Source organism: Hippocampus guttulatus, chromosome 6 (assembly GCF_054856545.1).
Source record: "Hippocampus guttulatus isolate MCC_2025c chromosome 6, RoL_Hgut_1.0, whole genome shotgun sequence".
In the NCBI taxonomy this organism is placed as follows: Eukaryota; Metazoa; Chordata; class Actinopteri; order Syngnathiformes; family Syngnathidae; genus Hippocampus; species Hippocampus guttulatus.
Window position 1 is genome coordinate 13,875,946 of NC_141266.1, and position 244,438 is coordinate 14,120,383.

Consider the following 244,438-nt stretch of genomic DNA (forward strand, 5'->3'; position numbering starts at 1 on the left):
AAATATTCCTATAGACTGCAGAGTGAACCCCGGGTCCGGGTTGAGCTTTAATGGCCCTCCTCTGCTCGTCAATCACACGGGGAGAAAATGCACAATTGCAGATTTCATGGCAGGGCATTGGGTTGACGTCATATTAGCAGAACAGAGGGAGAGAGCGAGTGGTTTTGAATTGCGAGGGGATAGCACCTCCTGGAAAAAGGTGCATATGTCTGTGTGAGTTACTAGCTCGTAGAAGCGGTTAGAGTTATGGCTGACACAGACCCGCTCAACATTCAATATTACAATTACAGTAAAAGCTGGTGTAATGTTTCTCATATGGGGAGCAGCATAAACCTCGCAACCCCACGGGGACCCAAAATGGACATGCAGGATACATGCGTTCATCAATCAATTCCAGTATAACAGTAACGGTGTGCAATTTGCCATATTCAGTCGCTCTAAACTTCACGAGGGGTGCACCCAAGTCCCTTGTTTGGTGGGCAGAGTTCGGACACCCGCTTCACGCTGACTTTTCAACTTGCATGACCGAATGTGTGCGATCTAGTTCTGTGCGGTCCGTGACGCAAATACGCAGCAGAGAGTGAGTTCAATTTCCTCTTGAGGATTAGTCATGAGGAAATTTAAATTGATGAAAAATAAAGTCACACAAAATGAGTTTCAAAGAGCTCAGTGTGCATGTGTTCTGCTATTTTCTTAGACGTAAGACATAAAAAAAAAATACTTGACTGTTCAAGAACCACCATGATGCTCAATAATAAAATACAATAGAGTGGTAGGCGTAGGTGTTCCTCAAAAACAAGATGGAAGTTAGCAAAAAGTATATTTAACGATAAGTGAATGTGGCATTAATATGGCACGATGAAAGAATTAAAAAAAATACTTAGATGCGTCTACTCAATTAAAGTGTATAAAAGAGAAATGAAAATTACACCTCAATAAAATGTAAAAAAGCAAACAGTTCCTATAGATTAAATGCAAATGGGAAAAAGTTCAATACAACCGAATTGTACTCAGGAAGTTTTTCTTTTGCCAACCATCAAAGGAAGCCCGAGTACCAGGAAGAATCATTATTCCAGTCGATGAGAATAATATGTGCTCAGGGCGTCTTTTCTCAATAAAAGCACAGTTGATTAATCAGAATGTAAAAAATGCGTCCAGATATAATTGAAAGTCATGCGGAACTTTCCCACCCAGCTCAAGGTTTTCAAACTAAACAAAACGCATTCCTCAACTTGTGCCTCATTCTCTTTACTTAGGAAAGAAAAATGTCTTCTTTACCTCGCCAAGATAACAAGGTTGATTTATTCAGTTTCATATTCGTTGAAGCCGAAACGCCCCTAATAACATCAAAAGAAGGAGCGAGAAGTGTGAGTTTAAAGCTTAGCATGACGGACATCACCTTTTTAATTGACCCGGGGGTCATCATAATATTTTGTTAAATTATTCTCATTTCCTTATGAATCCCATTTCCATATATTGCCTCTCATACCTTATTTATTCCCTCCTTACCATTACCATGCAGACGACACCCAAACTGTCACCCCTTTCTCCCGCTCAACAGTTTAGTAAATATCAAACCCTATCTATTATTAATAAACCCACTGCTGAAAATCCCCTTTTTATTCATCAATTATTCACACAGTCAAAAGCTTGGGGAGTCTGGGCGCCCACCGTTTGATGCCGCGGTGGCCACTGTAATTAAGACTCACATCGGTGTGTATCATCTGCCCTCAACTACCATCCATCTGTGTGACATCATACATGTCAATGCAGGAGACGGGCTCTACACAATGGATGTCCATTTTAGTAGCACAGCACAACTTGTGGAGCCCCCCCTCCCCACCGCTGCTTTTTACAGCTCACCCAGCATCCCCGCAGCCGTCATCCTACCTCCAGTCAATCAATGATGGATTCACACGCACACGCGATTCTCTTTCAATCTCCTACCTCCGAGCACCGACATGCGAGCTGCTTGGCTCTGTGATGTTTGTAAAAATAACACCGTGGTGTGGATTCCTGTGCAAACACACATTCATCCGCACGCACGGAGCCCTCATCCATGTGCTCCCTTGCACTAACCTCCGTCGGCTTCCCGGCTGTGCAAGCTGTTTCTCCCATCAACATGTGTTTACTAGCAGGGGACCCTTATGTTTGCATTAGTGAGAGGCAATAAACAGAAAGGGGCTGCCCTGGAGTCTAAAAAATACAGTTGGGGGGGAGGGGGGGTTCTTGGAGAGAGGGGGTAAAAAAAAAATGCTAATCGTGATGTGGATTGTTCAATAGGTGATCATTTTCCCCCACATGCTACACGAATGCTGAGTGTGTCCACTTTGATGATTTTTTTTTCACCCTCTTGTGGAGCGCTCACCACCTGGTTGTGTTGACCGGCGCATGTGTGCTGCCTGTGTGAGTGAATTGGGGGGGGGGGGGGGGGGGTGTCAATGCTAAATAAAGGTCTCTTGACTGCTACAAAACACACACGTGAAAGATGATTTAAGCAGATGAATGCCGGGCCTCTTTTTTTTGGTTAATCAATTGATCCTTGAATAACGAATGAAGCAGATGAAAGGGTGCGTCTATTAACAGCTACAGGCGAGTGATAGACTGCGTTGTTTTCATCTCTCAATAAAAGGCCTTCACTTTTGTTGAAATATGACAACAATTCTCTTCTCTTTGTGTGCGCCCGCCACATGACAACGGGCTCACTTGAGATCAAACTGCTCCTGGAATAAGGTCCATTTTCTCTTCCACTTGCAGAGAAAGATTGCCCCGAAAAAGGGACACTGTTTTACTATTTGTGTCGTAATGTAATGTCATGTTTGGCGGCGAAAGAAACGATCCTGAGCTTCATCGTTACTTCCCCAAGTAAAAATCAAATTATTCGCTTTCCAGTGTATGAAAAAGGACTTTAGATGTTTGTGTTGTTATATCATTTAGATTGCGGTGTAACGGGAACCTGAATTTTCTTAAACATCACGTTAATATGCGGGCAGATGCTGACATGTTTTTGGGGGCAGGTGCTCAAGCCAAAAACACAGCGGCCATCATCACTCATTCAAAAACGCAGACATCAAAACACTTGTGAGTGTAATGACAGAGTTTAATTATTGGTTGTTGTCTTTAACACATTCACTCCCAAAGACGTTTTTAAACGTCTTTTCAGACTTGGTCTAGAATTGGCTGGTACTGAATGAGTTAATTAATGAATGAAGAAAAAATGGAATGCAGGGGAACAGTGACTACTATTCCACCCAGGGCAAAGGGGGTGGTTCTGGAACATCACTGCAGGTCGATCTGTGCACATGCCTGTTAACATACGATTCCCTATAAGATCTGTATTGAACATTCTGAATATTCTTCTCAAGTCAGGGAACCTTGGAGTTGAAAGCATTTGCATGACATCATGCAAGACCTCAGTTCAGTGAGCATCAACACATTTAGAAAATATATTCCGCAAGAGCAGTGTGAAGAAGGAAAGTCAAAAGACTCGTACTCAAAGCAGCAACAGTTTGACACTGGAACAGATTATTCCCATTTGTGATCATGTATGTGGGAGGGGAAAATCTATTTTGAAATCTGAACGATACGTTGAATTGTTTTCATATTGTCATATGTAACACCATCACACCAAGAAGACTTTCAAATATTTTTTTTACATCATTGAGCGATGCGAGCGGGGTCAGACAAGAAACAGTTCTCAGTAGGATGCACCGCTGCAAGCTACAACATCCACAAATTGAATTTCCCAATTGAGGGATTAGTACAATAAATTCGGTTCAATTAAAGAGCATTATTATCTTTGTAAAGGCAACATTTGGAGATCCCGTTCTTGCCGCTATGTTATCTCATTAGGGTTGTTGTGATGGGAAACAGTGTAATTTAGATCTTGAAAAAGAAATGCACTTTATCTACGACTGAACTAAAGGACGGTGGCATGGCGGTCAACTGGTTAGCACGCCAGTGTAGTGCAGGGTTCGAATCCGGCTGCGGCCTTTCCATTTAGAGTTTGCATGTTCTCCCCGTGCCTGTGTGGGTTTTCTCCGGGTACTCCGATTTCCTCCCATATTCCAAAAACATGTGCAGCCTGTCCATGGAACACTCTAAATCAGGCATGTCCAGCTCCTCCGGTCCTCGTGGGCCGCTGTCCTGCCTGTTTTCTAACTCTCCCCTGCTGCAACACACCTGATTCACATGATACGCTCATCAGCAAGCTCTCAAGAAGCATGAGAATGATCCTCATCATTTGAATCAGGTGTGTTGCAGCAGGAACACATGTGAAACAGGCAGGCGAGCGGCCCTTGACGATCGACTTTGGACACCCCGACTCTAAATTGTCTCTTGATGTGATTGTGAGCGTGAATGGTTGTTGGTCTTTGTGTGATCTGCCTGAACCGGTTGCCCGAAGACGGCTGGGATCGGCTCTAGCCCGCCCCGCGACCCTTGTGAGCATAAAGTGGATCAGAAAATGGATGGATGAGCCCTAGGAGGGCGGCACGGTGGGCAACTGGTTAGCACGCACATCTTACGGTTCTGAAGTTGGTGGTTCAGGATCAATTTGACCTTTCTGTGGGGAGTATTTTTTTTTTTGTGTGTTTTCCATGTTATTGTGTGGGTTTGCTGTCGGCTTCCTCCTACATTTCAAAAGTATACGTGCAATGTTAATTGAAGACTCTAAATGGCCCGATTGGGTGAATGCGAGTGTGAATGTTTGTCTAGATGTGCCCTGTGATTGGCTGACATGCACCTTGCAACACAAAGTAAGATGGGATGCACACAAATTAATAAAGTCAACTGCCGTTGATTGATAGATTGAAAAACAGGGAATGCAATCATATGCCATGATGTGAAAGCCGAATTACTTTGAGTGCAGAGGGTTTTTTTCATCAAAAATGGATCGTTTAGAATTACATTTTAGGGTACTCCCCCCCCCCCCCCCCCCTTCAAGCCAAGGCATTGAATCAGTGCTTCTACTTGCACCACAGTTTTTCTGCACTTCCAGTACAAGGAGTAAATAATGGCCACCTCCGAATATGATAGCGGCTGTTAACGTCTGGGCGTCTGCACAGCAAAATGCTTATTCAAGCACACGTTTGACTCTGGCTAACCGTTTCAAAACGAAGCCCTCCCCTTGACGCCAGCTTAGCCAATAGGGAGGCCGAAGAGGCGGGGGAAAGGATTGGGGGGGGGGGGGGGGTGAGGTTAGCTCACCCTTCCCACCACCCCACCGGGGTGCGTGTGAAGCATAGGGGCTCACGGACTAAGCTTAGTGCCAAATGTGGTGTAAGCTCCCAACAGAGAGTGTCAGTGCGCGTCTCCCGTTGGCAAGTAGCGGAGAGGAGTGTGCGTGTGCGTGAGAGGTGCGTCTGTTCCATACATATAACAGCGAGAGAGTCACTCACACGAAGGAAAAGGAGGAGGAGGAGAGAGGCAACTTCAGCCGGCTCCATCATCACAAGCGCGCATAGTCCCGGAGGCGAGCGCGCAGCAGTGAACAAGTGGACCGCGCTTCCAGCCCGTGGCTTTTGATTCTGCAGAGTGGAAAGTTATCAGGAGTAGGAAACATGCATCTGTGACTCGACTTAAGTGTTGGGACTTAATCACAGCGATTGCACTCGAGTGGATCGTATCACGGAGAGCGTGCGAGTGAGTGGACCACCAGCAGCCCCGCACCAAACAGACGGAGCAGGCGTTGATCCAACGCGGCCACGGGGGAACAACTACAATGACCGTGCTTTACCTCATCTTTTGCCTTATGGCCTCAGGTAATGGCTCACTCTTTATCTGGTCCTTGTTGTCTGAGATGGACAGTTTTTAGTGCGTTTTAAGGCGCGCTGCGTCAAGGCAGCCGGTGCGGCGCGCCGCTCCGCGCAGGACAACACGACATTCACGCATAAACTCGTTTGTGGCATTACGCGTGCAATTAGTTGGGCAAGCATGATTGCATCAGTGGATCCCGCACTGTATGGCGAGTGGCGCGGCAGTGAGTGGATTACACGCACTTTGCTCGGGATTCTTGCGGGGAGCGCGTGAAGATGGTCACCGATGCGGAGACACTGAAGGGAAAGTTGGGCTACATGTTGTGTATTGTCAAACTGAATATGTGAGGGGTGATGAATATAACAAAAAGTCTGCGTACATTCAATAGATTTACGTGCTAGGAATAGAGAGCGCATTTGTTGTTTGCTTTAATTTGGAGGGGGGGGGGGGGTTACGTCACCGTCGCCCCCAATACTTAAATAATCCTTATGACAAAATACAGAAACCTGAAAACACCCAATCGTGTTGAGCAGATTGATGAACGAAGTCAAAGGGGCGTCCTTTTAAAAGTAAGCCACCCTAAACTTTCTGCACTTCCAAGCATGATTTGTCTCCTGACTGCTTGCTAATAACTCGCATATGTCCTGATGCAAAAAATAGCTCGCGGTAATTAACACTGAGAGACTGTGACTTATCAGCATTGTGCCAGAGCTAAAGAAAAACACACATGCACACAATGCACAAGCGTGTTAATTTAACACCTTGAGGGAAACAAAATATGTCTGCATCACAAGCCAGAATTTCAGGTTCTTGAACAAATGGTAGGCTATTTACTTAAACGCCATTTGTTGGGAGCACCTCTGTACCATTAGCCCCCCCCCCTCACCCCCCTTCCCGAGGGGGGTTGGGGTTGAGGCTGATGGCGCGCCAGCAGACCTTTGCTCTCTGACAGACGAGCAACAGCTGGATAAGGAGGGAAGAGCCAGTAGCAAGGCAGTGGCACTTTACCCCACTCTTTCCAAATCCAGCGCACACACATACACACACACACCCGCGCATGCATACCCAAATCATGAAAATGGTAGCAGCTGCAGCCCCAATTAGATCGCAAGACACCTTGAAGCGCTTTTTTTCTTGTTGTTCTTGTTCAAGCTTTCACACACAGTCACTCCAACTCCCAACTGTCCTCTAAGAACCTGTTGCACAAAAATGAATGTGGCGTTATCATAGACAAACGACAACCTATAGGTTAGCTTGACATCTTGCCACTGCTGGTCACCTGTTGGGCATCATCAACCTGATCTTACTGTAAGCTTCTGTAAGGCTCCAGCACGCCAGCGAACCAAATGAGAAAAAGTGTGATCGAAAAAGGATGTCTGTTTCCAATCTCTCACTCTGACCTCCACGGTCTCCACTTTGCTGCTGTTTACTTGCTGCTCTCAATGGCCTCTCCAATAAATGTGAGATTCTGAATGTTGGAGACCCTCACTGAGTGAGGGGCTGATGCTTTCCAAAATCAGTGAGATTTTCAGGCGCTCGCAGTTCCGTTTTGGAGCGGAATGCAGATTGCTCCAATCTGAGGCAAGTAGTGGATAAGTGATGGAGAAAATGTGGTTTGGTGCCGATTGAATTTCAGTTGTTCATTTTTGTCATCATATTTGCTACAAGACGCATGATTGCATGCAGGGTGTATGCCGCCCTTTTCCCCACTCGCACGTTACTTTCCCGTAGAGTCCCTTTTGCCGCCCTGAGGAATTTGATTCGACTCTACATCAGTATTCTGAGTAATCTTCTGTGAGCGCTTCTTTGGAAACCTTGTTTTTTTTTTTGGTTTTTTTTTTTTGCTTTAGGAAGCTTGCGTCTCATCGGGCCGAGTTCAAAGGCTGAGTGCAGAGATTACAAGTATCTCCTGCTTCCTCTTTAAGTTGTGTCGCCGCTCCATGGTGCATCGGCGTGGAAAAAAAATCACGTCATTCCTTGCCCGAAGTCTTTATTTGTCTCCTTTTACTCGTTTTTTTTTTTTGGGTGAACACGTGACAAAGGGTCATGCGGACATGCAAGGGCATCTTCTTAATGAGCTGACACAAACACACACGCACACACACCTACAAAGCCGTTACCAAGCATCATCTCCCCTCTTGCCCATTACTAGAGATTTGTCTCATCCTTGTGCGGTGCAGACATGTTTGTGGGCCCAGTGACAGCCTGGCCCCCAATAGGGTGGCTTTAAGAAAGTATGCATATTTCATGAGCTATGGTTCTTTGAATTCTTGTGGAGGGAGGAGGGTTGGGGGGGTGCGTCATTGTGGGGGGAGGAGAGAAGGAAGAGAGCCTTGTTGCAGGCATAGGGCTTAGATGTGTCACCAGTGTCTTAATAATTGCACGCGGTGGGAAAACACTGGGGACAAGCGGCAGAGCGTCGTTAACCTTTTCCGCCGCATGTCGAACACACTCACTCGTCATTTCTCTTAACTTCCCCCACCATCACCACCCACCATTCATACTCATTTTATTTCCTTAGCGGGAGAAAGTTTGTTGGCAGGAACTTCAGCCAGCTTTGGACACGAGATGCATAGTGTTGATCCAGCAGAATCTGGATGCAGCTGACTCCTGGAGAGGAGTGTCTTGCATTATTTAGGAGGCGAAGTCATGGCAAAGATGCATTTTAGCTTACTTTGACTTCCTGTCTGTGTATTGGTTTTTGCTGTTATTTAACTCATTCACTCCCAAAGACGTTTTTAAACGTCTTTTAAGACTTGGTCCAGAATTGGCTGGTACTAAATGAGTTAACATAGTATTTAGATCATCTATCTATCTATCCATCCATCCATGCAGACAAAGGGCAAGCGCTATGAAGCGGAACAGAAGCAGACTTAAGTATATTCGTGCCCAGTGCAAGTCTGGTACGCTGTCTAACTGTGCGAATGGGCAGGCGACACAAACTGTTGGTATTTTTCAAACGCACGCAGCTGCACCAGTGTCGCCGTAAACACAGCCGACTCGCGTCGTCGCCCACGGGCTCCTCTCAGTCCCTTTGAAAGAGGCACGCAAAAGGCGAGTATTCCTTGACACGGCAGAAGCAGAAAATGATTTGCTGGCGTCAATGCAGGAGGTCAAAGCGTGCAAAGTACGTTTAGAAGAAACTGCAAGCAGACTTCCATGGAGCGATGATGTAAAGTTACCAACGGTGATCACAGATCACATCTAGAAAGTGACCACCTTGTAGCCCGGGCGTTCATGTCCATGTTTGTTCCCCCCACGACCCATCTCTTACATGTGTTGCGGCCAAGGGGTTAATTCTAAAAATATAAGCTAATGATATGGCGATAATAGTACTGTATTCACAAAATTGATTTCTGCAATGCTTCGGCGGGTACGATGCACACTGTTGTCATATAAAAAAAATGAAATACAATGCCCGCCTGTGCCAAACATCTGTTTGCTGCTCCTCGATCAAATTCACCAAAATCGCGTTACGCCACCTGCGCCAATACTTAGACATGGTTTTAGCAGGTGTAAAGTTTAGTCTTCTTTCAGCCTCTAAATTGTCATGTGTGTCAAAGGTGCGCCAAATGAAACGTCCTGAGTACACCGGAAAAGCCCAGCGTGGCACAGAGCCGTCTGCCAATTCCCCAACACACTAAATGAGGCTTGCAGTCCAGCGCCCCTGCGCTGTCCGTGAATATCGAGGCCACGGCACCTATTTGACGAGAGACCGCGATTTTAGGCACGAGGGCTTCTAACAGGCGCTCTCATTTGCTCCTTTTCCCTCTAAACGCTCATTTTCTGCAGGAGGCACACTCAAACAAACAGTTATGAATGACCAAGCTGTTAAACAATGGCCCGCTGCTTTCTCCTCATCCTGTAAGACACGGTGCACACGTTGCATTGTGATCCTTCATAAACAGCCCCTACACGTGCGCAAAGGAGAAAGGAAACAATGGCACTTCATAATGTCGCCTGCCTCTAATCAGCTTTGCCATTTGGGTAAACGCAGATAAAGAACTTGGCAGGATGTCCCCGTGCATTGTTATCAGCTGTTAGCAAATTAGCCCGTCGTGTTCGCTGTTCTGACCCGGCACAGGAAGCCAGGTAGCTAACTGTTGATGCCACTTGTCCTCTTCAGCCCACCCATCTTCCTTTGTCTTCACTTTCTCCTTGTGCACATCCTCACCTTGTCTCCCTCTGGGCCAGTCGGCACATCCGGGAAGGAAATGACAAAGAAACAGGACAATGGAGGGGCATCGTGTCAACTTCCTGCCTTTGCCTGGAGACATCTTCCCCGGCGACTTCACCTTGGGCTGGATCATCACCGTGCGACCCAAAATTGTTTAACTCTTTCATTCTCCTTTGCAAACAACGTAAGGGAAAGACGGGGAGGACTGAGAATTAATTCTTAGCATGTCATTAAAACGGCACCTTGAGGGATTAAGTCACGTTTATACAGTCGAAGATATTTTGAACGGTTGGCTTGCATTTACCTCCCCTTTTTCCACAAGCACACACGGACACACATACACGCATCCAATGACAATTCCTGCCCAAGGGATATACAGTATACCTTCAAAATACAGCAGTAATAAAGTAACAGATTCATTTTTATCCTCCAATCAGGCAAGAGAAGAATTTCATACCTGGTGTGCACACAAACACACACACACACACACACACACACACACACACACGTTCACAGAAAATTGAAACGCGTCCAGTGCAGCCCAGCAATATGTGTTATCTTGTATTCCTTAACCTTGTATCAAACATAGCTCGGCTGTAGGAGGATTACATGGAAAAACAAGCTTCGGTAGAAATACCTCCGCCACTCTTTTTGTCCTGCAAAGAAAAGAAGGCATTACGTTGCCATCTCCAAACAGGAGAAGATCTGAAATGTTCTGCAGGCTGCTATGGGCTAATGACATACGCTCATTCCCCACAAGTGACTCACCATGAATTCACCGACGCATATACGCATGCAGTCACCGGGGTCAAGGGCACCCATTGTTGTGATGATAAGTTGACATGAGTGTGCGGCATCTTCAGGGCTTTGTGCCTTTTCTGGAATGATTAGTCAAAGTCCGATTGTCCAATTACTAATGCTCCAAGAACACGACATGCCGTCTTTTTTTACAAACTACACGTATGAGAAAAACGGATCCTCGTGCATACAACATTGTTTTTCACTGCAACACAATTGATGCTTAGCCATAAAAATAGCCTGGTTGGCAGTATTCATTCAAATGATAATATGAGATACGTGAGAATAATTTGTGGATACCTTTTGCACATGCGAGTACCGTAGTTGAGATGTTTGAAAAAGCAGCGCATCGTGGTGTTTGAAGCTGAACACGTACTCGATTGTTTTGGCTCAAAGTGGAAGCTCATCGCTGGCAAAGATATCGCTCAAGGAAAAAGAAACAGATCCGAGCACTTTGCAAATAATGTTGCAATATGAGGCATTTTTCCAGTTGCGCTGAAGTACAGCCTAATTGTGAGGTTCAGCCACGGCAATCGTATCTTGTTGTTTAATGAGCTCGGATTGCCAGGGCCAATATTGTCTTGCTGACTCAAACATGAACCAAAATGGTGGCTTGGCGGTGCATCAATCCCGTTTACAGTCGTATTATGTCTGTCTCATGCTGTTGAGAAAACGGCTGGATGAATTGCCTTCGCTTTGTATTTCTTTCCCTCGCCGCTGATTTTTCTTTCTCCCCTCGAGAGGTCCGAGAAAGATGTCAGCCAATTTGCTATCAACTGAAGGATGTCAATCAAACCGTATTGATCTGGCTTTTAACCGCGACTCCCACCGATGGCAAAACATGGTAATGTTATTGAGCTGTGTTGAAACACGAGAACCGGCGTATGTGGGTGGTGGTTGAAGCGGGAGGAGGTAAAGGTGTCTCTCGCTCTCTCCCCAGCTGTCTTTTTGGCCACAAAAAAGCAATGTGCAAACCGCCATGGGCTCAGCATGGGAATAAGGGGGTGGGAGAGAGGCAGACAGAAAAAATGGGAAGGGTCAAAGGGATTCACTGCCAGGAGCCGAACATCTCAGGTAATGGATACGCTTGAATTGGTGGAAAGCAAACCTGCTGCTTTTCTTTTTTTTTTTTGGGCGTGGCAGGGGTGAAAGAAAACAACCAGGGTGTAACTTACCACATGCTCTGAAGGGGATTTATGGAAAGTTGATATTCCAGCACCTGTGGGGCCAAACACGAGCTCTCAGGTGTCTACTCTGACATGCGCGGGGCGGCTGTATGCGTCTGTATATGTGTGGGTAGAGATGTGGATGCGTATCATGGGAGGCTTCTTCTGCCACATTCCCGGGAAGCTGCACTAAGGAGGCTAGAAACAGTCGGATAAGTGCTTGCCAAGCTGGCTGAGGTGAACTTAACACCCTTGGTAGAATGAAGCAGCCCAAACCATTGTTCCAGCACATTGCACCCGTCTGACTGAGGCATCCTACTTCTGCGTCGATCCCAGGGGGCTGGAAGGAGGAACGAAGCAGAGGAGAGGGACTGATTGTTCCCTGCTCAGACTATCCACAGATGGGGCTATGGCACATGATGTTTGCTTGAGAAAGTCCCAGGCGTGTTCTGTGAATGCACCGGAGGATAGAAGAGAAGGCAATAGCGTTGGGAAGAAATGGCTGGAAAAAGGACCGAGCTGCTTATGATGTCGGTGCTGGAACAGAAGACAAAGCACGCAATGAAAATGGAGTTGCAAGTTGCCACTATTTCCAAGCGGAGACATATAAAGCTGAACATAATGAAGAAGGGAGGGAGAGGAAGTGAGAAAAAGGATGAGATGCAGGGCCGCATCCATCATGGGCTTTGGTGCAGGATCCATTTGTACCTATTGTTCTCCATAATTTGTTTTCTCAGAAGCTGCAAAGGGGAGAGACAGCCATTATTTTTTGTGCTAATTACATGAGCGGAGACACCGTCATTAGGTAAATAAAACAAAAGGCGGCAAAGGAAATACACACGGAGGGATAGACGGACAGTGATAGGCACAATCTTCTGTATTTTATGCATTCAAGTGATCATGTTAAAAGAAGCTGGAAAAAAAAAGAAAAGATGGGGCAAGGATTGAGCGAGCGAGGATGAGAGCGGGCACTAAAAGGGCTAAGAGAGATAAGATGGAAAAGCCCTCTTCTCAGATTGCTCTTTGAGGTGCATGCAGACTCCGTGCAGGTGGAATCGTGTTTAATACACTCGCTAGACATGGGAGGAAAGGGAGATGTTTGAATGGAGGGGTGGGGGGAGCATGAGCGCTCCACTCTGCTTCCTCGCATCAAAGCTGGAGAGTGGCTTCGGCAAGATGTTTGTTGTGGCTCGTTGGGGAGCGTCTCCTTGTTAGGTCGCGGGGTCGACCCGGCCCACTCTTTGGTTTGGGTGGTATTACGTCTCAGAGCCACCACATAAACTAGCAAAGAAGCCAGCCAACAACATGTGTGTGTGTGTGTCTGTGCCTGTGTGTGCACGTGTAGCTTACACAGTGGACCCTTAAAGGATGAACGCGACTATAGCTGTTCCACAAAACTGGTCGACCTGAAGCAACTTGGCCCATTGACAAAAATGGAGATCAAATGAATCTGTTAACTGCCGTGCAAGTGTAAAAATAAGTATGATAGTAAAAAAAATACGACTCACTGTTATGAGTAAAACTTGCCGTTGACTGTGACTGAGGATGACCGGAGGCGAGCCCCCTCACAAAAAGACTAAAACTGTCGTTTTAAGATTCCTAACTGGCTTGTCGGTGTAAAAAGAAGTTCTCCACTGCTAATAATAAAAGGCACAAAGAATTGAGATCGAAGCGTTTGAGCTTCGTGGGAAAAACCTTTCTAACTTCGTGCTATTGATTCCCGTTTTTAGTTATCATTGTCGCTTTGCACCATGTCGTACTGTGTAGCCAGGACTACTTTCCTACATAACTGTGGTTCAACCTCTGAAACAAAAAAAATCCTGAAAGTTTTGGTCAAATTGTACCACCACAGAGGAGTTGCGTTTCCGAGGTTCTAACGATAGAATCCTGTCTTTTTTTCTTGTGTGGCTAATGCTGTAGAGTCTCATCTGTCGCCACCCTGGCACCTGCATTGTCCTGTTGTCACCATGTCCCAATCCACATTCACAAAAGTCAAGAGCAGTAAACAAGAATTGTTCAAAAGTAGTCTCTGAAAACATATTTACGGCATATTTCGAAACGTAACACGTGTTTGCACAGAGGGAATTTCCATCTTATCTGTGTTTGTTTTTGGGTGTACTGAGCTTGTCAGTGGTCTTTCGGGGCAGAGATACATTGAAATATAAATAAGCCCCAAATGAAGCCCCTCCATCAGCGGGCAGTTAAACAGCTGACTAAGAGATTGAGGGGCAGCAAGGGCTGATTGTTGGCTCATTCAAAGTGCCGGGAGGAGGCTCTCGAAGCGTAACACTTGAGATGAACCTTTCTTTGCTCCACAGACCTCAGCCTTTCTTTCTCTGAGCACTCATTTTGATCCACAACAGCAACTCAGGCCTGCTCCTTGATTGCACCAGGCAGTTCTTTAAAAGGCAATTTCAACCAGTGGGGCCTTTGTTTAACTCCACCAAGTAGGGGCACATTATATCCATTGTGCTCTTCTATTGGGTTTGAAGGGATGCGTTGCAATCATTAGGCATGTGATACTTTGTTTTTAAAAAAATAAACAAGGTGGATCTCAGAACTGGCCTGGACTAGTTTTTTGTGGGGGCTGAGAGAAATCAATGGCCCATTTCAACCTAATACAGCCATGACTGCTGTGGTAATAGTGTGAAAATGGGCAGCGTTCATGCGCCTCTTTTATACCTCCAGGCTCGGATCACAAGTGAAGTCCAATTCATTCCCACTTGAATCGAGGCGGGGGGAAAAAATGTTCTCAAGAGCTTTCAAAAGACTCGCATGATGACGGCAAGAGAACAGGTTGCTTTTTGTTCATTTTGCAAGAAAACGGATGAGGCTGCCATTTTGACAAAGGACAGATATTCTGGAACACTGAGCTGCAGTTTTCCAGAGCAAATAATGATTCCTCTCCACGGCCTTTGGCTCTTTGATCCCAGGTAATGTGCTAACAAGCGGCGCGGGTTCATGGAATACCCACCACACTCAGCTGTCTGTTCGCAGCAAAGTGTGTGTGTGTGTGTGTGTGTGTGTGTGTTTTCTCACCAATTAATGAATTGCTTTGTGTGCCTGCTGAGGTGACAGTGGCCTGTATCTGGCAGGGTCTCTCTCCCCACACCCAACACACACACATACACGTTTGTGTCGCCGGCCCTGGGCCCTCTCACACTACTAATGAAAGCAGTCTCATTAGTACTTGTGGTTCTATGTGCAAGACAACTCGGGACCATTGTGAGAGTGTCTAATCAGGGGACCACTCAAAGGCTGAGGACTCCACTGCACCAATGATGAAGTTCAATTTAAAAAGGAGCCAACGAGCGTTTTGTTTAATTGGGACGGAGGGAAATACCGAAAGGGGCCCCGTGTCCTTTGGAGGATCGTGGTCACCGAGATTCCTCAACTCCAAAGACGGCAGTGAAGAAACTTGGGTTCCCCATCTTTCCTCTGCATGTCACATGATTTAATCTGCTCAATATCAAATAATTTCTCCAGGTATTTCCTCCCTAGTTTAACCTTATCGCTTTTTCGAGGTTGGCCAAAGAAGAAATGAAGAGTCGGGATGAAGGAATACAAATGGATCTCGGAGGGGTGCCTTAATGAGAATCAGTTTGCCATTTTGCCGGGTCAGATGTTGCAACAGCTGCCAGAGAGAGTGGAGGGTTCAGAGAAGAGATCTAAATGAAGCCATACAACAAAGTGATGGGACTTGTGCTGTTTGCTTGATGTTTGGGTCTCTAACTTGTGTCCCACAGCACTTAACAAGCCCGGAGCCATCTCTCCTGGCGGTTAATTAGAATCCAATAAGGTTGCCTCCTGTTGGTCATTGTTCCTCCAGTGTGTTTACCCTTTCCAGAGGCTCCATTCACTGCTTAATCTGCCGAGAAGCTGAATGTCAATAGGTCAGGCCAAAACTCCAGAGCCCAGAGAGGGTGGGAGGGAGCCATTGAACAAAGGGGGGGGGGGGGGGGGGGGTGCATCAGGGGATGAAGGAGAGGGCCCAATTCTTTCCCTCCTTGCTATATTTTTCTCCCCGCCACCGCATTCTTGTTGTTGTTTCTCCCCCATCCCTTCTTCGCCTCTACCTCGGCTTTTCTTCTCACTTCTAATCCGTCCTCTTGATTGTTCTAAGCTGCTTTCAGACAGCCCCTGGGATGCTGGGTTGGGCAGTTGGAGACTGTTTTAATTAAGAATTAGGAGAGGACTCCCTTAAGAAGGTTGCTTTTAGTGCGGGACGGACGGAGCAAAGTGAAGGAGTGAAGATGTCAATTGGAGGGCTCAAACCAGACAATGGGAAACGGAGAAAGCTTTTTTAAAAATAAAAAAAAAAGCTGTTTATAGACGTGGAGGCACTCGCCCATTTGCTCACAAGATCCGTCGGGCTCGAAGGCATCATGGGGGCTAAGCCAAATTGGATTTTTTTTTCATCTGTAATCAAGCAGCACAATCTTTATGGATCGATTTCAACTTCCTGTGATTCATACCATATCCTATAAGGGTGATATGGGATCAGTATTCCCCAGCAGGCAAAGTCAAAGACTTTAAACATTCGATCTAATGATGGATCATCAATCCAGATGGGCTGAGAAGCCTGCGACGATTCAATTGTTTGTCACCAGTCCAAACTGGAGGTATCTCGCTTAAAGTCTAATATTGCAGAGAGAAGAGGGAAACGGCCTAAGTGGCACGCTCGGTGGCTTTGAATGAAGCCAGACATCCATCCTTTGTCAATACAGTTTGTCCTTTTTCAGTGCCGTGGGGAGCTAGAGACTATTCGAACTAACTTTGGGCAAACGGCAGACTAAACTCTGGACTGGTCTCCCATCAGTTACATAGCACATGTCGAGAGAGACAAATCACAATGTACATTCACAATCACCAGGAGAGGAACCGAACGAACGCTGCCAGCGTGGAAGTGAGGAGTGAACCACTATACCATTTGTGACTAGATGAAAACAAGGGGGGGAGTGAAACAAACACATGCACACACACACACACACAAATATGATTAGACAGACTCTGTGATGGGGCTAAGTATGCATGTGATTGAGATATGAGTAATTTTTTTAAAGTCTAACTTCTTGTGATCATAGACTCGGCATACGCAAAATGAGTGTTGGGGTGTCGCCTGAGAAAGGACGAAAGGACACGTGCTCTGTGTTTGGTACACTAGTTCTTAAGTGCGCATCTGTCCCAACCAAGGGCCATAGAAAAGTTCAACCCCAGTGCAAAGACAGAGCGCACAATGAAGTGTTTAAGTCAATCAAACCAGCAGACGTAAGTGTGGCGGGTGTTGGAGCGCGAGAGGCCAAGCCGGGGTCGAGAGACCAACCCTCGGCATTCTCTGCCGTCACACATCCCGAGACACAGCCGCCATATGTCCACTGTTCCATGCTCAATGAGGAAACCAGCCACTGTTACAAAGACGCATTCACGGCCACTTGATGCTGAAAACCCGTGGAATGCTACGGTATGTTTGGGAACAGAATGGGCCATGAGAATTGACCAAATAAAATTAAAATGAAAGAAGAAACACCGCTCGAGAAGAGAAATTATGCTATCCTTTAAAGCAAATCACAAAAACAATGTAGGATGTGCAAAAGATGCCATCTGAATGCCGGGCCTGTCGTCGGTGTTATGACTTAGGAATGAAACACCACGTATGCATGCACACCGTGTGTTCTCCTGCGTCCGATCTGAAACGAAATTTTGACGACACTCAATTTTCTATTAGGCTTCTCCTTATTGGGGTCAGAGTTGAGCTAGAGCCTGTCGCAGCTGACTTGGGGTAAGAATCACAGGGCGCCCAATCACAGGGCGCATCTCGACAAACAACCATTCACACCGATGTTCACCCCGACGGGCAATTTAATTTCTTCAGTGAACTTGCATGAATGTTTTTGGAATGTGGGAGGAAGGCAGAGTATTTAGAGACATCCCGCGCAAGCACGGGAAGCACCACACAGGAGAGCCTTCGCTGAGATTCAAACCCAGACCTCTGAACTGAACGAACATAACTACTGCCCCTGAAATTAAGACTGTATGTGGCTATAAAATTTGACAAATGCAAATAATATGGATCTGGATGTAGTCAATGTGCTGTACAAAGCATATAGAATCATAGATACAAGCAAGAATTAATGCACGCGCTCATGCCACCCCCAAAAGTGTCAGGTCTCAATATCCGTGCTCATAAATTCCATGCGGGTGCCAGCCTCGTTTAGCTGGTTTGGCAATTTGGCACGCCGCGCTGCACTTTGGCGGGCGGTGCTTCTGACTTGCGCCCAGCGCGTGTGGCATGTTGGTAGGATACAGTCACGTCAACCTTATGCCTGCTGGAACCACGTCTAAGTATTGGCGCAGGTAGTGTAATGCAATTTTAGTCCATTTGGTGGCGGTGCATGGAGACCTCCGCAGACGTGTCGTGGATGTTATCGTATTTCATACATAAAAAAAAGACAACAGCGTGCATCATGCCAATTGAATAATTCCAGAAATGTATTCATTGGACACATTTTTTGGATTATTAGCATCTTTATTGCAGCTATTTTTTAAAAATCACCCCGGTGACTGCGGCGTGGCTTTAGGGGTGGGGTGGGGTCACACCCTGGCACAGGGTGTGACCCTGAAGATCAGGGTGGTCTTCAAATCCCCACCTCACAAATGTACGCTCTCCCTCGCCAACATTATCCGCCCGTTGAGGTCTGCTTACCGATCCTCATGAACGTATTTTGCATGCCAAAAACCTGCCACAGATCACGAGCAAATCCGTTTCTGCTTCCGTCGTGTCGAGCACTTTCAGCGTGCATTTAAAGGAAACAAGAGGAGCCGCTTTGACTTTGAACTCAAGTCAGCTGTGTTCACTCTCACAATGGTGCAAAATGTTCACCGACTTGTTCGGGTCAGCAAAAATACCAAAACTTGGTCGAGCCCGCCCTCATGCAGAGTAAGATTGCACCTTGCGCCAGACATGTGCGAGGCAAGAGGACAGAGTTTTCAGGCTCCAAATCGCAGTTGTGATGTAAATGAGCCTTCCCCGATTGTTTTTTATTGGGTTGCTGCAGGCTGTACGGTTACTTAAGATACATTTTTTTAGTTTCTTGAAATAAAATCATGCTTGTTGCTTTTCATCAATAATTTCATTTTATATGTTGATGTTGTGCCACTATAGTGTCCATCCATCCATTTTCTGATCCGCTTTATCCTCACAAGGGTCGCGGGGCATACTGGAGCCCATCCCAGCTGTTCTTGGGCAGTAGGCGGGGGACACCCTGAACCGGTTGCCAGCCAATCGCAGGACAACTACTTAATGTAGTTTAGTAAATTTGGTTCCTAGTTTGGAGATTAAAAAAAATTCCAATGGAAAAAAACAACAACAACAACAAATGAAAGAAAAAAAGATCTGCACAGAGATATGAGTTTGGGAGAAATAAATCCATCGTAGTTTTTTAAGTAAAGTGGGCTGGTAAACAATATTATTATTTTGCCCTCAGCATGTTCCAGCACCCCCCTCCTCGGCACCCCAAGAGTCCCCCAGTGCACGGTGCCTCAGTCACTTAATAAGGCCACCAGTAAATGCCAGGGAAGATATGCCGGAATGAAAGATCTTTTTTCCTCATACTCAATCTTTGAGGATGAGTTTCCTGGTGTCGTGGGGGAGGGTAAAAATGCAGCTTCAAAGAGCAATGCTACATTTTAAAAGAAACAATAAACCCATCCGCTTATGAAATAATGTTTTTTTTTTGCCTTTCGCATCCCGTTGTGTGCCAGCTCTGGGGACTTTTGGCAGACATGAAAGCTGAACAAAAGGTAGCGGAGGAAGCCCGTGCCAAAAAGGTAAAGTGTGCCGAGCTCCACTGGGAGGGATGCATCACACAGATAGTTCATTTTTTTTCCACTGTAGTCATTAATATCCAGCGAGAAAAAAAAAAAAAAAAGGTCAAACCTGACTTGAAGCCGTCCAGTATATCACAGTTACATTTATACATCAAACCATGCTGTGATGTTTCATCAGCTCGGTCACACAGGAGAGACCCACACTGCACATTATCAAAGATTGATGGGCTGTCCTAGTTAACGACAGGGGGGAGTGGCTGGGGGGGGGGGGCTTGGCTCAGGAACTTTTGCACAGTCAGAAACGTTGACTGTGCATCGCACGGTGTCGTCTTAGCATTGCAAACATCATTAGCGCGGCGGGCTCAAGCTTTGCCACGCCATCCTCCCTCGCGCGCAACCTCTCGACCCGACCTCGAGATAAGCAGCAGAACTTGCAAATGCAGTATTCTGAGGTCAGGGCTCTCACACTAGAGGCTGCTGGCAGATGCAGAGGCTTCAGCCCGCATCTCCTCCCATCCGTCACTTCTCTCCATCCATCGGCTTCCCTGTGAACGGAGGGGGGAAAAAACTCCACAAACAACCAGATGAGCCCACAACCTTTTTTTTTTTTTGTTGCAACACATCTCTTTAATTCTTCGCCATCTCGCCCACTTCTTGTTCACACCGCTTGCTGCTTTAATAATATATTGATTAATTAGTTCACTCATTAATCATTTATTCCTTAATCATGGCCTGATTTTTCTTAGGGAAGCGGTGCAAATTTGAAAAAGCCTGACTTCACATTTCATTCTAATTACACTCCTTCACTAATCAACACTTAGGAGATGGAATTTCAGGAAATGAGTTTTTCTCCTTCCTTTCTTTTACTCAATACAAAGCGTAAGTATTGAGGCCAGCAGGTAACAGCAACCCGCTCTCCTCCCCCGCGCTTTTCTTCTGGCAGCTCATCTGTGGGTTAAAAGGACGTTTCCATTTACAAGAAATCAAATGAACAAAATGAGCATTTGATGTTGAATTAAAAACTTTTCTCCCCGGAGAAGTCGACATGCCGGTAAAACAGGGAAATTAGGTCACGCGCACCTTTTCAATCGTAAGCAACCCGAATCCATACAGCTCGACCGTACTTGCTGTTAACGATTTTCCACTGGCAAAACCCAGTACTGTCCTACGAAACCACTCGTGGTCGCTCATTGGTTGATCAGATTCGCCATTGCCGCATTACTGCAATATTTGACGATACGTGGCTAGAAATTACAAAAAAAAAATACACACACATGCTAACATTAGCATTCGCTGTACCTTAGCTCTACACTGCAGTATTATGTGCCACAATCTCCACTTTGCCGCAGTGGGCCATTTTCTTGCTGCCTTTCGACTCCTGTTGAACAAAATTTGTCTTCTGAACTTGCCCATATAAAGGCAAGCCCCCGTTGTTGCTGCTCGCACGGTGTAGTGGAAAAGCGGCAAAAGAGAAAATGTTGTTTATAAATACCGTCAAGGTGCCTTTGTAACAATACAAAGGAGGAAATAGAGTGAATCTTACCATTTTATTGTTTCCAGTAGATTCATGGCTCCCAATGGGGGTAGAAAGTAATTTGTTTAATCGCCGGGAGTTATTTTCTATGGACAGAGAGAAAACATTGTTAATGTGCAACAAGAAAAGGAAAAAAGAGAAGAGGAATATTAAAACAGGTTTAATTAGAAGTGGTCTTTGTGCTTTTGTGTGTATCCATTGCAAGCCGAGGCCAAAATACAGCACATCTGCTTTCTCTGAAGAGACTGTTGTTGGCTGCTGACAAAAAAAAAAAAAAAAAAAAAAAGAATTATGTATCAAATTAAAAGAGCTTCAGTGAGATGACGGCAAGTCGGGCATTAACCTCTAAGCTTTAAAAAGCACACATATTAGGCAACGCTAATGAGACTCTCATTGGGCGTGCTGTGTTCTGTGTTGAAAAACACACAAAAGCACGACTTTGACTTCAATGCGCTGCTTTGAATTAGGTTGTCACCCTGACTCATCACACCAGCAGCTAACATTACAAAAACGAACAATGGCGTCGATGGCATTTTACTGTAAGTGAGAGGCGCACATTTGCATTACAATGTTCATTAAAAAATAATACAGTAATAATAAAAGGGGGTATTAATTATGAAACGCACTACTTCCTATCCGATCGTGAGGAGCCAAGGGGGTCTCCAATGGGCTCAATTAGGGAGAGTAGGCCACAAATCCCCAGACTAAATTAATTGACACCCCAGGGCATTCGGTCCAGACCCACTACAGAATCTATGTAGACTTTCCTTGTTTTCATTTCACCTCCTTTTAGCAAAAGCAAGAGATGGAGACTATTTCAACGTTATCTCCTCATTATTTTGTGGATTTTTTTTTAATCGCATTTATTCGCTCGCTTCATTTGTCACAGAGCTACGTTGTCACATGACGCGCACGCCTGTGTTTTCTACCACCACTTACGAAACCAAACAGCAAAATAAGTTTGATTGATAATAAAGTGGAATCGGAATGGAGTTTGAGAGTGAAAATTTGGGCTGTGAGACGGTAGCAAAGGGCTGGGGACAGAGATGGGCTGGGACGATGACACAAATCCTGCCTGTAGCTGTCTCGCAGAAAAAAAACACACCAAGGGGGGGGGGGGGGGGGGGGGTACGCAGAAGCCAAACGGCAAGACTGGCTCAATCAACATCAACACTGCTGGCTGATGTGTACAGACAATTTTCATACCACCCTCCACTTTTTCCTCCTCCTCTGCATATGCCTTTTTATTTCCTGTCCTCCTGCCAGCCGAGCCCGTCACTTGCGATCCCTTCAGCGTGGAGTCGGCACTTCTCTAGCTCATGGCGTTAGAGTGTAGAGGATGTGTGCATGTCTGTTGACGTTCAAAAGCAATGCTGGAATTATACTCCGCCGGATGCCTCTGCCCTGCCCACCAGCGAGCCTAAAGATGCGGCAATGTGACAGTGAGTGTGCAGCAAGTGTTAGAAGATAGCGGAAGAAGGAGTGTGTTTGCAGATGCACACTGTCGGCACTGCAGCACAGCAACTGTGAGAGCTGAACCATTCATATTCGCTCCAGCACTGAATGTGTCACATCAGCAGTCTTGGTCTCACGCCCCCCCCCCCCCCGCCCCCTTGGCCTCCCCCAGTTACTCTTCTTCTTCTTCTTTTTTTTTTTACATCCTTCCTTCTCCCTTGAATACATAGCACTCTATTATAGCAGGTACTCTGGGAGCCACAAATGCAGTTCGCATCACTGCTGCTTGCCAGCTCAGTAGAGTGAGAATACTATGACATGACAACAATGGAGTAAATGTGAGAAAGTTGTTCTTTGTGGTTTTTAGGTGACAATAGTGGCCCATTCACAAACAAACAGTACTGTAAATGTTGTTATATGCACGCTTGGCCAGAAAGAGTAGACCATATACTTGTCCTCCATATCCAAATGAATCGTGTGCGTGCATACCCTTTGTTCGTATACGCGTGGGTTTAAAAGTTGACATGTTAGGAATGCATCTCTGCTGGTCGCAGTACACAGTTAATTTCTTCGAGTACATTTTACTCTAATCGTGGAATTTTATACTCTGAAAAGACTATTTGGTCCCAGTCGAAACAGGGTAAAATTTACACTTGGAAGAGAGTAAAATGTATTCAAAGCATGTAAGTAAATTGTACTCAAAGCAGTGGGTTAATTGTACTCCAAATGAGTTATGCACCTACATTTTACACTGAGGAGAGTAGGTGGCCATGTGAAGATTTAATTTCACCCTAATGGCCATTTGTACTCCAAAAATATTTAAATCCTACTCAATTAGAGGGAAAAATTGTGACTCTGTAAAATTTATATTGCCATTATTACTGTGCAGGTTTTCATTTGTGGCTTCAAGTTGGGCAAATCTGTAAAAGAGTCAATTTTATACGAGGAGCGCTTTTTACAAAGTCCTTCATATTGTTCAAATACACTATTAAAACTGCAGATAACAGTCAGGTTGCAGGCTTTGTGGCGCCTATTTCAACTGATATAGGACCACTGGACTAGTTAGCAGCCAGTCGCAAGGCATATTCAGAAAAATATTGACAATTCAGAATCTTCAATGATCCAGAAAGGTTGAAAACCAAGATTCCAACCCGGAGCTCATATCTGTGAGGAAGATGCACCTACCTCCTGGTCACCGCACTGTCTGACAAAAATGAAAATTGTTTTAAAAAAATATATAAAAATTGAATTTATCAGTCAAGTGAATACTCAAAAGTGATGCTATTTAAAAGCTTATGTGTGTGCCAAGGTTAGACTCTGAGCACTTAAAATAAAACAAATTACACAAGCAGCAAAAAAAAAAATAGCACAGTTCTAAGAGGATAAAATGAGAACAGTGCCACCTACAGTAGTGGAGGCATACCAGTACATACTCTACCTCAGCCAATTGTCAGATGCTCGTTCAGCTTATGCGGGGAAGTCAAATTGTCTGATTTGATGTCGCAGGCAAGCTATGGCATAGCTAGACAGCCTTTGAGACAGGCTGATAGCTGTGTTACATCAGTTCTATCTATCGCCCATATCTTTGCAATTGCAGGCCATCCATGACTTTTGCAGTTTTTATACTCTGTTTTATTTTAACATGTTCTAAATCTCTTTCTGCTGTCATGCTGACAGTCTCGCACAGGGATGCAGAGCACAAGCGAAGGGACGGAAAATCCAAGAGAAAGGAGAGGAGAAAGTGATGACAGCTGACGAGCGGCAAAACAGAGCATTGTCACAATGATGTCGGTGATGATCAGCGCCTTATCACATATGATAGGACCCTGCAAAGTGTGGATTGTAGAGGGAAATGCGCAAATGATAAACAGACACATTGAGAGGGCGGGGGCTTTGATTGGGGCAGAATGCGCTGGGTTAGAGAGTCAGGGTAGCAGCCATGTGGGGAGGAGGGGAGGAGGAGGGGGGGGGGGGGAGGCAGGCGCTGGTTTAGATGAGCCGGTCCACTCGCTTAAAAGGGGTCTCGGCCTCAGTCAAGATTTTCACAATAGAATAAAGGCCGGGAGGGGATGTGAAGAGGATTAAACTCCGGCAAAACAGCTCTTAAAAAGCAGTTAGATTGCAATTTGGGCAGAAAAATGCAGAGTAGGACGAAAGGGAGCGAGAGGGGGTGTGTGGAAGTGCAGCCGGAATGCATGAGGGAGTGATATATTTTTTAACAGGGGTACGAGAGAAGAGACCATCTGCAGTGAGAGCTGCCTGCAACAGTCAAAGAAAACATACATCCTGGGCATCGCGGTGTGGCCAGTTGGTGGGTGGTATCTCTTGGTGGGTTCTTTGAAGCCCTCAAGTTGTGTACAAGTCATGCTAATGAGCTGAGTATACTCCAAACATGAGATGGGTGCTGCGTCCCCATGGGGCCATTCGGCTTGAAAAGACTACCTCAGCACTACTTTTTTTGTTTGTTTTTACACACGCACATGCACAGATACAAGAGTCGAAGGAGACAAAAGATTCAAAACAAAGGGATAATAATTCTATACAGAGAGAAATGGAGCTTGCATTTCCAGCCCGATTTAGAAGCCTTATCTCAAAAAGGCACAATGGATGGCATTTGGGGAGAGGGGTTGTTTATTCCAAGCTTGACACTTTTTTTTTTTTTTTTGCCAATTGCCTTGTTTTGTGGGGAATTGTGTATGTGCATGCGTGCGATTGTATTTTCTCCCCATTTCCTTCACTCTGGAGTCTATTAAGGGAGCCTCACACAGGCTTGCATGACTTTAACCCCCCCCCCCCAAAATGCACTTTTTTATATTTTGTATACACATATATAATGTGTGTGGGGGGGAACTCCAAATTGTCCCTGGGTGTGATATTTTTGTGAGCGTTAATGGTTGTTTGTCTATGTGTACCCTGCGATTGGCTGCCGCATATATATATATATATATCATCCAGGCAAGTATACTCCAAACATGAGATGGGTGCTTCTTCTTCAAGATAGATATGAAGTTTCCATTGGATGATGTAGATGCAATAGAAAGAGGTTCTTGAGTGAATTATATTTGAAGCTGACTTACTGGTTTTTTTTTCAGAATGGTGAATCAGAATGGTGTAACTGAATAGGAATCTTCAGGGTGAGGTGATAAATATTCGGTGCGCTGTATGATAGCTTCCCATTATAACAAATGGTCATCAGCAGTGCCATTACCACATTCAGTCTTAAGCTTCATAGCCATCAAAAACACAAACATGCACACACACACACACACACACACACACACACTGGCAGATTCAATCTAATTCTCCCAGGGCAGATGTCCAGTGGTGAACGGATCACTGCTGACATCTGTCCATCTTATCCTGATCCGGCCTGATGTGAATGTACCCCTATCAGTTCACATGAAGAAAGCGGCGGCGGCAGAAAAGCTCTTTAACAGGTTCAACCCTGAAAAGTTGCTTTGAATTTCACTGTAAAACCATGTGACACAACCAGCAATGTCTCAACGTCAAAGTAACACTGCTAAATGTGCCCCCCGGTGCTTGACACTTTACTTTTCCTATTAACACACGCATATACACCATCTCAAAACATCATGCGGCATCTGCAAGAAACACACACACACACACACACAAACGCGCGCACGCACGCACATACACACACACGTACACAAACTTAGCGCCATAAGCATTCAGTGGCGTGAAATGATATTCCATTTGGAGAAATCCGGATTAAATAGTGTGAGCCCAGGTTGTTTGACCTTGTTACAGCAGGCAGGAACATGTGTGTGTGTGCGTGTGTGTGTGTGTAATAAATATACTGTATATACATATATATATATATATATACTGTATATATTTATACATATATATATATGTACATATATATATATATATATATATATATATATATATATATATATATATATATACACGTATATATTATATAGCCGGAAGTAAAGAGATTGCAAGAAAGTGTGCAAATGCTGAAATTGTGAACAGAAGACGGTGCAACGTACCCAAAACAACTTGTATATTTGTGCTGTCGTCAAAAGCTGCCATAGTGGAAATGTAAGATTTAAAAGAAAACATTTAATATAACATGTAATGTGTTAACATGTTTACAACATCTCCTTGTCTGGCATCATTGGAAAAAACGCATGAAAGTGGCCAGTCATTCAGGTGGCCTGGGCTTTTGCTAAGACTATTTCTATGTTGGTTCAACAGCTGGAAACAAATCCATCCACTTATTTAACCGCTATGTCAAGTAGCCGACGCCTTCTCCTTTTTGACTTGTATTGGAAGCCAGCTGTGATGTACAAGTCCCGGCCGGTGCCCACAGATCCCAATGATTTTTTTGTGCTACGTTGTTTGTCCATTTTTTACCTTGCGTGTATTTGCCCTCTATGTGACGAAGTGCATATTCCCACAGTCGTTTGGCTCTGAGTCAGCTTTTATATGTAATTGCATCATGAGAATTGTGCAATTTACGTTCGACATTCCCACCATTTATCTCATATCCTTGTTGAGCAAATTTTATGTGGATCTTGTGCTGTTTCCGTGTTTGTTCAAATACCACGCTTGCCCCCGATTGCATCTGTGAGTGGCTGAACGTGCGTGGCCGGAAGCTCACGTAACTTACGCTGAAAAGCTATTTTGAATGAAAGAGGTGCTAAAATGAAATAACACGTAAATAAAATGCTTTTCAGACTTTTCACCAATAAAAAATAAAAAATAACAACTACATGAATGCTCTTACTTTGTGATTAGATGGTCGAGGGCGGAACTTCCATCTCCAGGCGCAAGGGGTTTCCACTCGAGCTAAAAATAGATTGGCTTTTGGGCTCACATACACACTGTGGCATTACAGAACAATCCCGGAGTGAACGAGGTTGTGCATGTTTGCTGTCATCTCTTATTTTGTGGATCCGATAATTGACATGATTAATAGATGACACAAATTATATGACATTACAGTCAATCAGCGATTTTGCAAAAAAAATGCAAAATATCGGCTGTTTTCGATACACTCAAACAGATCGGTGTAAATTCTACCCTTTGTTGGTGTACGCGTGGGTTTGAAAGCTGACATATAGGAATGCATCTCACAGTACAGGTTTACATTTGAAGCTAAAGTAAGTCAGAGAGACCATTTTATTTGCATTGCACTTTTTACGAAAGGCTTCGTATATACTCACATACGCATATACATACAAGAGTTAAGAAACAGAGTGCTGTAAATGCTGAATTTGGGGCAATAAGCTTTAAAGGTAACATTAATCCAACACATGCAAAACGACTAATCCATAGAGTGGGAATGTCGCGAATACATGAATGAGTCCATGAATAGAATTAAGGTAGGGAAGCAAAACAAGTCACATCCAGTGCAGTGATTTGGGCTTTTCAAGAGTCACATTTGTATTTTCATCATTTTCATTTCTATTTGATTCACTTGCAGCCAATAGCAAAGCTCCATATGTTAAGTCTGGTGAGAAGTGTGTTTGCGGACTGCATACTTGTGTGTGAGTGAGAATCTTCAGACTGCCTCCACCGTTCCCTTTGTGTGCCTCTGTTCCTCCCTCGCTCCCTATCAGGAACGTATTCATGTAATTAAGCCGCTAATACACCGTCAAAGAATTGTCTAATTCGGCAACGAGGAATTAAAGGAATCTGGCATGAGTCATTAGCCAGTCGAGATGTTCTGTAGAGCCTTTTCAATAAGGGATCTGGAGAGCTGTGAATCACTCGCTACAGCACACAATCGCCGCTCTATTTTTGTATGGCTCCATATGAAGCATTAATTGCAAAGTGTGAGCACACAAAATTGTGTGTGGGTGTGGTATAGACAAACACTTCGCAGCATGTAATCCATTTAAACAATCAGCCAATGAAGTGAATTATTACTCATTGTACACAGTTAGATACACTGGGCCAGATACCTAATTGCAATCTTCTTTTTTTTTTGCATCCTCTCTTTGGCAGCACAAAAAGAAAAATCTCAATCTGTTTCTGCTGGGGGAGGATTATGAAACTGCTCATTACCTTATGAATGTAGAATGTTAGACAGGCAAGAGTGTAAAGTGACACTTTCAGATGGAAAATGTCGGTCCTCATTCGGCATCCGACAGCCCGAGCTCCAAGGCTCACTGGCATGCTCAAATTGGCCCCCTTTTGATTTACACACATGCAGCCTACCTGCCGCTCAATAGGCTATTCCAACACTTTTGTGAGAGTGGGGCACAGACACACAAAACACCAGTGCACCAATGACACATTTTTATTTCTTGGGTGAGCTATTCGTAGCATCCTCTGTGGGTCATCTGGATAACACAGGCTTTATGCCACCGAGCAGTTTGGTCTGGTTCAACTCGGAACACATTGGTTCGGTAAACCCATTAGAAACTCAACTCAACTCAACTGTATTTATAGAGCACTTTAAAACAACCACCGCTGAATACAAAGGGCTGTACATGGAGCAAATATCATATCTACAACAATAAACAATAAATTAATATCAAAGACAGTAGAAAGCACACAACAGTAAAAATAAGATCAAGTCTGAGTCATGCTGAGTCAAAAGCCAAAGAATACAAATGAGTATTGAGACGGGTTTTAAAGCTGGGCATCGAGGGGGCTTGCTGAATGTTCAGTGGGAGGTCATTCCAAAGAGAGGGACCAGCAACGAAAGTTCTTGGTGCCTCTAATGTCTGGTCTGCAGGTGTGTAGGGGTGGAGGAGCTCAAAGAGGTAAGGTGGAGCAAGGCCATTTAAAACAAATAATAGGGTCTAAAATGTATAGGGAGCCAGTGAAGAGATGGCAGAGTAGGAGTTATGTGCTCCCTCTGACGAGTACCAGTCAAGAGGCGAGCAGCAGCATTCTGGACCAACTGGAGATGCTTCATGGAGGATTGGCTGACTCCAGAGTAAAGTGCATTACTGTAATCCAACTGGGATGTGACGAAGGCATGAATTGCTCTTTCAAAGTGCTCATGAGAAAGGAGAGGTTTTACTTTCGCCAGCCGCCTAAGATGAAAGGGCTTCAATATTTCATACTGTGCCACTAGTCAACAACCTTTCCGGTACAGTTCGTTTGTGTCGTGTGGAGTGACCACACACAGTTGCCCATTCCGACTGATCGAGATTCAACACTAACATGGTGTGAACTGAACTGAGAGGGAAATCTTCTAATGGGTTTACCGAACCAATGTGTTCCGAGAAAGATGGGAAAGACAGTTGTGATTGCTGTTAAAAATGTTCCTCCAAAGACTTCTTGAGTTTTACGTTTTTACATCTCGATAACACTCTTGCTCGATGCACGTCACCAGAACTACACGGTATTAAAGTGAAACAATCTTGAAGAAATGCTGCCAAAATTATACGATTCAGTCATCAGCCGTTGGTACAAATGCTCAGTCTATGATTGAAGCGCAATTCAGTTCTATTTGCTGCAGTACGGTTTTGGAAGGGTAAACCCTGATCAGGCTTTCATTGTGGGGCGTGTCATTAACATGAATCCATAACGTTTTTTAATTACTTCCTATCGCATATCTGTTGTTATATCTGTTACAGCTGCCTACTGTAACTCTATAGTGTTATAATCGTGTCCCATGAAGGTTGGTACACTGAAAGAATTGTGTCTAAAATCCTGTACGATACAGATCGGTTTACCCTTCGAAACATTTGTTCATCGGAATGCAAAACATTAAAAAAAAAAAAAAGCTCGGTTGAGACTGAGCTTTGCTTTAATTATGCTGCTAGGTGGCAGAGGCAGTGGGAGGGTGAGGCTGAGGGACAGGGTTCAGTCCACAGACCCTCCCTGAGATGAAGTGGATAATTGAGTGTGGAATAAACACTGCCAACAAGCAGCCCCATTCAAACTCAAAAAGAGAATGGCGCAAGAAAGAGGAGGGGGAAGCGGAAAAAAAGAGGGTGAGAATGCAAGCAAAAATCCCCACCACCCTGCTTAGGGGATGGGGGGGGGGGGGGGGGACTGCTATTGAAAAGCTATTAAACTTGCATTTAGCAGGATTGATTGAGAATGAAGAGACCTATTAAAAGAGAGGGACAAGAGAACAATAGTGTGTCTCTGGTTGCCGTATGTTGCCCTCTTTTCAGCAGCTTTCTTTACTTGTGACGGTGGTGGTGGTTTGGGAGTGGGGAGGGGCGGGGTGGGGGGTAACTCTGTCTGTTTAAGCAGTCCAACCAAGAGAAGCAGTTCAGGAAGGGTTGGGGTGGAGGGGGGGGGGGACTTAGCCCAGCCTGAATAGTGGCCTCTTTATCTCCCCCAGTCCCCCTTCCCTTCCATTCTCCATTGAGCAACAATGAAAGAAAGAAGGAGAATGAGTTTTTCTTTTTTTTTTTTAAAGTCTCCCGACTCACACAGAGAGCCCACTTAGATAACCAACCGTCTCTTTCCCCGCCTACGGATTAGTTACCTCTGGGGTGCTGCCATCTTCCCCTTGGCTGTATAGGGTTTGTAATACTCAATCTTTATCATAGTGCCACAAACATTTGGAAACCATATTGCTGTTGTGTCTCTCTGCGCGTGTACTTTGGTTGTGCGCTTGTATGTGTCTGAAGGCCAGCCAACCGTTCCATTGAGAGTGTGTAGCGCACTTCAACACAGCAGCACAACGGCGGCAGGTGTCTCTGCTGAATTTGAAGCGCCTCAAACAAAAGGGGTCCCTGGGGACCTTTGGTCCTGTTTTAATTGTTTAACATCCATTTTGACTTAAAGTACACTGAAAGAGTAGCAGATTTCCACCCGCCCCCCAAAGTGCTTCGTGCTAGTAAGCATCCAAGCATATGGACTTGGGAAAGAGTTAAATAAGTTATAAGGCAATGCTGACTCTTCTTCTTGGAAGGGATATTTATGGGGGGGGGATATTCCATGTTCACACAAATCAGCGTCCACCATCTCTTTAAAATGTCAGTTTATCAAGCCATCACCTTCACTCTTTACAGGGCTACTTTCACTCTCCTAACCCTCCACACCTGCTGCCATTCACTCGATGTGAGGTGTTGTGTTGCAATTTGTACACGATTTGCCCTGAAAATGTCAATTCTTGTCAGATTCACAACATGTTTCTCCTCCTGTCCTTGCAGCCGCCACCCGAGCAGCCTACTTCTCCCAGCAGCCTCAGGACCAGGTGGTGGTGTCTGGGCAGTCCGTGACTCTACCATGCGTCATTGTGGGCTACCGGGGGATGGTGCAGTGGACCAAAGACGGACTGGCTTTGGGTGGAGAGAGAGACCTACCAGGTATGATCTCACCCTCACTGATATTCAGCTTTCGGGTGGAATGCACTCTCACAGGTGAACTTAATGTGATCTTCTCTAAATGTTTGAATTCCGGTCAGTGTTTCGGTACTTCTTTTTGCACAACTTGCTGTTCTCTTACAAGGAGCTGAACAGGTGTTTGATCCACGGAAAGGATGCCTTCTGTGCCTTTCTGTGACTCAGACGGTCTCTTTTTCTCTGTTGCAACCCGCCGATGACACTCTGTGGCATTTTTAGTTCAGTGCCCACCTTCCTTCATCTTGAATGGTGGTGGAAGAGAATCTTTGTGTGTGTTGAGATTTTAGGAGCACCCCAGACACATATCTTGAGATGTTTAGATTTTTTTTTTCAAATGCTTGTGTGTGTGTACTCAGCTTTAAATAATGAACTGGAAAATCTTCATGTGTGGCGTAAGCCAACTGAATGTAGCTAATCAAAATGTCCTGACCAATAAGAAGGTGGCAGTAAATAAAACAAAATATGTCTTGCCTAGCATCCAGCATAGTTTTTTGTGTGTGTGTGTGTGACAAAGTGGGTTCCCCAGATGCCAAGAAGTATTTTCCAAACCAAGTTTTCTCTTGGCGACAAAGCCATCTCAACATTGCTCCGCCTCTGCTCCTTTTTGAAAACCCTCACGTAACATCAGTGTACCTCCAGGACCTTCTCTTCTTCTTTGTTTTAGCGAGTTCACATGTGATCATGCGACATTTCTGCCTCTGAAGACATTTGCGGTGGAAGAAAACCTTTATGCAAAACATTATGCAATGACAATAAAACGAAACTTTGTGTGAGGTGCTCGGTCTTGAAATTTTCACAACACCCCATACATTTTTTTTTTATCATTATGAATGGATTCAAACAAAGAAGATTATATACAGTATAGCATACATTTTAAGGTTGAAAAATATTTGTGTGTGAACCTGGCCTTTGTGGAAGTACCGCTACATTTTCTTTCACTGAGTATACTCGAATACGAGTTTCTTCTTCCGATCAATGGCAGGCCCCATTAGAAACCAAAGCTCTCTTCCTTAACCATTTAGGTTTTGCAAGATTGACTGGTGAAAGGTTGGCGACTGCTGCGCTCACATAACGTGATTTGCTGTCGAGCTTTTTAAGGTTTTTGTAGGAAGGTAGATAATCGATCAACTTTTCGCACTGACATTTGATGGTGGACGGATTGCCTCTTGGCCCCAGAGGCCCTGCCACCTTCTTTATTGTGTCTGTGCTTCAAGGACAGACTCCTCATGTGTTTCATTTCCCACCTCATGCTGCGCTTCACACACACACACACACACACACACACACACGCACACGCACACGCACACAATGGCTCAATCCTACCGAGGTGCCGCCTGCGTTCATTTGTGACTTAAACAGCTTTTCCACATTTCTTAGCGCTTTGTCCAAATGGGCTCTGTAGTTGTGTCATAATGTGTTTATTGTTGCTTGGTTTGTGGCTGACTGTTGTGTGCGCTGGCTTCACGCAGGCTGGACGCGCTACTCCTTAATGGGCGACCCGCTATCAGGCGAGCACAGCTTGCTGATCGATTCGGCAGAGCTGGTGGATGATGCCGTGTACGAGTGTCAGGCGACACAGGCGGGCCTGCGCTCCCACCGAGCCAAGCTCACTGTACTAGGTAAGATACGCAGCTCAGACTGCCACAGCTTGAGAACAATCCGAACACATCAAACGAGACATAAGTACAAAGACGGGCATTATAAAAAAAAGGAAGTCGTGCACAATGCGTAATTATCCCATTCAGAACACCAGCGGGCACTCCGGGCAGACAAATGAAAACTGTATTGCATTCTAGGCAAAATCACCGACCTCTTTAAAGGCTTTACCATTAATAAAATGATTTCTTATCACCACTCGGCAATAACCCCTCAGTGATAACTCAAATTTCTTGAAGGAAATGAAATGCTGGGGGAATCATTCTGTTAAAGCTCAGCCAAGAGAGCCTGATGGAGGAAGGAGGAAAAAAAAAAAGAAGTAAACACTTTCAAGACTGTGGACGTCGTGGCTAATGTGATTGCAGGAATCACAAATGACTGGAGTAGTCACTTGAAAGTCAAGGTCTGCATAGTTAGCACATTTTACGGTGAGCCACAACATTTGTCAACCGCAAGGCAGTTTTTACATTAACTCGATGTGAGTGATCCACTTCTTCAAGCAGACATTGAGGGGTGAGGAATGGGGGGGGGGGGGGCAGGGGGGGTTGCAAATGATTGTGTGTCTGTCTGTTGAGTGGGTGCTGTGGGGGAGTGGGGGGCATACAGGTCTTGTGGGAATGAGCAAAGCACTGCTGGCATCTGGTGGCATTTGAAGGAATGTCACTCCCCATGTATCGACTTCAGCCCGGCAAGCGTTATAAAAGAAGCAAGTCAAAGGCAACAAGCATAGGGCACGACATGATGATGGGAAACTTTACCCATTCAAGCAATCTTATCGTCCATTCGTTTACTTATCCAGATTTGACCGATAAGCGTACAGACGAGTCTAAGTATGTGCTTGACCTATAGTTGATGGCTCCTGAAACTTAGGTGTATTGTCTTATATTGGCAGAAGTCTCATTTATCAAGCATATACTCATCCTTGATTCATTTGATGAATTGTTTGTTTTGTATTTTACTGCAAATTGCTATTTTAAGCTAATAGAATTGCCAAAATGTCTATATCGCTTTTGTCAATTTTTTGGGATCTTTTTCTTAATCGATCTCACTGTAGGTTTACCATTGTAATTAAGTTCTTTTCAGTCACACTGGAAAACAAATACCCATACATTATTATTTTTTTTAAAGATGAGGGAATGAAGATCACAAAATGCAGGCAGCAACATCTGCACTTGACTGAGGTGTGTCAGAAAAGTTCCAGGACTGACGTCACACAAGATGTATTTCTCAATCTAAAATACAAGTTATGCCCCTTCAAAGTAATCCCCCCGGAGTCCAACACAATTACGGGCCCCAACTCTTTTTTTTTTTTGCCACGCGCTTGAAATGATTCCCCCGAGATCCTCAGCAGCTTCGTCGCCGTGGCCGTCATTTGATTCTGAGCAAGAAAAGTATGACAACATCTTCATAAAGTGCACTCTAATTGATCGAGACTGGTGGATGATGGGAAATCGTGCTCTTTCATCGACAGAAATGAGAAGGAGCGCTTCTCAGGCTATATGTTTATATATGAAGGCGAAACAAGAGCTAAAGAAGGTGCGGGGGGACTTTTTTTCCCTGTGCATGTATATTTGCGTGCAGTTGCCTGCATGCCAAAGCAATCTGGAGTTAACGTCTGGAGTGCAGTCGGGGGAATCGGCATGGAAATTAAAATCACCTAGCACTCGGATTCCATTAGTGTCCGTGCAACAGCAACGGAAGGACCTCTGACAATTCAGACGTACACAGTGAAATTGGTTCGGTGGAGGGAGCGAAAAAGGCCAACACAAACCCTACATTCACGCCGCTCCTTATTGGTCCGGGAAATGGACGCCATCATCAGGGGTGGCACGCTCGGCTTGCCAGTGCTGTGTGAGAAACCATGCAAATAAATGAACAAATAAGCAATTCAGTCCAAACCTCGCTCAGCAACAGTGGGAGCCATTGCAACAATAATGCGAGCCTCTGAAAAGGAAATAAAGGATGCGAAGTGTGTTATTTTCTCCTACGATGAGATAACAGACATCATAATTTGTTTGAACTTGTTTGCTTCTTTTAATGTCACATCTTTGGGGACATACTACAATGTGATGCATGACTCGAGCTAGATCAGAAATTGTTTTATTGAAGATATTAATACTCTCCTAATGAGTAGAATATTCATAAAACAATGTTTATTGGTGAACTTTGTAGTGGTGCCCAAATCAAATTGCGGTTTGCTCTTTTAGCTATCTCTCCATTTTCCTGGATTCTTTTCCTTTGGGTGAGAGCCTGGGTACACCCTGGACTTGGTCGCCAGTCAGTCGCAAAAAGCATATAAACGGAGTCAGTGAATGGCATGTGTTTTGTATTGAGCGATGAGTGTGTTCTTGCTTTCCAGTCCCTCCTTCAGACCCTTTGGTGGAGGGAGGCCCCGTCGTGCGTCTGAAAGCCCACACGTCACACAACCTCACCTGCAGATCCTACGGAGCCAAGCCTGCTGCAGAGATCACCTGGTACAGAGATGGAGAAGTCATGGAGACAGCCATTTACTCCAAGGTACATGTAAAGAGCAAGTTCTCGCCATCACCCCCCCCCAAACCCTCCCGGTACTCACCCCCCATGATGTTGTTCGCAAGAGATTTGCAAGCAAAAACCTTTACAGTCCACCTCTTTCCTCTAGTTTTCCTCCATGGTTTTCAATCACCACCCTTTTCTCATACGGTTTGCTCAAATGGCTCTCTGCAGTCCCCCTCCCATTTTCACTCACGCCTCTCCACTCCGCCTGCTCCCCCCTTCGACTCCCACTAGCCCCCTTGCCCCCCCCCCCCTCCCTTCTGCTGATGCAGTGACACTACAGCATAACTGGAGCATGCCAAAGCTCAGACAGGCATGAGGGTTTCATACAGTAGAGTTTCTGCAGAGAGCGAATCACCAACACAACAATGCAGAAACACAATGGTGGTGCGGCGGAGCGTGAGTCAGCCACGGCTGGGAAAGTGTCACATTTTTCATGCTCTCTGAGCACGCTAAACGACGCTAACCACCACATTTAAGGAGGCGAGCGCTTGCAGTGAGAGGGGATGGCGGGGAAGAAGAGAGGGGGTACACATAAGAAACAAGCAAAGAAAAATTCTATCCACTCACATTAAAAAAAAAAAAAAGGGTATATTTCTTGCTGAGGAAGACAAAGAATCGCTCCATTGATTTTGGTGTCCAGGAGAAAATGCCCAGTGTGTCTTTTCTTTTTTCCAGAAGATGTGACATTTCTGCCGCGTGCTGTCACCACCCAAAAGACAGACTCGCTCGCAATTTGGTCATTACACTATTCTCCCTTCTCTGTGTGTGTGTGTGTGTCTGTGTGTGTGTGTGTGGGTGTGGGTGTGCGTGTGTGTGTGTGTGAAAGAGAGTGAGCAGTATGCATTACCCTGAGAATCTACACCTTGCCTCACTTAGGCGTATTGATTTCTGTAAGCAGTAAATAGATTTAAAAGACGATGACAAACAAGGCGCTGACGACAAACGCTCTCAGAAATGTCGGAACAGCAAAAAATCCCCGCGCTGCCTCGTAAAATATACTAATATATTTCATCGCCGGTGCCAAAGAATTTTAAATTAAAATAGCGTTACTGGCGTACGCATCAAACTAAAGATAAGATGACATATAGCTGATGTAGTATGGCTTGCAGCTGAGCCTAACAGCTATTGTGTATGGTTGCCAGACACTGATGGAAGATGGGAAGAGGGAGGCAGCTGTCAGCATGCTTCCAATCATCCCAGAGGACAGCGACTCCGGCCGCACCTACACCTGCAGGGTTCTCAACCCAGCTGCCCCTGCTGGAAGGCAGACATCCATCACGATCAATGTCCAACGTGAGTTCCAAACATGCACTCATCCGCGTTCTCGTCCAATGACAAGGAGAAGTGGTCATGTCAATATCGGGTCTGCTAATTTTTGCATCACATCTTGCAGACCCTCCATCTGTGGTTTTGTCAGTCCAGCCTCAGACAGTGACCGAAGGCGCCAAGGTTCTCTTCATATGCACCGCTTCAGCCAATCCGGAAATTATCGGCTACAGGTAGACGCGCCCTCTTTTGAAGTCGTTTTAAATTAAGCAAAATGACGAATACAGTATGTATTGTCTCTGCCGGTAGGACGTGATGCCGAACAGCACATCACCCCGAGAAGGGGGGAAAAAAGTGCACGTGTTGGAATAATTTGCTTGAATGAGCAGCTTGATTGGCAGCGTTTGATTATGATTGGCACACGCTATGAATGAGCTAATAGCCACTTTGATATGCATGGCTAAGTACCTTCCCTGAACTAATAATCTGAATGTATGATGTGATTATTCGTCCGCCGCAGGTGGTCGAAAGGAGGAGTCCCCATCTCTGAGGCGAATGGCGACAGTCTGGAGGTGACCGTGGACCATTCCTACTTCACAGATCCGGTCTCCTGTGCGGTATCCAACTCTGTGGGCAGCACCAATGTCAGCACCCTGGTTGATGTTCAGTGTAAGTTGAACCGAAGGACTGTAAACAAAGCCGCTACATTGTAGTTGCGAGGCACATGTGTTAAGCGATAAGCATATTGATTCAAACTGTCTGCTTCCCCGCAGTTGGCCCCAGATTGCTGTCGGGGCCAAAGCCAATGACTGTGGATATCGGGATGGATGCGGCGTTCACTTGCACGTGGACTGGAAACCCCCCCTTGACCCTGGCGTGGACCAAACAAGGCTCAAGCGAGGTAAGGCGATATACAGCCATCTTGAAGATTCAACACTTCACCACTGATCACCGTCACCTTCAGAGTGAAACATTCACACATGGCCTTCAGGCATGACGCCTTCACACTTTTCTCTCTACGCATTCTTCAAAAAGCTGCGCTCACCATGCTCCCTGAGGTATCACGCCTCTGGCAGAGAACTGTCTGTCCACTGACAGATATACACAACATTGCTGTGCTCCGACTGGCTGTCATCGCAGTAAATCAATCAGACCAAGAAGCAGTCAGTCAACCGGTGCGGTTAAAACGTCCGCAGCTTATCAGGCATCAGACAGCTCTAGCAGCATTTGAATAACCGTTTCATAGAAGAACATTGCTATCCTGGGAAAAAAACAAAACAAAAGCATTTTAGTGCAACACATCAGCACGATCCCACAGGGGCGCCTTTCCTCGCTACCAGTACTACTGTTGAAGACACGCAGGTGAAAATACCTTGATAAAAAACAAGTGGAGATGCCGTGAGCGCCGTCGTCACAACCGAGCTCTGAGGGAGCAAGCTGACATTTTTTTTTCAATACACCCACATCACTGTCCCTCACATTGCCAAGAGAAATAGATTAATTGGGTTACTTTGTAAGTGTGTTGAAAAAGAAAAGTGGCAAGTGTGAGAGGGGGACTGTGTGGAAATGGGTGGGAGGCCTGAGTGGAAGTAAATGGATTAAGCACAGCTTGATAGAATGACAGGATCAATGAGCTAAGGAGTGATGTGAGTGCAGCCGCTTCAGAGGCCCACTCACACCATTCCGCGGTCTGTTGTGTCCTAACGATTTAAGGACAACAATCTTACCAAGCATCTCCACAGCCTCTGTTTCAGTGTTCAAATATTGCGATGAGAGACAACCAAATTATACCAAAACCGACAGTTGCCACCCGATGATGCAACTTGGGAGACGGGTTTCCAAGAAATACAAGACCTACAGTTCAGTTCACCGCATTCCAGCTTGGGGTGGTAAACCTTGATTTGATTGGCATTTAACCACCAGGTGTTAAGGGAGGATGGTCGCATCAATTACGTAAATGATATGCCGTTATGAACCGTAGCATGATCGAAAAGTCATATTTTGTTCACGTGAGTAATCATTCTCAATCAACCGACAGACTGATATGTTCATAGCTCTAACCTTTCGATTACTTTAGAAGACTACCGAGGGGAAAATTGTTTGACCTAGTAGAAGAGAGAGGAACAGCACCGGGAAACTAACAAGAGATACAATTTAATAAAAACTTCCATGCAAATGAAGCATTTCAAACACACCTGTTCCGCTAACAAATATCTGCCGATTTCTCATTAGCACACACATGAACCGGCAGTGATCATCTGCCGTATCCACCTGCTCCTCCAACCGCAGACATCTTACCTTGTCGCACAGCAAAGTGAGAGAGAGGAACAAGGTCTACTTTCATATCCTCACACTTTAACAAAGATTGTGTGCGGTTATGATTAACAGAGAATATACTTTTCTAACACACTGAAGTACTGTATGTACTTCAACAAAAGGATGCTGGAGACCTGTGCGGTGCGGATTTGTTAATTTGGTATCTGTTTTGAATTTTTGACTCAAGGCAACATCTGTACTGTTCAGTACCGAATTGGCCCGAATATAAGACGGTGCTTTTGCATTGAAATAAGACTGGAAAAGTGGGGGTCGTCTTATATTCGGGGTCTAGACATTATACCCATTCACGACGTGAGATGGTGTCAGATATCAGTGAAGCGAATGCTGAACTTGACTCCCCAGGCCAAAGCGAACCCCTGTCACAAGGAATAAAGATAAAAATAGCAATAGCACAAAGAAGAAAAATAAAAAAAATAGCGGTAAGAAAGAAAAGAGAAGAAAATAATACAAGAGATAAGAGAAAATGGAGAAACGTAGCGACTATCTGGAGAAAAGTGGGTCGAAGATCGGCCAGGTTAACCGGCAGCTGAGGAGAAGTTATGATGTAATTTACATTTCAAAAACCAGAAGCCATTCATTTACGAATGTGATTGCATTAGTTTACATATTTAAATGTTCAGATATTGAGATTTGAATGAGGCAAAATAACATGCTTTTTCTCTCAAATATATTGTTATAATCATTTGTTTCAGATGTACTGTAATTATTTTCTGTATAAAAATTAATTTGGTGTTCAAAAAGTATTTTTTCAAACTTAAGTCTTGAAAAAGAGGGGGTCATCTTATAATCAGGGCCATCTTATATTCGGGCCAATACGGTACAAATCAGCCTACGCGGGAACCCCAATGTGATTTGTCTGGAGTTGAAAAACCTCCAGTCTCATCGGCCTGTTCTGTCTTTCACCAGGTGCTAAGTAACAGCAACACGTTGCAGATCAAGTCTGTTACCCAGGCCGAGGCTGGGACTTACACCTGCAAGGCCATCGTTCCACGCATAGGAATTGCAGAAAGAGATGCCACTCTGACTGTAAATGGTGGGTTCCCTCTGCAAATGGATTACTTTGACGATTTGCTCTGTCAGAATGTTTCCTCATTTCTTTGCTTCTCTTCTCTCTGTCATTTTTTTTTTTTGCTCTCCACACTAGGCCCTCCTATCATCACAGCCGAGGCCACGCAGCATGCGGTGAAGCACTCCAAGGGCAAGCTAGAATGCAGGGTGGGAAGCAGCCCACCGCCTTATAAGATTGTAAGTGAAACTCTTGTCGTCCATGTTTGTGACATACTGTACATACTTCACCACCCACATATGAGGTATCACTTGGTCGACCCTGACCTCACCTTCACACGTTTGCACCAGGACATTTTCAGCCCGCTAATCAAGACAGACACATTTTCAGCCCACTAATCAAGACATACACACATATTCAGTGGTGTAATTGCACTGGCATTAAATGAAGCGAAAGAAGTCGGGGGAGCTGTGGGAGACGGGCTTCCTACAGGTTTCAGCCAAACTGCATTCAATTAGCGGCCCGAAAGGCATCACTCAGCTGACCGTGTTGAATCATGAATTTATGCTGGCCTGAGAGAGGATAATTGGGGTGCCTGAGTAGAGGGACAGAGGGAGAGGGGGGCGGCCCTCTGCCCTGTGCTACAGACAGCAAAGTGGAGGCCCACTTCAGTGTGGCTGCCTCACCCTCCTCACGACTCACCTGCAGGGCGCACGTGGGCAGGTCCTTAAACATAAGCTCGTGAGACGTGTCAGGCTCATAGCACTTTTGAGGTCAGCAGAAAAAAAGTAGTACAGAGAGCGATGTGGGTAGCAGAATGAAGGGATCAAAGGGCGTACATGTATTTTCTTTACTCACTAGTGAAGAAACGTGTGTTGAAAAATCTTCCACCCGTCTCTTATGAACATTCATGCTCCTTCCCACAGGTATGGTCCTTTGGAGACATCAGCCTTTCGTCCGGTTCCTCTGGTCGCTACTCAGTACAAACAGTAGCCAGTGACCAAGGAGTTGTGTCCTCTCTGGTGCTCTCTGAAACCCTGGCGCCTGATTTTGAGCTGCGTTACAACTGTACTGCTTGGAACAACTTTGGCACCGGCACCGCTTTGGTCATGCTCAAGGAACAAGGTAAAGGCACAACAAGAATGGTGATATAAACCTAACCTGCTATAATAATTATTATTTTTCTCATTATAGGATCATTATTATAATTCGGCACCACGGTGGTCAAATGTTAGCACATTCGCCCCACAGTTGTGAGCATGGAGATTCAAATTCGGGATCTGGTGTTCTGGGGTGGAGTTTGCATGTTCTCCCCATGGTGGTGTGGCGGCGCGATGGGATTTTCGGCTCTTTTCTGTGATCCGGTTCATTTGGATCGGCTCAGTGAAAAGAGACGGCTCTTTTTGCCTCTCAAACGGCTATTTTAACTTTAGCTTTTCTAACAACCATGTATAGTAAGGCGTTTTTAGCCCAAAAAAAACGACCATGTATAGTAAGGCGTTTTTAGCCGAAAAAAAACACCATGTATATATAGTAAGGCGTTTTTAGCCGAACAATACGACCATGTATAGTAAGGCGTTTTTAGCCCAAAAAAAACGACCATGTATAGTAAGGCGTTTTTAGTCGAAAAAACCGACCATGTACCTGTATATATAGTAAGAACTTTTAACCCGAAAAAAACGACCATGTATATATAGTAAGGCGTTTTAACCTGAAAAAAATGACCATGTATAGTAAGGCGTTTTAACCCGAAAAAAAACGACCATGTATAGTAAGGCGTTTTTAGCCCAACAAACGATCATGTATAGTAAGGTGTTTTTAGCCGAAAAAAAACACCATGTATAGGAAGGTGTTTTTCGATTAAAAAAACGACGATGTATCGTAAGGCGTTTTTAGATGAAAAAAAACGACCATGTGTATAGTAAGGCGTTTTTAGATGAAAAAAACGACCATGCATAGTAAGGCGTTTTTAGCCGAAAAAACGACCATGTATAGTAAGGCTGTATAGTAAGGCTGTATAGTAAGGCGTTTTTAGCCGAAAAAAATGACCATGTATAGTAAGGCATTTTTAGCCGAAAAAAACGACCATGTTTCGTAAGCCATTTTTAGCCGAAAAAAACGACCATGTATAGTAAGGCGTTTTTCGACGAAAAAAAACGACCATGTATAGTAAGGCGTTTTTAGCCCAAAAAAACGACCATGTATACAAAGGCATTTTAATCCTAAAAAACAACGATGTACAGTAAGGCGTTTTTAGCCGAAAAAACCGACCATGTATAATAAGGCGTTTTTAAATTTAAAAAAAACGACCATGTATAAAAAGAAGTATTAACCCGAAAAAAACGCCCTTATAAAATAGTAAGGCGTTTTAACCTGGAAAAAAAACGACCATGTATAGTAAGGCGTTTTAACCCGAGAAAAAACGACCATGTATAGTAAGAAGTTTTGACATGAAAGAAATGTCCATGTATAGAAAGGCGTTTTTAGCCGAAAAAACCCCACCATGTATCGTAAGGCATTTTTAGCCCCAAAAATACAACCATGTATAGTAAGGCGTTTTTAGCCGAAAAAACGACCATGTATCGTAAGGCGTTTTTAGATGAAAAAAAATGACCATGTGTATAGTAAAGCGTTTTTAGACAAAAAAAACGACCATGTATTGTAGGACGTTTTTAGCCGAATATAACGACCATGTATAGTAAGGCGTTTTTTGTCGAATATAACGACCACGTATAGTAAGGCGTTTCAACCCGAAAAAAACGACCATGTATAGTAAGGCGTTTTTAGCCGAAAAAAATTACCATGTATAGTAAGGCGTTTTTCGACGGAATAACGACCATGTATAGTAAGGCGTTTTTAGCCCAAAAAAAACCGACCATGTATAGTAAGGCTGTATAGTAAGGCATTTTTAGCCGAAAAAAAACGACCATGTATAGTAAGGCTGTATAGTAAGGCGTTTTTAGCCGAAAAAAACGACCATGTTTAGTAAGGCGTTTTTAGCCCAAAAAAACGACCATGTATACAAAGGCATTTTAATCCTAAAAAACGACCATGTATAGTAAGGCGTTTTTAGCCGAAAAAAACGACCATGTTATAGTAAGGCGTTTTTAGCCGAAAAAACCGACCATGTATACAAAGGCATTTTTCGACGAAAAAAACGACCATTTATAGTAAGGCGTTTTTAGCCGAAAAAAACGACCATGTATAGTAAGGCGTTTTAAGACGGAAAAAACGGCCATGTGTAGGAAGAGGTTTTTAGCCGGAAAAAAAAACGACAATGTATAGAAAGGCGTTTTTAGCCCAAAAAAAAACGAACATGTATAGTCAGGCGTTTTTAGCCGAAAAAAATTACCATGTATAGTAAGGCTTTTTTTCGACGAAAAAAACGACCACGTATAGTAATGTGTTTTAACCCGAAAAAAACGACCATGTACTGTATATAAGGCTTTTTTAGCCCAAGAAAACCCCACCATGTATAGTAAGGCATTTTTATCGGAAAAAAAACGACCATGTATAGTAAGGCGTTTATATCCAAAAAAAAATGACCATGTATAGTAAGGCATTTTTCGCCGAAAAAAAACGACCATGTATAGTAAGGCGTTTTTAGACGAAAAAAAACGACCATGTATCGTAAGGCGTTTTTATCGGAAAAAAAACGACCATGTATAGTAAGGTTTTTTTAGCCCAAAAAAACGACTATGTATAGTAAGGCGTTTTTATTGGAAAAAAACCTACCATGTATAGTAAGGCGTTTTTAGCCCAAAAAAACGACCACATACAGTCAGGCATTTTTCGCCGAAAAAAAACGACCATGTATATTAAGGCGTTTTTAGCCGAAAAAAACAACCATGTATAGTAAGGCGTTTTTCGACGAAAAAAAACGACCACGTATAGTAAGGCGTTTTAAGATGAAAGAAACGACCATGTATAGTAAGGCGTTTTAACCCGAAAAAAACGACCATATATAGTAAGGCGTTTTTAGCCCCAAAGAAAACAACCATGTATAGTAAGGCGTTTTTAAGCCGAAAGAAAACGACCATGTATAGTAAGGCGTTTTAAGACGGAAAAAACGACCATGTATAGTAAGGCGTTTTAACCCAAAAAAAAACGACCACGTGTAGTCAGGCATTTTAACCTGAAAAATACAGATCATGCATAGTAAGGCGTTTTAACCCGAAAAAAACGACCATGTATAGTCAGGCTTTTTTCGACGAAAAAAACGACCATGTATAGTAAGGCGTTTTAAGACGGAAAAAACGACTATGTATAGTAAGGCGTTTTTATCGGGAAAAAAACGACCATGTATAGTAAGGCGTTTTTATCGGGAAAAAAATGACCATGTATCGTAAGGCGTTTTAACCCGAAAATAACGACCATGTATAGTAAGCCATTTTTATCAGAAAAAAAACGACCATATATACTAAGGCTTTTTTAGCCCAAAAAAACGACCATGTATAGTAAGGCGTTTTTAGACGAAAAAAAACGACCATGTATAGTAAGGCGTTTTAACCCGAAAAAACGACCATGTAAAATAGTAATGCGTTTTTCGACAAAAAAAAACGACCATGTATAGTAAGGCGTTTTTAGACGAAAAAAACGACCATGTATAGTAAGGCGTTTTAAGATTAAAAAAACGACCATGTATAGTCAGGCTTTTTTCGATGAAAAAAATGACCATGTATAGTAAGGCGTTTTAAGACGGAAAAAACGACTATGTATAGTAAGGCGTTTTTATCGGGGGAAAAACGACCATGTATAGTAAGGCGTTTTTATCGGAAAAAAAACAACCATGTATAGTAAGGCGTTTTTAGCCCCCAAAAACGACCATGTATCATAAGGTGTTTTAACCCGAAAAAAACAACCATGTATAGTCAGGCGTTTCTACCCGAAAAATACAGACCATGTATAGTAAGGCGTTTTAACCCAAAAAAAACAACCATGTATAGTAAGGCGTTTATATCCCAAAAAAAAACGACCATGTATAGTAAGGCATTTTTCGCCGAAAAAAAACGACCATGTATAGTAAGGTGTTTTTAGCCAAAAAAAGCGACTATGTATAGTAAGTCGTTTTTAGCCGAAAAAAACGACCATGTATAGTAAGGCCTATTTAGCCGAAAAAAACAACCATGTACAATAGTAAGGCGTTTTTAGCCGAAAAAATTACCATCTATAATAAGGCTTTTTTCGACGGAAAAAACGACTATGTATAGTAAGGCTTTTTTAGCAAAAAAACCCCAAAAAAACGACCATGTATAGTAAGGCGTTTTTATCGGGAAAAAACGACCATGTATCGTAAGGCGTTTTAAGACGAAAAAAAACAACCATGTATAGTAAGGTGTTTTAACCCGAAAAAAACGACCATGTATAGTAAGCCGTTTTTATCAGAAAAAAAACGACCGTATATACTAAGGCTTTTTTACTCCAAAAAAACGACCATGTATAGTAAGGCGTTTTTATTGGAAAAAAAACGACCATGTATAGTAAGGCGTTTTTATTGGAAAAAAAACGACCATGTATAGTAAGGCGTTTTAACCCGAAAAAAACGACCATGTATAGTCAGGCTTTTTTCAACGAAAAAAACGACCATGTATAGTAAGGCGTTTTAAGACGGAAAAAACGACCATGTATAGTAAGGCGTTTTAACCCAAAAAAAACGACCATGTATAGCATTGGTATCAAACTCATTTCACATTGTGGGGCACATAGGGCCTCGGTAGATGTCAAGTGGGACAGACCATTAAAAATGATACCATACTCTCCTATAAACAACCAAAATAATACGTCTTTCATTTGTTTTGTCCATAATGAAACCTACAAAAAATGGAAATGGCACAAACCTGTCTGGTGAGACGATCAATCAAACAACATGTCAATTTGACACATTTGATTCCCAAATAAGTGATACTGTTACATTCTGGTCCTGCTACATCTGATGAATAACATTTTTGGTCATATGTCAAAAACTAAAAATGAATTTGGTTCTGTGCCAAGTTGAATAGTTTTCTTTTCCATTTCCTGGGCCACCACTATAAAAATTTACTTAAAAATCAGTCATGACGTTTTTAACTAATCCTGCTCGCAAACTCACCAACCAAAGGCAATCAAAACCTAAAACTCTCCCACTGAAAAGCCCTTTGTAGACAACATAATGAAACTCTCAATCCTTCTGCAAAGGAGCCCAGATTAGGTAAAAGCAGAGCTCATGCCTCTTCTTATCTTAATTATACTCTGCAAATCGATATGATTTAATCAGAAGATGGTTAGCTTTAATGAATATGTTTGCCCTTATAACATAGATATTGATTAGGGCCAAAAGTCAATTCGATGGAGTCATGTGTTTTAGGTTGGACTGATATTCTCCATCACTGTCGCAGAGGCAAACCCGGCATCTCTGGCTGCATTCCACTAAAGTGATTTTAAAATTACACCGGAATGCTGTAGCCACACACACACACACACATAAAAAGGTCTTCTCTTGTAATTTACATCACTGAAAGCAGAGTGAGGTCCCCAGAGAAACGGGCGGTGGTATCTCCTGGAATCTCTAATTAGATTACTTTCTATTGCTTCATTGCATGTCAAGCCTTGTTACCTTTACCTCAGAGAGATTAGAGACAAAAGCCAGGGTGTGTGATACTGTACCAGATTGCCCACACAAAAACGTACATTCGTGGTCACGGTGAACTGAGGTTGCATCCTAGATGCGCTGCCATTTGGAGGATTAGCAAATTAAATGGAGTATCTTGTCTATTTTTTTTTCTTCATGTCCTGAGAAACCATCTCACCTCGCCCCGCCTTTATTATCATTCCAGAAGCCCCGCCCATGTTGTTAATTGTTGGTGGATCAGTTGGCGGCGGATGTGTCCTGCTCATTTGCGTCATCGCGCTGGTCTCCATCTGCTGCAGGCACACAGGCAAAGGTGAGCTCAACGGTCAGTATTGGAAAGACGGCTCGCTCCAAATTCTTCCAAATCATACGATGTTCCATCTCAAGTCGCGTTAGATAACAGCCTCTACGCTTCATTTCTTGCAGGCAAAAGATGTACCCGACTGTCCAAGAGTGACATCAGAGTTCAAATTGTTCACAGTGATCACAACGCCACACGTGGCAATGATGACGAGGAGGATGTCAAAGAGCCAATGGTAAAACCTTTCTCATCCGTTCGAGACACAGTAACGCCATTCATAGCGAACATCACATCCTGTAACAGAGTCGTCTTGTTCTTATCCGAGTCGGGTCTTGTTCGCTGTATTTATTCATCAAAATATGCGTGGTCTTCCCTCAGGCTCCAAATAGTAGCGAGTCTCCCGGGACATCTCGCACAGAACACAGTGATCTCTTGGAAGAGGAGGAGGATGAGCGATCGGACAACAAGGTAAACACTCACTTGAAAAAGACTGCCAAATAGCAAGAATTGATCATTTCATTTTGGGTATCTGAAGTTTGTGATGTACTCCAAAAGACACTCACCTCTCTATGCACTCAAGGATCCCACCAATGGCTACTACAACGTGCGCGGCCACGAAGATCGCCACATACGCGGCGGTGGCTTCTCAGAGTACGCGCCAAACCCTCGGCCCGTCTACACGCCATCGCAGCTGCCCTCCCCAAGCCCAATGTACGGCCAACATGGCACCCAACCGCGTGTCTACGACTTTGCCCACCGATACGCGACCAACACACTGACCCAGTCCACGTACGAGCAACAAGCCGCCCAACAGCAGCCATCTCAACCAGCCACCATTTATCCCGCTGACCCCGTCTACAGCGGCTCCGCTTACCTGCCCGCAACCTACGGCCGCGCCTTCACCAGCTACGTCAAACCAGCCTCTTATGAGAAAGTGGACGCCTACGACCAGTCGGACGAGGCCAGCAAGGTGTCCAGCTCGTCCCGCTTCTCTTACGCCTCGTCGCAAATGTCCTCCCAGCAGTCGGACTACGGCCGACCGTCACAACGTATGCAGACGCATGTTTGAATTAGACAAGGGGCGTTGGAAATCAAAAGAACCGATGAGTCGTCAACTACGTCGTTGCACCGTGCACATGGGGGAGAACTAACATGAACAGAGACTTTGTCAAATTGGACAAGTATTAAGCGGAAGTCACTTCAAGGCGTTGGCGTGGCGAATGGAGGTGTTACGATCTCAACAAAGCCGGAGATTTCTGCAGATTGCGTCGTTCAAGTTCAACAACTAAATTCAAGAGTGATACATCACCAAGTTTATGTCTGCATGATTGACCATAAGTGAGCCAAACATGTGTTGGTACTCGATCAGTGGACTCGGAAAAACAGAAAACTTGACGAAGCGGCATTCAAGTTTACTACTCACGTCAACGCCAAATGTGAAACATCAGCAATGAAGTTCTCACCGCTTAAAACGGACCTGACCAACCCGCCATCATTTGTTTTTTGCTGTTTTGGTTTGGCATGCGAAAGGAATACTCAGCACATTTGTGTGTCGATTACCAACAAAAGACTGGGCTAGCCACAGGAAGAAATGAACCTGCCCAATTTGGGAATACTTTGGCCTGACCTGGACCCTCGAAAACGACCGGACCACAAAGTGTGAATCTTAGCCTTGTTTTCCATGAAGAATGAGATGGTAACCGTGTGTTTTAAAAGAAGGCAAATGAAAAGGCCATAAAAACCCAAAGATTGTGAGCATTTTACAGGGTTGGGGTTCCAGTACTCATTCCTTGCCCCAGTACTGTTTTCTCCAGTGTTTGCGGAGTGATTGCGCAGGAGCAGGGCAAAGTAGGGTACTGTATTATACCGGAACAATCAAATGTGATCGTTTGTAAGTAACTTGGTGGCAATCTTGAACTTGAACTGAACTTGAATGCCACGTCAGGTGGGGCAACATGTCGTCACTCGTCAGATGGATGGTTTACATCGAACTCAAATGGTCTCAAAAATGTTTACAAGAAACAGTACTACCCTGGAAATATCTGTACAAATGGCCTAAGCCCATGTTTTCTCTCTGTTGCATGCAAATGATGTGTCTAGTGAATACCTTCCGCGTTTGGAGTCATGTCCATTTCACGTTTGAGACGTTTGTTTCTGCACCTGGCTCAGTTGCATTCTACCTTGTGGATGTTTCCGTGTATGATGCCTGCACTGCCAATTGACGCTTGTTACCAGGCAGCCTGACGAGAAACAAGTAAATAGTGGAGGCAAAAATCATCGCTTGTCTTTATTTTTCTATTTTATATAAGCCTTAATGTACAGCGTGTACGCTGCTCTATTGTAAAATATCTTTATATAATATGTTATCAGTCTTGGTTGATTTATTTGGAGACACATTTTCTTGCTTTAAATTACCAATCATTGAAAGCTTTTTTTTTTCTCACGATTTTTTTTTAATCTCAACTAATTGCCATTTGCTTGTTCATTCTTTTAATGTATCAAGAATTTGATTTGCTAAAATAAGCTACCATTGCTTGTATCTTTGTACACATATTTATATTTAAATAAAACCATTTCCGATAAAGTCAGCTTTCTGTGTGGAATTTTGAGCAGCTCCATTGACAAAGCTTCCAAAGTAGCAACAACGATGAATACATAAATTAGCAGCGCAATGTTGATTTTCCTATTCCCCCAGCGGTGCTCGGCTTTTAATGAAGACAGATGCCATCGTACAAACCCCGCTGAATGTATACGCTCCTCCCGGAACACGGCATGCCCCATCTCGTGGTCTAATTGACAAAGCTGTGACAAAAAGCAGGTATTATTGACAATGTGAGTTTGTGCTGTCACCTGTGTTCCCCAGGGAGGCACACGGCTCGCCACAGGGACGTGAGAAACATGCTCATTAGCTCAGGACCATGTCTCACAAAAGGTATGCGTTTGTTATGCACAACAAAACAAATGAGGGAGGCCATGACCCGGTCAAACGCAAATCAAAGAGGAAATTCAATGAGGAATTGGGGAGAGGGGGAAACACAATCAAAATGGTTTATTGTTGTTACTTTTTCATAGAGAACAAAAAAACAAGGAATGCTATAGATGGCCACTTCATGTACAAGTATTTGTCTGCAGTAAACAGCATTATTTCTTAAATTTCCTAAATATTTCACTTTTTAATAAATAAATTTAAAACTTGGGCTCCTTACGCTAAAATTTCCATCAAATGAAAGTCATTTTGTAAAACAAACCATGAGTCAAATTTTACGTTACAAAAAGATGTTTGAGTGTGCCATAATTGTGGACCAACAACAGAGCCCGCCACATCCAGCAGAATCATTTTATCCTTGGCTAAATGGAAATGAATATGTCGCTTGGTGATTTTCCAGCACTTTCGTGGGCTTTTACATGGGTGGATAGATTTGACCTCACATAGCCAAATATTGATTATGAAGGCATGTTGATAGCCTGCTTTTCCAAGGTTTTTTTGCAACTTTAGATATTGCGCCCCCCGCCCCAAAAATGATTATTTAAAAAACATCTACATTGGTGTGAAGGCTATAAACAAGCATTGTGGGTTCCTATTTGTTAGCTAAATCCTCAAATCAAGTAATAATCCAAAAATTAAAAAGCTCTTCAAAAACACATTGAAAAAAAAATTGTTTTTGGTCTCTAATGCCCAACAGTGGGAAAACATTGTCAAAATGCAGACAAGACTCATCTTTCATCTTTGGATCAGTATCTTTGTTCGATGATATTTTAATCTGTAAACAATGATGAGACACATAGGTTGATTACAATCGCGAATGTGAGTCAATGTGGCTAATGTGTGTGTCATTGTTGGAGAGGGAGGAGGAGTAAAACTACAATAAAGTGCTTGGAGTCATTCATGTGAGGGTCTGGGTCCATGCAATAACTCCTCAGCATGCTGCTAAAAAAAAAAACAAATACAGTCGGGAATGTTCCGTCTCCACGTCCTTTAGCCCGAGCTTCACAGCACACCATCTCTTTCCTGTTTGTCACATGATCAAACACCAGTCTTCGTTTTGATCCATTCTCTCAGTTTGGTGACACGAGTGTAGACACCGGGTTTGTTGCGGCGAGCGCAGCCCTCGCCCCAGCTCACTATCCCGGCCTGGAACCACTTTCCACTCTCCTCAAAACACACCAGGGGGCCTCCGGAGTCTCCCTGGTGAGTGTGGGGGGGGGGGGGGGGGGGGGGGGGGTCATAAAAGAAGGGTTACGAGTTTGGCGCTGGCGGTGAGAGCACTCACAGGGGTGTGAAGAACATCTCTCTATTTGCTTCCTCTCACCTGACATGCATCAATTCCTCCAGTTAAGAATCCGCTGCAGAGCATCCGGGAGGTCACCTGGCCCTCCGTGACGACATTGCACACGGAGTCGTTGATGATTTTCACCGACGCCTTCTGTAGGAGCTGCGCCTTTTGACCTGAGAAAACAGGACAAAGGGGTCAGCGCTCCACAATGTTCGCGGCTGAAATCAAAGGTGTTAATGGGCCGGATTAGTGTTAGCTAATGAAGGTTTAAGAGGCTTCCCGGAGGAAGCGGCACCCGTCTTGATCTATGGATATGGCGAAAGCCTTAATGGAATAGAGCAGATTAGGAAAAAAGATGAGAGGGAAGAGAGAAGCATGCCACGATGTGAGGGAGAAAGAAGCAGGGAGGACATTAAAGGAAAGCAAGAGGAGGGAATGAAATGGAAGAGATAAAACGAGGAAGCGCAGAATGATGGAAGATGAAGGGCTGAGATGAATAGCTCGTTGCGAGAGTCATGGGGGAGGAGTGCAATGTCTTAATTTTGATGAGCGTTGGATATGCAAAGTGGTGAAACACGCTCACACACACGCACCTCGTACTACGGAGTTGGTCACCCATAATTGGGGAATAATAGTTGAAATATACGGAATGGGTATAATAATTACCCATCGTAAAAATAGAGCAGGACTAAAGATGTAAGCAGAACATCCAATGAATGCGGAATACCTCCTTCTCGGAGCGCGCCCCAACCCGTGACCGTGCAGGACATGCCTGCGGGGAAGACGTGGGAGGGAGCGGGTAGGCAGACGGCTTGGATGGTATTACTCAATTCCAGAGGCTCGTTGAGCTCCAGCAGGGCAATGTCATAGTCAAAGGTCATCTGGTTATAATCCGGGTGGCTGATGATCCTCTTCACAGAGCGGCGCTGGACATCATCGGGCCTATATTGGTCCTGCATGCCACTGTACGTTTGCCAGTTGGCCGCAACGTGATTTCTGTTTCAGCAAAGGGGTCGCAAAGGTTATGTAACTGCATCAAAGCTGGACAATGATGGAACACTTTGTGAAATAAAGAAATTCAAGTCAACGTTATTAGTCTTCACAAGGTGCAATTTACATTCTTTGTTTAGTTGCACCGTCTACACTCCTTATGATGATGTATTGCAAAGGAACAGCTATTAAGTGATTCCCATTTGCAGTCTTGTGAATACTTTGGTGAAAGAATGTTGTTCTATTTTGCAAATATCAATATGTCGTGGAAATCTGCAGAAACGGTCAACTTCCTGCTCAATTCCGTTGAAGTGCCTCAAGTGGTCCAGCATGGATAGTGCTCCACCTACAGGCCACTATGATGAGTGCAGCTCTGTCCTTGCCCAAAATGAGATGTAAATGTAGGGCTCCCCCGCAAGGTTTTTCCGAATTAACTGTATCATTAGGGGCTCTTTTTCAGACTTTAAAATTAGTATAATATGTCCTCTGTTGTGCATAGTTCAAGTTTTTTTTCCCATCAAAAAGGGTGCATAATGAGATCTGATCAAATTCCAAATATACGATGAATAATAAAACAAGATAACAGTGTGCACAAGAGATCCCCTCTGCGTTTATACATCAAGCGTATATATATCGTGTCTTTCAGCTGTTACTCACGCTTGGTCGGAGGTCACAAAGCAGTGGGCAGCTGAAAGGAGCCACTTTTCCGAGATGATGGAGGCCCCACAAACGTGACCGTAGGTCATGAAGTGCAGGCTGACCTGCCAGGGCCATTCTCCCAGCTCTGCATTTTGGCCTCCTACGATCCGATTCAGTTTATACGGCCGGGTGCCACAATCTGGTAACGTGAGGGGAAAGGAAGTGAGCTGATGATGAAAAATGAGATAAGATGCCTTCAAGCTATTCTGTCTGTTAGGAACACTAATAAAAGGCAGAATGTCACATTATGTGATCAAAAATGAGGAACATACACCAGCATTACCCTAAGGCTAAATCTGAATAAAGAAATTATCCAGATAAAAGCTGCGTTCAAAGAATTAAAAAAATAAAGCAGTCAATGCCTAGGGCTTTTTTCTTTTCTTTTTTTAAGCGGTGAAATGCACAGCCCAACACTGATTTTTTCATAATCTCCTTCAAATGACAATGGGGAGATTAAAGCCACTTGCAGATGAATACAGAATGGAGCAACGGGAAATAAAGATCAAGACAACTACTTACTACAGCCGGCTTCATCCGAGTGATCGGCGCAGTCGTCGACGCGGTCACATTCAGCGTTGACTTTATTGACGCAGTCGCCACTCTTACACTTGAAGCTGAACTGAGAGCAGATACCCGGAGCTGCGACGGTCGGGTGAGGACAAGCAGCAGCCCAGATCAAAACACATTCACTATTCAAATCGACCGCTAACTCCAACCAAAACAACATTGCGCAATCAGTGAGACTTCAAAGTGAGCCTTAAATGCATGATGCATTGTGATGGAGGAGAGTTCATTGATTAGCTGTATTGACCGGGCTCGAGGTCTAATATCCTGCTTTATTCACAGAAGTGAAACGAAGCAAAAGTCAAGAGTGGCCGACAGGAACAAAAACAATCTCCATAGTGAGACACAAACATGGAAGGAAGATTTTAAGGCAGCTGCTTTGTAAAGCCTAAACCGCCACTCCACTGTGGATGAAGCACTCAATGGCTGGCGTAACATGCTTAGAATTCACTCTGCTGTGGATTTTCAAACACATGACTGAGCTGCAAGAGAATAAGCGGCAGCGCTTACAGGTTTTACACGAGGCCTCGTCACTGCCGTCCTCGCAGTCTGTCCGGGTGTCGCACACGACATCCTGTGGCATACACGTTCCATCCCCGCAGCGCCACTCGTTCTCCTCGCAACCTGTATGTAAATGGGGAAGACATTAGAAATAGCATGGAAGAGGGCAAAACGGAATACAAACAAAAACAAAACATCGTTTTGGTTGACTTACTACAACTTTGCTCGTCGCTGCCATCCCCGCAGTCATTAACGCGATCGCAAACCCACAGTTTAGGTTTGCACAAACCATTGCCGCAATTAAACTGGTCCTTGTCACACTCTGTAAAGGGAAACACAGAGTCACATTTTAAAGTATACGAGGAAGGAAAAGGAAAGTCAGCGTTTCAGGCCGAAAAGGCTCACAATATACGTTCTGACACACACTGAAGCTTTTAACAGCTTTTAACAACAGAATTAGTCGAACATTAGCTTCTCCACTGAACTCAACTTTATTTATAGAACGCTTTAAAACAACCATTGCTGCATACAAATTGCTGTACATGGAGTAAAGTAAAATTCTCTTGATGGTTGGCACACATTTGGAAGGCCAGGAAACAGATCTGTACACGCTATCAGGAAAGTGTTCGAGAAAGACCACTGAATAGAAACAAAATAAACTAGTATTCCATGTCTAGCATTTGGTTTAAAAAGTAGCACGTCTTCATTTTTTGTGCCGGGGCAAGTCTAGTTTGCCGCATTTGGGAATTTAGCAGAACGCACTGCACCTTTCTGGATGGTCCGACTGACCGAGAGTTTTTTGTTACACGCCCCCTGACAATTTTGTGAAGGAAAGTAGACATTAGATAAGATAAAAGGTAAGTCTAAGTTGTGGCACGGGTGGCATAAAGGGATTTTGGAGGATTTAATCGAGGCATAGACGGAGATTCATGAACACATGGCTGTAACCGGAGCCTAAAAGGTACGAAAATCCTAAACTACTTCAAAGATTGCAAATTCATGAGTTTTCATGATTGTTTAAAGAGGAAACATACTGCACTTTATCTCGTCGCTCATGTCACCGCAGTCGTTCCAGCCATCACACTTGAGCTCTCTGGCGATGCAAATACCGGATGCGCAGGAAAACATGTTGGGGCAAGCTGGAACAGAACAAAAGGACAACTGAAAAAAACCCAACAGGATTGACGCTGTATGTTTCCACCTGTTCTGTTGCCACCTCTCGTCCCCATTGATTAGTGCAATTATATATCCATTTGTGAAGCCGACATCAAGGGGAAAGGACAATGCAAAAAAAAAAAAAATAAAATAAAAAAAAAAAGCTGGACCCAATAAACAATGCCGATTAGTACTGCTGGAAGTTCAGTGAAGCACTGTCTAACCCTTGATCAACTCACAGCTCCGTTTGACAGTCAGGCAGCCACCTCACTGCCACCCTATAACGGAAGGATTTTGGCCCGTGTGTCCGGAAAGTACGATGAAGATCTCACGCTCAAGAGACTTTTAACTCACGGTTTCCAGGATCGTAGGCATTGTATTCAGCACTGAAGCCTTTATCAGTGTACGACTCGTCAGAGTGGAAGATCACATCCAAGGTATTCGTGGTGCTGGTCAGGGCCAAAGAGGACAGCTCGCCACAATACCTGATGCAAAAAGCCAATGATCATGTTTCTTAAAGAAACCTTTTGAGGATGAATTAGTAACACTCAAAGGATAGTTCATTAGGTACTGCACAACCAACAGGACAAGAAAACTGATGTCAACTCTTCACCCATGATGTTGGGTTATTAGTGTGTTTGTAGGACAGGCAGTGCAGAACTGCACTGCATCATACGTATTATCTTGATTGTCATGAGTTAAATTAAGTAACCAAATTTTTAGACACCCCCACCCCAAATGAAAATCTGCCTGCATTGGAGGCAAGTATGCTGTGTGCACATCCAATCCAGCAGGGGCGTCGCTTGTTATGCATGGCCGTTGATCTCCCACTACGTCATTTAAGCAATATCGCTACCTATAGGACTGGAATGGTATTGCTCAACACAAACACACTTTTTTTTTTTTTAATCAAGCAAGCCAGGCATACAAAATCAGTCCTGCCTAACAATGACAGAGCGCCTCAATATGCTGAGTACTGCATTTTTGAGACAACCCTGACCGCATTTTACATGTTAGATTGAGCAACGTAACTAATGTTGTGTCCAGTGAGCGCATATTTACGTTAGACTCATTAAACTATGCACAGGAGTGGGTTAAATCTTACTTTTTGCCCATAACTTCCACATAATCTTTGTGACACACACGAACGTCCACCCCGGGCTCTTTCATTCGGAACAGGTTGAACTTCACACGCACCTTTTTCCCAGCGGGGACCTAGATCACAGACAGAAGTGTGAGCGTCATTACAAGCCTAACTATCACAAGTGTGCCAACATATACACACACGTACACGGGCACACACACGCACACACAAGGACGTGTAGCTGTAACACTTGTAAGTGGATGCATACAAGCTGCAGCTCAGCTCCATCTGCGGCAGCCTGACACATGAAGACAGAGGGGAAACTGAACAGCTTGGCTTCTATAATGCTGCCTCAGCGCTCCTCTTATGGCAGACTGATGGAGGGGGAGGAAACGGCACAGGGCGTTTCACATAAGGGAGGAGGGGGAGGTAATTGTTGCAAACCTTTATAGTCCACTTGCAGTCCACAGCGGGAGGATAGAAACTAGGGTAGAGAGGGGAGGTGAAGACTCCCGAGCTTGCAGTGAGGACGCCGCCACAGGTGCTCACTGAAAAACAATGCATCACACGTTTAATCTCACATCAGCAGGGACATAAGACTGCTGTAGGTGGCACAATTTGTGTACTTGCCTTCAAGTTTAGGGATGGCTTTGTACACCGCCTGAAAGCCAGGCCGCTGCGTTTCACTGTCAGTAATCAGGTTGATGAGCATGATGTTACCAGACGACACTACCTCCAGAGGGTTGGAGGGGGGTCTGTGACCACACTTCCTGGGGGACGTAATACAGACAATATGCGATAACACATGTATTCTTTGACTCTAATTTTCCTACACTGTGAAATAACACATAACATAATATATACAGTGGCTATAAAAAGATGACGCCAGATAATTTAAAAACTTTGTCTCTCATTAATGTGAACTATAACGTCTTTTTTTTTGGTTTGTTTTTTTTAAGGAGAGAGGTAAAATTCAAGTGTGCACATCTTATAAATGTGGGCAATCACACTCAAACGCAGTGTGAAACGGCAGTGGGCACCTATCTGCCACCATTTAAAGTGATACTGGTTAACCCCAAATAAATATCAGTTGTCCTTGAATTCTCTCGCAGAGGTCTGCCCGGTGTAACCAGGGTTGAATGTGTGGCCATAAATTCCCAAAGTTATATTTGGCACAAACAAAGCACTGCTCATCACCAAAAGAAGACAATACCAAGAGTGAAGCATGGCAGTGGCAGCATCCTGCTTTGGGTCTATTTAATGATGTCACAAAAAACTGGCATGTGAGGGGTTTTGTAGATTTTTGTTGTCTGCGGCCACTGTACTTGTTATTTTGTGCGATGCAAAATTATATCGTGTTGAGAAACGTTTTGCGATTTTTGCACCCAGGTTTTGCTACACACTATTAGTCTTTCAATAGGTGGGGAAAGGTGTGCTCGGACAAATTGAGGGACTTGCATTAAGCTTTGAGTCATTTCACTCTAAACATCAATGTCACAAACAAGATTGAAATGATTTAATTTGAAAATAAATCAATAAATAAGCTCGGCGAGTAGGAGAAAGATAAATAAGGAGAGATGAGATTGCTTTGGAGGAGATTCAAAGTCAAACGGGGAGGAGGGGTATCAAAAGTTTTCAGAGAGGTGCATGCGTGAGAGAATGAGAACAACCCGACACATGTATCCCAGTCAAATAACATCTTTAAAGACTGTTATGCTATGGCTCTCATAAAGCTCCCTGTCACCTTGGATAAAACTGATCGGATTTCGAAAATGTTATCCACCACGTTGGGTGCACAATCGTTGTTCTGCAGTGGATTCTCAATGAGGGGTTGCCTCCAGTTCCAGCTAGTGTTGCCTTCAAGGGCCTATAGTTTTGAATATCGAATCCTTCCCCCCACAGACGAAGGGCAATTACACACAGCAGCGTGGCACGATTAAGGTTGGCACCCTTCATAGATTTGAAAGTAAAGGTCTTTTTGGGCTCAACTCAATTTCACTGAGGTCGAGAAAGTTCACAATAAATGCAGCGCTAAAGGCCCCAGGGCCAAATAGAGGCGGGGAGGGGAGGGGGGTTGAGGGGGGCTGTTGTACTCACAAATACGGAGAAAGGAATGAAGTGGAACATATTTTCGGCCCACATCAAAACCTCTTTCATCCCTAAACCCCTGTGCAACATTTCAGTCAAACACAAACTGATTCCTCACGGTTGTCCTTTGGGAACGCTGTAGGACTACACTTCCTCTCTGTCTGATCTTCAAGGATAAATAAATTAGACTAACATTGGTTGAGCCCTATTAAACAAATCCCGCTCCAAGAGCTTTAAGTTCAAACGAGAGTGTGATTTATGTCAAAGTGATGGACTGATGCTGTTTTGGAGTAAAATGAGTCTGTTTAATGTCTCTTCGGGGAGGCAGCTACGCACAGAACGCACCTAATGACAAACCTTAATCCGTCAAACTTTGAAGTTTATGTGGCGTTGCGCACATCGTATCCATCTTATTAGTGCAAGGGAATTCTGTCACTCACTCTGTGATCGCCTGAGAATCATCGGGACTCAAGGAATCAAAAATGGAGACAAAGTCGTCGGAGCAGTCGTCCTCCACATGGAAGAAAGGAAACGCGATGGAGATCACGTTTGTGGCCGAGGCTCGGATTTGCCACTGACAGCGAGACTTCGGGGGGTAGCTGCTGGGGTATCCCGGAGATGAAAACTCGGAAGCCGTCTCTTCAGCCTCCAAACGGAAGAAACATTCACCTGGAAATGACACATTGATTAAATGACCTTTCCTACTCCCCGTTACACCTGTACGACCCAAACGGATCCAATACAAGCATATAGAAAACAATTCTGCCTTTACAAAGACAACAAGAACAGAGAGCAGACTAACAAAAGTCATTTAGTAACTGCGGTACAACCAGAGCCGTGTGCTAGATGCTTTATCATCTTATCAGCACAACTCTAAGTGAGCTCTTCTGATGTAAATGTGCTTGAGCAATTTAACAGCTAAAATGAGGCAAAGTTTTCTTCAAAAAGGAATATGACTTAAGACCCTGAATGCTGTAAGCACAACACGTTACAACCGAACGGTGGTGTCAGATACGGCACCTGCACCTGAATATTTTCAAACCGGATTTTTTATCATAGTTAACTGGTAAGGATGCAATCTGGATTTAATCCAGAAATTTAAAAAATGGTTTGCTGGAGTGGGGGGGGGGGGGGATCAGTGTTAGGAAGATGATTAATGTGACGAAAATCCTTCGTCTTTGGTATAATAGAAACATGTCCATGGAGAAATCAGAAAGTTGCAAATGAATAAAATGAAAAAGATAGGTACAAAGGATTGACAAAAAGACAAACGTGGATTTAAATCATTACCTCCTAGGTAGAGGAAATAACGTTGCATTTTGACTGCCACTGTTAATCTACTTCCTAGTAATACTTCAACTGTCACTTTAATGTGAGGTGAAATACTGCTGACAGTGTCAACCATGCCGAAGCATTCTAATTGTTGGAAAGGCAGACATTATGAAACAGCTCTGGCTTTTATCGATTCATTCAAATGTATTTCTCACTTATTTATTTGTAATCTTTTTTGCGGCTTCTGTATTTCAAAGGGTATTCCTGCTGAAGTGCAACTTTCTGGGGAAGTGAACTGACAAATAGTCAAAGAACGAGGATTCTCAGGAATAATTGCGCTAAAAGTGAGGGAGAGCAATTAAGTTCAGTCATGAATAAATGTATCTGGAAATCCACGCATGGTCCATGGATACTGGATAGATTCTGACTCGGGTTTAAAGAAAAAAAAAAAAACATTTCCAGTCTGGGCCATACTGAGACACAAAAATGACATCCATGAGGGACTGAAATTGGACCGACTGTACTCACGAGCTCGGGGGTTCCTGGCCATGCGGGGGTCAGTGACTGGAGGCAGACAGAAGAGAAGGGAGAGTGTTAGAACTACAAAGAAATGCCAGAATATGCGAGTGACGCTGGGAGGCAACTAGATCTTGATGTAGAGCTCTTAAATATTTAGGCGGGCACATTTTCTGTTCCACTTCACCGCCTTTAGGGGGACCGGCGATGCTGTGAAAAGCGCTTTCTGACCCATCTCGCCTTGCCTTAAAGCAGCAAGGCATACATCTCTGCTTAAGGATGGGCGGCAGGGACATCAAATCACACCCACTGAAATCATTTTCAAGAGAGCCGAAGCCCTCAGAGTCACAAGGTCAGCTCTTGGCTAGTGGCCAGGTTGTGGACAAATGCAATGGGAATACCAGGAAGACAGGATGAAGAATAATGTCCGAACGGGCCATACAGGCCTCAGCTAAAAGCATTAGAGGACCCAAACTGTATGAATGCACAATCTGCAGGTGCGCTACAAGCAGAGCGGTCTGCTAGATGCTTTATCATCTTATCAGCAGAACTCTTAAGTGAGCTCTTCTAATGTAAAGCATACTGCACAGAATAGCAAAACTGATAGGAGATGACAGCGAGCTTATTCAGCTCCGCATTCTCAGTCTTTTATTTCTGCTGACTGCTAGGCTCAAATACAGCGGGCGTATACGCAGGCTGACATCGTTGTCACAGAGCAGCGTTTCCTATCTAACTGTAAGCTGCTCCACTGATCACACATGCCAAGTTTTCATTTTTGTGTGGCTGCTCTACTTTTTTTTGGTCTCATTACACGCAGCCCTAGTAAACAGTGCAGGGACAAACAAAGTCACCACCTCAATAAGAAAACAAACAGGATCCTTTCGTTCGATAACTATTTCAGAGATGAATACGCTTCAGCCGGGAGCAAGTTGTTTGACCTGAACTGGTGCAATGACGATAGCTTTTCACAAGTCAAATTAAATGCTGGTAGAAAATACGTTGCTTCTTTGAAAAGGCAACATATTACTAAGAGAAGCAGGGGTGGCGCTTGTCTCTCTATGGCCACACCTAAACCAAGGGGAAATGATACCTGTGATTTTTGTGCCAATTGGTACAGCATTCTTTGATGCTTTGATACTCTGCCACAAGTTCATTTTTAATTATTTTTATTAACTGCATATTTAAAGAACACATGTACAATTGATCTGAATGCAAACTCTAAGTCATTACGCATACACCATAGTAAGCAAACAACATGGCTGAGAAGTCAATGGTTATCATACCACCCACATCACAATATGTGATTATCTTTTTGTTTGTTCAAAGATGCTGTAGCTGAAGGCTGGATCTTTCATACATGCAGTGAACATGAAATATATTAAAATACATTGATGATTGGTTCAATAAAAAACAGACAGTCTATGCACATATTTTTTCCAGATTTAAAAAGGCAATTTTGTTCGGATGTGCATGGTCCTTTGTAGCCCCCTACGTAATTTAAGGTGCCCACCCCAGGTGCAGCGGGTCATTGCCATCAAAGTGTGTCTGTCAAATTTAGTATATCTTCAAAATGTCAAACAGAAAGCCATGCTTACATGTGGCCGTGATTTCACTGATCTTGATCTGACCGACGCTCCTTGTCCTTTGCTGCTCCTTTATTCCATTCTCCAAGGTCTCAGACACCAGCTCCTCAGTGAGCTCAGGTACAACCTCGAGATCCTTTACTGGGACATCAAACTGGGACCAATAGTAAGCTGTCACACCCTCACTGTGGCAAGCAGACAAAAAAGTGGAGCCATTCAGTACCAAGTTTAAAGGTTTGGGGGGGGGGGGGGGGCACTGATCACTCGGGGAATAAAATCGCCAATACTGAGACAAAACCAACAAACTAAGCAACTGTAATCTCATGCTGATGTTGCTATCGAGCATGAGCTATGGTGAAGACCCACTGTTTTGCAATGCTGCCAAAACAGACAGAAACTAATATTACTTTTATAGTACTAGCTGGTGTGCAGACAAAGAACTTCCCTTTGGTTTGTATGTGAGGCCTCATAACCCACTAGGGTTAGCAATCAAAGCTAACTCTAGTGGGTTATGAAAGGAAAAGAATTAACATAAAGTACAATAGCATCCTGGAGGCTGTCATGAACTTGGAGTGACAGAGTAGAACTGAAGGGGGAGGGGGGCTGCACCTTCCAGAATATGCAGCTTTGCGTGAATCATTCAACGACAACATATGATTCTCCTTTGTGATGCACCACACCTCTGCTGCCTGTAGATTCCAGTAAGTCAGTTCAGTAAAATATGCATTCAGATTGATAAAATGTTTTTAAATTTTCTAGAATATGTTTTATAGCCACAAGAAAACAGCACATGAATGCTGATGGATTCTGCAAAAAGGAAAATCAAATTCAATTAGGACTGTAAGCCTGGTTAAAATGCATCTAACCATTAATTCTGTTTAGTATTGCCCTTTGCAAGGTAATTGACGAAGTGCGGGGAAGGAGGGGGTCGTGTTGACTAACGGTCAGCAAAAACACAACAAAAAAACAAAAAAAGATTTTAGTCTGTCGATGTGCGGCCCGTTACCAAATGGGCCACGGACCAGTACCGGTGGTTGGGTACCACTGGATGAGCAAAAGGTGTGCCATGACATCTGAGGTGTGTCCGAAAAGGTCCACGGTTGGTGTCAGAGGGATATTTCACACCGAAACTACAGGTTTTTGCCTTCAAAGGATTCCCCTGGAGTCTAAGGCACTTTCCCAGCCTTCTCTGCCACACTGCATGAAGCACTTCTGGAAGCATTCTACCAGGTTCCTCTACAGTTCCTGTCATTCACACCCATTTTAATGTTTGCTATATCTTCAAAATGGGCTTTGATGACCTATTTGAATGAGGGAAGGGGGGGGGGGGGGGTAACAGAGCCAGGTCGGTTGAGTCGGGAGGTTGCTCCAGTGTTCCGATGCTCTTTTTAGCCAGGAACTGTCAGATGCTCTGGGCATTGTGAGCAGCAACGTTGTCATTGTGATGCACCACGCCACAAGTCCGGGCTCTTCTCACGCACTGAATGCAAACGTGACTGTATTTCTCTGAAGACGTGCTGACTGTTCATCTGGTTCACATTGAAGGGAAAAACTTTTGTAGTTCGGGTTTGAAAAAAATATAATTTGTACCACCCGACGTGGACCATCTCTGACCCAACTCATTATTGAATGGTCAATGTTTTTGTTTGTTTGTTTTAAATAACCAATAATGTAGTAAAGGTCTCATTTAGAAAAACAAACTTCAACAACACGTTATTAACTCGCTCATTCGGAACCCAACAGGCCTTTATTTTGTTGCTTAGTTCATAAGCATGATAAAATGAGTGAAAAACATTTTTAGCACCACGGCTTCAGTGTGAATGCTTGTTGACGGAACATTTAGGCAATAATAAAGACCATCGCCATTGCCCGTTATCCCCCAAAAAACAAAAAGTACCTGAATGCTGTGACAACAGACTTTGTGTAGTATGTAGCAAGTAACGGATCCTTCTTCAAGTTTTCTTCCAGCTGTGGAGAGAAAATGTACTTTTCAAGAGCAGATAGTGAAGCATTTTTTGTGTGCTTCCCTGAGGACATCTATTCTATTTGGATAGAAGGAGTATTTTACAAAATTTGAATGAAAACTCATAACTGTGGAAGTCTCACACTGTGGAAGTCTTGCTTTCAATTGCTGAACGTCAACACCACGGTTACCACCGTTAGCAAAGGCAAGTAAACTGAGGACGGTAAAATAAGTACTGTACAGTTTGTCTGAATCCATTTTTGTGAGAGATAAGACTGTTTTTTGTTGTTGTTTAATGTGCCGAAACACATCTGCATACACAGTAGAAAATATAGGACTGCATCAAGGATTTCTGGGCCTTATATTTACTCATGCACTCTCCTTCAGTATGCTACATGTGTTCCGCGTGTTGGTATAAACCACTGTGCAAAACACATGTTGTACAGCTAGCAGTGGACATGCATACTGTCCTAATTTTTTATTCTGTGTTTGATTATTTTGACGTGGAGCACAGTAGAAGCACCGCTCATGACATTTAATAATAACTTTCGTGGTAGCGGTGGTGTTAATTTGATGAGCTTTCAGTCATTTTAATTACAAATTTACAACCAAAAATAAAATTTGCTGAATCAAATGGAAAAATAGGAAGTAGATGGGTGCCAAAAATCATTATTTGTGGGCCAGATGAAATATTTCACTTTATGTGCAGTGAACTAACATACAGTAAAATAATAATAATAACAAAAAAAGAACATACACATTTTACCTTCTGAAACAAATGATTGAATTAGACGAACTTTCCCTCGGTATTCTAATTTTCTGGCACCCTCTCAAAATCAGTCGGCTTTCTGCAATACTGGCATATAATACTTCAATGCTACAAATGGTATCCAATGAACGAGTATGTGCGCCGGCATAAAAATACGTCTCATCATGGCACAAGGGGGCATGCTTGATTATGACCAGCTCATTTTATATATTCACTGAATTTATGGCTTTATTACTGCGTTAGTGTAGTTTAGACCAGGGGTGTCAAACTCATTTTTGTCGCGAGGCACATTGTAGTTACGGTTTGCCTTGGAGGGCCGTTATAAATTTTGGGAAACCATATAAATGTTAAATCACCTCCACATATTACATACACAGCGCACAATAAATTGATGAATAACTAGTTTTAAAATCAGAAATCAAGAATAATTACTGTTCTTGTGGATTACATATGACAATTTGAAATTTTGGTTCAGACTTTAGCAAGCATCGTAAAACTTGACATGCTTGATTTGCTTTTGCGGGCCACATAAAATGATGCGGCGGGCAAGATCAGGCCCCCGGCCTTGACTTTGACACCTGTGGTTTAGACTATGGCTATTAAGTACAATTTCTCAATTATTGAAATCAGAGGAACGTCACTCGGTCGTGAAAAGAGGACCAATGGACGCTCGCTATCACCATTCCTAAAAATTGTTCACTCAAACAACAGACCAAATTCCGTATATGAGGGTGTGAAAATGTGCACGCCATCTTTCAGCATCAAACTCACAACTGCCTCCAGTTTGACTGCCAGTGCTTCAAATTCAGGGCTGCTGGTGTCTTCCAGCTGCTGTTTGTATTGGACATCAGGCAAATTCATGTGGCCGCTGAACACCAGCACCGAAGGTTTGAGCTGCTGACTTATGGTGGCTTCTTCGGCATCCTTAACTTAAAGGTGAGAAGGCAAAGGAGAGTTTTTGAACCGCACGTCATTTCAAATGTGTTTGTTTTTGAACAAACAAACAAAAAAACACCCCAACAATTTTTAAAGATGTGCAGATTGATCTTGAGTTGAGAGGACAGATAACACCTATGTCGAGGGACCGCTAATCAAGACTTCAGCGGGCCTTTCTGTCAGAACTCGCATGTGAAAATGAAAGGGAAACTCTTGTTTCTGACTGACTTTTTTTCCCCGTCGCATTACTTAAAAGGAGAACGGTGGCGCTGTCACTTGAGCTAAAGCTAATGGGAAATCAAAAACATCCAAACAAACCCCCTTGTCGCAGTCTCCTGTCAAAGAGCTTTTCACAGCAAGTATAAACACTGATTCCGATGCTGGCTTTTGTCTGTGCGCGAGCTGACGTTGGCGGAGTAAGCACTTCAAACATCTTATTAAATCGTACAAAGAATATTTTTGATGGATGCAAAAGGAATGTCCTCATGATGTTCATAAAAGCATAGCAGGGTACTTCAAGTCTCTATAAGATGGAATATAATGAGGGAAGCTTTCAACAGCACTCACAAACAAAAAGCCAAATTAGGAAAGCGGCTACAGCGGCAAGGACGAGTACTGCCACTAGAATGCCGATCACAGCCCCGAGCTTCCGTTTGGATGGGGCTTTCTCCTTGCTGGTTAAGAAGTCGATCCGCTCGTGGCGGTCACTGTGGCCCTGAGGGAGGGAAATGAAATATGAGCTCGTTGCATAAAACAAATCAGACTTTAATTAAACCGTTAAGATTAATTCCTGCAGGGAAGTTGTTTGTCTTGACATCGATTGCCACAGGGTAAAGAATAATCACTCTTTTTGGACAGTTTTTACTAATCACAACAACTTTTATTGTAATAGTCTTTCCATGCAAATAAATATGACATGGAAATTGTGGTTTGAACACATCAAATGAACTAAGCAACCAAATTCTAGTTTTTCCATTACTTTTACAGTGTGTAAAATGCACCTGCCATCTAGTGGTGAACTAATAAAATGCAATGACCTCAGTTCAAAGCTCGCCCCTTTTGAAGCACGCACACTGCAGTGCCTCAGAGACTGCACATCGCATAAGGTTGCAAGAGCAGCATGCAGCAACAAGCAACATACGAAAGTTTGCAGGACCGGTCCAACCTGTTCAGGATTGTGACAAAAGATCCCACATTCATATACCGGTAGTTGGGAATATGCTTTTAGACACAGAATAAAAAATGTGTGTGTGTGTGTGTGTGTCTGTGTGTGTGCGCGTGCGTGTTGTTGCATCTAGATGTCTGCCCGATGTAGTGCTCACTCATGCAGGCGGTGTAATCAACACACAATGAATGCAGCGCCTGAAGGAGATGAGCGAAGAAGCCCGAGCGCCATTAGGGATGGAGAACCGCATTGGTATTAAATCAATTTGTCAGACGTGCTGCCCCTTACGATGGGGGCTCAATTACATGAGTCTCGATGATAACTCACTGCAATTAAGGCCTATTCTTACTCAGCGCTGGCTTCCACACACGCTGTCTAAGTGGAATCTCAAACGGCAATCATGGGCCAGAATGAGAGAAAGCTTTCGAGATGGGGTCAGCAAGTGCTCCAGGGTCTCTCCCTCTATCAGCCCTCCCCTCCATCAATTAATCACGCCTTAATAAAACCATTAAGCAAACTCCATCATGGCCCATTCTTCACTATGAGAATGAGATAGTATCCCCTTTTTAACGATGTGAAGCATTCTTCTCTTGCTGAACCCTGCAAACGCAGCAGAATCCAGCCACTTTCTTCACAGACGAACCCCCCTTGTTCATTTTCCCCTGCAACACTCTAGTATTGGAACTAAGCGTCCGCCTTTACAAAAAATATATATATATATTAAAATCATTAGGAGTGTGCGGACTCCCAGCAAGGCTGAACAGCTGCATCGTTTCGGGAGTACCGTATCTTCCACCCATCAATCAATTTTCTGTACTGCTCATGCTCATTAGCGTAGTGCTGGAGCCTGTGCCAGATGACTTTGGGCAAGAGGCGAGAAGCTGGGTCAACCCTCAACTGGTCGCCAGCCAATCGCAGCACATATATGGAGGTGCTCGCTGTCGGTGGCCAACTTTCCATCTCATGTAGCTTGACAAAAAAACTTCATTCAACTGTCTGAGAAGTGTTGTGAAACTCGACCACTTCTTGACTCTGCGGGAGCCTTGAGGCATTCTGTCACCTCAAGAATGAAAGCCTTTACCTTTCTTTTTCGACCAAAATATGTGAAAATAGTTACAGTTGGTTAAGATTTGAGTAGGCCTACTTTGTTAAAAATTGAGAGCTGCAATGCTTAGTTGGGAAGGGAGCCCATCAGCCAGGAAGGCAAGTTTGCATGCAGATGAAATTCCGCCGATTAAACAGTGTAGTCAGATCTTGTTTTTTGTTTGGTTGGTTTTTAAAATTGCATCACTCATGGATCTTAGCCCTTTGAAATAGTTGTGAAAAATGATGCAACCACATGTCTTAACTTTTGTTAAAGCTGCAGTGTGGCTTTAAAATATATATGTATATATATTGGGTCCTAAAACGATGTAGCAGAAATGATGCATTTTACCCAGAAATGTGCTGCCACTTATCTCCCTTTTGAAAAAAGCTTCTGGTTTCTGTAGCAGGAAATTAGGAAATTATTAACAGGTACATTCTATCCCTATCAGCTGTCTTTCCAAACTGAATAAAAATGTTTCGGACTCACTCAGTAGGGAGACAGGGGGCTCGGCATATCCTACATTGTGACAGCTCTGATGCTGAAATGCACACTTCCTGGGAAGGTGGGGGCGACAGAAGCTCGGCACTGCACTCTGCAGTAAGGCAGTTGTTCTTGAACGGATTTGTGTCCAAACCAGTGATTGTCAACTGGTGACTCGGGACCCAAAAGTGGATCATAGACCCCACTGTCCTTCGAAACAAAAGACCAAATTCTTAAATTAGTAGCAAAATAGCTTTTAATGTTTCGATGGCCATATTTGGAAATGTTACTGTACACAGCGAATATTACCCTGAAGCTTGATTAGGGGGGAAACAAACCTATTGTGAATCTAATCATGGTCGTGACTCAATCTTATTTTGAAATCGTTCAGCCCTAGTACCAAGTCCCTACATAGAGCATACAGAACAATTTTGGGTAAATGTCAAGGAATGTTACTCATTTGTGCTCTAGTCACAAGCTACTCTGAAAACAAGTGCAGTGTAACTCAGCCTTTGGCTTGCAGACATAGCTAGCAAGCTGGTTTTGGCGGTATGTCAAACTCAATTGAAACCGAGTTTAAAAATGTCTTATTCTGTGCAAGTGGTTTCAGAGGCTATTTTTTAAACAAGGAAATTATTTGTTGCTCTTAGTTCTTATAAAATTGGTCATGGCTTTGTAACAATAGGAAGGTTAGTTTTGATTGATGAAACATTAATTGAAAAAAGAAAATTCACAAGATGTGTTAAGCACTACTCTTAATGATGGAGTCGATTAGGGCTGCAACTAAGAATTTTTTAAATAATCAATTCATCTGTCGAATAATAAATGAAGTGATTTAGAAAAAACTGCTTTAATTTCCATCCCTTCCATGAAAAAAAGAGGACTTTAAATTGACACACATAATTGAAAAAAAAAATTCATAAGATGTGTTAAGCACTACTCTTGATGATGGAGTGCAGCTATGCACCATGTCGATTAGGGCTGCAACTAAGAATTTTTTTAAATAATCAATTCATCTGTCGAATAATAAATGAAGCGATTTAGAAAAAAACTGCTTTAATTTCCATCCCTTCCATGAAAAAAAGAGGACTTTAAATTGACACACAGAAATGAATGATTCAGTTACCTGTTGGTCCGTAACACGTCAGAAAATAAGCAAAAATACTGATCAAACATCAGTATCATCCAAAGGAAAAGCAAATGTTTCATTTTGATTCAACACAAAGAGAATCAGTCTGCCTTCACAGAGGATCGAGAAATCTTGAGAATATTTATTGTTGGGAGGCTGAAATTCTGAGGATTTGGACAATTTTAAACTAAACAAGGTTTCTCAACAATTAATCACTTATCAAAAATAACCAGCAATTAATTATTTGTCGATTTGTCATTGCACCTCAACAGTTTATTGAATAAAAATCAAAAGCGAGCATTAACTGTCTTGTAAAGGTAACACTCATAAAGCTGCTTATATTGTTTAGGTCTACCTGATGAGGTGGGTAGAGAGTACATCTGTAAACAGCCCAATATTTCAATATTTTACATTCTGTGTTGTATGTTCCTGGTTTATAACAGAAACAAGGGGGAGGTCAAGTGAGAATATGCTTGGTGGGCCACTTACGTCATCATAGTGTACCTCAAGAGTGGTTTGTGTTACTTGAGAGAAAATGTTCAGATAACAGAAGAGACAAAATGAGCACTACATTTAAAACATCCCTGAAAGATGTAACTGTGTGGAAAGGAGTTATGCAAAACTATTTCCTTGACGCACGGTAAATGTGAGCAGCACTATGTAACCATTAATGAGCCTTTGGAGAGAAAACTTCACCTTTGGTCAGTTGTCACCTCTGCTGGTTAAGTATGTACAGTATTAATATTCTGCTGGACATACGAAACAAAAGCAACAATATCCTTGCATGGTCTCGACTGTGTGCGTATTTCTCAAGTATTTGACTGGGGAATCTTTAAAGTTGCCCTCAAATTTGCTACATCAAGTAAAAACAAATGTCTGGATTAGAATAAAATAATATTTTAAAACAGCAACGGGCCTGAGAAATGTTAAAATAAAGTACATTTAGTCGGGCTACAATCAAATAATTTCGAATAGCGTCTTGCAAACAGACGTGCTCTAATCCAAATTTTTAAGCGGTGAAATAAAATGACTTTGTGGATGAACAGTGTTTAAAAAAAACGGGGGCGGGGGTCGTTTAGGGACCACGAGTGTGGCCCATTGAGATACACTAAACTGATGGATGATAAATAAGCAAGTCTTGCTTTCAAATAAGTAATTTGCAAGAATTAAGTTTTTAGGTATCATTCATTTCGGTCAAATGTTTTACCGTTTGTGTTACGTCAATCCTTGACCAGGCCAAGTCCATCAATAGTACAACACAACAAGGCAACTCATTGATTGAGTGGCGGCCTGTTTCACTTTTGTGGCATGACCGGTTTAATTTAGCGACATGGCGTGCGTGAATTCTTTAAGAAAAACAACAACATAAAAATCAGTTTCGGGATAGTGACTCACGTCGTATCTCGCGGCATACATCCTCGACGACGCTCCACACCAACAGGAAACAACCCCCCTTGATCCTCGGGAACCCCCTTTGGTTATAATACAATTTACAAATTACAAAATCAACGTGTGGGTGGTGTTGAAAAGCAGTAAACAAATGAAGTTATGCCCCAGTTAAATGAAACTCGACAACAACTTCCGGTGTCGACGCGGTTGAGAAACGTTCGAAAAGTTTTTTTCCTGACACACCTATTTCTCACGCCACGCCCACAAATACCTGCAGCCGCTGCCGTAGACATATGTACCTAGATGCCTCGTTAAACGCTTTGGCCGTAGCTATGATCGGTCCAACATGTTGAATGTGTCACATCTACCTGTCAACGAGTTCAGGTAGCTGAGTGGTGTCCAACGTATGGCCCCAGGGGCCATTTGCGGGCATGTAATTTTAAGAGGTCCGAAGCATATAATAAAAATTTGACACGCCCCACGTGGCTTGTTTACAAAAAAGGGTGGATGTTAACAGAGGGAGAATGACGGGTGAATGATGGGAAAAAATGCACCACTAGTACTAATAAATTGGCTTATATCCTGCAGAGCTTTTTTTTAAATGCAAAGAAACAAATACATTTTTATTACTACAATAATAACATTAATTTTCTTCAAAACATTGTGGAGAATAAAGATAATTCATTTTTAAGAGCAAAGTAAGTGACAGCTATTCCGACAAACAATTTTTAGTTCCCAGAACATTTGTCACTGAAGCAAGTTAGTTTTTTTCATATAGATCACAAAAGCCTGGCATTTGAAGAGGGGGTTTGAAGATATTTTACATCCACGGGATGTGCTTTGTCCATTAATCCGGCCTATTGAACAATTTACATTAAGAAGCGTTCATTCATTTCCTCGTTTTTCCTCACAATTGCTTAATTAAAATGCATCTAGCTATTTATATGTGCCGTTTTCATTTATTCAATTGAATAAGTGGTCAGTATGATCTTTTATTTTACACTCATTTATTTAATTAAATATTTAGGTGATTTATTGCACGCAATATAAGAAATAGATTTGAGCAAAATGAACTTCAACATATGCCCTGAGTTGTGAGTTATTTCCTGAAATTACAATCAAATTAAATCTCTATATTTTGAAAATTATATACCTACATATTGTTAAAATAAACAATTTTACGTACTTTAAATGTAACTTGTTTGACCTAAATGAAAGCGGCTTGGAGACATCGTCAACTGCAGTTGAACATATCAACGCGTGTTCCCTGACGTAATATAAATCCATCACCACTAGATGCCGCGCTTTACCAAGTAGAATGTCCGCCCGAGTCTCAAGCTTGTGATAAAGAGCCGCAGAAAGAGGGCTTGGTTCTGTGAGTCCTGGATGATCCACATCCCAGCCACACTGCGACTGGAGAGGCGGTTAGCAGGACGCAGAGACGCAGGAGGTGTCTCAGGAGCATCACTTCGGCTGAGCTTATGTTGGACTCACTCGTTTTACTGTAGCTACTCGGTCGACTAAAACATTCACAAAGGGAGGACAACAAAATGGGACATTCCGCAAATGCAATTTTGCTGGCCGTGCTGTCCTTGTACGCGCGTGGAAACGTCGAGGTAAGACTGTGGCGCAAATATGTATTTCTCTACACCCTTTCTTTTTTTTTTTAAGTACGCGCATGACTGCAGTGTTAAAATTGTTTTACTACTGTACTCCTGAACGCACTCCACGGTTTTATTGCACACACTCGTACCAAGATTTAATTAGTAAATGCATCCTGCAGCTACCAGAGTGATGACACAACACATCCACACACAACTGTGACCATGCAAAATCGAAAGTGTAGATATTACGATCAGCTATACATAGTAGATGTAGATGATGATTGAACAATATGGAGAGAGGTGACAGTATTTGGCTGGATGCGTCAAGTAAAAGGGGGGCCTGCATCTGATATGGAAGATGGTGGGAGGATGGAGATCAAACAGCTTCTCCTTGTCCTGCCATCTGCTCCTGTCAGAAGGAATACACACGCTTTTCATTTGGAGAGGATGGCTGCACCTTGGCCCTGGAAATGGTCATGCATATTCAATCACTGGCTTGACACTGAAAAGACATTTAAAGGCCATAGTACATGAGATATGACCAGGTTTCCCTGCATAGCATCAAATTGCATTTAGATGAATGCACATTATACTGTGTAGAGTTAAAATAGGAGAGCCTGGGGTCAATCTACGTGAATCCATCTTCATCACTATTCGCAGAGGAGATAGATGAAGTGGAGAACTGCAGATCAATGGGCTACCTCGACCTCTCTCCAGTCTCATCTCCACGTACAGCTGTATGCACTGTACTGTACCTTTCTTACCTATCCCAAGGATTTGATGTTTTTGTGGATGTTAGATTTGGGTGCAGCTATTTATATTATGCTAGTATTCTTCCAATTACATTTTGGTGAGAATCCACAAATTAATGGTTTGGTAAAAGAAATGAGAATATTAGAAAGACCTTTCTGCATGACTAATTTATAACCGCAATAATAAACATAATCTTAAATAAATACTGCTCAAAAACTGTCAATCAAAATTGTGCAGTTATCTTTTTTAACACAGCTCTTGTTTTAGATTTCATTAGATTCAAGTGGTCATAATCTGGCAGGGGGTGCAACAGTTCGTTCAGCTTTTTCATTTGAGAGGAGAATCCATACATTGATTTTTTTTTATTCACACAAAAAAAACTGTCAAATAAAATTCTGCAAAGTCTCATTAAGAGTGGATAGAATTTTATCCTTCCATCCATTTTCTACACATCTTATTCTGACCATGGTTGCAGAGATGCTGAGCCTTTGGGGGGGGGGGGGGGGGGGGGGGGTTGACAGGCCCTAACATGAGAAAATCAAGAGCATTTCTTCCAAAAAAAAATTATTTTCATTATGTCAGTTTGTAATTTATTGTGATGATCTAGGTTCTAATTTCCGTTAGGATGAGAATATGTAAGCCTCAATTGGCATGGGTCGTCCTTGTTTTTATTATATTTAATTGCCATATGAAACCTCAGGAGAAGAACTGCTATTTTTGCTTTTCGGTTGCAGTGTGTGTATATGTGTGGTGCGGTGACGGTGACGATGGTTGAGTCACGATGTCCCCCGCCTGAGATGATGTTCATGTCAAAAAATGAGGAGTGAATGAAGCCCGCCGCCCCCTCCCCACCTCTCGGAGAGGCTTTTTTTTTTCAAACGTTTATTTATTAGCCATCTTCCACAGTGAGCCTGTTACAGTGGGGTGACGTGCCTCCTTTCATTCTTAAATAATTTCACATGTCTAAGAGCCTTAGAGGGATTACTGTGGCGCTGAGGACGATGAGGAGGAGCGCACATACACAGACTTGCCCATGAAGGTTTATATGCTGAAGATTACACTGCGAGAGGGCTGGCTAGCTGGATTACCCCGCGTATTAGTCGTAATAGAAGTGTCAGTTTGCCTTGATTTACTCAGTGTGCGGCTGAGATGTGTGAATGGGGAAAATTTGCTGCAATCCCCCTTTTGTGGCGTGGCATTTTAATTTATTATTGCACTGAGATCTGAAAAATAAAATCTCCCAATGTCTACTGGGAGAGTCTCTCGACAAGTTCATCATTGTCTTGTTGCGGACGCTCCTTGGCTCGCTGGTCATATAAATAATGTTCAGTTATGGCTCTAATTAGCTGTCACGGCAGCCTTTCACACAGTGAGCGGTGCTCTTCCTGACATGCAAGGTCATCCCTGAGAAGATGACAAACATGATCACCTTCACGGGCTGTTTGTGAACTTGTGAAAGAACCATCTCGTTCAACACGGATGGAGAAGGGAAGGAGCTGTCAATGTCAATATGACAGCCTTCGCACAGGGTCATTGAAGCGTATGATGAATGGGACTGATGTACTGTTGTTTTGTCTTCTTTTGCGATGATGTGGATGTACATGAAAGGGTTTCTCTCTTCTAGAACAGTGATTCTCAAAGTGTGGTACGAATACCATTTGGAGTACTCGAGCTCACTCTACTGGTACGTGAAGGAATCACTGCCCAAGTACATACAGTTCATTTGTATATAACTTTTTAGTAACGGTTTCCTAGGGATGTAACGATACGGGCAATATGATGACATCGTCACGTCACGATATTAAAAGTATATTTTCAATGGGCCAGATTGTTTTCTATTTGTACAGTTTCAGCACGCTCTGATGGTTGGTTTATTAGTACTGGTGAATAGATCGATCTATCTCTCTCTCAAGAGAGAGAGAGATCCATCCATCCATTTTATGATCCGCTTTATCCTCACAAGGGTCGTGGGGCTTGCTGGAGCCGATCCCAGCTGTCTTCGGGTAGTAGACGGGGGACACCCTGAACTGGTTGCTCGCCAATCGCTGGGCACACAGAGACAAACAACCATCTGCGCTCACACTCACACTGAGGGACATGTTTTTGGAATGTGGGAGGAAACCAGAGTATGCGTAGAAAACCCACGCAGGGACGGGGAAAACATGCAAACTCCACACAGGAAGGTCGGAGCTGAAATCGAACCGGGTACCTCTGCACTGTGAGGTCGATGCATTAACTGCTCGCTCACTGGGCCACCATTCTGCGCAATCAACCTAATGAAGCTCTGCTTACACTTTTTTTTTGACATACTAAAAAGGCAATAACACACACACACACACACACACACACACACACACGTGCGCACTTGAAAACATTAATGAGGACAAGATCTACAAATGAATGAAAGGAGGGCATATGTACATGGGACACACTTCTTGATGAATCAATCGGGGCTTAATGTAAAATTCTTCATCTTAGTAAAACATTGTTGCTGTGTGGGAATGGTTTGGGCCCTTTTTTGTTCCCAGTGCATGCAGGGATGGCAATGGCTAGTGATGAAAAAAGCGGAAAGGGGCGTGGCCTGGACGGGGCGACCAATCACAACAAGTAAGACATCATACACGTCCAATCGCAGGGCTATTTACAATCGGAAGATGGAAAGACTGATCGGGAGAGCTCGTGAAAACTCGACGATAAGGTACCTGACCCCCCCCTAAAATTTTCTCAACGGATTTAGACGATTCACAAAAATTATCGATTTAAGAAATAAAACGGCGGATTTCCGCGTATCTGCGGAAAATTGCCATCCCTGGTGCATGAAGTATGTTCATGCACCAGGGATGGCCTCAACAAATCGAGCTATATATCCAATTCCATAGTGTTCTTCAGTTAAACTTTCTGTTGGTTCAATGGTCAGGTGTACCTTAGTGGCATGCTTGGATGTTGATTGTACAGTGAGCGTTAGACAGCTGGAGCATAAGTCAAAGCATCCATGGAATCAAAGCTGGAACAGAGCGTGATGTACCAAAAGAGAAGAGAAGAGCAATGGGGAGAACCTTTGAGACTGGCGTGAGATGAAATAAAAATGAGTGAGTCACAAAGTCTCTGTGCAGTCACCGAGCAGCCCCCCACCACCTCCATCCTCATCAGCACGAGCAGAAAATGTCGGGCTTTACTCGGGAATACACATACGTACACACTCAAGTACCGCCCACGTCATCTGCCTTTCAGTGCAATAACATGAGAGGATTTGCACAAGCAGATTTTTTCTCTTACTCTGTCTCACACACAAGCACACACACGGCCCTATCCCGTCACTTAATTAATTTTGGAGCCAGGAGTTAATCAGGTTCCACTAATGGATTCCTGTGTGCTTAGTAGCTCTACTACTGTATATCCGAGTGCCAGTGGGCATCAAAAGCACCATGTTATTGTATCACATCTCTTACCTCCTGTTCTCTGCATTTTGCTTCGCCTTAAGCTTCGGAGACGCACACATACAAATGTAGAGGCTTGGTTTCAACTTGCGGGGTCGGACTAAAGACGCAGCAGCACTGAAACACAGGAAAGGATTATTGTTGATATGGAGCACAGCAGCCCTGTTGCGATCTCCCTGCATGGGCTGTATTTCAAGCATTTATTGTTTCTTGTAATGCCTTGAGATAGGCTGGCAACCAGTCCAGGGTGTACACAGCCTCTTGGGTTACGGTTTTTGGGTTATTGTTTTTCTCCCTAGAAGTACAATTTTATTTGGTTGTTGACCATAAATTTTGGAATGAGTTTGCCCTGCAAATCAGAGTGTCTTCCTTTTGTCTGTATGTTTTAACTCCTTTTTATTTCCTTCATTTTGATCAGTTTTATTTAGTTATCTTATCGATCCATTTTCTCTACGACTAAGTCAGTTCAGGGTCATGGGGAACTAGAATTTATTCCGGCGAAAGCAGGCACAAATGAACATTTTTAGTCAACTTCCGTGGTTTGAAACAAGCATTGTTGTCTTCCCTTATAAATCTCCTCCAGCAAACAACAGTTTGATTGGCTCATGATGGTCACATGATCACAACAGCGCTTTACAGTCTGTGACCTGACTGGGAGAGGAGAAAAAGGCATATGACGGCGAACATCGAGTATTTAATCTTAATTTGACAGTCATTAACCGTGATTCTGCATCCGATCATGACCCGGTTCGAAGATAGCCGCACAATCTGAATACCTCTCTGACGGTGTGTCAATCATAACTGAGTATTATTGTCTTTATAAAGACAGAATATTTGAGACACCACCGTGTATTTTCCAACCTGGTTTCAGATGTTTGTTTGAGTGAGACTCAAGACGAGCCATCCTAATCTCATCCAGCTCTGGAGAATTGCAGGGCAAAGTTATCAGTGGTGCACAAGGTCTTCGCGCCCTGCATAGCTTCCTCGGGTTTCCGCGGAGCAGTTCAATTCAAGGGCGAAGCGCGACGTTTGGTCGTGCAGCAGCCAGCTGGAGGTTTTAACGGAGGGCCCTTTGAAAACATCTGCAGTTCAGTGATAACACTTGTCCTCCATGTACAAAAAAGGGGCTGGGGCCGCAGTTAAATAGATGGAGGGCCGACTGGTGAGAGAAAGCTTTTGCCTTGGCACTGTGGAGGATTTGAGAGATGAAGGAGGAGAGAGAGAGAGACAGACAGACAGAGTGCAAGTGGAGGAGAATGTTATGTGGGTTGCAGGGTGGAGTGCATGTTAATGGAGACCAGCCCTATTTCAGATCCAGCAGCTGGAGGAGCAAAGAGATCCATCTTTGTTATGAGCATGTATTCATAGGTGGCCATGAAATGAGATGAGGAGGGGGAGACGTAGAAAAGAAAAAGGTTCCATCCGGTGCTGCAGGGTTTTGGGAATGTGTAATTGGCGGGTTGGACAGTGCTTGCTTACTCTTCTTCTAGTTGTTCAAAAAAAAGACAAGTGTCCGTTTAGCGTCGTATACGCCACAGCGACTGCAGTATAAAGATGGGCCGCAGAAGAGGCTGCATCAATTATTGAAGGCCGTGGAGGGGACTGAGCGTCTGCTTGTCACGCACTCTTTCAGCGGGTCCCTCACTCTTCACGCTTCCTCGCTCGTTACGTCCCCTTCTCAGCCATCCTCCTGCCCCTCTCCTCCACACACAGCAGAAAATCCCCCTCGTCCGTCTCCTCCCTCCCCGGCTGATCTAATCTCACCTCTCTTCCCCATTTGCCTCGTCCGCCTCATCCGAGAGCCGCTCGCTGCCCCTCCCCTACGCATGGACCGTGACATCTTTGCTCTGTCTCATGCATTCTTTGATTTGGCCTGAATTATTCAACCAGTTAACTCCGAACCAACAGAATAGGTTAGGGTTTTGGCTGCGTCCACATGTTTGTTGACAGCTGCGGTGTCCAAACGTTTTCATTTCAGGGCTGCTTAAAGAAAATCGGAAGGATGAAAAGACTGCATGAACTTCTTTTACTTTAATTCATGAAACATGCTGAAGTTTAAAAAAAAAAGCAGGCAATGACTATTTAATTTATATTTTGTAGTTATTTTGAAAAACTGCAACATAACAGCTTTCTGTTAAAGGTGATATGGCAAAAATAGTTGAGGGTTTTCAAGATTTTGGGGTGGCCTCTACAATACTAGATCCACCACTGCACTGAAGAACAGCTGACTACCATCTCCACATTCAGAACCAAAATAAGAGGAAATGCTAGTTAGCTGACCATTTTTCAAACTGGTTTACTTGAGCCGTTTTCCTGGATTTGAACTGATTTGCAAAACCCACAGATTATTGTGTTCTACTGCAACAAAAACATGCAGCCTACCAAAAGAAAGAGGGCACGCTCTTCTTTGAGCTGTAAAAAAAAAAAAAAAAAAGTATTTTTCCCTTCTTTAGCAATCAGGATTAGAAAATAGCTAAAGTTCATCAGACTTCTCTTTTCCGAGGAAAAAAGATGGAGAAAAAGACCTTTTTGTAAAGACATGCATTTCAAGCAAATTTCAAGTATGGTATGGCACCATAATATTTTGCTTTTGTGCCATCTCAAACATCTAAATAAGACAACATAAAACAGCATAAACAACACCACAAAAGACAGTTATTCATACAGTTTATTAATAATAGTATTTACCACACCCTCCCTTCTCACTCTGCCCGATTACAACCTTTTTTTTTTCTAAACTAGCCTTGTGGGCTTTGTCAAATGTCATTTGTAGTATATGCTGCAGGCCACTGAAAAATGGATGGCAGGGCACAAATAGCCCACGGGCCATAGTTTGGATCGACCCGCTCTAAAGCATGTAATTTATTTTTTCTTATCAGTATAACTTAAAATGTGTGCACAGATATGGGGGGGGAAGGGTTTGTTGCTGTGGCATTAGGCAATGTATTAACATCATGACCCAATTCCCAAATTCTGGTGCTCATCCAAATCGGGATTGTCAGCATTTCAATATGCTACGGGATCCACTGGTTGCTCAAATCAGCTCAATTTGATAATATACGAGTGAGTTCAGTCACTATTTTGGTTATAAAAAAAAGGGAAACCAATGGCTTGGTGAGCATTTTCATTTTTTTTCTCAGCATATGGAAACCAATTACTTTTTAGTGGTGCTTTTCGGTGGAAATTCCATTATTTTCAGAGAACTGCAATAAAAATGCCTTCCTCTCTCTTGAGACTCAATGTTCCCACAGTAATTGACTCTGTGGCCAGTGAGACAGAGCTTCTAGCACTTGACCCAATGTGTTTTTCACACACTTTGCACAGATGGAACACTGTGTCCAAAGTTAGAATTCTAACCTTTTTCTGTACATCAGCGGTTCTTAACCACTGCAAGTCAGCCAGGCCACAACCCCCCTTGGGCAAGCAAGGGAACAAAGATTTATACAGCCCATCTGCCTTTGGAGGGTGTGGATATACCCTGCGGTCCCCAGTTAATCATATGACGAACAGTATACACGCTAAAAACGATTCACACTCACATAAGGTTCTGCATTTTCATGGCCAGTGCAAGTCGAGTCAAGTCTCATTCCACGTGGAGCTCTGTTAGACCGAGTGTTGGTATTTTTGCAGATGCGCACAAGCCGGCGCTAGAGGGCACATTTAAAAAGGATTCAAAGGCCAAAAGTTGTGGCAGCCAGCTTGGTTCTGGGCCAACTCTTCTCATTCCTTTTAAATGCACTGTATGATTTATTTGGAGGGGCATCGCATATTAATCATTAAAATACAGTCAGTAGATGCCAGAGTCATGCAGGATTAATCATTTTAGGTGGGCCTCACTATTCCAAAAATGTTGGAGGGTCTGTGTTGCTCAAAACCTTCTAAATTCTAAAAACGAATGATGATAAGGTTGTGTTATTATTGATGTTTTATTTCAGCTCTGAGTAGTGCGCATCCTTTCAATGGGACCGAGCAGAGAATGAGTCATTTAAATGGCATGTAAACAAGCAGCAGGCAGCGAGGTGGAACGCAAAACCAACCATTAGGCGGGTGATCATTGACGTGCTGAGGCAAGAAGGTCCAATCAAAAAACATATGCGGACTCCACCATGAAAGAAAACAGAGGGAGAGAGGAAAGACTGTTTCCGCACAGGAGAGAGGCGGCAAGAGGGAAACTGAGTGACATGCAGGAAAGTCTGTAGGGAACCAGTTGCTACGGTAACAGGGAAGGTAGCCTGCTCCTGGGGGTGGTGTTACCATGGAAACCAACCTCAGTGGCCAAGTGATGCTGAGTAGGGGAACATGAAGTAGTGGGCTAAAAATGAGTCGGGTGTTCATGGGCAAGTGAGCGGGAGCTAATGTGAAACGTGAGCGCCCGCTGCATCACGTTTGTCTTCCGCTCGACCCTCCTCTACCCTGTAAACATGTCGGCAGCCAAGTCAGGAAAGACACTGGAACATAAAAGTCAAAAACATGCGCCGAATGCCGACTAACAACATGGAACAACACGTTTATTGTATGACAAAACAAACATTTCAAAATGAATAAAAGAATGAAAGGTTTTTGTGCCACATCCTTGCATCAAATGTTCTCCAGTGAAAGTCATTTAGCTCTAAATGATAACATTGTCATTGGTTTGCGACAATCTCATAATAGCTCTGGTGGCACCCACCACACTGCCTTTACCCCACTTCCTCTTTATGGTCCTTTCACAGAATGCGCTGTATGCATTTATAAAGTGAATGCTTCATTTCCATAAAATGCATCGAGCAGACAGACTCCCGGGGGAGTGGCATGATGAGATTGCAATTGAAAGCATGCATAAATATGAGACGGAAGGAGAGCGAAAGATATACGAATGTTTTAACCCACCTCCTCCCCCTTTGCTGCAGCCGCCCTCCCTCAGCAGGTTATTATACTCTGACACATGTATATGCGGCACATAGTGTATGTATAAAAATAAAGTAGGGCTTGTCAGTTTAATAGCTGACCATATGCATGTCTCGGCTTTTAGCGTGTAGGATTTAAATCTTTATCGAGTCTTTTATTTGATTTCCGTAAACAGCAATTGGTTCAGGAGGCCATTAAAAGAAATAAAATGCCGTATTCCTTTTAATCTACTAACATGCTAGGATGCTTTGCATCTACACAAAACATGATCGGTGGCTGCTTGTACTCAACTCAACTCGACTTTGTTTAGAAAGCTTTTTTACCACTGCAACAAAGTACGATTAAAAATATTGCTATGAGTACTAGTACTACTACTACAACCTATCATCATCATTATAATAATACAAGCATAAATTACCTAGCAAAAACTGTCTTTCTGGGGCAATTTTACACTGTAAAACAAATGTGAGTGTGAACCAGTTTTTGAAACCTGCCTCACTTAATGAACTTGGAAATGACGTCATAGACCTCCATAATTGACATGCAATTGCTTCGAGATGCTATCGCTGAGCCAAAACGATGAATGAATGAATTTCGGTTGGGGCTAGTACGGACTCATAAATGACAGTGAACCATGGTGGTCCCCTTGATAGCATGTAAACAATCGTTTCGGAGGGATTTGGAGCAGTATCGTGATAACATCAGAGCTATATGATTAGATGTCAAGTGATGCTGCGTTTGGGACTTGGATAATTAGAGGGACCCCACTTGGAGCACAAGGCATTCCAATCAGACATAAACAAAACACATGGCGGACAACTGCAATAAGACATCAGTTGATTGTTTCTTTTTTTATTTCATTATTTATCTTTGAGAACATTTTAAAAATAGATTTTGACATACTGTATAACCTCGTAGAAAGTTTATGTTATAGCAATATAGTTTTACACCAATTTCAATGCAAAACCCACTTTGCATGCTCAGTGTAAATCTTGCTTAAAGCACGATCTAATGGCGTGTATGGGTGGAGTATTCTTCCCTGATGTGATTTTCGCAGACAAGCACAGTTGAATGGCCGTTTGCGCCGTTGCGGGCGTGAACACAGCCGACTAGCTTCCGGATCAATGGAAAACACTCATCTCATTCTGTTTAAAATTAGGGCGTCAGAGGTGCACAGTCTTTGATATTGGTGAAGCAAAAATAGACTAGCGGGATTCCAAGCAGAAGAATGAATCCTGCCAAGTACCGTTTATAAACAATTGCAAGGATTTTGTGAAGTTGTCATCCAAGCGTTTAGTAAATTAACAACTCCATTTGAAGTCCATAAATAGAATTATTAATTTATGGGTATTTTCAGGTAAACCTAACCTGTAAATTCAAAACACAGAGTTATAATAAATGTAAAACGATTTATTGTAATACAGATTATTGCTTGTGTTTGTTTCAAAAAAATATATGGGAAAATGACCTTGAAAAAAAAATCCTATCGCATTTAGATCATTTTTCAAAATCATTCAGTCCTAATATATTGATCTGCAGTTGACTGGTGACCATTCTAGGGTGTACCTAACCTCTTGTCCAAGAAGGGTCTAGCCTACCCGAGAGGATCAGCAATTTGAAACAGATGGTTGGAATATATATCGATGTGATATTATACGAGTATGACTGGACTCTGAACTTGAAGTTACCTTATCATGAGACAAAAGAATTAAAATAATTTGTTCATAATCGAAATGGGAATATTTGGGTCAATATTCTTTGCATTCCTGGCAGAACGACAGTTACAGAAGATGGTTGCTCGTTGTCATTGTTTATATTTCGATCTGCCTGCAGAAATTGCAATTGTGAGAACATTGTGGGTTTCAGCCGACCTGCAGCAGTGAAATCTCTGCTAAGCCTTTGATTCTTTCAATCCCCCCGAGGTAGCGCTTCGGCTTGAAATCACATCTGCGGGCTCTCAGCATTAACATGGTGGCACTCCCATGTTGTCTTGCTTAACTGGGATGGAGCTTTAGCAGTGTTGGTTATGTAATAGCGCAAAATAAAATCCGTCGACAAAACCACCATGAGACAAACTCATTTTTATGTCCGACTAGATTGAATAAATTCATATGCATTCCCTGGTTTTGTGTGTAGCTTTATGAGATCTTGTTATGCAGGTTTTGCCTCCCACGCTCTCGACAGGAGGCGGTGATAGGTGATTTGTTCAAAAATGTCCAACTGTGTTGCATGTTTTTGTCTTCGAAACACGCTCGACGGCGTCATGGCTCCATGCGAGTCACGAAAAAAAACACTTTTTGAAATGTGGGCGGAACAGTAGGCATCACTTGGATCACTTGAATCTTACTCACTGGATAAAACTGGAGTGAAAACAGTGGGATTATGTTGTTTTGTTCTTTGGATTATTTGGGCGTTCATTTGAATGGATGAGGACATGTGTGAACTGGATTTTTTAAATCATGAGTCATGGCAGTGTCAGCTCTGAAAAGTGAAGTCTCAGCCCCCTTGGGCATGAAGCTCGCTACCATGGTGCAAGCATTCATAAGGCAATTCTCTTATCTCGCACAATCTTGTGGGAATTCATCCCTTATTACTCTTGCACCACGGGAAGGATTTGTCACCCCTGATGAGAGCTGCTCTGTGTAAAAATGATAACATCCAAACGATGAGACGTCATCGAATGATTGTTCTTTACATGCGGAACGGAAGAGTTACCTTAGTAATGCCATTGAACATTCAGTTACACTTCAAAATAGCTATAACACAAAATATTGCGATATATGTCACTGCAAACTATGTGTACTTGTTGTTTTTAATGATCTTTTTTTTTCAAATCAATTTCTCTTTACAGTAACTTCCGTAGATCAACGCTCATGTGCACTATATATATATATACAGTATATATATATATATATATATATATATACATTTATTTATTTATTTTTTTTACAAATTCAAGATATTTTTAAAAAAGCATTTATTACAGACAGAAAAAAGTAAATACAATTTCAAGAGATCAAAATCAAAATATACGGAACCCACAAATCCACTATTTATCAAATTAAATATGATGAAATTTTATGACCTGGTTGACTTTAAAACCGCCCAATTAATGTACAAAGCACACAATAACCTGCTCTGCCAAAACATTCTGAAGTTTTTCGAAATTCGAGAAAGCAGCTATGATTTAAGAGGTACCAACTTATTCAAAAAACTCAAAACAAAACAAACATCAAGCAAAGAAGTGTATCTATCAAAGGTGTTAATCTGTGGAATAATTTCGAAACGGACCTGAAAATGAGTAAATCGCTTGCTGAGTTCAAAAACAAATTAAAAAAAAATAGTACAAACAACCTACATCAATCAGAGTTAAAATGATAAATTCTAAACATTAAATATAATGATAAATCAGAACTAAATTGATAAATAGAGAAAGGTATTGAAATATCCATTATGAATACAAGAGAAAATTGACACAAGAGTGCCAGGGTGTGGATGTATATAATCCCAATACAAACCAAAAGTTGTAAAAATATCACGGTTAAGGGTAAAGTAGGAGCCTTAATGGAGACTTCTTTCTTTTTTTCTTTTCTGATTGATATAAAAATGATTTATTAGATATAAACACATAATGGTAAGATACGTTTTTTTACTTCTTCCTACTCCCTTGAACATAATAACTGTGTTGAATGAAGACTGATTTCTTTCTTTTTACTATTTTATCTACCTTATTTTCTGTCAAATTATTACTGTATATGTTTTATGTTCAATAAACAACAAACAAACAAGTATATATATATTTTTTAATTGTACTATCACGACAGTCACACGTTGACTACCGAGTGAACTAAATTTCCCACAGCACTGATTGAACAAGCAACGTCATGTGATCAACTGCAGCCAGTGATGGCCAAGCAGGCATGTTAAAACTACAGTCATACCTCAGTTTTCGAACATAATCCATTCCAGAAGGCTGTTCGAAAACCGATTTGTTTGAAAACTGAAACCACGCTCTTTTAAAAAAAATAATAATAATAATAATTATTGAACACGTCTGCTCACAATGGAACGCTACACGAGCAAGCGTCACTTCCTCATCTACCCGAGGAAGCATCACTTCCTCGTGTAAGGAAGGCGAGAGGACTCAAGTGGCGCATTCAAATGCGCTCAGTTTGGTCGAGAACCGATTTTCGGTCGTAATATGAGGCATAAAAAGCTCTAAATTTTTGGTCAAAACCCGATTTGGTCGAGAACAGAGACGTTCGAAAACCGAGGTTTGACTGTAATTGACATGTTGAGTCGGATGTGTCTCACCCTGCATGGCAGAGGCTCTGTCGAACCCCTGAGACCGATTCACCAAACCCCTAGGGTTCGATCGAACCCAGGTTACAGACCACTGGCGTAGACTAACAACAAGGATGCAAAAATAGAGTCACAAGTTTAAAATATCAGATTCAGTGTTGCCAACTTATTGATTTGGTCGCTGCATGTCGCAATTTTTTTCCAAATCTGATTTTCAAAAAGTGACGAGTGAGATTAAATCCCACTGAGAGACTGAACCATAAGTAGAATTATTTTTACATTGTTTTCTAGATGAAAAGAAAGGAGCCCAGTGGAAGGCAATTCCATTCAATCATTGCCAAAGACAGGGTGGCCATTTCTACGTTGCAAGGTGATTTATCGACATGTTGCTAACGTTTGACACTATTTGGCTGTACGGGCCTCCGCGCCATGAATATTTTGCCGAGGTCACCTTAAGAAAAATTTCGAGAGAGATGGCAAAAGTAATAATGGCCAGCCGAGCCATGCAGATTGTTGGCTCAGTTAAATTGTTGACCTCTTAAATGAAACAAATCCATGCATTAAGGGTTGTACTTTTGTCAAGCATTTTTCTGAGTGGAATCGTGTTTTCAAATAAGCTGGAAAGAAAAAAAATAAACCATTTATTTCTGACTGGCAACTAGACTGGAGTGTAGTCTGCCTCTCAACCAAAGTCAGCTGGGATGTGTTGTTATTTTAATGTCCACCTGTGTTGTGCATCGTAAACAAATACTACATGCATAATATTGTGTGACTGTTGGCATTCTCATCCATCCTACCAAAACACTGCATCAATACATCCACTGAAAACACGTTTTGTATTACTTTTTTTTTCTCTTGATATATAATGAACTGACTTCTATTAATAACTGATCAAGGGCAGCATGTTGGACAGGGCGGGGTCTCGCACAGCGGTCTCACAGGCAAGAGGTCGTGGGTTTGACTCTGACCTCAGCTTCTCCTCTGTGGAGTTTGCATTTTCTCCCCGTCCTCGTATGGGTTGTCTCAATTTATTCCTCCTTCCAATGGCAGTTTTTTGTCTTTCCTTGCAGCAGAACAGCTAAATGCAGCTTCACCATGTTTGCTTTGAATTATGGGTCCCACTAATTGATCCAAGTCTCCAGACCTCAGAGCACTACTGGGTTTACATTCAATCATATAGTCAGGACCCAAACCATTGAGTGATTTATAGACCAGTAGCCATAAGAAGTGCGACACAAAACGGATGGCTGGATAACAACTAATACTTCTACTGTATGTATTAATCATTTTGCATGAAGAATGAAGTTTACCTTCCAATATAATAATTATCACGAATCATTACAGTAAAATACCACCATATCATTCTATTGTGAATTACTCTGTTATTTCCCAGCCCTATTTGCAGCGAATCAAATGTCAGGAGCAAGTTTTGGCTGCTGTTTGAAAACCCACATGAACCTTCGCGATTATGGGGCCATCTGTTCCCACTGGGCTCAGCTGGAGGCTGGACTGTTGTAATCTGGCCCGATGAGGCTGGAATTACAGAACACTATCATGGCAGTACATATTTTGCCACTAAATGCTAAAATGCTTGGCATTGCATTAATCAAAGAACGCACAGTGGTGAATCCAAAGCTTCAAAACTAAGCTAAAAGTCCAAATCAATGTTTGTTTGTTATATTTTGTGATACCACCACAGGGTACCACTAATGACGATAACCAAAGAATCAGAATGGACCTTACCTAAGGCAATGCATGAAGCATTTGGGGTAGAAAGTCAGGTAGCTTAACAGTGGCCGCTGTCCATATATTGCAAGCATCCAAGGGCGCCATCTGACTGAAAAAAAATCTATCATCAAATATGTGATCACCTGGGGTTATTCAATAGGTATAGTCCAGCCAATACTGCAACATACAGCGTCAACTCGGTTTTGAGTTTTAGCCCGTTTCCCATGTCGCCGCTATGTGTTACCACCCCGAATGGAAGTAAGCGCCTCACCATATGCCGAACTGGAAAGTGCTGCTTTTAGGTGTTGCGTCTGTTTGTGTGAAGCACATTGAGTTGCCTTGTGTATGAAATGTGCTCTATGAATAAAGCTGCTTTGCCAAAGGCTGCCTGCGGGCATAGAGTCCATTGTAATTTACACAGTACAATCAGTGGCGTAGCAACACAGCTCGCACCATCAGATGGGACAGGCCCCAGCTCACCCACCACGCGAAATAGAATAGAAAATGGTGGAATTGACAAAAATGATATTTCAAACATGCTTATCCAGTTAGTAAAGGTATACAGTAGTCCCTCGTTTATCGCAAGGGTTGTGTTCCAAAAAGAACCGGTGATAAGTGAAATCCGTGAAGTAGGACTTATTTAAAACCCTCGTGGCCTGCAGGTACACATTATGTACATCTGACATGCCTTGTGTTGCAAAAACAAATGCATGCCACGAGGGGTATTACCCATGCATGGCATGCATTTTTTTTTTTTTGCAACACAACGCAAGTCAGGTGTACATGATGTGTACCTGCAGGGCACGAGGGACGAAATTTCAAATACAGCACATTTGACAATAAAGTTGTACTTGGTACTTGATAGTCAGCTTTATTTTTTACAGTTATTATACAATACTAAACTATGTATACAATGCAGAGGCAATTGCTTGCTCTAAGACTGCAAGGGAAGCTCAGCTTCCCCTAAAATGTCAAAAAGTAAGTGATCAAATATACCCTGTATGTGTGTACATACAATTGTGTGGATATGTCACTGACTAAATATGCATTACAACGCGCTCAACTTTTGTTCCGAATCAGCTTCTTATTACTGGTTACGACGCGACTCTCTTCTCATTCATTCCCGCAGCTTCACTGTGTGGACGCTGAGCGTCTGCAGCACGGACGCTGGGTGTCGAGAGGGTAGTCCCAATCCTTGAAACGAGACGAGTCATTGGATAAATGCTGCTTTTGTCCCACCCACCGGACGCTCAGCGTCTCTGGGAGTCTATCGACAGTGGGCGTGCAGAGGCTCAGCTTTTTTCTTCATGATGATTGGATGATCTCTCTGAGGCTGAATCCATTTTGATTGACAGCGAAATGAGCCAATCATCGATCTTATGGTGATGGCATACTTTTCATTTTGTTGAAAATGAACGGAGAGTAGAATTCACAAATAAATAAAGGACACATTTTATGATGTAGGCCAAAATTGAGCTTCCCCTCCTTGACAGACCAGCATACAATGAAACCAAAGACCAAAAATTTGCAAAGGTGAAATTGGCAAGCTGTACAGAGACGAGGTGCGGAGACTGTTCACATCAGTCGAGTGCCTTAGCCAATCAGGATGCAGAACGCAATTCACCATTTAAAAGCATTAAAAAAAAAAAAACACTAAAAAAATCAGTGAAACAGCGAAGCCGCGGAAAGTGAAACGCGTTAGAGCGAGGGATCATTGTATTATCTTAATGAATGGGTTTACATTATTTGGTATGAAAGGTGGAGGCTGGGACATATTGAGTTTGACTTTTGAAGTTTTATTGTACTCAAAATGTTGTCCAGTTTTTGATAAATTGCCAAATGAGTTTGCAGTGGCACAATATGTGGAACACAATGCATCATGTTCCATTCACTCTCTGAATAGAAAATGAATGTATTCAATTAGTCTTCAGTCAAAGATGGATAATAATGAGTTTCAGTGTGCAGAGCTCCTTCCTCCTTTGTCCCCTCCCGCTCAATGAGAGGCCCTCAGAATAATGTTACCCCCTCTCTGGTAAATGCATACCGCACCAGGAAGACGTCTGATGGACTCTATGAATAATTAACTAACATGATTACAGTGATGAAAGCTCACAAATCTCTCGGGTCATTTAGCACAGTCCGAGGGAACGGGGAGGTGGGAGTGTGGAGGTGGAAGTCAAATATTGTCTCAAAGCTGTAAAGATAGAGCGATATTAAAATACAGACTGCATGGACGGAACTCTGCCATCATGGGAGAAGACGAGAAACAGGGAATATAAAGAAAAATTGAAGGAGGCATGTTGAAATCAGGAACACCCACCACTCAAGCTGTCTGCGATGCTGGGGAGCACAAAGACATTAGAACCTTTGTGCATGTGTGCCCGTTTTATTCAAGCGCAGCTTAATCATCCACCTGATTCTCGTCTATGTAAATGTGTCCTCCACACGCAAGTGGCAATTAATGGCAGTTTTCAGTCACGACATGATGTCACTTTATATAGAGGAGGACTCGGTGGATAGATTTAACGAGCACCGGTCATTATGCATTCTCCATCCATCCGTGTTCGACGCCGCTTCCCCTGTTTGAGGTCACGGGGAGTTGGAGCCTATCCCAGCCTGGATAGTGACGCACAGGGCACATATGAACACTGTCAACCTTTCTTACTCACATTCACACCGCTGCTGAGTGGGAACTGAACCCACGCTGCATGCATACAAGTCAGGCAACAGCAGCCGATATTCACTGTGAAATGGAGAAATGTCAGTTTGCATGAAAATAAGTATGATCAATTGGGACGGACCATGATGGTTGGATTGATGATTTTAACCAATTTGGTAACTGATGTGATTTTACCAATATGTTATTCAAATTTCTTGTAGAACCATCCATCCTGTTTATAAAGTGCTTTTGCTCATCCAGGTTGAGCTTGAGTCCATCTCAGCTGACTTCAAGCAAGAGGGAGGGTACACTGGTAGTAAGCCGAATTGCAGAGCACGTACAGAGGAAAAAAAATACATTCACTCACATGCACATTTACAGTATGGACAATTTTGAGTCTTCAATGAACCTCACATGCATGTTTTTGAAATGAGGTGAACTACAAAGGAGCCCAGAATCTAACCCTGGAAATCTCAACTGCCAATGTTTTCAACACGAGGCCACTGTGCTGCTTTGTGAAAATTGATTCTATTGGTCAGACCCGACATGGGTATATTATTTATTGAGCGATCCATCCAACCATTATCTGAACCGCTTATAGTCGCTGGGGTCGTGAGCGTGCTTATCCCAGTTGACTTCGGGCCCTAGGCAGGGTACAACCTGAATATTTTTGTGTTTAGCCATTGCTCTTGTTTATTCTCTGAAAAATATGTTATAGGTTTTTGAAGGTGTTTTGATTATTTTAAAAGAGTGTTTAATGGCCTTTTAAAATATGCCATACATGTTGTAAAAACATGCCTGGAGAGTATTTCAAGAAGTGGTTCAGAGAAGTGATGATGGATGGATTTCACTTGCCGGAGGAGCGTTATATAATGCAATACGCGCGATGGAGGGGGGGGATCGCTGTATATATTCCTTGAGGCACAGCATCAAAGATTTGAGCACAAATGCATTGTATGAATTGTTTTGTGTTATCTGTGTCTCAGTCAAACAAAAATAGGTGTAACATTTAGCAAGACAACAGCGCAATTGTGTGCCGATTCCGCATTCATGGGATGGTGGAAGGAAGGAAGCAGATTGTAAGAGGTGACAAATGATGGGTGGGCTTTTCCGCTCCGCCTCCCCTGCCCTGGCTTGCCTGCCAGGGCAGAGCGATTGCATCATTAAAGAGGATGAAGTCATGCTGCAACAGAAGGGTGGAACAGGTGCTGCAAATTTAATTTGATCAGGGGGGATGATGCCTGAGGAAAAAAAAAAAAAGAAAAATCTACTGCTTCGGCCTGAACTCAAACATGTCTCGTTGTCTGTTGCGTTTCTCCTGAAACAATATGCTCTTGGATTTTATTGTTCTTCTAACCCATGTTTAAGTGCAGCTCCAATTAAACATAATCATAGCCACACATCCGTAGTACAACGTCTGTGGTTTAGTGCCTTATTGTCCCCGTGGGAACATTTTGTTTGTTCGTGATGCTTCCTGCCATGGAGACTGTGAAGCACACACCCAATTATGTAGCAGTGCCGTCAGTCGAAATGAAAAACCATTGGAGCAAACAAAGGCGAAGAACATACAGCACAGTGGAGCGAGGCAGAAAGTCAATGCATCGCTCCTCTTTTCTATCAGCAGGCTCTTATTAATGATGCAGCACTCTTGTGTCAGCCCGCAGGCACAATTCACTCTCATCATCACCACGAGATGGCATGTGGGACTCGCTCTGCGTAACCAACGCAGGGTACAGCCGCACTCTGCCTCACTGTGTCTTGACGCAGACGCACAAACTGTGCTGAAAACCTCCTGCCACGCTATTTGGGAAATTTGCTTCCACAAAAGTCTGACTTTGCTTAGATCTGAAATGCAATTTGCAAAGGATTGCATCCAGATGAAAACTGGCTTGATGTTAACAGTCTTGGCCTGCCAAACATGTATCGGTAATGAGTTTTTTTTTCTTTAAACCTGGAACGGTAATAACGGATGGGTCCATTTATTGTTCTTTAAGAATAGTGAAAATTGTGTGGAAAGGAGGCAAAATTGAATTAGCTATTGGTTGCAATCAGCAGAACGGATGTTGATCCAATCTGTAGTTTGTAAAAAAAGACAAAAACACAACAACAACAACATGACGAGCACTATCACATTGATGAAACCTAAATAGTGTGAGTAACCAAGTTGACGTGGCGATCCTGTCAGGCATTACAGATTTTGTGGCATTTTAAGTTATTTGGGGCCTCCTTCAACCACCGGGATGTTACTGCTTTGCACAAGAATGACTGTGACAGTTACTGTCATTAAAACACACATTTAGCAAACTATGGGTAAGATAAACACACTTCAATATAACGATTCATGACCTTATGACGGAAGACGTTTATCACTGCATACCGCATTGCAACCATGTGAACAGATGAGCAACCGAAAAGTACACAAATTACCGTATTTTGCACACTAAACGGCGCACCTAAAAGCCTTCCATTTTCTTAAAAGCTCACAGCGCGCCTTAAAATCCGATACGCCTTGTGTATGGTCATTACGGTAACATGTCGATCCCAAAATAGCTCCTTGCTCGAGACTTGCTTCCAACGCAGAGTTCAAACTTAAGGCGATCAGGTTTCGCAGTTGAACACAGAAATAGAGCAGCGGCAAGAGAGTTCAACGTTAACGAGTCAATGTTATAACTTGCTGTTGGTTCAGTGAACTGTGTCGCTGCTTTATTAAATACGTTTTACTGACCTCTGATCGTCGCTATAGAAATCAGGGTGTAGTGTAGTGTCGTGTTCTGTTGGCATTTCCTTGAGCGTAGCTCCATCTAGTGGATGCATTGTTGATTGCATCTTATAATGCGGTCTGTCCAATATACGAAAAAAAGGACAAAATAGGCCATTCATTTAAGGTGCGCCTCATAATCCAGTGCACCTTTTAGTGTCGAAAATGCGGTACTTCATTTTAATTCTTCACAAGAACCGTTGACAGTTTGTTGAAAGTGCATTCAATTGGTCAACCCTGATCTGGATTACTACTACGAATGTTTGTTTCTTTAAAATCCATTCTGTACAACAGTGGGCTCTTTTGGAAGGCGTAACACTTGTTTGTACCCTGCATATCACGAACTGGAACAAGAAAGTTGCAGCACGAACGGATAGATGCAAACATCTGCTCCTTGGCAGAAGTAATGAAACACCTGCATAACTTATAGATGGTGTTGTTGCAGAGCTTTCTGTCTAAATGATGTTTTTGAGCTTGCCTGCTGCACGGCCCTTGCTTGCCAGCATGTGGAGATGCATGTGATTTCACAACGAACTGGGTCACAAATCAGCGGGAGGCTTTTTACATGGCTGGTGCTGCTTTGGGACAAGCTGGGTGAAAAATAAACAAAAGTGAGCATCTTAAAAGCAGTTCTTGCTTAACGGGGTTCATCATGAGAGGGGCATCTAATCTGATCCCAGATCAGGCTGGTGTACAGCCTTGCTCTCACGGAGGCAGGGAGACTCGCGCTCCTTATGGACTCCTATTGATTGGAGGCGGGAGTGCGGTGATTCAGTTGCAGTCATTCTGCATTGATTTTCTGCAAGTGCACAAGTGGAGAGTAGGCAAAATGAGAGAGCTTGGCCGAGGTTATCTTCTCAAATATCCGGAAGTACTGTTTTTTTCTCTATGGCGCTGACCTTCCCCCGCATCAAAAAGAAAGGCTTGCTCAGACGTCAGCTCAGCAGCTTCACAGGACAGCAACCTCAGCAAATGCATTCCTTAAGCAACTACGACCCGAAGCCATCCAACATAGTCAATAAAAGTCAAACAAGCACTTATTTCACTTTCTAATTTGGCTTCCCAGCCCTCAGAAACCTGATGTGATGAGCAGCTACTTGCATGAGAGCCGGCGTGAGAGAAGCCTCATGCCAAGATGAAGACAGAAGCAAGGGCTTCCAAGTTCCAAGAAGCTTTTTTATTGGCAGTCGAGCTGAGTTATTTTAAAAGGCAAGATTGTTGGAAAGACCACGTGACAAAGAAAGCAAGCGTATCACAGCGGAGGACAGAAAGAGGCTTTTTTTTCCCCCTCGTATTGGCAAAACAATTTGCTGAGTTGTTTTGACTTCTTTCAGTTGGAGGACAATACAAGGCACAATTCGTTCTGTAAACTTTGTTGAAAATGCAGGGAAGCCAAGATTCACATGATCAAAACTGAAATGATTTTATCGTTTTGTTGCCTTGAAATTTTGAGTCCACTCAACTTTTTTTTTCTACACTGTATAAACATGGAGAGAAAAGAAATACTCAAATAGGGCCCGCAAAACGTTGACCACTACGTACTGGGACACCGGGACACTTCCAATTTGTTCATATTTAATTTATATTCCCCAAAGGAAGTCATGCAAAATGATCTGTATGAATTTTAATTAGGACTTCAAACAGTTGAGCTGCAGCTGGCCCAAGCAGCGCTTCTCTTTGATCAGGCATCACTCTCCTATATATTTATTTTTTTTCCTTCTCACTTTCTTCCTCCGGGCAACACTCTTTTAATTGGTTCAGATATTTAGAAAACTGACTTCATGTTCATGTTCTGCTCTAGCAAAGCCTCCCAGAGGCTAATTTATTGCACTTGGTGCCACAGTGAATCTGTCTGAGAATGGAGTTGGGTTTCTTGTTTGCGCCGATTCCAGGCCCCGCTCTTCTGGGTGTGCGCTGCACTGTTAATGTAGCAAAGTGGCTCATCGGTCAGTGAGCTCGATTGAACATCTGACTCTCAGGCCGAGCGGCGGTTTGTTCCTTAGTGCGAGGTCCCGCGGGTCCTCCCCAGGTGCAGGCAACATATTCCACGATCAATAACAACACCCAAGAAGGCTGCCGTCAGGGGTAGGGGCGCGCTCTCATAGGCGGCTATATTTTGTACTGCATACTGTATGTTTATTAGATTGTATACATTTACATCCCGCACGCTTCAACCCTTCGGTGCTCCCGGCAAATGCAGCAATAAACTGGGCTTCTCTCTTCGCTCTTACTTGTCATTGGCTTGAGGGACTAACAGTGAGCTATCAATAGATCTTCCTTGTCTCTGAGTTCTGTCGATATCCTTTTAAAGCGCGATTCCCTAGTGCATTACTTTAACTTTTCTGTTTTGATACCTCACCCTCGTTCAGTGCCTCAGCTCCGGGTTTATTGCGAGAGTGCATCTACCAATTACCCGTGAGGCCCACTTGCCCCCCTGGATCAGCCTCACTATTATATGTCACTGGGTTTGTATCGACTCGTCCCCATTTCTGTTTTCTCCCCACCCCCATTCCTCCAGGCCTTGTCTATGAGCGAGGTAAACGGGCCCGGCCCCCAGGTGGCAGAACCACAGATTGCGATGTTCTGCGGCCGTCAGCTGCTTCACATGAACCCGCAGACGGGCCAGTGGGAGCCAGACCCTCAGGGCCGCAAGGACTGCTTCAAAGATCCCAATGAAATGCTCTCCTACTGTCAGGAGGTAGGCTTGACAAAGGATGGCACAAAGAAACATTCTCTTTTTTTTGTAATAATTCGGCTCTGCATCGAACGCTATGATCGACTGTATTGAAGATAATCAGTAAAGGGATGTTTTTGGAATGTACAATATTATATCTTTTTTAATCATAGTCTACATAAATAATTAATTAACATTGATTATATAATCATTAAAAATGCACGCATTCAATATATGACACAATATCATATTCCATTTTATATCATCTCTTGTTGCTGATTACTGAGTCCTCATATTATGGGACAATCACATAATTAACACCGCTTCCTTGGAAAATACTGTTTGTATTTATGAGGAAAGGGCGAAAAAGCGCCATCTGGCGGTCATACATGCATAGAATCAGTGTTATATGATGGCTCATAAGGCGTTCTACATTTGTTAACGTCTGAATAAATCTCGGGGTGCGCCTCTTCTTTTAAATTCACAATTTTTGACAGTGGTTCAAAGCAATGAGTTGATAAATTAGAACGAGTCAGTCAAGAACAGTGAACAAAATGGTCGTAATGAAGCATTACACAGAGGCCTTGCATGGCGTTACAAAGACGCATGAGTCTTTCCCTTTTATAGTCTTCTTCCTACACACCCACAACCATTATTTGCCCCTCCTCCTTCAACTTGTCCTCTGACCAAATGTCCCCTGTCTCCTCCTCTTGTCTTTCATTCCCTCTGCTTCTGCCCCTGCATCTCTCTTCCGACACTTCCATCTCTGCATGCTCCGCACGACCAGATGTACCCAGCGCTTTCCATCTCCCACGTAGAGGAGGCAAAAAGTCCTGTGAACATCCCTTACTGGTGTAAGAACGGCTGGAGCCACTGCCAGGCACGCCGCTTCATAGTGGTGCCCTATCGCTGCCTAGGTAAGAGTACTGAAATAAATCATGCAAATGCGCGACATGCCACGCGTCATGAAATGAGAAACAACAGTGTCAACTTCATTTCCATGAGAAGGTGAGGGAATCAGGGAAAGTAGTGTCCTGTCATTTCATTTACAGCCCATTCTGTTGTATCGACTTTTTGTTGCACGCGACACGGAGAAAAAAAATCATGTACTTAAATACAGGAACTCGTATATGGTCACGAGCTTCAAGTGCAGCACAGTACAGCAAAGAGCGCACGTTTTCATTAGCGTAATGCTAATTGTCTTTCTGCAGTTGCGCACTTCAGGTTTATGCAATTTCGACATGTAGGAATTATATTCTAATAAACGGTGGCATTTGAATGGCTTGGATACAAATAGAAAGATCTCTGAATTACCTGCCCACTCAGTGTTAAATTAAACAACCAAATAAAGGTTCTGACATACTGTTCTGACAATTGACCTTATTAACAGCTTTGTATACATATAGTCGGGTGTCTCGAGTGTCTGTCCCCCCACAGACGTGTGTGTAATTGAACATTTTGTGCATATTTCTGAAAATGTGGCTGTAAGTGGAGCGTTCCCGATTTACGTACAGAGTAGATAATAACTGCAACATATACTCTATTTCCACATTGAAACACGCAGTTCCTCATTCACCAATCATAGGGTAGCGGTGCGCCAACACAAATAATAATAATAATAATAAATAGGCGCCTTCTTCAAATAGACCCCTGGCTCTCTGTATTTGGGGAAATGGCCATATTTTAAGGAAATATGCCAAATAAGGAGTCACTGATTGTGTGTCTCACTCGCCTGACGGTCGTGCGGGCAGCGTGGGTTAAAGAGACAAAAAAAAAAAAAAAAGAGAGACAGCGAGAGAAAAGATGTTCAAAATAGTTTCGGTGACCGGTGACTTTCGACTCTTGTGAACCCAGACCTGGACTCCAGTCGTAGAATGGAGGGATGATTCTCACAGGGAGATTTTTGTGTATTTCCATATTGGTGCAGAAGGTGAGTATGTGAGCGAGGCCCTGCTGGTTCCAGACCGATGCCGTTTCCTTCACCAGGAGAAGATGGATGCCTGCGAAAGTTACGTGTACTGGCACAACATTGCAAAGGAGGTGCGATACATGGCAGCGCATCTAAATGTGTGTGAAGCAACAAAGATGACTTGTAATGTTCTTCTCCCAAAGGCGTGCACTGTCGACAATCTGGAGCTTCACAGCTATGGGATGCTTTTGCCATGTGGAGAAAATTTCCGCGGGGTGGAATATGTATGCTGCCCAGGTCGAAGCAGCACCAGCAGTAAGCCAGAAATTGAAGAAAGGGAACTCCTCACTGGCCACCAGACCACACAGAATCGCGGAATACTCAATTCTGCGTAAGACCCCCCCGAGATTCGGTTTTGACCACTTAGCATGTCTGGATGCATGGTCACCGCCTTTTATTTCTGCAGCGGCAAAGTGATCGAACCCACCCCGAGCCCCTCCCCCGACACCGACATTTACGAGACGGATATGGAGGACGACGATGACGAGATGGTGGAGGACGACGAGGATGAGGAAGAGGAAGAAGAGGATGAGGTGGATGAGGATCCGGTGGAAGAGGAGGACGAAGAGGAGCCCATTGCAGTGAGAAACCCAGAGAAGTACGAATACCCCATCGACTCGGGTCCCTACCAGACAGCTGACTATCTGGACTCATCCTACTATGACAAGAGCTACAAAGCCACAACCTCACCACCTCTGATGAAAGGAGACAGCGGTACTTGTACTCATCCCCCTCTTGATAAGCACAACTAGAACTGATGTCAATATTTATGGGGTGATTCCAGTGCTTCACTTTTTCCACATTTTGCGATGTTTTCACACATCCAGCGTCTAAAATAATGATGCAGCTCATTTATGGATTTTTTTACAGGCTTCGTGCCACCAACACATTCCCCGCCAATCTCAATTCTCCCCCTTATGCCTTGTTTCGCGCCTTACTCCACAGGTATGCGTGTCCACAAGAACGAAGGGTTGTCTCAGTCGGCACCGGGTGGGCGGGCTTGGTCTCACGTCAGGAAGCAGAGACGGCTCCAAGTTATAGCCAACAAACTGTGGCATGGTGTGAGACCAAGCCGTCTCACTTGATGTCACAAGAACGTAGAGGGGAAAAAGTCGCAGATTGTCGGACATTGATAATTTCCGATGTTTACCAACTGTGTCCAAAGCAAGAGCATTGTGAAAACGGCTTTGTGGGGAAAAAGATTATCCAAAACACCACATTGGGTATATATATACAGTATATATATATATATATATATATATATAAATTAGAGCTGTCAGTTTAGCGCGTTTTTATTGGCATTAATTTAAATGAATTTTAACGGGATTAAATTTTTTCTCGCGAGATTAACGCGGCACACGTCACAGCGGATGTTACGGTTCTCTATAAATAAACCAGAAACAAAACAACAAGCGCGCTGCACAGGTCCACGCACGTTTGTTTTGCCAGCCATGGCAGCGCGAGACACCAAAAACGGATACTTTAAGAGTTTATGAATGGAAAGTTTACTTTTAAAAAGTTGCCAGATTGTTCCACTGACAAGACCAAAGTTTCCTGTATTTTTTTTCACTGTTGTTGATGGACAGTAATATTGTGTGAGAGATTGTGTGAATAACTCCTCCAAGTGAAAAATGTTCACGTTGAAAATCGAAATTGTTATTTCAGTAAATATTTGCATTTTGCACATAGAAAACTGATTCATGATTCCATGTTGATGAGAGCATTAAAATAGGACAAAAAATATAAAAGGAAATTCAGAAACGATAAAAAATGTGTGAGTGATCACGATTATTTTTTTAGTTCATTTGAGTTAATTATGACAGTTGCATTTTTAATTAGATTAAATATTTTACTCGTTTGACAGCTCTAATATATATACATATATATATATATATATATATATACACAGTATATATTTTTTTCTTTGGAATTTGGCAGTAAAATATAATGCGGAAAAAAGTGAAGCACTGTGAATATTTTTCTGATGCACTGTAATTTTCAACTTTGAAGCCAGGCAAAGTAAAAACAATTGACTCTGTTTCCTGTCACTCCCATTTCAGTGACAACCACTCGACCCACAGATGGCGTGGACGTTTATTTCGAGAAGCCAGTGGACGACACTGAGCATGCCAACTTTCTGCGTGCCAAAACAGACTTGGAGGAACGACGAATGAAGCGCATCAATGAGGTGAATTTCACAGGGTGGAGAGTACCTGAACAGATTCTAAATTCTGCTGTTCTTTTTGCACCATTTTTGGCATGAGTAATCCAAGTCGAGGGTTGGGCGATTTGGCTCAAAATTCACAATAATGGCAAAGATCACAATATAAAATTAAGGCATAACACGACCTTCCGTTAAATGTTAAGCAAGCCCCCTCACTGTCCTTTTATTAAATTTCATCTTAAAATACATTATTCTTTGGCTTTGCATTGTTTGAGTGCTTTATGGTGTCTGTTGTATTCGTGTTTTCAATTTCTTGTTTTCATTGTTGTTATATGACAGATTTTAGTCCGTGCAAAGCACTTTTCATGCAGCAATAGTTTACTTAAAGTTCTCTATAATTTAAATTTAGTTGAGAAAATGGACTGATAGATGGTTGGAAGGAAATACCAAGATCCTTTGGATTACTACAAATAATGCGTTGTTGTTCTTCTGGTGCAGGGGTGCACAACCATTTTTGACCAAAGATCTACTTTTTGATTGACCAACCTCCCGCGGTCGACCCGTTACCCCACACGCGTACATACGCACGCACTTACACACGCATGCCCCGATGAGTAATAGTTATAAGATAAATGAAACAGAAAAATAAAGTAGACGCAAAAGTTTGCCAGTTTGTGAAAATCAAATCACTGCTTACCTGAGTAGGGACCTGACACGGAGTCATGGGACGGACCTTGCAGCGTAGCTCGATCGTAGCTCACGTGTCGCGTTTTAAAATGCTTCTCCCTGCACTCCAGATTTCCATTCTTTGCCCGTGCCCTCGGTGAATTGTACATGAAACAAACGCTGAATGAGAATAATAACGATAAACGATAAAGCGCAACAGCTCTGATCGCGAGCTGCCCTTCCAGACTGCTGCCCGCTAACAACTTCCGGTGATGTACGTCACTCGGAACCGTATGTTCAAAAAGTGACCTGCTTTTTTATTTTATTTAACCGTTTTTAAATGCTTTTTTGTGAAAGTGGGACTGATAGGATGCTAAGGGTGCAGTGTGAATTAACTCAAAAATATAACATGTGAATAACACGCACACAGACACACAAATGTTTTGAGTTGTGGTTTTTATTTCCCTCTACAACCCTCGCGATCGACTTTGGACCGAGTTTCCAGTCAATCGCGATCGACGTACTGAGCACCCCTGTTCTAGTGTATTAATGGAAGTAATGCAGTTAGAGACAGAACGATAACATTCTCTTCCACAAAATGGCATAAATGCACATAATTATTGTGTATCCACTTTTTTCACTGTATTTTTTTCCTGTTATTTTGTTTGAGGAAAAGCGTTTCAGATAACTGATGGATTGGTGCTGTCATCGTACGTAGAGCAGTGGTTCTTAACCTTGTTGAAAAGTACCGAACCCAACCGGTTCATATGCACATTCACCGAACCCTTCATTCGTGAAAAATAAAAAGATTATTTTTTAAAACAAATTCAAGACATAAAAAAAGCATTTATTAAAAACAGAAAAAAGTAAACACAAGTAGTATAAGTATAAATTATACATTTTTTAAAATTGTGCACAAAATGAACTAGCCAGTGATGGCTAAGCGGGAATGTCATAACTAATTGACATGTTGAGTCAGGTGTGTCTTAACCTCTATGGCAGAGGTTCAGTCGAACTCCTGGGCTTCGATCAAACCCAGGTTAAGAACCACTGATGTAGAGGGTTTGCGCTGTAAATTGAGGGGGCAGGAGGTGGACCCGAACCTGGAGGGCAGATATTCCTGAACCAAAAATGTATTTCCAAAAATAAAAATCCTACCAAGGTACTGTGGGGTGCAAAAAAAACTATTTTAGAATAAATCAACAAAGCTCTGAAAAAAAATCACATCTCAAAGAAACAAAACGCTCATGACAAAACAAGTGTGTAACAGCAACAAAAGCAGTAAGCAGTAGACAAAAGAAATACATTCAACAAAACAAATTTTGGAATCATTTTGGGCTTTTCCCCTCAATATTGTAAGAAAGCAGTCTATGATCTTGCCTGAGCAGTTTCAATGGAAAAATAGTATGTGACTGTTTTCCGACATGAAATCTTTCCATTTGTTAGATCATGAAGGAGTGGGCTGAGGCAGACAACAAGTCAAAGAATCTGCCAAAGTCAGAGCAGCAAGCCCTAAATGAGGTATGTGTGTCAGATGGTATAATGGCGTAGCTGCTTACATGGCCTCCATTTTAATTCCATCATCATCTGCCTGCAGCACTTCCAGTCCGTGCTGCAGACGCTGGAGGAACAAGTGGCGGGCGAGAGGCAGAGACTGGTAGAGACTCATCTGGCCAGAGTGGAGTCCATCCTCAACAACAACCGCCGGCTGGCCCTGGAGAACTACCTGACTGCGGTGCAGTCTGACGAGCCACAGGTCAAACATAAAAGTCATAGAAAGCGAGCAGTCGCAAAAATGGCCACGTCGAAACATCGCTGTCCTCTTTGCAGCCGGAGCACGTGCTGCAGGCTCTGAAGCGATACATGGCAGCCGAGCAGAAGGACCGCAGACACACACTCAGGCACTACCAGCATATTGTGGCTGTCGACCCGCAGAAGGCTGAGCAGATGAAATTCCAGGTGCCTGACGCTTTGATATTTACTGCTGACTACTGCAAATTCTGTACGGGCTTCGAGTGTCACTTCAATAAACTGATTTTTAAAAAAAAAATGAGATAAAGGATCTATTCATCCTCGATCAAAGGTAAATTTTGCAGACGACAAAACCAACTTCATTCTTTTTTTGCCCTGGAACCTCCAAAGCAGAACACAATCCCTTCTGCCAAGTTGGTTGACTTCCAGTTCTAATTATTGCACACAGGTCAACAACTTTGTTATGATTTTTTTGCTTTTTTTTTTTTAAATCAGAGATGCAAGTAAACCTTTCTTAATTTTGATTTTGATTTTTTTTCACTGATTCTGCCCTCATATTTTCTCTAGCACATCTCATACATTTATTGACATCATGGCCATTACAACTTTAATACAGTATGTAATATAGTCATGTATTGAGTAATATTTATGAAGGGAGAAGTTCAGGAACAGTTGGACTTTTTTTTTTCCGGAAACGTCATAGCGATAGTATAAATTGCAACGCATGGTAAATTCCTATCCCGTAAGCTTTTATTGGTCCAAATTAAAATTTAAAAAATTTAACATATAATAGGGTGACCATTCCATGGTTTACCCCACCTCTCGCTCAAAGAACAAGGAATGGCTTTTGCTTGAACTTCAAATTGTACCACATTTGAGTTCACGCTGTCCTCTGGGTCCAATTCAAGGTCAGATCCATTGCAGCTTGCTGTTAAAACTTGTCAATTCCGTTTTTTTCCAGGTGTACACACATCTGCATGTGATCGAGGAGAGGATGAACCAGAGTCTGGCGCTGCTCTACAAGGACCCAATCTTGGCCGAGGAGCTCCATGATGATATCCGTATGCTGGAATATATTTGGGGTGTCTTGGAAAGTTTGCATTTAACTTAAAACTTTGTACATTCACCAAAGTTTTAAATGTGTTCACCGCAGAAGACCTGGTGCGGGCAGAGCGGGGCGACATCAGCGAGCTCATGACCACGTCCTTCTCTGAGACCCACACCACCGAGGAGCTTCTGCCAGCTCAGAGTGAGGAAGAGAAGGATGACGAGGAAGAAGAGGAGAGAGAATTCCAGAACAGGCCTTATCCTCCTCGCGTTGGTACGAACCGTGTCTGCATTATGTTAGGTCTGTCGCACTAGGCTATTTTTTTTCCCCCCCTAACATTGTCTTTCCTCCTTGTCGCTACAGACTTGCAATCGAATAAGAAAGGTGAGCAAGCCCGTCTATTCATCTGTTATACAGATGGGGGTTCGGTAAACGCAGGGGATGTACAAGATATGCGTAACAATAGCGGAGGAAAAAAGCACCATGCCATAACATTAAACTGAAACCCTATGATTGGTTGCCCTATCCTGTTTATCCATTCCATACAAGTATTTAGAATGTAAGGCAAGTAATCACTGCTGCATGCTTCTTGAAAACGTGCTAAATATGATCTATTGACACCTTTGTTTCATAAGACCTATTTGTGAATGAGGTGTTCTTTAACCCAATGTGATGATGATTTTGTGTTTGCAGGAGATGAATATGACTATGCCACATCTGAGAGGGCTCCTACTTACGAATATGAGGAAAAGGTAGCATTCTTTGTGTGTGTGTGTGTGTGTGTGTGTGTGTGTGTGTGTGTGTGTGTGTGTGTGTGTGTGTGTGTGTGTGTGTTTCATGATAATAAGTGGTCACGAGGAGACCACCTCCCACCCACAATCGCGCTTCTGTCTCTGAAACGTCAAAGTTCATTATATGTACACTGAAAACATTTTTCAACTCATGGTTGATCGCTACCTAAATGTTTCGGCACATTCTGTTCCCTCATAGATCAACACCTCCGTGGAGCTCAAGCAGGTCGTCTACAAGCCTGATGAGATCGAGAGAGATGAACTGGTAAGAGTGACGTGACCCAATGATCAATGTTCAAGAAATGAGTGATTTGCATCTTTCTTTCCAAAGCAACCTGACGCCTTGGAGACATTTAACCGTGGAGCAATGGTGGGCTTGCTGGTGGTGGCTGTGGCCATCGCCATGGTGATGGTTATCAGTCTGTTGCTGGTGCGCAGGAAGCCCTACGGCACCATCAGCCACGGCATCGTGGAGGTAGGACCTGACAAATATACAATCGAGTCCTGCATGTTCGGTCAAGTTTCTTTCGTCGCATATGATGACTGAGCTCACGTTTGTCTCCAACAGGTGGACCCCATGCTGACCCCAGAAGAGCGACAGCTCACCAAAATGCAAAACCACGGCTACGAAAACCCCACTTACAAATTCTTTGAGCAAATGAACTGAGTTCGTAACAAAGACGACCGCTGGTTCCCTCCCGTCGTCACGGCGGTGCACCGACCACGCCACCCACCTGTAATGGATTGAAAACATTGAGATTTCATTAATTAACTACATAAACTCAGTCTTTAGTTCGTATCCATTGTAAATGACCAACGACGTCAATAATCATTACCGAAATGTGAATAGTGAATATTATACTTCACCTGCTGTAATCTCCATTGGATTAGATCCTGCTGCAAACTGTCGAAAACGTCCCATTGAAACAGTCATCACAGTGGCATGACGTGACCTACTGACATACCAGAAACGGAATGGTGCATAATGCTTTAGAATATTTATTTTTCCAAAGTCGACTTCATATTGTCTCACATAGATATAGTACTGTATCCATGTAGATGAGTGTGATAGGCAGCCCGTTCGTCCTCATTTACAACCACAAATGACCAATTAAATGAAATGTACCTCCATCAACTTCAACATTTCCAATGAGATCAGATAGATATTTTTTCAAAGTATATATCTTATTTACTTCCAAATATCAGCCCTCAACACTTCTTTTACATAAATTGGCAAATATCCTGCAAAATATCCAGTTGAGCCGAATTAAGTTTATTTATCCTGCAAATCTGTGCGGTTCCCGTCACCACTTCTAAAAAAGTTGCCGTTCCAAACGGACACTGTAAATAACAATCGACGTACAGTTAGCCCCCCCATCCCCCATATGATTCTCATCCCGTTCGGATTATTGGTTATTTGTCAAATGGGTATCTTCTGCCTGGAAATGATACGATACAGCAGAAATTGACTTAAAGCGCCTTTGTTAGCTACATTAATATTCAAGATTTTGGATGTTATTCTTTGTCCGAGTCATTTCCATTTGGACAGCACCTTCTTTTGCATCATTCTCAAGGATTCTGATGACTTGGAGCGCAATCGACATCATTTTAATCAATTTGAACATGACTGTACCGCAGCTTACGCTCACGTTCCAAAAACACGCTTATGTTACTTTAACTGAAGATTGTAAATTGTCCAGCTGTGAATGTAAGTGTGAATTGTCAAAAGTCAGCTGGGTCAGCTCCTGCTTACCTATGACCTGAATGAAAACAAGCGCGACAGAACGGATTTATGAACATTACAAATGCATGTACTGAGGATGAGTCAGAATACTATTTCCAAATGAATATCTTTTGACACAACGTCATTCAGTCTTCAGACGCTTTTCTTGCGTCAATCCAGCCCGACGATACAGTAACTTGTTTTGCTTTGCCGAGCGTATGATTAATTCCGGAGTCAAGTGTATCCTATCTTCCTCGTAGTAGACGTCCTGGTTAGACGTTCCTTTAAATCGTTGGTGTAATGGAGTAATACTAATCAACTAGTGCATTGTGCTGTAAACGAGAAGGAGAAGCATTTTCCTTACATGGCTGATTGAAAACGGACTGTTGTAAAAAAAAAAAAAAAAAAAAAACAGCACAAGACGATACAGTAACTTCTTTCTGAATGTATTTAAGGTAGATGTTGAGATTCCATTCCCTTAGTTAGTGACTTTATTTTCCCCGTCGTTAATCCCAGAGTCGTGACATTAGGGCACCGGACATGCATTGTCGCTCTCGTCAGTACTTGGTAGCAGCCTGCTCATAATTTGTCAAGTGACTGTCAAGGCAGAGGAATTAAAAAGCCGAAGTTGTAAAATACAGAGTGCAGTATATTGTGTCAGTATGTGTATTCAATCCTAAGAAAAAAACAAAAACAAAACAAAAAAACAGCACATGCAGTTATAAGTAGTGATCGTATGTCATTAAGCTACCGGTAATCGTCTTGACATCTTAACACGAAATATTAGCACTCTGTACATGCGTTCTTTTTCCTCTTAGCTCCGTGTGTCATTTTACAAAGTCACTTAAGAGGGTCATGTTGCAGGATGTGCTGATAATCCCGTTTTGGAGATGATGCAAAAAAACACATACACACACACACACGGTGGAGTTGTGACGGTGTTTCATAAGGCGGGTTGTGTTACGATGGGTCACAGCCTTTGTATAATTTGTACAGCTACGTTAGTGAATGTCCACAGTTTAACGATACTACTGAAACCATAGATGAGAATACGCTTGCCTGTTTTTATTTGGATCGCGAAAACCACCACTGAGGGTTCCCTACCAGCATTTAGCAGATGTAGGTATGTAATTCCGTAGTTACGCCCAATGCCATTTCTACCCGTGTCCTCTGTTCAATTCTCTCCCTGTGAAATACTAAAACATGTCATTGAGATTTTAATTGCTGCGTTATTGCCTTTTACAATGCCGTGTTTTTTGGATGTAATTATATTGTATTTTTTATTTATATTGGATGTGATTATCAGTTGTTTCGAGGGTCATGGTTTTCACGTGTCATTTTAGGAGCTCGTATTGTAAAACAATGACATGTTTAAGATAAATGTGAATTGTAGTCAGGTGTATGCAGCCTAATCGACAGCGACAGTGTGGCACTAAGCACAATCCAAACAAATTGCTCCGTAAGTGCTGAGCATGGCTATTTGACCACATTTCCTTGAGCAATGAATGAATTCTTTATTTTTTATGATTTTTGTTTGTTTGTTTGTTCGTTTGGTTTTTTTCAATGTTCTGAACGCACACTTTCAGGGCAGAATAATGCTGCCCGAGGAGTTGTGTCATAGCTGACTCCTTCTTGGATAGAGCTTAACTTCCTATTTCTGTTGCTGGACTTCTTTAGTCAACAAACTCTTTGAGATTGGTTGAAAAAGGCCGCTGCTGGTGGCAGCTAAGTAGCGCACGCTCCATTTCGCCTCACTTGCTCCAAACTGCGAAAAGTCATCTATGAATTTCAGACAAAGGCTCCATTATCATGCCCATCCGTGGCTTGTGCACACAAATATACGACACTAGTTCACTATTGCCCCCCCCCATACGATCCGTAAACCGAAGCCATGCACCAAGAAGAAGCAGCTACTCTAATTTGACAAAAAGTGTTCTCTGTTGTGTAAATGTACTTGCAAGCAATCGGAGGCTGTAAAAAACACACCAAGCTAATTGATAGTGAAATAAAATTGAATGACCCATAAAGGTTATTGTCTTCCTTGTTTCCATTGATCTTCACTTGGACCTTTTCTGTATCTGACACGCAACATTCGGGGAACTTGACACAGTTAAATTTGTTCGGCAGGGCGGCACAGGAGATTTGAAAAGCCACACTGCATCTAAAGGGGACAACCATGTGGCTTCATGGTTTCTGAACATCTAGAAACAAGCATCAAGAGTAGGAGGAAGTTTATATGTGAGGTTTCTAGTTATTTGCGCTAAAGTGACAACTGTATGTCTGGCATTGATCCAAATTTTAACGTCTCAAAGAGTTTGCCAAGTTTGCTCACCGTGCTCTGATTGCCACCCTAGCTGGATGAAGAAGTTAAAACTTCTCATGTTCTGTGTTTCGAAAAAGAACATAAGCAAGTACATTTTACTCTGTTGAGGAAATAGATACATTTTTCCTACCCGTCTCATGTTTAATAACCAATGGAGCATTTATAGTAGATCAGAATGCAAAAATGATATGTTTTATGAGAAAATAATACCATGTCAAAAGTACAAGGTTCTCATGAGAGTTTAGTTACATTTCATACAAAATGAATGCAGGTTTGTAAAATACCGACACGTTATTTTAAAATATGACCAGATTTTTTTTTGTGGCGTGGAATAATGTTTAGGGGGCTTGTGTGTGTGTGTGTCTAGTTTCCTTTCACGTCACACCAAATGTGCTCGACGCTGTGACACTGTGACAAGCATCAGGAAACACGACGCTTGTCGTAGCAGCACTTAAAGCAATTGAATACTTGACACAAATACTGACCACCAACCTGCTAATGAGTACAAAAGAGTGGGCGGTACCACACACACATTTCCTTCAAAAATTACAAAGAAGTGTCTGTCTGGCATGAACATCGCACAGGTTCCCTTCATCCAGACCACAATTCTCACAGCGAGTTGTATTACTGTGAAAAAAGATTGTGTGGCCGTACAGTGACAGTTTAGCAGCCTCCGGCAACAGTCATCACGCTTGTGGTTCCTCAGAACTCCACAGCTCACAGGCGTCCACTGTGGTGAAGTGACTCATATTTACCACGACGTGTGTTACAAAGCAGCCTGCCTCTGCATTTTCTTTAGTTCACTAACGCTTTGATTCATTCAAGAAACCATGCAGGGGTAGCAAAGTAACAATATTTGGTACGGTAAGTGGGGGACTAAACTCTTATTAGGCAGTAGAAACAAAAAAGTTCAATCTAATACTGATTGATTGTATACTGCATTTTGTGCGGTATTAAACTTGATGACGGATGGAAAATCTACCTCAAAGTTGTTCTTCTTGCAATTTCCTTGCATGAGCAGCTGTCAAATTAATGCAGTGACATACATTTCCTTTGGAGTTACCTGGATTTCTGCATTAACTGGTCATAAGATGTGATCGGCTTTTGATCCAAGTCAAAACTGTGAAGTGTGTGGTGTATCATGGTTTGGGACTGCTTTGCTATCTCAGAGCCTGGACGCCTTGCTATCATCAACAGAAAAATGGATGACCATATTTTTCCAAGACATTTTGTAATTTGAGGCCATCTGTCTGTCTTATGCAGGTCTGATCTGCAACCACAGGAAACATTTGGCAGTGGTAAAGGAGGCTAAACCAGTAATTACATTTGAAGGTTGACATTTCCCACCCTGCGCCATTTTTTGGATGAAGAGGATACAGTATATATACAGTATATTTTTAAATCAATTCATGCAGACATGCAGGTGATCCCAAAGAGTTCAAATCACTTTTTCTTGCAAAGGTTTTATTCCATTCGGAAATGTTGATCATTAATGTACCAAGTTTGGTTTCTTTCTCTCAGATGACTGGTCTGCCACAAACGCAAAGCTGCTCTCGCTGTAGAACTGTTTCCCATTCAGTTCCAGATGACATTTACTATGCAAAATCATGTAAATGTTAAAAACATTAGATCAGGTTAATTTATGACATGAGAGCGCAAATGTCACACACATACAGTGACGTCTTGATTGACAAACAATAACCATTTATACTTTTTCGGATTGTGAACATGAATATTTATCAGAGACAGAAACAGATCGCAAAAATACCCAGAGTGGAAAGTAAAATAAACCATCAAACAACTGTCACATTAAAAGGTTCTCAAAAGTACTGCAAAGAAGGGTGCTATTTTTTTCATTCATTTTAGATTTATGTTAACTTTTTTTTTAACTAACAAATTATTAATAAAGTCGGGAAAGCTCAATCAAAATGTATTGTTTTGAGGTTGGGGATTGAATGTGAATATTGTAAGTACAGTATACTGCACATCTGTCTGCAAAACAATCGTGCAACCATTTTTAAAAATTAATTACAGTAGATTTTTCCCTTTAACCAGATACGGTTTAATTTGATTGCTCATCAAAGTAGAGAGACTAACTTCACCGTGTTGGATGATCTATGACAGTGTTTCCCAAGGTGTGGTTTGAGTGCGACTAGTGGCCAGATAATACGTGAAATACATTTTATTTGAACCATTATTTAAGTCCTTTATTTTCCTATATTCGCTCACATTGTTTATCAAACTGTGTCTTATAATAATATTAAAAATACTTTTTAGGAATAAAACCAAACCCGTTTTTTTGTTTGTTTGGGGTTTTTTCGTAGTAACACTTGGGCCTACTACTTTACTGTATTTTGTGTTTGTCATTACAGTGGAGAGCAGAGGATTTTTTAAAGTGGTATTTGGTGTAAAAAAAAAATATATATATATATATATATTGCATTTAACTATCAAAGTTCTAAGGAAACGTACGTCTCAACAACACATTGTACCACAAGGTCTGGAAACTACTATGCAGCCACTGCTGTTTTAACGCTTTGCTTGACACATATCTACCCCTCCAGCCCCAACTCGTACCATAGACCCTTATATAGCCCATATATGCATGTTTCCTGTCACAGATGAACATCTTTTTACATGGTTTGGTGTCAGAGCAAAGAAAATGTTCACATAGTGACCAACAATTGAGCTTGACATGGTACGACTTGCCACATTAGGTTAGAAATAAACTGATTTGTTATGTTGGTTTAAGTTGGAGGTGACCTGGGGCATTTTTTCATTCAACTGCAGAAAGCATGATGACTTTGATCGTAAGGTGGGTGAAGGTGGCGTCTGCGTGTTGTTGTTTTTTTTGTTGTTTTTGTTTTTAATGCTCAAATATAGGTGTGATAATTGAAATCTGTGTGCCCCACATCAGGGATTTGTTTCTTTTTCAACCCAGTTCTCATGGGATGGTTTAATCTAAAGATGCAATTCCAATTTTAAGAGCTCATCAAGTGTGTCGTGGAAAATTACACAATTTCACTTGAATGGTACAAAAACTATCATTTATTCACTGAATATATGACCAGTGTTTGACTGGAAAACGAATCCAGGGTTTATTCGACTTTTTGGCCGAATAAGTCCTGCAACTCTTAAAAGAATAAGCAGTACAGAAAACGGACGGGTGGATTTGCTCGAAATAATCCATTGATGTTCATCTAGCTATGCTCGCAACGGGTCGTGACAGTGTGGGGATCTGAATTTAAGAGTGGGACATTTTCAAATTTAAATGATTTGACTCAGTTCAATTCAGTGGGATTACGATTCCATTCAATATGGTACTGTCATGTTTTGCGTGATGGTCGTGCAGAGGACCCTAAAAAGCAGGGAGGCAGGGTGGAGTGACCAAAATGTATTTAACAAAATTGCAAACAGGAATACACCGGAGAAACTAACTAAAAAAACTCACTCAAATAAAGTCCAGAAAAACCACAAGAAAGTCAAAGTACCAAAAACCTTAAACAGAAAACAAAACATGACACGTGCACAGAGACACACAAGTATCCGACATCAAGTGGTCATCCTTTTAAACAAACTAATGACACAATGACCAACAGGTGTGCAGCTGCAGGCGGAGCCCTACAGTGCCACCTGTTGGCCACAAACAGAACCATGATAGGTACGGCTGTAGTTAATTAAATTCAAAGCACCAATAAATCCAAACCATTCATACCAATTCATTTTTCCTTATATTAATTCTTGGGTGTAAACCATGAGATTTTTGTAATAACTTTTGTAATATCTAAAAAGAAGTAAACTTGACCTTACTAGATTTTGAGGATTAAGCAACTTTTTTTTTGTTTTGTTTTGCTTTTTTATATCTAGGCTGCTATGGCTTTTTAAGGCGTTTGTACAATGATTTTTTTTGGCCACAGGCGATGGCCAAATTCATACAATGGTGTGCTGTGTTTATTCTTCAATTTGCTGGCGAGTTCCACGCTGTACACTCAATCCTACTGGTGTCCCAGCCACACAGCTGCAGTGGAAACATTAACCAAACCGAAGCCTCTCAATTACAGACAGCAACTCTTATGTTCAACCTCTTTTTGTCTCAGGATCTGTCAAATTCCTTTTTGTTAACTTTGTTGCCAACGGGAAGTGGCTATTGCAAGTTTAGTGTATAGCTCCTCAAGTCCAACATAACAGGTAACAGCGTAACAGCTGGTCAGTTACGCCTTCTATCCCTGATTGGTTGGTTTTCATCAGGAGCGGTGGTTTTCTAAAAATTAAAAGAGAGGTACAAGATGGCGCCAGAGAGGGATCCCCCTGCCTCCCATCCCAAATAATTTGCTCTTTTTTTACTGCTAGGTACTACAGATAGTTACAACAAAAATGAGAAAAAGTGTTTGGGGTTTTTCGCCTTCAGTTCCTAGATAGACTAATAAATGCCAAAAATAAGGTCGCAATAAATGCACCAAAGAGAGAGAGAGAGAGGGATGAAGGGGAGGGACCACAAACATGAGAGGAAACTTCCCTCATTAAATGTACATCCCCAATGACAAGTCGTCATTGCCATGATGTAAGACGACCCATCATTCACCTGGAAGAATATTCACCATCGACCAAGTAAGTGTCTCATCAACTTTTCTGTAAGTACACACATTCGAACGCACTCGTCTGATGACTGATCATTACCCTTAATGTTTGGAATTTTTGCGGAGGATCTCGAGGTCCTCTTCTTCTTAAGCACAGAAGCTAAAGTTCATGTTCATGTCCAGTCAAGAGACGGTTGCTCCTACAGGTCACAGCATTAGGTACAATTGCACAGTTTAATGTCAATTAATACAAGAGCTGTCGCTAATGTGCTTTAGGGAGGGCAAAATATTAGCAATAGGTCTCAGTATGATGCGCGGCAGTACATTGACAAGTGGGAATCGAACTAAGTAATATATTGCACACACATATCTCTTTGATATAATCCATCAAAAGTGAGCATCATCAATTTTTTTAAATGATTTCATTAGACTGTGCAGTGAGGTTAAATCAAAAACGGTGCCAGCAAAACATGTCAATTTTGATAGAACACATGCAAGTCTTAAAATACAGTAAGTGTCATCGAGAAAGCAATGTCGACAGAATTACAGGAGAATGTACAGTTGTGGTTGTAAGTTATTTCCTGCGGCAGAATGGTACAACCTACATTTCTGGTCGAGGGGAAGAAAACTGAATTACGTGCTAATGCTTGCATTGACTTGACCATGACCCTAAAAATAAAATTGTTGTGAAAAGCTGTACTGTCATAGCTTTTCATGTCCAAAAGGTAGTCACTGGATGCAAAACTCTGAATGTTACAAAAAAATAAAAAAACAAAACAAAAAACCCCCCCATAAGAATAAATAATTATAATAATAACATTTTAAAAATGTGATATAAGGTTGGAATAATTTTAACAAAGCTGCTGTTTGATTTCTGTTGCGGATAAGGAAGGCTCCTATTGTAAATAAGTAGCTATACAGTCTACACATGTACAGAAAAATAAAAATAAAATAAAACGCCAAGGGAAAACAAGTGGTTTTGAGGTTTTGAATGTTTTTACATTTTTGGAAATAAATGATGATATTGCCAGAAATGCGAGTGAAGATAGATGATGATATTGGTCATTGGCATTTCGAAGTTAACGTAATATTGTCAGTAGTTTAGAGAGTTATGCAAACATTTACCTATCAATAGCAAAATTGGAGAAATTGATTATTTTGCACTGGACACTGTATTTATTCTTTTATTTGTGTGTTCATGCATCGATAACGATATATCATTTGAAGGTTTGGGGGTCACTGATACATGGCCTTATTTATATAAGAAAAACAATGTTGAGAACAAAAAAATTTGAAATAAAATAGGTAAAACATTATTAGTTTGGTTAATAAGTAAATAATGCTTATCCAATTCCTATCAAAGAAAAAAAAAGGATATCTACGTGATCCTTAACTTTTAAATGGTAGTGTACGGTATATTTACAATGGTGGATTTTCATGGAAAACAAAAAAGTATATTTTAGGCGTGTGTGTGTTTATTGTATACGTTAGTAAAATAACAAACAACATTAGAATGCAGTGCAAAGAACGCGACAGAGGATTAGAATTATACGAATCAAGCTCATCCATGATCAATCATCCAACACAACAATGGTATCTCAACAGTACAATTTGCAAAATTATCATTTTAAAAACTGCCGCACGTTCTCAAGAAATACCAGTACGTAAATTATATCTCATTTTGTTAATCATTTACTTTCCATCTGTGAAAGGGGTTTGTTTGTAGAAAATGTGGCTCATCACACGCTGCATCATCTTAAAGGTTCGGCTGTCTAACAGCCATCCGTACAACGGATTATACAGCGGGGTGCGGGGGGTTCTCTTTTTCGAAAATCTCGTTCTAACTTAAATTTGAGATATGTGCGATCCAAATGTTGTCGCAATGTTGTCGAGTGTTTCGTTACGGTTTAAAACATTGAAAGTACTTTTGTGGCTTTACGGCCTGCGTGTGAAATCTGTCAGAAGACACAAGCCCAGTTGCCAACACTCAAATGTGATATCAGCTATGATACGATGCGTCTATGAATAAGAAAAAAAAAAGACAACCTCTGACCTCGGTTTAGATTTGAACGGATGCCATATCAGACAAGGGACTGTATTTGGTAACATCATTTATCAAGAACCGCAAGTTCCTGGCAATGTAGATAACAAGGGGTAGGACTCGATTTTTTTTTTTTTTTACTTCTTCCTACTCCTTTGAACATATAATTTGTGATGATGATAATTTTCTTTTCTTTTTTATATCTTGCTTGCCTTCATTTCTTGCCAATTTGTTGCTGTATTGTATATTTAATATGTTCAATAAACAATAAACAAACAAACAAACAAATGTAGGTGCAGAAACGTGTGTTCCAAATGTACTGGCATCCTCACGCATGCAAATGAATGAATTATATTCAATTGTAAGCATTACAATACATCATATAGAGATAAAACATAAAACCAATTTTATATATATATATATAAATATATATTAAAATATATATATAAAATATACACATATATATATGTGTGTGTGTGTGTGTATATATACAGTATATATACTGTATGTGTGTGTGTGTGTGTGTGTGAGAGAGAGATTTTTGGGGAGCGTGAGAGCAGTTTTTCGAGTGTGTGTGCGTGTCTGTGTATGTGGGGGGTCAGGGGGGGGGTTAAATTGTATTTTGGTACTTTATTGGTAGCAACCTAACAAATGGATGAAAAGCTCAACCTGAACCCATTTTTTCTCCTTTGTTCCTTTGTGTTTATTTCAGTGATGATTCGACTCAACAACAGTCAATACTTCCATTTCCTGCAGCGGGCCAACGCTTTACGGCGCTCAGGTTCAATGTGTGATGCCCTCATCTTGGTGAAGAACCAGACATTTCGGGCTCATCGGCTGGTGTTGGCCTGTGCTAGCAGACGACTCGAACAGAAACTCGCCCAAGCGGACACAGACGGAGAGGTCCACTGTAGACTGGAGGATCTCTCACCAAAAACCTTCCAGCAGGTCTTGGACTTTGCCTACACACAGAGTCTGGAGGTGTCGGAAGATGATCTGCAACAGCTTCTCCTCGCTGCTCAGTTTCTGGAAATGCACCCGCTGGAGGAGCAGTGCCAGCGCCACTTGGACACACTCAGAACAGGGCAGGTGGGTCAAAGACACAAAGGAACCAGTGAGAGCGATGAGGAAGAGGAGCTCAAGAAAAAGAGTGATGCGGAGGAGAACCTCCAAGAGGCTCCTATCACCAAAACCAATATCACGGAAAAGACAACCGCAGAAGAATCAAGAAAAAAATCCAAATTGACGATATACAGTCGAGGCAGCGTCATCACCAGCTCAGTCTCCAACTCGTCCTCCTCTCCTTGGACCATCCCAAACCACATGTGGAGCTGCGCAAGCAGCCTGAGACGTCGAGCCGAGAACGACTCCACCTTGCGAGCAGCTCAGCCCACTGCAGCACATGCCATCACTTTCCCCACACCGCACATCTTCCCTCTTCTAGGACCCCCTTTCCAATCCCCGAGTAACCGCTCTGTGGTAGCAGGCTTGCATCCACTTTATGGACAACAGCTTTACTTTGCCACCACTGAGACGGGAGGTAACATCAAACCGGACTTGCAGGTGACAAGAATAAAGGCAAGCAAGAAGGCAGACAAAACCAGTGAGATCGGGTAAGTACTATAATGCTCTTAGTAGTAGTAGGAGGCGTATTGAATATTATATTATGCATATATATACACACATATATATTAGATGCACACACACCCATATATACGGTAATCTAGGCAATATGCGTGTATACAATCAGATGATAGATGACAACGTTATCTTCGATTTTCCGATTACGATTGTTATAGAATAATATTTCTATATTATGTAATACATTACATTACATGATTAAGTATTTTAATATCTGACAGTGGTCAACACATTTTTAATCAGAGATGTAAGGAAACTTTTTTTTTGCACTGATTCCGATGGGGTTTTAATAATAACAATAAAAATAAAAGAATCACAATCAATAGTGATGTATGTAATGCAGTCTCATAAAATGTCTTAAAATGTCTTTTGAAATCTTTTTTTGACAGACTTTACATGTTATCCGTTCTCTTCATTATCTGTCTGCCCGAAATGTTGTGAATCATCAGTCCTTTTTTTTTTTTACCTCAAGTTGTGCTTGCATGACATGATTTCCATTCATTAACTTGATTTTTCCCTTCAGAGCGTTAAAACACCCGACTCATCGGCATGTGCTGCTTTTAGAATGAAAATGAACAAAAAAAGTCAGATCTCCAAATATCAATAATGTAGTTGTTGTTTTTTTTTTTTTAATGAATTGTCTCAAAACCGACTGATCACTCTTAATTGTTTTGAATAAATGCGCGCTGCCTCTCGTTCCACACTGTATCACCCAATTGTGTGTGTGTAGGGGAGTCCCCTACATTTCTCCCCTCCTTTGCACAAATCAAGATTTTCCACCCACCGAAACGCTGTTGCGTGGCAAAAAGTGACAATTTCTACACTCTGTGAAACTGTTTTGGAACTTTGTGGGGGGGAAAACCCCCCAACTATTACTGTGTTTCTTTGAATGATCCTCTTCCTCCCACTTCAATGCAGCATGACAGTATTTATCCTGTAGTCGAGACGAGAGGAAGTCATAGACTCAAAGGCCAGGCCACGACATTAGGTACACCTGCACAACCTAATGAGCTGCATCACAAGAGATGCCACGCTGTCTTTTCTAAATGATGAAAAGTATAATATTAATCATAGCCTATTATTTACATTAATATCTCTCAGACAGTGTAGTTTTTTTTAATGGCATTACTCTACAAAGTTTCTCAGGGCTGATGTATTTATTTCGTTTTTGGATTTCGCTTGACTCTGGTCTACCTGTGTGGTGTGGAATTTGTGTGTTTTCCCGTCGCTTGCTTGGGTTTTCTTCAGGTACTCCGTCTTGCATTCTAAAAGCATTCACATTGATCCAGATTCTCAATGGTCCATCGAGTGTGTATGGTTATTTGTCTACTGTACTGTATAGTGCAGAGGTGCCCATTACGTCGATCGTGATCGACCAGTAGATCAGGGACTGGTCCCAAATCGATCCGAGGGGTGTAGAGGAAAAGAAATAATAATAATAATAATAATTGTGTCTCTGTTCATGTTAGTAATATATTTTTGTGTTAATGCACACTGCACCCTAATCATTCTATCAGTCTCCCTTTCACAAAAAGTATTTAAAAAAGAAACTAAAATAAAGCAGGTCATCTTTAACCTACGGTGGCGTGTGACTGCGTCACCGGAAGTTATTAGCGCTCAGCAGTCTGCAGTTGCAGCTTGTTCTCAGAGTTGTTGCGCTATTCTTTTATCGTTATCATTATTCTCATTCAGAGTTTGTTTTGTGTAATTCACTGAGGGGACGGGCAAAGAATGGGAATCTGGAGGGCTGATCCCGGGAGGTTGGTTGATCGAAAAGTAGATCTTCGGTCAAAAAAGTTTGGGCACCCCTGGTAGAGTGTATGTGCCCTGCGATTGAGTGGCAACCAGTCCAGTTTGTAAGCCGCTTCTCACCTAAACTCAGCTGGAATGGGGCTCACCTATGACTGTAATGCGGAACTCGACTATTATTATCAGCTGCAGAAGAAGTAATACGAGTAGCAGTTATTGGCATCACAGTCGTATGTCAATCCGTTTGAGATTTTATTCCAAAGTTCGACGACAGGTTTAGTGCACTGGTACAACAACAAAGTCTTAACTCGTGACTTTTTTCACAAATCAGGCACACGAGTCGAACAACTACGTGCTACTCGCGACATCAAACTGCACACCCTAACATTGACGTGACCTATAAACCGGTACACAACACAACAGTGCTCATCACAAAAACAAGACAGTGGCAGAATCATGCATTGGCGCCTGAGTCAACCTGAAGGGAAATGTGAAGAGTTCCAAACAGCAATTGTGTGTGCTCAAAGCCTGTAGGCTTCAGATAGAAAGTTTTAAAAAAATGTTAGGAAAAGCCTACTAAAACAACTGAACTTTATTTTGCCGTTAAACATTTACATTTAAAAGGTGGCAGTTGTGTGTTGACGCTCCTTTAACTTAACATGAGTCCAAATATGATTGGATCCTTCTGAGCGCAGCCAAATCGGCAGTTTTAACAGCATGTGCACGCTTGTGCTATCACATTATCTCGGTTGTTCACATTTACTTCCTCTCCTTGAAACGATTTCATTTATTTTTGCTATTCAGTTGGACAGCCGGTTATAGGTCGCATGATAAATGTGGGAAAAACAATTGAAATGATTTATCTTGGTCGCATTTAATTATGTATATCACAAAACCTGGCATTTGAAAAGTGGTGTGTAAACTTTTTATATCTACCAGCATGTCCGACTCATTTTGCGGCTAGTAGACCCAAGTAGAATATGATGTCAACCTGTAAAGGCTTGCCATACAACTAGTAAAAGTTGTAGCAGTAGTAGTACTCATAGCATCATGAATAGGAATTATGGTTTTTTTTCAATTGTTTATTTTTAGAGTCACTCCTCGTAGTTAGATGTGCAGAGTCCATTTTTAACAGTAACCTGGTGATTGGCTTCATATCGTATCGTGAGTTATAAAAGCTGAGTGTAAACAAAGTAAAAAAGTAATTTTCTCCACAGTTGCCCAGGAGCGCACAAAGCCAACATGGTAAAAGAATGCAACCACTGCAGGTCACAACCGCGTCGAGACCCTGCCTCCTTGCCGTCAGGTAACCACCGTAAGCCAACACACAATACAAATTATATAATCGACATAATGTACAAATAAGCAAAAGCACGCATCAGTGGTGTTGGTGCAGAGTGTCGTCAAGCCGATGCGAAAGATAATGTCACACTTCAAAAAAAAAAAAAAAAAGCAACACTTGTCCTGACCTCCAATGATGAACTACGCAGTGGAAAGTAACCAAGAGAGTTGTGGTTTTGCGAGCAGAGTGCAGCATGTGGTTTATGAGATGCAGCTATGCTGCAGTACAGTATGTCCTGCACACAAGTGTGGTGTGTGTGCAAAAACAACATCACACAATCACGCACGCAACGTGTACTATTTTAAATGTAGCTGACATGGCTGGATTGTATACTGGCAGTTCTTCGCTCCCATACATATGCATGTGGCGTGGATCACCCCCCCACCCCCACCCCAATTGAGCTCTTTTGAACAAAAATGTACTCACTCAAAAGGTTAATATTATTGAGGTACTGTACTACGTTTGTATTGCATGTCATTCCAAATCCACAACAACCCAAAAAATATTAAGCCTACACAAAATAAACTACAGGGCAGTCAGTATAAGACTGCAAGCGCAACTAAGCCATGACTGCCAAGTAGTGTTGAATGGTGATATTACAACTTAAAACCATGCAATGGAACCCAACTATAAGCAAGGGAAAGAGACCAGAGACCTGGTACTTTGGTCCCTTCACCACACTGTTTTTCACCTCTTTCACTTCAACACTACGACAATGACAGAAAAGTCAACACAAAGTGACATGATGCTGACTCAAATCATCACACAGCTGATTCAACTATGGCATATTTTACAACATAGTCAAAGACAGATTGGATTTTTTTTTCACAATGATATTGACATGTATGAATGGAACTACATCATGTTGAAATCAAACCATGATGGGTTGATTTTCTTGCACCTTGCTGTTGAATAGGTGAAGCCTGCGCATGTTGTCGCCTCTTTGTGACAGACAATGAATGCCGATTGAACGGGCAAGACTTGAGAGGAGAGAGACCCTACCAGTGCCGACACTGTCCTAAGAAGTTTAGTCTCAAGCATCAACTGGACACGCATCACCGTATTCACACAGGTGAGTAAGTGAAATTTAAAGAGTCTTACAGGATCTTGGCTGACCCGTGAGAACTGCTTAAATGTAAAAATAACAAACCTCTTGATGGCCTCCTCTCGTGCCAAAGGTGAGAAACCCTTTGAGTGTCGTCTGTGTGGTCAGCGCTCCCGGGACTTCTCAGCCATAATCAAGCACCTGCGGACTCATGGTGGGGCATCCCCTTACCGGTGCACCCTGTGCTTAGAGTTCTGCAGCAGTCTGGTGGCCATGCAGAGGCACGTCAAGAGCCACCCGCTGCACGAATTCCCCCCAGACTGGAACATCAGTTGCACATACCTGTACACGTCACATATCAGTCAACACTGACAGCTTTCAATAGGACACATCTGTACAGTGCAATAATGCACTTGGCGTCTTCTTGCATCACCAGTTTGGAGGACTTGATCTATGTTGACCTGGTCCATCTGTTGGGTTTTAAAATCAAATATGACCTTTGAATTTAAAACGTTACGGTTAATCCCTGAGTTATCTTCAATTGTGAACATTGACTGCCCATTTGTGAAAATGTGGCTTTTTTTTTTAATTCACACTATTGCATTTCAATATTAAAATGGATGGTTGAAAAACAGTGTGACGTTTCACTTACATAACACAGGACTCGACAAAAGATTGCAAGGGGATAGGGATGTGACATTTCACTCATGCCCTGCTTTGATTCAAATTCCAGTTCCCGACTTCGATTGTAAGTACATCTTTTATTTATTTTTATTTTTTACATCAATGCGATTTTTAGGCAGTTTAAATTGATTTTATCGATTTTCGATGAATCGTTACATCCCTACCTACAAGGGCAGCAATCTTCATTCAAGTATCACTTTTTATGAGTTACAACCGTTCCCATGTTAGGCAGCTAACCATTTTTAGCATTTAGCTCCGAAGCTAGCAATAACGGATCAAATCAAACAAAAGAAACTGTGCCAAAAATATATGTGATGATTTATTTATTTTTTAACTTTCGTACCTGATAATTTTTTCTTTGGGGCTCCAGAGCAGGCAGTTTTCGACTCGGAAGAGGCATGAGGCTTCACCAGTGAGTTGAATTTGTTTAAGTGGGCATGGACTGTATTGATGACATCACCACAGCTGGATTCTGAGTGGTCAAACTGAGAGCGTTCCAACCATCCCTTCGTTACAAACATCCCGGTCTCCCCCTTACATAGCATGAGTGTGTGACTTTTGCCACCTGTATTTGCCGTAATAGAAAGCACACACAATCCTGAGATCCAATTAAATTCAATGATTAAACAAAAAAAACCCTGATATACACAAATAAATACAACTTATTTGTTGAAACGTCTTAACATCTTTATTTAAACAAATAATATAAATAAAAAAGTGCATAGAAAAATTTAACAGGTTTAGAAATACATATACAAATATTTACAAACTCAGGGTTGATTTGTACATGGTAACAAAGACATCAATTTAAAGATCACAATTTTCCTCATTTTTGTCTTTAACACTTACTTTAAAATAACCCTACTATATATATATTTATATATATTTGTGTGTGTGTATGTGTGCGTGTGTGTATATTTATGTATAACATATAGCTTTCTGAACAGATGCTGGGTGAGACGTTCTGGACCTTTTTTTAGACGTCTGATTACAATTTTGCATCCTTCATTGCAAACCCACTAACACACACACACATATATACACGCACACGCACACATGCACCTAAAACAAAGCGAAGTCAAGTGTTGACAAGCAAACACCAACTCTGCAGACATTAAAACCGAGTTATCCTCTGTTTTTGCATCAGTATTCCCAAACATCTGTTGTGACAGCTGAGGTAGAATCCTTGCAATGAATTGGGAGTGACTCCGTTCTCTCTTTTTTTTTTTCATGTGTGTGTGTGTGTGTGTGTGTGTGATTGACACTAAACAATCTGGGCTCCATCCCAGTGATTGGACATGCAAAATGGGCACAAAGGTTGACACACATTACAGTCTGCTCAAAATTGTTTGGGAGGGGGAAAAAACAGAAATAAGAGGAGCGTGGGGCGAGGTGAATCAACAAGGGTTTAAGGAGGCAAACAGTGCTCGCTTTACTTCTGTGGCACTCTCTAAGACCGTCAGTTCGTTGCCACAACATAAAAGAAATCAAATTAAAATATTCTTTAAAAATACCTGGTTCAAAAACTGAAAAAAAGCCATACATGTATGATTGGATTGCCTCAACAGAAATTTCAAGTAAATTAGTGAAACAAAGGACAGCACTTGTAAACAAAACAAAACGGGCACTACAAATGGAGCTGTACACCCACCACCATTTATACAAAACAAGCCTTTCACCATAAAAGTAAAAATCAAAATGCAAATAAATATCACGACTAATTTTAAACAGTGTGAATTCAATTACGCTCATTAAAGACAGTACTGAACATCACTAGGAACAACAATTCCTTACTATCTTAAATTAGGTGCCGAGTGCATCGTTCCCAGGCTCCGTTATCTATGGCTTGTCGTGACGCAAAGTGTGCACTCCGTGTTCACAACAAGCCTGTTGCGGGAGCTGGTTGCACATACTCAGTGGCAATTTACACTCACGTTCTCCCTGATTTACAGATCAACAGTATCGGGTTTCGCAAAATGGGAATTTGTACGGCCATTTATGTGCAACTGTGGGACAGTCTTGTTGGAATAGCTGAAGAGTAGAGCGGAATAAATAACTCTTCAAAAACTCTGATTCATCACTCTTTTGGTTTGGGTAGTGTTTGCTACATATAGTGTACATCAAGGAAGTCTTTTCATTTCATCGAAATGTTTAACTTAAAATGGACAGTGAAGATGAGTTTTTCAATGTTGTTGAGTACTGCTCGGGCGAATTTATTTAAAAAAATATCCGTTCTGTGGAGGGTGAACACCCAGCTAAACCAATCCTTATCTGCAGGACATCGCCGTCCTGAGAATACCCTTCACTGCTTAGCACCATGGTTGTCATCTGGAAGGGGTGGGGGCGGTGGGGGAAGCAATAAAACATCCACAAAAAGAGATGTGCAGCATAAAATAAGGTTTGGGTGAATATATGGCTCAGAAACGGACCTCACTACAACACAGACGGGGCAATAATGTTCCCTACACTACAGGATGGAGCAACGGTGATAATGAATGTACTCTAGAAAGGCGACGCCTCTCCTCTGGAAAAAGACTCAAACTTAAGGAATCTCTCAAAGTCAAGCTGCAGCTTTTCAGCGTTGAGTTTGACAGATAAGGCTTGATGTGTGTGTCTCCGAGAAATGTGAACCAGAAGTCATGGCCATATTATAAGTATTCAAAACGTGAGTCGTCGTCACGGGCAGCCTAGGGTACCCTTCAAACACGCATCAGTGTAGGACAACCTCCTTTTCTGCTCCTCCCAACTACGCACATAGAACGATGTCAACTTGTCTCAATAGTGGCTAATTTGGGTTCCGCGCTCACTGAGCGCCTTCAGCATTTGAGAGCTCCATCCAGTGCCACCTTAATTAAAGGCTTTCTAGTAAACAAGAATGTCTTAGTCTCAGACGACGACGGATCTCTCAGTTGAGGAAACGTCGACAGCGCCGGGCGCCGCAGTTACAGTTGAGCTTGTTGCTGGCGTCCTCAATGGGGAACTTGTAGTCATAGGTGAGCTCCTCCCCCCTGTAGATTTTCCTCAAAGCAAAGATGACAATGTGCTTGCGGCCCTCTACATTGATCACTCGCGAGTAGCAGTTGGGCTCGCACGAGTGGTTGATGAATCTGGCCGCATTGCCGTGCATGGTCGCATCCACCACATCAAAATCATCGATGCGGAACATGTAACAGCCAATACCCTGGCAGAAAGAACACAACAAACTCATTTGCTCCCTTTCTTGTCTCCTTTTTTTTTTTTTTTTTAAATCATACAGCACTCCCTCACTACATTGTCGTTCATCATATTTAATCGTTTTTACAGTACATATAAAGGCAACTCTGGGTAGGGAGTTAGAGTCGAACCAAGTTGTGTTACAACATGCTAGCAGTGTTTGCGCTGTCCACTCGCTATCTAACCAATGGCATGTGGATATGCGAGTATTTCACACATTAGTCTCATTGGAGAAGGGCCAATTTGGCTGATTGAAATCACCCATGCCAAAAATAGAGTTTTTCCTCCGTTTGGTAAAATGTTTCAATTCTACACTAATGTGGAACTGAGTCGAAAACAAAAATTGGTCGACACAATAATTGTTGCCTCAAAACTAAAATTAATCATTTTAAAACCATATTTGCACTGCCTGGAAACATGGTTGGCTACTTTCCATGTTACAGGAAACAGAACAGAGAGAAAGGGAAAAAATCCCCACGGTTGGAGGTCACTTTGAAACAAAAAACGTTTTCGATGGAGCAATCAAGAGTATGATTCATGTTCATGAGTAACAGCTCGAGTTTGGTCACTCTATATGTGAATCTTGTCAGTACTGAGTGTTGAGGTACCAGTTTTAAGGTTTATTTTAGGTTTCAGTTCATTTAATCTGTTAAAAGCCAGTGCAGTGGCGTAAAGAAGATGGAAATAAAATCATGATAAAATTAACTGAGCAGTCAATTCCTGGTCACGTCTAGCAACACTGTGTGGTGGAACAACAAGGATCATGATTTACACCACCAAATGGTAAAATGACCGACCAGGATTCTAACTTTGGCCACAATGAGACACGGGATTCTTGTTCAGGTTTAAACTAAAAAAGAAACTCTTGAAGTTTGTAATCCAACCGGAAATCATTCACTAGCGTCAATAGGATCAGGATATGGGCATTTTGGATGCGAGTCCGACCTTTGCTGCTCTTGGTTTTTGGAAAATAAATGTCCTCCAAAAATGTGACTCAGTCTCCTGAGTGATTTATGTTTTTTTTCTTCTTCAGGATGAATTTTTTGGAATGGTGCAATTTATACTCTGGAACAGTGGTTCTCAATCTGGGTTCAATCGGTCTCTGAATCGGCTCAGGATTTGACAAAGCTTCTGCCATACAATTAATTTAAAAAACTATACTTATGTCTTGAAATTTTATTTACTTTTTTTGTTTTTAATAAATGAGTTTTTTCATGTCTTGAATTTGTAAAAAATCTGATTTTTATTTTTCCCTAATGAAGGGTTCAGTGAATGTGCATGTATGTGAACTGGTAGGGTTCGGTACCTCAAACAAGGCTAAGAACCACTGCTCTGGAGCGGCTAACAGTCGCAAAAATATGGTACTTCTCCAATCAACGGAGGGTGAAACTGATGAAAACAACACACCTTGCCATCGTAGTACTTCTCCCGTTTATCAGTGAGCACCGAGCGAATGACAATGCCAGCATACTCGATGACCATCTCGCCTGCTTCAATGTTCCTCTTGCAGAAGAGTCCACGCCCATGAATTGCAGACCTACATCAAGTAGGATCAGAGATCAAATGACCTTACTCAGAAACATTGTACAGTGGTGCATTGATTCTTGAATTTAATTTATTCAGTGACCATGCATGGAAATCCCCCCCCCCTCCCGAAAACTCAAAAAACAAAAATTGTAATCTGTTTTAAATAACAAAAAACTGCACTCTATAATATTATATTTTATTGTACTTTTGCTGGTCGCTGATAGTGTGCGGGAAGCGTGGGTTCGGTTCCCACTCAGGGACGGTGTGGATGTGAGTGTGAATTTCTCTCTATATGTGCCCTGCAACTGGCTGGCGACCAGTTGAGGGTGTAGTCTGCCTCCCGCCCAAAGTCAGCTGGGACAGGCTCCAGCAACTCCCCCGTGACCCTCTTCAGGATAGGCAGTGTTGAAAATGGATGGATGAATGGATTTTTGCTTCAATTCAATGCTGCTCCTTTGATGTGTGCGTCTTGGCCACCAGGGGCAGTATAATACAGAGGTAAGGTACATGGAGATGGTTTCTCCTCAGTAAGCGACTGACAGGGTTTTCCAAAACTTCCAAGTCTTTGTAATGTTAAATTTTCACATATCTTAGTTTTGATTTCAAACAGAAACAGAAGGTGCAGAGAGTCCCCAGGGTCAGTCGCATCTTATAAAGTTAAGTGAAAATTTAAATAAATAGTTCCCTGAGGTTAACACATTTATAAATGCATTTATTAGCCGTCAGATTTTTCATAGCGTCTATTGCAGGATGCAAACTTAACATCACTCAAATCTCATGAAAGTTCTGCGCAGCAGACATGTTTGTTTGATTTTGCCGATGTCTTCGCTGTGTGAAGGAAGGAAAGAGATAACGCTACACTGCACACAGGTTGGTCTCTAGTGGCTGCGGCTGCAAAGTATGTGCTGCAGGTGATTGGCAATAAAAGGCATTGATCGACATAAGCCAATCTCGTACTTGTCACAGGAATCAGCCAATCGATTGGAGAACGATATGATAAACTCTAAACATGTTGACAGCATTCCAAAACGATTTGGGGAGCAAAATTCAGAGCTGACCTGTACACGCCGACAGCCTCCTTTGATGTTCTTTCCAAATGTCTAAAGCGCATGGCCATTGGCAACTCCAAACTAGTGGCCCGTCTAAGACAGAAGAGGATTCATTCAGGATTAAGTTAAGAAAAAATATGGTAAGACTGCCAGCATAAGGCTTAAAACGGACGCCTGACCTTGTGGACTTCAAAAGAACATCATCTTCTTCATCGTCATAAGACCCAATGTCAGGAAGCTGCCTATGCTGAGACGCTAGGAAGTTGAACATGTCAAATGTGGATTTTCTGTTGAGACAAAGTATTTTCAGGTTTAAATGAGTATTTTCTTCCTTCGTTCAATGACTGAGTACAAAGGAAATATCTAACTGTACTCCTCTTTTACTGCAAGATGACTCAGCGTTTTATTCACACACACCTAAGGTAGAATTCTGAGCGGGCACAACCAGTGGGATTGACAGGAAGATCATCTTCTTGGTTGAACTGCTTGAAGAAACGGAAGGTGTGATGTTGGCAGCGATGTGCTCCTTGAAGTTGTTCCAGCAAGAAGACCACAGCATCGTGGAGCAGACCAAGCATTCGGGCACCTGTGATCCTCTGGAAAGCCAGAGGTCTCAACTTTGCAATTGCTCGTGCCTCTTGCACACCATCTATCACAGCTTTCCAAGCCACTATCGGGACAGTTGGGAATGAAGCTTGTTAAAGGTAAATCCATGAGAAATGGGGTTCAATTTTCCAACATCAGACTCACCCTCAATAGTGTCTGCCTCCACATTGAAGCCATCATCACTGCTTATCTGGAATCGCAAGTGAGGCTGATCTTTATTTGCCAGATATTCCTCGTCCTCATCAGATAGCAGCAAGTCGTCATCCGAGTCGGAACCGGCACCTAAAAATGCAAATCTTTATAAACTAACCCAAATAGTTTTATCCTAGGTCAAACATGCCAGGAGTCTCCTAATTGCTTTAAGGTACATAGAGACTGTTTTGGCTGTAATGCATTTCCTTTGTGAATAATATCAATGTTAAAGGTACCAGAGTATTTCTTCCAGTCAATAAAGGTGCTGTGCCCCACTGGCTCCCAAGTTTGCTGCTTGCCATATTCATCCCGAGACATACAGTCCCATGGTTCACACCTGGAGAAAGACAAAATAAATAGATTACCCAGACAAAGCCAATAACCTCTCCTGCGCGCTCTCGCCTCCTCACTGTCTTTCATACGCCATCAAGAGTCTACAATCAAGGTCAAACATTCAATATTCATTTATCATTTTTATTCATCTTTTAGAATTTATTTCACATTTTATTCTCCATATGAAACAGTTATTAACTATGAAATGTTTTTAGGTTATTTGTTGGGGGGTGTCTGGAACAGATAAACTGGATTTACATTATTTCCTATGAGAAATATTGCCCTATCTTTGGTATGATTTGGTTTTAGATCGGACAAGCGAGGTCCCAATTTTCAAACACTTATTTTGTTTTCAAGCAACAATAACTAATTGAACAATTATATGTCCGCGATATAGGTAAGGCGTCCATATATTAATAGCTATCCATCCATTTTTTTATAACACATATCATCTTATCTTATCATGGGCGGCCCGGTAGTCCAGTGGTTAGCACGTCGACTTCACAGTGCAGAGGTACCGGGTTCGATTCCAGCTCCGGCCTCCCTGTGTGGAGTTTGCATGTTCTCCCCGGGCCTGCGTGGGTTTTCTCCGGGTACTCCGGTTTCCTCCCACATTCCAAAAACATGCATGGCAGGCTGATTGAACGCTCTAAATTGTCCCTAGGTGTGAATGTGAGTGTGTCTGCGATTGGCTGGCAACCGATTCAGGGTGTCCCCCGCCTACTGCCCGAAGACAGCTGGGATAGGCTCCAGCACCCCCCCCCCCGCGACCCTAGTGAGGATCAAGCGGTTCGGAAAATGGATGGATGGATCTTATCTTATCGTTGGGGTTACAAGTGAACTGGAATTAATTCCAGCTGACTTTGGGCATGAGGTGGTGTACGGCTTGAACTGGTAGAACGATATTATTTGGGGTTTTAATGCTGTTGATTGTTATGATAAGTACATCAAATTTTTAAAGTAAATAACATTTTATTCCAAACAATATTTACTATTGGCAATGAAATGTAGAACAATAAATAAAATACCTTAGATACATTTTTAAAAATCTAGAAATAAAGCAGACTCAGGCGCTGTTCACAAAAATGGCACTTGGGCAAATATTGAACATCTGACAGAGAGGCAGACAGAGTCTAATAATACCTCAACAGGCAATATCCAACCAATCAAGTTTCCAGTTGGTTAAGACTAAGCGCCTAGTAAAAGCATTAATTTGGTAACAGTAACAAGTGAAATCATATCACAACAAGCTGATCAAAGCAACTTACTCTGTATAAAGGCTTTAAAAAAAAAAAAAAAAAAAAAAAAGCAATATTTTTCAAAAGGCCACTTTCTCACCATGTTGAAGCATGCCCAAACATTATTTAGTATTTTCTTACCCAGAGCTCTCAGAGTCACTTTGGCGCTCCTCCTTTAACTCATCCAGGTTCAATATTCCTTTAACTGTCGGAGTCTTGATGCGAACTCCAGAGGCCCTGCTGAAGACACTTGGTACGCTCAGTCGGTTGCACTCATCCTCGCTGGTCGGTTCAGAAGCTAGAAAATCCACTTTGGACTTCTTTGTCACAATACGGTCAGAAAGAGAAGAAACTCTCTTCATGCGGACGTGGGTGCGAGGGCGGGAGTCAGGAACCGGTGCCGTTTTGGGACATGGTGCTGGAGCTTCAGGCTCAATGAGTAGGCCAGGGGGCAAAACCAGCGACGAAGGGCTAAGTGTCCGAAGCCCGCTCCACTTGGGCGTGTAGTTGCTTGCCATTGCTTGGTTTATAATTGCTTCGGCACTCTCCGCAGGTGATGTGTCTGAACTCTTTGTTGATAAAGAACACTGCCCAACTGTCTTGGAGGACTTTGATTTTTTGGATGCACTGGACTCTTTCTTTTTCTTTGGTTTTTTCTTTTCTGAGGCAGTTTCATCTTTGGGCTTTTTTGGATTCTTTCTTGGCTTTTTTACATTAATTGATGACAATGCCCCATTGCTATTGTGAGTAAGCAATTGCGTAACTGTGGTAGCATTCTGCTCTGCAGTAGTCGCTGCCGTGGAAGCGGTTGACATTATAATTGGTCCAGGAGGTGGAGTAGACATGTTTCCGGCTGCTGCTAGTGTGGCGGACAGTGCATTGCTTTGCAAAAGACTGGCAATCTGAGTGACACAGTTAAAGGATGGAGCATTAGGATTTGGCAGCTGGAATGTGTTGCTGTCTGGACTCTTTACGAAAATCTGCCCGAGACGGTTCACCAACAGGACATGAGGTGTGGGGTCCACATTTGGACCTCCAACTTCCTTCACAGTAAGAATGGCATGTCCAGGCAGAGCTGGGGATACCATAGGCTGCTGCGGTTCGAAAGTAGGCCTTGGTGCAGAAAAGTTTATCGAAATTGCGTGACCAGATGAAGCGTCCTTCTGCATGGATGAAGAGCTGTAGCCATTTAAAATCACAGCGGATGTGGTGGTTTGGACTGGTGCTGGAGAAAACCCACTAACTCCAGGGAGAGAAGATACTGAAGCACAGGAAGAAACAATAGTGACAGCTGTTGAACCCAAAGGCTTTGCCTGGGTGGAGTGCATGGGTACCGAGATGCAACCAGAAGTTACTGCTTGGACAGATGTCCCTGTTAACAAAGGTTCGTTTTGGGGTGTAACATTTAGCACAGTTTGCGTCGGGTCTCCGACAGAAGTTAAGGTGGCTAATTTGTTAGACAAGGGGTCTTTTTGCTCAAAGGTTGAGCTTTGTGATGTGTTTACGGGCTTTAGTGGCATACTTGTGAGCGAGGGCAGTGTGGAACCTGGTAAACTGGGACACATCTGAGTAGAGTCTGAAAGTCCGTGAGAAGGACATTGCACATGTGTCGATTTTAGGGCACAGTGGGCATCGTCACCGTAATTCGTCATGGAGTTAACACTTATGTGGTTACCTAACACAGTGTGGGCAACCGCTGATGGCACAAAGTGGCTACTGTCAGATTCTGAATTAAGGGGTTTTGACGCTTCAGCCTGTTGGGATTCCGGTTGTGTGCAATCTAATACAGGAACCATCTCTCCTAAATTGGAGTTACAGTCGTGTGTCTCCAGAGTAGTAGGCATGCCACAGGCAAACTGTAGAGAGGACGGTTTTAGAATCTCCTCCGAAGAGGAGCTCTCAGGCACCTTCGTCAGTAAATTGGGGTTCCCGTCAAGGGCAGGAAGCACGTTTTCCTGATTTCTGTCAGCTTTTTCCATTTTATGATGAGAGGCCACAGACATCTGTGATGAGAGCAATACCATACTGTTCTCTTTTGAGGATCCTGGAGGATTTTGAGATGTGTGTATGGGGTTACTGACTGCAGATAAGATCGTCAGAGAAGAGGAATCTTTGTGCTTGTAATTTGATGTCACTTTGAGGTTCTGATTCAGACTTCTATTGGTTCTGGTAAATGTTTCTGATTCAGGGATATCATTGTTAGCTAGGTTCTTGGTTGGAATATTTTTACCAGAACCATGAACTTTCTGAGGATCATCAGTTGTGGAGATGCTTGCATCACTCTCTGTTCCGTCATCTACACCATCCAACTGAGTCATGTTCCTGGAGCAGGTAGATGTGGGAGACTTGGAATGCTCTTTGGACCCAGGACAGCTGACAATAGTCCGAGAGAAGTCAAAGTAATGTTCCATATCTTCATCAGAGGAGGTGTTGCTCAGGTCAGTCCTGCCTGAGGCTGCTGAATGTGGCAGACTGGCAACAAGGGACTTTCTTTTCTGTACCTCTTGGGCTCGACCCCAAAATTCTTCTTGATCATCCCCTTCCACTACTATTTGTCCACCACAATTCATAGCCACAACTTCATTGAGGACTGTCTCTTCAATCTCCAGTTCTGTCCTCATCTCCTGTCCCAGAGTCACGCTGGGATCCTTGTGATATGAAGTAAATGTAAATTCGTCGTCATCTTTCTGTTCATCCAAATCTCTCTGAGGTGAAGTGCCATTTGCAGGAGAGACATCTTCTGGCTCTGGTGATGCCAAGAAATTGTGCGGCACTTCAACAGAATCTGAGTGGCTCAGATCAAAAGATAACCGAGTCCGGGGTAAATTCTGTACGGATGGAGAGAAAGAGAGATTTGGAGATGCAAATGTTCCTGCACTGTCCTGCCAGGGAGACTGAGGGATGAAAGCTGAGGCACAATGGGTCTTTGCATTACCAGGGCAACGGACTGAAGAAGCATTTCTGCCCCCAACTGGGCGGCCTAATGAAGAATTTATCAGGCTGTCTGAAGTAGCACTTGAGAAAAGTGGGGAACTTGGAAGAGGTTTTCCTGCACGGAGTGTGACTGATCCAGTTGGGGGTCCCAGAGGAGCAGGAGATTTATTAGTGCGTAGGCTTGTTGCCTGTGAGTGGGGGTTGTGGCGTCGAGCTCTTCTGGTCTCCTCCAGATCACTTACTGTTAGTATGTGGTGAGGTTTTATTGGGATTGCTCCTGGAAAGAAAACAGAACCAATCTATAGCTTAAACCGTGACTAGCATCAACCCATTCTGAGTGACTTAAGTTATTCTCCCAAAACAAAAAAGGGAAAAAAAAGGATCATATAAAGAAGTGCTTTACCTGGTGATGGCAAAGGTCGGGACATTCCTCCAGCTGGTCTCCTGGTTTGTGGATAGCTAGGAATCTTTGGCTTTGTTGAATGATCCGGTTTTGTTGATTGAACTGTAAAAAGACGTTCCTCGGGTTGGGCCTGTGATTCTGGTGTATCAGTTATTTGGGCCTCAGATTCTGAATAAAAAAAAAAATACATTGCAATATTTGTATAATTGATTCTACTATAGTAATTGTCCTAATTGACAATATTTGCTAAAGAAGATACGGTGTAAATGAAGCAAGATCCAAACCCAGTAATGGACAGGGGTTGTGCTCGATGGTGTGATTGTTTCCTTGGTCAGGCATTTCCTCAATGGGTTTGTCTGGTATTAACGGTTGCACTTCACGGACTGTGCACGTATATTTGCATTTTTGCAGTGGATTAATAGTGCTCCAGTACCAGCGAGAACACCTAAGGAAAGAAATCAGGAGCTTTAAGAAATGTTGTTCAAGATGTAATCTCAAGTTTAGATAAAGTGAAAGATAACTTACTGAAATCCCACAGGAAACAACTTTCCTTTGTTAGCCGAAAGTTCCGACAGGACACCAAGTTTATCAATCTGGAGAGAACCTGTGTAGAGAAAATGTATACAAATGATTCAAACAACAAGGATGGAGTCAGTATTAAAACAAAAAATTATGAAAAGTAGTGGCATAAGCCATACCAATCATGACATTGATTAACTCTGGCTCCAGCCCAGTGAAGAACTTTCTGCGAAGGCTAATGCCTTCAAAATCCACATATATCCGTCGGTTTACTTCAAACTCCTGACCGGTTATCACCTGCACAACGCCAAAAACAAACCAAAAATTCCGTATCACGCTCAAAACACCAAACACGTTATTCAGAAATGAGAGGGCAGAACACAATTACCTTTCCACTGATAAGATGCTTATGTTTGTGGCAGTAGACCTTCTTGTCATCCTGGAATACACAGTGACGGGAGCGGGCACACATAAAGTGATAGTTGCTCTGACAAGAAGTCAGGCAGCAGCCAACTGTGGCACCTGTCTGGTTGCACCGTTCACACCGCTGTCAACAAAATAGGATTGATGGGGAAAGAATATTATTTTGACTTGATGGAACAGCAGCAGTTAAAAGAAATACTGTACGGAGACGTGATGGGTATATTGACAATCAGAAATTATATATAATAATGGTGAAATAAAACAATGTATATCAAAACGAACCATCAAGCGACCCCTTGTGACGGCACTGTGTACATGTAGTAAAGAGCCATTGTCCTCTTCAAACACCTCAGCTGACCACAGACAGCAGTTGACATGTGCCCACTCATTTTGGCCCAGGTACAACAACCTGCCTGCATCCTACAAAACACCACAAATGTTTTGGAAAACTTTTGTCAGTAGCCAAGCAAAAATTTCCATCTTGCTATTAAATAATCAAAAACTTCCAAAGGACGTCAATGTCTCAGACATGTTATGTCAAATATATTACTTACGTTGGGCTTACGGTCTCCATATTTTTGGCACAACGAGCACTGTCTCTCATCATCCCTTGACCAGCCTGTGTCCAGATCTGCTTTTGAAAACCGTCCCCTTTTTCCTGAGTATATGTAAGAGGATTAAAAAAAAAAAAGTATCTTCAGAAAAAGTAAAATTAGAAATTAAGAACAAAATAAAGACTAAAAACTGCATCCCTCTTTTTCAAAAGTAATACTTACACATTTTAAAACAGACGGAGAAGCCCATACGCAAACAAAAAATCTTAATCACTTCCAAACTAGTGTTCAGAATATTACCTTTCAATTTATGCCGGAAAGCACTGCTGGTTTTGAAGTGGTTCCAGCTTGAATGCTCTCCAGACATTGGAGGACCCACTTCATCTTTCCTTTCATCTAAATTTTGACCACTGTCATCCTGGAAGATTTCCAAAGGAGTTCTAGATAGCTCCTCCCTCTCCTGCCACTGGGCATAGACATGCTCCATGGTAGGAGGATGTACAGCATGCGACATCATCCCCCTATAGGAAAATATAGGCAAGTTGATTATATTAGCAATTCTGCATTGCTTTCAATATTATTCACAAACAATTAGGTAGCCCAGGACCAAACAAGTTTCATCTGCAATAAACATGTACACAATCCAACCAAGTAATTACTTACATGGGCAATGTTTTGGTACACGAGTTCCATACTTTTGGGTCTTGACTGTTGAACCAATTGAAGACCTCTTCAAGCAGCTTAAGATGAAACAGAGTCAGTTAGAAATTTACCAAACATCATGAGCAACAATAACAGCTACTGTTGTGTGTGTACAAAGGTGAATACAAAAATGGTGGTGTTTCATGACAGCACCGACAAAAGCACACATTTTTACACAACCAAAAATAAAATGACAAAGAATTGTAGTATCATCACCAATACCTTGAGTGTCAGTGAAAACGTCTATGAGCTGATTAATGATACAAAATATTTGAATAAAAACACGCTTCAAGCGAATCAAACATTTTTATCGAGGGTCGCCACAGGCTGAAGAAAAATATATACCTTTAAATAGTATGAGCGTGCGAGGGCAGTGGGTCTTTGCTCTTCTGGAAGGCTTTCTTCTTGTTCGAGCCTTTTTCTCACCACTTGTACTACATCTTCATGGAACATTTTCTGTCAAGAAATAATGTAAATTTTAGCACCCTGATTAGGTCATTGTCGTGTTCCAAAAAGCTCCGACTGTCTTTTTAACTTTTTTATTAACCGAATTCTATTCAATGTCTTCTCTGACAAGTGACATTTTACAACGGCCTTTATACATATTGAATACAGATATAACAATTACCCACTATGTCTAATGCTACAAATACATGTTCTTGCATATCCACTTGAACAATATCCATTTACTGCTAATATTTTTTTGTTTTCAAATGCAATACAATCCATAAGTGAACATTAAAATCAATAGAATAGGAGTAGTGATAATATAAAAGATTTTCTTAGTTTAAAAATATCATTTAGATGAGAATGTGTTTGGACTCACCAACGTCGTATAAAGGCCTTTGTCGAACTTCTTGCCCACAGCTCGGAGGTCACAGGCGGGTCGTCCTTCGATTCCACTGTCAGGTCCTACCAACTTTTCACACTGCATTAAAACAGTAGCGTATGTGCACATTGTATTTTATGATTTCTATTTGAACCATTTTGCGAAGTCTCTAAGCCTACATACAGTTGCAAGAAAAAGTATGAGAACCCTTTGGGGTTACCTGGATTTCTGCATAAAGTGGTCATAAAAGGTGTTCTGAGCTTCATGTTAGTCACAACAATAGACAAACCCAGTATGCTTGAACTAACTGCTTTCTTGCAAATGTATTTTTGACATGGTAAAAGAGAGCCAAGTGTCTAACCTGGGAGCAGGTAACAAGGTGCTGGGTGAGAGTGGAAGACAGCAAGCAGGCGAGAACCTTCTCTACTCCAGATCGGAGCTCGATGTAGAGAAGTTCTCTCCAAGCACTTGGCTGAGTCACACTGCATGGCCGACATGAATACACCACACTCTCTGGTAAACTGGACAGGATCTCATACAGTTCATCTGAAATAAGTTGACAGGAAGACAGAATTTAGCAGATATGTCAAAACATAAAATGTAAAGCTACAGAGTCTTTTGTTACTTTCTAATAGACGAGTTTCAATGTTTGCAAACATTGCCTCCAAGATGCGTGCGCATCTTAATGACGTCACTGTTGTTTGCAAAAACGAGCATTCTTAATTGCCTCCTCAGTCCAATTCTCACGTCATCAAGCTTGTAACCATAACTTTCGCCGTTTTTTCTAAAAAAGCATGAATTCTATAAAAGACTACATCTCTGTGTGCGCGCTTTCCATTCTGACAACCCACGGCACGAGACAATAGATCCGTTTCATGTGACGTATGCACACATTAAGTCTGGCTGCGCACACATCTTGGAGGCAGAAGATGCGCGCACAGCCAGAATTAATGTATGCATACATCACATGAAACCGATCTATAAGGGCTAAGAAGAAACAACATCTGTTCTTTTTTTTTTTTTAAACACTCACAGATCTAATTAGCTGTATTGGATCAGCCGATGATTTTTATTTCAAATTTATATCAAATTTTGTGATCAGCTGTGGTTTCCCACATACATGTTAATCTGTGTGGTCCAATGGTAATAGATTTTATCGCTACCTTTCAATTTGCAACCGATTTAGTAACTTTTGTTTTGTTGTGCGGAGTCTGTGCTGTTCTGCACCTTGTGTGCGTCTGATAAGCAATACCACCACAGTCCTTTGTGATACAGTATGGCATAAAAGGTTATGAAAGCTATATATTTTAAAATTGAGATTTCATTTCAGAGCAGAAAATCTCACTTAAATTTAACTTTTAAAATGTTTTGTAAAAATGTTTTAACGATTTTTAGTCAGTATACATTTTCAACGAGAGGCCAGAGAAAAATATGAGAATAAAACGGCTAAAATAAAACAATTCATTTGCACATGCTAAATATTACCTGTTAGATCCTCACACTTGGCATGTACCCAATGGTTACATGTGCCGCACTGCATCATCTGACTGTCATAGTCATTGTCCTCATAGCACTTAAAGCAGATTGGGCAATAGTTACCTAATGAGACAAAACATATACAGTACAGTTAAAAAAAAGGACACTAAATGCCATTTGAACTCTTGGATTACAAGTCATAATAATAACCGGTCCGGAATCGAAGAAAATTGCCTCAAAGAAACAAACATATGTTTACCCTGTTCATAGAGTTGGGAACAGTCTGGACAGAGTCCTTTATCGTGGTTCCAATCAATGTCCCAGCTCTTTCCCGGTGTGACCCCGCAACTCCTGCACCTGATGCATGTCATACAAACCTACAGAGAGACAATCCCACTAATGTGTTCCACAATCTGAAGACTTCAAGGAAACATGAGTGCGCAGGTATTTTTAAGGTGAGAACAACCCACCCAAGCTTTCCTCTTCTTGTTTTGTTTTGGATAATTTGGTCCAAGACAGGAAGCATGATAGCAGTTCTGACATCGTTCACACTCCAACAAGGGCTGAGGGAGAATATTTGAAAACTGCAAGTGAAGTAAATTTAAAAAGACAAAAAAAACATACACGTGAGTGGTGGTGTCTACCTTTGATTGCTTGTTTTTCCTGCCACACACACGGCAAAACTTGCAGTGACGACAGCACCAGTTTTCCTTGTTTTCCACAGAGGGGCGCTCTGCCTCTTCGAGGCAAAACCAGTGAAAGGGTTCACAGCACACTTGGCAATTCAACATCTAAAAGTGAAAGGCATTCAAGGTTTAAACACGCATTGTAACTGTTATAGTTCTATTTTGATTTTGGATATTAGAGCATTCCAAAATAAAATTACCTCATGTTGCCCTTTACTGGCACAAAGTAGGCATACATGTGGTGGCATGTTGGGTGCAGAGGTCAGTATACTTAAACCGCCCATGTTCCAAACATTCTCCAACGTACAGTCCTCCTGAAAAGCAATTTCCAACACAATGACTTACTTTTGCTTTTCGACACAGTGTCAACACCAATGCTGCAAAGATGAACCTACTAACATGTGGAGAGATGTGAGAAAAAGAAAGGCAATATTTCCAAACATGGTAAACAAGGTATAAAAAAAGTACTAAACATTCAGATTTCAAACGCAAAAGCCGTTGACAAAAACAGAACCACAATTACTAGCAGATTGCTTATCTTGGCATCGTTCAGTGGTGCATCTCCGAACCCTGCAAAACCAAATACCTGCGATGCAAGGCTCGAAATAACCAGCGTCGCATCTCAATTTGCGAGTCAAATTTAGCATTTTGTACCTCATATGGACACAATGAAAAGCAACACTGCGAGCGGGCACAATGTGCTTACGTCACAAACGAGCAGGAAGTCTGAAGTTATTGGGTTGATGCTGCAGGAAGATGGCAAAAATGTGGGAGCATTTCAGATTGAAACACAAGGCGAGCACCGTGGCGTGTAATCATAAGACAGACCTTGCTTTCCACCGAAGGTGACCACTGTGATGCCATGCATGAAGCAAACCCAGGTAAAATTAACGTTTCACAAATCACTGAGATTCATGTACCTTGCTAAAATATTTGCTGAGTGTATGGCCAGTGTCGTACTCCAAGTAGCGATATTTTGTAGGGTTTTGGTGTAGTCAAATGAAGGAAATATTTGTTGCTTCTTAAATTGTCTTCATTTTAGTTTGAACAATTCTAAAATTTTGAGTGGAATACTGAATGTCTGTCTTATTCCTCGTCAGTTGGCACTTTCTCTTTTGTATTAACAGCTGCTCTTTAATTCAGCAAGAAGAGATTCCACCCAAATATTTGATTATTCAACATAAATTTCAGTAGGATACTCAAATACGAAAATATTCAACAGCTGCAGCCCTACAACTCCCATTACACTGTCATATTTTTATTATTTTACAAAATCCTTGCTTCATTCACATTCCCTCGCTGTGCTTTCGATCGAGGGGGCATAAAGCCGATAAATCTTCCGTTCTGTTTTCTACTCTGGATTGATCGATTTGTGATAAAATCTCTGAAACCCACTCATCCCCACCCACCCCCCAAAAAAATACCTTGAAGTCGACCCGGATTTTATGGGTGGGTTTTGAAGACTCAACCTCCCTCTGCTCAAAACCATTGGCTAGGGCAGCCAGGACACTTGGTGGTGTCTCCTCAAACGAAGCCTGTGAAGACAAACCCTAAAAAACAAACAACTTGAATGTCAGAGGGAACATACACCTTGAAGAACACATGAACCTTTTTCCCCCCCAAAAACATGTCTGGTACGGAGTATTACATACACTTTGGGTATCCTGTGTTACTTTGGAATTCTGCTAAAATGCCATCAACAAGGGGACATACCCAGCCCATCCACCATGTGACCCTTCTTCATACACAACAGGTCAGTTGGGTCAAATTTGAGATGTATAGATGTTCTTTAAAAGACCCTTGAAAATGCTTTCTAATAATTTAAAAAATGTGGAGATTGGGTAATATTTGCGGAAGATATGTCAATTAAAAGATAAATTAAGTAGATGGAGAATGGAGAAAATTGCGATCAAAGTAGGTGAAATATCCGCCTTAGGAATGCATACCAGCACTTACCTAGAAGTAAATGAAATCAACACAATAACGCAACAAAATAATTCAATTTTTCACGCAAATATATCAATATTCTTTCCCCTTCATTTTTCAAGAATTGTTTACATTTTCAATTAATCGAGAAACTACTTGTATTGTTTATTAATGATATTATATATTATAGAGATAATTATGAATCAGGCGGCACGGTGGTCGACTGGTTAGCATGTCCACCTCACTGTGCAGAGATCCGGGGTTCGATTCCGGATCCCTGCCTTCCTGTGTGGAGTTTGCATGTTCTCCCCATGCCTGTGTGGGTTTTCTCCAGGTACTCCAGTTTCCTCCCACATCCCCAAAATAGACATGCTAAGTTAATTGGACACTCTAAATTGTACTTCGGTGTGACTGTGAGTGTGAATGGTTGCTTGTCTCTGAGTGCCGACCGTGGTCGACTGGTTGGGCACCCCTGATTTAAGACATTTCAGATTTGCTAACCTTCTCTGGTTTGCGTCGAACAGATGGCCCTCGATGTGAGCTAGATTTCCGATGCCGGATCTCATCATCTGATATATCTCCCGGGAATCCATCCACTGAAACAAAGTCTTCAGAGGACAATCAATCAATCAATTAATGTTAACAATGCCTCAAACTCTAACTCTTAGTCTTGTATATTGCAATGACATGCACAAGTCAGCGATAGCTCAGGACTGCTCTGCTGAGTTTTACTTTACCTGTACTCAAACGAGGCCCATTGCCTCTCCTTCTGGCTGGTGAAGATGAGTTTAGATCCTTTTCATCCAGATCTGACTCATAACCCACCATTTCAATGTAGACCCGCGGCTTTACAACACGTTTTGGCTGCTTCCTCACAGACGGACTGTTACTGTCTGCCTGGAGGCCAGAAGGCGAGTCAACCACACCCTCCATTCCTTCATCATTACTTGAATGATCCCCACTCAAAGAGGATCGCTGTCGTTTCGAACCTAAAAAAGAAAGCTCAACTTGTTGATTCAAAGTTTCTGAAGTTGGTATTTCAGAGAACGTGGAATTGAACGACAGGAGTGAGAAATCACCTTTGGGTGCCGTTCTTCCACTTAGTCTTCGGGCTTTCCTCTCTTCAATTTGATCACATCTCTTGTAGCTTGTGGTGATGAAAGTAAATAACGCTTATTATTTGCAAAGAATTCTCATCCACAATCCGACAAAAAAAAAAAAAAAAAATCCCACAACTTACACACAACACTGTCGTTTGGTGTTGGGACCACCAAACTTAGGTTTGTCAAGGCAGTTGATGCATCTCCCACAATCCTCTTCATGATTGCAACCCTTGCATACACCACACCTACGAGAGCGGTACCCAAAAGGTCCAAGGCCTTTTCGTTTCACAAAGCTGGAGGTCTTCTTGACCTTCGTGACTTTTGAATCTGAGAAATCAGGACTGTCTGATTCTGATAGAGAGCCATCTGCAACATCTGCAACACATGAAATGAATGGAGAAACATAAGAGGCCTAAGAGGCAATTACGGCTTACAGACGTCCATAAAACCAAAAACATTGTGAACGTCCCTCATTTTTCAGGGTATGTAGTAGGCATGAGATGAGTTTTGGAGGCTCTGCTTGGCTGCGTTCATCAGCCTCTGCAATCACAAATTATTTTTTTTCTCTCTCAAAGGAACATGAAACCTGATATGATTAGCAGTTCTATCTAACTTATGGCAATACTTGCATGGCATTTTTGAAATAAAATAGACCAGGAAACAAGTAAAAAGAGAAAAGTGCCATCTTATAGCTCACCTTATGTAATAATGAGCATGTACGTGCCTGTTCAAAACTGGCGATGGGTATGTCATTTTGCTATTTAATTGGCTTAAACGTTTTATTGCAGGGAGTCAGACACCATTAATATTTGCACAAATATTGTTTATACACAGCCAAATGGAATGTAAGGCAATTGGTTTTCAGTGGTGTGTTGTTTTAAGTATATGCTTATTGTGCAACTTTTCAGATTTACAAATCTTTTTTTTTTTTTATCTAAGACGACAGACATCTTTGGTTTAAAATTCGGACAAAATGTTAAGCGGGCTACCGGGGTCATCAGCATGCCTTGAAAAGTTAAATGAAAACCAAAAAAAGGAAATACTGTAGTTCCCTAGAGTTTGACAGCAAATAAAATTTCCAAAATTCAAAATAACTGAAATATTCAACTTTCACATCACTTTGTTTTAATTTCAAACAAAAAAAACAAAAGGTGTACTAAATGTAAATCAATACTTTTCCTTCAGTAAACACATTTTTAAATTGATCTTTTATCAGATGTCAGATTATTATTATTTTTTAAGCCAATGCCAATATCGGTCACAAATGCCAAATATTGGCGCCCATAATCCGCCCGGCAAATAATCAGGTCTATCCCTAGGTAAAGTATGTGCATTAATAACAAAGAAAAAGAAACAGGAAGTGACTGTGTGAAATTTGTCTTTTCTACCCTTTGCAATAGCTGAGGGAGAGATGCCTGTTCTTTCATGCAGAGGTAGAGCGCTGAGCCGGGGAATGTCATCTGGTACCAATGCCCGAGGCTGCCCAAGCACCACAGAAGCAGCGCGGCACACATGTTTGATGCGTGGGCCTCCTGCTTGACGGAACTCTTGGCACAGTGGCGAAATGAGCTGCAGCTAGAGGGGTGACAAAACATAACAAATGCTCAACTGCTGATGGACTTGCACGATGATGCAAGAAATATCAGGGAGATCAATTTGCTTAAACATTAAATATGACAACGTTTCATAGCAGTTACATAGAATTTGTCTGTTCCATTGGGTCCGTTTTACACAAAACCCACATGGAAAATTCACTGTGATCTTGAGACCCCATAGATAAAGGGAAAAGAGAAAGATGCAAGATATTTAGTTAGATCAATTGTTCTCCGCAAGCCTTATTGATTTGCACACTTACGTGTCCTTGAGATGGCTCTATCTTGATAGGTACATCAGGCTCAAGCGGCATTCTGCGCTTCCTTCTCTGTCTCTTCGAGGTCAAATTTCTCGCTCGGACTCCAGCAGGTCCAGATAACAGCTTCAGATATGCAAAAAAAAAAAAAAAAGGCACCCATTTAAGCTTTATTTATTTATGGTAAGAATTATTGATGAAGATCGCCATTGTCTCGAGGGATGTAACGGTATCCAAAGGTCACAATACAATATTATCACAATATGAAACACAATAATTATGACAACATTTTGGGAAGTTGGAAAAAAACCTCCCAATACTGTATACATTTGCAAACGTATACTGAAATCTTATAATGGGGGGAAAAAAATTCACAATATTGTGTTTTTGTACATAAGAGCACTGACAGACAAATAGAATTTGCCTGCCATGTTATTGTCAGTTGTTCTTATTGGCTCAGCGGCAAAAAGTATCAGAGTATGCTGTGTTCGGCTGATAACACGAAAAACCTAAACATTGAGGCACTTGGTAATACACACACAAATTGTGAATCAAGTCAATTTGCGAAGGAACTCAAATGTGTTTCGCTCACCTATATCTGGCGATTAGCGCGGGTCTTAAACGTAGATGGCCAAAACATGCCTAATTCAAATTAAACAGCACTAATAAACTAACCACACTGTGCTGGAACTGCACAAATGGAAAATAACCTGGCCTATTAAACACGTGGTGCTTTTAATATCGTGACATGACGTTAACCATATCGAGGCAATTTTAAAATAGTGATATTGCGGTATTGTCGTTTCCGTTATATCCCTAATTGTCACATTGTCACTTGCAGTCGAGTAAATGAGGCAGTCCTGCTGCCGCTGCTTATTGTTTTCTTTTAATATTTCCTTTGTTTATTTATGTTTTATGTATGTTTATTTATGTATGTATATTTATGTTTTATTCCATATTCACACTGAAATCATAATGCAGCTGTCCTTTCTTCATAGCCTTCCACCTGGATTAATGAAACTTTTTCCTGTATGATCTCCCTTAAAAGTGACTGTACTAACTACACAAGAACCCCCTCCATCCACCAGATCATGCAGGTCCTGCAACAACACCATTAGCTCCCTGTCCAATACCGCATCTGATATAAAATACTGATCTGCACATTCAAGGCCATCAACTGTGTCAACCAACCATGTTCCTGACCTCCTCCACATTGCCATACCCTGGCATTCTCTCAGGTCTTCGTCCTTCCTCCACCATCCCTTCTGCTGTCTGTCCAGCATAAGTAACAGAGCCTTCAGCCACACTGTTAAAAATCCATCCATCCATTTTCTGTTCCGATTAATTCTCACAAGGGTCGCGAGGGGTGTTGGAACCTATCCCAGCCGTCTTCGGGCAGTAGGCGGGGACACCCCGAACCGGCTGCCAGCCAATCGCAGGGCACACAGAGATGAACGACCGTCCACGCTCACACCCACACCTAGGGACAATTTGGAGTGTTCAATCAGACTGCCATGCAGGTTTTTGGAATGTGGGAGGAAACCGGAGTACCTAGAGAAAACCCACGCAGGCCCGGGGAGAACATGCAAACTCCACACAGGGAGGCCGGAGCTGGAATTGAACCCGGTACCTCTGCACTGTGAGGTCGACGCGCTCACCACTGGATCTGGGCTGCCACTGTTATAAATGATGATTATTATTATTCCTAATTGATGTTAGAAGTCAAGACTTTACCCCTGAGGACTTCATCTGTTTCTGTTGGTCAATCTTCATGAGCTGGACTTTAGCTTTTCTGAGCAGGTTGAACATTCGTTTATTGGCTCCAGTTAGACGCGCTCTCTGTGAAGCTCCTTTTCCCATAGGCGCAGGATGGTCGTCTTCACATGCAGCTGACTCCTCTGTGGACTGCAGCTCGGCTATCGGTTCAAAAGAACATATTATTGCTATTTTACCACTATACATGCTCAGAAGTCACCTAACAGAAATGCCTTAGCTCATTAGAAATAACAGCCTTGTTAAACAATGGTGCTTATACCTGAGTGAAGCTGGATGGTGTTCTTCCCTGCTGGGTCCTTTTTTTCACTGTCCAGATCAGCAAGCGACTTGGACTTTGAAGCTTTAATGCAAACTTTTCTCACAACACCTGGAGTGCCTAGGTCTTCTATCTTGAGCTTGGATTTTTCCATACCAGTGTCTGTGTTACGCTGCCTCAGGCTAATGCTCATGGCCTCATCATCAAGTCCTTCAGCTAAATCTACAGACGACTGAAGAGATTTGCTACTTTCCACATCTGTTGCACTTTTGCCTTGGGCAAGTCCTTTGTGCAACTTGTTCAGTCTTTGATAAATCTTAAAGTGGGCAGCTTGCTTATTAAACTTTAGGGCTGGGGTCTTTTTCTGAGCATCCAAAAGGCCAGCGGAAAAGGCTTCTCTGGGTTTTTCTGCTGGGGTAGATACAAACAGATCCTCGCATTGGTCCTCCGTAGTTTTGTCCAGTGTAAAAATTTCCTCCGTCAACTCTGCAGGCAGATCCCACTTCAAACTGGAGTCCTTCACAAATGAGCTCTTCTTTTCCATTTTGATGCTTTTTGACTCCGAAAAGAGACTGGCAGTGATATCTGCCGTATCATCCAGATCATCAGATGAAAAGAGGTCCAGGTCCAGTTGAGCTTCTCGCAATATGTCATCCTCGTCAACAGGTAGGACAGGTGAAATAGTTTGTCCCATCCCTTCATCTCGCCTCTTTCCCGTGCGTATCTGCAAGCCCAGTTGCAAACCTTTCTTGGGGGAGTTTCGACGTGGCAACATGGACATTCCTACATCATCCATAAATCTTTGTGGGGTCTTGATCACTCGAGAGGATCGAGCACTTACAACAGGCATGATGAAGTGTTTGATGTTTTTGACAAACTTTGTTTTGCCAGACGGAACGTCAACTGCCTCTGCTCGTGGCCCATCCAAGAATGAGTCGGCTTCTTCCTCTTTCAAATCACTGCCCTCTTTGTCAAGCCCAATTTCAATCAATGTTGAAAGGATAGACTCTGTTTGCGGCCTTTTGGGGTCTAACTGGATGGCAGACGGTCTCTTTTTGTACTTTTTATGCACACCAACCAGTTTAGGACCAGAGGTGGCTTGACCACTCCCTTCTGATTGGATGGAAACGCCCTCTTCAAATGTTCCCTGTCTTTCTGATGAGTTGAGAGGAGCAAACTTTCCATCGGTGTTCCTGTGTTTGTGCTTCTGACGCTGCCCAATTCGAGTTTTACGCCTCTTTTTTCCTTTCTTGTGGGATTTCTTCTCTAAGCATAATGTGTTTGGATTACTTGCTTGACTCTCCAAATCCACGGGCAGCTGAAAATCTATCAAGTGAATGTCTGTTTCCTCTTTAACTGGTGGCTGCTTCGGCTCTTCCTCCACAGATACAGTGACCCCCTTTTCCTCAGGCTCCACGTGCTCTTTCGCCTCGGGCTGACTTGCTTCTGTTTCTAAAGCCTTGTCTTCCTTCTGTGGGCACTCTGTATTTGCAGGTTCAACAATAACCAATTCTGGACTGACCGCACTTTCTTTAGGTACAACAGCCTTTTTCCTTTGCACAGACCTCTTTTTCCCTAATTTATTATTGTCTCGTCTCTTGGGTTTAGAAGGCACTGGCAATGGTTTGGCCTCATTAATTTGTGGCTCAGCCTCATTCTCCAACTTCTGCGGCGACGCTTCAACAGGCAGCACTTCAACAGGCACTGCAAGAGGAGCATCAGTTATCTCTGCGGACTCCTTCTCCAAGCTTTCAGAAATTGTGCAAGAGTCCTGCGAGGATTTTAGAATAGTTTCCTGTATGTTTTCAGGGAGAACTTGTGAGCTGGCCTCTTCTGATAAAACATGATCAGGTACTTCAACACCCACCTGTGGTGCATTTTCTACCTGTGGACTTGTTCTCAGACGTCGCTTCGGCTGAGTCATGACGGGCTTACAAATGACCGGCTTTTTGGGAGGCAAATCAAGGCTTAATGTTCTCCTTCGTAGTATCCTGGTTGGCTGGACGTCCGTCTCCGGAGATAGGGCCTTATCCTCTTGAACTTTGCCCGCTTCTTTAGTAGAATCATCTTTTTTTTCAGGCACAGGACTAACCTGCTGAACCAAAAAAGACATCTTGGATTTTTTATGTCTGCCGGGAGAGGAGAGTTTTTTTATTTGAAAAGGTGGGACAACTTTCCCACAATCCATTTGAGTGGCTTCTTGAAGAGAGCTTTCGTTTCCATCCTGCGTAACTTCCACTTGTAAAGAAGACATTTTCTCGCATGTTCCCCCTGCCTTGTTTTGGCAGTTTTTTTCTTCACTGCTTGCTGTGGTGCTCTCCTGTGAGGCCCAATTGTCCAATTTTAACGGCTTCTCCAAACCCATCAAACTCTTTTCGACACTGTCATTTAGAGTGGACAGATCCACTTCAGAAATCTCTCTAACACTCTCTGTAAGCTTGACAGTGTTTTCAGCAGGCTGGATCTTACTCACTGACTTAACCAAGGATAAAGTCCAAATGAATTTTTTCCGTTTCTTTTTTCGAGCTGACTTCCCACTGGACTGTGCAGCATATTTGGGGTTCCTCATTTTTCTCAACTTCAAACTTGGGACCCTCCCCTCAATGTTCAAAGGCAACCTATTGGTGGGTTGCATTGCTAATGGATCAGTTTTAGTAGATGATGGCATTGGGTTTTCTGGGACTGGAACATCCTTGTTTATTCTTTTACTTTGTCTCTGTCTGCCCCTCCTCACGGACAGTTTTGGCTCAGCTTTTCTGGTCAATTTTGACTTTTTAACAATTGTATCACTTTTTATTGGATTTTCAGGATCAGCAGCAGCATCCAAAACAGGTTGCGACAGTGAGTTGGTGACTCTATTGCTACGCCGAATGGCTTGTTGGTTACGTGGCGACTGCTTTACCATTGTCTTTGACTCAACAGTTTCTTTTACAATGTCAGGTTGATTCATTGATTTTCTCGCTTGCGACTTCTTATTATCAGCCACAATGTTGGCAACAGGCTTGCCATGCGTCCCCTTTGAAGCAGATCGTCCACGTCTTCTTGCAGGTAAAGTCCCAGCTCCTTTATCATCAGTAACCTCCTCAGGTGGCTCAAGTTTTAATTTAACATGAGCACTAGAAATGTTTTCAGCCTGGATATTCTCAGATTGGGGCTTCAGCTCTGTTCCTTTAAGCTTCATCTTCTTGACAGACTTTTCATGAGGTTCCTTTATTGTTTTGATTTTCTTTTTTGCAACCAACTTAATTGTAATCCTTGGTGCAGGCGACAACACTCCACATTTGGACATCTCCTGATCAGCGGTGTTCTTAACTTTCGATCGTTTTCTGGGACCTTTAACAGGCTCAGGTTTGGAAGATGCAGTGTGTTTCTCCTCCACCAAATGTTCATCTTTATCAGGTTCAGGAGGACAAATAGATGCTTCATCAGCTGGGATAATAGGCACTACCTTCGCACTTTTTTTCCGTTTTGATTTTGTGTTGACATTACCTATGAAAAAAAAATATATACACATATATAGTAAATATACAGCAACTACAACATAGACATTTTGGGAAAACAGCAAGTCTGTGTATGCCATTTAATTTAAATTTTAACTTGTTCATATGTAATTAAAACATTCATAATAAGCGTTTTCTACCTTTGGAAGGGGTTTGCCGAGACCATAGCGCTCCTTTAGAGCTTTTTCTGAGAGCTTCAAAACCTTGGAAGTCATCACCCTTAGGAAGAAAACCAATAATTAACACATGCAAAAACTTTGATGTGATTCCAATGGAAGCAAACTCAACAAAATCAAGGTCCAAACACAAACACACGCGCACACACACACACACGCGCGCGCACACACACACACACACACACACACACACGACTTGACAGCAGGTGCTTAAAAAAATTTACACATTGAATTCCAATATGTAACTAAAACATGGTATTATGACGAGTGACTGTACTTGTACGGCCTAGTTGCATATTCATCCATATTAAACATTGACAGTAATTTAACATACAGTCCAAATAATATTTGATGACAGTTGTTAAATTCACTACAACTGACTATTGAACAATTACAACGTCAACCAAAGATTATTTTATAATTTGGGCTGCAGGTGAACCAAGTACAGTATATCATGTAATTTCAATGACATCTAACAGCGAAACTAACCAAGTAGTGACAACTCCGTATGACGTACCAATACTAAAAACGCATGGTGAGTACCTCCAAGTACTGCATTATTCAACATATTGAGAAAGAGCTGTGTGTGAGTAAGAACATCAACATTACATTAGTCATTCTGCTTTGAATGTATAAGGCTCTCTAAACATAAAAATAAAAAGTTCCTGCATGTCAATACTTGCTAACATGTAGCCTCTGTGCAACGCATTAACATTGAATTAAGCTCTCCTTAGGAGTGTCCATAACATAATAGTATTACGAGGTAGGTACTACGGTTACACACGCTATTGCGTAATTTGTTTAAAAGACAAGCGTGTCAGTAAAATAGAACACCTCGCAGCGCGGCAAGCTGCTGTGTGGGTCACGGGTGTTAGCCTTCCCCGTTCTTTGTGTTCGCTACGATTAGCTGCCAGCTACTTTGGCCCGATAAGGAGCGGGCCATTGGAGAGCTAATTGCGTTTGCTGTTTACAAATTGGCGTATTCACTCACTGGCTTTCATGAAATATTCAAGAGCAAAGTGTTGCGGGGTGACATTTACACACTATCTAACGGATATGGCAGCACAAAGAGTTAATGTTGCCGCATTTTGCCCCTTACAGACTGTATTTTACAGTGCGACTCCGTAAATGTCACGATAAGCCCCGCTAACATTGGTTAGCAAATCATGTTAGCATAAGGGGGGGGGGCTAACGAGTTAGCCTAGCACAGGATGTTGACATTTCTCCATGACACCAATAGAAACACAGTTGGAGACAGCACTCATATGAGCGCATTTAACTGTATTGTAATGTGTGGGAAAAAAATAAGGATACTAACTCCTGAGTCGGTTTGGGACCTCACCTCTTCACTCCCACTAGAGCTGTACCCAGCCTGGCCAAGGGTCTTGTGGCTTGCCTCTATTCCAAGTAAGCGCAAGTGAGACTGGTCTTCGTTTAACGATACAACCAGGTTGGCGGGCCTTGGCCCTCCGCAAGTCACATCATCAGCTTCTAAGCCCGAGCGCCCGAGTTGCCAGCGCTTCTCGGAGCGCAAACGACTACGAGACGACCAAGGCCGACCGGGGAAACGACCTCTGGCCGTAGCGGTTCCACCTTGGCCTCCTCCGGCAGCCGCGGTTGCTGATCCGCATCCCGCTGCCGCCATCATTGCTTCGACAACAACACACACCGATGGCTAGCAGACTCGAGCGACGAGAGACAAGAGGGAAGGCGCGAGATGGGAGGGGGTTGGCGCAATGCTCTATGGGAAATTGAGTTTTTCCTCAAACATTACAGGCGATGTTACGCTTTGTAGACACCTGGTGGCGATTGGTGCAAACTGCAATGCCAAGCGAAAATTGCGTTCTTTGGATGGATCTGTGTGGAGCAAGAAAAACAAACGATTCAAATACATTTTACATTTGTTATTTTTAGGAGTTGTGACTTAGTTAGGAGCCAGCCCACGATTCCATGTAGCCCCAAAAAGACTAGCGTTTGAAGCCATTTATTTCTGCCAAGAATATTGATAATTCCCTGTTGATTTTCCCCTTGAGTGCAATCAGTGTAATAAATTAAAAATAAAGATTATTCCCTTAACAAGATCAGACAGGTGTTGATTTATACAGCACAATGCTCAAAGTGATAAATCAATTAGAAGGATGGTGAATATTGATTATCAAGGCAATGTTGTCAAACTCAAGGCCAGGAGGCAAATCAGCTCCACCGCATCATTTTATGCAGCACACAACAAATCCATAAACAAATAAAAATCAAAGAAAATATCCACCAAAATGTAAACCATTACTCGAATCAATTTCTTTACCAAATCCTATCCTAACATACAGTACATTCACAATTTAAACAATATTTAACTGAAAATGTAATTGTTAAAAAATAGATAAATGGAATAACACTAAAATGCAAGGACAATTGTGTCCTGTATGTATGAATGTATGTGTGTATATATGTATGTATGTATGTGTCATAATAGGAGCCTCCTGTCAGGAGGTGATTGTACATTGAGTTATCACGGCCATCTGAGGCATTAAAAAAACAACAACATAAGGACTATGTAGCCAGCGATGAAAGCCCTGATCTATGCCTATATTAAAAGTAACAATTTAAACGCATAAATCTATGCATCTGGCGTATTAATTTTGTTTTTTTTAACTTCCCAGTAAAGTGCAACAATAAATTAAATCACCTCGATATATAAAAAATAACTTAAAATGCACAATTACTAAATCAAATAAAAAATAAAACGTCAAGAGATTACTGAATACTAGACAAGAGATAAATGCAACAAAGTGCCAACAAATTGGGTTAAAAGAAAGTTCAATAATTGATTGGTCTTAAAAATATGGAATGTGCAATTGCTTTAGTTAAAAAAATCAAAATTAACTACCTTAATCCATTCATTGTACTCTTCTGTGCTCCTTTGTTTAAGTTCTTAACCCTGGAGAACCCACGGGGTCAAATTTGGCTCCTATAAATTCTGCTACTCAAATGCTACCCTTAAATCCAAAAGGGTCAAATTTGGCCCGAATCCTAAATTAGGATTAAAGCATTAAATATTTGAAAAAACATATATTTTGGTGTTCAGTGAACATATAGCTGTCATTTAATGTAAAATTCATAATTTTCCAAAGAAGAAAAGGGTTCTTGGGTTCTCCAGGGTTAAAACAACAACCAGAAATACTGTGCACAACACCGTAAAGGGAGGCTCTGTTGTCTGTAATTGCTCTGTGATACGCCTGTACACTACTAGGTAGCGCTCTTGTACTTTCGGTTGCAGGGCGCAGGCAAAGAACGAAAGAAGAAAGCAGAGGAAAAGTCACAAAGAAGACGGGAGGGAAGAAGAAGGTACGCGGAAGTAACGGAGTTTGTTGCCTTTATTTAATTTTTCATCACTACCTGCTTTTCTCCGAAAAATCGATAGGTACATTGCTCTTAACCGTGTAAGGAAACAGCGAGTAAACGATTATTGGTTGACTTTGTGTTAAATTGCCATAAGCGGTCAAGGGACTGGGTTGTGGACGAAGTTGTTGGAAGCTAGCTTGTAGCTACATGTAATTCTCCATACGTTTGACATTACTAAGTTTGCCATTGAAGTAATGCACTTAATCTCCTTTCACAACCACGTCGCTTTCTAACTTTTGTCATATGGTCTCTTTTTTTATTTTATCCCGCTGTCAGAGGAGAACCCACACTCCCCAATCATGAATCTGGAAAGACTGCCGAATGAGGAGAAACTTGGACTTTGCAGAAAATATTATCTTGGTGAGAGCAAATCACATTTACATTGAAATTCAAAGTCACTGTGTTGAGGTCACGACAACACAGTGACATCACAGTTACGTTACAATCCTGTCTCGATAGAAAAATATACGATGTAAGATAAGAGAATTGGCGGTGCTATACATAAGTATGAGGGTCATTCAATAAATAAGGTGAATTTTTCGGTATAAGGACTTATAACACAAATAGAAGCTTACTTTTTTTTTCAATGTGGACTCCCAGCACTGTCACACACTTTTCCCATCTGTGCACAAGCTTCCATATTTTTCCTCTGCGTAAAAATATTTGGACTGATGCGACTCAGCAAGTCGCTCGCAACACTTTTGACTTCATTGTCACTTTCAAACTTTGTGCCTCTCGTGAACGCTTTTAAGGGACCAAACAGGTCTCAGCTGTAAGGGGGATGAGGGAACAGTTCCAGCCCAGCTCGTTGATGGTCTGTACCGTTTGGGCTGTTCTGTGAGGCCGTGCACTGTCATGATGCAGGATGACTCCTTCTCACTGATGACCCCTGAGTTTGTTCTTTGTCTTTCTTGACCTGCCTCAGTAGTGAATGTTACTTTGACATGACAGAACGTTTTTAAAAATAAACATGACATGCTTGGATGGGGGGGAAAAAAACAGGCAATATTTACCTGTTTGTACCATTTGATAGGGTCCTAAATTTGGTCCTAGGAGCGTCCCCCTCTGTAAGGAGAGTCCGTCACAATAACTGCTTGTCCAGGCCAAGCCACCGTTCATGTTTGAAACACTGTCAACCATTGAATATAGCCGTCTTTTTGCAGGATGCAAATGTATAATAATAATAATAATAATGCATTTTATTTAAAAGCGCCTTTCATGCCACCCAAGGACACTGTACAGACAATAAGAAAATACAATGTAAAAATTTGTAAACGAGATATTATATAAAAACAGGACATAAAATCATAAAATCATAAAAACATGGAAAGAGCTAAGAAATGGAAGAGCTATGTGTTGTAGGCAATCCTGAACAGGTGTGTTTTTAGACGGGACTTGAAAGTGGAAAGAGGTGTGCAGTTTTGGAGGTCCGGAGGTAGGTTGTTCCAGAGCTTTGGAGCAGCGTGACTGAAGGCTCTGGCTCCCATGGTGCTCAGTCGGGCAGGGGGCACTGACAGGCGGAGGGAGGACGAGGATCTGAGGGAGCGAGGGGGGATATGCACCTGGAGAAGGTCGGATAGGTAAGGAGGGGCCAGGTTGTGGATGGCCATATATGTATATAGAAGCAGTATAAAATTGTCAACTGTCAACACGCTCTTCTTCACAATTCCAGATTTGGATTTGGGGCAATGTCTGAATCCTGTCAAAATACATCTTTCAAGACACTCCTGGTTTATGCATGATAAAATAAACAATGCAGTGTTGTATAATGAAGTGATTGCACAACTAAATGGGCCAAAAACCAAATACTTGCAGATGAGGAGAGGGAGGGGTCCCTTGGCCAAGTGTAGCACACTCCAAATGGCCGGGTGTCAGTTTAGTTATTTACGGCCCCCCAAACTGTACAAAGTGTCATTGTAGTGAATTATGTTCTTCAGGTGTTAGAGTGACCGCCCAAACTCAGTTCAAATGCATTTTGTATTGTTAATACTTTCTGTTTCCCTCAGGTGGATTTGCTTTTCTGCCATTCCTTTGGCTTGTCAACGTTGTTTGGTTTTTCCGAGAAGCTTTTGTAAAACCAACCTACACTGAACAACTGCAGATCAAAACATGTGAGTGTGCCAATTGGTAATCTTTTACCTGATGTTTTAAACATCAACACAGAATTTACTACGTGCACAAATGAAATGTTAAAAAGTAAGAATGACATGACAACACAACAAACATGATGAACCATGATGAAAAAGCCCTTTGCCACAGAATTGCGCACCTGCTAGAAGTTCAATAAAGTAGTCGAGGGTTACTGGTACAAGCAGAAACGTTTGACAGCATTTTTATGTTTTTGTTTTATATCATGTCAACTGACAATGGCATTCTTGTGTGTTTGTTTTGACATCCGTGTAGATGTCAAGCGCTCAGCACTGGGGTTGCTGTTATGGGTTGCAGTACTCACCACTTGGATCACCATTTACCAGCACTACAGGGCCCAGTGGGGGGAGGTGGGGGACTACATCTCCTTCACAATTCCACTGGGAATTCCTTAACCCCTTTTTGTTTTGCATTCTCTGGCTAAATGTGTTCACTAAGTAAGTTCTTATGTATGTTTGTATTTGTTGAAAATAAATCATGGACTGGAATGTTCCCATTTAATGTATTAGTTTGTGCTAGACCATTGGTTCTTAACTTGGGTTCACTTGAGCCCTGGGGCTCACTGAGGTGTGTGTGCTGAGGGCATGGGACCAAGGGATGTCGTTTGTTGCAACAATAACGCCGCTTGGAAAAAAAACTTGAGAACGGTGATGTCAAAAAGTGGCTCGGATAAGAGAGACAGGCTTTGACCTTTACAAATAACCGCAAATTCCCCACCAAACCATTCTTATGTGAGACACACATTCCTTTTTTTTTTTTTTTTTGCTGCTTATCTCTTCCTCCTCCTTAAAACGAGCAAAGCCAGGGCTTTCTTTTGCAACAATAACAGGTACATATTGTGCAGTCAACTTCTCATCTAAACCAGCAGGAAAAGCCTTCCTATGTACTTCCCACGGTATACTGCTACTTTAGCACCTCCCCAATATGGGAAAGGTTGCATTCTTATAGTCTGCCCTGTGGACCGTTCACATTGAGGAAGTGTAGGCCTTTTCACACTGACTAAACTTGGCAGGAAATAGCGCGGCATCGACAAAACCATTCATTGTGTATGTGCTGCGTGCGCACAAGGATGGAACCCGTGTCACTCAAGGTGGTCGTTTGCCGTTACTGTTCAATGCCTCTGTAAGGTGTTGTGACGCCAGACAGCGCATCCAGTAGGACAGAGGTTGACGAGTGATTTCAGTTTCTATTTTTTCCAATTACAAATGGTTCGGAATGTGTACCAAAGTTGCAGGGCTCAGAACCTCCAGCAAGCTTAAGAACTACAGTGCTAGCCCTAAATGACTTGCAAATGATAAAACCATGTTAACCTTTACCTTTCGTTTGTGGATGAGCACTGTTTTGATCTTGCTTGAATGGCAAATAAAAACTGATCAATTCCCATGTGTTTTACATTCCTGATTGAAACAGTCAGCATCAAGTGATGCAGTACAATGATACTGTATGAACGCAGGCATGTTCTTTGACTCATCTGTGAGGTATGTTGTGGACACACGTAATCTGAAGTGCAGTAGAGGTCGCCTAAAGTCTGGGCAATTATTGGCGCCTGTTGTGGAACCCAATACTTTTAAGCCCCTCAAAATGTGCCCTCACTTCCCTATTATCCTTTATGAGTCAGAACATATTCAGTGCCATATTTAGACAGTGAAGTCAAAACTTTGGTGACGGGTTCCAAATTGTGGGATACAATATCATTCCGATGTGACAACTATGTATATCAGAACATTCTGTACTTTTCAAAGGAGAGAGACATGGTTGATATTTAAAGGGGAATGAATTAGGTCCTTCTATGGATGTCTTTTCTTTGGCTGCTTTTGTGACCCTAGTCCGATGTGTTCATGTTTCAAAGATGTCCTTTCATTGATCAGTAATTGAATCAACCACTTGCGGAGTCAAAGTACCACCAGAAAACCGAACTTTACAGACATCTGAGATTTACTGTCATACAAGTGTAAAAAGTAAGGTATCCACAGTTATGAAGAAAAAACAATGACGCATGAGCTCCTTGAGGAGTGAACAGAAATAGCTGCTTCACATATACATAGCTGACAATCCACAAACATCGTGTCAACTAACCATGTTGTGCAGAGGACCACCTGACATTCCATCTGTAAATTATTCTACAATAAAGCCAAACCAAAAAAGGGATGTTGGTGAAATTACAGTGTTTTACTTTGGGAGCATTGGACCTGACATCTTCCAAGTATTCACTGCTGTTAGTTACTGTAAATGAATCGATTTGAAGAAAAATAATCATGTTGTGAAATATAGTGCGTGTTCTCCATCCATCAACATGTTGGGACATCCGTTACCAATGATAAGTGGTCCAAAATGTCAACCTCATAAGTACTTTTAAACTCCGCAAACCATCTTTAAGCTACAATAATAAAGCGGGATTGTTTGCTAATCATAGAAAAATGTTTGGACTTAATTGATGGGCAAACTTACTGGCAGCTCACGTGCAGTGGCATGTGTTTGAAGCACCCCTGCCGTCTGTTGCTGCCTCTCTGGCTTATTGGCCCAGGCAGTGAACCACCACCAAAGCTTTTGAACTTATTTTTAGACATACCCATCTTGAAAACCGACATTTAGTGCATGTTCAGTGTGATGACTAAGCGATAACAGTTAGTTGATGACAACGCTACAATTAACCCCCACCCCGAACAAACGGTTGGATACAATTTTGATACGCAATGATCCCATTCATTCACTAATAAGCCTATGACAGCTGCTTCAGTCCCAAAACAAACTGTCCTGCTGCACGAACAGAATCCCAAGGGTACACATGCTCAGAACATAACAGAAGCAAGGTGTCCCTTATAAATTCTCAACTCATTATGCAACTCCAGTATATAACACGGCTATGCTCAGCAGCCCGGAGTCACGCAGCCACTCAAAATCACACTCCGCACAAGGAACACTTGATACTCCACTACACTCCACTGAAGAGAAAGGTAGGTTGTGACCCACCAGACAACTTGTGCTCTGATATTTTGCTGCCATAACTCTTAAGTTTTCCAAAAAAAATTCTCAGATCGGACAATGGATTTTATCCAACCGTCCACACTCCCAGTTGGTGGCATCCAATGGGAGAAGGTTTTACCCACGCTTTTTCCTCGTCTCCATGGGACTTACGGACAATATAGCTGGACACCCCAACTGCTAATTCCAGAGATTGATAGTACCACGGCTGGAGAGGTGAATCTGTTTATTTACTTAATATGGGTTTAACATAGTTGGACAAGATAAATGATTTATTTACAGGTAATTATGAGTGAGCTTTAAAGTGGGCCACTATATGCAGCCTAAAAGCTTTCAAGTGGAGAGTAAACCTCTGTCTCATATTTATAAGTGTATAAATAACAAACATTTAAATGTTCGTGCTCCAAAATGAATTTAAAATTGGAGCTGTTTTAGTGTCACTAGGTCAAGTCAACTTTCTTGTCAAATATGCTCGATGTGCAACATGTAGCACAGATGAAATTTCTTTCAGGATTCATTTCACTTTTATATTCATGATTTATCTTGTTTGATTGGATTCATTTAATCTTGCGAATTATTTGATGTTGACAGGCAATTTGTGATGATAGTGGATTTAAAGTTCAAGTGGATGTCAAACTTTTCAACCCCAAGGATCTCCTGGTCAAGGTGGTAGGAGATTTTGTAGAGGTACAAGGGAGGCACCAAGAAGAAAAGGTTGGTGTAGTCAGTGCATGGTATGTTGCAGTATTTTAAATGATGACTAAAGCAACAAGCCACTGAACATGTTACTCCCCTTACCGTGTTCTTTTAGAAAGATAGTCCTGGGATGACAACACGGCAGTTTAACCGGCGCTATCGAATTCCAAAGGGAGTAGACACCATGGCTCTGGAATCAGCAGTTTCCCCAGACGGTGTCCTTATCATATCTGCACCCATGCTGCAAACAGAGACGTCCAGGTCTCAGCCATTCTCATAAAAGCCCATATTTGTTGGATTCTGATATGGCCCAGTCTCTGAGATTTGTAAATAACTCCATTGCATATCAACCTTTCATAATATTTTAAGAATGCACACTTTGTAAATATTGGTGAGAATATGTGTGATGATGAACTTTTTATTGTATTGTATTTCTTCCATAAATGCCAATAAATGACATACAAAAATCACATTTTAAAAATCGTCATGATTTACTGCATCAGGTTGGGGTATCTTCTTGTTTATCCAGGAAATTGTGCAACATTAAGTCCACTTCACTGGAAGGAATAGAACAGATATGATCTCAAAACATGACAGAAACGACATGAGATCTCAATTTAGGCTATTAAATGTTCAGTTGAGCAAATATATCCAACTGAGATGTTACCTGATTTGCTCCTTAACACATTTTCTTTGCGTGCGAAGGACTCGGAGTAAAGGGTCGTCTTCAAATTCTTTCTCATCTGAATCTGACAACAATGAATCATGATTACGGGTATTCAAAGAGTCTTTTTTTGTTGTTGTTCCCACGATATGCCACTCATGTTACAAAATTAAGTGGATGTTTCGGAATGCGGAGGGGGGTGGGACAGCCGTACATGTGTTACAATGTAGTGCTCACAATTAAGAATTGGGGTAAAGGTTGAGTGCCCTACGTTGCCCCCTTGGCTTACCTTCAGCCTCTTGCAGCAGCTGGAACATGACCTCCAGTGAGGTGTTTGCATTGCAAGAAGAAAGTGAGGATTGTGGAGGAGCAGGAGGCGATGGGACAGCTGCATCTTGTGGAGAAGAATTCTCTGGTGGGAACAGGACCTCTGAAACAACCTGCCAGATTCAATTACAAAATCCTCCCGGTTAATCCATACACAACACTATGATTACCTTTCAAATCCATTTGACGGGGCTATTTGCATTTGACACTACTTGATGTGGTACTGTCATTTATAATGATCTCAAACAAGATGATTATAATTTCAGCGCTGTTAAATGTGTCCATTTGTTTACATGTGCTTACATGCTGTTAATTCAGTCTGCTCTAGTCTATGCAATGTGTCAGTTCAGGCCAACATCCACGCAGACCTCCATCATGGCATAACTCCTCAATCAATGTGACACTGGCATGGAAAATGGAGAACTCTTGCTACTTTACACACTAATGTAAAGGAGAGTCTGTTTAGTCAGGCTAGTGTAGCACATAAGTGTGTATGCAATCGTTTAGTATATGTTTATATATATTTGCTGGACCATACTTAGTGTTCATGTTGACATTGTCAAATTTCTCAACAGGAATTAGTCAGATGGATGCATTTTATTCTGTAAAATTAATAATGAATACTGCATTTTCAATTCATTAAATGTTAGTTGACTTGATTGTTGATCTAGGAACATTTGTCAAATGTCCATCCCGCAGAGATCAATCAATGGTGGTGTGGTAATCTGAAAACAAAACACTGTCATATATTAAAACTGCCCGTATTTCCTGACAGTGGAATATTATTACATTAATCTTAAAATAAAATAAAAAAATCATCCCTCTCTGTCCCTGTTTTATGCCTCTAATTATGACAAGAACAGCCTATCATCGACTGTAGAGACAGAAGGCGTGTTGTCAGTTATTTGTGGGCACACGCGGCAGCTGCGCAGGAACACTCAGCATCCTTGGTTTCCATTGTACATTCCAAAAAGTAAAACTGCAAACTGGTGACAAACACTAAGTGTATGACAACACTCCAACATGAATCATTCATGCTAGCAATGTAACAGTAGTGGCTAACTAAGACTGGCTTGTTTACAAATGTGCTCATCTCATGCACATTCACGTCAACGAGGGGCACGGCTTCGGTCGGAGATGCAAGGGGGCAGGAAGGAGAGGAAGGCTAAATCAAATCTTGTTAGCAGTTTGAAAGCTGCTAACTGCCCTCGTAATGGGACATAATTTACATCAAGATGTGCAATGAAGATGATGACAATAACTTGGATACAAGTGGTGAAGTTGTGTACACGCTGACCTGTCCTAAGGTACGATGTAGTGGCGATGGCGGTGCATGACTGCTTGTATCTTTGCATCTCTTCTGCTGCTGTGGATCTGCCCGTTTCTTGATCTTTTTTGTAAGCTTCTGATCTGCAGAACTTGTAGCGCTAGTCACGTCAGCATGCTCACAACATCCAATACACCTACAGAAATTGCACATCACATGAAGCATTCAATATGAAGTGTAAACACAAATCATGACACCGGGTACATGTCTTTGTATTGTACCTTGTCAATTTCTTTTGCTTTCTGATAATCCTCTCTCTCTTCTCACTTTCACCCACTTGCTTTGCTTGGGCTTTTTCAGTTTTAGACGTCTTATTTGTCATTCTGGGGTTCTCCGGATGATTTCCATCGACGGGTCGAGACTGACTCCCTTCGTCCATGTGTCTAGAAGGACTGGCATCTTGCTTAGGTTTTGAAGGATCGACGACTTTGATTTCTGTAAGTCTAGAGGGACGGCCTCCTTCTGAAGGTCTTGATGGACTGCTGCCTTCTCGAGGCACAGAATCATTCCCTCCATCTGTAGGTCTAAAAGGACAACCCACATCTGGATGTTGAGAAGGAGCAGGAGGTGGTGTTGGAATGTGTCTGTGAGGAGGCTCATCTGTGTAACTGTGCTTTAAGTTTCCAGAGACTTTGGCTTCTTTACTTAAGGTCTCTTCCGGTTTGTGTGGATTGCCATAGAACGTGCTAGCATGAGGTGACTGTGTGGAACAGGGAAGAATATCACAAAGGTGATGCATGTGCGCAGGAACATGCTCAAGAGAGTGTGGTTGGGAGACTTGTATATCAGAGGCAGCACTGGCAAGGGGGGCGGAGGTTGAGGGGTGATGTCCAGGGGCTTCTTTGGGAACTGGAAAAGCTCCTTGGGAGTCTTCGGGGTACTGAATACTTGACTGCTGCTATGGATGATATAAGCAAACGCAAAGTGACATTAAATACATTGAAATACAGATCCAGTAAATCTAGCATAAGAGCTGCTGTCAACTGACACAACCTTCTGGTTTAAACAGGCAGATGTCAGGCACTATTTGTTGGAGTAGTTATGATATGATTGTGCAGAATACAGAATGAACTGCACCATCGGTGTACGGCATATAAGGAATGCTGTAACTATGACTCCTACCTTGTAAGGGTGTAGATTAAGTGTGGAAAAATGGAGACTGGGGCCCGGACCTCTCAATGTGGGGGTACAAAGTCTGGAGTTTTGCCGGGACTGACATTGTTCACTGGCTTGCTCCATCTTTCTTCTCAAACGCCACTGTGAAAGGATGTCCTCAGGGGGCGCCGGTAATGAGGTGACAACGTATCTTTGGTGGGGCACAGCTGAAACGGAGTCCAACGTGGCCATTGCTGCAAAGACCACAATATACATACCAGGGAGGAGTTAACACTTGAAGAACACACTAAATGAAGAGAATGTGACAAAATGACCGATACGACGCGTGTCTTACTCGCTGTAGATTTTATTGAAGTGTTAATCACAGGTCTTTGCATTGTCTTGTTTATATCGACTGGAGAAGAGCGATGTGAGCATCCCACGCCATCTGAACTGACAGGAATTGATCCACTGCTGAGAATACTGTCACTGTTAAAAATGACAATAAGATCATCCAAGTTCAGGAATGAATTGATGCAATACAACTGATAGGAACTAGCAGCTTTGCAAACCCTCTCTGCAGAAGTCTACTGGCCCTTTCTTGAAGGTGGAGTATCTCTGTGTCCTCCAACTCACTCTGAGATGTGTCTGACGGAAACTGAGTTAAAAAAGAAAAAACATTGGATGGGAAGCAAGACATTTTTGTGGACATTACAATGCTTATGATTGCATTTGGCAAAGAAAAACTGGTCTGTTTGGTCAATTTATTTCAAGAGTCCAATTCAAAAAGTAAAACTCATGTCATAAACTGTATGGGCTCACTGGGTGAAATATGGCCCGATTTTGTTTTTAATAATGCATGGTAATAGCTTGCAACTAACAAAAAACTTCCCCATCCCAAGATTGAATCAAATGTATTGTAAACACAGAAATTAGGTAGGAAGTGACCTACCGAAAAGTATTTTCTTATCTGTTTAATGAATCTGTATAATATACAGTAGCTTTCACGTTTTAAAATTAATAGTATGAACTGACTAACTTTTCAGTCATATTCTAACATATTATTATCAGAGAGGCCATAAAACCTCTATTTATATCATAGATGAAGGTTTTATGGCAAGAAAATGCTATATTCTTGCTCATTCCCAGTGAACATACATATGCATTCATATTGTAGTCTCCTCTGCAGGGTGAAGAATTAAAGTCATCAAGTGGGCGGTCTGCTGGACTGGAGATTGCTTGGCTTTGGTCATCTTTCGGATCAGACATAAAAACACAAAAAGGAGATATTTTCACATTTAAGGAAGATGATCATTTGATCCAAAATTTGGTACCTTTGTGTGAGATCTTTGTTGGCGTAAAATTAGGACGTAAGGATGAGGAAGACATCCACCACAAAGGTACCCTCTCCTGTTCAAATTCAGACGACATCAACTGCCGCTCCTCTCGACTCAGCGGTTGTCCATAGCGAAAACGATCAATGTACCTGTGAGAGCAATGTACCCGGTTCATGAAGGAATTTTACAGACTAAATCATCATGATTTCATTTGTCTTCTAAATCTCAATCATACTTTGTCACTACTGAATCCCGGTGAGCTTCTAGTTGAGAGGAAACAGTACATTTTGGAACTCTTGAGGATATTGAAGGTCCTTCCATGTCAGATGAGGTAGGAGAAGAAACCCGGTCAATGGAAGGTCCAGAATGTGTAAAGAAAGATGATCCGTGTTTTTCGGGCCAGTGATTCTCATTTTTGTCATGTGTGTGCAATGTTCGATAGTCTTGCTGGAGTGAACGGATAGGAATCAAACTCTACAAAGAGCAAAATACTGTATGTTTTTAAAATGCAAACAAACACATGGTTTCACACCACTTATGTCCATATAATGAGCATCTTATGTCAGATATACCTGTTTGTTCCTTTTGTTTGGCAAGTCCTTGGTGTGAGACTGGCTGAACGATGACTTCCCCATTAGAAAGGCTGCTGGCTCGGATGCATTCTGCTTTATTGTTGCAGAATTTCTAAAATTGAAAATATAATAATACTAATATTCATTATAATCATACAGAGGAAACTCAATTTACATTCATTTGTCCGTAGTGAGATTCAAACTTTAAACCTCCAGTTCCAAAGCCCAAAGTTCTTGGTTTGAGTCCCACTGTGAACAAATGTGAAATGGAAACGACTGTACTTGTTGGAGCGATGCTATTTTGCTTCCCGATTACCGTCAAGGAACCCTTGAGCAAGGCACCAACCCTACTACGTTCCAGAACAATAAGTTTTGGACATACAGTGTCTGGTCTTGCTTGAGCTTACCTGGATTTCATGAAAGCTGATGCTGTCAAATAGAACCAGAATAGGTTGCCAAACAATTGTGCGCAGCAAAGGATGTTTAAAAGTGGATTAGGATTATTAAAAAAATTCGCGTGTATGATCCCAAATTACAATGGTTTTAGAGTAACTTCAGCAGCCAATTTACGCACTCAAGATATACACGAAACGGAAGTTCAATGGATTCAAACGTTTTCAGACTACAAAGTCTTGGTAGGCAAACATACTAATCTGCTCCGTGTACCCTTTTGAAAAGAATTGCATCCATTAGGTCTAACCTCAGCCTACAATGGTACCGCCGCTACCGTCAAAAACTGCCAAGCGAAAGAATACTACCGGTCGTTGTTGACATCGAGACTATCAACCAATAGACGTGGGGCTTGGTATGAGCGACATAATAATTGACCAATCGTCATGAGCATTATGGATTCCAAAACACCAATCGGTAAATAGGAAAAGGACAGCGCGCGGAAGTGGAAAGTCTTTTCGGAGGCTAAAGCTATAATGCTGAGCCTTATCTTCTCTTATGGACGTTGCGCGTTCACATGCTAAGAAGTCATTTAATTTACACGTGAGCGTAATGTACGGAATCGGCGAAGAGTTTTAGCTGTATTTGTTTCTGCGGTGATATTATGGAGTGGCGAACCACGGTTGGTGATTCAAGCTAATGGCAAGACTTGCTAGCCGTTTCAAAACATAAGCAGTCCCCGATTTGAAAGAGGACTACACTAGCTCGATTACTCAATTTTAAGGCCGGCACTACCATAAGGATACAATGCATCACGTCAAGGTCAAAGTCGAAAGGCCAGGTAAACTGTTGTGTTTTTTCATGCTACACTTTATTACCTTTACTATAGGAAGGAACAGATTAAGTCATCTCTTTTTATCATACTCCTTTCTGTATGTATGTAATATTATGCAACTCATAAGTGTTGAGCATTAGGGGCGGTCCTGTTTATTGGCGGTTGTGACATCAGTAAAGATGAAAACGTTTCAGATTAAAAAAGGTAAAGCAACATTTATGCTTCAACACTGGCTCAATAAGGGAGTGTGTGTGGATGTGAACTGTCTCGGCGTGAGTCATAGTCGAAAGCAATTTTTGGAGCGTTATGTTCCCAGTCATGGTAATCAAGCGACTCACGTGCACAATCCTTAATACAAGGGTATATCAGTATTTACACCAAATAAATAAAATGTTGTCTCTTAAGATGTGGAGGGGGCCGCAGCACGCAACAGATTGGATTCTATTTTAAAGGGACTGGTGGAGAAAAGTGAAAACGAAAGGTTAGTATTTGACTCCATTTGAAATGGACTGGTAGTCATCTGATCGTCATAATTAATATCACTGCACTTTGAGCAGGGAACAAAACGAGAGTGAGGCTGGAAAAATGTCACTTGACTCGATGAGCAAGTAAGTCCAAGGATTATTGAATTAATTATACATTATGCATAGTAGTGTGGTGAGAGTGAATGTTATTGTAATGTTTCAATGTACATTTATCAAAATGTAGATGTCAGCTTTTTAATCACAATTCTCTCTCATTCATAGGGATTTGTCCCCATTGTCTGCTGGAAAACGGTAAATATTTACTTTTTTTTCCATTAAAAACATTGCATGCAAAAAAAAAGACTTACCGTATATTGTTATTTTAATTCCTAGGCCATCTACAAGATTCCCACAGCATCGTCGCAAAAAGCGCAAAGAGCTGGATGAAAGCATAACAGAGAGCAATACTCACAGACAAAGTAAAATAGATATTTGTTAACTCTTTGTTTTTACCCCCTTCAAGGAAAATAAATCTCAAAGTAATATGTCTCTTCAGTGTCCTGTTGGAATGTATTATGGTTGCTGTGTTGTTGTTGTTGTTGTTGTTGTTTTTGTATCTTGAATTGACTTCACGATATCTGTTTTCCAGATGCTTACATTATAAAGTTGTTTGACCGAAGTGTGGATCTGGCTCAGTTTAATGCTAGCACCCCCTTGTATCCTATTTGTCGCGCATGGATGCGAAATAACCCGTCCGTCCGAGAGCCCAGTGAAGGATCCCCAAGATCCCCACAAGTCATGCTAGAGGAAGAGGTAAGGGCCACTTATGAAACAACTTATCTTAAAATCATCTTTAAGCTAAGATACTGAAAAAAAACTCAATTCATTTTCCATGTGCAGGTCACAGACATGATCAATGGCAAAGAGCAAATTGTATATAGACTACCTGCTCCAACCGCATCTCCCATCAGCCCTTCTGGTGAACCCATCAACCTCAGGATCCCACCAACTGAAAAACCCACAGTCACCAAGGTTCATGACATATTCTTGTTACTCTGTTAGACACATCGGTGTATTGCAATGTAATATCATTCCATCCATCCAGTCAAGGAAAAAAATGAGGTGCAACTGTATTTCTGTTAGCGCTGCAAGATGCAGCATTTGAGTATGGTTTTTAAAAGAGTCACATTGCAGGTCCCGTGATGCATCGTGGTACTACGTCTTAAAACATGGGTTGTCTTTGCAGGATTTATTTATTTATTTACACAAAATAGCTGTGACGTTTGACAGAGAGTGAACAATTCTCCAAAAAGAGTCAAAACGTGTGCGTCAAGCTGTTTGTCAGTCACTCAGTTGAAGTTTACTGTAAAACTGATACCTAAACAGAAATAATTAAACAAGGAACGTCCACTACCTTAATGCTTACATTGACGAATGTGAAAAGCTCCAGATATGATAATGAAAGTTAGCACCAATTTTTTGGTCATTCTAAACTTACAAACATAGCAGCCCTGAGTGTTGTATGAAAGTATGTTAACAAATCATGATCACACGGAAACAAATGCCGGCATGCAAGTGCACACCTTGCAACAAATTACATTTGGGTTAAGGCGTGTTTGGGCTACTGCGATTCTTGAAGAGACAAACTTAAACGGTGCCTGTGTCGTGCTAGCTAATGCACTTAAATATTAATATTACATGAATGTTATCTTCCTGTTCAGTTAACAGATTCTGTGCCTGTGTCGGGTTCCTACCTCGGTGACCACATGGAGCGATGGAAAAAGATCAGACAAAAGTATGTGACTCATGTTATGAGAATCTGTTAATATGAAATGTGCAGAGTGGTGTAAAAAAAAGTCTTGACCAGGTATTAAATTAACTTGAAGATTTTTGTCTTCAGTCAGCCCGAGCTTTTCACAGGGGTTGGGGACCAAGACCTGCTCCAAATATAGTAAATTTGCAAAAAGTAGATGCCCCTTTTAGAATCGTCTATACAGTGAACAACCCCTGTTAATTATGGGGGATATTTTCCAGACACACCACCTAGTATAGGTGAAAATCCATGATATCAGACCATATGAAAAACATTTTGAGGATAGGTTTTCAATCCCACATGCGTTTAACATATTTAAACTTATTGAAATACGCATTAACTAAATGGCAAAAGTCTAGAAAATACTGCATGTTTTGAAGAATTGTCTGTGTGTTTGATATGTGGACCCTGGTAGGCTGTGGGGAGATGTTGGCAAGTCTTTGCGTGAGTGTGCTCAAAAATTAACAATGCATTAGCAACGGCGGCTTTGCTATTCACCATAAACCAGTTTCCTACAATATACCTGCGATCTAGCCAGATGACAGTGAGGAAATCCCAGGTGACTATTTTGAAAGAGGCTGAAGAAGAGGCTTCAAATAAACACCTTGTAAAAAAAATGTGCATGTCCACAATGACAAGTATCCCAAACCTATACCGAAACTTTGTTTATGTTTACATGTACTGCCAAGCACAATGTGCATTAAATGTGAAAATGAATAATTGGCACTTATTTTCCCTTTTTTCCCCAGATGGAAGGAATGTTCAAACAAGAACCAGTTGCGCTACAGTGAAAGCATCAAAATCCTTAAGGAGATGAAGGACTTCTATGATCACTAATTGAACACTGAAAGTTCTCATGTACTCCCCTTCAAAAGTATTGGAATAGCAACACTAATTCCATGCTTACATTTGATATGCAGTGCAACTTTTTAAAATTAAGATTAGAAGCATTATTTGTGACGAAACACATTTTATTTTTTTTATTTTTTTAGGGGAGCAAAATTACCTGAGCGGATACACTTAAATGGACAGAAATCACTAAGCCTTCACTCGTAGTTAGTATTTATTTGTATATCATATCCTTGCAATTTCTGCATCATGTGTATCCCATTGGCACCACCATACTTTGACATTTGTCGTTTGTGATTCTTGAGCTGAGCTCAAAGCCTCCATGAGGCTCCAAGGAGTGAGGTTTTACTAATGTACAATCACGCAGCAGTAGCATTCATTACATCTGTGGCTGAAAAAGCGAAACATGGAGAGCCTCTGCCACTGAATTGCTCATGCACAGTCAATGAATGGACCCAAGAGCCTTTTAAGATACTTTATCAACTCCCCTTCGTTTATAAAGCTTGCCAGAGCAAATGTGGTTCTTTTTTGCAGTCATACTATGTTGTTTTTGGTTCATTAAAAAAAGTAGTACATGTGACGCTGCATAATGTTTCCTGGCAACAGTCTTGCATTGCAGTGAGTAATTTGCATGTTTTGGTTTTTTTTTTCATTTTTTATTTTTTTTAATACAGTATTTGTTTTCCTCTCTTGGACAGTTGTGCAGTTAAGATGTGTTGGGCCACATATTTTCTGTCAAAACCTAGTCTTTGTTTTGTTTTTTTTAAGTCTGGGTTAGAAACCGGCAGTGACTGTATCGCATCACTGACCAGCAATCAGGCCCTCTGCGAATAAAAGATCTTTGTCTTAATTTCTTGTCTTACCTTACTCATCGTTTGATGTCAAAACAGAACATCTACAAAAAAAATAAAGGAATTGTCATAATACTTCAGAAGTGGAGTGCATTTGCACTGTCATCACCATTCGCACAGTAACCTTAATCTTCAAATAGACCTGATATGCAGTGTAACAGTTTGAGTCAAAGTATTTGATGTAGAATACGTTGATGACATTTAAGACTGAATAAATCAATGTACAGTACTCACTGTTAGCAATTGTCTTCTGCGGGCAGTTTTTTTTTTAAACTACCGTAATAGAACGTCTAGTGTTAGTCCTTTTTTTGGATTAATATTTAAATTTTGCACTAGTACCTTGGATGCTCATCTCCCGTTTCTATTGAATACAGTAGCTATTCATCCATCCATCCATTTTCCGAACCGCTTGATCCTCACTAGGGTCGCGGGGGGTGCTGGAGCCTATCCCAGCCATCTCCGGGCAGTAGGCGGGGGACACCCTGAATCAGTTGCCAGCCAATCGCAGGGCACACAGAGACAAACAACCATTCACGCCCACACTCACACCTAGGGACAATTTAGAGCGTCCAATCAGCCTGCCATGCATGTTTTTTTGGAATGTGGGAGGAAACCGGAGCACCCGGAGAAAACCCACGCAGGCCCGGGGAGAACATGCAAACTCCACACAGGGAGGCCGGAGCTGGAATTGAACCCGGTACCTCTGCACTGTGAAGCCGACGTGCTAACCACTGGGCTACCGGGCCGCCCAGTAGCTATTCATTCAACATCATATACGTGAAAGTTGATGCTCCCTCCGAATTCAAACAAAATACTTTTGAAATGCAAGCAATATTACTAATATAAGGTAAAGGATTTTCACTAGAGTAAAAATACATGTCGGCAAGATCAAGATTTTACAGACACATCGGTCAGCATGATAAATATCTCTGCATATAAATATTTGAGGACAGGCCTGAAGTTAAATCAGGATAGCATGCAGTGTTAACAGTTCCTCCATATGTCAGGTGCAATTAATTAAAAACACCTAAGTAAAAATATAGTGCATACATGAGCTTTGTGCGTCATCCTCAAATAATTAGCCAGACAGAAATGCAAAACCCATGTGAAACTTTAACTCTTTATTTTATGCACAGATTAGATGGATAGGAAGTGGTTGCTAACATTCCAGTCATATCGAAATGTTAATGATCACAAATGACAACCTAGATGACAAGTGGATGGGCGCATATTGGCATCAGTTTTCAGGAATGGTTTGCAATTTAATTGGAGGCGATGGTTCTGTCAATCCAGCTGCGCAGGTAGGACACACGGGCGTACACGGCAGGGGTGCGCACGTTGCAGTTGGAAGTGCCCCAGGACACGATACCCACAAGGTTCCAAGCTCCACTGTTGTTGCACACCAGGGGGCCACCAGAATCACCCTAAGAAACAAGGAAAAATGAATGTTAGATGTCTTTGTCCAATCAGATTTCAGCCTTGCACACCTCTTTAAGAGTGTGAAACTAGGAAATACTGTAGGTTTTTCACTTTTGTTGTCTTCACTGTTTCCATAATTGTGTACTGAGTAATGCATTCCAACCAAAGATTCTCCAGCCATGTCGGAAATCTGTATTCAGCTGAATGCCGCCCCAGTTGTCGTTGAACTTGTGTGTCCAGGAGAAGTGGGAGAATGTAATCTTACCTGACAGGACGAGACTCCGGAAGCACCAGCACAGATCATAGCATCAGTGATTCTGTTGTAACCCCAGTACTGCTTGCACTGAGTCGGGCTGAGTATAGGCAAGGAGGTCTGCTGCAGGTAACGGGGGCTTGCTGTGAACACAAAGCATCGAAACCTCCTTTAAATCTTCCATTGCGTCGACAATATTTGACGTGCGTTTGTCACTAACAAGTTTGTCCGGTCCTGCCCCATCCAGTGGTGACACATCTGGTTCCGGTGGGGATGCTGGTGCTGGAGCTGGCCAGACACACAGGGGCCACGGTCCTGGTTATCTGAACTGGAGAGGACAGCTTCAGAAGGGTGATGTCGTTGTTGAAGTTCTGGGAGTTGTAGTAGGGATGCGAGATGGCCTGTACGGAAACATCAACGTGAGCATCTTTGCAAACAAGGACATATTTGTACTCCTGTTAATGCACAATTGGATATGTTGACACGACTTACCCTGGTGATGGTCTTGACCTGAAGTTGCTCTTGGTTGGATTGACGATCGTGCTCACCCAGGATCACGCGGTGGCTTCTGGGACTATAAAAGTAAAAGAGTTATGGGGGGTGATTAGGATCCAAATGATCTTTTTTCGCTGAAAATATGTGTGAAACAAACTGGCACTACATAAGCAGCTAAGAGTAAAATTAAATCAAGATGAGTAAAAAGCAGTAGCAATAAAATACTAAAAGTAATAAAATTGAGTTTTTCTTTGTAACACATTTGTTTATTATAGTTAGTGGATAATTTGAAAGTTAATGCGTTGAAATGTATGGCAGTTACCTCTCTACTCCTGTTGCCATCAAATGCTCATGCTGAGCCTCGAACATGCAAAACGCATTTCAATACTTCACAAGAGCAGATGCCCGTGTTACGTCATGTTCCCAAACACTTTGTCAAAGATCTGACATCCATGAGCAATGCAATAAATACAACAATGAGCCAAATAAATGTGTGTGGATTTTTTGGGGGGGGTGTGGGGGTATTAAGCCAACTCAGGCATGGCTCACAGTCCTTTCTGAAAGTGAAGCATTACAGAGATCAATTTTAACAACACAAGCCAACCTAAATGTGTCCAACCTTACTATGTTCACTCGTTATAGTCACAATTTCGCATCATGGCCTCCTCAGAATGAAGAAATAGGTGAAGCTTTGCAAGATGATTTTTAGTGTTCAAGAGCGCCACTGTTTTTTTTTCTCACCATTTTAAATTGCTTAATATTGCGCAAAAAAAACAAAGCGAAGATACACTATTTGTATCAATTTGTGAAAAATATTAATTTTGACTGCCCAACAGCGACGATTTTAAAAACATCAGTGCTAATTTACAATGAAGATAATGATACTCAACATTTTTTACAATGTGGAAATACTTCTATTTACAAATGAACATAAAAACGGACGACACTTTGGCTGCCCCCTTGGCATCAACCGGGTGGATGAAACAACCAATGGGGAGGTACTTACGACACACGGCAATGAGCTGCGGTAACGACCCATTGCTGGTTAATCAGAGATCCGCCGCAGAAGTGGAATCCCCTGCCATCCTAGGAAATAGAAATTGTGTACATTAAAATCTTTCATCTTTTTGACAATAGTCGCGTGTACAATGGCATGGGGTGGAGATAAGGTTGGTGAGCTTACCTGAAGTGAGACCTGCCACGGCCAGGACCCAGGCACAGCATTCTCTCCATTTACAATCTTGTTGAAGCCGCTGACTTGGGGAGCGATTGAAGGCCTCCCACATCCTGAGACCAGATCAAAATATCAACACATACAGTATTCCACAAGATTTCCACACGTATGAAAGACACAGCCAAAAGTGTGGGTTTGACAAATGGGTACCGTCAAACTTTTTTAGTTTCATGACCTCTGCGAAGTGCCCTGTAATTGAGTGAATGTGTGACTCACCCAGTGCAGAGGCAACAAGTGCAAAACAAGTGATGAACAACAACATGGCTTTGTCTGGGCTGTGAATCACGTCCGTGGGCTTCTGACATGTGGGACACTTGCTTTTATAAGAGCCTGTCCTATGCTGACCATGAGCTCCATGTGTTCAGGTGCGATAGGTCTGGGAACGGAACAACTGCAGATAAATACTTGGAATGGAATCAAAACTCTCAACAAATTCTTGGACTTTTGATTGGTTTTCACATAAGCACCATAGAAATCCACCCATCTCTCTGTCCATTTTCTATCCCGCTTTTCCTATTTCGTGTTCACATGGGAGTGGAGACTATAGCAATTGACTTTGGGGAAATGGGAAACTACATCCTGGACTGGTCTGTAGCCAATCATGGGATACACCTTTAAAAAAAAAAAAAGGAAAAAACATTTTGCACTCACGAGTCGCGATAATATGTACACTTGCACATTCTGTCAAGATCCCTATACGGGGGTTGGATCAAAATTGCTCATATGTGTAAAACACGTTACTTTTTGATTCGATCTCATTCGATGGTATCGCATGTATGCGTGATGACGTCACCAGTGAATGTGTGGTAATATGTGTATTTAAATTTATAATCCTAATATAAGTATATGGATGCTAATAAGTACATGGTACAAAATAACCTCCACAAAATAATTCCAAATTCGATTTTACACACCAAATAGACTAAGAAATAATCATTTTCTATCCTCAAAGGATATACATTTGCAAGACTGTACGAATACATGTGACTTACAATACAGAATTGTTTAGACCGCCAATGTCGTTCCATGCCAAATTATCCAATAGATTGAACCAAGTAGATTCTGATGTAAATGAAAATTGGCGTAGTCGTTGATAGTGATGGCGCAACACAAAATCTCAAATTTTCGGTCAACGGGAGCAGAGGTTGTGCCATGGGGTGGCATGGTGGCCGACTGGTTAGCACGTCGGCCTCACAGCGCAGAGGTGCAGGGTTCGATTCCGGCTCCTGCCTTCCTGTGTGGAGTTTGCATGTTTTCTAATGGAACACTTCAAATTGTCCCTCAGTGTGACTGTGAGCGTGAATGGTTGTTCGTCTGTGTGCGCCCTGCGATTGGCTGGCAACCAGCTCAGGGTCCCCCCTGCCTCCTGTCCCGTGACGGCTGGGTTAAACTCCAGCATGCCCGTGACCCTTGTGAAGATAAGCCAATTAGAAAATGGATGGATGGATGTTGTGCCATGACGACCAATAAGTACACCCCAAAATCAAAATCTTCTTGATTGAACCCACTGGATGATTTGGTATGGAACGACCCTGATGGGTATTTCCTTGTTCAGGTGCACCAAATGGTTTCATCTTTTTCAACATTTAGCATGTGTGGACAGTTGTTGCACAATTACAGCAGCACATCTGTGTTATATTTTCTGTGACTGTGAAGCTTTTCAACAAAACAGTTTCAGAAACAAAAAACCCGCACAGACATTGCCATCTCAATCTTTAATGATATGGTGTATTTTAGTACAGGAAGCATTAGTTGGATTGAGTTAGGTCATCACTGGATTCATCAAAACGTAGACGTTTTTACTTCGATTCGCCTGATACTTTAACTGAACTTGATTTCGAACTCTTCAATGTAAAGCAGGGGTGTCAAACTCGTTTGTGTCGCAGGCCACATTGTAGTTACGGTTTCCCTTGGAGGGCTGTTATGAATTTTGGGAAACCATATAAATGTTTAATCCCGTCCACATACTACATACACAGTGCAAAACTAATTGATCAATAACTAGTTGTACAATCAGAAGTCAAGAATAATGACTGTTATTGTGGATTAAATGTGACAATTTGAAATTTTGGTTCAGACTTTAGCAAGCATCGTGGAACTTGACATGACTGATTTGCTTTCGCGGGCCACATAAAATGGTGTGGCAGGCCAGATCTGGCACCCGGGCCTTGACTTTGACACCTTGATGTAAAGCATTCACATCGTGCGTAGTTTTTTTATTTTTTATTTTTTTGCTAAAAAGAAAATAAATCACTACATTTGGAGATAGTGTTATTTTCATTTGCTAGTTTCTGTTTTTATTTAATGAGCATTCTGAGAAAAGCTTGAAGACAGTAATGTCAGGAGATGAAATTTCAGCACTACAAGAGCAGGGTGTTTAGTCAACCTCCTCAATAGTCGGCCCAGCGGAGCCTCCTTCAGCTCCACCGGGGAAACCACCAGGCATCCCCCCTGGCATTCCACCAGGCATTCCCCCTGCCGTGCCCCCTTGGTAAAGTTTGGACATTATGGGGTTGCAAAGTTTCTCCAGCTCCTTCTGCTGGTGCTCGTACTCATCTTTCTCTGCCGTCTAAATTACAGAAAGGGGGGGAAAAAATGAATGAGAGTAAACATGAAGTCGCTTGTTTGTCAAGTAAGAATATTTGGAGGCAATATTTTCACAATGCCCAGAGCTGTCGCTGGATTTCAGTCACTCGTGATTAATCTTTACCTGGTTCCTGTCCAGCCAGGAAATGACTTCGTTGCACTTGTCTATGATGGCCTTTTTGTCTTCTGGGCTGATCTTGTCCTGAAGCTTCTCGTCCTCCACGGTGTTCTTCAAGTTGAAGGCCAAAGACTCAAGGGCGTTCTTAGCTGTGACTTTTTCTCTCTGGGCCTCGTCTTCACTCTTGAACTGCTCGGCCTCCTGCACCATCCGCTCGATGTCCTCCTTGCTCAGTCGCCCTTTGGCAAAAAGAAACCTCGATAAGTTTGACGACTTTCGTGTGGTGTATTTTATGCTCTCGGAGAATTCAAGCACCTTTGTCATTGGTGATGGTGATCTTGTTCTCTTTTCCGGTGCTTTTGTCGACAGCAGACACATTGAGAATTCCGTTGGCGTCAATGTCAAAAGTCACCTCAATCTGGGGGACGCCCCTGGGAGCGGGCGGAATACCGGTAAGCTCAAACTTGCCCAGGATATTATTATCCTTGGTCATGGCTCGCTCACCTTCAAAAACCTAAAATAAAATGCATACGGTGAAATAGTGATGTGGCGCAAGAGTAATAAATTGGGGTTGGCGCTACCTGAATGAGGACACCAGGCTGGTTGTCAGAGTAAGTGGTAAAGGTTTGAGTTTGCTTTGTGGGGATGGTGGTGTTCCTTTTGATAAGCACAGTCATTACTCCTCCAGCGGTCTCAATTCCCAGCGATAAGGGGGTGACATCCAGCAGGAGCAGGTCCTGTACGTTCTCAGACTTATCGCCAGCCAAGATGGCAGCCTGGACCGCTGAAGAGAGTTTCCACATACAACGCATACAGTTTCCACATTCAACATATTTTCAAAAATTCACGTCTATTCGTAATGGAGGTTCTTACCCGCTCCGTAGGCCACCGCCTCATCAGGGTTGATGCTCTTATTGAGCTCACGGCCGTTGAAGAAGTCCTGCAGAAGCTTTTGGATCTTGGGGATACGAGTGGAGCCACCCACCAGGACAATATCCTGGATCTGGGACTTATCCATCTTGGCGTCCCTCAGGGCCTTCTCCACGGGCTCCAGGGTTCCGCGGAACAGATCAGCATTGAGTTCCTCAAAACGAGCTCTGGTGATGGATGTGTAGAAGTCGGTTCCTTCGTAGAGCGAGTCGATCTCAATGCTGGCCTGGGTGCTGCTGGAGAGGGTACGCTTGGCACGCTCGCAGGCGGTGCGCAGGCGACGCACCGCTCGTTTGTTGGTGTTGATTTCCTTTTTGAATTTGCGCTTGAACTCGCCAATGAAGTGATTCACCATTCTGTTGTCAAAGTCTTCACCGCCCAAGTGAGTGTCACCCGCAGTGGACTTGACCTCGAAGATGCCATCCTCAATGGTCAAAATGGACACATCAAAAGTGCCTCCCCCGAGGTCAAAGATCAGGACGTTGCGCTCACTTCCTACCTGAAATACACATTTCAAAGTCAAAATCGACCTCACTGGATGTTCTGATCCGCGTGGATTTTGCTTTGTCTTTCTCAAGCGACTCCATCTTTCTCCCAGTGTCAAAAACAAGCAATATTAGTTGAATTGAAGGTTTCAACCTCTGTCGGCCCGTAACTGACTGATGATTTGGAATATAACGCAGAGTATGCTATCACTCACCCATGACCCTGGATAGGCTAAGCATGATAGAATTCATTGGATGAATAATTTGTATATTTGTTGACCTTTTTGTCCAAGCCATAGGCAATGGCTGCTGCAGTGGGCTCATTGATGATGCGCAGCACATTAAGCCCTGAAATGGCCCCAGCGTCTTTGGTGGCCTGACGCTGAGAGTCATTGAAGTAGGCAGGAACGGTGACGACAGCATTGGTCACAGTCTACAAAATAGAAGGATTGGTTTCAAAAACATTCTTTGGTATTCTATGAAGCTCTATTTAGCCAAAATGTGTTCCTACCTTGCCAAGATAGGCCTCAGAGATCTCCTTCATCTTGGTGAGGACCATTGAGGAAATCTCCTCGGGGTAGAAAGTCTTGATCTCTCCCTTGTACTCAACCTCCACTTTGGGTTTAGTGGAGTCATTCACAACCTTGAAGGGCCAGTGCTTCATGTCTGCCTGGACCACGGAGTCATCAAACTTACGCCCGATCAAACGCTTGGCATCTGCAGACAGACCAAGAACAGACCTCTCAGTTCTACGTGGTTGACTTAGGAAAATAGTAAATCGGTATCATTGTGTTGTATTTACCAAAGACTGTATTCGATGGGTTCATGGCAACTTGATTCTTGGCCGCGTCTCCAATTAGTCTCTCGGTGTCTGTAAAGGCCACATAGCTGGGTGTGGTCCTGTTTCCTTGGTCATTGGCAATGATCTCCACTTTGCCATGTTGGAAGATGCCCACACAGGAATAGGTGGTGCCAAGATCAATGCCTACTGCCGGTCCTTTCGACATCCTGAATAAGGCAAAGAAGGATTCAGTATTTATTTATTTTTATTCTTTGGTCCACAATAGTGTAATTTATTGCATGCTCATGAAATACTGCCGCATTGATTTCAAAAAAGGATTTTATACTAACAAAGAATGATTGTATGAATATGTTTCATGTTTGTAGTCAACTACGTGGGGCATTTTATAAATAAAAGGAAAATTGGTTCGGCACACCAACAATGAGTAAACGTTAAGTATAGAAATAAAAATTGCAGCATACAAATATATAAAATATACTGTAAATAATAAAATGCAACCAAGTACAGTATGTCTGAATTATGCTTTTACAAAGATAAAGTGCTCACTTTAAATTGACACCTATGGCACATTTAGGGGAGAATTTAAAACAAAATGACTGGTAATCACGTTGCCATTCACTTCCCCCGCTAGACTTTTGCTTGCCACTCCACCCTCATGAACACAACGCTATCATGTGACAGGAGCACTGATCCCAGAGCAGTGATCAGTGTGCGTGTACGTGTGTGTGTGTGTGTGTGTGTGCGTGTGCGTGTGTGTGTGTGTGTGTTTTCCAACAGCTGGCTCAAAATACCTAGCTGTTACTATAATAAGTGCCATCTTATCAACATGGGAATTAATGGTTGTCCCCCCCAAAAAAGCTGGGATCATTATTGGTGGCAAAAATCATTTGCAAGGCTGCTATTGAAATAAAAGGCCAATACACACACACATTTAAGATTAATTTATTCATATATGGGAAGATATTACATTCTGTACATGCCAAGATATTTGAGAACTTTCTGGGCCATGCTCATAGCAGCAAACAGGGACAGAGTCGACTGGTATTAGGCACTTAATGAAGCTGACAACCTTTTCTTTTCCTCTATTTGTAATTTCACCCGAAAGTTTGTTCACAAAATGTGCTATTTTGAATTTTCACTTGTCCTGTTGTGTAACACCAAAGAAATTGCTGACACAGTCCAGCTGCTTCTCCATCCACAAGTTTCCATCATGACAAAAACACACACATGCACGCACATACGCACACACACACATGCACACACACACGCACACATTGTATTATGAACATATTTGATACATCATTATTTCGCTTCTACTTTCTACATATTTTTTCTTATCTTTATTTTAAGCTTTTAAGACATGACATTCAGCTGATATCTGAATAATTCAGACGTAGTGCTCTGGACCATCTAGACCTAAACTGACTGTTATTGATTCAGTTTCAGCCTGCAGTCAATAATCCATGCAAGCATGATGATTAAAATTTGTAAAAGAAAAAAAAAATTGAAAAAGCTCTCACACGTGGCAGTTAAGCTTTTCAATGCAGCAATGAAGCGAGACAAACTATGAAGCCAGGCTGGATGCAGCACAGCTAGAAATCGTGTTACCTTGTTGTGTCAGCTGTTCAACTTTAACTGGGATTCTGTTGTGCTAGCTAGCCCTGACTTCCTCTCCCGTACTCCTTTCTGCGTCCTGGCAGGCAGACTAAGAGGGCGAGGGCATGTGCTCACCCAGTGTATATAGAGCAGGGGGAGCCCTACTGGGTGTCAGATGAGCCCCCCACAGAACGTTCTAGAACCTTCTGACTTACCAAATAAGCTTGTTGGTCTACCAATAAGTGGACAAAACTATTAGGACAGTTGACCTTTAGATATACAGTGCTAGGAAGTGCAATGGCCCCTCCTTTTTCTGCTCTGACAGCTTCTATTTTGGGAAAACTTTCTTTCATGATTCATTCTGAAGTCTCGCAATATCTCTTCTCATTCACCTCAAATGTGTTTGAACTCATGCGCCTTGCTTTTGTGCACTGAGGCAGAGCCAGGCTGGAACAGAAAGGGGATTCCTCCAAACCGTTCCCACAAATGCAGAACACAATTCTCCAAAAATGACTTGGAAATATGAATTTAGATTCAAAGGAATTGATTGATCTAGCCTTAAACTTACTCCTGTATAGTGTTGCTGAGAAATGTCGCTAAATAATACACTTGAGGTTAAATGCAAGTGCATATTGACTTGTTTAAATGTTAAAAACACATCATCCCCCCCAACTAAAAGACCGTTTGCAGTACTAAACCACAAACACAGTTTCAATGATTTGTAGAACTGTGTGTATATATTTTTGATGGAAATGGCTCTACAAATGCCAAAAGAAGAAACCATATTATTTCAGTTATGTCTACCGGTACATCACCTCTTAAAAAGATTACAGAAAATAAAATGATTTGGCATGTACAATTTATATGTAACATTAATGTGGAAAAGGTTTTGAAATGGCCTGTATTGTTCTATTTTTAAATGATTATTTCACCCCAAAAAGAAACAACCTGCCATTTGAACAGGCGTGAGTAAACCATTGATATCCACCATACATTAAGTGAAAACGTTTTATGGCCTTTTATCACATTTTTTGTGGGATTTTCAGATCAAAGATACCAATTCACCATATATAAATTAAATAGAATTATTAGCATTAACAATATTATTAACATAGGTTCATATCGTTTCCCTCCCTTTCCATTCTTTCTGTCAGTGTCTACAACGTACACGCTTGTTACATAAGTCATTTTAAATATAACCCGAGTATGTAAGTAACACCACCTGTTGTCTGTCACCTTCCAGTGGCTAAATATTGCATTAAGCCTTTGTAACAAGCCTTAAAAAGGCCAATGTTGACGTGTCAAGTTAAAAATAATCATAATAATAATACAAAAAAAATCCACAGTTTATGTTTGTCCACTTTCAAACAATAAATACTTTTCCATAATGATGAAATAACCTATCTGCTGATAACATTTTACCTCTGGACTATTAAGAATAACAACAAATGTATGACTTTAAACGTGTTTGGTCACTTATTCTAAAAGGGTGACAGGGAATGAACCAGTCGTTCTTATCTTGAAACAAATAAACTGCGAAGCTGACAGAGAAAGTCTTCTTCTTTGCTTTTGTGCGCTCTACAGCGGCAGTTCATGGAGTCCCAAGCACAGCGTTTGCAGTAGTTGAAGAAATGATGCTCTGCTTTCTTCAGAGTGCTGTTCAAGTCCAGTGTTCCATGAAGGCTGCGCAAAAGACAATTCACGTTACCTGCTGTTAATTACACTTACAAAACATTCGAAATACCTGTGAGGACTGTGCCACCAGGCACACTTTTTAATACAGGTCCCATTAAATTGTGTACCCAATAATGTGGCCAGTGAGCGTAACGCAAACCTGCTTGTGAATTGAATCAGCTGGACTTCATCTTGACATTGCAACAGAGTGTCTTTGTGGTCCAAAAGGATGGCTGCGCAGATGAACAGCTCGAACGTAAAGTCTGTATTGACGGCCCGCAGCTCCGACTCACACTTGTCATCTGCAGACAAGGCCAACACATGAGTAAAGCATTATGGTTGGGTTCACAATCTTTTCATGGCGACAGTCATTACCTTCCTATTTCTACTCCACCTTCTACTCAAGGGGCTCTATTTTTGTGACAAGTGGAAATACTGCATGCCGTGTGGCATATCTGTGTGCGTGGGCGGCTTAGACCGGTGGGTAATTTTACAGTGAAGTGCAGGCTGGATCTGTGAGAGGATGGGCTGCACTGCTGTAGTGGTCACAGCCGACTTCGCTCATTGCCAATCAAAGTGGTGCCTTTCAATTCCCTTTTTAAATGCGATATGCTAATCATGCATGACATTAGAGTCTAGACAAGGTGGACTTTGAAACTGCCCTCCCGCAGCTGTAGCACTGTATGGAATGGTTAAAAAAAAATTGCAATACATTGATTCGGCGTGTTTGATGCATGACACTGTTTGTATGTTTGTGAAGGAAATACTGTACATCACACGAGACCAGCTGTCTACCCAGCACCAATGTTAGACATGGTCTGTGTAAGCCTAAAGCTGGCACCGAATCGTCACTCTGCCAGGCACATCTCTATTACATTCCCTCGGCTGCACTGCCCCACCCATCTTGGCAGAGACCAGTCTGCCAAATTCACAAACAGGCGCAATGCGACTCTTACGGATATGAAAATCAGTATCCACTGACCACGGTGGCACAGGTACACTATCTACAAAAATAGAGGCTAAGTCTCACCTGGACAATATTTTTGGGCCAGCCTTTCCTGATAACGGGCTCGGTCTACACGCTGGGAAATGAGCTCCAGGTGGTCACAACTCAGGATCTCAAACAAACGTAGCGCATCGCTGTGTTCGAATTCTCTCTGGAAGCCTAGCAGCAGCCATCTGATGTATCCCCCACACGCACACACACATGTACAGAGATATGCATGTCGAAAAAAAAGGTTGATTAAACGAAAGAATAAGTCACAAAGATCACTGATATATATATATGTATATGGTGACCCGGTGATCCAGTGGTTAGAGCGTCACAGGGCGTGTTGGAGCCTATCCCAGCCGTCATCGGGCAATAAGCGGGGGACACCCTGAACTGGTAGCCAGCCAATCGCAGGGCACACATAGACGAAAAACCATCCGTGCTCACACCCACACCCAGGGACAATTTCGAGTGTTCCATTAACCTGCCATGCATGTTTTTGGAATGTGGGAGGAAACCGGAGTACCCAGAGAAAACCCACGCAGGCAGGGGGAGAACATGCAAACCCCACACAGGAAGGCCGGAGCCATAATCAAACCCTGCACCTCTGCATTGTTTGTTGTTTGTTTATTGAACATAAAACATATATACAGTAATAATTTGACAGAAAATAAGGTAGATAAAAAAAGTAAAAAGAAAGAAATCAATCTTCATTCAACACAGTTATTATGTTCAAGGGAGTAGGAAGAAGTAAAACACTTATCTAGTCCTACCCCGTTATGTGATTGTATCTAATAAATCATTTTTATATCAATCAGAAAAGAAAAAAGTAAGAAGAAAGAAGAAAGAAGTCTCCATTAATTTATTGTGGGGCAGACGTGCTAACCAGTCGACTACCGGGCCGCCATTCTGCATACTGTAATCACATATTTCAATGTGGGCCCCATTAAGGATGAAAACTGACAACTCATTTACCTGTGACAGAAGGTGAAGCTTTCCATGCTGTCTGTGACCAAGTGGACATGAAGTTGAGGGTCCAATTCCTTTAACAGGGCCGCCTCCAACTCTAAATGACATTTATTGAAAAGCTTTCATTGACGTATGTTTCCGAGCAAAGAACAAACATGTAATAACTGACAGTCCACTCCACCTATTTTTCTGTGCAGGCCATCTTCTCGGAAATCCTTGGCAAATTTCTCCATGTAGCAAGAAAAACTCCAGAAACTGTCAACCTCGCAGTCCATGACCTCCAGGAATCGGCTGCACAGGTCGTTCATTCCTTGGGCATAACTTACCTCTGTAATACAAGAAAAAGTTGCAGTTGAAAAATAAAAGACAAAAACATGAAGTTCTTTGATTGTTTACCTGGATGGAAAGCCGCATAGGTGATGAGGATGTCTCTCAGCACCAGCAGATTCCCTGAACCTTCACCTCTGAAATACACCCCCCAAAAAAAAGTTAAAAACAAGGCAACTGGTTGAATTCATGAGTGAAGTTCAAAATGTCAATCAAGGGTGTAATACGTCATTTTAATTCCCAATGTCTCAAGGTATCATTGAAGAATACCTACATATCCAAGCCACTGAAAATACATAAACTTAACCTCCTTCGCAGAAACAATGCATAATTTTAGAATTCCATTTTATCTAGCTGCCAAATTAAAATAATTAGAATTCCGTACTGGTAGTAGCTCAGGTCTCTGTTGGTTCTTGGGACATCTTTATTAATTATTCGGATGGCTTCCTGTAGCTCTTTCTGGTCAAAAGTAACACGTTCAAACAATATCTGAAAACAAGCGCAAAACAACATGACATAACACATTTTCAATATTATTATTTGACACATTATTTGAATATAACTACCAGGCAACTTTGAACTGATTGCAAAATCGCGGTACACTTTGTGCTCTTTTTTGTTAAGCAGAGGTTTTTGCCAATTGCAGAGTGTGCTCTAACAAGAATGAAGCAGTAGATGAAAATGAATAGCCTTGGTCCTGCTCACGGTCAGTCTTGCCATTAATACACAACATAAAGAGAATGCTTCAAGAAACGTCAATCATGGAATCATCGCTCTCTCTGCGGCGTGCTGATAGTCGATCACCGTGCCGCCCCTCATGGCGTGTCATGTTTTAAATACACTAGCTCCTGTTGGGTTATCTTCCTTGAACCAAAAAGGTGCCCATCAAACAAACCTGCGCTTGCAGCTCCAAAAACATCACCCGGTCTCGGACCTCGTCACTCAAGTTGTCAGCTTCTTGCTGGACCAGTGCCTGCCTCTGGTTAAAATAGCCCACTGCAGCCACCAGCTCAGCTACCAAGCACATATGATAGACAATCATAATCATGATCAAGATGTCATCGTCTGTGAAAGACAACGTTTGGGGAGTTTACCATCGGTGCCATTGAGATGCATCTGTACAGCCGAAGGGAGGAAGTTCTGCCACTTTGCTTTCATCACCTGGTAACGCACAGTCAGCTGCTCCTGAAGCAGAGGACGCTCCAAAGCGGTCGAGCTGCACGGGTACATCCCGAACAGGAAGCGCCATGCTAGGCCACGCTCAGTGGGAGATACGCCACCTAGAAACGGATTGATGTTGTCTCGATTGTTAATGGTGGAGTAGGTTGCAAAACTTCTGGGATGTTTACAGTTTAAGTTTTCCACGTGAGTTAAGAGGAAAATGGATATTTATAGGTCTAAATTGGAAACAATAGGATTTTCTGTCATTTTAGAAATGGAATGCCAGGAAAAGCAATGTTAATTTCAAGTTGTTTTTGTTTGTTTGTTTGTTTAACTGCACACCGTGGGACCCAGCACAAAAGCAAAAGACTTCTAAAAGTCCTGTCGAACATATGCAGCATTTAAAAATTGCCAGCTAAACATCCCATAGGGGAAAAAAATCCCAAATATTTCACATTTTTGTGCAATCATCATCAAAGCAGGTCACGTCAGGCAATCAGTGAAGTGGAACATAAGGGCAGATGCAGTGACCTTTGCTCTGCTTCCAGAGGATTTGAGACTAATGTGTTACGCAATGTTTTGCACTGCTGCCGGGCTAATCTTTTTCTTTGAATTCCTACATCCATGTTCGTTACTATTGTTCCAGCACATTCAGAAAGAATATTCATTGACCACGATTAACAGACCTGAAGCATTTCCTTTTGCCATGATGATGGCTTTCAAAGGGAATATTCACATTCACAAAGGCAGCTCTGAAACATTAAGCCTCATAATTTCTTAGCTTCACACACGTCACTGAACTCACATGAGTTCAAGCTCATGTGATTTGTTTTTAACAAGTCTTACCTTCTTTTTAAATGTCGAACTTTCATGGCAACTCTTGCTTCAGAGCTGTTTAAAAGTGCACTTCCAGAAAATGTGGGCAAAGCATCACTTGACTGCCTCTAGCAACAAGCACTTCAACTTCTGTTCATGTGACCATAACCAACTCTTTGTTTAGATAACCACAAGGCCTGTGTGTGATTTGTAGCTTGCACTTTAATGTTCTTGCACAATGCACACTTCATGGATTCTAATACCTGCACATTTTGTTGTTGTTGTTGGTGGTGCTTGTGTTGAGAGAGTGCAGGGATAGACTTCCTTACATTCATAATTTCACCCATAAATAAAATAAAAACAAAAATACATGCATCACCAAGATAAAATGTAATCAATTTCATAAAATGTGTAATTATTGCTATTTATATTAACAATTATTATTTAGGGTCACAGGCATTTTAAAATTTATAAAATGGTGTAATATTTGAATCAACAGCATTAATACCAATGCTGTTGAGCCCAAACATGTTTTAATTTATTTTTGGGGCCGATGATGTTAACATTTGTATAACTGTGACTATTACTGTTTTGATTAGGATTCAGGATCACGGGCATGCTTAGAAAAGGAAATTAACAGATGCATTATGTATGTTACCATGATTAGTATTTTTAGGCCAATGTTTAGGTCAGTTCTGTTTGTTTTGGTTTAATTATTATTTAGGGTCGCGAGCATTAAAAAACACCGAAATTAACAGGTAATAGCTAATGTAACATTATTTATACAGTACTGTTATTTTTAGACCAACTTTTGGTCAGCTTTTTTGGGGGGTAGTAGAGAAAATATGTATAATTATTATTCTTGTAATGACCATTCAGGATCATGGGCATGTTAAAAAAGTGAGCATTATCGACTTAAAAGATACATTTACTAACGTTATTATTGGGATAACTGGTCCTTTTTAAAGGAGACAACATAAATAATTGACATTCATCTTCATCACTGAGCCAAAGATGGATACCGTTTTGGAAAATGTGCATTCTCAGTCGAGACTCGTCCACCCTCCCCTCGGTGTCCATGACCCCGGACAAGGTGAGCCGTGCGGCAGCCTGAGCGGGCGAGCTGACGCCGGCCAGCCTCCTCCGGGAGCGGACGCGCGGCTCCTGGCGTCCGGCTTGCCTGTTCCCCTCCTCCGATGAAATCACACGGTCCATCTGTGAGGTATTCGCACAGTGTCAGCCAGCCGCTGAACCGAAGCGCGGGCGAACTTGTCATCCATCGTAAACGGCAAGTGTTTCGGACTTCATTCTTGCTTCTTTTGGGGATTGTTGTGCAGAGTCAAGAGACTAACTTGACTCACTTTCCTGATGGAGTCAGGACTCAAAGTACACTTGGGATTTGTCAATATCGCCCTCCACCTAGTGGTATATTCATCAAACAGCACATGTTAATTAAAAGCCTGCCTATCTATCTATCTATCTATCTATCTATCTATCTATCTATCTATCTATCTATCTATCTATCTATCTATCTATCTATCTATCTATCTATCTATCTATCTATCATATAAAAGGGCCTCTGATTAATCCCAAATCAAGTTCAGTTGTTCTAGTAAGCTTTTCAAACCATAACACATTTTCCCCCATGTGATTGTGAGATTTTGCTTGTCTTTATTTTTTTTTCCACACAGACAGCTGGCATTTAAACAGGGGTGCGTCGACTTTTTATATCCACTGTAGTTCTCCCACTATGCCTAAAGTGTCCTACCCATGGGAAGAAGTTGTTGGAAAAGTGTGGGTGTTGAAGCCTTTTACCGTTTTAAGTGAGGAAGCTGAAAGAGTAACACCACCCACCACCCACAGTTGAGTCAACCCGCATGGAAAGCAAATATTTTGCCGTCAGCAAGTGATCGTATTTTTTTTGCAAGATACAGTACAATATTTCTGTTTATTTTTGTACTGAAACAGGAATTTTTTTCAAGATATATATGAAATAAAACTTGTATTCAGAATAAAGTGATTTTGAAAGAGGTATCGTAGAATTTCTGAAAATTACAAAAAGAAAAATACAGTAAATATTTCAGGTATAAACGAAATGAACTAATGTCAAGAACTAAACCCCCGCTTTTCAATACTTTATTGATTTCAAGTTAAAGGACCACATTTTCCATTGAAGTTGAACTTTCTTCCTAGGATTTCTCTCCCCCACCGCTTGCCTGACTCACACACATTGACTCACACCACTTGAATAAGCTATTCAATCTCTTCTCTTCTCTTCTTAGGTCCCAAAAAGCAAAAAGTGATATACAGTATGTCCTGGAAGCAAGAGTTGGTCGTTGGAATGGCAAAGATTAGATTTCTTCATGTAAACTTTCATGACATGGAAAAAAAAATAAATCTGCCAATTCATTTTAGTCTATCTATTTACTTTTTTGTGTATTGATTACTCTTTTTAGCGATTTATTCATCCAATCATTTGGGTGGAACAGTGCAAATTGATAGATATGCAAATCTTTGCAGGAAATAGCCTACGCCAGATTTAGCACATCTATTCTATTCTACATTGTCATAGTGAGGCAATCAAGGCCTGTTTTGAATACTCAGCGTATATGCTGCCTTGTTCAACAAAGAGCCACAAAAGTGGATTTTCATATTACACAAGCATAAACGAAACCTGTTGCTTCGACGCAGTTGAAGTGTTCTCATCTATTTGAGTGAAAGTTTAAAATAAAGTGAACATTCACTGCTTTGTTCCAACTTCCTTTTTTTTTTTTATTCACCACTGCAAAGCAACAGGAAACACACCCAAAAATTTCACATCACCGTCAGGATTCGCGAGCAACGAGCTTTCCTCTCAAGCATTAACGAGCCCGTTCAATGAGCCGCCTTGTCGGCTTCGGATTGTGCTTGTGTCAAAAAGCGGGCACATTTAGTGGGAAGTGCTGTCCAAAGTCAACACGATCGGAATCGGACTTGGGACGTCTGCAATGGATCATCAGCAACCTTTGATTGAGCTTGCCTTCATCATTCTGATCCTGGCTGCTCATTCAAAAGGTGGGTCGAGCCGCCGTTTGTTTTGGATGGTGTCACACGGGCCCTCGCTGAGTGAATTTGTTATTCTCATCATTATTATGATTATGATGATTATTTTTATCTCCAGGTGAAACATGGGGTGTGAAAGTCAACCGAAGCATCACCGCAGTGAAAGGCCAAAGTGTGACCGTTCCATGTACGTTCAGCTACCCACCCAAGTACCACACAGAAAACCTTGGGCTGTTCTGGAAACTGTTCCAGAGAAGCGCATTCAAGACCTACGATCCGGATACCAACGCGTTCATTTATCACCCCAATAGCACATTGGTGGTGAAGAGGTATCAAGGAAAGACCTCGTTGGTACCAAGGAGAAACGACAGGAGCTGCACCCTCAAGATTAAAAACCTAATGGACAGCAGACTGGTTATTTACTTTCGGATCGTTGCCAAGAAAAGCTTTAGTTTTTATAACCAAAGCGTCACGATAACTACGTCAGGTGAGGATCTTGTCAAAATATCATCACATTCGTTTCAACTCGCAGTTGTGTTATTGAGTATGTTTCACAACACATTTCTTGTAGGGCTAGATGCTATGCCAGGCACATTCAATCCAGGTAACAGCCCAGTCTTTGATGTTGACTATTGACACTGCAATCAAATCGTGTTATTATTTTAGGTGTCCCCCTTTTCTTTTCTTTTTTTTGCAGGAATTATTTTCCCAACTTCAGCCATTCCAAAAGATCCACAATGTATGTTTACTCATCCATTTGGAATTTCAAGTGAGCATTGCCTCGTTGTTGACCATGCTGTCTCTTTTCTTGACAGCGCTAAGCAACAGAAATATGTTAACAACAATCTGCATTGCCGTCTTTGTACCGCTTGCGGCCGTTGTTATCCTTCTCGCTGCTGGATTTCTCCTTTGGAAAAGGCACGCAAGGTGAGCTTCAATCAGTCGAGCTAGATCAGGAAAATATTCGGAGAGCTTTGCTTTGTCCGCATTTTGTTGTTTGAGCCTCATCCCAAAATGTAACACATTCGTTTTTCCCGCCCCTCAAAATTTTGCACACCCCAGAATGAAGTAAAAAGTGTTTTTTTTCCAAATGTCTTGAAAAAAACTATCTGTCTATCTATCTATTTGCCTCTCTGTCTGTCTTTCCATCGGCCGCAGCAAAAAAATAAGAAAGCCATTTTGTTTTTCACAGATCACAATCATTTGGAAGGGAGGGCTCTGGATATTATGCCAACTTCAGCAGAAAATCACCAAACCAAGCCACCAGGTATGTATCATGGATGTTTAAACATTTGCAAGGGTTCCACCTAACTGATGTGGAAAAAAGATCAACAACTAGTTTCGGTCCAAGTCAAGGAGAAATATGCTACATGTCATCATCTACCAAATGTCAAAAATATTAAGCAGTCAGGAAGTGTTGGCTGGAGGCAGGAGAACATTCATTGCTTTTGCTTTGCGAGAAAAGCCGCTTCGCATTTATTGCCCCGTTAACTATCAAACATCAGAATCGACATCGGCCGTACTCCACAGACCTAACTATTTGCAAACAAGCCATTAAAAACTCCCCTAATGCTCCCACTTTACGAAAAGGATGAGGACCAAACCACAACTCTCTTCTCCTCCGAGAGGCAAAAACGTGATGTGAATTCATGACCTTTTAACTGAAACATGTCTGTGATTCACTGTAGAGTTTTGTCTCTTTCGATGGTTTTCTCTCCCATTTTCTAGAAAAGAAACGAACAACAAACACGACGATAAAAAGCTTCCAGAGAGCAAGGTTATAGAGGAACCTGTTTATATTAATTTACAGGTAAGATTCACGGCCACGACATTCATATTCATCCTGACTGAAGCTAACTTCGCTTACCGTCTTTACAGCAAGCTGCAGGTCAGCCGGACGGACGAGGGGGGGATCACAGTATATATGAAAATGTGGATCACGCCAAATAGCGCACTCTGCTAGCTTGCCCGCCACTGAAAGTGCACGGCTCGCCAAATACAGCGAATGAATAAAGGTGCTCATCACACATTTGTGAGCAAACAAATCCATGTGTTGCATGTTCTGATCTTCCAGTCCAGGGTGGCCAAAATCAGCTGAGATTGGCTCATACTCACCCAAGACCATCATCAGGACAGCCGTTAAAGAAAATAGATTCTACTGGGATCGAAATAGGAGGTCCAAACTTTGAAAAAGGGTTTCCCATTCCCAGTTGCTAATAGTGTAGCGGTACGCTCACCTGACTTGTGTGCGGTCGCCATGGGTTTGATTCCCACTCAGTGACGGTGTGACTGCTTGTGCATCTTTATATGTGCCCTGCGACTGACTGACGACCAGTTCAGGGTGTCTTGCATTTTGCCCGTAGTCAGCTGGGACAGACTCCAGCACCCTCCCATGACCTGTTCAGGATAAGTGGTGTTGAAAATGGATGGATGGATGGGTCTCCTATTCCATTAAATGTTTAAAAAAAAAAAAAGCAAAATGAATTAATTTTCCCAATAGATGTGGAAGAAAATTGAATCAAATGGCCATCTTTTGAATTTATTGAACTAGCCGAATCGAATTCGAAAACAGTACATCACGTATTACAGATTCCGATCAACAAGCAGGCAAATTACAAAGGTAAAAACATTCAGCATTCAAGCTTTTATTTATTTTGTTACTAGATGCAAATGACATACTGAGATAAGTGTAAACTATTTTTCAGCACACAATAGCATGAGGCCCGCATATATATATGACTATAGGGAATGTGTGACGATAACAGGTCGGGGAGTTGTCCTCTTTGTCTTGCACAATATGTCAATGGATTTGTCAACTCACTTCCTGTGTTGTGAGCACTGATGAAACTTCTGCTCTGTTCATTTCTTGAGATTGAAACTGTTCACTACTTTATGTTTAAGTACAATCTGAAAAATATATGCAGTAATCGGTAACCGGTGAATATTTATGTCTCTCTTATCCACCATTGTCCTTTCACAAAAACTATGGCACCGCCCCCCACCCCCGCCCTTCTAACCCATCGAAATAAAGCGACACCCACACAGAAGAAATCCTGTGATGATACTGGCTGTGCATGAGATGATGCCGACCCGTATGATTAAATGTTTGGAATCCTAAAATAACCTTTGACACATTTACTTCACCAGATTTTCAGCTCGAATACAGTACTCCTTTGCATGATTGTGCAAGGTGTCACATGACACGAGAACTTGAAAATTGTGTGTGTGTGTATATATATATATATATATATATATATATATATATATATATATATACTGTATATATATATATATATATATATATATATATATATACAGTACAGAAGAAGGAATACTGTATATACTGTATATATATATATATATATATAGAGAGAGAGAGAGAGAGAGTCAATCTCTGGAACACCCGCCCACTCAAAAAATTAAAATGAAACACAATCACTGCATCCAACAATGCAAAATGAAAAGTAGTGTACAAATCAACGGTGGCTAGAAAAGCAACAGACCCCCATGATGCATCGCATCAATTTCTGGGGTATTGTTTCATTTTTCACTTTTAGTAAATATATGTTACAGAAATCAGGGCAGAGTAATTGGGAAGTAGGGAAAGAGTGATTGATTTTGAATTAGTGTTGAAATAGTTTTGGGTGATTACATTATTGTTAGTTTTTGTTTTGTTTTGACTTTTGTTTTTTCAATTTAATTTTAACTAGGTTTTGGAATGGGTTTGTTGGTTTTTATTCATTTTTTTAAAATAGTTCATTTTACTATAGTTTTTATTGGTTTTAGTATTCATTTTTGGGTTTTTGTAAACATATGGCATATTTGTGCAACAAGAACAAAAAAAAAGGTCACTCACTACATATTGTGTAATAAAGTAAAGTCCTAAATGACTGTTTGACCTTCTTCCTTCTGCACACAATACAGTAATACCGTGCTTGTTAACTAATGTCCTTGGTCCAAACACAGCCCAAGTGAATATTTTGTTACTTGCCTATTTCCAGCATGTGGTTATTTTGTCGAGGTGACATTCATTTTCAGGCTCGACAAGGAGTGGTGTTCTCCAAGTGTGGAGTGTATAGCCAAGTCTCCAGAAGTATAACAACGTAAAAACCCACTTGATTTTTTTTTTTGCTCATGCCTATTTGCAAAAAGAAAATAAAAATTGCTCAATATATCTAAAAAAGCCATCCTGTGTATTTAAAAGAGTCAAAACCCATCCCCGAAACCCCTGCCAAAAGATCTGAATCAGTGTGATGTTATGTTGACAAAAGAATATCAGGGGTGTTTCTAAAAATGAGGAACTGTCATGTTTCTGTTTGTGACCAACAGGTGGCGGTGTAGGGCTCCTCCTGAAGCTGCACACCTGTTGGTCATTAAGTGATTATTACTATAAAGAGACTCCCGACACGACCACTCAGTGTTGGGTCATTGTTTGTTTGGTCCTGTCATGTTTCGGCCATGTTTGTTTCTAGCTCATGTTTTGTTCATGTTTCGTTCTTGTTCTCAGCTTCTCGCTCATGCTACGGTCAGTTAGTTTTTAGCTTCGGCCACGGTTTTTGTTTGTTACTTTGGATTTTTGCTTTCTTCATGTCTGAGTTCTGGATTTAGTTTTTCTCTTTGTTTAAAATACAATTTGTCAAGTACACCCTGGTCCTTTTTTGGGGTTCACCACCACGTCATGTGACAGGAACTGTTTTAAATGACGGAAAAATGAATAATATGTCTCATTTAATTGAGGCTGTACTATCTTTTTAACATTTGGACGGTTTGTGGACTTACTACACAAAAAAACAAAGTTACCCACACTGAAAATATTCAACAGTACTAAGATACAAATAAAAAATACAACAACACAAACACTGCGCATGCGTTCAATCCTTCAGGTCAATTTTGTACATTGGCGTAAACTGGATCACAGTCTATAGTCCACTCAGCCTGTGAGGAAAAATTAGGTTACTTCCCTCCGAGCAGACATGGAATGAAATAACTCACAGGAAGTGTGAACAAACCTCACTCGTGTTGCCATAGGTATGATCATGGTGCATGCTGCTGTGATCCTGACCAGCCTTAGTGTTTTTCCTTGAAGGAAGGCAAGAAAAGAGACAGAAAATGACACGTTTTCCTTTTGGAAATGCAGGTGGAAAATTTTCCGTCACACGAACACATTTGAACCTTGCTGCTTTGACAGTTTTAAAGGACTCGGCAGTCTTCGGTGGATGCTCTGAGGCAGGCACGCCTCTCGATCGACCCCTGGTGGCAAAACAACAGTATGTCATTTCATTGAGTTTCCTGGTGTAAAAAACAAACAAACAAAAACGGTCTGTTTGTGCAACAGTTATGATTGCATTGTCAAAGACAGCAAGCCATTTTCAGCACTTGAAATTAATTTAAAAAAGTTTTATTTAAAAAAAATACTTGTATGTATTTGCAGCCTATGTTGAGAGCAAGTTTAAAAATACGTCACAGACATCACGTCATCACAGTAAATACTGCTTAAGCCTTAAGGCATTGAATGAACTGCAAATTCGTGCGTATATTTGATATTTTATTGCTCAAGCACATGGGTGTTATATGTATGGCCTCGCGTGCTAGAACCAGACCACTAAGGGGTCCAATCTGGGATAGCTGACTGACTGCAACTTTTCAATTACTGTACTATACAAGGAACCGAACCGCCATTGTTAGTCGTGTCCACTGGAGGGCGCACGCATGACCACATATATTCGGTCTGAAATTGGCCGTTCCTCGTGATTTGATGAAGAAGATACTTGAGGAATTTAAAACCTGTAGAAATATTGTAAGATATTGAATATTACAAAATGTCCATCAGCTGCTTGTATTCAAAGGTTTTCAAGATTTCAAAATGTATGGGGGGGATTAATGTCGATCTTAAATGATTTTGAGATCATCAGTTGTTTTATAAAACGGTATACACCGGATACAGAACCTGATCTGCCAAAATGTTTAAATGAAAACACAGATTCGTAATTTTGTTAGTAAATTTCAGATCGCTGTAATAATTTGCAATTAGACTCGCAATGAGATAATAATCAATCAAACTTGTGACTATTTGCCCCCCCCCACCAAAAAAGGGGAACATTTTTGAATTGTTATTGAAGTCGCACATGATGACATGCTGCATGATAATAAGTCGAAATCCTCAATTTTTGTTCCGACTTTTTGAGCGTTCAATTGTGGAGGTTCCTCTGTAGTTTTGCAGTCTCTTACCATTTTTTTATCATCACTACTAAGAGAATCACCAGCATGACAACACCTCCAGCTGCAATAATAACATAAAGATACAGCGTCTTGCCTGTATTAAAACAAAACAGGGTGGAAAAAAATCTGAATTCATGTCATCCAAAATGGTCATTCAATCAAGTGAAATGCTTTCTTCCATACTGTGAACCGGTAAAGTGATGGCGGCGCTGGTGCTGCCCATGGCGTTGTTAGCCACGCAGTAGACCAACTCAGAAGAAGGAAGAAAAGTTCGCAGAGTGCCGATGGTAATGGAATCATGTCTCTCTACGTCAGGCCTCGGAAGGAGTGTGTCAGGCAGTGAGAAATGGACATTGCTGGGGGGTCTGGACTCTGCAATGCACACACACTTTATCATGTCCCCCTCGGAGGAGCAGGATGAGACGCTCTTAATCACAGGGGCATCTATTGAAATAAGGCAAGAAAGTCACATTTTAACCCTTTACATACTGTTCATTTGCATGCACGTATTGTATGTTGTGTGTCAATTTTAGCCCGGGGCTAAGAATATCCTCATAATAATGGTTTCTATGAAATTATGAGCTATAGTACAACTTTTTAAAAATTATCCTGCCCGATATTGCTAAACGTCAGTGAAATTTGACCCGAACAGTATGTCAGGGTTAAATCAAATCACCACAAAAGTGACTTGATTGTTTACTTACATGTCACGTTAAGCTGTGCGGGTGATGATGTTGCTCTTCCCAAGGCGTTGGTAACTGTGCAGTAGAGGGCCCCCGTGTGTCTGGAGACGTTTGCCAGGACGAAGACGTTGCCCTTATGCAGCTCAGCGCCGTCTGCGTTATGCCATTCGTAGCTGCTGGCGGGAGGGTTGGCGTCGCAGCTGCACTTCAGGCGCACGGCCTCGCCCTCCTTCACGTTTGCGTTGAAGTCGACATTTACGTTCACGGGGCCGTCTGTTGAGAAACACACGAAAGGCTGCAGCGGGGTGTGTAGAATTTTGTACACACATTTAGAAATGAAAACAGATGGATGGGCCCGGTCATTCACAGTTAAGGGAAAAGCCAACAATAACAAAAGTGTGTTATTATTTAGCATTAAGTTCACACTGACACCTGTGCACCAAGCGCATGTGTTAATTTCTGAACCCATCTTATGTTCTAAAGCAGGGGTGTCAAACTCATTTTTGTCGCGGGCCACATTGTAGTTCTGGTTTCCCTTGGAGGGCCGTTATGAATTTTGGGAAACCATATCAGTGTTTAATCCCCTCCTCATATTACATACATAGCGCACAACAAATTGATGAATAACTAGTTTTAAAATCAGAAGTCAAGAATAATGACTGTTATTGTGGATTGCATATGACAATTTAAAATTTTGGTTCTGACTTTAGCAAACATCATGGAACTTGACATGCTTGATTTGCTTTTGCAGGCCACATAAAATGATGTGGCGGGCCAGATCTGGCCCCCGGGCCTTGACTTTGACACCTGTATTCGAAAGCAACCAGCAGCTCATGCTTGAACTCTTTCCATCAGGAGTTCCTTACGCACTGGGCACTATGTCCCTAGTTAGAGGGCGCACCGGCACCCCATTTTTGGTGCACTTTAAATAACCAAACGACATATTTGGACGACACCAAACGGTGTATTCCGACTGCGTCCATAGTTGCAGAAGTTGCACATGAATGGTAATCAGTCAGCCTTGTATGTCTTTTAGTTCCTGAAAACAAAACGATGCTGGTATCGGCCAAACCTAAAATATAAGATGTCAACCCAATTCAGATATCTGGTCGCAGTACTCGCCCCTCCTTATTTAATAGTCAGCATCTCCGGTGATGATGTATTTCACTAAAAACATGTTGTCACATTATTAGATAAATATTGATTCCGAACTGCTCCAGATAATGTATGTGGCACAGTTGTGTGCTGTTACAGTATTTGTGTGTGTGGGGGGGGGGGGGGGGGGGGTATCATAATGATGATTTCTATAATTGTGACATGATAATGTTGGTATTAAAGATGGTGGATTCAGTCCCCATTGGAGGCCACCTTCTACTTACAATTCACATTTATGATCTTGGATGCTTCCTGTTGCTGCCCCCCTTTGAATGTGACGTGGCACTGCAAATGTGTGTTGTTCTCAGCATGGGCAGGATGGAAGGTCAGTGTGGACGTAGCTTCCCATTGGCCGTTTTCCAGGGGTCGCGTCTGATAATGTTGATGTCCAGAGTGACTCCAGAGGATGACGGGAGGAGAGGCGGGGCAGGAGTGAGTGACAGAACAGGAAGCAATCACTATTGATTGTGCCGTTTCTTCCGTCACAGTTAAATTGACAGGACTTAATGTACCTGAGAATACAGAAAAATGTTTTGTTGTAACAATGAGTTGGAGAACTGCAATTAAATGGCAAAATGAAATGTGTCAGTGGTTCAAATAGCATTTGTGTAAAGTGGTAGTGCACATATTTGTTTAGCTATGTGTGATGTCACGTTAATTTGTGTGAGTGTATTATTTCGGTTAGCAGTTGGTTTGTGTTGAATAATTTAATTTCTGAATATAGCAGATTCATGATTGTGTACATGCTACATGCATAGTGTTAGCGCATTATGATCCTCTCCGTTTTAAATGTTTTGCTGCCGTCAAGTAGCATCAATTTTTTTTTAAAAGCTTTGGTGAGGACATGATGGAATAACCATACGTTATGATACAAAAACACATCGCTGGCTGTAAACCGCTTTGAATTGCGCTATGCCCACAAAGTCAGACATTAGCCCATTCAACCACCCCCATATTAGGACCGCCTCTCTCATGTTCAGAAAAAGAGCAGGAGGGGGGCCAGGATGCTGGACGACTTTGGTGCGCTGGAGGCGAGTGTCTCCTCTTTTGCAAAAGAAAATCTCTGACTCTGGTTGTGTTCTTTATCTCCTGTCTCGATTTGTTGCATGTCTACTTAGTAATATTTGTAATTGTTCTTTATAACCTTAACATGGCATCAGTTTTTATTTGCGGACTTTCACAATGGCGGCAGAAACCTTTTCCTAACTTCCACAAATAGCAAGTGGTCACTGTAGTTAACAGACAAGCTAAGAGTGAGTCTAACTTCTTCTTTCTTCTTCTTCTTCTTCTTCTTTATATTTTCAGGCAGTTTGGATTCCCCTCGGCCCCACGCCGGCTCTCACAGGTCTGTCTCGGAACTACGACAGACATCTCATTTGGGGGAGGAGACCTACAATTGCCCAAGGAGATAGTGTTCATTTGGGAGATGTGATGTGTCTCAAGTACAGCACACATTACAAGAACACGCTTGCCAATATTTCTCTTGTTATGTTTGGAAACTTTCGCATTTTAAAATAATATGTTAGGATGTTAAAGATCGGTATGTGTGTAATGGCTGAAGATGCATTTTCATGAGATTTGCTGACATCTTGCAGAATGCCTGTTCAACCTAGTTTTAGTGCAGAACATTTCAGGGACAATGTATCTTGATAGGAACTTTTCATCTGAACAATCCGTGTATCATTTGTTCATTTGTTTTTCTGAATAAAATAGAAACAAAAAGAACATATATTGAGTAAACAAGTATTATTATTATTATTTCATATTTTTTGTTTGCTTGTGTGTTTTGGGTTTTTTTTTTGTTTTGTTTTGTTTTGTTTTGCTTTGCGTTCTGAAAAACGTATGAATGAATGACTCCAAATTTCAGGCTACCACTTGGACGTTGGAGGTCCCACTGCACTTTGTATTACAACTTGTAAAAGCTGAATGGTCACAAGAGCTATAACTACGTACACAGTATTGTTCATTATTAGATCCTCACACTTAGCTCGTATAAGTCTGCTAGAAATGAAAGATTTATACAGTACTTACGTATCATTTGTATGGAGACAGTCCTCTCTAGGTAAGAGAATTTTTCAAAGCCTTTCATTTCAACCCTGAAATGAAAAGGTCCTTGGTCGCTTTGTTGAAGCGGGTCAATCTTTAGCGAGCAGTTCTTCTGTCTTACATCTCCCACCAGCTCGGTTCGACCTTGATACAGCTGCTTTATCTTTGAGTCATCTGGGTGATAGATGAGGTGATTTGCTGCCTCCAACCAAATCCCAGTAAATTTATTGATGGCCATCTGTGGATCGGGATAGTTAAATGAGCAGGGAATCACCACACAAGATCCGGGGAGTCCTTTCACTGAAGATGGCAACTCAATGGTCCAAGACGATGCCTTAACACAGAAGACTGCAAAAGAATGCAACATACCAATGTGATTATTCTCTGTGGAGGGGAAATATTTAAATGAAGAGATGATGCCATACCTTCAGAGAAAAAGAAGAGAAATAGTAGAGAACTATTTACAGTATTCATTTTGTCCTCTTGCGACGTGACCTGTAAAGAAAGTCCAGGAGGGTTTCCAGGGTGTGGCACATGTACGACCTCCCTCCAGTGTGATAGGGTGACGGCATTTTGCTTGCAATGCATCCAACCACGTGTGAAGACAAAGACAACACTTCAGATAGCTGAATCATTCGCTTTCATTTTCGTGAAGTAGTTATTGTGTCCATTTTTTTTAAATCATTGTTGCGTAACAGTAGTGACTGACAGCCGAAATCCATATTTTCCTCATGCTTTATGTCATAAACTAACTCAAAGAAAGATACAGCGCATTCTCTCCATTTTGTGTTACTTCCTTCTTATTGCCAGTGTATCTTTTTAAATGCCTGAGTAAACACTGATGGTATTGTTTCCATCTTTGCAAACGGAACATCTTTATTTTAGTCACCACGACTTCCCCTTTTGTATTTTTATGCTTGTCTTTGGACAATGTTAATCATTTCATGAAAACCACTGTCGTCAAAAAGCCCACCGAAGTTCTCAATATAAGTCTCTTTATATTTCAATATTTTCCTTTTTTTTGGACTGTTTGATAATGTTGTGTGATTTACACACACACACACACACACACACACACACACACACACACAGTCTGGATTTGAAACCATCTGTACTTGGGGCTGACTTCATTTCTGTTGGCAGTTGATTCCATTTTCATGCAGCATAACAACTGAATGCATCTTCACCATGTTTACTTTGAACTCTGGGCTCCACTAATTGACCAGATTTTCAGATCTCAAAAATGTACTCGCTCTTCGACTGCCCATTGTGCATTTATTTACTCATAATGATTAATAATAATAACTTATTCTCGTATGATATTAAATTATCTTGAATGTTTTCTTTCTTTGAACTCATTAGAAATCTAGGTGACTAAAAACATAGCATATTTCATTGTGTGAAAATGTTTGCCATAATATTCCAATGTTTTGATGTAAACTTGTATCGTATCTAAATAATAAAACATATTGTCTTCACACGTTTATCTATCAGAAATGTACAATCCAATGCATGAAATTATACATCATACAGATCTATGGAAAACAAGGTAAAGACAATGTACCGGTAAACATTGTCATATACATTTCAAACGATGTGTCATCATGACAGGATTTCCTCTTCTCACATTACACACAAACAGGAAGGCCTTGCTCCTTCAAAGCAAATATTGCAGTTTATCAGAACAATACACTGAAACAAACAAACAAACAAACAAAGATGAACCCCAGTTTGCCATTTTTGTCCTGAATTTCCCCCGAGGCCCCATTTCCTGTTCATTTCTTGACAAAACTCAAATACTGGAGTGTCTCTTCCGAATTGGAGTTGATCACGGCTCCCCCACGAAAGTAGGGTTCAGCATTCCACTGCCATTTGGATAACAAATGTCTTGCTCCTGTAGAGCCAGGTGGACATAACGACCGCTCTCTGTCAACGGGTTTTTCACAGAGAGTCTTTGCTTTTGTTTGACGCTCCGGAGATCTTCTTCACATTGGGTCAAGAAATCCTCCAGTTTGACGGTATCTTCTTTGGGCCGTCCCCAAGATAGTCTCCTTGGACTTGGGTTGATGAAGCTGAAGGATGCCAGGTTACCCATCACAGGAAAGGTTCTTGATTTGAACAGATGAAATGGGAAACATTGACAAGTATTAGCCCAAAAAAGAAAAAAGAGCATATTCAGCAATTACATGTTCAAGGAAGTAGGATTACCAGAAGAGGTCTTTACTCACTGGCCTTAATGTTCCAACACTGAACCTGAAGTTGTTTCCCCTCCTCATTTTAAAGTGTGCCTGCTATTGATGGCATCTGATTGAGGGGATTTAGGATTAGTCATGGCGGGAACAATACAGGTTGATCACTGCTGATTAATGGCTCTGAGTGATAGATTTTCACCATTACTAACACAGCCACTCAGTCTGGAACAGGAACACACAATCAATCAAAGAGGAAATGTCGTCTCCACGATAAGATTTGCTTTGTATGCAAAACCTTTCAGGTAAGCTTATATACAGGTATATATATATATATATATATATATATATATATATATATATATATACATATACAAGTTTATTAACTAACAATATCTAGTGTCGTTTATGGAGCTACCATTGCCTAAACTATAGTTCCGCTGTATTGAGACAAGAAGGAGCTCTGACTTTTGCCCAAGAATTGAGACCACCCTTTCATTTGCATTATTACTTCTCTCTGCACTTCTAATGTTAAAAACCCTCCTCACATAGTCACAGTCTTGAGAATTTCACCTGCAGCTCATATGATCATTTTGGTTTGGAAAAAGAGCATAATTCTATTTCATTGTTTTTTTTTTAAATTAATTTATTTTTTTGCTTGTTTTTTTTTTTTTGTAAATCCAAATTAATTGATCAGCCAAGCAGAAGCTCCAGCAGGTAAGAACGTGAAATATTTTCCATACATTTAATGACAAATTCACATTTCAATTTTTAGTACACACTGGATGTGTCAGACAGTATGAAATTAAACACAAGAAATGTGAAGTTGGTGCAATGACTCAAAAATGGAACAGATGGCAAGGAAATGGTTTATGCCTAAATCAATGAAGCAGAATGTCATAGCTGCTATAAAAAAAAAATCACATAATTGTCACATGAATAGAAAAATACAACTCGCAACTATAAAGAGACACATATTTCAAACCATGATGTATTTTGGGAGGTAAAATGTTTCTTTTTCACAGAAATTGTTGCAGCTGTATCAAATTGAAGAAGCATGAATATTAAGAGTAGGCTGATGGTGTTGTATGTGCTCATAGCAGGTAACAGAGTCTTCTGTTGTTTACAATCGTATTCTTTTTTTAATCAGTGACACATATCGCCATCATTTTGAACATTTTCTCTTTCAGGTTGTCGTGGTACTATGAGTGGCGAATGGAAGGCCACTGTTGTAAAGCGCATTGACGCCCTGGTAACTTCCTGTGTGGTGTTACCCTGCTCATTCAGCCATCCGAAAGAACAACTCCCCAGCTCCAGACTTCGAGGGATCTGGCATCTTCAAACGCAACATGACCAACGCATATACCATCAGGATGAGACAAATATCTTAGCTAGCTTTCGAGATCGCACTCGATTGTTGGGGCATTTGGGTCAGGGGAACTGCAGCTTGGAAATGACGCAAATCAAAGACTATGACAATGGACCTTTCTGTTTCCGCATTGAATTAGCGCCAACAGAAGGCGATACACCCAGCCCTGACAAATTCTCCTTTGTTGAGGACTGCGTCAAGTTGAAAATGCTACGTAAGTCAGCAAGGACTTCTTGGTCCATATTAGGGATGGGCATAAAACCAGAATTCCAATTTGAATTATGTGGAACAAAGTGTTGAGGGAGACCAAACCCCCCAAAATATGAAAGCAAAAATTATATTGTATTTGCCAGCACGAGTCAAAACGTGTTACTGTTATCAATATTGTGCTTGTGGATTGAGCGTTAAACAGGATAATTCGACAATCGTTTCTGAAGTGTCATCAGATTGTAGATACATATCGACAGCGAATGGCAAAATCATCCTTGCGCCAACCCCGTGTCATGGATCTGTTTGTGTCCAACAGGTGGCACTGTAGGGCGCCGCCTGCAGCTGCACACCTGTTGGTCATTGTGTCGTTAGTTGTCACTTTAAAAGACTTGATGCCTGATCACTCAGTGTCAGGTCATTTTTGCTGTCACTGTTTCTGTTAGTGTTTTGCTTCTGCCATCGGTTTTTGTTTGTTACTTTGGATTCTCGTTGTTTCCAGGACTTTGTTTGTTCTGGATTTAGTTTTCTCAGCATTTTGTTAATACAGTTTGTCAAGTTCACCCTGCTCCTCCCTCTTGACTGCTTTTTTACGTGACACCCCGTCCATGAAAAATATCGATAATAGTAAAGAAGAGCACACCCAGACAAACAGGCGGCTATGTAACGACAGTCATTTTCGGCAGGCATAATACCCCAAAAGATTGATAGATACATAATCTAGTTTAGTCAAATGCCCATCCCTAATCATCAGTATTAGCGCATACTGTCGAATTATGTGTTATTTAACTGTTTGAATGATGTTCACAGCTGCCCCTCCAAAACCGACGTTGACCCTGCACGCAAACATAGCATACGAAGGACTTCCTTACACCGTGGTCTGCTCAGTGACCTACACTTGCCCCACCCACAGGCCCTCGCTGACATGGAGCAGGGGCAATGCACACGAAGTCACCACCGTCATCAAGGAGATACACAGTGGGTTTTGGGAGGCTCAGTCCATCCTCATCATCATTCCCGAGGCGAAGGACGACCACAGTGAAGTCACTTGCAAGGCCAGCTTTTACGGAGGGATGTCATCCTCTGACAGTTTCACCCTGTTTGTCAAACGTGAGTGAATAGATGCTTTCACTGAAAGCGTTGACAAGTCAGATTGTAGATTAATAGGTTGGACTACAAACTGTTTCCTGAAACTTTGATTTGATTGAGTTTAAAAACAACATTTTCCAAATGACATCACTGCTGAATTTTGGCAGGGTGCGCCACAGCCAGCCCAACCCACTGTGGCACCTTAGCCAAGCTTTTATATGGTGTTCGACGACACTGGTGATTTAAATTTAAAGGAACACAATGATGACAATTTAAAAAAACAAACAAAAAAACCCCCCTCTAATACATACAGTATGTGTTACTATAAAAGTATAATAGACGTTTTTTTTCCTCAAATGCATGCAGTCTTATATTACAGTAGAAACAGGTTTAATTGTCAGTACAATGAAATGTTGATAAGCAAGTGCAAAGATGCAGTAAACTGCTGTTTAAGATGGAATGTGGGAATGCAAAATTATGGATTAATAATAATAATATTAACAATATGTACTTAAAAATGATTTAAAGTTTAAAAAATAAGGATTAAAAAGTAGGATTTAAAATGTGATATATGAAGGCGTGAAAAGGAAAACATTTTGATTGGATATTAACAGCAGGACGAATGTTCGAGAGCCAGATGTAAAGAAAGCAAATAATACAATTCAGGCATCTACTGAGTAGGTTTAATCTCTGCCAATGATTAATGAGTGTACAGAGCAGAATAAAACTTTTTGCTGATTAGCGTACCGTGGTAAGCGAGGCTTACAGGCGTGTATTGAATAATATAATCCACTTGTAATATTAGCTGAAAAGCGCTTTTAGTTGTTCTTGTTTTGTTGGTTTCTTGAAAACCACTTGAACTTTTGTAGCCTTCGTAAATGTAACAAATTACATTTACGGACAATAGAGTCGAATCATTTGAGTGTATTTGGATTTGAAAATGTCTTATTTTCAGTTTATATAGCATGCCGATTGTCTTTTGTATCGGAAAGTAAACTTGAACATTTGTTTTTTTTTTCAGGCACCAAAAACCATCACCACATCATCATTCCTTCAGTGGTAGCAGTTGGGATCGCTGTGCTCTTCGGAGGACTCTGTATCGTCATGGTGAAAAAATACAAGTGAGTCATTTGAGAAACATCTTCCAGGAGCAATCTGATGGATTAACGGTCTTTATTTTGTTAAGAACTTTGATCTGCTTTCTACTCAAGGAAACGCATTTCAGAACTTCAAGGTCAATCCAGGTGAGTGCTGATGAGAATGCTTTGATAGCGCCGCACGATACGTCTGAGGATTTCCATTGTTTTTGTCGTTTAGCATGCGCGACCGGCTTTCAAGGTTGTCTCGTCGCAGGTGAGAAACTTGGGCGTCATCGGGACTTGTCCATGAACGTGTCATTAAATTCATCTAATTTTCAGGTCTCGATCGGATCATTTGGAACTAGGGCAAGCTAACCAAAGGCAACACACACACACACACACACACACACACACACACACACACACACACACACACACACACACACACACACACACACACACACACACACACACACACACACACGAATAAACCATCGGGCCTACTTGTGTACAGTCCCTACTGAGCAGAAAGGAAGTGCAGCTATTTTTCTATATATTTATAGATATGCTTCATTTGAATAGTTTCTGTTCTCTATTCTGAGCTGATGGGATATTTAAAACTGTTTTCTTGGGGTTTTTCACCAAAAAAAATTCTAATGAATTGACAGCTGCACCAGTTCAACTTTAAATATTTTTAAATGAATTTCTTTTGGCAAAATCAGTGAAAGAGTCAATTGGTGGAGATATTTAAGCAAGGCTAAATTTGACAGGGATGTATAGTGCCTGCGTGGGTTTTCTCCGGGTACTCCGGTTTCCTCCGCCACTCCAAAAACATGCATGGCAGATTGTTTGAACACTCTAAATTGTCCCTAGGTGTGAGTGTGTGCCCTGCGATTGGCTGGCAACCGATTCAGGGTGTCTCTTGCTTACTGCCCGAAGACGGCTGGGATAGGCTCCAGCACCCTCCCCGCGAACCTTGTGAGGATAAAGCGGATTAGAAAATGGATGGATGTATGGATATATTTCCCACTGTGTATCTACACATATGAGTTTCACTTTTTGAATTGAACTACCAAAAATAAATGAAACCGTCCACGATATTCAAATTTATTGAGATGCACCTGCATCCAGATCTGATTCTAGATATTTACTGTAAGAGCTGCAGTCAAGTGAAAGATTGCTCTATGTTTTGCACTTATTATTCACAACATGCTTCATAGCAGGAGACCGAGAGAGAACATGATGGAGCTGAATCATTTGTAAGTGGGTCGAACGGACAGAAAGGTACTCGAAGTCAGTCAGTCCGACAGTAAACATGACATTTTGTAAATGGGATCCACGCAGACCAAGCACTTTGACATCTGGAGCTGGACAGAAGTTCTGCAAACCTCCTCGACCATTTCCAAAAAGGTACTGACCTGCACTCAGGCCTCATCACAAAGAATCAAAAGCGAGTTATTCAAGGATAACGTTGCAATATTAGATTTGTATCATGATTTTCATGAAGTGGCAATGTTGTGAGAATAAAGTCACAATTATTTTCCTTGTAATATTACAATGTGGTTCACGTAAAATGAACTGATATTGCATGAATGAAGTTGGGATATGACAATAACAAATTAAGTCATATTTCATAAATTACAAAAAAGCTGTTATGCTGCCAGAATGAAGTCGCAATATTACGTGACAAACTCAAAAAAATTCAAGCAACTTTAATAATGTTAGTTTTTCTCTACTATTATAACTTTATCCAGATTCCCTTTCTTTTTATATCATGGAAATAACACAGTGTTATTATGGCTATAAAAAGAAAAAAAATCACATTCTTACTCTTTTCCAGTGAGAAAGTTTAAAGGATAAACATCATATTAAAAATAATTTTCATGAATTACACATATATAGATTTGTTCCCTTTTGAGGGGGAAACTAAGACCCTTTGGTACAAACTAAAGAACTATTTGTTTCTAATGTTTTCTTTTTTTTCTCTTCATCTTCCTCAGACAGCCCGGATCTTCCAATTACAAACAGGTAAGAGCCTGACTCCTAATTATTCCACAGGCCTTAAAAGTCGAAGTCAACTCAAACATTTTACTTACAAATGTTCTATGTGGCCTCACTCGTCTAAATACGGTCTTCTGATCGATAGAATTAAGTGGCAAAATCCACCCGAGCTTTGAGCAACTGTGATGTCATTTTCCATCGACAGCAAGTGACAAAATGGCCGCCCCTCTTGCTGCTCAATTCATATTCCATATATATATATATATATATGTGTGTGTGTGTGTGTGTGTGTGTATGTATATCAGAATGCTGTGTTTTGACTACTGTGGCCGCATAGAAAATATTTTAAAGCAAGAATTTCATTTGACTTCCCCTTTAATGACTGTCCTCAGTAACTTCTCTTAACCCGCTCGCAGGACATTTCCGATGCTGATGATTACGAGAACACAGCATATCTCAACGTGTACAGGAACTGCTGAATTCAACAGCTCACAAACATCAATTTGCATTGCAGTCATTGGTCAAGTGAAATATATTGCATTATTTCAATTTTGTTCTGCTTTAACTGTATATGTTCAGGAAAACAATGACTTAGAAAGTGAAGGAGATACAACCATATATTCAAATAAACAGAAACACCTACGTGAAAATGTCTAAATCCCAGTCCAGGTGTGAATGGGGAGATGGTGTGTTACATTCAGTGTTATCGTTTTTCACAGTTACTCATACTGTCCACTGGAAGTTCAATGACCTCATGGCAAACAACTGTCTGGGAATCTGAAACACCTTGAAACTGAGCTGCAGCATGAAGCAAAGACCGTTCAGCAGTTTTAAACAGGACAGGCTCTTCTCAGAATAGGCCTGCGTGTTAAGGCCAAACAATGAGATACAGCAGTGGTGCTCCCAAGAGAAGGAGGCTGGCTCTTGCTCTACTGCCGCCGTTGCAATAGTCGCCCTCACAGCAGCTGATTCGGGTTCCAGCAAGCCCTTCCAGTTGTTCCGTATTGGTGCACATTTGCTTGGAGGCACAGCCCTTCATGGTTGTCCTTTGGCCCTTGATCTCCACTGAGAAACAAAGTCATACTTGGGGGCATCCATGTGTACCACTTGCAGAGAGACGGGCAGCTTTGCAGGACGGTTACCTGTTGTGGAGATGCAATGGTACTCATTGCCTTGACATTCCACAGTACTAGTGCACTGTAGCCCATTGCAAGTGAAGCATTTTCTACCGCTGGGCCTGGTCTTGCTGTAGTCTGTAAGATAAAATCAGCGAGTTGTACTGTGCGGCACGGATGGGATAGTGGTTTACTCGCCTGACTTCAATGCAGGTAACTTGGATTGAATTTCCACTCAGCGACCGAGTCAATGTGAGTGTGAACGGTCGTTTTATATATATATATATATATATGTGTGTGCAGGGGCAGATGAGCTCGGAGAGGTAAGGTGGTGTGAGACCATTTAAAGAATAAAACAAATAAAATCTTAAAAAGAACTCTAAAATGTGGAAGGAGCCAGTGAAGGGATAGGTTCCAGTCCACCCTGCTTTTTCAGGGAGGGATGACACTGTCCAGCAACTCAGCCCAACGTGGGGAAAAGTTCAGTTTCAGATGGAGTCACAGGATGGACGTTTGAAGGAGACAGACGTTAATCACAGAAAGGTGGAATTTTGAAATAAACCGTGACCCTAAACTTTTGAATGAACTTATCCAACTCTTCAGTGTTTCCGTACTTGCGACACAATTTGCTGTTCTCTAATGAGTCAAGGCGTGATAGCTTTATTTATATTGCACCTTTCATCCAGAAGGTAACTGAATGGGCTTCACACAATTAAAAGTACAACATTTATAAGCAGGGACGGCTCCAGGATTTTTCTTCTCTGCTGGTGCTAAATAGGGGGGTGAGATAGCAATTTGTAAATATATATATACATGTATACTGTATATTATATTCAAATAAAATGCTGGTGGAGATTAACTAGAGCTAGGCAGATTTCGAACCTAGCCTCGGTGTAGCGCCATCCCTGTTTAAAAGCATTTACAACCAAAAAAACTTAAAGATATGTAAAGAACCACAAGACCATCTTATCACGTTTGCTCACCAAACTGAGGACACCTTGGACTCTCCCCAGAGTTCTCAGACCCGACATTTGTTTCAGAATTGTGAAAAATAGCTCTCCACTCAATTTTCATTTCCTTTTTCACTAAAACAGCATGTGGCATCTGACTCATTCTACATTTTACAAAGGCAAAAAAGCTCCAGTAACATAAATGTGTTACCCGGTGCAGGAAGGCTGTTGCACAAGTCGGTAGTGCAACACTCGTTAGTGAGTACGGTCCTGGTCTTTCCAAAATTGACTGAGGCTTGTGCACACTGTTCAGAGAAGCTGCAGCTTTTCCCATTGATGTCTGCAATCACTGACTCGCCTACGGAAAAAAAAAAGTGCACAGGCGTTTCGCCCGCAACCAAAGTGAGCAAGACATCAACACACACACAATGGAAGCAGTGCAGCCAAGAGAGACATTACGAACTGAATGGTCAGTTGGGAATACATTATTTCAATTTCATGAGAGAAAATATTAGAATTTAGGTTATAAATGTAGATCAGGGCTTCTGATAGTGTTTGGGTCAGCCGAGAAGGCCTTGCTGGCCCACCACTGCATAAACTCACATGCTCGGTGGTCCTAACATTCAGTACCTGACTGCATGATGATTCTGAGTGCGCTACAATGAGTCACCATTGGGGGGCATTCTTTTGTTGTGTCGATGCAGGTGGCTGAGCTTCCTGCTGCACACTCATAACACTTCAGCGTATAGGCTGGGAAACAGAGGAAATCCCACAATTTTACATTGAGTCCAGTAATCTATTCCATTAAACACAGACAGACATACACACAAACTTGCCTTTAGGAAGGAGTAAAATCCCAAGGAGGAGCAGTCGGTGATGCATTGTGTGTGATTCCCAACAAGCGACTTTTCATTGGGTTTGTTATCCCATATGTGATCAGCTCTTTCCAGAAGGAGTGTTTTATCCTGAGACCACTCCCATCCATCCTCCTCTTCACTTGAAAAAAAATTGTGATCCACATTTATTGCCACGCAATCATTTGCAGCTTGTTGTTTTATTCAGGATTTTTTTCTTTTTTTACTCACCTGGTGGAAATACTAGCTCTAGTCACTCAAGATGTCCACAATCCCAAATTAAATTACCCTTTTCTCACACAATGGCACAATGCCAGTGTTGTTGCTCTACCTAGTAAAGTTCGGGCTACAAGCAATGCCAACCTTCACCCCTGCAGTAGCTCAAAACAAAGATGTGGTTTTCAGTGACCCCCCCCCCCCCAGTAAATGTTGCAGACACTTTGCATTGTAGCGTCTTTTTCATAGTAGTAGAAAAATGCATCTGCGACTCCCCTTTCTACAGACATGTGAGTGCATTACGCTCAGCTAGTACAAAAACCTATTAAAAAAAGGTAGGCAGTTTCAAAGCCGCAATATTTCCTTCAATGCCATTATGTTTTCACAATGGCGTTAAAGTTCTGATCATAATTTCATCATCCCAGCACTGTCACACTGGTCAGTGGAGACATTAGACCTCTTCCCCTCTCAACCACACCTTCGCACAACATGTCAACTGTGCAATCAAAAGCAACAAAACTCCTGTATGCCAATGTCAACGGTGCATTTAAATATTTGAATGACAAAAGAAAATTCTTACTGCTTTCAAATTTCTTTGGTTTTATCTTCAATTTTATGTACAGCACTTTGTTGCAGCTGCAGTTATTTTTTTTCAACATTAATACATTTGAAGTGAAATTTCATTCACAAATCACATTCACGAACGGCTTTATGAGAGAAGTCTTGCACCGGCTGTTCAACCACAACAGAAAACTGTCTCACAGGTCAATAACGGACGTTTAATCATGTGTAGACATGTCCGCACAACTGCTTTTCAGTCTTTCCCACCCCTGCGGTGCAGGGCGCAGCTTCCACCGCTGAACTGCGCAGATTTCCCTGGGAAACAAGGTACAGTACAGGTAACCTGACAAGCATCTCCAAATGGTGATGTCATCCTTAGCCAGTGGCAGCCCATCATTTTTCCCTCCCGGGCTGCAAACTTTTCAAAGCCACGTCTCTCGTTTCTGAGTCCTTCTGTGGCATGGTGCTCTGGAAAAGCATGAGGACGCCACTTCTAGCCCAGCAAGCGGCTGTATTCAGAGAGGGCGGAGGATTTTTTGACACCATCCCAGATTCGAGCGGCATAGTGAAACCTGTAGAAATGGAAACAAAAACACGGCGGAGACTTGCACTGTTGTTGCATCTCTGTCTACATGGCAGGGTGGGGCAAAATTCAAGATTTCAGAATTCAATTACCGTAAAATAGATGAATTTAAATTTGAATTGGACTCCACCTAACAGAATGTTGAATTGAATTTGAACTACAGAAATTGGAATGAAATTATGCAATTCAGAGAAACTCATCACATATCAGCTCCAAACGAAATGCTCAAAATGTTTGGCAAGCCGTTATAAAGGCTTTAAGGAAAGCATTCTGGAAAATAAAGTGCTGTTCTACCACCATGTCAGAAAGAGCACATAAACCAAGGAGGTGAGGTTTTTAGCAAATAGATCTTTTGTTTCGAAATGCATCTCGCAATTCGAGTAAAACAAATGCAAGAATACCTTTTTGGAGAGTGGGGGGGATATTTGCCTGTCATGAAAAACGTGCTTACAACAGTATTTTGTGCCCTATACACAAACCCAAGAAATTGGGCAGGGTTGTTATTATTATCTTAAATTATTAAACTTTAAACACACCAAATTGTCACCAGGTGTGATACACACACACACACACACACACACATACACAGCTCAAAAAAATAAAGGGAACACTGAAACAGCGCAATTAAATTCAAAGTGTTTCCCTTTTTTTTTTTTTAGCAGTATATACATATATACAGTACATCACCAATTGCCCACATTACATGCAGCAGTGGTGACATACCAGTTCTTTTCAGTGAGGATGGTGTGTGACAGCTGACACCGGGGCATGGCCAGTATTTGGCTGCGCAGCTTGGAGATCATGGTGGAGAAGGAAGGGTGTCCCTTGTAACCCGGGAGCAAGGAGAAGAGGGGATACGTCATTGTGGATCCTAAACAAAGTACAACGGTGAGTTCAACGCACAAAAAGCGGAGTTTTTAAAGTTGACGGCTTTTGTCTGTCTGACCGGCTTTAGTGAGATTATCCTCGCTGTCAATGTCCTGCATGGGGAGCAGGAACATGTTGACTTCAGTTGTCATATAGTTCTGGCAAAGACCAGGGAAAATATTGCAGTCCAGCATGGACACTGAACCTAAAAACATACCATTAGATGAATATTCATGTGTCATTTGTTTGGTAATCAAAACTCATGCAGTGGAAACTCTTATGTTGAATCTGCAAAATCTTTTGTAAATCTTGCAAAACCTCTGAGTAATTCGGGCATGCATTTTGCTTTCATTGCACTTTAATAGTACTAACAATAAGGGCAGTTTTAACAAGGCGCGGTCATGTGAAATGAGAAGAACAACAGACCTTTGTATTTGAGGTGAGAGTGGGCCATTAATTTGTCCACCACCATATGCATGTCTTTCAGATTCCTTGGGCAGAAGTCCTCACGCCTGCTCTTATTCTGGAGGAACACTGGAAGCAGGAGAGGAGTTTATTATTATTGTTATTATTACTCCAAGTCATTAAAAAAGGTGGGTGGATGAGCGAGGAGCGAAGAAGTCCCACCTATGTGTGGATAGTACTCTGCGCCGTCCTCACTACCAGACGAGCCCGTGCTGTCGTGGCTTGCAGACGGCGTGGAAGGTTTCAGCATTTCAGCCGTTTGAAGAAACCTAACACCCCCCAAACCCCCGAAAAAAGAAATCATCACTGTATGCTTAGATTTTTACCAGTGGTGAAAAATCAGTGCCAGGCCTTCCCTGCTGGCATAAAAACTATCAGAAGCACTGACCTATGTAATTCTAATATTAGTTCCATGAAATAGATCCCACCTCCCAATATTGTATTCATTTTGTGGCATTTCCTTGGGCTGCACTGCTTCAAATACGCATCAGTGGATATAGTACCTTTTGTCTGAACAGACTGCAGCCTCTACGTGATATCACCCTTCAGAATCAGTATTGCTGGCCGATGTAACTAACTAAATTATATTAGCATTGGGACTGTTTCTTTAACTGATCAGAGATCAAATTCGGCTGACACATTAGTTACAACGTGATAGCGGTAGTTATCGCAGATATTCAGCCGATTGAGGCAGTCCTCACTAAAGGCGAGGCATATTTTCTGATTTTTAGCACTAAAGTTCAAGCTTCAAGCAGCTTGTTGTTGCTTGACTCATGCACAACAACATAATCTCCCACCACGTGAATCCTTTTCTGGACAATCGCACAGCGGACGAGGCAACTGACTGATCGCACCAGTCTGTAGGTGCAGTGCAAGTTGTTCTCAACAAGCTTGGATTTGTCCACGTGTGTCTTCCCTTGAGACCAACGGTGAGAACGACATTACTGCTCTTATTAAAGAGCAGAAGACAAATATCCTCTCACAATATAAGGAGAAATGCCCAACATTCCTGAGGGAGGACCGGGTAAGGTTTTTGTTATTGTCTCCCTGTGTCACTATCCAGTTTATTTTCATTTTCAACGCCGAGAGGTCTTGAATCAACAAGTACCCACCTGTAGAGGTTTAAGTCAGTGAACCAATCTTGAACCACAATGACCACGTGGCACACTGTAAACAGGAAGGAGGCAATCTGAAGAGACTGTACAGAGGTTAATGGGAGGAAGTTAATTCAGAACTGCCTCATTGTCTCCAGGTACAGAAAATATTTTTAGCACAGGGCGGCCTCTAACCTGCATCTCCACATAGGTGTAAGGGAGATTGTATTCCGGGGGCAACTTGCGATCATTGTTGATGAGGTGGTCCAGAATAGAGGGGCTGAGCATTGGCTGGGGGAACAGAACACACTTTTTGCATGCCTGTCACACCAAAATGACTCCGAAGTTGACATCAATAATATGAGGAAAAATTGAACGCACACACAACATGAGATGTGGTTCCACCACTTCCCACCTCTTGTGAGAGTGACGGGAATGTCTTTTTTTTTAAAATCAAAATTTGTAATATTCTCTGCAAGGATGAGCGATGAATCAATTTTATCGATTAACTTGAGTTTGTTACTCAGGGCTCTTTCATTGTATTTTATTTCAAGTGAATTTCTTTTGGGGGTTCTGTATTTTAAATTGTGAGGTAAAAAAATATCTGACATTCTATTTCACAGACAAGTCACACAAACGTGTTTTTACGCTTAAATGATATCTATTAAAATGGTTCAAAAGCAACACGGTCACATCAAAAGCCGAGTAATTGTATTCGATTTTGTGTTGTTTGATTACAGAGCTGGTAACTTTGTTTCACACTCCAAAGTTCCACTGTACTTCCACTATTTTGATTCCCCACCTGGGTGTCCAAGAAGATGATCCTCTCCTGCGTGATGAAGAAGTCAATTCCTGTGCTCTGGTTTCCACCTCGCTCCTTCATCTCTTGAGTCTGCGCTCTGAATGCGTAACCCCTGTGCACACCAACGACCACGTTCTTCTCAAACATTCATGTTCTTTCGATGAGCTTCACATCCACTGAAAACATTTTGAGGGTGTAAAACCTAAAAAAAAAAAAAAATCATCCGTGCATTTCCTTTTGCCCTTGTCCTCATTAGTGGATCCCAGCTGACTTTGTGCTACTGGCAGTGTACACCACATGCTGTTCAGCAGTCACATGCGGGGAATAACAAATGGCCACTCACATTCACACCGTAGGACAATACGTCTTCATTTAAACAAAATAAGGACAATATTTTTGAAATGTCAGAGGAAGTCGACTTTGACTCCCCAAGAAAGAGCAGGTCCCTAAAATTTGGACAATAGATGGGCGTATAGATTCTTAATTCATGTCAATCTTGCAGAGCGCATCAACCTAACTACACAAATTTTAGAAATTAGATCAGATAGATCAAAATACTGTTGAAAATGTGCATTTTTGCCTATGTGTCCAGACTTCAGGGTCACCCTGTACAAATGATTGCAAATTTTTGACCAATTGCAAATGTGTATGTTATAATTATTTTGGGGGGGATTTTTTTTTAACCACAAACTAGATTGCCAACATCTCGCCTTCTTTTCTCTCTCCTTTACACTTGAATGGCCATTGAAGGGTGCTGCGTGGGAACATGTTTAATCCAGTGGTGATATGATCAGGGTAGTTTGAATCCATTGCGCCACCGTTCTCGCCTGGGAAACTAGCTGGATTCCTTTGTATATTTAAGAAACTCACGCCCAGTAACACAAGCATGCAGGTTTCAAATGTTGCATGAATGCACTAATATAAAAAGGAGCTCTTGGTGTGTACTAGACAAGAGCAGGTAGGTTTAACCACAACGCCAGCGTGTGTTGAAAGAGTGTGCCATCATTCCAAAAGTGGAACAGAGGCATAGATAGATTTAAGAGCTAAGAGGTACAAGAATTTCCTGTTTTCTGACATTCTCCGCCAATATACAAAAAGGATTATTCATTACTGCCCACTTAACATTCAACCAAATTCACGTTGAAAATGTATTTATTATACATGGTAAACACAGGGCTATCAACAAACAGATATGTTTATGTCAACAAAAGTATATGCTTGTTGCTTTTCTTTACCTTTGGTCTTCTTCAGGGGTGTTGGCTGACAGCAAAGACATGACAGTTGATTTCCCAGTTCCCTGCAGGCCAATGACTCCCACCACCAGCATATCAGTTTGGTCCCGCAGGTACTGCACATCATAATACAACATATAAACTCCTGAATGCTTAGGCATGACAGGAAAGTCTATGCGCTGATGATTTCACCTCCATGGCACTGTCACACCAGTTCAATTGCTCATCCACCAGCTTGATGCTGTGCTTCATCTTCTCTGGTGGGATGAGTTTAGATTGGCCGACCAAGGCTGCAATCAGATCATTATATTTTGAATTAATCTGTGAATCTTCTCTGCGCTTTTAAGATGGAAATCAATGGTAACTCACGATCCACAGCGCTGCTTGTTGCAGAGGCACCCATTCCTCGGTTCTGGATCTGGTAGACGGGCTGGGTGGGTCGTTGGCCTTCTCTCTCCACTTTGGAGGGCCCGGGACCTGTAGACTGAGGCGTCGCTTCTGGAGGAGTGGTCGGTTTCACCGTGTCGTCCCGAGCCTTCATGAGCATGATCGGCTTGTCAAGAACTGGAGCTGCGCTGACAACCGTACTCTGTAATGGCTTGGCCTTCAAAAATGTCCAAAAAGGAAACAAATCAGTGAAAAGATGAAAGATAAGTATATTTCTAGCATTGACCATTTCAAATGCTATCTTGTTTGACAGAAACATTGAGAGGTAATGAATGTCACGCAACAGACTAATTTGCGCAGTGGCTTAGGGATAAGTCGCTACAAGAAGGCTTGCTAAATTGTGATTATAACAATTCCAAATCTCATTTTTATCCATTCACGAATTGCATCACCAATTTAGATGATCCAAATGCATCTTTTGCAGTCAACATCCATCAATACATTTAACAGTAAGATTAATTGGACCTTCTGCCATCTATTGAAAGAGTGAAGAGTGGTTCTGCCTGTCACTAAACAACGTTCTTGTAAGTAGATGAAATCGATACTGCATATGATATGTCGTCATCAAAAATTCTTTTTGGACTACTTAAGTGTCATTGAATAATCTCCCGCAGCACCAGATGACCTGAGACAACAAAGTGGTTGGGAATTACTGATGGTATAGGTTAGTGTACAGGTACTTGTTTAATAAAGAGGTTCATTTGTGAATAAATAGAATACCCTCTCCCCGGGGGGCTTTGCCAGAATGATGGGAGTCTTCTGAATCAGAGGACCTTGTGGTTCCTCACTTCCGTCCTGAAAACAATAACAACCAAATGAGTCACACGGAGGACGTCGGAATAACTGGTGTTACCGTTAAGCGTTACCCTTCGTTCCCGCGGTTGGTATTCTCGATCCCGACTGGGACCGGACAGGTTCTGGCCTGGAGGTCCAATGTCCCGGTCGCCACGACGTCGCCGTCTCCGACGCCCCGGTCCATATATGCCAGGCTGACTGTGGCCTGATTCTGACATGTTTGCCACACACTGACTGGTAATCAATTCAATAAGCAGTTACTCGAAATAAGCAATTTCCCAGACAGCTAGTTAGCGCCACCTACTTTACCTAGAAGCGAGATCAAGTCAACTTTCTGTGTCCCCTATATGTATCCACAATAATAAACGTAGTCTCGCCAAACATATGAAAAACCAAAACTCTTGCGAAAGATTTTATGATGACATAAAAAAGCATCACCAAACAATAAACATAAAGCCACGCTTAGTATTTGTGACACTTAGATTAATTTAAACGTTAACCGTTTTCTGGCTAAAGTGTCCTTTAATAGCTTTCACAAGGAAGCACCGCTGGCGTTACACATCAAGCGTACATGTGTGTACTAAATGTTGACGTTGTGAAACATATTGGAACATCAGTTGTTCCGACATCATCGATCATTGCTTATTTTAACGTATTGAAAGACATTATATGAACAACAGGAATATAATTTTGTTTTATTAAATTTTTTATGCATATGTTTTTTTATGGTTGAATTCCTTTTGATACCTTCACGTAAAACGGCTCGTTTATTTGTAAATTTGGACCACCGTGGTGCATTCTGGGGACGGGAAACGACTGGGTTATTCTTCCGGTTTGAAAAGCGGCGTCCATCGTCAACATCGCAGTGTCTTCAAATGTATCAACGTAAGGGGGTTTCTTTCTTTCATAATATGGCTCAGCGTCTTAGAAGCACGCCTAGTTGACATTTGCTTGCCATGGACACAAACCTACATAGACGCCCTTGTATTCCTGACTGTAAATCCCCCGATTACAAGTCATTTAGCTAACTGTGAGTTATTTGCAGTTATGGAATCATTCGAACCAACCAACAGCTTTGTATTCAGGAGGGTTGTATGTTAGTTATTAATTATATTTCACCATGTTACAAATTAGCGTGTCACGTTTTAAGTCTTGGTTGTGCTAATTTATCAGTTAGAATACCAATGAAACTGCGCAGAACTACCTGGACGTCTGTTTATTTACAGGTGAAGCTTTAGTTGTCAAAATTAAGGCTTATTATCAAAATATCCATAAAGACCTTCTTTATTTAATTCCATACATGTCCAAGAACCACATAATCCAAAATTGTAAACAATACAAGTGCACACCTATGAATGCACCTCCTCACATACAGTGTGTGCTATTCAACATGATCTTTGCTGTCAGTTGCAGCCTGAAATCTTGAATGCATCGACATCACCAGATGCTGGATTCTTCCAGGCATCAACTGCAACTGTTTTCAGTTCCTGCTAAATGAAATTCATCAGGCTGCTTTTTGTCAGCAGTCACATCATCTAGAAATACAAGGGTCCCATTTTACCATTTTCGTTGGCAAATCTAGGAGTAATTCCTAATTGGCGTTTGAAATCAAGCGTTTTCACTGTTGCATCTGTCATGACAGTTGAAAAATGTTAACACGATGCTTTGCTTTCAGACTTTTCGTAGGTCGCTTGTCTGAGGGCCCGAGCGGTGATGAATGTCACACAATGAGGTCACACAAGCACAGGAGGATTCCCGTCGGTGGCAAGCGAAATGGTGAGAGTGCGGTCGGTGTTTGTGCAGAATTAGCAGCTTGATGTCCCACTACACCAGCCACAACATTACAGCCACCTGCCACATCTGCAACATCACCTTCCGACATTTGTCAACGCTCTCCTTACACTTGGACAATGCACACTGTCCGCCGGTGTGCTGGAAGTGCTCTCGGTCTTTTAGTAACGTGTGGGACCTTAACAAACATGCGGAAGAACACTGCTCGGGCTCAACGGACGAAAGGAGTGACCTAGCGTCAGACATGGAGCCGGCGACGAGCCTGGAGAAGTCTGGAAACAGCGCAGACTACAAACCGGGAAGACCCCTCGACTCTGATGACGTGAGCACAGATGATTCAACAAGCAGTGCCACTGGTGATGATATTGACTTTGACTTCAAAGCAGCTCAAGGTGATCTCAGTGACGCAGAATCAGATGAGGACACAAACTCGAGCTCGACGGAGTCCGCTGATTTTGCAGACCATGTCAGTAGAGGCAAGTCCACCCTCCCTGCTATCAAGGACTCCATTTGCAAAGAATGTGGCCGAGGCCCCTTCAGGTCCATTAAGCTGCATCTGCGCCACTGCACCAGCCTGTTGGGCAAAACATTTCAATGCTTTCGCTGCAAGATGTTCTTTCCTAACGAGGCGGCTCTCAAGGAGCACCGCACTTTCTTGTACTCATGTGACGTCTGCGGCCAGGTGTTCAGTAACTGGGACGCGCGCCATCAGCACCAGACTCCCAACCGAGGCCGCTTGTGCTTGATCTGCTTCTGCTCCGAATCCATGCCCAAAGCGTGTGCCATATGCAAATCCTTCTTTGTCAATGAAAGGTTCTTGTTGGCCCACGTCACCCGAGTTCACACGTCGGTGGTCAGCACTAAGTTGTGCATCATCAACAAACCGTTGGGCTTGACGGACAATGAGGTGTCGATGAATGCGGTCACAAAGACTACTCCCAAGGTCGTCATCAACACCAAACACATCATTGGACATGGACAGCTCCCTGCGGACCACACATATTCTTTTTCTGACGAGGCTGAGACAAGCCACCCTGACCCATCATGCTCAGCTCCACTACCCACAATTCTGGCCTTGTTGGAAAATCAAAGCCAGGAGTTGACCTCGACAAAGCGCACAAAAACTCGCCGGTGTTCCAGGATGCTGCGCACCTGCCGACAGTGCGGCACCATCCTTCGGCAGCCCTATCTAGCCATTAGCCATCGCTACCTCCACCGAGGCAGCCGCTCGCACCGGTGCCAGTGCGGCCGCGCCTTCAAGCACCGGCTGCACCTCCTGCGGCACCGTGTGCAGCATGCCGAGGCCAAGAATTATATCTGCGTCAACTGCGGGAACACCTTCACCGGAGCTAGACTCTTAGCCGAGCACCTGAAGGGAAAGACTTGGAAAAAGAAACAATGCCAGGGAAGGTGCAGGATGCCCCTTGCATGCAGCTGTGGGCATTTCTTTTATCGGGCATCTGCCTACATATGGCATCAGATTAAAAACAATGTGAAAACCAGACATTTTGAAAACATCTGTAAATGACAATCCCTAATACAAAAGTGTTGATTAGCAAAAAGGATGTCTTACACATGATTTCAATCACACTGTTCATTAAAATGCTTATTTATGATGAAACTCGTGTCAACATCCCACACCGCTTTCAATTCCAAGCATATCCAGAGCAGTTTTAACGACGTGCAAATTCCAATTTATTTTGACAACAGCAGAATACAAGAAACGTCACTGATTTCAGCAATATACACATACAAAAAAAGAAAATCTCCAGTTCATCCTCCCCATAGAGATAGTTTGTCCAGTCGTGTGAGGTTTTCTAACAAAGTGCTTCCTTTCCAATGAGGTATGTGTTTTGGGATTGATTGTTTGAATGGAAGATGTACAGTGAAACCCCACTATTGGCGTTGGTGTACGAATCCAACCTTGGCATGAATAGAGAAAATTGCAAGAAATTGACGCCCACAAAAGGAGGTTATGTGAATTGATACCCACATGATGGTAGCAAAGAATGTTTGAGGAGAAATGATTTATCAATTAATTGACAACTTCTCAAATATCAAATTACTCAACAACTATTTTGATAGTCGATTCATGGTTAAGAGATCTTGTTTAAATTATCCAAATCATCGGAATCTCAGCCTCTTAAATATTGTGTCTAGTGCGAAACAAAAACTTTGATTAAGCTCCCAACCTCAGAGGGATTGAGGAATCAACGCTTTATTTTTGGAGAAACTACAAAGCATTTTGGAACCAGTATTGTGTTTGTTTTGGCATGTTTCATGGGGGATTGCTTCGTTAACGTCAGCTTTCACATGCTAAAATTACATTCTCAAATTTTAACAGGACACAGCGACACATTCACAATTGGATCAGAATGCTTGCCGAGCGGCCGATAAATCAGCGGGTGTCACCATGGAGATAGTCTTGGGAAAATAAAAATGCTCTCGGATGATTGGGGCATCGTTCTGATCCACTGGTCCGCTAAATTTCAACGGAGTCAACTTGAAGAGACACGGCAACACAGACATATAAGCAACTACCAATCAGAGGAAAGCATATTTAGATAATAATGAAAAAATTGTGAATTTGAGAATGTTAATAGTGAATATGCGGGGGTTCACTGTACGTCATATGTTGGGTGGTTCAATTTTCCTGTGTTGTGAAAAGTAGTGGGTTTTAATGAACTGTCAATGATATTTGAATTCCGACTATACGCAACCTACTCAATGTCCGCTAGGTGGAGTTGTTAGGCCACTGAAGAGCAGCCAGCTTGCACCCTGTTATCAATGTCCCCACAAAAACTAGGGCTGCATCCCATAATGAAGATCTTTCATTTGACACGAACACAAGATTTTAAACAATTTCAAATAAAGATGTCTTCGTCTGCAACACTGCGTTTTTGTTAAGCTGTGTTGAAACATGTTGATCTCTGCAAAGCTTTCATGAAACTGAATACGACCACCAATGAGTTTAAAATAAATAAGGCACTGATGAGTCCAATCAAAAAAGCCCTTTAAATGGCGTATAATAATAATAACAATAATACAGAGAAAGTTTTGAAGCTTGACAGTGTACATTTGAAAGCTCTCGATGAGTTCTTCCACAGTCGTGATTGGTGACGAATACCCGAAACTGGGCCCGAAGATAATCTCTTGCCACTCCTCCAAAATGCTGGAAGGATGTAGAAGTAGCTCTGCACAGGTGAAAATGTTCACCGCCTCCCTTTTGTAGACATTGTCGGACAAAAAGTTCTTTTCTGAAGTGAGGGCAGTGGTCGTGTCACCTGCAAAAGAAACACATGATGACGGTGCCATAGACAGACCAACAAAAGCACATGGTCGCTGTGTTCCCACTCTTTAAGCAATGGTGATTGTCTTAATTTTCTTCATCCTCTATGAAAACGGACAAAAATTTCTGCATTTTTTCTGTGTCACTCACAGTAGTTGTGAAAGTCATCTTCATTTGCGTCTTCATGACTGCTTTATACTGCCCATTTACCGTGCATTTAGTTTTTGTATAGTATTGACAATTACGACACAATAGTGGTATTATTAAATCAGGTAATCCCCACTGAAGGCCGCCGGGATCAGATGTACTGCCCGCCACTGCATTATGATACCCCTCCTCGGCCATCTTGTGCCATGTTGCTGATCTGCACAGCATCAGCCGCGAGTGTTGTGAACTTTGTTTACCTGATCTCCTGGTTGCGGTGACGTAAGACCTGAGACAGCAGCTTTGAGGTTTCTTGGAAGGAGCGACTCAGCTCTTCGAGTTTCTGCTCCATGGACAGGATCCGTTGCTCCAGCTCCCGATACGAGTTATTCCAATTGGCGCTGAGATCACACATGATCATCTGCATCTGGTCATGCAAATGCAAAGGTTTAAGTCTGGATTTGGTTTCCAACCAATACATTCATTTAAAACACACACATTTGCAGTGGTCAATATTTCGGTCCGAAATCCTACAAGGCTCCTGCTGCAGGAAGGATGACTTACATGTTCCACTAAATAAAAGCTAATCACAAAAAGTAAGCAATGAGAATGTGCATCTGTAAAGAAACAAGGCCAGTTTTCCGTATAAACCAGTCACATCAGTGCTTCTTCCCGGAAAACCCTCCGTATCATGAGTTTATTCAACTTCAAAAATTTATTTCTTCTTTAACACTTTCATGCACCAATAATAACCTGTTACCTGATAACATTACAGTATAGTGGTCCACTGTAGTGACCGCTGTCCCTGACATCTTCCCATCCGACATTTCTAATAAACATTTGAATTAGTGTTTGATCACCTACTGACTTAAATATTACATTGGTTGTTTCGGGGGAAGGTCCTGCATTGTTTTGTTTTTTTTTCCATTTGGCCAGGTGTTAGGTGTTAGCAATGAAAATATCAATGGTTTACCTTTGGGAGGTCCACCATCTCACTGACGTAATCGCGCAGTTTTCTCTGTTTGAGGCGCAAGTGACGAAATCTGCAGAGGACAAGTTGAAAATTTTCAAACGTCTATTTTTTTTTTTTAATGTACAAATTACGTGTCAACGGTATCGAGTAATTTCCTGTGTTTACATAATAGAACTGCACCTCAGATTTCTTATACAACGTATGCCATTCAGTGACAAAGCCAGAGAGTCAGCTATGTGAAGCATTACACTGCCATAAACAAACATGAATGCCTATTTTGGGATTGTCATTTATGGACAAAAAGAACTGCTGACTTGGTAAAATAGGAAAATGATGACTTATGAAATTCTACATAAAGAACACACACACGCACACACACAGACACACACACATACACGCACGCATCCTGCCTGTAGCTGTCGGAACATACACTCTGATGGCCTCCAAAAGACATCTCTGGTGTCTTCGGTGCTCTCCTCGGGTTCCTTTGGTCAGGTTAGCTCGGTGCAGGAGCCAGCACTCGCGAAGCACGTTTGCAGCAGCGTGGCGGATCTGAGTGGTGGAAAGATGTATTCTACTAATTTGTTTTATCAATGACTTTTGTGGCACAGGAGAAAACGTGAGGTGTCCATCTTTGTCCGATTCCGACATTGTGCTATAGTTGGATGCAGAATTCCTGGGAAGGTTGCATCTAAAGTCATTGGTCATTTTTTTGCTTGTAACCAGTAATGTTTACAGTGAGGAACATGCTCATACGAGAAAGCATTTCCTCCACATTGGCAGTTCCATACTTCGGTATAAAATAGTCTCTCTGTATGACAGCTTTTCCCCTATTGTTTATGGATGTGGAACGTATGCCATCCTGAAATTAACGGGAGTTTACTGGATCTTGTTCTGTGGTGATGCACAGTACCGTATTTTTCGGATTATACATCGCACCAGCCATAAAATGCATAATTAAAAAGGAAAAAACATGTATAAATCGCACTGGAGTATAAGTCGCATTTTTGGGGGAAATTTATTTGATAAAATCTAACACCAAAAACATACATGTCAACTTGAAAGGCAATTTAAAATAATAGTAAAATAGAGAACAACAGGCTGAATAAGTGTACGGTATACTAACTTTACATGACTGACATGCCTGGTAATATCAGTAACGACGTAACATATTAAGAGTTATTCAGATAATTCTAGCATAAAGAACATGCTAACAAGTTTACCAAACTATCACTATAACTTTCACGCCAAATCACTAAATCCAATGACATCTTCATCCTCGGTGTCACTTTTAAACAACTTCCCCAAATCGGGAGGTAGATGATGCGCCGCTTCCTCTTCTACGTCGCTTCCGTATTGTTTTGTGTTTTTTGTTATTGTAAAGTGTCCTTGGGTGTCTTGAAAGGCGCTTATAAATAAAATCTACTACTACTACTACTGCTTACGTCAGACTCATCATCGATTTATCAACACAGGCCGAGAGCGCCCTCTTGTGGTTTAATGTGAAAATAATGTGAAATGACATAATCATGTGTTAATCATTTCACACATAAATCGCTCCAGAGTATAAATCGCACACCTGGCCAAACTATGAAAACAACTGCGACTTATAGTCCGGAAAATACAGTACAAAGAATCCCAGCTCTGCAGTGAATAGCAAAAATCTGTGCGTATTGTTTAAATGCCTATAGATGACACAAAATGGCAACAAAGCCTCGCTTTTGTTTAAATTAAGCTCCTCAACTCACTTTACCATATTTCATTGGTACCAAGATACCATAAGACTTTGGTCTGAGCACCAAGCAGCCATTAGGTAAGTTTTTCAGTGAATAACAGTGGATAGGTTAAGGAAAAAAAAAATCCACCAAAAAAGTGAAGTTGCCAATGCGAAACACAAATATGCAGGAGTTCCCCGTACACAGCAACCAAATAAATACAGCGCGATCTGCTGGAACTGAAACAAACCTGCCCTCGCTGCTCCTTATGCAACGTTGCCACCTCTTGCATCACATTTTGTATCTTTTGTCTTTGATTCTATTCATGCATACTTTGTTTTCCTGCCCAATCACTGTAGCGGCCCAGTGATGATGTCACGCCGGCCCCACTGCGAGGGTTATTAATAGAGGCTGTCAGTGTAAGCATCCAGGTGTCTTCCCTTGTTCCCATCAGTGTAAATCTGGACTCGAAGGATGCACGCACACACACAAGGATCAAAACAATCAGTCATGTGTAAAGATGCACCTTGTGACAGGATGCAGCCACTGGAAGAGAGGAAATGGTTGTATCCTTCAAAACAGCGCACGTAGTTTGCTAAGAAACACCACGTAAGGCTTCACACCTCACAAAAGAAATCATTTAAATGAGGCCGAAAAAGCTTCAGGGCAGTATTTCTTGGTTACTGTTTGTTTATTAGACGCCTCCCTTTTTTGGAATCCGAAGCAAACAATGAATAAGTCCTGTTGAGTCCTGCAAATAGAGTAACGCCTCTACAAGACACACAAACAGGCACACACTCACGGTCATGTTTCCTTCTCCATCAGTTCTTCCTTGGAATCCATTTCAGTCATCCCTCACGCCTCACTTTTAGCGGCTTCCTTTGATCGCAAAATTGTTTATTATTTATTTATTTATCGGGTGGGGGGGCTATTTGTTATGTCGCAGCATTTTGAGATACAGTAAATCCCCCACAATCACTGATTTCAGGTTTGCAGTTTCACTATTTAGTTGATTTTTTTGTACTGTTATTTTTCACTGCTGTAAATTGCGAATTGCTCCATTGTGAAACAAATAAAGGTTTTCTTATCTCATCTTATCTTATAATAATTTGTGTTGTTCAAAATCTCGATTATTCTGGGTGCGCACCTTGGGACAATTTAGAGTGTTCAATCAGCCTGCCATGTGCGTTTTTGAAATGTGGGAGGAAACCGGAGTACCCGCTGAAAACCCACGCAGGTATGGGGACAACATGCAAACTCCACACAGGAAGGCCGGAGCCAGAATCGAAACCTGCACATGTGCACTGTGAGGCGGACGTGCTAACCAATCGACTACTGTGCCGCCAAGACTAAATATTAAGTGCCATAAATGCTATAAAAACATGCTGTGGGAGTAATCCACAATGTTTTGGCAGTGCACTAAGGCATTGTTTTTCTTTGCGTCTTCCTCATCCAATGTGTCTCTATTTTACAGCAGCGAGGATACATCACGTCTCGTCGGACTCAATACGGGCATGCGTATCTGTGTGTTGAAAATGTTGCCAAAAAAAAAAAGAAATATATTAATAGAGGTGTATTTTTCAGCTCTTATGCATTTTTCCAAGACAAACTAATTCATTATTAGCGGTCAAACAACAGATGTAAAATTAATGAAGCCTTCCTTTAATTCCGATTCAGAAAACGTTATTTATCCCCATGGGGTCATTTGGACTTTAAGGTATTTAACTCAAGTGAACAGTGTTAGCTCATTTAATATAGTTTACCAATGCTAATGAAATGAATTGTAATCTCTTCAGGATGGTCAAAGATTGACATAGCCGCCGGTACACACAAGCACATATTCCCACATGACCTGCCGTTTGCTGACGTCAAGTCACTCAACGCAGAGTGGCTAATGGTTTAGCCAGTTAACAGCCAGCCAACTCTGCGCTCGCATTCGCCGAATCCGACGTCTCTTTAACAAGCCAGGCCCCAAGTGGACAAAATAATACCTGCATCTCGCATGCATATCATAGTGGGTTTAATGCATAAAGCTATAAAATAACCATACATGACGAATACAACTAACATGGTCGCTAGTTTGTCGATTCTGTCTATCAGTGGGGTGGTCTGAAATGCAACCCCCGCAATCAACGAGGAATTACTATACAACAGTTATCGCTCCTTGCCTTAACTAAATTTGATTCACAGTATGTGAATGTTTGTTATGCTGTAATCACGTGAACAACAGGAGTTCATGGTTTTCATCCCCACCATATGAAGGTTACCGTTCTGTCAACACACACACACACACACACAGTTTCCTGCCAATCACTGCCGCCGTCCTGAACTGACACAAGTTGCTTTCCGGACTAAAGATGTTTTCCTCTGTTTGACGCCTTGAAAAGGCTGTAAAAAGGTTGACCGGGCTAAAAATAAATATGAAAAAAAAATACAAACCAAAACATGTGCATGACACACAGAAATTGGTCAAGTTTCCACTTCTCCCACCATGCTGACCAAAGCATTGAGGTGAGCATTAATCAAGTATGGCCAAAATAATAGATTTGTAGATACTGTAAATCCAAATATCTTTCCGCTTTATTATCGTTTAAAATTCCTCTCCTCATTTAGTTGCTGTTAATGGTGTCTCGGTAGGTCGTGTCGCACGAAAAAACCTTTCAACAATTGAGCAACCAAATATTAGCACATGCACAAGGATAGAATGACTTCATGACTTGCTCAAGCCAAAGTAACATTCTCACATTCTCCCCTGCAACCCACAGAGATGGTCTGTTCAAGCGACAATACAAAATATATTACATAAAACACAAATCTATCACCTCACTCGCAAAATATTACAATTACAATTTGCAATTTCCTCCTCTTTTATTTGTTCAGCGTTCGCGTAAAATATAACAACCACTCAACAACTCGTTATGACTTCATGACAGCACAACTTTTCATTAGCTAATTAAATTGCATTTTTGGCCAATGGTGTTTTGGAAATATCAAATTGTTATATGTGAAAGTAAATGAATGCCACGTGAATTAATAATGTGTTTTTGTAGCTCTTACCCCTTTTGAGATCTGGATGTCCAGCATGAAAAAGTGCACATGCTTCTCCCCTTTATTCAATGCCAGCTTCTTGGTTACCACAGCGACCAGCATTGCGGTGCAGGCTACACCCTGAAAACCGACACAAACACATAAAACTGTCCATCACACGCACCAAATGAAATCATCTCTATGAATGTAACACCAACAAATATTTAGACCTTGGTGACCTATTCCTTTTGAAGCAAAGAATAATTAAATAAAATAGGGCAATGTGGCTCCTCATACCTCGTATGGTTTTGTCCTATAAATCAAAGTTCTATTTACACATAGGGTTCAAAAGTTAAACACAAGGCTGTGTGGCACAGCTATATTAGTGCCGATTTCCTCTGAGAATAGCTGGCTGTCTTTGCTGGGCACAGGACGACAGAATGATGAAGACAGACCTCCAAAACAAAAATACACACACTGTAATACAAACACACACGTCACAGAACACACACTGAAGGAACCCCATGACCACCACAAACAATAACAAAAGCACATTTTACCTTTTTTTTCTCTTCAGCTTGCATCAGAAAGAGAAGGACAAAGTAAAATGTAAGAAAGCATTCGATTTGAATCGCATACACTATTTGGACAAAAGTAACGTGAACAGGACAGTGAACTATATATTCGGGAATCAGCATTCACCTATTTATGGATATTTGTGGGGGACCTTTCCTATGTTATTTGCTGGAAAAACCTAAGTGCGGTTTTATTCTAAGTAAACAATATTGCTTTGGTGCTATCAGGTGGCATCTTGTTGCTAAAGAACTATGTTGATATGAGGCGAAAAGATGCATTTTCACAGAAGTAGTACTTTGCTGCCATCTTGTGGCATCTATAGGCAATTATAAACCCTTTTGGGTTACTCGTGACTCATTGATTTTCACAGTGGCTCCGTCCCAATGCCGCGCAAATAGTGGGGGTTCACTGTATCGTATTTATTGTACCATAAGGCACACTTAAGAACCTTTAATTTTCCCCAAAATCGACAGCACACTTTGTAATCCGGTACGTTTTATGCATAGATGTCAGCTTGTCATTTCAGCGTCTTTTATTAAAATTCCTTCCAATTATGTTCAAATTGTCATTCTCATGCACATCAAATTGCTAGCAGGCATCCATGTTTTTGTCATACCAGACTGAGAGCTACTTCCTGCTTGCATGTCTGAAAATCAAGGGAAATGGAGGCCTGCTAGCCTCATGCTGCCGTCAGACCGAATGCGAACTCAGCGCTTCTGGGACCGCGCCTCCAATGTTATAACGTGGAACCGCAAAGTAAATGACACGGCCGGTTCATTGATATTGCACCTAACAATACGGGACACCTTATGGTCTGACAAATATTCTTTTCCCCTTAAATGATGCCCTAATTGTATGAGAAAAAGCATAATAGAGGGTGTGACAAATCTTTACTGTCTATGCCAAACAGTTTATTCTGCTGCTGCCATTGACTCCTGTTTAGTGTTTGACAGTGTTGTGTTGATATGTGGTCCAGAGCACCAGGAGAGTGTGGAAGAACCATACACAGCGACAGCATCCTACTGGTCACAAACTGCATTTTGAATCTTGGCTACGCCGTCTCCTTGTGGAGTTATTCATGTTTTCGACTGGCTTGTGTGGGGTTTCTCCAGGTGCTGCAAGGTCCTGCAACATTTTCAAATTTAGGCTCTGTATCAGATCTGTCCAAATTTCAATCTAGCTTTTTTTCTGTTTGAATGCCTAAGCAAACGTGTCCCAATACTTTTGTCCATATAGTGTACACAGGTTAGCCACATGGAATCGCATTTACATAGGCAAACTGTCATGCCCTATTTTTGCTGAAGTAGTTTTGATAGGTTTTGAGTTTTATCATTTCTGAGGTGGCACGGTGTTCGACTGGTTAGCACGTTTGCGTCACAGTGCAGTGCAGAGGTGCAAGGTTCGATTCTGGCCTTCCTGTGTGGAGTTTGCATGTACTCCGGTTTCCTCCCACATTCCAAAAACATGGATGGCAGGCTGATTGAACACTCTAAATTGTCCCTAGGTGTGAGTGTGAGCGCAGATGGTTGTTTGTCTCTGTGTGTCCTGTGATTGGCTGGCAACCGGTTCAGGGTGTACCCTGCCTCCTGCCTCAAAACAGCAGAGATAGACTCCATCACGGCCGCGACAGTCTTCAGGATAAGCGGATTAGAAAATGGATGAATGGCCCTTTTCATGTCTTATCTGTCTCGTTATGTTTTGTGTCCACCAGTCTGTCCCTTGTGTTCAACCAATCAGCTCCCTGAGCCACTTGTATCTTGTCCAAGTGTTCTTCATTGTCTCACCAATTTGCTTGGATTTATGCTGCATTCGAGGAAGCTGGAAAGTTTGAAATGTCCTATTTGGATTGTCCCAGTTATGACCTCAAAATGTTCACGGTGAATGTAAACAACAAACATGTCTGATTCCGATAAATTTGTTGTTGTTCTGGTTCATCGCAACACTTTTTGACCTCCAGCAAACCTTCTTCATAATTTCCTTAATTTACATCAACAAAGGAATATATTATCTTCAAAGCATTTCATTCTTTTCATCAAATACCTTTATGCAGGGAGATAACGCTCTATCTTCACGCAGTCAGTACAAATCGCAATGTGTGACTCGGACCTCTCAGTTCAAAGGGGCATTGTAGTGCGCTCTTCCTAGTAAGATGTCAGAATTCCTACGTTCCATGAATGCAGCAATCGTTCTGTGATTTCTTTCTGTCTTTGTAGGAGCATTGCCTTTGGTTATGTTGGTGTCCCCTGTGATATTTGTAAGTCCATTCCCTGTTTTGATTTGCTGTTTTATTTTTTATTTTTTTAACTCATATTAATTTAGTATCTTTTCATATTACATGCTTTGTTTGCCCTAATTTTATTTTCGGAACATAAAATCCCTTTTTTTTTTGAGTACATCCTGCATTTGGGTCCACCTTTTTGCCACCCTGACGAAAACCCTCAACTCACAACACATCACTGTTGTCAGAATGATGTCCGAGGTACCACATCTTAAGCAGCGTCCGCTTGCCACCATCTTTCAGGTGCGCCAGCAATCGGGTGGTGTCTGACTGCCACCATCGCTCCGCTGAGAAATGGAAATTTATCTTTTCCAAGTGGTGGGCACAGGTTGGCACACCCTCGTTGTGGTACTGCCAAAGGCTATAAAAAAACCCCTAAAAATGGATAGGATGGAAAGCTTTGCCTTACAAGGGGAGCTTATAAAAAGCTGAAGGAGAAATAGAAATGATGGTTTTCCATTCTCATTCCCACATCAGCAGAGACACTCACCACTCATCTACTCTCACATATACACTGCTAACAGAGTAAATGACAGTCTTCACTCACTGTTGCTATTGGTCCACTTGTTATACTCGCGCACCCACTCCCCCTTTCAACAGCACGCGGTCATACCCTTTTTATCCTGCCCTTTTACAATGCAATTCAGTCAAACAATGTCTTACTTATTCCCAAGAGATGGAGATATTTGTTTAACTTGTTTGGGATAGTGCATGACAAGTTTAACTCCTTTTCGTGATTTAAAAATCCTATTATTAGACAATGATGACAATGGCACATTTCCCTAAAGCAAGGGTAGGCCAAGTATAGCCCGCAGGCCACAAACACACGCCTGTTTTGTTCTGTAATCCTGCCCGCTGAGCAATTACAAAGTCTCCTGTGGTAATATTCATGTTTCTTATACAGTATTTATTTAGCTGTTTCTGTTATGTCGGTCTGTTTTTGTTTTCAGCTGCAGCTGGAGTGAAGGGTGTTTGCCACCAACAAGCGCACCTGTTCTCAAATGACCTAGACCTCTCGATGCTCTCTATAGTTGCTCTTGCTATTCATAGAGTCTAGTTTGTATGTTAAATTTTTCTTATTGCTCTTGGTCTTTGGCTTGGCGTTATTGGCTTCTTGAAGATTCGTTTGTTTATTCTTGGTGTTCCCTAATGCCTTGCCTTTTGCAGACGCTTTTGTTTATGCATTGTTTCTCCTGGCTCCTTGTGACCAGCAGTTTCCATTTGTACTTTGTCGGTGCGCTTTTCTGTAAATAAATATTTTTTGTTATCGCACATTATATGGCGCTGCAGTTCTGGAATCCAAAACCATTATTCGGTTCGGCCCTATTTTCTCATTTTTAAGAAATATTTTCTCAAAGAGTTTTGAATTTAGATGGCATCTTAAATATAATGACCCAACCGCAACATGAAGGCATAAAAAGGAGGCAAAAAATATCTCATACATAACCCCCCCACCGTATTTTTTTTGTTTGTTTTAATAAATATAAACATCTTAACTTATTTTTGTCTCCATGTGTGGAGTTTGCATGTTCTCCCCGGGCCTGCGTGGGTTTTCTCCGGGTACTCCGTTTTCCTCCCACGTTCCAAAAACATGCATGGCAGGCTGATTGGACACGCTAAATTGTCCCTAGGTGTGAGTGTGAGTGCGCATGGTTGTTCGTCTCTGTGTGCCCTGCGATTGGCTGGCAACCGGTTCAGGGTGTCCCCCGCCTACTGCCCGAAGACGGCTGAGATAGGCTCCAGCACCCCCCGCGACCCTAGTGAGGATTAAGCGGTTCGGATAATGGATGGATGATTTTTGTCTGATTTTCCAGTATTCACAGAAACAATTTGAAAGTTGCAGCAGGACATGTTGACCTGTGAACATTTTTAATGTACCGAAAAAAACAAACATAAGAGGAGGATTCATTTCAAAATAAAACAAATCATTAAAATATATGATTAAATTGTACTCCTAAAATTAATAACATTTTACAGATACATTTAGCCATTTTTGATAAACTTATCTTGAAATGGCCCGGCCCGTGTATCAAGAATGACATTTTTGGTGATCGTCATCCTCAATTAATATTAAGTAGACTGTTAAGGGTTGAACAGATGGACAAACAAATGCAAATTTCGACACTCCAGTTATACAGCTCAGCCTTTGGAAATGATCTGTGCACTTCCGAATGTGTGGCCTGTTAGTTATAATTGGTCATAATACAGTAGCATTTCTAAAACAACATCTAATGGGCTTTACATATCCCCGTACAAATATCTCGTCATTGGACCATATCCTTATCAAAAGAGGTCAGAACTGAGCTGCCCATTTATGACCCACATATTCTCACTCTGCAGTGGCTATTAATGCAACACGGGTGGTCTGCTTCACTGAAAAAAAAGTAAAATTTTCACTTAATAGCCCGTACTCGATGCCAGGCTTTGAAGAAATCCAACAACGAGAAAGCGTGATAAATGAAATCACAATAAGTAATAGGAAGATAGCAATTAAAATGTAAGGCAAAAGAATACAGAATAAAATATGATGAGGAATAAAACAGAATAGATTTTCTTTGAAAAAAAGGGGGCGGGGGGACAAATGTAGGTCAATTTGATTGAAGTATCTAAAGTAGAAGTGAACAGTGAACACTACTTCCTTGCCTCAGAAAAGGCAGATGAAGCAGACCTTGATGAAAGGAACATTTTGCACATGATGCAATATGAGGAAACAGAACAGCAACGGAACATCTTGTATGCTTTTTTTTCTTATCAACTTGTTCTCTCCATTAAAAAAGAAGTAGTATAATTCTGAGCAAGTAAAACCGAGATAAGCATCTATGAGACCGCAACTCGCACGTCTAGGCAATAAAAGTGAACGAAAGTGTAAGTGAGTTACCATGACTCCGGTGAAGAGACACACCGATTTGCCACAGCTCGTTTTGGGCGCCACGTCGCCATAGCCCACCGTCAGAAAGGTGATGGCGATGAGCCACAAAGCCGTTTCCATGTGATCTGTCGAGCCTGCAGTCTGTCTATAGTGGAGAGGAATGAACACAGTGAGTGAAACCGCTTCTTAATTTTCTTTTAAACTGCAACACAGTGCTTAAAGCCAAAATTAAATGAACGAATTAACATGGACTTGTATTTTGTGGAAACCATTAATTGCTATTGTTAATAATTATCGGTACACATTTGCCCACGATTGTGATATGTCCTGAGTGCTGAAGTTGACCTTAGTAATTTAAAACAAATTCATAATAGAAAAACACAACAACTGTGTTGTAATTTCATGAAAATAAAATGCGAGTCAAGTGAGATTTTTCCTTTAAGGTAAATTAAAAAAAAAAAAAGTAATTTTGAAATAAATTGATGCCTTAATACATTATATTTTCAGAAATATGTTGGAATCATCAATTTCTCCGCATGGAGGCAGGTAAGACCCCATGTTGGTAACATTGCAGACAAACACAGGCCGGCGGATCTGCGAGAGTGAGTGCTGCGGTCTGTGGGAGTGGTCACAGCCAATGTCAATCAAGGTAACATAGTGGCACAGTTTAGCATCATCTGTTTCTGTTTAATATTTTTATGAAGTAAAACCGAAAAAGAAAAACCCGCTTAAAATTTGCCAGAGGCATTAATTTAATCTACTGTATATTTTTGACCCCAATTCACTTCATTTTCCATTCAAAGATTGTGCAGTGTGTCTGCTTTCCAGTATGTTTTCATGAGTTAGCTTGTGTCTTTTCGAATCATTGGTCAGTTTGAACAATTCACATCGTATTCCCTCAATCTGAAACCACAAGATTAAAAAATGTACAGGTCTGTGTCATCATACGGACTGGACATTCATGACCTTAAAACATCTCATGTGTACCAAAGTCTTATAAGGTGTGGCCTATTAGTCACATGAGCAACTCGACTCGCTCTATGTGTAAATGCCAACTGGTTTTCTTGAATACAATGTCAACAACGGTCGGCCATTCAACACTCAACTGTATGTCACAACCAACATCGTAAAGGTCTAACTAGAAAGACAAGTTAAAATGACCATCAAGATTTATGGAAGAGTAAAACTTTCGACTATGGATGAAATCCAGAGCAAACATAGAAATTGTGTTTGCTTGTGATCGTCTGCAGTGCAGGGCTTAATTTAACAAGAATAAAAATGACGTGACAAATGAATAGTTCAAATGTTATACTGACACTATTGTCAAATATGTTCATGAACGGTGTTACTGTATTTGCAAGATGAAGTCAAAATAATCTTGCATCCATCCATCCATCCATTTTCTAATCCGTTTATCCACAGAAGGGTTGAGGGCGTGCTGGAGCCAATCCCAGCTGTCTTCGGGCAGTAGGCGGGGGGGACACCCTGAACCGGTTGCCAGCCAATCGCAGGGCAGAGAGCGACGAACAACCATTGGCGCTCATAATCACACCAAGGGAAGATATCGAGTGTTCCATTAACCTGTCATGCATGTTTTTGGAATGTGGGAGGGGAGCTGGAATCGCACCCTGTACCTTTGCACTGTGAGGTAGGTGGATGTGCTAACCAGTCACCCAACGGGCAGCCCATAATGTTGCTGTTAATGAAAAATTGATGTACTGTATTACATGTCTTGACACATTCCCTCTGAAAAGTTGTCCTGACATTTGTTTGACATCACCTTCTGACATTTTTTTTGGTCAAATCTTAAACACAAGCCATGGTACACAGAGAACTACGATCAGGGTGATCTCATTATCGAATTCATTCATTCATTCATCTTCCGAACCGCTTTATCCTCACTCGGGTCGCAGGGGGAGCTGGAGCCTATCCCAGCTGTCTTCGGGCAGTAGGCGGGGGACACCCCGAATTGGTTGCCAGCCAATCGCAGGGCACACAGAGACAAACAACCATGCTCGCCCACACTCACACCTAGGGACAATTTAGAGTGTTCAATCAGCCTGGCACGCATGTTTTTAGAATGTGGGAGGAAACCGGAGTACCCGGAGAAAACCGAATTTCCAAGGGAAAATTGTCCCTGACAGCGAACACAAACCATGCTAAGGCACCCATCGACCTCCATTATTATTTTGGGAGGTCCTTGGGGGGTATTTCAATTTGTAATAGGAAGTAACAGAGAATAAATATTCGTCCCTAGGGTCAAATTGTTCCCATTTAAAACTCATTTTAGCCGACCTGGCAATTCTTGACAACATTCTAACCTTTATACAAGAAAACAGAAGTTTAACAATGTTTATAATAAAATCTGACTAACAAAACACTGTAAACAAAGGATGTGCAACGAGAACCTAACCATTGTTCAAGGTCAAAGAAGATAAGCATTGCTAACAAATGATTGATGTGTATGGTCATGCTGTAGTCTTACTTCTTAATTTACTTCACTTTTTGGACACAACCAACCGACTTCGGTTGTGAGACTTGCTGAAGTCTTGGATGACAATCTTAAAGTAAGTTTTGATGATTATTATTGACCTCAGAACCTCAGAAACTTTGCATTTCATAGGTTCTACTGTTGTATGCGCTTTTGCAAACAGTTTGGCTTGAAGTGAAACCACTTCATCATCAGTCCGTATGCAATAATTAATATATATACTGTTGATGTGTTTCGTACCTCTCACAAAGGGTAAGCATCCAGGATGCCGTGAGCCAGAAGAAGAGGATGAACACCAGCAGGGTGCGAGCCGGGTACTTGTTCATCAGCACCTTGAGTACGAAGCGGAAGGTAAAATTGATATTGTTGAGCGAGCCAATGCTCCTGTAGGAGGCGCTCAGCAACACTTTGCTGTGCAACAGGACAGCCCGGTGCACCAGGTACAGGCGCAAGAACATCAGCACCGACAGCAGCAGCTCCAAATTCGCCAGGGCCGTGTTGTGATGGTTGGAGTCACACAGTGGAGGTGAGAAAGACGAGTTTCCGTGGAGGCCCACCTCCCAGTATGTGCCGACGGGATGGATGGCGCAGGCTAATAGCTCGAGAGTGATCAGAAAAACCCTGTGGCTGGTCATGGCGATACGCCAGTCGACCTGGTTGTGATCGATGATGAAGAGCTGAAAGGCATAGGAAATTTGATTACATTCAGTCTGAATTAACATTGAAACTAGAATATCCGGAATGTACAGAACTATCGTCCTGACGTTGCCATTCTGACACACATGCAGAGTTGGGACTGGTGAGAATTAATGCAAAAATGTGTCATGCTCATAAATGGATGTGATATAATATACAGTATCTATATATCTATATACAGTATAACACACACACATATATACATATAATGTGCGAAAGATAACATTACATTGAAAAAAAAAATCAATGATAATCTTTCAGGATAACAGTTTCAGCAAAGACCTTTTGGATTTAGAATAAAAACAACTACAAACATCAACACAGCGATATACATCATATAATAGTCTCCATGAATGATTAATGTTCCCTGCTTGCAATAATCTAAACAATCAGAACGTTAATGTACTCGATGTAAAGAGTTTGTCATTGCGAACAATAAGGAACAAGAAAAATATTACAGGCAGTAAACACTGTGAGTGTGTTCGCTCTTCCTTATCTCTTTTCAGCATGCATGGGCCTCTCCTTGTATCGCACACGGCTCGTAACCATATTTAAAAACACTTTAGGTAATAAGACTACCAGAGCAAATGCTCTCCCTCAAGAGTAGGCAGTGCATTTGCCACATGGGGTTCAGTCCGGACTTTTATGTACCACTTAATACCACTGCTATCACGTGGCAATTATAGACGCTACCAATACTATATAAATGTGCAATACGACGGCACACAACTGTCCCACGCACATCATTTGTAGTAGTAGTGAATCAATAAGGTGCCTATCCCAGCTTACTTCGGGCAAAAGGCGGACTACACCCTGAACTGGTCGCCACAAACAACCGTCCATATCCACATCTACACCATCACTGAGTGGGGAACCGACTCCATGCTGCCCGCTCAGGCGAACGGACCACTACACCAACAGCGACTTACATTAGATGTATTATTATTATAGTCGTAATAGTAGTAGTAGTAGTGTTAATTTCAATGCATTATTATTGTCATCATCCCAAATGTTAAAAAAAGCACCCACTGACCGCTGTTCAACTGTGTGTGTGTGTGTGTGTGTGTGTGTGTGTGTGTGTGCGTGTGTGTGCGTGCGTGTGCGTGTCCGTGTGCGTGTGAGTGTGTGTGTGTGTGTCATGGGGGTGGGAGGGTAACACACAGACGCACGATCAGGGCTAGAAAGAAATCCAAGTACCCGCTTCACAGCGGTCAACTTTACATCATCTACAAGTGTAGATCTTGGAATCTGATTTGACACACACAAAAAAAAAATCCAATCAAATCAAACATTCACATCTACTACTGGAAGCAAAGCGCCATCATAAATGTAGAACAAAGACTGTCAGGACGAAATGAATGCAGTTAAATGAAATGAATATTCAAAATGGGTGCAAATGCAGGTCATTGCTTCTGATAGTGTTGAGGCCAATCAAGAAGGGTTTACCGGTTTGAGTGTGGTTCACCACATAAGGACTTTCTGCACTTTTTTTCATGCACATGCATGCTGTAATTATGAGAGAGTGTTTATTGTGTTTAATCTCAGCCCAATCCCTTCATGTACAAAGTACACTGAGTTCACACACAACGGCCATGTGGATTGGAAACATGGTGCAACTCCAAATAATGTGTATGCTCATGTGGACAAAGTTTTTTGAGCAGGGATTTCTATTCTAAAGTACATATCAATTTACCAAAAAGAGTGTGAGTAATTGGTGTTGAGACTACCATCAGTGAAGTGAGACCAGCGACAATTGCCCTCCAAGTCAACGTAAATTGTTTTTGACATCTATTGGCACGTTGCATAAAAATATGGCGGGCCACACCCCGATGAGGAGCTGTTCTCGCACGCAAATCAAAACAGTACCGTGAGGCAACCCAAATTATTGGAAACAAAGGAACTCACCCTGATGTCCTTGTAATGGAACGCGATGATGAAGATGAGGAGACAGCCAGTGGACAGGGTGATGGAACAGTTGATGATTAAGGCAATATCGGTGCCCTGGACAAAGGAAAAACAACATTGTGACTAAGTAAGAAAAAAATTCGATTTTGGTCAATAGGAAGCAATTAAATATTTGAGTCTGGATTGATGATTGAGGGGTTTTTTTTTAAATGAGGTCAAGATGGTGTTACATCTTTGAATATACCGTACATGAAGAAAGCTGTTGTGGAATAAAGATCACTTTAAAGAGCCTTGATCCATTGATGGGAATCAGAAAACACAAAAACAGGTAAAACCGAACCACTGTAGTTCTTTAAAAAGCGAGGCCCTTCAGAGAGATCAACGCCAAAGAGAGAAAGAACATGACAATAAATCAATTAGCTGACCACTAGGTGATTATCAAATGCACTGATAAATATTTTTCATTATCACTCAATCGTTTAGACATGAATTTCGGTGTGTGTGTGTGTGTATACATATATGTACATACTGTATATTTACTGCTGCAGTATATGTGCCCTGCAACTGGCGGGTGTCGAGTCCCGGTCGTACCCGAAACTCATCTGGGATAAACTTCATCTCATCTGCCACCCTAAACAAGCGCAATTGTGAATGAATGGATAATTTACAGATGCTTCTCTGTCTATTCAGACCCGGTCCATACAGGACTCCACTGCACCTTCTTCTCACAAGTTTCAAAGTCTCAAAGCATCCATTACAAGGTCAGTGGAAGTATTGACGCCACTCAAATGTGATTTACATTTCAAAAGTTAATGACAAACATTCAGCATCGGGGAAAGTTGAGCGTGTAGGTAGTACGATGTGACGCCCCTGTTGGCATTCCCCATGTTTTTCCCTCCCGTTTCTGCAATAGCGTCCACACTGTGTCTGTATTCCGTCAGGGTTCTAATTAGCGGACTCCACAAAAAGGCTGAACATTTCACCACATTCCATAACAGAGAGTTCAACGGCATGTTTCCTGCCAGCTTTCTAAAAGTGTTTTTGTAATGTTTTCCTGTTGGAAATAGTCATTTCAAGCCCGATGAGTTTAATTTTGGGTTAACCTTTGCACAGATTGTTTCTCACAGTCTTGGACGAGACATCATCGGCAGGTCGGTGAGGGGAAAACATAATGAAAATTCAATGCAAAGGTTTCGGTCTGGTTTGTTGGTAATGTAATAAATAAATGGAAGCCAAGAGAAGTCACGTGCACCTGATTTTGAGATTGTATGGTTTATTTAAGAGTTTCACACAGGAAATAACTGAAGATTCAATCTAATCATTTTTGTATGTGCACTTTAGGCAGCTTTGTCTAAAATGTTCTCATTCACATCATTTTTTGGATCAGGCTAAAATATCTTATTAATACATTGACTATGGTGCTTATCATCATGAGTGTTTTGGATGGCGGGGTACACCCTGGATTGGTTGGAAAAGACCCTGGAAAAGACAATTAACAAGACAATTCATTTTCACTCCCATTCACACTCTTGGGCATGTTAAAGTGTTCATTGAAGCTCACAGCCATTGTTTTTGGATTGTGAAAGGAAGCCAGAGATATGATTCAAAGCTGGAACCTCAGAATTCAGAAGCAGACTTTCTAAAACTGTTGCTGTCCCCTTGTAAAAATAAAGTTGAAAAGTCATAATTAATTGAATAATCATATAATCACCGAAAAGTACAAGAATAAAACCTAGCAAGCTGAAAACCTTTCATCTTGGTCTGCCTTTGGAGGGCAAGGGCAAGTGCACACTGCTGCCTCCAACATAGCCGTACTGACCATCTCACGTATTGGCTTTCAGACTGCCCATGCAAACGCTGACATTATACACTAAATGACGCGGAAAGTTCTGAGGTTAATCTAGCTGCAGGGGAAGAGGCCAAATGTGGAAAAATCCTCCCGAAATAGCCTCTTTTTCGTGCACAACCGTCAAGGTCGGGCTTAAAATATAACTTTTGTACATTGCCATTAACTTTGATGTGCCCTCCACTTTCACTACCAGGCAGCATTAATGCACTGGAGTGGTTTTCAAAACAAACGCCAATTAGACTGCAATCAATGCTGGATTACTTGGCCAGCACAGAGTCTGCATGGCTAATAGCTTTATACAACGAGGAGTTGTGCATTCAAGACAATGAGGAGTGAAATACAGATAAGAAGGAACAAAGCATCCCTTAAAAAAACAAAAACATTATAGTGCATGTGAGTCAGCCCTAATTGAACTGCATGAAGACATCAGCATTTTTCCGCCTTTCTTCCTCAGTTACCGTTCAGCATAAAGATCCCACCCGACAGGGACAAATCTTCAGAGAATATTTCTCCGTTTTAAGTTAAACACCTGACACTGACTTCTCCCGCCCTGTTGTGTGGAAAACAATTGCCACTTGTTTCATTTCGCTTCCATGTCTATTCATCACTGACTCCACAGCATGGTGGTCTAATGGTGTGCATGCATGGGAACCTTTCTGTGCAAGCTTGCCTTTGTTATCCACTGCGATCTGCATATTGATGTCAGGAGTTTGTGTGTCTGGAATCGGAGTCACGAATCAGCCAGGGGGTTCAAAGCCCCTGTGCGGGTTTGGCATGACTTGGGCTGTCTGCTCGCTAATGAAAGTTGTTATGACGACAGACAAGGAAGTGGGTGGTTTTATGGACAGGGTAGTTATAATGCAGGAAAAAAACAGCAATATGGTTCAATATTAGACTTTAGACATATCTGATTGGATTGGCCGATATCTTGCATTGAATGCAAAATCGGTGAATGATTATAATGTCAATATTTGCCGTTGGATCAATGACATCATTGACCGGATACCGCCCATTTTCAGTGTATGGAATGTTTATCAGAGTTCTGGGGAGAATTTTTAGGATTTAATTCTTTTTTTTTAAATGTATTTAAATGTGTGTCAATTGAACTCGAATTTTGGGTATTTGTGGACTGGGTTGGTCTTGGTGCAAAGCTAAAATGCTCTTTTGCTTGTACTGACTGTGATGATAATTTAAGGATGAAAACAAATAAATGTAGGTCGTGGGTTAGATGGTCGGGTTATTGTCTTTTAAAGGCATCTGGCTTTTCAGGCATCACTAAAGTGTGCAGTGTTGAATTGTTTGAGATAAAATCAGTTTCAGATGAAGGAATTTCAAGATCAACTACAGTCGTTCTGCCCGATTGCTTTTCAAATAAATGTCCAACACAATACACGTAACCACGGAGGGAGTAGGTCAAACTACCCTGTTGCACAGAAAAACTGTTCTTGCGTTAAAAGGCATACAGAGCCACCATATTGACGCAAAAATCAAACAAACAAACAACGAGCAACCACAATAAACTGAAGTAGATGGTGGGATGGTGATCTTTTTAATCGACTACTTAAAATTTTAAGCTTGAGCGGATGTTTGTCAGTACAGTATACCTGTATATACTATAGCCTAAAGTGACAAGTACATTTTGCACTCACCAATAGCAAGAATTGATGAAGTACAAATACATTTTACTGTACGTAGGTCGATTTTTCAGGTATAATTTACTTTACAACTTTTAACTTTTATGCCCTACACTTGAAAATAGATAGAGCTCCTACTCCTTACTTTGTCAAAATTGGCCAGTTCCATTTCTTTGTAAGAAGGCACGTAGGAATGTCAACCGTGAACAACGACAAGAACTGATTTGGAGAAGCAAGATATTCCCCACTGATGGCCTTGTTCAGAGTTTGGCATTGTTCCTGGCAACTTCAAACAAGTGCAAGTTAACAAAAGGCAGATATTATTTTGTTTGTGATTTTGTTTTCTTTGTCTTATTTTTACAACTGTCCATTTCAGTCTGTACTTTTACTTTAGTAGGTCAGTTGAACCAGTATTTAAACTTTTACAGGTGTCTGTCCAAGTCAGTCTTCTAGACAGTATGGTACAGTGAGTCCTTTTACCACCTCTGCCAGTAAATTACATTGACTATTTTATTGGATTATCAATTTTCCCCTTTTTGTGTTGAAATCCATACTTTCATGCCATCTTTGTTGTTTTTCTTTGCAGCTTTGTCCAAAATCTAGTTGTTGTAAAGAAGGAGAACGTGTTCAGTCAACGCATAGTGGTTTTAATAGAAAAAGAAGAGTGCTAGTTAGGCGCACATACCGGTTTGTAGAAGAATGGGCACATCTCAGTATGGAGGATCATCAGCAGTATTCCGAGCAGAGCTGAGCCCAAAGAGAGCGCGCACAGCCGCTTCTTGTCCTCCAGCAAGAACTTTCTGTCTCGCAGCCTGTACAGGTTGTCTCCCTCCATTTGAGTGCCCCTCTTGCCGTGGAGAGACACGGGCACGGAAACCTCCGCCGAGTCCCCTCCGTTTCTGTGCACCAAGCCGTCGTAGTTCCCACAATCCACCTTGGAGATGGCGCGCTTGGTCATCTCCATCTCCAGAGCGCACACGAGGCGGCCTTTGCGCCTCTCGTCGCTCCCCGGTGGTCGGGATCTTTCCCTCGCGTGTCCGGTCCCCTCCTGGCCACCGGACATAGTGTCAGGTGTACGCGTCCCTCGTCGCGTTTCACGTTCATAGAAGCCGCTAATTGTGGAAGTACACTTAACTCCCTTTGGGAAAAAAAAGAGAGGCGCGGCACTGTGGTACGATTTGCACACACCGCTGTATGCCAGGCAGTCCGTACGTATTTCTTATCTTATCTTATTTGCATGTGCGCGTGCAGCATATGCTGCGCCCTGCACGATTCACGCGGCGTGTTTGCAAACAAACCGAGAGGGTTTCCTGCCAAACTCCAAGGAATATGCTGCTCCCATAAAAAATACGTGTTGGCCTACAGCAAGTCATTGTGAAGTAAAAAAGGGAAACACTTGTTAGCCTCAATGCAGGGCACAAAGCCTGATCTCCCCTTGAGGAATTATCTAGAATATAATAAATACAAACTAAAAATACCCCTTATCCACTGCCGTCCGTAATTATTGGACGCCTAGTTAGAATGTGATAAAAGCCTCCAATAAAAAACAAAATGAATGTGTTTTTTATTGGAGAAGCAGGCTCTCATACTGAAAACTGTAGAAATGCGTCCCCAGACACAGAATTAAACTCCTCCCATGGCTATCTCAGTCCCCAGACCTCAACCCCATGCATTGCACGCTTGTGAATGGGGCTATAGAGGAGAATGCAGGTCACTGGATGATTTAGAGAGACTGCAAAAAGGAACGGACGAAAATCCCGATTTCTGTATTCTCCCAATTGTGAAACATTGAAGGAGAACAATGATGTTTTGTTGGCAAAAGAGACTGCATTAACACGCAATATGCTAAAAATGGTGTCAAGAGCAAAATGTAATGACTTTGTGTCCTTAAATGTAGTTTTGACAAACTTTTCCAAATGAATTTACTTCCCCCCCCCCCAGCACTGTTTTTTTTAAAAGATATTTGACCTATAAAAGCTTGTACAATACGTAATTTACAACACGTAGTAATTCATAGTTTCAGAAAAAAGTCCACCTGTTGCTGATCCATAACTCTTCATTCATGAATATTACTAAATCTCAATTATTTTAATTCTGATGCAACTGAACAGTGGTGCCTGAAATAAGGTGACCAAAAAGGTGTAATTGCTTCTCTCTCTCCTCAATACTACTCCAAAAAATAAAAATGAAGACAGGCTACTGGGGCTGTATTAGCCGTTAATTGCTCTTGGGTGGCTCCTAGTGGCCGCTGGGCCATATCCAGGTGTTTCATTTTCACATCTCGTTTTTTTTTTTTTTTGTCAGACTGCCTATGTTTTTACGCAGTTATGTTTTTAAAAAAAAAATCTCAGGTGTCAAGCGTTGTGTTTGAGTACTATTACTGTAAGTAGGATACTGAATCTCAATTGGGCCTGCTAAAAGTAACAAATATAAACCTGTATGCTATGCATTTCAAGGACAAGGGCTTTGTTATTTGGCTTGTTATTCTTTGCTTGAAAAAAACGGCACCGGTATTGTATAAAAATTCATTGTAGTGCATAAATAACAATCAAGTGCAAGGGTAAATAAAATCACTTAATAACTAAAAAATGATGTAACCACTGCACTCATGGATGAAATCAAAGAGCTGAGGACTTTGTGACATGACCTACGTAAACATGTAGCTGCCATGTTGCTCTCTGAGAATACTTAGAATGTGGGGTTCCCAGTTTCCATTCTCTATTGTGCTTGTCCTGATAAAGTTCATGAGTGAGCTGGAGCATCTGGTTGTTGTTTTGGCGTACAATTAATTACCTGGCATATCTTTAACTGAGGGTGGGGCGGCACGGCTGGTTAGCACATGAGCCTCACAGTGCAGATGTGCAGGGTTCAATTCCGGCTGCGGCCTTCCTTTGTGGAGTTTGCATGTTCTCCCAGTGCCTGCGGGGCTTTTCTCCAGGTACTATGGTTTCCTCCCGCATTTCAAAATCATGCATGACCAGTTGATGGAACACTCTAAATTGCTCCTTAGCGTGATTGTGAGTGCGGATGGTTGCTTGTGTATGTGTGCCCTGCAATTGGCTGGCAACCAGTTTCAGGGTGTACCCAACCTACTGCCCGAAGACAACTGGGATAGGCTCGAGCACACCCTCAACCCTTCTGTGGATAAGCGGATTAGAAAATGGATGGATGGATATCTTTAACATATTTAACATTTGATACTCGCAGGAAAGAATTCACTGATAAACTGCTCAGGCGGGATAATCACTGGGATTGTTCACATCGTAAGCATACAACCGCTTTTCAAATGTGAGGGACCCCACACATCAAAGAAAAAAATGTTCAATTGTGCACATGCACTGCTCTTATAGCGTGTGGCCTACTCGACACGACTGGCGCCAGCGCACAGCATTCCATAAACAAAACCTCTTGACATTTATGGGCCTGCCCTACCTAAATCAACTGTCTGGCATAATATCAAGATTGACCTGTAAGTGGCAGCATAGGGTCACAGTACATCCTGAAAATACAAAGAAGAAAAGGAACCAAGTCAGCCAGAGGTCTCCAACTAATTTTTGTTGCGGGCCGCATCATTTTTCTGGTGTCCT

The 244,438-nt window shown here is 42.0% G+C and overlaps 19 protein-coding genes and 2 long non-coding RNA genes across 42 annotated transcripts; 10 read left to right on the forward strand and 11 right to left on the reverse strand.

The window, feature by feature from the left end:
• The first annotated feature begins 5,239 nt into the window (after positions 1-5,239).
• kirrel2 (kirre like nephrin family adhesion molecule 2) lies at positions 5,240-50,302 on the forward strand. 2 transcript variants are annotated; one of them, XM_086114095.1, is made up of 15 exons: positions 5,240-5,762; positions 31,816-31,971; positions 33,477-33,626; positions 36,023-36,180; positions 37,344-37,494; positions 37,595-37,700; positions 37,988-38,136; positions 38,241-38,368; positions 40,711-40,837; positions 40,949-41,049; positions 41,737-41,935; positions 47,623-47,742; positions 47,844-47,953; positions 48,097-48,186; positions 48,299-50,302. In XM_086114095.1, exons 1-15 carry the CDS (start codon positions 5,723-5,725, stop codon positions 48,785-48,787), a joined length of 2,274 nt encoding a protein of 757 aa, XP_085970221.1. In that variant the 5' UTR covers positions 5,240-5,722; the 3' UTR covers positions 48,788-50,302. The 2 variants fall into 2 exon arrangements, with proteins under 2 accessions (XP_085970221.1, XP_085970222.1); XM_086114096.1 differs by having other exon boundaries at positions 47,623-47,730.
• On the reverse strand, positions 20,333-36,496 carry LOC147203609 (uncharacterized). 3 transcript variants are annotated; one of them, XR_015101234.1, is made up of 5 exons: positions 36,239-36,496; positions 36,096-36,134; positions 35,440-35,510; positions 21,269-21,345; positions 20,333-20,673 (listed from the first exon to the last, which is right to left on the reverse strand). It is a non-coding gene; the product is annotated as an uncharacterized LOC147203609 (long non-coding RNA). The 3 variants fall into 3 exon arrangements; XR_015101233.1 differs by having other exon boundaries at positions 35,435-35,510; XR_015101235.1 differs by lacking the exon at positions 20,333-20,673 and adding an exon at positions 21,052-21,161.
• A 450-nt stretch (positions 50,303-50,752) lies between the features above and the next one.
• Positions 50,753-71,566, reverse strand: st14 (ST14 transmembrane serine protease matriptase). Its single transcript, XM_086114227.1, has 19 exons — positions 71,369-71,566; positions 66,680-66,827; positions 65,948-66,105; positions 64,342-64,412; positions 62,457-62,629; positions 60,874-60,909; positions 59,514-59,742; positions 57,616-57,755; positions 57,430-57,533; positions 57,007-57,116; positions 56,256-56,386; positions 55,781-55,885; positions 54,961-55,068; positions 54,756-54,869; positions 54,201-54,320; positions 53,640-53,820; positions 52,720-52,988; positions 52,029-52,165; positions 50,753-51,904 (listed from the first exon to the last, which is right to left on the reverse strand). Exons 1-19 carry the CDS (start codon positions 71,387-71,389, stop codon positions 51,743-51,745), a joined length of 2,517 nt encoding a protein of 838 aa, XP_085970353.1. The 5' UTR covers positions 71,390-71,566; the 3' UTR covers positions 50,753-51,742.
• A 1,193-nt stretch (positions 71,567-72,759) lies between these two features.
• On the forward strand, positions 72,760-108,304 carry aplp1 (amyloid beta (A4) precursor-like protein 1). The gene is made up of 17 exons (XM_086114231.1): positions 72,760-72,978; positions 96,009-96,188; positions 96,952-97,081; positions 98,092-98,204; positions 98,277-98,464; positions 98,540-98,847; positions 100,194-100,321; positions 102,410-102,484; positions 102,561-102,719; positions 102,794-102,922; positions 103,677-103,776; positions 103,869-104,036; positions 104,127-104,147; positions 104,457-104,515; positions 104,754-104,819; positions 104,886-105,029; positions 105,123-108,304. Exons 1-17 carry the CDS (start codon positions 72,913-72,915, stop codon positions 105,219-105,221), a joined length of 2,133 nt encoding a protein of 710 aa, XP_085970357.1. The 5' UTR covers positions 72,760-72,912; the 3' UTR covers positions 105,222-108,304.
• Positions 108,305-113,151: 4,847 nt separating this feature from the next.
• zbtb32 (zinc finger and BTB domain containing 32) lies at positions 113,152-121,884 on the forward strand. 3 transcript variants are annotated; one of them, XM_086114253.1, is made up of 5 exons: positions 113,152-113,208; positions 115,931-116,831; positions 119,826-119,914; positions 120,903-121,022; positions 121,129-121,884. In XM_086114253.1, coding segments are annotated over exons 1-5 (1,350 nt in total). In that variant the 5' UTR covers positions 113,152-113,207; the 3' UTR covers positions 121,368-121,884. The 3 variants fall into 3 exon arrangements, with proteins under 3 accessions (XP_085970379.1, XP_085970377.1, XP_085970378.1); XM_086114251.1 differs by having other exon boundaries at positions 120,867-121,022; positions 121,129-121,881; XM_086114252.1 differs by having other exon boundaries at positions 113,173-113,231; positions 120,867-121,022; positions 121,129-121,882.
• A 991-nt stretch (positions 121,885-122,875) lies between these two features.
• kmt2bb (lysine (K)-specific methyltransferase 2Bb) lies at positions 122,876-150,650 on the reverse strand. 3 transcript variants are annotated; one of them, XM_086114219.1, is made up of 36 exons: positions 150,268-150,650; positions 148,914-148,992; positions 145,277-148,762; positions 144,976-145,157; positions 143,248-143,367; positions 142,781-142,967; positions 141,530-141,767; positions 141,369-141,436; positions 141,027-141,278; positions 140,791-140,897; positions 139,788-139,913; positions 138,564-138,677; positions 138,322-138,468; positions 138,148-138,240; positions 137,937-138,054; positions 137,687-137,800; positions 136,563-136,747; positions 136,199-136,300; positions 135,718-135,828; positions 135,334-135,410; positions 134,971-135,191; positions 134,671-134,774; positions 134,399-134,536; positions 134,082-134,240; positions 133,873-133,990; positions 133,700-133,778; positions 133,459-133,619; positions 133,175-133,342; positions 129,979-133,045; positions 128,503-128,603; positions 128,219-128,356; positions 127,886-128,138; positions 127,648-127,755; positions 127,478-127,561; positions 126,300-126,429; positions 122,876-124,860 (listed from the first exon to the last, which is right to left on the reverse strand). In XM_086114219.1, exons 1-36 carry the CDS (start codon positions 150,595-150,597, stop codon positions 124,585-124,587), a joined length of 11,541 nt encoding a protein of 3,846 aa, XP_085970345.1. In that variant the 5' UTR covers positions 150,598-150,650; the 3' UTR covers positions 122,876-124,584. The 3 variants fall into 3 exon arrangements, with proteins under 3 accessions (XP_085970345.1, XP_085970346.1, XP_085970344.1); XM_086114220.1 differs by having other exon boundaries at positions 129,979-133,048; positions 150,292-150,649; XM_086114218.1 differs by having other exon boundaries at positions 129,979-133,048; positions 150,268-150,649.
• A 1,573-nt stretch (positions 150,651-152,223) lies between these two features.
• On the forward strand, positions 152,224-155,877 carry psenen (presenilin enhancer, gamma-secretase subunit). Of its 3 annotated transcripts, none has more exons than XM_086114288.1 (4): positions 152,224-152,291; positions 152,625-152,708; positions 154,355-154,459; positions 154,752-155,877. In XM_086114288.1, the coding sequence occupies exons 2-4, from the start codon at positions 152,648-152,650 to the stop codon at positions 154,889-154,891; spliced, it is 306 nt and encodes a 101-aa protein (XP_085970414.1). In that variant the 5' UTR covers positions 152,224-152,291; positions 152,625-152,647; the 3' UTR covers positions 154,892-155,877. The 3 variants fall into 3 exon arrangements, with proteins under 3 accessions (XP_085970414.1, XP_085970413.1, XP_085970415.1); XM_086114287.1 differs by having other exon boundaries at positions 152,238-152,367; XM_086114289.1 differs by having other exon boundaries at positions 152,291-152,384.
• A 1,494-nt stretch (positions 155,878-157,371) lies between these two features.
• Positions 157,372-158,644, forward strand: hspb6 (heat shock protein family B (small) member 6). Its single transcript, XM_086114286.1, has 4 exons — positions 157,372-157,450; positions 157,531-157,694; positions 158,070-158,192; positions 158,290-158,644. Exons 2-4 carry the CDS (start codon positions 157,539-157,541, stop codon positions 158,452-158,454), a joined length of 444 nt encoding a protein of 147 aa, XP_085970412.1. The 5' UTR covers positions 157,372-157,450; positions 157,531-157,538; the 3' UTR covers positions 158,455-158,644.
• proser3 (proline and serine rich 3) lies at positions 158,577-164,230 on the reverse strand. 3 transcript variants are annotated; one of them, XM_086114229.1, is made up of 13 exons: positions 163,904-164,230; positions 163,497-163,608; positions 163,160-163,398; positions 162,922-163,073; positions 162,746-162,840; positions 162,160-162,245; positions 161,943-162,076; positions 161,615-161,841; positions 160,714-161,387; positions 160,463-160,628; positions 159,128-159,278; positions 158,842-158,923; positions 158,577-158,731 (listed from the first exon to the last, which is right to left on the reverse strand). In XM_086114229.1, exons 1-13 carry the CDS (start codon positions 163,912-163,914, stop codon positions 158,674-158,676), a joined length of 2,187 nt encoding a protein of 728 aa, XP_085970355.1. In that variant the 5' UTR covers positions 163,915-164,230; the 3' UTR covers positions 158,577-158,673. The 3 variants fall into 3 exon arrangements, with proteins under 3 accessions (XP_085970355.1, XP_085970354.1, XP_085970356.1); XM_086114228.1 differs by having other exon boundaries at positions 160,714-161,390; XM_086114230.1 differs by lacking the exons at positions 163,160-163,398; positions 163,904-164,230 and having other exon boundaries at positions 160,714-161,390.
• Positions 164,231-164,381: 151 nt separating this feature from the next.
• Positions 164,382-168,697, forward strand: lin37 (lin-37 DREAM MuvB core complex component). Its single transcript, XM_086114276.1, has 9 exons — positions 164,382-164,727; positions 165,127-165,202; positions 165,279-165,329; positions 165,468-165,497; positions 165,579-165,664; positions 165,835-165,998; positions 166,086-166,217; positions 166,907-166,980; positions 167,748-168,697. The coding sequence occupies exons 1-9, from the start codon at positions 164,694-164,696 to the stop codon at positions 167,833-167,835; spliced, it is 735 nt and encodes a 244-aa protein (XP_085970402.1). The 5' UTR covers positions 164,382-164,693; the 3' UTR covers positions 167,836-168,697.
• Positions 168,698-169,804: 1,107 nt separating this feature from the next.
• Positions 169,805-172,381, reverse strand: LOC147203618 (chymotrypsin-like protease CTRL-1). The gene is made up of 7 exons (XM_086114271.1): positions 172,316-172,381; positions 172,049-172,152; positions 171,872-171,951; positions 170,863-170,944; positions 170,591-170,771; positions 170,383-170,513; positions 169,805-170,122 (listed from the first exon to the last, which is right to left on the reverse strand). The coding sequence occupies exons 1-7, from the start codon at positions 172,359-172,361 to the stop codon at positions 169,961-169,963; spliced, it is 786 nt and encodes a 261-aa protein (XP_085970397.1). The 5' UTR covers positions 172,362-172,381; the 3' UTR covers positions 169,805-169,960.
• A 1,414-nt stretch (positions 172,382-173,795) lies between these two features.
• Positions 173,796-178,771, reverse strand: LOC147203619 (heat shock cognate 71 kDa protein-like). The gene is made up of 9 exons (XM_086114232.1): positions 178,629-178,771; positions 177,021-177,226; positions 176,730-176,935; positions 176,499-176,651; positions 175,677-176,232; positions 175,385-175,587; positions 175,119-175,317; positions 174,810-175,042; positions 173,796-174,668 (listed from the first exon to the last, which is right to left on the reverse strand). Exons 2-9 carry the CDS (start codon positions 177,223-177,225, stop codon positions 174,477-174,479), a joined length of 1,947 nt encoding a protein of 648 aa, XP_085970358.1. The 5' UTR covers position 177,226; positions 178,629-178,771; the 3' UTR covers positions 173,796-174,476.
• Positions 177,947-185,927, reverse strand: LOC147203620 (TBC1 domain family member 15). Of its 2 annotated transcripts, none has more exons than XM_086114254.1 (10): positions 185,577-185,927; positions 183,672-183,857; positions 183,473-183,591; positions 182,963-183,066; positions 182,647-182,714; positions 182,432-182,578; positions 182,257-182,347; positions 181,321-181,469; positions 180,451-180,592; positions 177,947-180,299 (listed from the first exon to the last, which is right to left on the reverse strand). In XM_086114254.1, exons 1-10 carry the CDS (start codon positions 185,767-185,769, stop codon positions 180,131-180,133), a joined length of 1,368 nt encoding a protein of 455 aa, XP_085970380.1. In that variant the 5' UTR covers positions 185,770-185,927; the 3' UTR covers positions 177,947-180,130. The 2 variants fall into 2 exon arrangements, with proteins under 2 accessions (XP_085970380.1, XP_085970381.1); XM_086114255.1 differs by lacking the exon at positions 185,577-185,927 and adding an exon at positions 184,585-185,562.
• LOC147203621 (uncharacterized) lies at positions 185,698-186,999 on the forward strand. The gene is made up of 3 exons (XR_015101252.1): positions 185,698-185,846; positions 186,250-186,416; positions 186,837-186,999. It is a non-coding gene; the product is annotated as an uncharacterized LOC147203621 (long non-coding RNA).
• Positions 187,000-187,338: 339 nt separating this feature from the next.
• Positions 187,339-189,641, forward strand: LOC147203622 (sialoadhesin-like). Of its 2 annotated transcripts, XM_086114270.1 has the most exons (9): positions 187,339-187,608; positions 187,715-187,783; positions 187,908-188,083; positions 188,168-188,200; positions 188,294-188,335; positions 188,412-188,523; positions 188,789-188,863; positions 189,325-189,406; positions 189,475-189,641. In XM_086114270.1, exons 2-9 carry the CDS (start codon positions 187,722-187,724, stop codon positions 189,544-189,546), a joined length of 654 nt encoding a protein of 217 aa, XP_085970396.1. In that variant the 5' UTR covers positions 187,339-187,608; positions 187,715-187,721; the 3' UTR covers positions 189,547-189,641. The 2 variants fall into 2 exon arrangements, with proteins under 2 accessions (XP_085970396.1, XP_085970395.1); XM_086114269.1 differs by having other exon boundaries at positions 187,342-187,608; positions 187,715-188,083.
• Positions 189,642-190,963: 1,322 nt separating this feature from the next.
• LOC147203623 (sialic acid-binding Ig-like lectin 14) lies at positions 190,964-198,233 on the reverse strand. Of its 2 annotated transcripts, XM_086114245.1 has the most exons (9): positions 198,125-198,233; positions 197,685-198,047; positions 195,878-196,165; positions 194,520-194,771; positions 193,999-194,259; positions 193,825-193,909; positions 192,769-192,846; positions 192,606-192,675; positions 190,964-192,531 (listed from the first exon to the last, which is right to left on the reverse strand). In XM_086114245.1, exons 1-9 carry the CDS (start codon positions 198,171-198,173, stop codon positions 192,481-192,483), a joined length of 1,497 nt encoding a protein of 498 aa, XP_085970371.1. In that variant the 5' UTR covers positions 198,174-198,233; the 3' UTR covers positions 190,964-192,480. The 2 variants fall into 2 exon arrangements, with proteins under 2 accessions (XP_085970371.1, XP_085970372.1); XM_086114246.1 differs by lacking the exon at positions 195,878-196,165.
• A 2,231-nt stretch (positions 198,234-200,464) lies between these two features.
• Positions 200,465-207,338, forward strand: LOC147203624 (myelin-associated glycoprotein-like). Of its 5 annotated transcripts, XM_086114258.1 has the most exons (12): positions 200,465-200,605; positions 200,914-200,991; positions 201,079-201,471; positions 202,275-202,574; positions 203,575-203,674; positions 203,765-203,797; positions 203,871-203,906; positions 203,972-204,013; positions 204,856-204,891; positions 204,977-205,042; positions 205,633-205,660; positions 206,050-207,338. In XM_086114258.1, the coding sequence occupies exons 2-12, from the start codon at positions 200,946-200,948 to the stop codon at positions 206,110-206,112; spliced, it is 1,143 nt and encodes a 380-aa protein (XP_085970384.1). In that variant the 5' UTR covers positions 200,465-200,605; positions 200,914-200,945; the 3' UTR covers positions 206,113-207,338. The 5 variants fall into 5 exon arrangements, 4 of the variants coding, with proteins under 4 accessions (XP_085970384.1, XP_085970386.1, XP_085970385.1 ...); XR_015101247.1 differs by lacking the exon at positions 206,050-207,338 and having other exon boundaries at positions 203,740-203,797; positions 205,633-205,661; XM_086114260.1 differs by lacking the exon at positions 204,856-204,891 and having other exon boundaries at positions 203,740-203,797; positions 203,972-203,998.
• On the reverse strand, positions 205,991-208,636 carry LOC147203625 (uncharacterized). Its single transcript, XM_086114277.1, has 5 exons — positions 208,535-208,636; positions 208,329-208,448; positions 207,910-208,056; positions 206,776-206,886; positions 205,991-206,698 (listed from the first exon to the last, which is right to left on the reverse strand). The coding sequence occupies exons 1-5, from the start codon at positions 208,578-208,580 to the stop codon at positions 206,502-206,504; spliced, it is 621 nt and encodes a 206-aa protein (XP_085970403.1). The 5' UTR covers positions 208,581-208,636; the 3' UTR covers positions 205,991-206,501.
• An 890-nt stretch (positions 208,637-209,526) lies between these two features.
• On the reverse strand, positions 209,527-216,167 carry smg9 (SMG9 nonsense mediated mRNA decay factor). The gene is made up of 14 exons (XM_086114243.1): positions 215,924-216,167; positions 215,686-215,848; positions 215,540-215,614; positions 214,742-214,976; positions 214,565-214,662; positions 214,376-214,488; positions 213,141-213,252; positions 212,534-212,629; positions 212,357-212,442; positions 211,407-211,513; positions 211,206-211,313; positions 210,859-210,984; positions 210,636-210,783; positions 209,527-209,901 (listed from the first exon to the last, which is right to left on the reverse strand). The coding sequence occupies exons 2-14, from the start codon at positions 215,830-215,832 to the stop codon at positions 209,823-209,825; spliced, it is 1,530 nt and encodes a 509-aa protein (XP_085970369.1). The 5' UTR covers positions 215,833-215,848; positions 215,924-216,167; the 3' UTR covers positions 209,527-209,822.
• Positions 216,168-216,286: 119 nt separating this feature from the next.
• On the forward strand, positions 216,287-220,295 carry LOC147203627 (uncharacterized). The gene is made up of 2 exons (XM_086114244.1): positions 216,287-216,499; positions 217,290-220,295. The coding sequence occupies exon 2, from the start codon at positions 217,431-217,433 to the stop codon at positions 218,931-218,933; it is 1,503 nt and encodes a 500-aa protein (XP_085970370.1). The 5' UTR covers positions 216,287-216,499; positions 217,290-217,430; the 3' UTR covers positions 218,934-220,295.
• An 83-nt stretch (positions 220,296-220,378) lies between these two features.
• Positions 220,379-242,038, reverse strand: kcnn4 (potassium intermediate/small conductance calcium-activated channel, subfamily N, member 4). Of its 4 annotated transcripts, XM_086114238.1 has the most exons (10): positions 241,537-242,038; positions 241,406-241,450; positions 237,369-237,464; positions 235,008-235,444; positions 232,286-232,421; positions 226,584-226,694; positions 222,242-222,363; positions 221,812-221,881; positions 221,099-221,265; positions 220,379-220,689 (listed from the first exon to the last, which is right to left on the reverse strand). In XM_086114238.1, the coding sequence occupies exons 1-10, from the start codon at positions 241,912-241,914 to the stop codon at positions 220,686-220,688; spliced, it is 1,566 nt and encodes a 521-aa protein (XP_085970364.1). In that variant the 5' UTR covers positions 241,915-242,038; the 3' UTR covers positions 220,379-220,685. The 4 variants fall into 4 exon arrangements, with proteins under 4 accessions (XP_085970364.1, XP_085970366.1, XP_085970365.1 ...); XM_086114240.1 differs by lacking the exon at positions 241,406-241,450; XM_086114239.1 differs by lacking the exon at positions 220,379-220,689 and having other exon boundaries at positions 221,064-221,265.
• Between the last annotated feature and the right edge of the window lie 2,400 nt (positions 242,039-244,438).

What these genes read in the sequence shown, in the direction of transcription:
- zbtb32 (XM_086114251.1), top strand. An exon ending in CCCTGCCTCCTTGCCGTCAG is followed by an intron (nt 119,915 to 120,866) that starts GTAACCACCGTA and finishes GCTGTTGAATAG; the next exon opens with GTGAAGCCTGCGCATGTTGT. An exon ending in GCATCACCGTATTCACACAG is followed by an intron (nt 121,023 to 121,128) that starts GTGAGTAAGTGA and finishes CTCGTGCCAAAG; the next exon opens with GTGAGAAACCCTTTGAGTGT.
- LOC147203627 (XM_086114244.1), top strand. Translation starts at nt 217,431, where the DNA reads ATGTCCCACTACACCAGCCACAACATTACAGCCACCTGCCACATCTGC.
- LOC147203623 (XM_086114245.1), bottom strand. Translation starts at nt 198,173, where the DNA reads ATGAATACTGTAAATAGTTCTCTACTATTTCTCTTCTTTTTCTCTGAA. An exon ending in TGTCTCCATACAAATGATAC is followed by an intron (nt 196,166 to 197,684) that starts GTAAGTACTGTA and finishes CTGTATTCTCAG; the next exon opens with GTACATTAAGTCCTGTCAAT. An exon ending in AAAACTGTCAAAGCAGCAAG is followed by an intron (nt 192,676 to 192,768) that starts GTTCAAATGTGT and finishes CCTTCCTTCAAG; the next exon opens with GAAAAACACTAAGGCTGGTC.
- kcnn4 (XM_086114238.1), bottom strand. Translation starts at nt 241,914, where the DNA reads ATGTCCGGTGGCCAGGAGGGGACCGGACACGCGAGGGAAAGATCCCGA. An exon ending in ACAACAAAGATGGCATGAAA is followed by an intron (nt 237,465 to 241,405) that starts GTATGGATTTCA and finishes TCCTTTGTCCAG; the next exon opens with GGCACCGATATTGCCTTAAT. An exon ending in GTCTCTTCACCGGAGTCATG is followed by an intron (nt 226,695 to 232,285) that starts GTAACTCACTTA and finishes GTCGGTTTTCAG; the next exon opens with GGTGTAGCCTGCACCGCAAT.
- LOC147203619 (XM_086114232.1), bottom strand. Translation starts at nt 177,225, where the DNA reads ATGTCGAAAGGACCGGCAGTAGGCATTGATCTTGGCACCACCTATTCC. An exon ending in CTGAGGCCTATCTTGGCAAG is followed by an intron (nt 176,652 to 176,729) that starts GTAGGAACACAT and finishes TCTATTTTGTAG; the next exon opens with ACTGTGACCAATGCTGTCGT. An exon ending in CCTATGGCTTGGACAAAAAG is followed by an intron (nt 176,233 to 176,498) that starts GTCAACAAATAT and finishes TGTGTATTTCAG; the next exon opens with GTAGGAAGTGAGCGCAACGT.
- lin37 (XM_086114276.1), top strand. Translation starts at nt 164,694, where the DNA reads ATGCATCACGTCAAGGTCAAAGTCGAAAGGCCAG. An exon ending in GAGCAATACTCACAGACAAA is followed by an intron (nt 165,665 to 165,834) that starts GTAAAATAGATA and finishes TCTGTTTTCCAG; the next exon opens with ATGCTTACATTATAAAGTTG. An exon ending in TGGAAAAAGATCAGACAAAA is followed by an intron (nt 166,981 to 167,747) that starts GTATGTGACTCA and finishes TTTTTTCCCCAG; the next exon opens with ATGGAAGGAATGTTCAAACA.
- aplp1 (XM_086114231.1), top strand. Translation starts at nt 72,913, where the DNA reads ATGGGACATTCCGCAAATGCAATTTTGCTGGCCGTGCTGTCCTTGTAC. An exon ending in CTGAGCAGATGAAATTCCAG is followed by an intron (nt 102,923 to 103,676) that starts GTGCCTGACGCT and finishes GTTTTTTTCCAG; the next exon opens with GTGTACACACATCTGCATGT. An exon ending in TCAGCCACGGCATCGTGGAG is followed by an intron (nt 105,030 to 105,122) that starts GTAGGACCTGAC and finishes TGTCTCCAACAG; the next exon opens with GTGGACCCCATGCTGACCCC.
- smg9 (XM_086114243.1), bottom strand. Translation starts at nt 215,832, where the DNA reads ATGTCAGAATCAGGCCACAGTCAGCCTGGCATATATGGACCGGGGCGT. An exon ending in AGAGTACTATCCACACATAG is followed by an intron (nt 211,314 to 211,406) that starts GTGGGACTTCTT and finishes TCCTGCTTCCAG; the next exon opens with TGTTCCTCCAGAATAAGAGC. An exon ending in GGATAATCTCACTAAAGCCG is followed by an intron (nt 210,784 to 210,858) that starts GTCAGACAGACA and finishes TACTTTGTTTAG; the next exon opens with GATCCACAATGACGTATCCC.
- hspb6 (XM_086114286.1), top strand. Translation starts at nt 157,539, where the DNA reads ATGGATTTTATCCAACCGTCCACACTCCCAGTTGGTGGCATCCAATGG. An exon ending in ATAGTACCACGGCTGGAGAG is followed by an intron (nt 157,695 to 158,069) that starts GTGAATCTGTTT and finishes TGATGTTGACAG; the next exon opens with GCAATTTGTGATGATAGTGG. An exon ending in GGAGGCACCAAGAAGAAAAG is followed by an intron (nt 158,193 to 158,289) that starts GTTGGTGTAGTC and finishes GTGTTCTTTTAG; the next exon opens with AAAGATAGTCCTGGGATGAC.
- st14 (XM_086114227.1), bottom strand. Translation starts at nt 71,389, where the DNA reads ATGTATGCCGCGAGATACGAC. An exon ending in CCTAATTTGGCTTTTTGTTT is followed by an intron (nt 66,106 to 66,679) that starts GTGAGTGCTGTT and finishes CTCACCTTTAAG; the next exon opens with TTAAGGATGCCGAAGAAGCC. An exon ending in TCTGTTGTCACAGCATTCAG is followed by an intron (nt 62,630 to 64,341) that starts GTACTTTTTGTT and finishes TGCTTGCCACAG; the next exon opens with TGAGGGTGTGACAGCTTACT.
- LOC147203620 (XM_086114254.1), bottom strand. Translation starts at nt 185,769, where the DNA reads ATGGACCGTGTGATTTCATCGGAGGAGGGGAACAGGCAAGCCGGACGC. An exon ending in AGAGACCTGAGCTACTACCA is followed by an intron (nt 182,715 to 182,962) that starts GTACGGAATTCT and finishes GGTGTATTTCAG; the next exon opens with AGGTGAAGGTTCAGGGAATC. An exon ending in GGCCCAAAAATATTGTCCAG is followed by an intron (nt 180,593 to 181,320) that starts GTGAGACTTAGC and finishes CCTTGTCTGCAG; the next exon opens with ATGACAAGTGTGAGTCGGAG.
- LOC147203625 (XM_086114277.1), bottom strand. Translation starts at nt 208,580, where the DNA reads ATGCATCACCGACTGCTCCTCCTTGGGATTTTACTCCTTCCTAAAG. An exon ending in CAGAATCATCATGCAGTCAG is followed by an intron (nt 208,057 to 208,328) that starts GTACTGAATGTT and finishes TTTTTTCCGTAG; the next exon opens with GCGAGTCAGTGATTGCAGAC. An exon ending in CCATTGCATCTCCACAACAG is followed by an intron (nt 206,699 to 206,775) that starts GTAACCGTCCTG and finishes TTTGTTTCTCAG; the next exon opens with TGGAGATCAAGGGCCAAAGG.
- proser3 (XM_086114228.1), bottom strand. An exon ending in CGGGATTCAGTAGTGACAAA is followed by an intron (nt 163,074 to 163,159) that starts GTATGATTGAGA and finishes TTGCTCTCACAG; the next exon opens with GTACATTGATCGTTTTCGCT. An exon ending in TGTGTTAAGGAGCAAATCAG is followed by an intron (nt 158,732 to 158,841) that starts GTAACATCTCAG and finishes TATTCCTTCCAG; the next exon opens with TGAAGTGGACTTAATGTTGC.
- LOC147203622 (XM_086114269.1), top strand. Translation starts at nt 187,542, where the DNA reads ATGGATCATCAGCAACCTTTGATTGAGCTTGCCTTCATCATTCTGATC. An exon ending in CCTGGCTGCTCATTCAAAAG is followed by an intron (nt 187,609 to 187,714) that starts GTGGGTCGAGCC and finishes TTTTATCTCCAG; the next exon opens with GTGAAACATGGGGTGTGAAA. An exon ending in GCCAGGCACATTCAATCCAG is followed by an intron (nt 188,201 to 188,293) that starts GTAACAGCCCAG and finishes TTTTTTTTGCAG; the next exon opens with GAATTATTTTCCCAACTTCA.
- kmt2bb (XM_086114218.1), bottom strand. Translation starts at nt 150,597, where the DNA reads ATGATGGCGGCAGCGGGATGCGGATCAGCAACCGCGGCTGCCGGAGGA. An exon ending in TTTCCGGCATAAATTGAAAG is followed by an intron (nt 134,775 to 134,970) that starts GTAATATTCTGA and finishes ACATATACTCAG; the next exon opens with GAAAAAGGGGACGGTTTTCA. An exon ending in AGCATCTTATCAGTGGAAAG is followed by an intron (nt 133,991 to 134,081) that starts GTAATTGTGTTC and finishes GGCGTTGTGCAG; the next exon opens with GTGATAACCGGTCAGGAGTT.
- LOC147203624 (XM_086114258.1), top strand. Translation starts at nt 200,946, where the DNA reads ATGAATATTAAGAGTAGGCTGATGGTGTTGTATGTGCTCATAGCAG. An exon ending in GAACTTCAAGGTCAATCCAG is followed by an intron (nt 203,798 to 203,870) that starts GTGAGTGCTGAT and finishes TTTGTCGTTTAG; the next exon opens with CATGCGCGACCGGCTTTCAA. An exon ending in CTAGGGCAAGCTAACCAAAG is followed by an intron (nt 204,014 to 204,855) that starts GCAACACACACA and finishes GCTTCATAGCAG; the next exon opens with GAGACCGAGAGAGAACATGA.
- psenen (XM_086114288.1), top strand. Translation starts at nt 152,648, where the DNA reads ATGAATCTGGAAAGACTGCCGAATGAGGAGAAACTTGGACTTTGCAGA. An exon ending in TTGCAGAAAATATTATCTTG is followed by an intron (nt 152,709 to 154,354) that starts GTGAGAGCAAAT and finishes TGTTTCCCTCAG; the next exon opens with GTGGATTTGCTTTTCTGCCA. An exon ending in ACAACTGCAGATCAAAACAT is followed by an intron (nt 154,460 to 154,751) that starts GTGAGTGTGCCA and finishes ACATCCGTGTAG; the next exon opens with ATGTCAAGCGCTCAGCACTG.
- LOC147203618 (XM_086114271.1), bottom strand. Translation starts at nt 172,361, where the DNA reads ATGTTGTTGTTCATCACTTGTTTTGCACTTGTTGCCTCTGCACTGG. An exon ending in AGGTCAAGACCATCACCAGG is followed by an intron (nt 170,772 to 170,862) that starts GTAAGTCGTGTC and finishes GTTTCCGTACAG; the next exon opens with GCCATCTCGCATCCCTACTA. An exon ending in GGGCAGGACCGGACAAACTT is followed by an intron (nt 170,514 to 170,590) that starts GTTAGTGACAAA and finishes TTGTGTTCACAG; the next exon opens with CAAGCCCCCGTTACCTGCAG.
- kirrel2 (XM_086114095.1), top strand. Translation starts at nt 5,723, where the DNA reads ATGACCGTGCTTTACCTCATCTTTTGCCTTATGGCCTCAG. An exon ending in AGACAGCCATTTACTCCAAG is followed by an intron (nt 36,181 to 37,343) that starts GTACATGTAAAG and finishes TATGGTTGCCAG; the next exon opens with ACACTGATGGAAGATGGGAA. An exon ending in CATCACGATCAATGTCCAAC is followed by an intron (nt 37,495 to 37,594) that starts GTGAGTTCCAAA and finishes CACATCTTGCAG; the next exon opens with ACCCTCCATCTGTGGTTTTG.